Source organism: Myxocyprinus asiaticus, chromosome 5, assembly GCF_019703515.2.
Source record: "Myxocyprinus asiaticus isolate MX2 ecotype Aquarium Trade chromosome 5, UBuf_Myxa_2, whole genome shotgun sequence".
Lineage (NCBI taxonomy): Eukaryota > Metazoa > Chordata > Actinopteri > Cypriniformes > Catostomidae > Myxocyprinus > Myxocyprinus asiaticus.
This window is the reverse complement of record NC_059348.1, coordinates 33,966,281-34,207,341: the sequence shown is the minus strand read 5'-3', so window position 1 is coordinate 34,207,341 and position 241,061 is coordinate 33,966,281. Positions and strand designations below refer to the sequence as shown.

At 38.1% G+C, this 241,061-nt stretch overlaps 4 protein-coding genes across 7 annotated transcripts; 2 read left to right on the top strand and 2 right to left on the bottom strand.

The window, feature by feature from the left end:
• Positions 1 to 2,234: 2,234 nt before the first annotated feature.
• LOC127440406 (uncharacterized) lies at positions 2,235 to 104,743 on the bottom strand. The gene is given in 26 exon segments (XM_051696951.1): positions 2,235 to 4,046; positions 4,149 to 4,272; positions 5,557 to 5,629; positions 20,743 to 20,876; positions 21,113 to 21,266; positions 22,773 to 22,827; positions 22,920 to 23,007; positions 23,259 to 23,347; positions 26,242 to 26,336; positions 26,631 to 26,832; positions 26,930 to 27,020; positions 28,908 to 29,054; positions 29,144 to 29,239; positions 29,378 to 29,453; positions 29,557 to 29,641; positions 32,846 to 32,915; positions 32,917 to 32,950; positions 39,105 to 39,170; positions 39,500 to 39,609; positions 39,747 to 39,889; positions 40,431 to 40,919; positions 42,986 to 44,029; positions 48,654 to 48,740; positions 54,293 to 54,415; positions 100,481 to 100,531; positions 104,205 to 104,743. Coding segments are annotated over 26 exon segments (4,344 nt in total). The 5' UTR covers positions 104,212 to 104,743; the 3' UTR covers positions 2,235 to 3,435.
• A 2,979-nt stretch (positions 104,744 to 107,722) lies between these two features.
• Positions 107,723 to 139,466, top strand: clul1 (clusterin-like 1 (retinal)). Of its 2 annotated transcripts, none has more exons than XM_051698250.1 (9): positions 107,723 to 107,818; positions 110,357 to 110,501; positions 110,670 to 110,746; positions 111,959 to 112,129; positions 112,353 to 112,788; positions 112,921 to 113,043; positions 113,395 to 113,609; positions 138,597 to 138,775; positions 139,064 to 139,466. In XM_051698250.1, exons 2-9 carry the CDS (start codon positions 110,399 to 110,401, stop codon positions 139,077 to 139,079), a joined length of 1,320 nt encoding a protein of 439 aa, XP_051554210.1. In that variant the 5' UTR covers positions 107,723 to 107,818; positions 110,357 to 110,398; the 3' UTR covers positions 139,080 to 139,466. The 2 variants fall into 2 exon arrangements, with proteins under 2 accessions (XP_051554210.1, XP_051554209.1); XM_051698249.1 differs by having other exon boundaries at positions 110,670 to 110,818.
• Positions 139,467 to 139,606: 140 nt separating this feature from the next.
• On the bottom strand, positions 139,607 to 191,945 carry yes1 (YES proto-oncogene 1, Src family tyrosine kinase). Of its 2 annotated transcripts, XM_051698248.1 has the most exons (13): positions 191,441 to 191,945; positions 186,623 to 186,677; positions 170,160 to 170,450; positions 160,837 to 160,936; positions 158,582 to 158,680; positions 154,657 to 154,760; positions 154,387 to 154,536; positions 152,610 to 152,765; positions 149,193 to 149,372; positions 148,536 to 148,612; positions 147,436 to 147,589; positions 145,335 to 145,466; positions 139,607 to 141,921 (listed from the first exon to the last, which is right to left on the bottom strand). In XM_051698248.1, the coding sequence occupies exons 3-13, from the start codon at positions 170,440 to 170,442 to the stop codon at positions 141,713 to 141,715; spliced, it is 1,644 nt and encodes a 547-aa protein (XP_051554208.1). In that variant the 5' UTR covers positions 170,443 to 170,450; positions 186,623 to 186,677; positions 191,441 to 191,945; the 3' UTR covers positions 139,607 to 141,712. The 2 variants fall into 2 exon arrangements, with proteins under 2 accessions (XP_051554208.1, XP_051554207.1); XM_051698247.1 differs by lacking the exon at positions 186,623 to 186,677 and having other exon boundaries at positions 191,441 to 191,944.
• A 4,208-nt stretch (positions 191,946 to 196,153) lies between these two features.
• On the top strand, positions 196,154 to 202,215 carry LOC127441542 (glucagon family neuropeptides-like). Of its 2 annotated transcripts, XM_051699086.1 has the most exons (5): positions 196,154 to 196,506; positions 196,936 to 197,040; positions 198,135 to 198,269; positions 198,663 to 198,767; positions 199,282 to 202,215. In XM_051699086.1, the coding sequence occupies exons 2-5, from the start codon at positions 196,937 to 196,939 to the stop codon at positions 199,463 to 199,465; spliced, it is 528 nt and encodes a 175-aa protein (XP_051555046.1). In that variant the 5' UTR covers positions 196,154 to 196,506; position 196,936; the 3' UTR covers positions 199,466 to 202,215. The 2 variants fall into 2 exon arrangements, with proteins under 2 accessions (XP_051555046.1, XP_051555047.1); XM_051699087.1 differs by lacking the exon at positions 198,663 to 198,767 and having other exon boundaries at positions 196,200 to 196,506.
• Positions 202,216 to 241,061: the final 38,846 nt, after the last annotated feature.

The following is a 241,061-nucleotide window of genomic DNA, read 5'->3' as shown; positions in this document are numbered from 1 at the left end:
TGGATTGCATACAGTATGTTTATCTTAGATCAGTGGTTCTCAACTGCTTTTACTCTAGGACACAGAGTTTACATTTGACATAGGGTTGCCAACTTTCGTCATGGGATGTTTGAGCATTTTGATGCTTGAATACGAAACACAATGCCTTCAACACAGGACATTTCATTGTCAGACCATGTGCTCAAAACAAACGTTTAGCTGTTTAAAGGGATAGTTCACCCAAAAATGAAAATTCTCTCATTATTTACTCACCCTCATGATATCCCAAGTGTGTATGACTTTCTTTCTTCACCAGAACACATTTGAAGAAAAATAGAAAAATATCTCAGCTCAGTAGGTCCTTAAAATGCAAGTGAATGGAGATTTCTCTTTTGAAGCTCCAAAAACACAGACAGTCAGCATAAACGTCATCCATACAACTCCAGCTGTTAAATTAACATCTTCTAAAGCATCACGATCACTTTTGGTGCAAAAAAGACCAATATTTCAGTACTTCTTTTAACTCTAAATCATGCTACTGGTAAGGAGCAGTACGCACGTGTGACGTAATCGCATTGGCATTTGAAAGGCGTGAGAACAGATGCATGTGCATCACAGCCGGAAGAGCAGCACTGTTTACAAGCGAGGATGAACGCTGTACAGTAGCTTGGTTGGTTTTGGTTTAGATCTGTATTAGAGAGAGAAAGTGGTAAGGGCGCTTACACCTGAGCTAGTTTATGTCTAACACTTGTCTCTAATTCCAGTGAGCATGGGGAGAGTGGCATATAAGCAGCCACGCCACCAGCAGAGAGGGAGAGAAACTGGCACAAGGAAGCCTGCTGTGTTCGTTTAACTAGGATGCTTATGTGATTATTGTGTACGTGAAGCTAAAGAGTCTGAGAGACTACATGCCTGTAAAACTGCTGAGTTGTGTGAAGCTATAAGCATTGAAGTTGACAGTTAAACTACCTGTGACTGGAGAAACCCGCTTCTCTGTGTCCTCCTTACCCTCCTACTGTGAAGTCCATTACACTGGTGCCGAGACCCGGGACAAAGTTGGAGGAAGTACGCCCCGTGGAGTCCTCCCCGTTGGCAGAGATCCTCAAGTCCCTCGCCGGCCTACACCAGTCCCACCAACAATCCCTGCTTGAGCTCCGGCAAGATCGACAGCGGCTCTTCAATAGCTCTTCGAGCGCACTGCTGAGATCTGGGGCCAGTCTCCTCCCGTTGTTGTCCGGGGAAGCCCAGTTCACAGCACAACAACTGCCGGCACCTAACCTCCTGGCCTACGAAGATCTGAAGAAGACCATCCTGCAGCGGGTTGGCCGCAGTCCAGAGCAACCTCTTCCGTTCTATGAAGTTGGAGAGGACCGGCTGCCCGTTTGCCTTCACCCAACAGCTCCGAGATGCCTGCCGGAGATGGCTGGCTGGTGGGGGATTGTGACATTGAGGGAATGTTTGACCAGGTGGTACTGGAGCAGCTCGCCCATCAACTACCACGAGGAATGGCGGAGTGGGTCCAGTGCCACCGCCCGGCATCACTGGAGGAGGCTGTCTGATTGGCGAAGGACCATATGGTGGCGTACCCGAGGTGGGAGTGCCCTCCCACTCTCTCTCCCCTCCCCCTATGTTTTCCCCATTCTCTTCCCCCTCCCCTCTTCTCTCTCACTCTGCTCTCTCCCCAGAGCCCATTCCTGCCCCACGGAGGAGAGGAGTCCCGCCACCGAAGCCAGTACCCTGTGTGCGGGGGTTTGCACCCCCCCAGTATCTAAAGTTCCCCACCACTCTCCCCCTCAGGTGGAGGTGACCGCAGACGCAGGTTCGGGTGTGGCGCCTGGGCTAGTCTGCTGGAATTGTGGGAATCCAGAACACTTCCGGGATCATGTGTTTTTCATCTCACATTTGCTTTTTATTTATACTGTCAGTTAGGTTTAGGTTAAAGGTTTAGGTTAGGGAGGTAAGTTTTGTTGATTTAAATCTTGATAGAACTTTAACCTTAAAAACCTCATCTGTTCTGGAGAACATCTGACTTGCTTTTAGTGCCACACAGTGGAAATTTTACTTCGGAACTGCTCTGAGATGTGTAACGAACCACATAATTTTATTTTGCAAAAATGTTGCCACAGTCAGCAATATTCGTTGCATGGCAGAAGCTACTCATGAATTGTGATGTCAGAACACCCAGCCACTTGAGACAGATAGAAAGATTAAAAAAAAAATCAAATGAAGCTTTTAAGAAAGTTAGTAATGTTGTTGCTTTTGTGAATTGTTTTCTGAGGTTTGTTACCAAACCTTGCTGTTGAGCAGATGGATGAATTCAAACAAATTCATGATTAATATTTACTCAGATTTGTACAGTCACATACAGTCTAGTCAAACAGATATTTCAACACATCCGAAGCTCAAATCAGATCCGAAATTCTGCCTCAGATGGTCGGAACTCCACACAGCCGCCGTATGACACTCCATTTGAAATGACAGACCTCTGGTCTGTCATCTGTTATTTGTCAGATGCAGTGAAAAGGCAGCTTCAGTCCAGTAAGGCAAAAGAAAATGATCTGCAAAGATGTAGTGAGTACTTTTTCAAGTTTAAATAAAATTGTGTGGAGTAAAAAGTACTATTTTTTCCTTGGAAATGTAACTAAGTAAAAGTATAAGTATTCCGTTTAAATTGCACCCGAGTAAAGGACAATCCCAAAAAGTAATACTTAAGTATAATACTTAAGTATTTTTACTCAATCACTTTACACCCCTGCTTATAGTGTGCATATGGACAGCTAAAATAAAAAGATATGAGAAATATGAGAAAAATGAGGTTTCATTTATAAGATGCAAGGGGATTTTTGAAAAGCTTCTCTTTGTTGTATGATATGGATCAGAGTAGAATCAAAGTATTAATGGTCAAGCCTTCTACAAAAAAAGCAATCAGTTTTTCATGACACAGGTCAGATGAATTTGCATTATCTTAAGTCAATATGAGCCTTGCGTGAGCTACACTCACATGTTGGAATGAAATCCAACAATAAATATTTAAATAAATACACATGCATGTGCAAGAAGCTGATATCTGGTGTTCGAAATAAAATTAGGTGGGAAAATATTAGATCAGTGGTGATGTATGAAACATGCAGTATATGTACTACATTTAAGTCAGGTATTTGGATGCATAGAAAAAAACACACACACAAAAAAAGCCTTAAAATATGCATTAGTCAAAATATGAACACAAACAGCATTTACCAATATATTTCTCAATAAATACAGAGCGACAGAACCTTTACCTGGAAACAATAACAAACAGATGTCTGTGCCATCTGTAAAATATAAATCAACAATTATACACATTCGTATGGTAGTAAAACATATTTACAGATGAAAATACAGGACATTATCAATATTATACCCCTAATCGTTCTTCTGCTGCTTTTTCCACACAAACTGGACTCCACAATGTCCTCAGAACATGCTTCCTCTGTTCAGCATCTTTAGTTTAGTCATAAAGACGAAGTACACGAAGGATGCTGTTGCGAAAATGTTCTTTAGTATGTACAGCAGGGGAGTAACATAACCAAAGATCACCACCAGGCAGATGCGCACCACAAGAAATGGTAAATCTTGGGACAAAACACTTAATGATGCCAGCAACGGACTGTTGGGTGTTATTACCACACGCAAAACAGACATATAAGCCAGTATGTATATAGGGAAGACCCACCCTGAGTAATAGATAGAAAGTGTCCCGGCCACCCTCACCATTTCCACAGTATCAAACCAGAACATGAAGCTGGCTACAAAGAGGTCATGACGAGGGTCTCGTCTCCAGAGAAAGCGCAGAGGACCAGAGTGAGAGTGGGAGGAATAAAGATAGGCTGTGCTGCTGGCCCGAGAAGTGCTGCACAAATCTGCATCACCCCAGTGACCCGATGGTGACCCATTCCTGACCAGTGACCTCAGTGATGTGTCACTGTCTCCTCCATTAGCCTGCAGCTGTGCAGACACTGATGTCACCTGCTCCAAGTGAGTCAGTGCTGGGCCCGGCATCTCAAAGTCTGACTCTAATCCATTTGCTTTTAAAGAAAGGGGATAAAAAGAAGACAACTACAGAAAGGCAGAGAAACATGTCTTTAATTAACTTCTCTGGTCAAAATATATAATCTGTCATCACTTACCCTGTCCTGTCAGATGAAGAGGGCGAATTCTCTCTACTATGTCCACACAAATGAGGGAGAACAAGACCAGTGAGACAGGGAGCTCAGTGAAGCGGTCATAACAAACGTCAGCATCAACCTGAACCTGCATAACCATAAATAGGCCAGGGGGTTGCTGAGAGAACAGTCTGGAGCAAAAAAAGCCTTTTAACATCCTCAAGAGTAAATGGAGGTGAAAGACTAAAAACGAAAGCAGTTAAATCACCACTTTTGGATGAATCACCACAAACGAACTGCATATGTTCTTCTATTCTTAAAAGGTTCCCCACACTTTTCGACCAGTGAATTTCCATGACTTTACCATGAAATTTCCAGTCGTTTGTGATTACTGGATAAAGATTTTTTAGAAATTCTCAATTCAGACCACTTCACAAATGAATCAGACCATATTGTGAACCGATTTTGCCAATTAACTGAAGCGCAAAAGAATGATTTGCTGACAAATCGAACATCACTATGACTCATGAGCATGCTGTTTCTACACAAGAGCAACATCTAGCTCATGAAATATTTGACAGCAGAGCATAACTAGAAAATTTTTATTCAGATTCATCAATAGATTCATCTATGTAGATTTATCTTTATACATCTCCATGACATTTTAAGACTTATTTGCATGACTTTTCCAGACCTGAAACACAATTTAAAAAAATTACCAGGCTTGGCACGATTGTGGGCACCATGTCAGTTACAAACAGACTCAAAATGTAGGTTAATTTCATTATTTAAAAACACACATGCCAACCCCTATCAGAGGTTCTAAAGGTATTTGCTGTCATCAGCAGTTCTTCCCTAACTATGAGAGTAGCAATGCATTTGCAGTTAATGCACATCTAAACCCGACAGCCCTCAGTTTTAACCTGAGACTTCAGCTGGCTGCAATACAAAACCATTGACATTCCAGACTATAATACACCATCTTTTTGGTTAATAGCAAATCTCTTGTTCTAGAGCGAGTTACTGAGCACCTCAGAGATCTGTCTATGAAAAGTTTCTGTTTTTTGTTTTGTTTTTTTTTCATGGTAAGCACTTAGTATTTATTACATGGAGAGAATGTATCATAAAGTCTCTCATACATGTACATCACTGGCTCCAAACCATTTTCAGTATAAAGGTTTTTAAAACATTTCACTGATCTGTATGCATGGTGAATAATATTCAAAGGTACACTCTTAAAAAATAAAGGTTCCAATTAGGACAAAAGTTTTTCAGAGCCTGATGCCATGGAGAATATATTCTATGTTCCACAAATAACTTCTTAAGGAACACCTTAATTATTAAAAGTGTAAATGATTGGGTAATATGGAATTAACTACAGCAAATACAAGTTCATGCAGTAGTTTACAAATGTGACTGAGCAATGTATTACCTTTGAGCTGGCTATGATGATAGCAAAGCATGGTAAGGTGCTGAGCATTACATATGCAAGTGTAACAGGTCTCCTGGAAAGGGGATAAGATTTTAATATTTTCATTGTGAAAGTTACACCCTAACAAAGTTATTTTTACACCGTGCTCTATAGTCTTTTACTGTTTTTATATTTTTAAGGTGCGTTGATCCATTTGTCATTCGTAATACAATGAAGTGATTATCCGAACTCAGATAATAAACTTAAGTTATTTTTTATTACATAACTTTTAGGGGGATTTTAAAATGTATGTAATAAAATGAACAGAAGTTTACTGTATTATCTGAGTGCAGATTATTACTTTATTATTTTATGAAAGTTACACCCTAACCAGATTTGCCTAAAAAAAATGGGAGTGTCCATCTTGAGAAAAGATACAGCTTATAAAAATTGTGTTTGCATTAACTAATTATTCTACTATTCAAAAGAAGGCATCAATGAATCACTTCAACTAACAGGCAGTTTCCATGATATGCTTGCATTACAATAAATAAATAAATAAATAAATAAAAACAAATAAATCCTCATGCTTAGACACTTTCAGTTGAGAAGAAAATTGCATAATACAACTGATTTTCAGAAAACATATCTTGATTTTATTTATTTTTTTTCCAATTTATTTTTCTTACCCCATTATCAAATTGTTTTTTCTTGTTTTAACCCTAATCTAACAAAATGTAATTAGGTTTAGTCAGTGGTGTAAGAAAAAAGACAATCAGGATATATTCTCTGAATACAAGTCTTAACTTACGCAGTTTTGCGTCTCAAGTAAATGCATTTGGTTGCAAAGATTTTTAGACATTTTTTACTTGACAAGACAAAAACAGAGTAAGAAAATGATTTTTTGCAGTGTACTTTTGTAACTTGGTTTATATAATTGTGGCAGCATAGAAAATGGAGATGCACTTACCAGGTGGTTACTTCTGAGAATCGTCGTGTCTTAAGAGTGAAGTACTTCAAAGGCACCCAAACAAACAGGGTTACAGATGCCACATAGGCCACAGAGGCAGCCACCACCAGCCAGTAGGCTGTGGAGCTAGACTTCACAGACTGAATGAGTGAAGCAAAGCGCTCCATAACTACAAACACAGGAATGCAGAGACATGCAAACTGCAGAACCTCATTAAGGATGAGTTTGACAGTCTTCCCTGAGGGCATCTTGACAATTTGAGTCTTCAGTAAATCCCCCTATGAGTGACCTGTCACAAAGCACATCCACTGCATCTCTCACGCTACTGAATGACTGAATACTCTGGACTCTGTACATGGCGCTGCTTACACTGCATTCTTACTAGAGTTCTTTTATTGCCACAGTAATGAAGCAGTCACGCTTCTTTTTTATGGAGTTATGGGGGAAAAAAGTTACATTCCAGTATAGCAAACTGAAACATTACAATCACAATGACATTCACAAATCCAGGAATAACACAAGTGAATATACAATAGTGAGGGAATTAAGATGATTTTAATCTGCACTGCACAAAATCCTATTCTATTCTTATAGCAAGCACTTTAAGTTTAAGTAAAATAAGTTCAGACTATTTTCAAGATCTCTTTTATTTTTAAAGGTGCTATATGTAATATTTTTTACTGTACTAAATCATAAAATGATCATAATATGTCATTAGAGAATTAGGAAACATGCCAAGTTGAAATACTGACTTCTCCGATAACAATGCTACAGCCAGTATATTCTACTTTCTACAGTATATAGTACATTCCGGGCCGGAATTTCTGTTTATGTTTTGGCCTGTGTGATCCCGCCCACTTCAAACTCACCAATAGTATTTTGACACCGCTGGGTTGCCAGATTTGAACAAGTTTGCAGGCAAACAACTCTGCGTGCTGCAGCCATGGAAGCCAGCAAGCGAACTGGACCAGAGATAACAGATTCCATCCGACCTAAAAAGCCTCGTCATCCGTCGAAAAACCACCATGACCAGAGGTGTAGTAAAACAAGGATAAATACCAAAGGAGATGCCTTTGGAAGATGGAGACAGCTTAAAGCCTAGAAATCCTTTAAAACGGATGCTGAGTTGGCTACCCATGAGCTTCGAGTCTGGGGTGGGGCAGTCAACTCTCCATAATTTTGAATTTGGACTGCAGTACCCATTTCAAACGCTTGTTGTCAATCTTGCCTTTAAATGTTTTAATCTGTTTACTTGCTTTATGAAATCTTACCAAATGTATTTTGTCTTTCTGGCAGAATGGCACATTAAAGTAATAGTTCACCCAAAAATGAAAATTCTGTCATAATTTACTTACCCTCATGTCATTTCAAATGCACAAGTCATTCATTAAGGACTAATTTGACAATAATTTGGGCCTTTTTTTTTTTTTTTTTTTTTTTTTTTTTTTTACTTTAAAGTGAGTTAATATCAAATTGCATGTGAGCGGAGCATTGATAATTCCACCTGAGTGGAGAGGCCTTTTTGAAGATTACACTCGCTCTCTCAGGCCGCTCGCTCAACCAAGAATGTGCTTAGTGATATGCTGGTTTGGGAATCTGCGAAATAAGCAATACGCCTGAGGTTATGGAGCTCAAACATTGTTTTAGTGAAGTCGCAAACCTTGTAGCCTAAATAAATGCAAAGTATAAATCAAAGTTAAGAACGAGGAAATCGAAAGGGAGCATGGAGAGACCGTGAGAATTAGCAAAGATTTCTTTTGGAATCATACGTGTCCAGTTTACAATTTCTGAGGCCCCAAGCAACCAAACCGAGGGCCCCATATAGAAAATGTTACTTAAAAAATTACATATAATTTATTTTAAATCATAATTTTAAATTCATCCTATCAGCCGTTGTAGCAAAGTACATTCCAAATGTTTAATGAAATAAAATTATAGTTCAAGATATTTAATGCATGTTTACCAGTTTTTCAACAATACAGTGATAAAAAAAGCAATATTTACCTACATATAGAGTACTGTGCAAAAGTCATAGGCACATAAGATGTTTTACAAAAACATTTGTCTTAAGATGGTTATTTATATTTTCAGCTTTAGTGTGTCATTAGGAAATATACATTTTAGACTCCCAACCATTCCTTTTGCTAATTGAATAGAATAGAAGAACAGGGAGCCCTGCAACAGATGGCATTGCCCCCACTGAACATCGAGTCAGTCTGGGATTACATGAAGAGACCGAAGCAACTGAGACAGCCTAAATAAATAGAAGAACTGAATTCTCCAAGTTTGGAACATCCTATCTACCAACAACCAAGACAAACTATGTCCAGGTGTACCTAGGAGAATTGGGGCTGTTTTGAATGTGGTCACACCAAATATCAATTTAGATTTTTTGTTTACTGGACTTTGTATGACGTTAATTGATAAATGAAAACTATTTATTTCATTATTTTTGAAGACATCTTCACTATGCAACATTTTTCACAAGTGCCTAAAACTTTTGCACAGTATTGTATATTTTTACAAAACTTTTTTTTTTTTTATGAACAGGGTGTGCAAAACCTACACTCTTAAAGATTTTCTCATCAAAACACAGTAAAGAACTAGCAGCAGAGTTGCCAGCATGTTACTTTAAAATTAACAGTGTCTTGCTGTTGCTGAAATTAACAGCTAGATACTGTTTTTACAGCTACAGTATACAACTGTAATTTAGCAGCATGAAGCTGACAAATTGCATACTATCTACGGTTATTGAAATTAACAGCTATGTTTCCAGCATGCACTGCGGCATGAAGAAATTACTTCAATTTTTTACTATTTACTGGTTTATTTTGATGTTGTTTTTGTTGTAGTCCAAGTTACTTGGATTTTAATGTTCAGCTCTTACTTATTTACGTAAAAGTATGTTTGTTAATTGTCACCACTGTTGCGTTTTGTATGCCGAGAGTTGATATAAGTGTGTCTTGACAACAACTCGAGTTATGTTGTAAGTTAATCAAAAACATCAAACACTCAATTTGCTGATATCATTTAGCTGAAATATCTTTTACTGTTTTTGCTTTTATGTTTTCATGTGTAATGCATCACTATTGCCACATATAGTGACATTTGCAAGGTATGATCAGATATTCAGTCTGACCTTATATTTTGTCTTCCAAGTAGCATAGTGCAATAACTTGTGTTTTACTTAAACACAAATTGACTGGCTGGAAGAACATAATATAATAATAAAGAAAGTCCACGGTGCCAGCTCAAGAGATCACTAATCGCCATAATGGTGACTTCAATCAAAACACAACTATTGATAACAAAACAACAACACTAATTAAACTAAGCCTTCTGTTAAGTCTGAATAAATAATTTTGTACGTGTTTTTTTTTTTTTTTTTTTTTTTTTTTTTTGTAGCTCCAATGCATTGCAAGCACACATACTTATTCAAGCGCAAAGGCTTATGGGTATTTCACCATTATAACCCACAATGCAGTGCTATACTGTTATTTTACTGTGTACAGATTGTTGTTTTTTTACTTCTAATTAGACAGACAAGTGAAGGCTGATGTGAGATGATAAAGAACAGAGGTGTTGGTCAGAAACATCATGAACACTAACCATGTGCCACAAACTACAATTTTCATGGGGGGGGGGGTGTAAAATATACGTTTCAAAATGTCACTATAGTTTTCACCAAGACGATATCATGATTTTAAATGTTAATTTTCCCCTAATGCCTTGCAAAGAACAGCTATTTACCATAAAACTAGTCACTTCACAGTGAGCCTGCTCTTGATCTCCCAGAATGCAACATTTTTAACAGCAAACTACTGTATTTAAGAATCACAGTAGATTGCTGTAGGAATCTGGCCGTAAATTTACAGCAATTTTTTACAGTTCACCAACATTTTGGAATTCAGTTGTTATTTATTATTATTATTATAATCTAACAATTATTAATTGCTGTACAGTTTTTCATTAATACAGAATGATACAGAATTATTATTATTACTTTGATGATTTTTTGTATACAATAGTAATATATTTCTGTCTTATTTACTTTACTTTCACCTGGAGCTTATTTTCTGATGCTGCAGTGTATTGTTCACCCTGTTGTAAAAGGCTGTATTTTATGTAAGCACTGTAGGCAACATTCATAACAGTAACCAGCCATAGTAAATATACAAGGCACGGCAGCCCCTCAGCACACTAGAGCAGAAGGAATAAAACATTGCCTTTTATCAAGAGCTGAAACTTTGCTTGCTGCAGAATAATCTGGAATAATTTTAAACATTGTAAATCACATCTTTGCAACCTGAACTTGTTCAAAAAGTTACATCTTTGTGACACTTGCGCTAAAAACAGTCTAGACGCAGCACAACGAATGAAACAGAACACGTGTCTCGACATGCGTTTTTGAGACCTGAAGATATTTTTAACTTGACACTGTGTCTAAAAATGTGCCGGTCTTGCGTGAGACACTGAAGAAACAGTGAGACGCGATGCAGCAGTCAAGGACGTTCGTCCAGCGCGTTTACGTAGAAAAACAATGGAAAATCAGAGCAGACGCACGCAAAAACGCGTTCGTTGTGAACGGCCCCTAAGTCATGGGCGAAACAAGTTCGGAAGTCCTGTATATTTTTTCATAAATTACAAACCCGAACCCAAAGTTCTACTTGAAAAACTGACTCGAACTCGGCCTACCTCTAACGCATAGAGAATTTCATAGCTGAATTCTCTCACTTAATCGACCGCCTGTTGCTTTCGATTTCTGCTTCGGGATAAAGTGGCACATAACTGTTGGTCAGTTTCCCAAAGCCAAATCCACACCTTAATGATAAGTGAAACATAAAAAAAAAAACTGACTCTAGATTAGTGGTTGCGGATAACAACTTCCGACATCGCTTGCTACATTCATGCGCAGAGAAAAAACTATAAATGATTGTACATTAGAGAGAAAAAAAAAAAAAAAAATTTCTTAAACGAAGGCAGTGTAATTTGTGAATTAAATAATTTGTATTTGTTTTGGGATCATTAAACATGATTTCATCTAATATATTTATTGGACAAAATCTCACTTTATGCAGGACAAATATTTTTTATTTGTTAAATCCATGGTTAAACCTTGCTGTACATATAAAGAGTGCATGCACAATACATGATCGTTTGACGCATATAAAGTCCAGATTCACTTTATGCTGCTTTAAAAATATCAAGGAAAAACAAAAGGGGCACACGGTATCTACTAATATAATAATTTGTATATAAATAACCACAGTCCTTTAGATTGCATATGATTCGTATACCCTATAGAATAATAGCCTATAGAATTGTAGGGTATATAATAAAGCAACAACACTGAAAAGGAGAAAAACATTCACTGCTCTTTTCTGGATAACTCAATACACCCCTCAAAATTAGGATGAGAAATTGCTCATTTTAATTTACCGACCCATAGTCTGATAGCATTAAATCAGAAACCTATTAATGTATCAAATCTACAGTATAATCATTCCGTGGAGACAACTGAAAAACAATTATGAATTTCACTTTTACCTGCAATATTTGACCTGGTACCAGTTCATGTTTTCATTATTGCCATAAACGACTCGAATAAACTTTAAAGTTGAAAAGATTTTAGTTTTCTGGGTCGGTTGTATCACTCGGGTCAGGTTTATACAGAAACGCGCAAATTTGCGCATAGTTTCCGTGCGCACATGTTTTATCACTTGTAGAGGCATGTTTGATGACTTGTTTAAAGAAAATAAAGGTAATTAGAACTGAAAACAAATGTTATGGCATTATTTGAAGATGTTCAATGACGTGCTAACAGAGAAATATTTGACTGATTACAAATGATAAGGAAGGTCTGGTAGACCCAATTATCAAACAGCCATTGTAATCCAGTCCAAAATAAAGAGCGATAATTTATTCTAAAGCACAACAATACAATCACATAATTTCAGAAGTGTATGTTACTAAGCATTTGATAACTGAATAAATGTTGGCCTGTAGTCTATATTTTACCCAGAAGGGCACCTCAGCCCATATGGGCAAAGGGGCAGAGGCGCAAAAACCATACAGTTGTGCTCAAAGTTTGCACACCCTGGCAGAAATTGTGAAATTTTGGCATTGATTTTGAAAATATGACTGATCATGCAAAAAGAAAACTGTCTTTTATTTAAGGATAGTGATCATAGGAAGCCATTTATTATCACATAGTTGTCTGGCTCCTTTTTAAATCATAATGATAACAGAAATCACCCAAATGGCCCTGATCAAAAGTTTACATACCCTTGAATGTTTGGCCTTGTTACAGACACACAAGGTGACACACACAGGTTGAAATGACAATTAAAGGTTCATTTCCCACACCTGTGGCTTTTTAAATTGCAATTAGTGTCTTTCTGGGGAACAGAAAATAACTGTCAAAAGACCTGCGTAACAAGGTAATGGATCTTTATAAAGATGGAAAAGGATATAAAAAGATATCCAAAGCCTTGAAAGTGCCAGTCAGTACTGTTCAATCACTTATTAAGAAGTGGAAAATTCGGGGATCTCTTGATACCAAGCCAAGGTCAGGTAGACCAAGAAAGATTTCAGCCACAACGGCCAGAAGAATTGTTCGGGATACAAAGAAAAACCCACAGGTAACCTCAGGAGAAATACAGGCTGCTCTGGAAAAAGATGGTGTGGTTGTTTCAAGGAGCACAATACGACGATACTTGAACAAAAATGAGCTGTATGGTCGAGTTGCCAGAAAGAAGACTTTACTGCGCCAATGCCACAAAAAAGCCCGTTTACAATATGCCCGACAACACCTTGACACGCCTCACAGTTTCTGGAACATTGTAATTTGGAGTGACGAGACCAAAATAGAGCTTTATGGTCACAACTATAAGTGCTATGTTTGGAGAGAGGTCAACAAGGCCTATAGTGAAAAGAATACCATCCCCACTGTGAAGCATGGAGGTGGCTCACTCATGTTTTGGGGGTGTGTGAGCTCTAAAGGTACGGGGAATCTTGTGAAAATTGATGGCAAGATGAATGCAGCATGTTATCAGAAAATATTGGCAGACAATTTGCATTCTTCTGCATGAAAGCTGCGCATGGGATGCTCTTGGACTTTCCAGCACAACAATGACCCTAAGCACAATTCCAAGTTGACCCTCCAGTGGTTACAGCAGAAAAAGGTGAAGGTTCTGGAGTGGCCATCACAGTCTCCTGACCTTAATATCATCGAGCCACTCTGGGGAGATCTCAAACGTGCGGTTCATGCAAGATGACCAAAGACTTTGCATGACCTGGAGGCATTTTGCCAAGATGAATGGGCAGCTATACCACCTGCAAGAATTTGGGGTCTCATAGACAACTATTACAAAAGACTGCATGCTGTCATTGATGCTAAAGGGAACAATACACAGTATTAAGAACTAAGGGTATGCAGACTTTTGAACAGGGTCATTTAATTTCTTTTCTTTGTTGCCATGTTTTGTTTTATGATTGTGCCATTCTGTTATAACCTACAGTTGAATATGAATCCCATAAGAAATAAAAGAAATGTGTTTTGCCTGCTCACTCATATTTTCTTTAAAAATGGCACATATATTACCAATTCTACAAGGGTATGCAAACTTTTGAGCATAACTGTATATGCAAGGTGTGCAACGCATAGGGGCGCCACGTAAATGGCTCATGGACAGATACATGGGGTGCAAAATTAACGCTTATAATGAACAACATTCTCCAAGAAGCTTGGAACATCCTATCTGCCAACAACCAAGAAAAACTGTGTCCAGGTGTACCTAGGAGAATTGGTGCTGTTTTAAAGGCAAAGGTGGTCACACGGAATACTGATTTAGCTTTTTTTATGTTTACTGGACTTTGTATGACATTAAGTGATAAATGAAAAATATTTATGTCATTATTTTTTTGAAGACATCCTCACTATGCAACATTTTTCACAAGTGCCTAAAACTTTTTTTATCTTTTCCACGAGCAAACACACCAGTGACATAAAATTGAGACACAATGTGTGCTATACATTTGGCCTAGTTTTATTGTGAATACTAATAATTATTAAGATGATTAAAATACTACATACAAACAACTGGGTACTTTTAACAGAACTGATACACCAAAAATCTTCCCTGTGGATAAGGTTTACGTAAGGATTATCATCTCCATGTGCAAATAATAAGGTGTTACAGAACTGGCTCATGGTCCCAGGGTTCCAATTTCCCAGAATGTCTCTCTATGAAATGTCAACAACTACTCTGATAACACTGCAGCTAGAGACAGAGATGTGGGGTACCACCTTAGTTTATAGTAGGAGATTCAAATTAAGGGATGGCATATGAGCCAGTTTGTTTTCTTTAGTGTCAGTCTCAGCCCTCTGCAGGACTCTGAAACATAGATGAAGTTAAGCCAATCATTCCACACACTACGACGCATTTACACATGATCACTCATTCCTGTGGCCATTCTAAGGGATATTGATAGTTTGTAAAATCCAAGACAAGTTGCATGAGTATTTCTAACATTTGTATTGAAAGTTACAGGAAAAAAACTTTTACAGAGTGCACGGTTAATGCCATTCTAATTGAGTCATAATCATCTAAGGGCTGAGGAAGTTTTAGGTGGACACATTCGAAATGAGGGTAACGAAAAGGGTAAATTAAAAGTGCATGACATGGAGTAGCATTACTCCCCACCTTCCCATGTGTCCTTTCTACAGGTCAAGCAGCTGCTTTGAACATAAAGTTCTAAAGACAGAGTTGAGATCACATATATACACATTTATATCTGCACACAGGCAGAATATTACATCCTTCTTGTATTAATGTACTGTTAATTAAAACAGCAAAACAATCACAATTTAAATAAAAATGCACTAAAAACATCTGATCACTTTAACACTGAGAACTGAGTTTAAAGAGACAGTTTACCCAAAAATGAAAATTCTGTCATCATTTACTTAATATGACCCCCATATTTGGAACAAGGTGAGTAAATTATGACAGAATTTTCTTTTTTATGAGTGAACTATCCCATTAAAGACATTGAGGTGATGGGTCACTGTCAGGGAGGACTATGGCAGTGTTTTGCTACATGGTTCTGGAGGAGAGGTGACATGACTTCTGTAGGCCTGAACTCTTTCTCCCTCTCACATACAGTCACATAGTGATGAGAATTTAAATGACGAAACCTCTCTTTCAGGACCTGCTGTGACAAACACCGGACTATTGAGACCTACTGTATATTGGTAACAAAATGTACTGCATGTACAAAACAAGCATGCTCTGTGTTTTTCATGAAAGAAACTTACTTCCAGTCTTTGAGAACTGCAATAATATAGCCAAATCATTAATATAACTTAGTGTTTCTCATCACCTTCATCAAAATGTTCTAATAATAGCCACAATTGTAAAAGATCTGTCATTAAATCGCTCTCTGAGAAAATACAACCAGTTAGTAGTCAACAATCGCCACATGCCTTTATGATAAAAATAAGTGTTTCTGGGTATGTTTGTAGTGTCTTAAAGAAATGAGAATACCATCAAAGAGATATCTTTGTGTCTGTGGCATTTCAAACAGAATGTTCTTCGTTTATGACTACATGTGTCATGTCTGTATGAAATCAGAGAGGTTGAGTCTCTATGGGTCCTATAAGAGAGCTTTCTCCAGACAAGGGGTCTGTTGGTTGTCTGCAGTAGCAGGCAGGCTATGGATGGAGTGCACGGTATAGCCGGTCTGGGTCATGCCTGCTGGAGCACTGGATGGGTTCTGATAGGACTGGACATCAGCTGGGGGCATGTTGCCTGGAGTGGGGCTGTAGACTGGAGGTTGGCCCATGTACATATGGACGTCACTGATATGTGTGTGTGTGTATATCTCTCTCTCTCTCTCTCTCTCTATATACATACATATATACATATATATATATATATATATATATATATATATATATATATATATATATATATATATATATATAGAGAGAGAGAGAGAGAGAGAGAGAGAGAGATATAGATATATATCTCTCTCTCTCTCTATATACATATATATATATATATATATATCTCTCTCTCTCTCTCTATATATATATAGATACATATATATATATAGAGATACAGATATATATATATATATATATATATATATATATAGAGAGAGAGAGAGAGAGAGAGAGAGAGATATAGATCTCTCTCTCTCTCTCTCTCTCTCTCTCTCTCTCTCTATATATATATATATATAAGCTTAATAAATAATATCTTACATTTAAATAAATTCAAAAAGATGAAAAAACAGCATCACACTTTGAAGATCAAGAATACAAAATACTGAAAGTCCTAAATTGGTAAATACAACAACCAATATAGAAATCTGATATATTGCTCTGTATGCAAAACACATATATAATATGTACATGTATGATCTTTACTGACAGAAGAATGGGTCGTTCTAAAGAGCTCACTGAATTCGAGCGTGGTACTGTAATAGGATGCCACCGTTGCAACAAGTCAGTTTGTGAAATTTCTTCCCTCCTAGATATTCCACGATCAACTGTAAGTAGTATTATTGCAAAGTGGAAGCGTTTAGGAACCACAGCAACTCTAACGTAAAGTTACAGAGCGGGGTCACCGAGTGCTGAGGCGCATAGTGCGTAAAAGTCGCCAATGCTCTGCTGACTCAATAGCTGCATAATTCCAAACCTCCTCTGGCATTAACATCAGCACAAATACTGTGTGCCGGGAGCTTCATGGCATGGGATTCCATGGTCGAGCAGCTGTATGCAAGCCTTACATCACCAAGCACAATGCCAAGCATCGGATGGAGTGGTGTAAAGCACACCGCCACTGGACTCTGGAGCAGTGGAAACGTGTTCTGTGGAGTGACAAATCACGCTTCTCTATCTGGCAGTCTGATGGACGAGTTTGGAATTGGTGAATGCCAGGAGAACGTTTCCTGCCTGACTACATTGTGCCAACTGTAAAGATTGGTGGAGGAGGGATAATGCTATGGGGTTGTTTTTCTGGGGTTGGCCTAGGCCCCTTAGTTCCACTGAAGGGAAATGTTAATGCCTCAGCTTACCAAGACATTTTGGAAAATTCTATGCTTCCAACTTTGTGGAAACAGTTTGGGGAAGGCCCTTTTCTGTTCCAGCATGACTGTGCCCCAGTGCACAAAGCAAGATCCATAAAGGCATGGTTGGATAAGTTTGGTGTGGAATAACTTGACTGGCCCTCACAGAACCCTGACCTTAACCCTATCTAACACCTTTGGGATGAATTAGAATGGAGATTGTGAGCCAGGCCCTCTCATCCAACATCAGTGTCTGACCTCACAAATGCTCTTCTGGAAAAATGGGAAAAAATTCCAACAGACACACTCCAAAATCTTGTAGAAAGCCTCCCCAGAAGAGTGGAAGCTGTTATAGCTGCAAAGAGGGGGATCAACTCGATATTAATGCCTATGGATTTAGAATGGGATGTCATAAAAGATCCTGTAGGTGTAATGTGTAGGTGTCCCAATACTTTTGTCCATATAGTGTATAAAAAAAAGTCATAAACTTGTATATATATTTAACATGTTTTTCAAAATACTACAAGAATGGCTGTTTTCATACACTATGTGGCCTGAAGTTTGTGGACACCTTATGTGCTTGATAAACATTTCAACTGTTAATTTGAAATCCATAGGCATCAATTCCTCCTTTGCTGCAATAACAGCTTCCACTCTTCTGGGAAGGTTTTCAACTATACTGTATGTAGCAACATGGCTGCAGGGACTTGCTCCCATTCAGACACAAGAGCATCAGTGAGGTCAGACAGTGATGTTGGGCGATTGGGCCTGGCTCACAGTTGCGTTCCAATTCACCCCAAAGATGTTCAATAGGGTTCCGTTTTGGGTTTTGTGCAGGCCAGTCAAGTTCTCTCACACCAGATGCAGTAAACCATTTTTTTATGGACCTCACTTTGTGCACGGGGAATTGTCATGCTGGAATAGAAAAGGGATCTCCCCAAACTGTTGCTACAAAGTTGGAAGCTCACAATGCCCTAAAATGCCATTGTATAGAGTAGCATTATGATTTGTCTTCACTGGAATTAATGGAGTAACCAGACTTGTTAATTAACCCTTCGCTAAGCTCCACCTCCTTGGTTATGGTTGCTCGCTCTGACAAGCTCTGCAGAACTCCTCTTTGGAATGAATGGGAGATTACCGTGAACGATGCATTTTATGGCAAAATATTCTCATAAACGGAATGGATAATATTTTTTTTCCATGGGCTGGTATGAAGAGTGACTTTGTAATGCATATTTATCTTAAGTTTTTTGTAAAATAAATGGTTAAATTACACAGTAATTTGAATAAAAACTGTAGAGACTATAAATCAGAATCAAGGCAAATGATTATTAGTCACTTGAAAAGAGAAAACTTAATTTAATAGCGATTACACATAATAACTAGGAATGCACCGATCCGCTCCAATACTGACGTTTTTAGATGGATTGGGTATCGGTCCGACGAGCCCGATCAAAATCCGATATGTGTGTTAGTCATGTTCGTTCCTGTCAAACTACAAAAATGATAAAAAAGAACCATAAAAACACCATTGAAGTAGTTCTTATGACTCGTGCATTTTATTCAAAGCCACCTGAAGATATGCGATAGCTCTGTGAATCACAAAAGGCTGTGTTTAATAAGTAAATATATAATATGCACGTGCAGCGCCAGCACGTTATTGAATGGCGCTGCTCTGTTTACACACACACTTGCGCCTATTTTTAGCCTTCACATGTAGCAATATTTGATCGCTACTCACAAGCAACATCTCAGATGTAGATGCTCAATAGTTCGGTTCACTTATAATATGCATTTAGAATGGCGCCAGAGGTGCATTTTACCGGAATTTGAATAAGAAGTGAATTAAACTACTATGAACTTGCTTACAAACAGACACATACAGGACTTCCTGGAGAGTTCAGAAAGTCAAAATAAAAGCCTGAGGGTTTTAAAGTTAAAGGTGCACGACTGAAATATTTTACTGTTGTATTTAAAATTCTAAAAGTCAATAATAATAATAATAATAATGTATTATTATTATTATAATTTGTTTACAAATTATAACAATATTTAAATTTAATGGGTTTCAAAAAATAACTGTGAATGAGAAGTGAACTGATATCTTACAACTAAATTGAACAAAAAAAGAGATCTGAATCCTTTAAAAATCCAGATACAAGTCGAATGTTTTTTCTACTGAAGACTTAGACTGGAATTACTGTTAATTTTGCTGCTACATTATCCAGTAGACTAGTTAACAATAAAGTTTTTCTTAATAGTTTGTACATTTATATTGAAATAATGTGTAGTTAAAGGTTTGTGTTTCTTTACATATAATTAGTATCACTCAGTGAGGTAAAGATATTCTGAACTGATTATGAAAAACAACAACACTGGTATCGGATCGGTATCGGGCGATACTGAGATTTCAGATATCGCAATCGGAAGAGAAAAAGTGATATCAGTGCATCCCTAGTAATAACATTAGCGTAAGTGAACAGAGCCATTTATAACGTCTCATAACACACTAAATTTAATGCTGTGAACTGTTTATTTACTATCAATTTTACTATGACTTGAATCAACACATAAATGAATAAACACTGAATTATTAGATTAATTTACTTTGGAGCAAATGTAGGTATCGTTGCAGATGTTATGTTCATTTGAGAATGAGAGCTGACACAGTTTTATCCATAGCATGCTCCTCTCCAGATTTATTTAAAGATTTTTTTTTTAATAAAAAGAAAGAAAACACAGCCTGTGTCCTCTCTGGGTAACTTGTCACCATTCCAAATGACCCGGCAACAACATGTTTTAAATTTTTTTGATTATTTTGATAAAAACCAGCTTAAAATTACTCAAACACACATTACTTCCATAGGCTGTCATTGGAAAATAGCAAACGCGTGTCAGAGTAATGGTGGCAGGGCAACAGTATTGGCCAGAAGCGCTCTTAAGGCGGGGCTTAGTGTATGAGTGTACACATACTTTGTACACATTGTGTAATGTAACTTTTTCTCAAAATCATGTACATATCATATATGGCCATCTATCAGAATTCTGTATGGGAGGGTTGTAAATGTATAAAACAAATACAATAAAAATATTAAAAAAAACATTTTAAATGTGACATTTAAACAATAAAAACATAATCCTAAGTTAATTTGTGTGGTTACCTGGGAGCTGGCTGCCCGGCAATTGGTGTTCCTGTTTGGTTCATAGCAGACAGCTGCTCCATTGGAACATTATATGTTGGTACTCCTGTGCTACCCATTGCATACTGCCCTCCAGTGGACTGACCAGGGTACACCTAAAAAAACACACAGACATACTCAACTGATCTGATATATTGTTCCAGTGCCAAAATCCTCTTAAATCATTACAGCACAATAAGCCATCATTACAATCTTAATCACTCCCAAACTAAATGCATAAACAACATGGTCATCATTTTACAGTCTTAACAAAAAGTTTAATTTCTTCCAGAGTTATAGGCTCATCCAAGAATTTTGTTTTTAGTTGTTGCTCAGGTTTGCTGGTTCTCACCTGTTGGGAAGTGTTTTGAGTCTGCTGCATGTAGTATTGCTGGCTCTGTAATTTAGCATACATAGCGTACACTGGGTCTTCATTCATTAGCTTAGCATAGAGGGATAGAGCTTCCATGACCTTCACGTTCAGATCGGACAACTCAGAGTGTTTCCTGAAAACAGATTTATTAGGTGAGACCTAAGGGAAACAGCACATGGGTTTATTTGAGTTTCAATTCACTAGAAATTATTGTAGGTTTGTTTACAGGCTTTGGGTCCGTCTACCTTTGGATAATTAGTTCTCATTTTTGTCTTAAAAAAGGAATAACTAATAAACCATTCATTTATCACATTTCCGTTATCTCTCTTTATCACATCACAACAATTAACATTGTATACGCTTGGTTTTCAATTTAAAAAGAAAGAGACAAAAATAGAAAAACATTTTTCATCATGCATATAAACGGAGTAGAATTCAACAGAGTTGAAGTTTTTTAACTAAAGTTTTTGCAGATAGATTCTAATTATTTTAATGAAGAACATTAATATTTCCTAGAAAAACTTCTGACTGCTGCATGTTTATTGCAATGCATGCAGATCGTATAGCCCAGATGTTATAGAGAGACAACTGAATAATATACAGAATAAGGGTTCCATTTTATTCAATCAGTTCATGGTTAGTTGCTGCATCCTAACAATAAATGAAAACGATTTGTAGCGATTAAAAAGAAAGGTTCATTCTGCTCTGCTTAACACATATAATTACAATACCTATAAGCACTTCTTGAGGTATCACCCTGGAATGCTTTTTAAATAGTATTGAAGGAGTGCCCATCTATATGCTGGGCACTTATTGGCTGCATTTCTTTATTATTTGGTCCAAGTCATCAATTTCAAAAACGTATTTTTTTATTTTTATTACATTTTAGATTTATAATGAAATAAATTAATATGGTGGCACAATTATATTTTTGTCTACAAAACAAATTTCAAACATTTAAGGCGTATGCCTTCAGATCAAAAGATTTTTAAGATCATAGGAAACATTTCGGTCAAGTGTTTCAAAACTATTGACCGGTAGTATATATATATATATATATATATATATATATATATATATATATATATATATATATATATACATACATACAGATTGACATTTCGAGCAAAACGAAGTCCTTGCTTATTGTAGCCATGGCAATATGCACACCTGAATCCGCAACGTGAGCACTACACTGTTTGACAAAATAAAAAGCTGCCCTCCATGTACGCAATAAACTTGTGGTGATTTAGCACTCGCCATGTCCCGTGTGAAAGGGCTTTTAGTCTGAAGGAAGGGAATGAGTAGATTAAGTTGCAGGTTGCCCAATAAGTAGAAATGGGAGTGTCACGTCCATCCACCTGTGCAAATTGAATAATAAAGTTTTAAACTTATTTTATACGCGTAAATGAAAAAATGAAAAATCAAGCTGAATTCTTGTTTTTCTATTTCTTATATGAAACTAAAAAAAGAGTTTTCTTTGTTTTGCCAATTTCTTTCTAGAGGAAAAACAAGTAAATATTTGGTTTATTGGTTACTCCATTTTGAAGACAAAAATTAGATGTAATTATTCCAAGGTACACGGACTGCTTAGCTAGACATTTTGATAAATTTATTTTTTGTTTAAATGTCTTCATACCTGTCAATGTCCTCCAACTTCTGATCAATAAGGGGACCCATCTGGTTGCAAGCAGCTTGTTGGGAAAAGTAAACAATTGTATATCTTCTCTAACCAACATACTCCATCAGAACATGTATTAAACAGAGGCTGTGGTTTCAGACTCACCCTCCAACTGCAGGAGCTCACAGGTGTCTGACTGATCATCTGTTGGATCTGCACTCTGGATCATCTGAAGCAGCTGGTCCATTTTCTCCTGCAGAGCAAAAACACTGAATGGAAAATTACTAGACCACACAACACTTCTATCAGAGCTACAGTGCCACTACTAATTTTAAAGCAGCAGTTCCCCAATGAGTGCATCTGACTGTGATATTACATCATCGGAGCAAATCAAATAGTGGATCACTCATATCGTGTGAAAATGTATCTGAGGTTATAAAGGGGTGTATGCATAAGGCAGGTGAAACAGAGCAATACTGTGCCAGGCAAAACGGGCAGCCTTACCTCATCAATGTAGACAGGCTCTGGTTCTGGTTCAATTGTCTCGACCTGGATGTCTTCACTGAACTGCACAGTCTTTTTCTCTGTTTTCACTAAGCATAGAGAAACACTGCAGGTGAGTTTTAGTGTAGGGGGTGAAACTGAAAGACAATGAACCTGCAGCTGAGTGAGGGAGGTCAAGTCTTCTAAGCAAAAATGTTGGAACAGCCCACTAACAGAAACCCATGACCCGAGGGTGACATATGCATTACTGTGCAAAGAAAAAAAAAAAGAAAACCTTTGTCTTAATTTATTTTTATGTTGTTTTATATCTTCTGCTTTAGTGTGTCAAGTCACTTTCATTTGTATAGTGCTTTTCACAACACACATTGTTTCTAAGCAGGTTTACAGAAAATCATTTATTAACAGAAAATGAAACTAACATCTATAAAGTCTTAGTCATCATTGTGTAGTTTGATTAAATATGATTGTAAATTGTGTATAAAAATAAATAAATAATAACTGTATTTAGAACCCCAGTGAGAAAGACGGAGGTGACTGCGGCAAGGAAAACAAAACACCACAAGATGTTGGTGAATGGAGAAAAATAACCGTGGGAGAAACCAGGCTCACTGTGGGGGCCAGTTCCCCTCTGGCTAAACAGCATGAATATAATGCCAATATTTTATCTTATCATGTGGCTCATTGTGCATGACACCGCGGACACTCCCAGCATGTGGAGGCCCATGCTACTCTCCGCGATCCACAAACAAATTACCACGTGCCCCACTGAGAGCGAGAACCACTAATCACGACCACGAGGAGGTTACCCCATGTGACTCTACCTTCCTTAGCAACCGGGCCAATTTGGTTGCTTAGGAGACCTGGCTGGAGTCACTCAGCACACCCTGGATTCAAACTCACGAATCCAGGGGTGGTAGTCAGCATCGATACTCGCTGAGCTACCCAGGCCCCATAATGCCAATATTAGTTATTTATGTGCAGTGCAAGTCATGGTTTAAAATGAGTTAACTAAGTAAGTGTTAAGGGCCAGTGTTTAAACAAAGATTTTGTATGAACTGTAAGATTAATGACTAATGTCTGTGAAGTCCATCCTGGATTAACTGCAGACGTTCACATAGAAGTTCAGAAGTGTGTTAATAGGAAATATACATTTTAGATTTCCAAACATTCCTTTTGCAAATAGAAGTGAACAGAAGTAGATCAAGAAGTCCTGCACCAGATGGTGTGGCCACCACAGAGCCTGGATCTCAACATCGAGTCAGTCTGGGATTACATGAAGAGACAGAAGCAACTGAGACAGCCTAAATAGACAGAACTGTGTGAAGTTCTCCAAGATGCTTGGATCAACCTACCTGCCAACAATTTTGACAAACTGTGCGCAAGTGTACCCAAGCAAACTGGTACTGTTTTAAGCTAGCGTCACACTAGCAGACTCCATACAACTTGATTTAGGCCTGAGTGTCACACTTGCTGACTTTTTTGCTGAGATCTCACTCTCTTTAGGTGGAGGTATGACTCACTTGCCGATACAAAATGGTAATACTGTGTGAGCATAAACAATTTAAATATAGTGAATTAGGATGCAACCTTTACCTTGTGAAAGTTTGTGATTGCGTATATTTATCCCCTCGGGGCTAGCCATAGAATGCGTATGTCCATATGCAGCTTTCAGTGAGAAAAGAAATTACATTGTGCCTCTGCTTTCTGATTTCTTTAGTCATTTTAGTGTGGAAAAACACTTGGTGACAGAATCACTATTACAATCAGAGTTTGTGATGATTTGCAGCGGAACGTGCTCGCAGATGAAAGCGTTTAGATCAGTTTGACGTCTTGTCAGTTTTTCAGTAAAAGAAGCTCATTGGTGACTTGAAGAGAACACAAGAGCCTGTTCCGGCGATAGAAATATTTTTTTCTGTCATGTTGGATCCTTTTTTCCCATTGCTGGAACCATTAACTCAGCAGGGAATCCTGACGGTCAAGGGATTACGACCTCACACTGGCAGACACTAAAGCGCGCTCTGTCTCTCACCTACTGGCCGGCAAATATTTTAATGAAGCTCACATCTGAAAAATCATTGGAAACATCGGCTAGTGTTACGCCAGCTTTAATGACTGATTTAGTTTTTTTGCTTACTGCACTTTCTACAAAATTATAACTTCCTCCTCATTATACATTTTTCACAACAGCCTAAATTTTTTTGCACACTACAGTAGGTTCTATTAAAGGGATAGCTCACCCAAAAATGAAAAATCTTTCATCATTAACTCACCCTCATTCCATCCCAGATGTGTATGACTTACTTTCTTCAGCAGAGCTCAAACAAAGATTTTTTTTTTTTAAATATCTCAGCTCTGTAGGTCCATACAATGCAAGTGGATGGTGATCTGACCTTTGTAGTTCCAAAAATCACATAAAGGACACATAAAAGTAATCCATATGACTCCAGTGGTTCAATCCAAGTCCAACTTTGACTTTCAAGTGGAGTCAAAAGTGGAGTGGAGATTTAGAGTTAAAAAAGGACTTACATTTTTATCTGTTTCTCCCCCACACCTATTATATTGCTTCTGAAGATATAGATTAAACCACTGGAGTCATATGGATTACTTTTATGTGTCCTTTATTTAATTTCTTGAGCTACATTGGTCTGATCACTATCCACTTGCATTGTATGGACCTACAGAGCTGAGATATTCTTTTAAAAATCTTCATTTGTGTTCAGTAGAAGAAAGTCATACACATCTGGGATGGGATGAAGGTGAGTAAATGATGAGAGATTTTTCATTTTTGGGTGAACTATCCCTTTAAAAAGTGTTTGCCTAATTTGAGGGTAGTTATGGTTGTATTAGAATACTGACCTACTACTACAAAAGGACACATACTATTAGAAAATAATGTGAAATAGGAAGACATGTAGACATGTGCTGCTAGAGCAGGGCTTTAGACTGATGGCAGGAGAAGACAGAACATGACAGCTCTACTCACTCATCTCAGGCTCTGCTGTCAGGTCTGCTGTCACAAAGTTTGATGGAAAAAGCCCAACACCCTGATATGTCTCGCCCTTCCACCAATTGGGGTCACTGTGATAGAAAAAAGATACTTAGGCCATGTAATTTAAAGAGGACTAAATGTTAAATAACTCTCAAATTTGAAACCGTAGTATATCCTTGTAAATTAGCCACCAACAGACCTGAATTAATTTAACAAACCAAAGTGGCTAACAAATGCAAAACTTGGAAAACAGACCAAATGACTGAAATTGTCATATATTAAGGGAATGTTTTCAAAGACAGCCTTCCAATGGAATATATTGGGAGGGTCTGGTAGATTACAAAATCTAAAAAAGCACCATCAACTATCAGAACGAGACTCACCTGTCATCCAGGATGGTGATGATCTCTCCTGACTTGAAGGTGAGCTCATTGTCCTCAGCTGCCTCAAAGTCATAGATGGCCCTGACCTTTCTGCCCTCAGTCTTATGTGAGCTAATGAGGCTGCTGGTGCTCGGGTAGAGTCCAGAAAGAGAGACCTGAGGCTGCTGCGGTTGCCGCTGTTCCTTAAGAGACAGTTCGATGGCTGAGAATGAGAGTCACAGAGGCACAGAACAGTGAGCTTACTTCAATTTCTTCAAGACAATTTATTACTGCTCTTACCATTACAGATATGTGCACACCTTTAGCAAGGTCCTCTTCCTCCTTTTTGTTTGTTGATGTTGCAGGGTCTTTTGCTACCAATGCAGGACTTGCTTTAGCTTGTTCTGCTGCCTAAACAAACAAACACACATAAAATAAAAGTTAAACATCTCATAACCTTATCATTACTTACTAGGGGTGTAACGGTTCTCTGTAAAAAACAAATCGTATGGTTCGCCACCAACTGTTCGGTAAGCTTTGGCACCATGGTTTACCTCAAGTTTAATAACGCATCTGGAGCACAAGGTTTGGCGAAGAAAATTAAGTGTCCAATAGACACGCACAGTTACAACCTCTGCTAATGCACCAGAATGGATACACTCTGCCTGTGTTTCACGTTGGTCAAATTGATGACATCACAGTTCTGCAGGCGTTGTGAGTAGTTGAAAATGGCAAGTGCCAAGCAGAGAAAATGAGAAGCCCCCTGCAATATTTAAATCTCCTGTCTGGAACATTTTCTTTTTGCAGTCAATTACAACAGCAATGGTCAAAAAACTTTTTCAAAACAGGCACTGTTTGCTGACATCGCTTGACACGAGTGTCGTATTCTGGTAATAAATCAATATATGATTAATCATTACGTTGACATCACCCGAGGCTATACAGCACACACAGAGCTGCAGATGAGCCCAAAACTGTACACGCTCCACTCCATTTTTAAGGAGGCACTCAGTGCTAATTTGGACATGAAACATTAACTCTTGGGGTGTTCATTGCCAAAGTTATTTTGCCCTACTCCGGTGATAAGGATGTGGGATTTTCACGTATGATTAAAACACTCGAGCTCCGTTACTACAGCCCTTCTCGTATCCATTTTAATAGCAAGGTTATTCCTTCTATAGTGATGTACAGCTTCTGAATGTTGAATATGTGTCAAGTTGAGTTTAAAATGCACCTTATGTTGATGCATGTAGCGTAATAGTGCAGGTATTAAGTTAAAATGCTGATTTATTTGTACTTTTTACTATTTATTTAATTAGAGAAAAAAATTTTTTAGTTAAGGTTCCTAACGAAAATTAACCATGGTTTTAATATAGTAATATTGTAGTAACCATGACTGTAATGATAACCATGAATGCTGTCACCATAGTTTTCTTTCAGAAATCTTGGTTTTGATCAAATTAACCATGGTTTTACAACAGTAGCCTAATACTGTAGCTTCCATATAGTGACCATGATTTTACTATAGTATTGTAACATGACAGTAACCATATTTATTTTGTTGTTATAATGATTTTACTACAAATACCATGATTAAACTATGGTTACTGTAGTAAAACCATGATTTTTATAAAGGGCAAACCTGATGAAGTGTTTACCACATGTATTCTTACTTTGGATTTGGCAGAAATATCTTTTCTTTTTTTTTTTTTCTGAACATTGCAAATACTGAACCGTACCGAAACTGTGACCCAAAAACTGTGATACAAATTTGAACCATTATACTCTTATTTCTTAATTTTCTCATGTTAAAATTATGACCAAAACCATACACACTGATGTACTTCAATGTCAAATTTGTCTAAAAAAATTTTTGTATACCTGAATGAACTGTTCTGCATCTGAATAATTAAAAACAGGGTTCTCGCACCAAAGAATTTCCATGTCTTTTCCAGTTCTTCATGATAAGATAAGGATTTATATAACAGAGATTTCACTCACAAACAGCAATTTTTAGCCAGCCAATTAAAAAATTCAGAGTTTAGCATAACTAGAAAAATGTGTATTCACTATAGACACTTCACTTCACAAGACTTAAATAATTTCCACACACACACACACACACCAACAAAAATAAAAATGGCTGTGCATGTTCTTCATGCAAAAATTTCAGACTTGGTGTAAACAGCCTTTTAAACTAAAACTGCAGTTCTGATACACATTTAATTCCCAATATGCTTGTATAATGAATAACTATGATATTTCAGAGAATCCATTTAACCAATAGAGCTCACTAACCTGAGAGCCCACAGCAGGGAAGATGACGCCCTGTTCCCTCAGGTTCTTGATCATGGCTGAGATGAGGCTTAGTTGGGGGTCATTACGGAAATCCTCTGCCCATTCCACCATAAGAGCCTTCAGCTTCTCACACACTTTTGGGTGGCCCTTGGGAAGAGACACTTACACATCATATTTACACTTGACAAACACAAATCATACAGTATGTCTACATAAAAACAAAATGAAGTACAAACCTTATTTAGCACATTGCTAACTTCACTAGCAAACTCCCTGGAACAGACCTCTAAATGGAATATTTTTCCACAGTTTGACACACACGCACCAAGTAGCTACGTAAGAGAAAATACTAATCAGTACATTTAATAAAAACAGTTTCTTTCTGAACAAGGAAAGCTCATGAAATGGCTTCGAATGACTGCATACTTTCACCTCATCAGATAGAAAGCATTTAGAATTGATTATCTTACCGTCAACGCTTGCATGGCAACATGGGGATCCTTGTGATTCACTCTCCTCATTATAGAACGCAGGCATTCTTTAGGCCTTCACAAGACAATGAGCAATAATAAATATTTCACCTTCTAAAGCACCCATAAGTTAAAAGACATTATTCTCAAAAACGTCTTGAATGGTCTTGTTCACTAACCCGGTGCGAGACTGCCCAATTTTGTCGCATATGTCCAGAATGAGGCCCCAATCCTCAGCTGTGTTCATCTCACTTGTGGCTTTCTCTGCAGATGAATAATAAAATCAAATCTTTCTATCCCATATACTGAAAATTGGTTCATGTGATTTTGCACATTCAAAGGCATACCATGTAAATGAATGGATGTGCACAATGGATGTGAATGGACACTTTACACCTTATAACAGAAAACAAATAACCCTGATTACACAAGGTTCACCCATGACCAACATTTGTTGATTCTGATTCTGATCAATCCAACCATCAAATAGAGGCTATAAGAAAACATAAATACACAAAAGCACACATGCCTTGTTCAAATATTTGTGATGCGGTACAGAAATACTGTACCATTGTAAAACAATAACATTCATGGTAAACAAAACAGATTATGAGACTAATTTTATATAAAGAATAATACCGGACCACCGCAAACATCACTGACTGACAATGACATATACTATGTGCCCTGTTCATCATTACATAACACATACACAGATTTCAGTTCACCACAAACTTCCCACATCATATTCTGTAGATAAGAAGCATTCTACTACCTTAATGTTTAAGTACTTGTGCATCTTAAAAGGAATAGTTCACTCAAAAAATTTAAATTCCCTCATGATTTACTCGCCCTCCTGGAATTTGTGTTCAGCAAATGAACACAAATGAAGATTTTTAGAAGAATATCTCAGCTCTGTAGTTACATTTACATATTTGGCAGATGCTTTTATCCAAAGCAACTTACAGTGCCCTTATTACAGGGACAATCCCGCTGGAGCAACCTGGAGTTAAGTGCCTTGGTGGCTGTGGGAATTGAACCGACAACCTTTTGCTTAGCAGTTCAGTGCTTTAGTCCACTACGCCACCACCACTCCAGGTGGTAGTTCCATACAATGCAAGTGAATGGGTGCCAAAATTTTGAAGCTCCAAAATCCACATTAGGGCAACATAAAAGTACTCCAGATGACTCCAGTTGTTTAACTTTTTTTTACTAGAAATTCTCCTCACTGCTCAGTCAATCTCCACTTCAGTTTCACTTTCCCATTCTTCTTCTTCTGTTGGTGATTCACAGTTAATGCATATTGCCCCCTACTGGGCAGAGAGGAGAATTTATGATAAACATGACTTAAATATTGATCTGTTTCTCACCCACACCTATCAAATCGCATCTAAACACATGGATTTAACCACTTGAGCCATATGGATTACTTTTATGCTCCCTTTATGCAGATTTTGGAGCTTCAAAATTCTAGCACCCATTCACTTGCATTGTATGGACCTACAGAGCTAAACTATTCTTCTAAAAATCTTAATTTGTGTTCTGTAGAAGAAAGAAAGTCATACACATCTGGGATGCCAGGAGGGTGAGTAAATCATGAGAGAATTTTCATTTTTGGGTGAACTATCCCTTTAACCCTACTAGGCTGTTCGGTCATTTTTTACCCATTTCATTTTTGTTTTTTAAATAAAAATGGTTTCCTCAATCTGAGTGGTTCAAAACTTGGTGAATTTATTTAGATATGAAATAAAAAAATAAATGATTTTTTTTTTTTTTTTTTTTAAACTGGACTTCATTTGAGGAGTCAATGCGACACCTTGGCTGTTAGTGATCAAAACTGACCCACCATAGGAAATTAATGGGAAAGACTATAACACAGAGCAAATTTATATATATATATGTGTGTCGAATACAATCTATATTACACAAAATACACAATGCTGAACGAACACACACAGAAATGAAGGGGTGAGACTATAAAATATCCAGAGTGCAAAAGATTCACACCCACTCACACACACACACTCTTACACACACACAGAGAGAGAGAGAGAGAGAGAGAGAGAGAGAGAGAGAGAGAGAGAGAGAGAGAGAAATGTATGGGTTAGACTATGACAGCCAGAATGCACGCACGCACGCACATGCAATCACATGCAGAATGCACAAACACACAGTCACACACAGTCCCATATACATACAGACATATATTTTCTTTATGTTTAAACTTATAGAAGTGTAGATTTTTACTGTCGTGAAGTTGCTTATTTGCATATGCTAATGATAGTGAAACTGAAAAAAATGCATGTAAATAAGATCTAAATAACTAAAATCCCAAAGGAAGTGCATAATTTTATTGTTACTACTTCAGGGAAGTTAGTGTAATAAAATTTTCATTAAAAAAAAAAGGGGTACACCTTTATTGTTTGCGGTCAGCCAAGATGGTGACCATTTTTGAACAGCTTAGGAGGGTTAATGTGTACTGTAACCAGTGTGCATTATTATGTGTATAACGTGTTGCATGTATAGTGTGAATAATGTTGATATTGTGTATTACTGTGCATTAAGTGTATTGTGCATTATTATATCTGTATATTCTCCAGTTATTACATGACTGCAGTGTTAAATGGAACTGCACCCAAGACTTTCACTAACTGTTGCACTTTTGGTGCATTTACAATAAAGTGATTTGATGGTTTCATCTACTTAAAACATTTCAGCAGAATAAATGAATATATAGTGAATAATTCACATGAGAGAACTAATCATAGAACTTAAGCTAAATGTCAAGTTGGCATAAAAGCAAAACACCAGCAGGCAATTAATTCAATAATGATGATTATGAAATCAATTAAGAAAGATTATGATGATTATAAACGATTATCTTCATAACACTGGATAGGTTACAAACATGCAATTGGAACAGCAATAACGAGCAGAACACCAGTAATGGCATTAATATCGACGCCATTATAACAAAACACCTAATTATTTATGAGAGGAACAGATGGGCACTGTCTAACATTTGCAGCGTCACCGTCTGAACTGTTAGCTCATGTAAAACGCTTCATGTCGGGCTGAATTACTGTATTAATCATCTGAAGTGAACTGGAAATCACCCGTTTTAATTTTTGGTGCACTGTCAGTGCCATAAAAACAGAGAAAAGTGTATATTGCTCGCTAACAGTCACTACGTCTCCAGCTACAAACTTGCCTAGCAATAGGGCTAATAACAAGTTAAGCATACTAGCTGTGAGACTGTTGTCATTTACGGCTTTGTTAACGGTTTCACGGCAAAACCACCGGTGGACTATATTAAACCACCAGAATGCAATACGTAAAGATCCTACAGCTAATTAAAGCGTGATACAGAAAAGAAATGGAAAGCAGGTGGGTTGCTAAGCGCAACAATAGACATGTAATAGACCCGTTAGCACGCCTGCTAGCTGCCTGGCATATCTTCAAACTTACCAACATCTTGATCAAATGGATTTGACGTGAAGAGAGGCATGGCCGAAATATGCACTAAACGGAATCAAAGGCTTGATCCTCTTCTTGTTCGCCTCCCTGTCAGCACTTGGTTAAATGTGAATTAATACACATAATAAAATCAAAACTACATTCAGTGTTGATGATGGAAACCCCTCCTCAGTCACACACCTAGCAGCACTCCTGCATTATGGGTAAGAGGCGTTGGGGTAACCCATTTACTACATACAGTTTAAACTCACAAACATCTGTCATATCCAAATAAATATGAGAGGTATCGTGTATAGTGCTATTTGAAATTGATATTCTAATTTCGTTAATCGAATTGTGCAAAATGAACACTTATTAAATGTTAAGGAAGAAAAATCATATGATTTAATCACATGGTACACTATGACTCAACAGAGTCACGGGATGATGAAGCCAACACTTTTTTTTTATTTTTTTATTTATTCAATTGCTTCTCTTCGACTGCTGCGTTCCATTCAAGTCGGATGTTCCTACTTGATATCTCCGATCTCTGACAATAAATGCATTCCATTGCCAGATGCTCGGAAGATGACGTGTAAGGAAACAAAACTGCACGCTCCCGTTAGCTTGGCAGGTGTTTGACTGTCACTAGAGATGTCTCCTAGCAACCTAATTGATAAACAATGCTGCAACGCTAGCATTTGTGCTACAGGTGTACGATTATCAAAAGAGAGAATAATTTATACAGGCGTTTGTTAAACAAGCTTCAATATCATGTAATGTAGGAACTTTGACTCATTTATCGATATTATTTAAAAAAAGTGAATGTTTATCACTTACTTTGTATATCTCACCGAGTGCCGACATTTTAGTGTGACGTCAAGCACCTGCATCTCAACGAAATTGGAGTTGAAAATTGTTCTGAGTCTTCCAGTTGGAATTCCGACTTCAAGTAGTGTTCAATTGTACTTTTCCTAGTAGGAAAATCCGACTTTCCGAGTTGAATGGAACGCAGCATAATTTACCTGTTTCAGTGACGTCACTTTTCCCCGCTGCCACCATATTTTTGACCATCAGCGGGAAGAAACAATGGCGGTGAATGGAAAAATACCCGGGAAACAATATCAAGAAAAACATAAAAAATGGCTTTTTGTCTATGGCCAGTCCCAGGAAAGGTTCATACATGTCTGAAGACAGCACAAATTTTGGCAAATGTAACTTTCGCAGACATTAAAATATATTTTATCCACGATTCATCTCTATAAACCGGTGAGTCTGATGTGTGACCGGCAAGTACACACACAAGCCCACTGGCAGGGTTGGGAGGGTTACTTTTGAAATGTATTCCACTACAGATTACATGCTGTAAAATGTAATTTGTAACATATTCCGTTAGATTACTCAAGGTCAGTAACGTATTCTGAATACTTTGGATTACTTCTTCAGCACTGGTAGATTTTTTTTCACTTGTTTTGACTATAAAAACTCTGCCAAAAACTCTGCCTGTAAGACCAAATACACATGTTAAAAATACATTCTCTGAAAAACCTAAATATCTTATGCAGTGTTGTTTCTAAAACAAGATCAATTAAATTGATTTTGTTCTAAGGATTTTTAGATATTTTTACAGGAAAACAATACAAAAAAATATATACAGGTGCATCTCAATAAATTAGAATGTCGTGGAAAAGTTCATTTATTTCAATAATTCAACTCAAATTGTGAAACTCGTGTATTAAATAAATTCAGTGCACACAGACTGAAGTAGTTTAAGTCTTTGGTTCTTTTAATTGTGATGATTTTGGCTCACATTTAACAAAAACCCACCAATTCACTATCTCAAAAAATTAGAATACATCATAAGACCAATAAAAAAATCATTTTTAGTGAATTGTTGGCCTTCTGGAAAGTATGTTAATTTACTGTATATGTACTCAATACTTGGTAGGGGCTCCTTTTGCTTTAATTACTGCCTCAATTCTGCGTGGCATGGAGGTGATCAGTTTGTGGCACTGCTGAGGTGGTATGGAAGCCCAGGTTTCTTTGACAGTGGCCTTCAGCTCATCTGCATTTTTTGGTCTCTTGTTTCTCATTTTCCTCTTGACATACCCCATAGATTCTCTATGGGGTTCAGTTCTGGTGAGTTTGCTGGCCAGTCAAGCACACCAACACCATGGTCATTTAACCAACTTTTGGTGCTTTTGGCAGTGTGGGCAGGTGCCAAATCCTGCTGGAAAATGAAATCAGCATCTTTAAAAAGCTGGTCAGCAGAAGGAAGCATGAAGTGCTCCAAAATGTCTTGGTAAACGGGTGCAGTGACTTTGGTTTTCAAAAAACACAATGGACCAACACCAGCAGATGACATTGCACCCCAAATCATCACAGACTGTGGAAACTTAACACTGAACTTCAAGCAACTTGGGCTATGAGCTTCTCCACCCTTCCTCCAGACTCTAGGACCTTTGTTTCCAAATGAAATACAAAACTTGCTCTCATCTGAAAAGAGGACTTTGGACCACTGGGCAACAGTCCAGTTCTTCTTCTCCTTAGCCCAGGTAAGACGCCTCTGACGTTGTCTGTGGTTCAGGAGTGGTTTAACAAGAGGAATACAACAACTGTAGCCAAATTCCTTGACATGTCTGTGTGTGGTGGCTCTTGATGCCTTGACCCCAGCCTCAGTCCATTCCTTGTGAAGTTCACCCAAATTCTTGAATCGATTTTGCTTGACAATCCTCATAAGGCCGCGGTTCTCTCGGTTGGTTGTGCATCTTTTTCTTCCACACTTTTTCCTTCCACTAAACTTTCTGTTAACATGCTTGAATACAGCACTCTGTGAACAGCCAGCTTCTTTGGCAGTGAATGTTTGTGGCTTACCCTCCTTGTGAAGGGTGTCAATGATTGTCTTCTGGACAACTGTCAGATCAGCAGTCTTCCCCATGATTGTGTAGCCTAGTGAACCAAACTGAGAGACCATTTTGAAGGCTCAGGAAACCTGTGCAGGTGTTTTGATTTGATTAGCTGATTGGCATGTCACCATATTCTAATTTTTTGAGATAGTGAATTGGTGGGTTTTTGTTAAATGTGAGCCAAAATCATCACAATTAAAAGAACCAAAGACTTAAACTACTTCAGTCTGTGCGCATTGAATTTATTTAATACACGAGTTTCACAATTTGAGTTGAATTACTGAAATAAATGAACTTTTCCACGACATTCTAATTTATTGAGATGCACCTGTATATATTATTTTTCCCTAATATCAAAGGTCTTACTAGAAAAGAAGAAATTATGATCCAACGTGAATTTTCTTGATTAAAAAAAAATATGATCGTGCCTGGTAACGTGCATGTAAAATGGCTAGAAATAGCATTTTAGCTTAGCGTAAAGCTTACAATTTACACAAGGTTTATTTCTATTTCTTCTGCTCCAGACTTACTTCAAACTTACTTCTCTGTCTGCTCGTATGAATGTAACATCATAAGAAAGTGTTTCACCACTGTTCAAATGCACTTTGGATCACATCATATAGTATATGTGTAAATGTTTTCCATCTGAAAGGACTAAATATTAAATGAAACAAATGACAATAAAATGCAAAGAAATCTCTTCAGTAATCAAAATACTTTTTGAATGTAACTGTATTTTAATTACCAATGATTTAAAGTGTAACTGTAGTGGAATACAGTTACTTATATTTTGTATTTTAAATATGTAATCACGTTACATGTATTCTGTTACTCCCCAATACTGCCCACCCACTGCTTTTGTTGCATCCCACAGTGCAGCACATTGAAGGTATGTGAAATATTGATCACAAACATGACGGTGCGGTTATACAGTGACATCACATGAAACAGGTCAGTAGGATGCTCTGTTAAAAAAAAAAAAAGTTTGTGACTATTTTTCAGCAGAAATGGAAAAAAAGTTTTGAAAATGTAACAATGCCAACTTTCTTTCTTTCTTTCTTTCTTTCTTTCTTTCTTTCCATTGTGATTGCATCAGTCAATGTGAGCCCACATTGAACATTCTTCATAACAAATCGATTCCCTTCTCTACAGAAAAACGTTTTTCTTTCTGTTGTTGTTTATTTTTTGTTTTTATGTTGTTTTTAGCCCCTGCAACCAGGGTTATTTTAGTTTGGATTTTTTATTTAGTTTTTATTTCTATATCTATTTCGTTAGTTTTCACATTTCATTTTCTCTGTGTTTTCTTGTTTCAGTTTAGTTAGCTTTTATTTTAGTTGTTTTATGACTGCCAAAGCCAAAGCATTTACTGGTATAATTTAAAATGTCTAATGTCATAACATTTCTCAGTGTAGTCTTGTGTTACATCTATCTTGTGGGATTTTCATGTTTAATTAAAGTAAATTGTGAATGTTTCAAATTTTATAACAGCTACTGTGTATAAGAAACTAAAAATAATTCAATGTCATTTTTAGTTCATTTTTGGAGCTATGAAAAGTATTACTTTCAGGTTTTTTCCCCCCCAGCCCTTTCAGTTTTTATTTATTTATTTATTTATTTTTTCAGTTAATGAAGATGCTTTCATTTAGTTTTTGTTTTCATTTTTGTTAACGATAATAACACTGCCTGCAACAAGGGGGCTTTTTTATACCCCAAATACTATCCTTTCACTTTTTGAACAGTTACTGGAAAACTTTTGAAGTAATCACCATGAACTAAACTGAAAATGACAAGTTTTTGTTTTGTCTCAAAATAAATGCAAAAATTTCAGGGATTTTTATTAGCTACATAAATTTGCAAAAGTTTTAAAATTATGAAATATTAGATCAAATTACCTTAAAATCAAACTTTAGACATTACACACGATGATTTCATAGATCAGGAAAACAAACAGGTGTTTAGGAAAGTACTGTGGTAGTTTTTGTTGCTGTTTAGTGTTTTGGGAGAAAATCAAATCAAATGTGCCTTTAGCCCCGTTGTACCATACAAGTTCATCTCAATCTACAGTATTTGTTGTGTAATGTTGACTACCACAAAAAAATTGTATAGACTTGACCCTTACAGAAAGGCACTACAATGGAAGTGAATGGGACCAGTCCACAAACATTAAAATACTCTTTCAAATGTATATATTCACTTCCCTTGTAAATTCCTTTCTGTGACCTTGATTTTTTTATTTTAATAAATGAGGGACAGGTCTGAATTGTTTTCTTTGGTAATCAACATTATGCCACAAATGATGTCGACTGAGCTTAATATGAACCCTGATCGCACACAGAACCAGGAACATTCCTGTAACCTCCAACACACCTCATGGGAGAACACACAAACAGGAAATTCAAGAACGTGCCAAGTGTATAAACAGGTGAGGCATTTTCAATACAACAATCTATTTAAATTAGTGATGCATTGACAAGGATATTCCACATTCAAACATTTTCATCAAAATGATAACATTTTAAAAAGAACATATTGAAAAATACCAACTATATTTTATTTCAGATAAAAACATGACCTGTTATGATGACTACATACATGTACATGAATTCAAATACACAATTGTTTTATACATAGCTACTACATAATCAAAAAATGAAAAAGTCCAAAGTTTTAAAGATTTATTCATAATAATCACATCATTAATGACCAAGACTTAAGAAGTAAAACTCTGATGTACAAAATGTTTTGTATTGTAGTTATTGAAATATATCAATTTTATTATTTGTAGTTTTATGGTTGGCTTTTCATAGCTTTATTTTAATTAAAACAGCTACAAAGCTTCATTGTATTGCACTGGACTAATGGCATCATCAGCTTTGTTAATGACACAGTTAAAACATTTTTTAATGGTATTTACAATCATGATTACAAAACATTACAGCTTTTTTATTTATCTAAACATTAACATGAATGGTGATCAGTGTATTTAGTTTGCAGCCTTGAATTGCTCAATGATTGTCTGTGTAATTTATTTTTGAGTCCATCAGGTAAGAATGTTTCTGGGCAAAGCGGTGGTTCTTGTGTAAGGGCAATGTGACAGATGCCTTCTGAAGTGTCTCTGTGATTGTCAAATCCAAAATATTCTCAGCTCATTCAGTAACGGATGCTATAAAACTGGAACTTTTGCTGTAAATAATAGAAAAAAGACAGCAATAAATTAAATGACTAAGCAAATAACAGTTAACAAAGAAAACAAAAATATATGCAAACTGGCTACAATTTGTAACTTACATTCATTGGTTCGTTCACAAATGAAACCAATGCGATCTGCGCAGAAAAAGTCATTCCAATTGCCCTCATGTATTAACCCTGCACAGTCCTCCCCTTCCTCATGACCATGACTCCAATTATCAGGCTGCCCAGGTTTCCATTTCCTATAAGTTAAAATCAGACAAGGCTCAAAGTAAACAGGATTATTACACATATTGGTAACCTGTTCAAATTACTTATTAATATTTAATCCCACCAATGCGTTACATTTATGCATTTGGCAGATGCTTGTATGCAAATTGTTTTAGAATGCATTCAAGGTATGCATTTTACCAGTATTTGTGTTCTTCTGAGAATCTTGACATTGTTTGTACATTGCTCTACTAGTTGAAAATGACTAAATAATGGGATGGATATTATGTAGATATACACTGGAGTAACAATAACAGTTCATGCATATTTTAGTTTATATATATACAATCAATTTACTCACGTATAGGTGGGCAGGTTCCCATCCACCCATCTCCAGATGTTTTCCTCTGCACTGTCTGTGAGGCCCAGCCAAAAGTAGCCTTTTCCAGAAATATGACTCTTTATCCATAGCTGTGATACAAAATATAGTGGACATTGTGTAACACTGACAGTAAAACAGTGGTCTGTTTAGACACTGTTTCAATAGTTTATTTATGACATAACATATTTGAGAGCACAGATCATACACTATAATAATGAAGATCTACCTGCTCATCTTCATCATTGATAATGAGCATAGATGAACTCTTGTTGCTGCATCTTTCCTTTGTTTCGCCAAAGTTCAGATTCTCTGCTGGAGCTGAGAAGTAGTAGCATGTTTCTCTAAAACTCTTCCACTGAGGTAGGCACCCTTAGATAAAAAATAAATAAAAAATACATCAAACGTTATCACATTTTCCCTTGTGCTTAAATGTAACACTCAGTTATCAGTCACAAATCAAATGTATTTGGGATTGTGGTATGTTGACTAATAAAAGATACTATACATTTTACAAACTAACAGCAGTAAATACATCTCAAAGTACGGTGTGGAGATTTTAGTTTAGTTAAACCATACTGTATAATTCATATTAAATGAAACCCAATAAATTTTTAATATAAACTCTATCTAATAAATTGCTTGTATCAAGTGTATGCTTTTAGGACTTCATGTTTTGGATACATTAAGTGTATCCAAAATGCTTACAGTGCATATATTGTATCAGTTTGTGTATTCCCTGCATGGGAGTCAGAGCCATGATCTTGCTGTTGTAGTCAAGCTACAGGTACTTAACTAATTTAACTAGAACAAGCTTTGACCGGTAATCAAACCCTAGTCTCCCATGACACAGGTGAGAATTCTACCACTGAACCACCAGTGCTTACGGAAGAATGTAGAAAAGAGTGTGTACCTGTTGCACTTGTAGGTAGAGCTACCTGGCGGTTGACAAAGGCTTGAGGATCTACAGGGGGCACAACTACTGGTGCAGGAAGTCCTGGTAATCCAGGAGGTCCAGGTGGGCCAATGGGGCCATCGGGCCCACGGGCTCCTTCTGGTCCTGCAGGCCCTGATGGCCCTCTGAGTCCCTGTGGACCTTGTGGCCCCTGAGGACCTGGCTGACCATCTCTTCCGGGCAGACCAGTTATACCAGGGTCACCTTTCTCTCCTTGAGGCCCCGCCCTGCCTCCTGATCCCCGCGAACCCTTTTGCCCAGGGCTTCCTCTTGATCCAGGTAGACCTTTGAACCCTGGCACACCGGGAGGCCCTGTTGGACCTTTTTCTCCTTTAGGCCCAGAAACACCAGGTGCTCCTTTTTCGCCAGTTTCACCTTTCTGGCCAAGTTTCCCAGGGGGCCCTTGGGAGCCTTTGTCTCCCCGAGGACCCCTTGGACCAGGAGGACCTGAAATCAATGACAAATAAATGAACTTGCTCTATAACGGTCTAAAAGTATAAAATGCTGGTAGTGAAAATGTCCATTATCAAAGAAATAGATCACCCATTAACTAACCCTCATGTCATTCCAAACCTGTGTGACTTTTTTCTTATGCAGAAGACAAAAGAAGGTGCTCTAATAAAGATTGTTTTTAGCGCTAAACAATGCAAGTTGTTAGGTTAACACTCGAGCCATGGTGAACAAGCTTCTCCCATAACAATCACAATTGTGCAACAGACATGAAGATTTTCACTGAAAAATAACTTACATTTTAGATTGTTTCTCACCAAAACCTATAGTATGCTTTCAGAAGACTTGGAATATGACGCACGACTCACATTGGCAAATATGACGTGTTGACTACTTTTATTATACTATTGGGTTCTTTTAAAAGTGAGGCACAATCCATTGCCATTGTATTGAAAAGATGGACCATGGCATTCTTTAAAACATCTTTTGTGTTCCACATAAAAAAGAAAGTCATTTGGTTTTGGAACGACATGAGGGTGAGTAAATTATGACATAATTTTCAGTTTTGTGTGAACTATTATTTTAAGGCTAGTTTGTTCTGGTTATCAGAGATAATTTTGACAATCACAAAGCGTATAATCGTTAAAAATACTAAAACCTTTCAAAAAGATCAGTCTTGGATTTAGCCTAACGGCAGCCTGCATGACCTCACGAACAGTTTTGGTTGCTATTTATGGTTCTAAATGTCATCATTTTAAAATAATCAAAAAATGTTAGTAATAATTTGAAATCATTTATAATTTATTCAAGCAACATGATCCTGAATGCATAATAGAACAGGGTTTCTCAAAAATATTTGAACCAAGTACCCCTTTCATGACCCCAACTGTTTGAGATCCAACAATCAGAGAAGTTGCTGTTAACATAGAAACAGGAATTTAGGCTGTAACTGCTCAATTCCATAAAGTGTTGTGAATGACTTAATCGAATCAGTCCCACTCTCAATCAACATTGTAGTCCCACATTCTGTACAAGAATTTGTGTAAATATTTGAACATTTTAGAATAAACCTCTAATAGGCTATAAGGTATTCTTACAGGGTATGTTCCAAAATGTAGTGAGCTGCCTCTGGAGGCAGCATTTTAAGGCACACTCCAGATGTGTAGGCTGTTCCAAAAGGTAGGTTTCCTATTATGCTGCCACTTAAGAGATCTCATTTTGGTCAAATTCCAAGGTAGCATAGTATGTGTCCTTCCATGGGTAGGCAATCCCAGAATGCACTGTGATGAGCTCGGTGAAAAAAAGAAATCCAAGCATGGGAAATTTTTTTATAAATAAAATGCATTCAGTACTGAAAATGATCTATAAAAATGTTTAAAATAATAGAAAACTAACAATTTTACCTAAAATGTGTGTGTACTATGTATATTATGCTTCATTAGAGTATCACATTTTACTCTCTCACATTTTCTGCTCGAATTGATTCCAGTATATTGGGAGTCTCCACCCCTTGATGTTTTGGGAGTGGTAGTGGATTTAAATATTTGGGACCCAAAATTTTATTTGTTAAGGGGGGTCCCTAATGCCTTATGGGGGTCCTGGCCCCCCTCAGTGGCACTGACACTGTTCCTTTTGTGTCACCTGTATTGAAATAGTTGCGAGTCGAGTCTCCCGTGCGCTGTGCGTGAGAAGTGATGTTTCAATGACACGTAGAGTTGCTGCATATGTAGAGCATTCCAAATCAGTCTCTCATGTGGCTCTGTTTCAGTTAGGATGCTGCCATAGCAGGTAGCTGCCTATGTAGGCAGGAGACAGCAAGGCAGCTCACTATGTTCTGGAACAGACCCATAGACAATGACTTAGACTATAAAACTAGACTTTAATTCAGCTCAGGAATTTTCAAAGACACCCTGGCTTTTTAACCCCCTGAGTATTAGAAATGCTATAATAGATTGAAGTGAACATTTGAGTCAGTGATTAGGCTGTTTTGACTGCATGAGTCACCATATTGGGCTATTGAACTGTAGACTTTAAATTAACAGAGGACTCGCCTCAGGTCTTACCCTGAAGGATAGTGAAGTTGGTGATAAGCTGTGAATGTTTGCTGTCAACCAGTTTCATTTCCTCCATTACTATGGAGAGGTTGCTGACCTCTCGGTCAAGCCTGGTGGCAAGTTCTTCCTGCTGTGATTTGAGCTCGGCGCTGTCCGCCCTGGTCTCAGCCACACTGCTGTTCAGCCCCAGCAACAGGTCAGAGTGCTGGGTCACTGTCTCAGCGCAGGTGCGCAGACCATTGAGGTCTATGCTGATTACGCCAAGCAGCTGTGTGGCAAAGCTTACATTGCCTGTTATGCGGTCCATCTCTCCCTCGTTGCGGTCAAGACGTGCTTCCAGTTCATCGAACTTCATTGATGTGGCATTGTCATGGTCTTGCTGCTGGTCCATGAGCTCACGCAGGCTTTGGTCATGACCATCAGTGATGGCTGAAGCGTTCTGCACCTGCTCTGAGAGTGAGTTCAGCTGTGAGGTCACATCTTCTAAAGTGTCACTGTTAGAGCGAGTCAGTGCAGAATTATTAGCAGCTAATGCCTGAAGGTTCTGCACCTTCTCTCTAAGCCAATCAGCATCCGCTTTGGTCTGCCTGGCCAGCTGCTGAAGGCTCTGATAATCATTCTTAAGCTTCTGGACAGCCTGGCTGGTGTCCTCCACTGACCTCTGAAGGGAGCTAATCAGGTTCCTCTGCTGGGACTGGGTAAAGTTCAGAGTGCTGAGGCTGTGGGTGTTTTGGCTCTGCTCACTGCTCTGCACCTGAAGATCCGTTTGGAGCCGCTCTGTGTCTGTCTTTAGTCCATCAATCAGGCCACTGTATGTGTTTAAGGTGTGGTTGACTTTGCTGATAACGTTGGCATTGCTCTCCAGCATATCTCGCAGTGAGAGATGTCCACTCTGCATGTCCTCACCAGCTAGTTGTAGCTCATCAAGAGCAGCTCTATTGCTAGAAGCCCTCAGAGCAACGTCATTGAGCTGATTCTGCAAGGTTTGAATTTCCAACTTAAATGAGAGGAGCTCACTGGTGGCATTCTCTGATTTCTCTCCTGTTTGATCATCTGCATAACAAATTTAGATTTAATTAAATGCAATGAAAAATGTAAAATTGTGTGTTTCTAGCATTTAGCAGTTTGGACACACAAAATCATTCTGTATTTAAAGGATAGGTTACCCAAAAATGAAAATTCTCTCATCATATACTCACCCTAATGCCATCCACGATGCGTATGACTTTTTTCCCCGCTGAACACAAACAAAGATTTCTAGAAGAATAACTCAGCTCTTTAGGTCCATTCAATCCAAGTGAATGGTGGCCAGAAATTTGAAGCTCCAAAAAGGACATAAAGACACCATAAAAATGATGCAACTCCAGTGGTTAAATCTATGTCTACAGAAGCAATATGATACAGGTGCATCTCAATAAATTATAATGTCGTGGAAAAGTTCATTAATTTCAGTAATTCAACTCAAATTGTGAAACTCGTGTATTAAATAAATTCAATGCACACAGACTGAAGTAGTTTAAGTCTTTGGTTCTTTTAATTGTGATGATTTTGGCTCACATTTAACAAAAACCCACCAATTCACTATCTCAAAAAATTAGAATATGGTGACATGCCAATCAGCTAATCAACTCAAAACACCTGCAAAGGTTTCCTGAGCCTTCAAAATGGTCTCTCAGTTTGGTTCACTAGGCTACACAATCATGGGGAAGACTGCTGATCCGACAGTTGTCCAGAAGACAATCACTGACACCCTTCACAAGGAGGGTAAGCCACAAACATTCATTGCCAAAGAAGCTGGCTGTTCACAGAGTGCTGTATCCAAGCATGTTAACAGAAAGTTGTGTGGAAGAAAAAGATGCACAACCAACCGAGAGAACCGCAGCCTTATGATTATCAAGCAAAATCTATTCAAGAATTTGGGTGAACTTCACAAGGAATGGACTGAGGCTGGGGTCAAGGCATCAAGAGCCACCACACACAGACATGTCAAGGAATTTGGCTACAGTTGTCGTATTCCTCTTGTTAAGCCACTCCTGAACCACAGACAACGTCAGAGGCGTCTTACCTGGGCTAAGGAGAAGAAGAACTGGACTGATGCCCAGTGGTCCAAAGTCCTCTTTTCAGATGAGAGCAAGTTTTGTATTTCATTTGGAAACCAAGGTCCTAGAGTCTGGAGGAAGGGTGGAGAAGCTCATAGCCCAAGTTGCTTGAAGTCCAGTGTTAAGTTTCCACAGTCTGTGATGATTTGGGGTGCAATGTCATCTGCTGGTGTTGGTCCATTGTGTTTTTTGAAAACCAAAGTCACTGCACCCGTTTACCAAGAAATTTTGGAGCACTTCATGCTTCCTTCTGCTGACCAGCTTTTTAAAGATGCTGATTTCATTTTCCAGCAGGATTTGGCACCTGCCCACACTGCCAAAAGCACCAAAAGTTGGTTAAATGACCATGGTGTTGGTGTGCTTGACTGGCCAGCAAACTCACCAGACCTGAACCCCATAGAGAATCTATGGGGTATTGTCAAGAGGAAAATGAGAAACAAGAGACCAAAAAATGCAGATGAGCTGAAGGCCACTGTCAAAGAAATCTGGGCTTCCATACCACCTCAGCAGTGCCACAAACTGATCACCTCCATGCCAAGCCGAATTGAGGCAGTAATTAAAGCAAAAGGAGCCCCTACCAAGTATTGAGTACATATACAGTAAATGAACATACTTTCCAGAAGGCCAACAATTCACTAAAAAAATTTTTTTTATTGGTCTTATGATGTATTCTAATTTTTTGAGATAGTGAATTGGTGGGTTTTTGTTAAATGTGAGCCAAAATCATCACAATTAAAAGAACCAAAGACTTAAACTACTTCAGTCTGTGTGCATTGAATTTATTTAATACACAAGTTTCACAATTTGAGTTGAATTACTGAAATAAATGAACTTTTCCACGACATTCTAATTTATTGAGATGCACCTGTAGGTGTGGGTGAGAAACAGATAAATATTTAAGATTTTTTTTTTTTTTTTTTTACTATAAATTATCTTCCTTGCCCAGTAGGTGGTGGAATGCATGAAGAATGTGAATCACCAAAAACAAAAGAAGAATGTGAAATTGGAGATTTATTGTAAAAAAGACTAATATATTGCTCTGTTTCTCACCCACACTAATCATATCACTTCTGAAGATATTGATGTAACCACTGGAGTCCTATGGATTACTTTTATGCTGCCTTTATATACTTTTTGGACCTTCAAAGTTCTGGCCACCATTCACTTGCATTGAATGGACCTACAGAGCTGAGACATTCCTCTAAAAATCTTTGTTTGTGTTAAAGGTGCAGTATGTAACAATTTTCATGTAATATTCACCCTTTATTTGCCAATGTGTGAACGGCTTGTAATGAAACTTAAAAAATGAGCCCTTCCTGGACTTCCTAGGTTGCCTATTAAAGCCTGTAGACTGATTTTCATGCGAAGGGAGTGGGTCGGTTTTGCCGGGAAAATCCAAAGGATGTGACGTTTATGCGCGCTCCTGAGAGCCTTGCCTCAGTGCTTCTCTTCCGCTATTCAACAGCGACAACAAACTGCAACACTAGGTAATGTTATCTTAAAGATGGAATCCAGCAAAGTCTGGCTCCCAGCACAACACCGACTCCTACATAAACTCTAAGTAAGCCAAAAAAAAAAAAAAAAAATGTATCTACTGAATCCCGTCTGGCTAAGCGTGAACGTGATCGTGGTCGAGCGAAAACTAGAGTGAACATCGGCAGGGCATTTGATTCCTGGAGGGACCTTCGTTCGGTTTTGGGGATCAAAACCGACCCTGAATTGGCATTCTTCTTATTGGACAATAAGACATAACTGCAAAGCATGTGAAATATAGTGCCATAAGGATTGATCTGTGTAATATTAGCTAACTTGATCTTGCCTGCTATCGCTGACGAATTGCAAGCTACCTTGCTGCGTAACATTCAAATAATTTCAACGATATTCTCTTCAGGGTTGGGAGGGTTACTTTTGAAATGTATTCCACTACAGATTACAGAATACATGCTGTAAAATGTAATTTGTAACATATTCCGTTAGATTACTCAAGGTCAGTAACGTATTCTAAATACTTTGGATTACTTCTTCAGCACTGGTAGATTTTTTCACTTGTTTTGACTATAAAAACTCTGCCAGTACAGTAAGACTAAATAAACATGTTAAAAATACATTCTCTGAAAAACCTAAATATCTTATGCAGTGTTGTTTCTAAAACAAGATAAATCAATCTTAAATTATCTTGTTTTAAGGATTTTTAGATATTTTTACAGGAAAACAATACAAAAAAAAATGTTTGTAAAGATTTTTGCCCTAATATCAAAGGTCTTACTGGAAAAAAAGAAATTATGATCGAACATGAATTTTTTTGATAAAAAAATATGATCGTGCCTGGTAGCGTGCATGTAAAATGGCTAGAAATAGCATTTTAGCTTAGCGTAAAGCTGACAATTTACACAAGGTTTATTTCTATTTCTTCTGCTCCAAACTTACTTCAAACTTACTTCTCTGTCTGCTCGTATGAATGTAACACATCATAAGAAAGTGTTTCACCGCTGTTCAAATGCACTTTGGATCGCATCATTTACATGTATAAATGTTTTCCATCTGAAAGGACTAAATGTTAAATGAAACAAATGACAATAAAATGCAAAGTAATCTCTTCAGTAATCAAAATACTTTTTGAATGTAACTGTATTTTAATTACCAATGATTTAAAGTGTAACTGTAGTGGAGTACAGTTACTTATATTTTGTATTTTATATACGTAATCACGTTACATGTATCCGTTACTCCCCAATCCTGATTCTCTTTATACTAAAAGTCAGGTATACAGGATAAATTTAAGCAAATACACTGGTTTCTTGATCGTAGAACAACATATGACATACAAAACATACAATAGTGCAATATAACAGTGCAGTGCAACAGTAAACTGTCTGGTATAGTTCGGTAGTATGTAGCTGTATGTGTGTATCAGTATGCTATGTTAGCTGATAAGTAGTTTTAGATTAGTCTCAAAGTTTGTAGTAAAACAATCATAACTGTGTAATTTTAATTATGCTATCTCATCTGTCAGCATGATGCCGGTGAATCATGTTCGGTCTCTTTGTATGTTACGTCATTGTTTTGGCCGATGGAGTGTGTGCACGAGCGTGAGCACGAGCTACACGTAGCTGGCTGCAGTTCACTTAATGGCCACAGGTGTCATTAATAACAAGGGTTTCTGAATCTTACATACTACACTTTTAAGACAGCAAGTCATACACATCTGGGATGGCATGAGGGTGAGTAAATGATGAGAGAATGTTCATTTGTGGGTGAACTATCCCTTTGATACTATTTCCCACATTTTAGAATCAAAACCATGGAATAACACAAATGGAAGTATGGGAATTATGTAGTGATCAAAAGTGTTAAACAATCAGAACTATCTTATATTTTAGCTTCTTCTAAGTAGTAACTTTTTGCCACTTGGGACGTTATATAAGTTATATGATAATTGTTGGCTGTTTTTCCTTCATTTTCTGATCAAACTCATCCATTAAAAAAAAAGTGCAAAGAAATTCATAACTAATTTAAAACATTTGACTGGTAGTGCATGTGATCTCTATAGAGCAACATCTCATGTCTACTGGACTCACCAAGCTTCTTGAGGTCTGTCTCTACAGCCATGATCTTCCCACCGTAATTCTCCATTCCCTCTGTGACCTTATCCATCTTTTGGACTACTGTGGGACAAACATTATAGAATGTCAGTCAGACTTTATCTGCACCAAGGCCTGAAAATTAACAGTGCATTCATAAAGTATTCAGACCCCTTAATTTTTTTCACATTTTGTTATGTTGCAGCCTTTTGCTAAAATGCTTTAAATTATTATTATTTTTTCATATCAATCTACACTCCATACCCAATAATGACAAAGCAAAAAGCAGATTTTTGATAACTTTGCAAATGTATTAAAAAGCAAAAACTGAAATATCACATTGAAATAAGTATTCAGACCCTTCGCTATGACACTTGAAATTTTGCTCAGGTGCATCCCATTTCTCTGGATCATCTTTGAGATGTTTCTACACTTTGATTGGAGTCCACCTGGGGAAAATTAAATTTATAGGGCATGATTTGGAAAGGCACACACCTGTCTATATTACGTCTCACAGCTAAAAATGCATATCAGAGCAAAAACCAAGCCATGAGGTCAAAGGAACTGCCTGCAGAGCTCAGAGACAGGATTGTGTCGAGGCACAGATCTGAGGAAGGTTACACATTTTTTTTGGCTGCATTGAAGGTTCCCAAGAGCACAGTGGCCTCCATAATTCTTAAATGGAAGAAGTTTGGAACAACCAGGACTCTTCCTAGAGCTGGCTGCCCAACCAAACTGAGCAATCAGGTGAGAAGGGCCTTGGTAAGAGTGGTGACCAAGAACCCGATGGTCACTCTGGTTGAGCTCCAGAGATCATTTGTGGAGATGGGAGAAACTTGCAGAAGGACAACCATCACTACAACACTCCACCGATCTGGGCTTTATGGCAGAGTGGCCAGATGGAAGCCTCTCCTCAGTGCAAGACACATTAAACCTGCTTGGAATTTGCAAAAAAGCAACAAAAGGGCTCTCAGACTGTGAGAAATAAGATTCTCTTGTCTGATAAAACGAAGATTGAACTGTTTGGCCTCATTTCCAAGCATCATGCATGGAAGAAACCAGACATCGCTCATCACCTGTGCAATACCATTCCAATGGTGAAGCATGGTGGTGTCAGCATCATGCTGTGGGGGTGATTTTCAGCAGCAGGGACTGGTCAGGGTTGAAGGAAAGCTGAACACAGCAAAATGCAGAGATATTTTTAATGAAAACCTGGTCCAGAGTCCTCAGGACCAGAGCCCGGACTTGAACCCAAACGAACATCTCTGGAGAGACCAGAAAATTGCTGTCCACCGACAGTCACCAGTCAACCTGACAGAGCTTGAGAGGAACTGCAGAGAAGAATGGCAGAAAATCCCCAAATTCAGGTGTGCAAAGCTTGTCGCATCATACCCAAAAAGACTTGAGACTGTAATTGCTGCCAAAGGTGCTTCAACTAAGTACTGAGTTAAGGGTCTGAATACTCATGTGATATTTCAGTTTTTTCTTTCAATAAATTTGCAAAGTTATCAAAAATCTGGTTTTTGCTTTGTCATTATGGGGTATAGAGTGTAGACTGATGTGAAAAAAATAAAATAATTTAAAGCATTTTATCATAAGGCTGCAGCTTAACAAAATGTGAAATAAAGGGGTCTGAATACTTTATGAATGCACTGTACTATAAACAAGCTTAATCTACACTGAAAATACTTGTGTATGCATTTAAAAAAAAATCATGAGTTCTGGAGACATCTTCAACAGAGGTACTCAGCACAGGAAGTACCGATGGTACTGCAGGGTGTCTGCTAATTATTATATGATCTCAAACATATCTTTGTGAAAAATATAAAATATGCAATAAACAAAAATACAATAATAAGTGAACTTAAACTAAAGCTAAAAGTAAGAAGCTAAAGCTTAGCTAAATGTTTCATTGTCCCTCCAGCATTAAAAGACATTAAGTAAAATTAAAATGTAATGTACAAGTAGGCACATCACATTCCACACACTCGGTCATGCAGGAAATGCACGACACTCCATTTCCTCTGGAATTTGGAATGGATTCTGAGTCGTTGTTATCTGAGTGTCTCCTGCGAGCCTTTGTGGTGATTCCCAGCAGTCTTGCTGGCACTACTATAGCTATTTATGCACACATTTTTAGTCTCATCCCTGATATGTGCAATAATGAAAACCCAGTTTAAGCAATTTCAAGATGCTTAAGAACTAAAATAGTAATATAAACAGTCATAGTCATGACTGGACTATTTATGTCCTTTTTAGGGTTGCCAACTGTCCTGTATTAGCCGGGACGTCCCATATTTTGACAGAAATGAAGATGTCCCATACGGGAAGCCTATTGTCCTGTATTTCAGCAGGAAGATGCTTGAGCGGGACCCCGATCAGATGGCGAAATGTCCCGTATTGAAACAACAATATGTTCAAAGGGGCTCAACCGTCCTGTATTCGTGTGACAAAAAGTTGGCAACCCTAGTCCTTTTACAATTTTGTAAACATTGTGTGAGTTGTTTGTTGTTCTTGATTCTAGGGTTATGTTCACATTCAACACTAGAGGGCGCTTTCACTGTGGATTCTGCTTTGCTTCTCTTGGTAAGCAGTGTATGATTAAAATACCAACTGCCACATTTGTCTTTTTCTTTGGAATGGTCAGACTGTGATCTCCTTTCTGACAAAGCCATGGGGGAAAACTAGAATGGATTAAAATCCCCCCTCTTGCTCAGAAGTGTTTATTCCACTGAACATCTCATTGGCGGTCAAACATGAATGGAATAAAGTCATCATTTTACTCTCCAGTATATTTCCACTCATTGTTTTTAACTCGTGTTTCATTCAGACATGCAGCACTTAGCTATTCTTCACCAGCAAACTAAAACACATCAAAGATATTGGGTGTTAGCATTCCTGACTGGGCTTGTGTAACCAAACACAAAACAAATATATGCTGGAAGGGAAAAAAAAAATAAAATATGGAGGTCCATTTCAAAGGCTGGTTGGTCATTTTCACACTGGGAGGCTGTTAGTAGGAGGTCAACACTGCAAGTTCCTCCTCTCAATCCCCTGCCCTCCCTCTCTCCTCTTTCTTTCCTCAAGGAACAAGGGCATTATTTCCCTGTACAAACCATGTTATTTTTGAATGGAGTTTAGCGGGAAGGTTTTTAATTGCCTCATTATTACAGAATGCCAGACTCAGCCTAAATCTACATTAAAAACCATTGGGAGACTCATTGGACTAAATTAAAAAATTGCAATTATAAATTGCTGTTCGTATGAAGTTGTTAAGAAGGGAGTTTTTAAGTGACTTTAATATTTGTCCTCTTAACAATGTCCTTCTGGTAATTTAGAGTTTGACTGTTCTCGCCCAAAGGTTGACCAGATTCACTCTGGCACAGCCAACAAAGGAAACATGAACTGTATTTAGAATGCCACAAAGTCCCTGTCAGTCAGCCTGCGGTTTCTGAGGCAACAAATTGCTGCTAAGGCATAAAATCTCCTCTGGAGCAGATTTGCTGTGAGGCTCGTTGCTTTACATGGGCTTCTCCTCTGGTTGACATTAGGGTGGAAAAAAAGCTCAATATAAGGGACTTGCCTCACCCAAAATAAGCAAAAATAATCTATTAAATTTTTTCCCATGTGATGGAACTTTCAGGACAGAAATCATATGCATAGTATACAGTAGCCTACATAGAGTAATGTCTTTTCAATAAGTGTATTCTTAAAAGGATAGTTCACCCAAAAATGACAATTCTCTCATCATTTACTCACTCTCATGCTATCCCAGATGTGTATGACTTTCTTTCTTCTGCAGAACACAAATTATGATTTTTAGAAGAATATCTCAGCTCTGTAGGTCCATACAATGCAAGTGAATGGGTGCCACAATTTTGTCGCTCCAAAAAGCACATAAAGGCAAAATAAAAGTAATCCATATGACTCCAATGGTTAAATCCATATTTTCTGAAGTGATATTATAGGTGTGGTTGAGAAACAGATACATATTTAAGTCATTTTTTGCTTGACATTCTTCTCCCTGCCCAGTAGGGGGCATGCATGAAGAATGTGAATTACCAAAAACACAAGAAGAAGAATGTGAAAGTGATCTGTTTGTCACCCACAATTAGAGAATTTTCATTTTTGGGTGAACTTTTCTTTTAATATTAAATATATCCCCCAAAATATTTCAAATATTTCAAATATTCATTTAGCCACCAAAAATGAATCAATAGTCTAAATCTCCTGCATACATGCACAACTTCACCTTTTGCGGAGCGATTGATTTAAATTTTTTCCTTTAGAATCAAAGCACATATTTTTGTTCTACTAAAAAGAGATGAAGACTAATTTTTTCAAGCAATAGGAAGAGGTTCTGATAATGTACTGTGATAAACCCTTTTGTCTTTGATTTCATGTAAACAATTATCGTAACAAAATTAACCAGTTATTAACCGATTACCAGCATTTAAAAATATTGTTCTCACTTCAGAACAATTGAAAGCGATTTTGTTCCCGTTCTTGGTTACGTTCTGAAAATTTTTTTTGTTAGTTTCTGTTCCTTGAACCGTTTTTATCCCTGGTATTACTAAAGTGTTTACGGAACATTTTGAAAAGATCATTTTTTTCCGACTGAAATCCAACTTTAAAATGGAATGTAAATGTACTGAATATTGTGTATTATCTTATCCTGTTTTTTGGCAATAGACAAAATAAACTGTTTCACACAGCTCTGTTTCCTGGCTTTTCCAGCTAATACAGAAAACATATGCCTCTGAATTACAACTGTGCCTATGGTGAAATATGCTTGCCTTTTGTCAAGACCAGAAATAAAGTGAGCCAAACTTTAACAATGAAAAGCAGAAATTATGCTGAATGTTAAATTATGGCACATTCTTGATACAAACTGGATAAGAAAAAAATCCCAGTAAATCTAGATACAAGGTTTTCCAGATTTCTGGAAACAGCAGATAACAGTAATTATGTAAATGTATCTTGCAGTTTTGTTTGTCCACTGTGAAAAGCATAGAGCTGTTCAGCCATGTTGTCAAATTGTAGAGAAATCCGAAAGGCAAATTCGCCATGGGTTCCATATGGAATTTCCTAAGGGTTTTTATAATGGAGTTTTTCAGTTTATGAGTAAAATAAGGTCTGTGGTAAACATTACATGAAGATCCTAGGTTTTTTGTTCTACAACAAAAATTACACATAATCATACCTCAAATGTGAATTTTTAAGCCGCCATGTTCTTAAAATATTTATGTTGCTAAAGACGGACTACAACTACCACGAGAATGTGATTGTACGTGCCAGATGAAAACTCTTTATCTAGCAACTTGTTAGCACAATTTTTTTTTTTAAACATGGCAGCTTGTGCAGTTTATGCTGTAGAACAAAATGTTCAAGTATCTTCAAGTAATGTTTACCAAAGACATTATTTTACTCATAAATCTAAAACTGCCACTATAAAACCCATTGTAAAATCCCAAGGGAACCCATGGCCCACAAATCCTAATTCTCTTTTGGGGATTTGGACTACAACCTGAACAGCTCTATTGTGGGCAGAAGATGCAAACATATAGAGTTACACATGGCACACTGTAATAGATTAATGATTCAGCAATGCAGACAATGGCATCCGGATATCCTACCTTTGTACCCCAACACAGCCACAGCTATGGTGAGCAGTGCACAAAGCACATATAGAAGGGCAATGGCCACCCTTAAGGCCCAGTCATTTTTACATTTAGTGCATTCACTTCCCTCCTGGATACCTGCAATATAAAAGCACATAGCATCAAAATGTGAAAATGCTATTCAACATGTATATGACTTGCACTGCACATAAATAACTAATATTGGCATTATATTCATGCTGTTTAGCCAGAGGGGAACTGACCCCCACTGTGAACCTGGTTTCTCCCAAGGTTATTTTTCTCCATTAATTATGGAGGTTTGTGTTCCTTGCCACAGTTGCTTCGGGTTGCTCATTACAAAAATTGTTATTCTTTCATCATTTACTCACCTCCATGCCATCCCAGGTGTGTATGACTTTCACTCTTCAGCAGAACACAAACAAAGATTTTTAGAAAAATATCTCAGCTCTGTGGGTCCATTCAGTGCAAGTGAATGATTATCAGACGTATGTAGCACTATAAATCACTTAATCACTCTAAATTTCCACTTTCACATCTGAAAATCACATATGGTGCCTTTTTAATTACACTTTCACATCTGAAAGTGAAAGTTAAAGTGGAGATTTAGAGTAAAAAAATAACTTAAATATTGATCTGTTTCTCACCCACACCTGTTATATCGCTTCTGAAGACATGGATTTAAACTGGAGTCTTATCGATTACTTTTATGTTTCCTTTATGTGATTTTTGGAGCAACAAATGTCTGATCACCATTCACTTGCATTTTATGGACCTATAGAGCTAAGATATTTTTCTAAAAATCTTCATTTGTGTTCAGCTGAAGAAAGAAAGTCATACACATCTGGGATGGAATGAGGGTGAGTAAATGATAACAGAATTTTCATTTTTTTATGGTAAACTATCCCTTTAATATGCAGAGACAGCTATAAGTAAGGCATTCCTTGGTTGATTGTCATGATAAGATGAGGAGAATCCTGTTAAAAAACAGTGATTATATTTGCTATTCCATATGGTGATGCTAGTGGTGCACAAATTACACACTAAGCCCTTCACTAAGTCGAAGGGAGTCTTTTTTTTTTCTTCACCATATTTTGTATATTTGCTTCTATTTAATATTTTATTTGTATTCAGGTTATTTACACTTGACATGTTGATAACGAACTGCTGATTATAATTATAATGACTGCGTCCGAATATACCCTATACTGTAAATAGTATGCCAAAAAGAGTATACAGTATATATTCATAAATAGCATGCAAGAAATTCCCGGATGATCTACAATTCTCAGCAAGATTATTAAGTATTGAGAGTAGTCTGAGGTAACCAATTCACTGTACACTGTACTATCCAATTATGCGTTTATAAAACAAAACACAATTTCAAGGGACAAGCAAATATTTGAGTGGTTTCACGCAAAGCAGCGCAAGAGATCACAGTCTTTTGCCACATGAGGGTGGAAGTGAGTTCCTCAGATTAACTGCTTGTTTTCACAGGCTAAGCTGAATCTACACCATTACTCTGGTGAGAGTGTGTCATCCTTTCCTGGATGAAAATGACAGTCAGTCTGGTTCAAATTACCACTGAGCCAATTTGTTTACCCATTAAATCTAAAGGGAATAAACAGAAAGTCAGCCATAAGTATTTGTTATTTCCAACATTGCACTTCCGACATCCTGAGCCAATAGGACGCACTGCAAGAATGTTTTAATGGCACGTAACAGAACATGTTACGTCAAACTTGTATGTTTTTGTTATAGCAAATCCTGTAGCAAAAAGTGAAGGGGCACCCTGTTGTGCAGAGGTTGATGCAGACAAGGCGCTTAGCAAATAAACATCAGACCACTATCTCCAGTCCAGACATTCCAAAACCAAGCTCACATCCTCGTTTGACTTCCTCCTCCATAGTGTTATCAGAATGTGGGTTTTATCAGCAGATGGTCGCAGTGGCAGCCATGGCATCCAGGTCAGGCTAAAATGAAAGCTCCAGGAGCAAGCTGGGGGGTGAGCAGGTCGCTGGGGTGCTTGTCCTTAGCCCCACACATCTGTGTAAACATCATGGCAGAGTGCCTCAAACGGCCCTCCAAGCTATGGCCCCAGATGTGGGGAATGTACACCTCCATGGACTGAGAGTTTGGTGAGGTGGTCTGTGTGGGGGAGAGCAGGAGTGGTCTCCCAACAGCCCCCACCCACTCTCAGTCAACTATAACCAAACCTCACCATGTAAACAAGCAACATCACCACCTCCAGCTATGGGTCAGTGGGATGTGCAAAAGAGAAAGAGAGATAGAAAATAAAAGAATTAATGCATCACTTCTACATAGTTTTAGAGTGTTTATTGCTCTTTTTTTGTCCACCTTATGAAAACTATTTCACCAGAGATGGACAAAATGCTCCCAACTGAATTAAAGCTAGCTTAACACTTTTATCCAAAGGGCTTTCTCTTCCCTCCCTCCTTTTTCACACATGTTTTCAAAATCAGGAGTGAAAAACTGATTTTGCAGAAGAAATACAGATGTGCTCTTTCTGGAACTGGTGGAATTCTAAGACAGGACACGGGTTTTGGAGGCTTACATGTACAACATTGTTTATGCTCAGTACATTTAAAAGCACTTTAATTTTTTTTATTTCAGTCAGACTAAAACAATGATTCATGTCATAAAATCACTTCAGTCCAACTAAAATTTTCTGGAAATCAGATTTTCTGCAAAGTCACACTAACAGACCTTGAAAATGCAATTGTGTCTTGGCTTTGTCCAGCATGTACACACTTAAATCAGACCTCAGTTGGCCTCTGCGTTGTGCGCATGCATGCTCTGAAAGACAGAGGTGATGTGCAATGCATATTTAACCTGGCATATTTAACTACTTCCATCAAATGATGCATTTAGGCATATATACTTGGACAGACAGATGAAGACTGTAGCTCAACAATGTAAAAACATGCAATAGCATCATTATAACTGCACATGTAAACTTACTGACTGAGTCACCTCTGATACATGTACGAGATAAAATGGACTCAAGCAGTCTACGTGGACTGTACAGTACATGACAACATTACCCATAAACATTCTGACATGCATTCAAACAACCACACATTTTTTGTTTGGGACTCTATTCAAAAACTTGCAGGGAAATTTGAGAGAAGTGCTTTCACTATGTGTGAGATGGGGTCGTTCAGTTGTGGCAGGCGATGGAGAGAGAGAGAAACTCTGAGGCCCGCATCCACGCCTGTGTAACAGCTGTGTTTCATTTGAACTCAGAAAGTCGCCAGTGTTACCAAACTCCTCCCTCTGAAAATCTCCAGAACCACCCTCAAAAGTCTAAATTTTTTGAAAAGCGTTGCACTTATATAAAACACACCATATATAGGCCTACGTATGTATGAGTATATTATAAAAAGCATATACAAGATGCATAAAACAAGTTCACTGATAAAGGCAGTGCATTTGGTCCTGTGTAATTTGACAGCAGCAGCATCTTTATTACAGGCTTTACATAAATCTTCTAAGTAATACATTGATTGATCCATGTTCAGCAGGTTCAGGGTTTTGATTTTGCCATGTGCTTGGTGGTCATTGCATATTTTGTTAGATCTAACTTCTTATCACATAGTATGACTGAGTGTGTGTTTATTAATTAATCGCCACAAACTGCTAAATATATATATATATATATATATATATATATATATATATATATATATATATATATATATATATATATATATATATATATATATATATATATTTGAATATAGATGAAATTGCTACTTGATGCAAAACATAATTTAAAGTTGCAGCACCATAAGGAAGTCACTAAATTTGGTCTCAATTGGTCCTAAGTTATCAACACTGGAAGTTGCTGAAAGAAAATGCCTTTACTTCACTTTTTTCTTTTGTTTTCTCTGTACCTGCAGTTGAACCCACTCACACTTGCCCAATTCAACAGAATGCTTCTGATTGAAATGTCCATGGAAACAATACATATTTCCACAATAAAGACAGAAAGCAGTTTATGTTGGAGTTTTTTGGGGTGGTACTGGGACTGAAATATACAGTATAAATTATTAATCTCCCAAGGGAGTCTAAAAGTCAAATTTGGTCTCGCAAACACCAGTATCCCCTGTTTGCATTTTTGTGTCAGAAAGCAAGAGACCCAAGAGCAGAGGAACAGTTCATGGGATTTATTGACAATAAATTAGAAAACAGCAGGGCTGGCGAAGCATGAGGAACCTGGCACCGACTGCAGCAGGAAGGTGGTGAGTGTGTTTGTAGATGTGTATGCATCCTGGTAGTAGGGAACAGATCCGTGAGGAATCATCCATTGATGAATGTGTGGGAAGAAGGACAAGCACAGCAGCAAAGTGGAAGATAACCGCACTCCAGACACACGGGCAGAGACAGGCAACCAATACAGATACACGAGACAGGACCAGCTGAGGCAGAGAGAGCGAGGTGATTTACTAGAACACACAACAACAATCTAGCAAAGATCATGACATAACGAAGGGTTTAAGTAGGCAGAGAATCAATGGAGAACAGGTGCTGTCAGCACGCTAATTAGTGGCATGATCAGTGCCACTTTCTGTACACACACGTAAGATAGGGGCTTAGACCGGTTCCGGTCCACCGACTAACACAAGTGCCAGTCCGTATGAGGGCTTCTCTGGTGTCTTTCCAGGTGCGACAGCACATTTGAATAATGGCGTGAGTGGACGGGACCTGTACGTTGGGCTCTTGGGCAGGGAACAAAGGGGGCTGGTAACTGAGGCTACACTGGAAGGGTGATAACCCTGTAGACGACGACTGCAAAGGGTTGTGGGCATACTCAACCCAGACTAAATGAGAGCTCCAAGAAGACGGATTACGGGAGGCCATACAGCACAGGGTCTTCTCAAGTTCCCGATTAGCCCGCTCCACCTGCCCAATTGTCTGGGGATGGAACCTAGAGGACAAACTCACAGTAGCCCCCAGCTGTTGGCAGAATTCTGCCCAAAAACATGACACAAATTGGGGGCCTCTGTCAGAAACCACATCGACCGGGAGGCCATGAATGCGGAAGACATGGTTAATGGCTGCCACCGCTGTTCTCCTCACTGTGGGTAATTTGGGGAGGGGAATGAAGTGAGCCGCCTTTGAGAACCGGTCCACAATAGTCAAAATGACTGTGCTGCCATGGGAGGGGGGATACCGGTAACAAAAACCATGGCTATGTGAGACCAGGGTCGACAGTGGTTGGAGGAGCCCGGCCAGGGGTTGACTGGAAGATTTATTTGAAGTGCAAATGGAGCAAGCGGCTACGAACTAGCGTACGTCCTGCACTAGCAATGGCCACAGAATCTTTGTCTAATGAGCGCCTGGGTGCGAGCCGCCCTTGGATGACAAGCGACAATGGATGAATGACCACATTGCAGGACATGTGTCTGAACTGATCGCGGAACAAATAACAGACTCGCTGGGCATGTAGTGGGAGGAGCGGTGTTACATAGCGCAGCATGGTCTTTGGCCTCCACATCCCAAGATTCCATGCCCACCACCTGAGTGGCGGGTAGAATGGTATCCGGTGGGATGGTAGAGGTCTCGACTTCGAAACATCAAGATAACGAATCGGGTTTAACGTTCTTAGAGCCCGGTCGATACGAGAGAAGGAAGTCAAACCTGGTGAAAAACAGTGCCCAGCGAGCCTGTCTAGAATTAAGGCGCTTAGTGCTACGGTGTACTCTAGGTTCTTATGATCAGTTCAGACCATGAAAGGTCCGAACCCTCTAACCAGTGATGCCACTTGCTGGACTGCCAGCAATTCTCTATTACTGACGTTGTAATTCCGTTCAGCTGGAGTTAAGCGGTGCGATTAAAAAAAGTGCACGGATGCACCTTTCTGTCCGAGAAAGAATGTTGCAACAGAACTGCTCTGACCCCAACATCTGACTCATCCACCTCCACCACAAACTGACATGAAGGGTCTGGAGTATTAAGAACAGGGGCAGTGGTAACCACTTCTTTAATTTAGAAAATGCAGCTTCGGCCCACAGAGACCAACAAAAGTCAGTGCGGGTGGAGGTGAGATCCTTAAGGTGCGGCGAGTTGTCTGTAGTTATGAATAAACCTACTATAAAAATTAGCGAACCCCAGAAATCTCTGCAAGGCCTTGCGGGAATCTGGGGTTGGCCAATCGGAGATGGCTCTGACATTGGCAGGGTCCATGCACACTCCCTCAGTGAAATGATGAACACCAGAAATGGAACTGACTGTGCATGGAAAGTGCACTTCTCCGCTTTAATGAACAGCTGATTCTCTAGCAGTCACTGAAGCACCTTCCTAATGTGCTGGACATGGTCCAGGATATTCTGGGAGAATATCAGAATATCATCTAGATAGACAAACACAACCCAGTCGACCATGTCTCTGAACATGGCTTCACAAGCTCCTGGAAAATGGCTGGGGCACTGACCAATCAGAAAGGCATAACCAAATATTCGAAGTGCACCCTATGGGTGTTAAAAGCCATCTTCCACTCATCCCCCTCCCTGATCCGGACAAGGTGATAAGCATTGCGTAAGTCCAACTTCATAAAGACAGACGCTTCCTGAAAGAGTTCAAAAGCTGAAGACATCAACAGCAAAGGATAACAATTCTTCTCCGTGATGTCATTCAGCCCCTGATAATCTATGCAAGGTCTAAGCGAGCCAGCCTTCCTCCACGAAGAAGAACCTCACCCCTGCCGGAGAAGAGGAAGGGCAGATAAGACTAGCTGCCAGAGAATCATTGATGAACCTGTTCATGGCCTCCCTCTCAGGAGCAGAGAGTGAAAACAGCCATCCTCGTGGAGGAGAAGTGCTAGGGAGCAAATTAGTAGCACAGTCGTACGATGAGGAGGAAGGGTCGCGGCACGGGACCGGCTGAACACCGCCCTCAAGTCATGGTATGCCAGCGGTACTCTGAATAAATCTGACAATTCATCCTGAAAGAAACACAAGACTGGACTGGGGAGACAGCAGAGTGAAGAGAGTGAGACAAACAGTACAAACTCCAAGCAAGAACAGTATTGGTTGACCAGTCTATGTGTGGGTTGTGCGTGACCATCCAAGGATGCCACTACACTACCTGAGCCGATGGAGATTGGACCAGGTATGAGGATAACTGTTCCGAATAATTGCCAGAGACGAAGGTAACTGGCTTGGTGGGATGGGTGACGATGGTCAGGGGTGTGCCGCTGATGGTATGGCCTGTGATAGGTTCGTCCAACTGGACCACCGGGACTTGACAATTGGAAGCCAAGTTGATGTCAAGAAAGTTCCCTTCGGCTCCGGAATCCACCAATGCAGAAAAAGTGTCATTGGTTGATCCGTGCTGCAGTCGGGCTGGGAGAAGAGTACGTAGTACAGGGGTTTTGCTCAGGGGTGTTGCGCTCGCCAGTAACCCCCTGCCTACTGACGAGTGGCTGGCTTTTACTGGACAGGAGGTGGAGACATGGCCAGGATGGGCACAATATAAACAGAGTCCTTGTGTGAGGCATCACTGCTTGTCCTCCAGAGAAAGCCGAGTCCCGATCTGCATGGGCTCTGCCTCGGACCATGATTCCGTTGGCCTGGCCAGAACAGTGGACTGGGTATGGCGGTCAGCCGCACAGGCAGGTGGAGAATGGCCTCAGCGCAGGGTCAGGTGCTGATCCACTTGTATGGCCAAGTCCACCAGGTCGTCGAAATGGGAAGACAGGTCCAAGGCAACGATTTCATCCTGGATGTTGTTAGATAGTCCATGCCGAAACCGGTCCCACTGCGTGCGACCATTCCACTCACAAGATGCGGTGAGGTTGCGGAACTCAATGGTATAGTCTGTGACCCACCGGTTTCCCTGAGACAATCAAAATAAAACCCTCGCTGCCTCGCTACATTGAGCTGAGTGATCGAACACTCAATGGAGCTCCGCGGAGAATGCTTGGAATGAAGCACAACAGGGATGTCTGTTGTCCCACATGGCGGTTCCCCATTCACCGGCCCTTCTGGTGAAGAACGTGATGACGCATACCACCTTCATTGTCTCTGATGGGAAAACAGAGGGCTGCAACGAGAAGTACAAGGTACATTGTGAAAGAAAAGTGCAGCAAGAACCCGCCTCACCTGAGAATGGGGCTGGAGGATTGAGACGAGTCTCAGAGTGTCCAGAAATGTGGGGAAATGCCAGAGCCAGTGAGGGCGCTTCCTGGGTCTGACCGGTATCGGAAGGCTGGCGGAGATGTTGGGCGACAGAGGTGAGCTCAGCAAGCTGCAATGCCATCACCTCCAGAGCCTGGTTAGAAGTGGAGATCTGATCCTGCTGATGTCCCAGTAAAGCTCCCTGCTGAGAAAGGGTTGAGCGAAGAGTGGATTCCTCCACTGGGCCCATCCTGGCTAGATTGTTCTGTCAGAAAGCAAGAGACCCAAGAGCAGAGAAACAGTTCACAGGATCTACTGACAATAAATGAGAACACAGCAGGGCTGGGAAAGCGTGGGGAACCTGGCACCAACTGCAGCAGGAAGGCAGTGAGTGTGTTTGTAGATGTGTGTGCATTGTGGTCATGTAGAGAGCAGATCCATGAGGAATCCTCAATGAAGAGTGTGTTCATAGGCGTGTATGCGTCTTGGCAGTGTAGAGAGCAGATCCATGAGGAATCCTCCATGAATAGTGTGTTCGTAGGTGTGTATGCATTGTGGTAGTAGGGAACAGATCTGTAAGGAATCCTCTGTTGAAGAATGTGTGGGCAGAAGGACAAGTGCAGCAGCAAACTGGAAGGTAACCGCACTCCAGACACACGGGCAGAGACGGGCAACCAATACAGATATATGAGACAGCACCAGCTGAGGCAGAGAGAGTGAGGTGAGTTACTAGAACACACAACAACAGTCTAGCAAAGATCATGACACAACGAAGTGTTTAAGTAGGCAGAATCAATGGAGAACAGGTGCTGTCACCATGATAATTAGTGGCATGATCAGTGTTCCCATGGAAATGTCGATAACGCATGCCAGCAGCACCTAAGACACATGATAGAGAGAAAAACAAAACAAACAAAACAAACCGCCGAATTCACCGGGACTGTGACATTTTATTTTAATAAAAAAAAATAAACAAAAAACCTGTTTATACATTTAGAGTGGGTGACTGTCTGATTTGTAATTACAGTTACATAAGTCTGCCTTTATATTAATATGTTGTGAGCTCTACCCCCAACAGTCTGAAAGCTATTGAAAAGTCAAAGGGTAAGTTCACCCCAAAATGAAAATTTTGTCATTATTGACTGCCCCTAATGTTGTTTCAAACCTTTATGAAATTATTTTCGGACTGAATATGTGCACTAGATGTAAATAGCACCTGCCACACAGCTACAGTATTTCCACTCCAGTGCTCTGGTGGAAACACAGAAATTGGAGACTGTGGGGATGGGGGCGTGGTCGTGTGTCTGTTTGCAGGAGAGAGGGAGTGGTGTGGCTCATCAAGCTGGTTGGCGTAATTTCTAACAGCTGTTTCTTGTTACAATGATGGTGGAGAGAGACCTTGAAAAGCTGCCAAACTCACCAGAGATGGCAGAGAGAGATCAACACGAGTGTGCAGTGTTGGCGTCTGTTATATCTATTGAGTGTTTTGATATCTGAGTGTTATTAAGAATTTGTTTATTTTGGACTTTAATTAAACTGAGCAAACAGAAAAGCACAGAGAAGAGTGCAACAGCTGTGCAGAGAGGCAGAGAAATAAAGAGCCTTACCTGAACTGTGTCACTGCTCCCCGTCTCCTCCTTCCCATAGCCGAACATTCACTGTGTTACAGAGACAAACTGCACCACTAGTGTTGCTTCAGTGGAGTGGGGTGTAATGGTGTACTGTAGATGTGCTTTTCTTGTGCAGGCAACTCGGCTTCAAAACTGCCTTTTGTGCCACTTTTTTTCCATCCTGTTTCCTGTCTCCACTCTTAATATTTCTTTTAATACAACTTATAATAATCAATAAAAATACAAATAAAGGTTGATTTCCTCACAGTGATTTGTCACGTTGAAGGTCGTGGAGTTGAGAGAAAGGTTTGAACGGTGTTAAATTAAACATTTTACAATAGTAATTTTGTAGTAACCATGTTTTTTGCCAAAAGCCATAGTTTTGAAGCAATAATCAATGGTGTTACTACAGTAATATGCTGTAAATATACAGTAGTAACCATGTTTAATATTGTGGTTATTATGATTTTAATACAAAATACCATGGTGATTCTATGGTTTCTGTAGTAAAACCATGATTAGTTTTTGTAAGGGAAGGTTAGGGTTATGTATAGGTTTAGGGGTTGGTGTAAGGTGTCTGTTGGACTCTAAATAATCACAATAAACATACTGCAGTGATGCCCCTATACTGTATGTTAGTATTCAAATATGGGCGCAAATAGAATCTGCCACTATTTACACCTAGGTGCAAAAACCATCTAACACTATTTGCAAGATGTTTTGTTATTTTTGCTAAGGGGGTATTTACACTTGGTCACTTCATGTGTTTTTACCGATTAGATTGATATCCACTTGAATAAGCACATTCCATTTACCCTTGGCTACATCAGTGCGTCTCCGCTAAACGGATATAAATCCGATCTTCAATTCCTGCGCTATATGCAAATAAAAAAGTGTGGTTATGCTAAGGCAGGTTTGTGAATCTAAAAGATGTAATTAATTATTAGCCCAGTGCGCATGTGTGTCTGTATGTGTGCGTGCTGTGTATTTTCCCCCTCAGGACTTCTTGTAGGTAAGACGCGTCATGCGCGTCAGCTGCGGTCATTTTCAGTGTTTAGTTTCAGTTTCTCCAGTGATCTGCATCAAATAAATGAAGAAAAAAAAGTTCTGTCTCTCCTACATAGTACATCTATTTCATAATTTGTTTTATTTATTGTGCTATGCGAGCCCTAAGCAAATACTGCAGATGTTACTGTACATTTAACATATTCCCAACATTTACGTAGAGCTGTTTGGACAGAATAAAGTTTACATATGTGACTTGAACATCCAGATACATTTAAACTTGACCGAGTTTCATCTGTAATGCATCTCAAACCCTTCCAGAGGTGAAAATACCTCCCTAGTGTAATTAGTATCTATCGCTATTTGCCAGTTGTTTTTTTTTTCTGTGGAACCCAAAAAGGAGATGCTAGGAAGAATGTTAGGCTCATTCACCACTTTCACTGCATCTTTTTCCATACAATGTAAATAAATGGTGACTGAGGCTAAACATTCTTGCTAACATCTCCTTACATGTTCCACAGAAGAAGAAAGAAAGTCATGCAGGATTGGAACAACAAGAGGGTGAGTACATTTTATTTTCTATGCCTTTCCTATCCCTTTAAATGAACATCCCAGGATAAGTTAATCTCAGTTGACAGCATTTGTGGCTTAATGTTGATTACCACAATAATGTATTTCGACTTGTAAATAGCAAAAATCTAGGTTATAATGAGGCACTTACAATGGAAGTTCAATCCGGCTCAATGGAGCCAATCCATAAACATTAAAATACACACTGTTTAAAAAAGTATAGCTCCAATACTTATACATTATATGTATAAGTATATATGTTAGCATTATTTTAGGGTGATAAAATTGCTTACTAACCTTTTCTGTGTAAATTTGAGTCCAATTTGACAACTTTGCTGCTGTATGATGATGTAACGCCATAAACCATAAAACGACCGCAAAAAAGGTCAGCTCAAATTTACAGCTCAAATTATACAGAAGTTTAACCAAACTATTAATGTAAGTGGTTTTATCAAATTATAAGCTCCACATTTTTACCTTTAAACCCTCTAAATATTGGCCCCATTCACTTCCATTGTAAGTGCCTCACTGTAACCTCGATTTTTGCTTCTTTTCTTTTTTTTTTTAAGAAAACGAGGGACAAGTCCAAATTGTTTTTGTGGCACTCAACATTATGCCACAAATGCTGTCAAATGATCTTAACTTTAGAACCCAGAATATTCAACACATTAGGAAAATTTTTGCAGTAAACAAACTGGAGCAATTTTCATATTAATTATAAGCTTTATAATAGGTCTATGATCTGAATTCAACAAATGTGAAAAAGCTTTGAGAATAAAGTGTATTATTTACATAAAGGCATTACCTCAGTCATTATTAGCTTATTGTGTGACTGGACACATTTGGAAGACGTGAAGTGTGAAATTATAAGATAGGATGGAGTGGCAGCTCTGAAAGCAAACAGTTTAATAAATATTGTCACCTAGTAACAACAGACACAGTCACTCATTTAAAGGTATAGTTCACCCAAAAATTAAAATTATGTCATCATTTACTTACCCTCATGTCGTTCCAAACCCATATGACTTTCTGTTTTCATGGAACACAAAAGGAGATGTTAGGCAGAATGTTAGCCTCAGTCACCATTCACTTTCATTATATGGAAAAAGATACAATCAAAGTGAGTGGTGACTGAGTCTAACATTCTGCCTAACATCTCCTTTTGTGTCCCATGAAAAAATAAAGTCATATGGATTTGGAACGATATGAGGATGTGTAAATGATGACAAATTTTCATTTTTGGGTGAACTTTCCTTTAAGATAAAAATTAGTGAAAGCAATGGAAAACATCATGCAATCATTTACCGTATGTCATTCCAAATTATTATTTTATTATACAAAAACAACCATTTTTATTGTTTTAATAAATGTGCCACATATGTGCTTTATTGATCTATGTGAACATTCAGAACATCTGGTAACATCACTCTCAGCAGACACAAATAAATGCTATTGAGTCATTTAGCATCAGATTTTTCAGGTTGCACATTTCATGTATCTGGTGCACATGTCTGGATCCAATCACCATGCCCCCCGTGCCCCTCATTAAAAGCCCCCTCTCTGGAATGTTAACAAGCAAGCACTGTAAAAAAAGGGGGTATAACAACAGAGACAAATTACTACACCATTATGTTACTAAACCTCTGAACTGTACAGCTTCATACCACTAGTATGCAACAATAAAAAAATTCCCCATTTTTGACGGCAAACAGGTTTATAACACTTTAAATAGGTACAACCACCACAATTTCTGGAGCATATTAAAGACAGAAAAAAAAAATCAAAAAAAATCAAAGGATGCAGAACATTTGATACATCATCCCTTCATGCCAGGGACTGAAGAATAAAACATTTAAAATGTCAGCTCAGTTTACAATTTGGATACAAGGAATGCTTTGCTCAAAGAACTCCTTTGTATTACTTGCTTCAGGCAATTTATAAAAACACAGCCATGGTATAGGAAGTGAATTCTGTAGAGTATTTGAAGAAGGGGTTAACTTATAAACTCACAACGGGCTAGAACACTCCACCAAACTTGGTGTATCTGCATGGAAGAGCTCTGGTCCAAAAAAAAATAGCACAACCCATTATCTGGAGAATCTAATTTAAAGGGATAGTTCACCCAAAAATTAAAATTCTATCAACATTTACTGACCCTCATGCAGTTGCAGCAGTAACATTTTGCCAAATGTTTGGAAAAACATAAGGGTGAGTAAATGATGTAAGATTTTTTTGTGTGTTTTTTGTCTGAACTATCCCTTGAACCCTTTAACATGGGGTCTTTAGTGACCCGAGACCTCATTCCACCCCCTGTACCTCATCTGTTTTTGTTTTTTTGAGTCAGGCCCACATATTTTTAGAAGCCTATTCTTCAACATATCTCTGCTGGACAGTATAAAAAAATAAAATAAAATGGTAAACTTGCAAGACATGTCTTTTTTTAATAACTGCTTAACAACCAAAAGCATACAGGGTCATTAAAGACTCGAGATATGTAATAGTGTCACTTTTTTTTCTTGCGCTTCCATAAATCATATTTTTATGATTATTTTTTTTCTTCCTGAGACCTGAGCGTGACTGTTGTGTGCTTTTTTTTAATTTCCTTTTTTTTTTTATTTGTGATTTTTTTTTTATAGCAAATAGTTTTCCTATAAATTGATGGACAAATATGGACAGTGGCACTAAGTTGTGAAATGTTAAATAATACCAAGCTATAGATTTTTTTTTTTTTTAAATCATATTGTTTATTATGTTTCCAAGAGTGTTTATTCTGGCCCTGCCAGTTATTTTCCTTATGAAGTAAGGTGACCTCTTGTGGTTAAATGGGGTATAGGATAAGGTTTAGAGGAAGTGACCTCATTAAAATGAGACAATGCATCAGGAAGTTAGTTCCTGCAGAATTGATTGCCATAATAGTAGTTTCGCAATGGATAGAGCAAAAAAGACCGGATAAGGTGGTTATATGCTCTGATTCAGTTTCAGTCCTGATTAGTATTTTATCTGCAAGATCAGAAAGGGAAGATTTACCTTTGGAAGTCTGTTCTCTGTTGTACAGGTTAACGGTAAATTAAGTGATGATACAGTTTTGTTGGGTACCTGCACATGTTGGGGTGTTAGGAAATGAGGTGGCTGATAGATTAGCCAAAAGTGCACTTGGGAAAAGAGAAGTAGATATTCAAATGTCAATGGGGAAAGGTGAGATGAAAGCTATTATTCAGAAGGAATTAAAAAAAGAATGGCAGGGAAGATGGGATAGTAGTAACAAAGCTTTATAAAATCAGGAAGATAGTGGCAAGTAAATGGTCTATGGGAATGAATAGAAGGGAGGAAGTATTGTTAGCTAGGCTCAGACTGGGACATACAGGTTTAAACTCAACTTTGGCAATTATGAGTAAGCACAGAGATGGATTGTGTGACAACTGTAGGATGTTAGAAACTGTGGAAAATGTACTGTTGGTATGTGTTAAGTATAATGAATATCGTAAAAACGTATTTGAGAGCATTGAGGGTAGATCAATAAGTGAAGAGGATATTTTGGGTCTAGCGTATACACAGGTGTATAAAGCACTTTTTACCTTTCTACATGACACAGGTTTAGATAGAAGAATATAATATGGTGCAATGCTTGGATTGGGACTGTGTGGGGATTTGGTAAAGGATGGAGGATCTGAACACGCAGCGCCATCTGATGCCCGATCCACAACCTAGCTAAATGATCTAGGCAGAGCATCATGTTTTTAGGCAAAAGGATGTAGGATGTAAAATACAGTAGGTGTCGGTAATGCTCCTAGGAGTGAACGGCCATTAACAAGAAGGAGTAGGAAGTTAGTTAGGCAGCAACAGTAAGAAAGTGTGCTCTTTTAATCTGCAAACCAAGGCATTCCCTGGGAGTTATATAGTTTTTTACTATAAATTATTAATTTAAATAGATTTTGATTAGTAAGATTAATGTTTTGATGTTACTTTAGATAACATGTCTTTATCTTGTCAGTTCTATATATATACACTGGCAGCCAGAAGTTTGGAATAATGTACAGATTTTGCTCTTATGGAATTTTTTTTTTTACTTTTATTCACCAAAGTGGCATTCAACTGATCACAATGTATAATCAGGACATTAATAACGTGAAAAATTACTATTATAATTTGAAAAAAAAAAAAAAAAATCAGAACTTCTTAAACTACTTCAAAGAGTTCTCGTCAAAAAATCCTCCACATGCAGCAATGACAGCTTTGCAGATCCTTGGCATTCCAGCTGTCAGTTTGTTCAGATACTCAGGTGACATTTCACCCCACGCTTCCTGTAGGACTTGCCATAGATGTGGCTGTCTTGTCAGGTACTTCTTACGCACCTTACAGTCTAGCTGATCCCACAAAAGCTCAATGGGTTTAAGATCCATAACACTCTTTTCCAATTATCTGTTGTCCAATGTCTGTGTTTCTTTGCCCAATCTAACCTTTTATTTTTGTTTTTCTGTTTCAAAAGTGGCTTTTCCTTTGCAATTCTTCCCATAAGGCTTGCACCCCTGAGTCTTCTCTTTACTGTTGTACATGAAACTGGTGTTGAGCAGGTAGAATTCAATTAAGCTGTCAGCTGAGGACATGTGAGGCGTCTATTTCTCAAACTAGAGACTCTGATGTACTTATCCTCTTGTTTAGTTGTACATCTGGCCTTCCACATCTCTTTCTGTCCTTGTTAGAGCCAGTTATCCTTTGTCTTTGAAGACTGTAGTGTACACCTTTGAATGAAATCTTAATTTTTTTGGCAATGTCATGCATTGTATAGCCTTCATTCCTCAAAACAATGATTGACTGAGAGGTTTCTAGAGAAAGCTTTTTTCTTTTTTGCCATTTTGACCTAATATTGACCTTAAGATATGCCGGTCTATTGCATACTGTGGCAACTCAAAAACAAACACAATGTTAAGCTTAATTTAACAAACCAAATAGCTTTCAGCTGTGTTTGATATAATGGCAAGTGATTTTCTAGTACCAAATGAGCAATTTAGCATGATTACTCATGGATAAGGTGTTGGAGTGATGGCTGCTGGAAATGGGGCCTGTCTAGATTTGATCAAAAATTTTTAAATAGTGATGGTGCTGTTTTTTTACATCAGTAATGTCCTGACTATACTTTGTGATCAGTTGAATGCCACTTTGGTGAATTAAAGTACCAGCTTCCTTCCGAAACAGCAAAATCTGTACATTATTCTAGACTTTTGGCCGCCAGTGTACAGTATATTCATCCATATTTCAACCTAGAATGTTGCTTTATACAATCAGGCCCGGTTTCACAGACAGGGCTTAGATCAAGCCAGGTGTAGGCCTTAATGTGTACTAGTTAAACTAGGACATTTAAGTAGCTTTCATGAACATGGCCTAATTTGGCTTAGTCAGTTGGAGACTATGGAGTCCTGGAGTAAGGTAAGCCTTAATGAGAATGCCTGGGTTAAGCCTGATTAGGTTAAATATGAGCACATACTGTTGGTCTAACGGTGCTCATAAAAACCCAGAATGGAATAAAAACAAAACACCATTGCTGGTGTGAATCGTAAGACAAAACAATAGCAGAGGCAAAAATAATTTGTTAAAAAAAACTTGAGTATGAAAAAATGCTGCTAAAAGAAATGTTGTCAAACCATCCAGTTATTGAAAGTAAAAACCATACTACTGCCACTGAGCAAAAGAAAAAGAGTGGTTGGGCTGCAATTTGCAGTGAATTCAATGCGAATGAAAATGTAACTACAAGAACAACACAACAACTTCAGGTGAGATATCTTCATTATTATCAGGATTGCACATTTCTCATATCCATATTTTTGTGACTAATTTATATTGAATGATATTTGCCTTTATAGACCCTGTGGAAGAACCTTAAACTGGCTTTAAAAGACAGAATGCAGAGATCAGAAGAGAGTGGTGGACCACCAAAAAAAGACAAGACTAATGAATTTATATTGCTGTCTGGAATAATAGAGCACCAGCAACCTCTGGATGGTATACCAGACAATGACCATTTGGACAGTTCAGATGAAGAACTGAGCACAAATGGTACATATACCAAAGAAAGTAAATTGGTTACTTCCTTTGGTAAATATATTCCACTGTCTGTGTCAGTCTTTATTCTTCTTTCATTCTAAGGAACATATGAGTTTATTTGTGCTTCTAACAGTGTTCTTTTTCCAGAGGAAAGGAATCTGGACAGGTTGGAAGAGCCAGTGCACAGTGAGTGTATACCCTCCACATCTGCTATATCATCCCTGAGAAAAGATGCTGCCACCACCTTTCAGCAGAGAGCAAACATGCATGAAAAGTTAGCCAGAGAATTTCATGAGCATAAAATGAAATATCTGAAGGAAGAACATAAAATGAGAATTCTACAGGTTGAATTGGATATGAAGTTGGAAGAGAGAGGTATGATCCAAAAAGATACGGTAAGGAGAAATGGTAAACTATATGATATGTAAAAAATAAATGTTTTGTCATTTGAATTTTCATGAGTGAGAGTATTTTAATCACCACACACTACATTTTAATCCAGCCTTGGTTTAGTCACTTATTTCATTTTGCTGCACACTATTTGAATTTTGTACAGAAGAAATATTATTAAAGCAAAAATAAGCCATAATGAATACATTCCGTATTGAAATGCATCTCATCTAGTTGAAGTGCTGCATTGTGAAAGCAACTCTGTGTGCAAGTCCTTGTTGGTCATTGCCTGCCTCAGCCATGGGCACATCTGCTTGATCCTGATCTTCCATTGGAGGATCAGGACAGCAATGCTGCTTCAGGTAGTTGCACAGCTGTAGCAATGATCACCTTGCAGCATCTTCTTGGCTTGAAACAAAGTGTATTGTGTAAACACTGGAATCAATTTTTCCAGTTGTGGGATTTATGTATGGAGTGAATAAAAAGTTCCTCTGACCATATCCACTGTCACCTAGAAGTAGTCCACTATGTTGTCCTTCTGAAACTGAGCACACAATGAAGAGTTGAGGAAAAATCCTTGAATCGTGAGTTGCACCTTTCCAACGGGCTTACAACGCTAAATTAGGAGTGCATACTCCCTGAACATTGATGGAAAACCAGTTCTTATGGTTCTTTACTCCTCAGCATCAGGAGTTGATGGACACTTGATGGGAACATGACATCCAACTATACAGCCAATCACTCCTGGGAAGTGCCGATATTCATAGAATTGCACTTTATAGTTGGCTTGGCCAGCAGCACCAGGAAACTTGATGTAAAACTACTCAGTTCATAAATGGCCCTGCAGACTTTGTGAACTGTTCTACACACAGTTGCTTCACTAGCACCACACAATCACCAGTTTCAAGATGAAAGATTCCAGATGCCAAAAACCTCAAAGTGATCAGAACTTGGAGACAATTGTATAAAGGCCATCCTCTTTGAGACAGAGATGAAAGTCTAGGCTCAAGCAATGATATCTCCAGTGCATTTTCTTTGTACATATGAAAGCGGTCTTGAAAAGCTATTTCATCAAAGTAATTTAATGGATTACTCCTATCCTAAAGAAATGGTATTTCACCCCCTCTGTATACTTGTATATGGCTGGTGTGACAATAAAGCTCTCTTGAATCTATCCACAAGTACTCATCTGGCTGGCCTCTGCAGTGCATGTTGGTCTTCATTTAGATATTCCAAATAGTCCATGCTTCCTCACAAACAGTACTAAGCAGAAGCTAAACCTGCCTCTTTGAAGGATTATTTTAAGATTCAAATTAGTCCTAGAGTAGATCTAATCCTCCCTCTTGCAATCAGCTTTGTTTAATTCAGAACAAGTAAGTCGCTTTAAAACAGCTCAAACAGGCATTTTAGTCTCGGACTAGGCTTAAGCCTTGTCTGTGAAACCGGCCCTCCATGTTGTATCTTAAAAGAATATAATTGCAAACTTTAAAGGTGGAGTAAGCAATTCTTGAGAAAGACTGTTGATATTTGAACTCAACAGTCAAACAAACACACCCTCCCTTCAGTGCTCCTTCAGAAGCTCCACCCCACAAATTCATGCATGCGCAATAGTGATCGGTCTGATCCACTATTTTTATTTTCCCATTTACTGAGCCAGGGCTGTGTACAAACACCAGATTTTTTTCAGTGCACACACAGAACAGACAGCTAGCAAACCGTGAAGAGAGATTCACAGAATTTGTCAAAGTGTATTGGATTAAAATGACTTGCTCCACCTTTAAGTTAGCAACAGTAATTTGTAATACTTACCTGGAACCTGTGGATGCTACAATGGCTTATGACATGTAACTTACCAGTGTATATATTTGTATTTTCAGTTTCACTCCATTCATATGATAAAGTTACACTCTCAACATCACCTCGTGGTTCCGGGAGTTATTGTGTGACAGTGTTCAACTGCTGGATAATTGAATAAGGATTCAGTGAGGCCAGTACAGTGAAAAGGGAACCTATGATCAAGAATGCAGATGTCCAATCTGCACTGTCTCTCATAGTGCCCAGGCAAACACGACAACAGCAGTAGCACGCCTTTATTGATACAGGTACCTCTTATATGCCAAAGCTTCAAGTTATTCGCTTACCATGGAGCACACAAACTTGGAAGTTCAATCTGTCGCCTCCTGCTCAGCTAAGTAATCTCATTCGAGTCATCCCGTTCTTCAGCTGTTTCTAATGCTAGCATGGCAGAAACTAAGCCACGTGCAAATGCAGAGGCTGCAATGGCTCGAGATTCATTCTCAAAGAAGGAGATTGAAATAAAAACAAAAAAAGCCTAATTAGAAGCCACCTTATATGCTCTAAAAACAGAGAGAGAGAAGCTGAGGCTGCTATGGCTAAAGCTGCTGTAATGGAAGCTGCAAACTTAGAGTCAGCAGAAATTGACAATTGTACTCCGTTTCTACCTGAGCAAAGCACACAAAAATGCACTGTAGTGTTAGGTAAACACAGTGCCAGTGGTGGTAGCACTCATTCACCTAGAAACAGATCTTTGAATAAGATCAGCCCGTCAGACACACAGTTCCCTAACTTACCAGCAGGTGGAGGGTTGAAAGATGAATCCCCTCCACTAAAGGGACGTCAAAGGTCTAGTCACCCAACAGATAATGCATATGCCAGCGATGATCTTAACAAGCAATGGGGCCATCCTACTCCATTGAACTATTAGTCAAGCCATGAAATGAACACCTCTGCAGCATGCCTTACCCAGGTTGTGTTAGTCGTTATTCAGACTTTCCTGCCCACTACTCTGGTGATACAGCCTCAACGGTTTTGGTGAAATATCTAGCAAGAAGTCAACTAGTATCATCCAGGCTTACCAGGTTTGAAGATAGGCCAGATGATTATTTGGCATGGAAATCCTAATTTCTTAACGCTATTGAGATGTTAGATCTCACAGCAGGGGAAGAGATTGATCTTAATAAAGCAAGGTACAGACTCGGCAGAACATGCTCGGCGTATTAAGTCAGTAAATGTAAGGAACCCATCTGTTGGGTTAGGTCTTATATGGGAGAGGTTGTATGAGATGTATGGGTCACCAGAAGCCATAGAAGGTGCTCTGTTTGCAAAATGTGAAAGATTTCCCAAAATAGCGCCCAAAGACCACCAAAAGCTCACAGAGTTAAATGATTTGCTGTCTGAAATTGAGTATGCTAAGCAAGAGGGATAACTAACAGGGCTTTCATATCTTGATACTGCTTGGGGAGTTAACCACATAGTAGAGAAGCTTCCATATGGGCTTCAAGAGAAATGGATGATGGAAGGCTCTCACTACAAGCAGGAACACAGAGTTGCCTTCCCCCATTCTCTTTCTATTCAGAGTTTATTAATAGCAAGCCAAGGCTCGCAATGATCCTATATTTCATCTCACCTCATCTTCTAACTCCAAATTGAAGAGACCGGTTCAGTGAGAGTCATACCAATGCTCACAAAACAGTCACTGTGCATAAGACAAATGTTTCTCCAGCTTCTAATTCTCATCCCATTGCTGATGACCCAGACAAGCAATGCCCTATACATCACAAACCACATCCATTACAAAAGTGCAGAGGTTTTAGAGAAATGCCAATTGATGAATGTAAAAGAACTCTTGAGAGCACACAATATCTGTTTTAAATGCTGTGCCTCAAACACACGTGGCTCGACATTGTGAGGCAACTGTGCAATGTTCTGAATGCAACAGTGACAATCATCCAACAGCCCTTCATCCAGGACCAGCACAATGGCATTCCAAACCCTCTCTTTCCCCTACACAGCATGGCGGGGAGAAGGAAAACACATCTGATGCTGCTGTTACATCCAAATGTACAGAGGTCTGTGGTGAAGGCTTTAAAGGAAAATCATGCTCAAATATGCCTTAACGGCATATCCCAGCAAATGCAGAAGTATGCATGCAGTGCTTGATGACCAAAGTAACAGGTCTCTAGCATGGTCAGAGTTCTTTGATATGTTCAACATACATGATCCTACAGCCCCATTCACATTGAAAACCTGTTCTGGGGTAACTGAAACAGGTGGTCGAAGAGCTGCTGGCTATGTAGTGGAGCCTATTAATAGTGCACCGAGTCCTCCACTACCCACACTCCTTGAATGCAATATGATTCCTGACAACAGGGATGAAATTCCTGCTCCAACAGCAGCAGACAGTCACAATCACCTCAAACCCATAGCACATGAAATACCACCGCTTGATGAAAATGCTGAGATTCTGTTGTTGTTAGTAAGGGACATGTTAAGGGTGCACAAAGTCTGCTGGCAAATCAATGGAGCACATGATGTGGCATATGCCCAAAAACTGGACTTGGGCTGGGTAATAATTGGTGACGTGTGCCTGGGCAGCATTATGAAGACATACATTTTTGAGACTGGCAGACCAAGATGTGCGCCACTTTGTTGAAAAAGACTTTTACATGGATGATGCCTTGAAGTCAGTCTCAACTGTGGAGGAAGCAATCGATCTTCTCAAAAGAACACAGGAAATGTTAGCCACCTCAAACCTAAAGCTCCACAAAGTGGCCTTAAACAAGGCTGAGGTGGTTGATGCATTTCCAGTAGAAGATTGAGCCAAAGACTTACAGAATCTCAACTTGTTTGTAGACGACCTACCTGATCAGCGAAGCCTTGGAGTGAGATGGAGTATCATGTCAGATATCTTAACGTTTCACATGCCAAAGGTTGAGAGACCTTACACACAGAGGGGTGCTCTCTATGGTCAACAGTCCGCTAGGTTTCCGATCCGCTTGGTTTCCTGCACCAGTAACCATACAAGGATGCCTATTGCTCAGAGTTAACAACACAAGCCAGTGACTGGGACTCCATCCTCTCTGAGAGATGAAAGAAAAATGGATGGAGTGGCAAAATTCATTGAATAATCTCATTGACGTTCATGTGCCCTGCACATATTCAACCATTTCTCTCTCCAAAGCCCAAGGTTTTGACCTATGTGTCTTTTCAGATGCTTCTGTCAAAGCAGTCTCTGCAGCTGCATATCTCAAGGTCACCGACAATGATGGACAAACTGAAGTAGGATTTGTACTGGGAGGGTCAAGACTTACACCTCAGCCTGATCTTGCAGTTCCATTGCCGGAGCTCTGTGCAGCAGTGATGGCTGTTGAGATTGCAGAAGTCATAAGTGAAGAAATAGACATAGGACTCAATTCAGTCAGCTTCTATACTGACAGTAAAGTGGTTTTGGGTTATATTCATAACCAGTCACGGCGCGTCTATGTAAATTACAGAGTACAATGCATAAGACAGTCTAGAAGCCTGAACAGTAGCATTACGTGCCAGCGGACGAAAATCCAGCTGACCATGGTTCACGTTCAGTCTCTGCTTCAAAGCTCCTCACCAGCACATGGATTACAGTGGCTCCTTTCCTTCATTGCAGTTCAAATCCAACACCAGAACAGCAAACCAGATTTGAGCTTGTTGACCCAGATGATGACACAGAAATTTGTCCTGAGGTGAAGTCCTTGTCCACTCATATCCCTGAAAATCACCTGAGCTCAAAACGGTGGGAACGCTTTTCCAAATGGAAATCTATAGTTAAGGCTGTAGCTAATCTCTGCCACATTGCTCAATATTTTGCTCATCCTAGAGAGGTTGAAGACTGTGTCAGTTGGCACATCTGCAAGAAAGGGATATCTTTTGATTCACTGGAAAAGGCAGAGAAAGAAATCATTAGGAATGCACAGCACAAAGTATATTCAAAGGAATGTAGATGCATCCGTGCAAAGTGTAATCTTTCCCATCAAAGCCCACTCTTTAAACTGAATCCAACAATTGAAAGTGATGGTCTGCTGAGAATTGGTGGACGCATCTGCCGTGCAGGCCTTGAGTTGAATGAAACAAACCCTGTTGTTGTCCCTGGCAGACATCATGTAGCAACTCTTCTCATACGGCACTACCATGATAAGATCCAACATCAGGGAAGCAATTTACAGAGGGAGCTAGTGGCCTGTAGTTAGTGGGAGGTAAAAGGGTCATAAGTTCTCAATCAATGTGTGACCTGTAGGAGACTCAGGGGCAAAGTAGAGGAACAGCAGATGAGTGACCTGCCGGCAGAATGACTGCAAATGGATCCTGGTTTCTCCTATGTTGGTATGGACATGTTTGGCCCATGGGACATGTCAGCAAGGCACACAAGGGGAGGTCATCGAGTTGGGCAGTACTCTTTACCTGCTTATGTACAAGGGTAGTCCACATAGAAGTTGTGGAAGAAATTAGTTCATCAAGCTTCATTAATGCTCTGAGGCACTTCTTTGCACTGTGTGGTCCAGCCAAACAACTACTCTCAGACTGTGGCACCAATTTTGTAGGGGCATGTAGGGAAATGTGAATGAGTACGCCCAAAAAGGAGAATGTGCAGGAGATCTTACAAGTCCAGAGGTGCACTTGGGTCTTCAACCCTCCCCACTCCTCCCATATGGGCAGCGTGTGGGAACGCATGATTGGAGTGGCACGCCGCATTCTGGACTCTTTGTTGTTACAGACTAGTCGAGCAAGACTTGCACATTAAGTCTTAACTGCATTCCTGGCTGAGGTCACAGCCATAATGAATGCACTCCCTTTGGTACCTGTCTCATCGTACCTGAGAACCGTCACATTGCTGCTAACCCAAAAAACAGGCACACCTTCCTCTCCTCAATGTGACATTAGCCCAGTGCTAAAGCACCAGTGGAAACGTGTTCAGTTTCTCACAGATGAATTCTGGAATAAGTGGCGAAAAGAATGTCTAAGCACTCTGCAATGTCGTCAGAAATGGCCACACAAGAAACCTGACATCAAAGAGGGAGATGTAGTGCTTCTTAAGGAGAAGCAAGTCAGGAGGAATGAATGGCCCATGGGTATTATTGTGAAAGCTGTTCCAAGCAAAGATGGGCTTACAAGGAAAGCTGAGGTCAAAGTTGTTCGAGGACTGACCAGGATTTACTACAGGCCTATTTCAGAACTGGTCTTCCTAGTGTCTCCGAACTAAAATTTCATTATTGAGTTATGACATCTTAAAGATGCCAGGTTCTGGCCCTGCCAGTTATTTTTCTTTATGAAATAAGGTGACCTCTTGTGGTTAAATGGGGTATAGCACATGGTTAGAGGAAGTGACCTCATTAAAAGGAGACAATGCATCAGGAAGTTAGTTAGGCAGCAACAGCAAGAAAGTGTGCTTGTTTAATCTGCAATCCAAGGACATCTTCTTTTATAAGTTCTTGATAAGGCATTCCCTGTGCGTTATATAGTTTTACTATACATTATTAGTTATACATTTTGATTAGCAAGATTAATGTTTTGATGTTACTTTAGATAACATGCCTTTATCTCATCAGTTCTATATATATTCATCCATCTTTCAACCTAGAATGTTGCTTTATACAATCAATGTTGTATCTTAAAAGAAAATAATTGCAAACTTTAAGTTAGCAACAGTAATTTGTTATACTTACCTGGAACCTGTGGATGCTACAATGGCTTATGTACATGTAACTTAACAGTGTATATATTTGTATTTTCAGTTTCACACCATTCATACAATAAAGTAACACTCAACATCACCTCGTGGTTCCGGGAGTTATTGTGTGACGGTGTTTAACTTGCTGGATAATTGAATAAGGATTCCGTGAGGCCAGTACAGTATTTTTTTTCATGTTTTACAGATGATTTTCTATAAAGCTGCTATGGAACAAAGTGTATTGGGAAAAGCACAAATAAAAAAACTCTACAAATAAAACGATTTAACTTTTAAGTTTCAGTGGGGTTTTTTTTTTTTAAATTGGGCAACAAAATCTCAATGTTCTCTCTTTGCACTGTTAAACAAACAAGTCATAACCAGTGCTGAAGCATTTTGGCAATCGGAAATTAGCATAAATTATTCTGCTTCAAATTAATAGCCAGCATCGTCCAATCAATGCCAACCATGTTAAAATAAAATTATGCATTATAAATTCTAAATCTAAGTACTGATTACCATTGTCCCATGTCTGCCAAACACGTTGAGTGGTCAAAACATTATCTGCAGACTGAAACTGAACTTCTGGTCTGATTTTAGTTGTGAATGCACTTAAGAATATAATGCTGCATAGGAAAATCTTTAGTATGCACCGTTGCTCCCTGGCTCCCTATTTAGTGAATGATTTAACCTCCAGCATGCTGTCTGTCTGCACTGGTCAGCATGTAAGGTGTAATGCACCTTATTTTCATCCTAACCCCATATAAAGCCTCTTAAAGCAAAACATTTTCCCTCATTGTGCAAATGAAAGCCTTTACTGACAGCCCAGAGTTTTCTGAACTGAGATCAATCGGTTTAAATGAATTTAAATTATGCATTGCATATAGTGAAGCTAAAACACAATGTATGCGCAGAAGGGCGCAGGATCGCACAAGGATATCTTTAGAAGCTTAGTATCAGAGGATATATATTGCTTGGTTTATTATAAGACAAATAAGTACTATATTCATGCAATTGACTAATATATCATGTTGATTTTCTGTGTGACAATGGTGAATTATCAGTATCCCATATGCATGTATACATGCTATTTCTTACTCAAGGTGGTGCTGATGTTTCAGAGACTGACTTGATTTACTTTTGACATCGCTATTTGACGAAGAAGCAGCATTGAAGCAAACTATGGCAAGTGTAACACAAGAAGAGTATGATTTAGCTTTTGTTATTTGGGTGTAATACTGAAATTATGTAAGTTGTGTGTCTATTTAGACTCAAAAAATGCCTCAAATACATATGTGTAGCTTATGTGTGATCACGGTTTCTGCCTCTCACGGTTAATTAAGCATCATTATCTATGGTATTAGTGAGCTAGCAAGCATAAAATAACAGCCAGGTAAAGTTGCAAATTGCTGTTAATTTGCATAATAGGCTGTGTCTACCAGAGGAGGGGGGCTCGAGCTACATGAGGACTCTAGTCGCAAATTTCAGGACTTGCGACTTGTTTGATTAAAGTAAGAAAATGACTTGACTTGAGAGCAAATGACTTGAGACTTGACTTTGGCTTGAAGTGGAGGACTGAAACTACAAAGAGAAGCATGACAGTCAACAAAGGCAATTTTAATCTGTTATAATTAATTATAATTTAATTATAATAATTATAATTTATAATAATTATTTATCACACATATACAGTGAAATTCTTTTTTTTCACATATCCCAGCTAAGCTGGTGTCAGAGTGCAGGGTCAGCCATGATACAGCGCCCCTGGAGCAGATAGGGTCAAGGGCCTTGCTCAAGGGCCCAACAGTGGCATCTTGGCAGTGCTGGAGCTTGAACCCCCAACCTTCTGATCAGTAACCCAGAGCCTTAACCGCTGAGCCACCACTGCATCTGAAAATGTTTCAGGTGCTATTTTTCAAATAGAAAAATGTTTAAACGAACAAAGGAAAATCTTCGCTTCATTTGATATTTACAATTCATAATGTTAAAAGAAATGGGTAGCCTATAAGTCAATAGGCAATATTTTTACGTAAAAACAAAAGAACAAATTGTTTAAGCGAACTCTGTTAAATTCCAAAACAATTGAAAAATATATTTCCATATTCACAAAATGTCAACAACTGACCGAGATGAAGAAATTTTCTAGTTGCTTTACACCGGCTCCTCCATCACATTGATGCGAGTGTCCAAGAGGAAGTTAAAGGCTGTGTCTCAAAACTGCTAAACTGCCTTACTAGACACTACCTTTGAACATCTATCTAGCATGTGTTTGCATAGAAAAACAATGTGGACGGAAGCACAAACGCGTTCGGTGTGAACAACAGCCCCCACACGCTCAAAAATGATGTCTACTGTATGTAGGCAGCTCACTAAGTCTTGAGACAGACAAAGTCTAACGCCAGTCAGAGGAAATCTGTCATGAATATTCCGATTCAATATCCGCCTCCCCATTTCACGCAATAGTTTTCATACACGAAACAGAGTTTGTGTGTGTATTACGATTGCAAAAAAAGTTGTTTATAGTACGTTTGCACTGTCACGTCACTTCTGTGAATGTAGTGTCTCGTAATGACTTGAATGTTTTTCATTTTCAATAACTTATTATAAACAGTAATGAAAGTTTTGTTTAAAAAATAATTATTGTGGCATTCATTAATTCATATACAAAAATGTACTGTAAGCCACGACGGAACTGCCAGCACCACTGATCGGTGCCTACGCAGTTAACATTGCACAAGCTCAAAACATGCCAAACAAGACAGACGATCGGCCTCCAAAAATAATCTCTTTTGGCTGTTAGGACTTCGAATTGGACCATGTCAATAAAAAAAGATTTGCCAGATGCACAATATGCAACGCAAGGATATTGGACACGACCACCACAACATCAAATTACATCTGACATTTCAAGAACCACAAGGAAAGGTAAGTAAATAACATCCTTATGGATAGATTTCATTAATATCTAGAAAGATTCATGTGAAAATTACTGTTCTTTTTTTAAGGGTTGTCAGTAAATCAAAATATCATGTTTTGAATTTTTAGCGTGATTAATAACACGTTTGAAATTAGCTGACATTTGCCTTTTTACTCGTTTCTTTTAATGATAAAAAACAATATAAACATTTTAATGACACTGTGTTGTTTATTAGTGTCGTTTCACTCGAGGATGATATTTCATATTTATTTATTTTTTAGCTATTATGATATGATGTTTTTATTATCCTGTTATGCGTGTGTTCAGCCATGGAGGGATTATTATGCGGCCCCATCGTTCACAACTTAGTGACAAAGTCTTGGCAATCCTTATTTTCTGTAAATGCAACCAATTTTAGACACAATATTGTAGATTGGATTTTCTTTGCTATTTTGAACATTTTGTGTAAGTAACTGAATTTGATTTATTTTATTTTATATTATTTTAATTTCAGATATTAATGTAGCACAGATAGGTATATAATTCATATACATGTATGTAAAAAGGCAGTACTGTGCAAAAGTTTTAGGCACTTGTGAAAAATTTTGCATAGTGAGGATGTCTTCAAAAATAATGATGTAAATAGTTTCATTTATCACTCAATGTCATACAAAGTCCTGTAAACATGAAAAAGCTAAATCAATATTTGGAGTGACCACCTTTGCCTTTAAAACAGCACCAAATCTCCTAGGTACACCTGGACACAGTTTTTCTTGGTTGTTGGCAGATAGGATGTTCCAAGCTTCTTGGAGCTGAAAGCTGAAGATATAAATAACTATCTTAAGATAAAAGCTTTTGTGAAACATCTTATGTGCCTAAGACCTTTGCACAGTACTGTATGTATGTAAGTTCATCTTTTTGGGGTAAAAATAAATATGTAATAGTGATACACCGATACCACTTTTTCTCTTCTGATCTGATTCCGATATCGGAAATCTCAGTATCGGCCGATACCGATCCGGATCCGGATCTGATACCAGTGTTGTTGTTTTTTTGCATAATCAGTTTAGAATATCTTTACATTATTGTGTGGAACTAATTGAGAGTACTCTTTAATATGTAAAGAAACACAAACCTCTAACTACACATTATTTCAATATAAATGTATAGCTTATTAAGAAAAACTTTATTGTTAACTAGTATACTGGATAATGTAGCAGCAAAATTAACAGTTATTCCAGTATAAGTCATCAGTAGAAAAGAAGCCTTTTTTTTTTGTTTGTTTGTTTTTTTGTTTGTTATTTGTGCAAAATTTTCTCAACTTGCATCTGGACTTTAAATGATTCATATCTCTTTTTTGTTCCATTTAGTTCAAAGACATCAGTCCACTTTTCATTCACACAGTTATTTTTTGGAACCCATTCAACAAAATTATTATAATTTGTAAACAAATAATAATAATAATAATAATAATAATATATCATAATAGTAATATATAGTAATATATCTCAATCGTGCACCTTTAATTTTTAAACCCTCATGCTTTTATTTTGACATTCTGAACTCTCCAGGAAGTCTGTTTGTTGGCGAGTTCACAGTAGTTTAATTCACTTCTTATTCAAATTCCGGTAAAAAAAAAAAAAAAAAAAAAAAAAAAGAAGAAAAAAAAGAAGAAGAAGAAAGCACCTCCAGTGTCATTCTTAATGCATATTATAAGTGTACCGAACTTTTGAGCATCTACATCTGAGATGTTGTTCCTGAGTAGCGCTCAAATGTTGCGCACAGCGTGAAGGCTAAAAATAGGCGCGAGTGTGTGTGTAAACAGAGCAGCGCCATTCACTGACGCGTTGGAGCTGCGCATGCATTTGATATATTTACTTATTAAACACAGCCTTTTGTGATTCACAGAGCTATCGCACGTCTTCAGGTGGCTTTGAATACAATGCACGAGTCATATGAACTACTTTAATTGTGTTTTAATGGATCTTTTATGTAATTTTTTGAGCTTGACAGTAACGAACATGACTAACACACAGTATCGGATTTGGATCGGGCTCATCGGACCGATACCCGATCATTTAAAAATGTTAGTATCGAAGCCGATACCGATCCAGGTATCGGATCGGTGCATCCCTAATATGTAGCCCAAAAAATAACTTTTATTTATTTCTGTTTGGTACTGTGACTTGACTCAACTTGACTTGCTTGACTTGACTTTGGACTTGATGGTTAAGACCTCTGGTGTCTACGGATAACAGACTAAATCACAAGCTCTTTCGAAGTCCATTTTCACCTCAACTGACCAATCACGCTATCTTCAGAAGTTCGCCACTGACCAATCGCTATTCAACTTCCTAGCATGCGCTGAAATACATAGCCACAGATGTTTACTAGTATCGTATGTCTTGTGTGTAAGCCGCTCTGATCTGTAGTGTGTTTCACATACTCGAAACACAGATTGATGATATCAAGTCTGATGAAATAGTGTTCCAGCTGTCTCAGAGCAGTTCTGTGATCGATACACATAAAATTAATGCTTTGATTATGTATGTTACATACAGAACAGCTGTTTGTGCTATTTGTTACTTACGCTAACCGCATTATATTTAAAGCACTCCAGATTCACAGTTCCAAATATGTTTGGCCATTACAAGCATCTAAACAAATCTAAAGTAGTACCGGGGATTTGTGGACCGAGGATGAGATGAGATTATTTCACCAGGAGGAGCACAAAGCTGTTGTCACCTCTGCTGGTAACAGACAAAAAGTCAGAACAACAACAGTCTTCCATCAAAATAAAAGGCTTGATTAAAATAATTAGGCTTCTGAAAAAATAAAGGCTTGAGACTGTATAGCAATGCTGGATGCTAAATTATTACTGAGATACATTCCCATTGTATATTACTATTGTGTATTGGAAAATAATAATAAATATTAATAATAATTATATTTATTTAAAGAATGGATATTAAAAGATAACTCAAGCGTGAACACTCTTCAGAGTATCTCTTTTAATTGGCAATAAAGCATGGGCAAAACAAGTCTTAATTTTTGGTCAAAAGGAACCATTTACTAGTTTGTATTTTATCAACTTGTTCAACATGAGAGCTCCTGTTTAATGTAATTCTATTTACATTAGTTTTTTTTTTCTTTTAGAATTTACATTTAAGCAGTGGCAACAGTGATTTTTATTTCTAATTGTGCAGCCTTGTAATTATTTTTTTCACCAAATCAGTATTAATAATCACGATTAAAATTTAGAGCAAAATAATCTTGATTATCATTTTCACCATTATCATGCAGCCCTATGTGTAGCTCAATATGTGTTTGAAAGTCACCGAGCACCCGAGGTATGAAATACTGTTTGGCAAAACACCCATGCATTTAAAGGCTATGTCAGTAGAATGCAAACTGGGGTCAGGAAATCAAATCTACATTGAAAACTACACCTGTAATGCACACCGAATACAATCGTGGTTTGAAATGAGAAACAGAGTTATAATTACTCTGTAGACTGTTGCTCACTCGTGGTTGGGCTAAGACATGATTTGTTTACATTTAAGTGTCTTTGCTTAAATGTAATCAGACACATGCACTTTTTCAAAGAACATCTTTGTAAAGTTTTCAATCCCATCAGTCTTTTTATGACATCAGCAACAATAAAAAAAGGCAGAAATAGGAATAAATCCTTTCTGGAGTTCAGAGAGAGGCAATAAACTTTTTCCTAAGACATTGGCACTGTCAATGGGACACGTGTGGACTGTTTTCTACTACAATTACTTCCTTATGTGAACAAGGCCATGTGCATCTTGTGAGACTCTGAAGGAATGGGATGACATAGACCTAGTGATTGTTACAACAAACCTCTCAACAACATAAAGGACTGTTTAAAGGGATAGTTCAGCCTTTCTACAGTAATACAATACAGATGACTATTACAGAGCCAGGCATAATCATCTATAAGCATGCCTATAGATTTAAAGGAATTAGACAGTTCACCCAAACATTACGATTTTTATACTCATGTTGTTCCAAACCTGTATTATTTTTTCTTCGATAAAATACTGCCTAACATCTCCTTTTGTGTTCCATAGAATAAATAAATAAATACAGATTTGGAAAAACATGAGGGTGAGTAAATGATGACAGAATTTTACTTTTTGGGTGAACTTTCCATTTTAAATCTGTGGGCATGCTTATAGATACTTATAGATGATTATGCCTGGCCCTGTAATAGTAATCTGTTTTGTATTACTGTAGAAAGGTACTGTTAAATAAAGCATAACCTATAGAGGAAATCATAAAAAAGGATGTATGGAAAATGTGTGGAGACAAAAGCAATGAAAGATGTGAAAAGTTATTTCACAGCCAGCCAGACAGGCAGATCCCACTTAAGATCTGAGACAGGAAATCAAAGTCCAAAGCCAGGAGCCTCTGGCTAATGAGCTCAAAGAGAGATTCTGCTCTTGATATTGCTCTATTGTGCATAATATTGTTTATTATACCTTTAATTTTTTTTTTTTCTTTTTCTAAATGGTTTAGCAGTATTGGGACCTTTACCTACAACTTAACCTGAGCCTTAACTCATGAAGTTAAAAAGAATAAATGGTAGGATATGGCAGTCTTAACGTTTTGTTTTTGTTTATGTACACTAGGGCTGTCAACTGGGCAGAGAAACTTAAGTTCGAATTTTTACCTTAAATATTTTCAAAATTCGAAAAACATTCAGCAGATTTTTTTAAATTGACGTTGTTTCCTTAGTCCACAAGAGGGCGCATTAAATACATAAACCATACAGCACCATTATATTACTGCAAATAACATTCCTGGCTGTTAAAAAAAGAGCAACTAATGTGCATAAAATAAAAAAATAAAAAGTTTTTGCCAGTCCATATTTTCAAATGTTAAGTCAAAAGAAAAATGAGGGAGGGTGGAACGCTTTAATAGACAGTTCACATGTTGTTACACTTACTGATGCCACAGTACGCTACCCCTGACTCAAACTTCATAATAACAGCGAAATACCACACTGTTTTTTATTCATTATAGTGTATGTAGGGTAGCAACATTCCCAGATAGCAGTGGTATTCGGCTGAACTCGGTGGTGAAGCAGCTCAGAATATGAGCCCAGGCCAGGGGCTGTTCAAACAGACGGAACACAACAGACTGGAACCAAACGCGAGAATCTCGAGACACATATTTCCAAGTTGAACCCCTTTCCTGACAAAGTGTTTAAAAAAACTCATTGCTTAATCTGAGAAATGCTTAAAAGAGAACAAGACACAACGGCCAAAGACCTCCACCAACTGTAAGGGGCTGTTCACACCGAACGCTTTTGCAACCATCCATTTGTTTTTCTATGTAAACGCGTGCTAGACGAACGTCTTTATTTCACTTTGTTTTTGTTTATTCAGCGTCTCGTGCAAGAGCGCTTTTTTTTAGATGCTGTGTCTAATTAAAAATAAATTAAAAAAGCTTCTTGAGGCACCAGGTTTCTGTTAATCTGTATTTGTTGCACTGTGTCTAGCCTTTTTTTAGCGCAAGAATGCGATCGGTTTGAAGTCATGGTCAGTGCTTGGCACAAATCCAAAATTAGAATACACAGTTTTAGCATTCGAATGTGCATTTTTTTCTTAAACTCAATGAATATTCGAAATTCGAATTTTAATTTGACAGCCCTAATGTACACATCTGTCTTGATGCTTTCTTGATTGAGATGCCAAAAGAAAGTTTCATATAACCATAGCAAATTAGACGTATTGGCTATGATATATGCAGAATTCTGTGAGGTCACACAAGCTCACCTTGGTCTTATTCCAGCACAAGATCTGTGAAATTTATTGTTGTTTAAGCATTGCTTAATACAAATGCAAAGCAGCTCCTTTATTCAAAGTGAAATCACTTTGAGTTTAAGAAAAATATGTTCCTTTCTTTGAAAAGCACTAGTATTATGTACGGTAATTGCAAGTCCTGACATTCACCCACTTGAGTATTCTCTACTTACTGTGTAGGTTATTATAGTGGGGGTTAAAAAGAGAGAGAGAGAGATACTTCCTTTAGTACTCACAAGCATATGGGGAAAGAATTAAATCGTTTTTTTGTGAGCAATGTGAATGTGATTTTTTTTCAAATCCGATTTGGTCCACATTACAATATGCTTTTCAAATCCCTTCTTTTAGAATGTCTGACCATAACGTTACTTGCAAGTTATCATTTTGGATCTGTGTGTTCGGACAATGTAGTTTTTTTCTGGCATTTCTTCAATGGTTGCTATAGTGTTGACATGGGCGTCACTATCATGTCATGTGAGTTTTAAATACACAATTGATTCCAACAGTGTTGTATTCAAGTCACTAGATCTTGATTCCAAGTCAATTCTCAAGTCCTCACTACTCAAGTCCAAGTCCAAGTCCAAGTCACCAATATTGTGTCAGAGTCAAGTCTAAGTCGAGTCCCCATTAACTACGTACAAGTCCGAAAATACAGGACAAATTGTGTCCCTTATTAGTTTAATAAAGGACAATTTTTTTAATTATTATTTATTCTTTATATATATATATATATATATATATATATATATATATATATATATATATATATATATGGGACGATCCTGTACTATAAGGGACAGGTGACAGCTATAAGAGCTCACCTTTCGCGGTGCACCCGAGAGAGATGTCAATTGAACTTGCCAGTTGTCCCTAGCTGCTCCTCGATCACTTTATGGCAAATTTTCCATTTTGCTGAACATTTCTTCACATCCGTGGTAAAATCACAGTAACCAAAACTGACAACATGGGCCACTGGCATGTTGATGAAACGTTAAAGGTGTCTGGCTAGCTAGCGAACTTTACGTATTATCTGAATGAGTTTCAAAGTTGCTGTAAACAGTTTTAGCTGTTGTATAACTTCCATGAACTGAGCCGTTGGATTAGCCACACCCCCTCTGTCCAAAACCCACACAAAACAAGTTAACGGTTGTAATGAGTCCTCAAGTCATGAATATTGTACAAGTCTTGGATTTGAGTACTACAACACTTGATTGTAGCAAGCCATATGGAGAGAAAGACAGAAAGGTGGATATTTGTTCTCTGCTTGTGTAACGGTAGCCAGCTGGTAAGTGATAGCTGTGCAGTGTGAAAAACTCACTCTCTTGGCCTTAAGAGACGCACTAGTGACTGAGGCTAGAGGCCATGGCTTTTCTAGCCTCCTTGCTAGCGCATCCAGCTCCCATGCTGGGGATCGCCAGTTCGAATCCCACTCGGGGCGTGTTGAGAAGGACCAGTGATACTGGTGCCGTGACATGGATGGGAGTACAGTTTAGGGGAAGAGTGTAATGGTAACCAGCTGGTATGTGATACTGTAGCTGTGCAGTGTGTAAACCTCACTCTCCTGGCCTTAAGAGAGGCATTAGCGACTGAGGCTAGAGGCTATGGCTTCTTTAGCCTCCTTGTTAGCACGTCTGACTTTCATGCCAGGGATCGCCGGTTTGAATCCCACTTGTAGAAAACATGGCATCTAGCCACAGTGCTGAACTCAAGTGGCAGGTTATTTCATGACCCCTTACCACTGGCATGAATGTGCAGGGTTTAGAATGGAAGGGGTGATAAAGCTTTGATTGCATGTAGTTCTAAGGGGAGTCGATGACAGCGTTTGACTTGCCAGCTTCTGTTTACCACAAATGTACAGCAAAATGTCAAATAGGCATATACTGTATATGTCTCATTCTAAATAAAGTAATCTAATCTGAAATGTGGTTTGATTCCAAAATTTTACAAGACAAGACCAGCATTGGTCATATTGTGTTTTGGATGCTGGTGTGCTAGCTTAACCAGCAATACGTTTTTGATCAACAAACTTAACTTAAAAGACAATGTTGGTTGACCAGCTTCACCAGTTGGCTATACTGGTTGACCAGTTAGACCAGCACCTGACAAGCAAGGTAAGTTGAACTTTGTAGCAGGGGTGGTCAGATTGGATTCCTTGTGCTCTTTTTTTCTGATTCAAATTAACATTCAGATATGCAAGAAAAATCAGAATTGGTCTGCCACTGGCTTTCATGTGGTTTTACAGTACATCCAAAGCCTAGATGCTAGGTCCTAGATCTGAATCTGATTCACAGCCATGAGACCCGAGTGTGAACTGTATAACAAATCACTGACGTCAAAACTGGGACACACGTAGACAGGCCGCACAAACTGTGCTGATGACGAAAGTTTCATCAAGCATACTGTACGCAAGACAAACCGGAACACGGAAAACCGATGTCCACTTTGACGTTTAGTGGGAACATGCGAGGCAGTTCAGGGAAAGTGTTACAGTTTATCAGTATTAGCAAACTAGCTTTGCAATTGGCATTTACTTCATGGACAGTCTTGAAAATATGACTTATTTTGTTGTCATCATGTGCACATGGTGGTAATGAGCATGGTGTTAATGGTTTAAAAGTGCACACGTATGTCCTTTCAGGGTGGCAGTCTGTTCATACTGATGACAGATAGAGATAACACAAAAGTTGACAGACAAAGCAAAGAGACTTTGGGTGTTGAGCCTAATGTGATCGATCCATCCATACACATCCCCATGTTTTAGAACTATCACGTAAGAATCGTGTTTCCATTAAAGCACAAATAAATGCCTTATTACAAATCAACATTAGAAAGATTAGGCCACAGGGCAGTGCACATGCCATTATAATCACAAATGATCCAGTGGAACAACTAAAGAGCCATTACAGCAGTTCATTCATTAGTAAAATACTTTACATGAGCAGATGGTGTCTGGGCGGCTTCTAAAAACTCTTACTGCCCTATTAAGAACAATTATATCTGCACCTACAGCTGGGAAAAAAAGGACAAATGCTGGGTCCAAAAGTAACATGCTTGCATTACGTTTGAAAATAATTCAAAATGCACTATGCATACAGTATGCAAATATTCTGTTCACATAGTTCTCATTTAAATTTGCAGTATACAACAGTGTAATGGCTTGGCCAATATTGCCCACAATGCATCCATCTTTTCCTTTTCTGCTTTAAAAAAATTGTGTACATACAGAAGTTTTATTCAAGGGCAAGTGGACGTGCTAGAATTGTCCCAGTACATGTCTGATTTGACCTGCCATGTTTCTTATGGTAACATGGCAGGTTCTAAGTTCTATAGACAGACATCTGCATTCATTAATGATATAACATATAATTTATCCAAAGTGACATAAGCATCCAAGTTATACATTTATCAGAATATGTGTTCCCTGAAAATCAAACGTTGCAAGTGCCATACCAGTTGTTCCACGACTTTTGAATTTTACCTACATTCATTTAGTTTACATTTTTTGAAATAGTATGCAATATACAGTATATACTATGTAGTAGGCAGTAAGCTGCAAGTATGCAACACAGAGCCAATTTCCAACACACCTCAACAAAGCCTCAGGGCTAAAACATTTACTTTAAAGGGAGTCTAGAGGAACTCACACTAATGACCTCAGTGATAGAAATCACATTATGAAATAAAATGGTTTGCTTTCAATGTTTTATGGTCATGATTTTATAAGGAACTGAGAGGAGAGTACACCACCGGGGCTAATGAAATGAACACCTCCAACCAAATGTATTGTTGCCAGCACTGATTTTCAGTATGGCTCATTGCTCTAGACAGTAATGTGATGTCATCTAGATGTGCCCATGGAGATTGAAAACAGCCCCCTCATTCAGAACATAATAATGCTCTGGGATCTGGCCCTAAACTTTCATGAAACAGAGAGGAGGTAAAAGACCCTCTGAGCTAGTGCAGAATATTTTTAGGGTTTGGAATCAAGTCACATAAATATAATACTTCTTGGAGACACTAGAATCAAAATTGAATTGTTATGGACATGTTGCCTCAATAAAACTTGAATATGTGAATGATAATAGGGTGACCACAACACAAATTCATATTATACGCTGATTTACAGAATGATTCTGATGTCAGCTGAAAGTTTCTGTGCGATTTTCTTGCTTTCTACATGCACAATTATGGGGTGACATTCCTTTCAACTTCAATCTCAGAGGCATAGTCTCACTTTGTCAAGGGGTTTGCCAAAGAATACGGTTGGCAGCAAAAATGTAAAAGAAGCTCTTGAATACAGTAAATTATAGCACTCAGCAATCATCCTTCATGGAATTATTGACACTAAACAGAGTAAAGTCAACAATTCTTGCATCCAAATTCAAACAGAGCAAAACAAACCAACTATTAAGTGATTTATAACATAATGAAACACTTTATCCTGTTATTTAAGGGAATTTTTCACCCAAAATGAAAATTCAATCATTATTTACAGCCCCTCATTTTGTTCGAAACCAAGTGGAACACAAAAGTAGATATTTTGAAGAATTGTTATGCAGCTCTTGCCATACAACTACAGTTCATTGGACCAGAAGCTGTCAAACTTCTAAAGGATGAAAAAAAAAAACAAAAAAAAAAACATCTACATGTAAAAATGTCTTGTGCATTATATTGAATAATATGAAAAGCTTGTATCTGCTTTCATATTAAAAAATGCTGTGTTGACGTCATTGAGACTAAAACACCTTTGGTTCTTTCATGTGTAGGAACCAATTTTTGAACTGTGCATGCAAACGCAGGCAAGATGCAATCTTTGTGGTAGTGCAAGTTTATCAGTGAATAATGTCTTACATTTCGATCTGTTCCCCGTTTAATCTAACATATGTCTTCAAATGGCTTGGAATATTGTGCAGAAGTCATATTGACAACTTTTATGATCCATTTATGGTACTTTTTGTGTGTTTGCGTTTTATTTTATTATTATTCTGGAGCTTGACAACTGCACTATTAACTGTCATTGTATGGCAGGAACTTGGAAAAAAATGTCCCCTTTTGTGTTCCATATAGGGATAGACACATAAAGGTAGCATAAAAGTCATCCACAAGACTCCAGTGATTAAATCTATATCTTCAGAAGCGATTTGATTGGTGTGGGTGACAAATAGATCAATAGCCTTACTAGTCCATATTTTTATTACAAATTCTCCTCCCTGCCCAGTAGGTGGCCATATGCACAAAGAATGTGAATCGCCAAAAATAATAGAAGAAGAATGTGAAAGTGAAAGTGGGGATTGATAGACTTAAATACTGTATTGATCTGTTTCTCACCCACACTTATATCACTTCTGAAGACATAGATTTAACCACTGGAGTCTTATGGATCACTTTTATCCTGCCTTTATGTGATTTTGTAGCTTCACAATTTTGGTCACCATTCACTTGTATTGTGAGAACCAACAGAGTTGAGATATTCTTCTAAAAATCTTTCTTTGTGTTCAGCAGAAGAAAGTCATACACATCTTGGAGTAAATGATGAGAGATGTTTCTTCACTTTCTCTCTTTATTGTGAATAGTATGTTCTAGCAGGAGCACAGTAATGTGTGCTGTTAGAAGGGGTTTGGGGGTCTGGAATGGGAAAGGTTCATGCTAGTGGGTGGCCGACCACAATGCCTGGATCCTGACTCAGCAATCAGTGGTCATCACAGTGAATGGCTGTCCGTTACCGCAGCAACTACGCCTAGCCTTACATAAGCCAGAGTCACCCAAGAGTGCTCCCAACCTTCATCACTTTACACAGCTAATAAAACCACTGAACTCTTTAATAAACTTCCCTGCCAGACATGCTTGACACGTAACAGAATAAAGTGCTGCAAACACTAGGAAAAAGCTGCCACTCCACCCACTGAGTTGACAAAGAAACCAAAACAAAATGTAAACAATCATTAAGTTCGGAGACGAAAAAAACTAAAAAAACTAAATGGATGTTTTGTTGTTCTATTTTGCAATACTCAATGGAGCCATTCCAATTAAGCTAGATGTTCCATAATTACTGTCTAAATGTCGACTGTCAAAGAAGCGAATTCCTCTCTTGTGCCGTAACATTTTCACAAAAGTGAGCTCATTAAAAGTGTCAAGTAGGTATTTTCTAATGATAAACTGTTCACAAACCAAACAGTTCACAAAAGCTAAACCACCAAACACAATGTACAATACCAGTTCCACCAAATCGAAGTCAGTATAATTTATGCGCACCTATCTATCTGGGTTAAATTAGATATTAAAATATAAAAAATATTAAAAAATGAAACACGATCAAGAATAAGACTGTGCAGCAGTCCCCTTGACAGCTAAAGTAATCAAAGTCTTAGAAACAAAGGCACTGTGCCTCTGTCTTGGCCAGTTGTGTAAAAGGGATTGCCAGTAAGTAGTATTCCGAGTCGAGAGAAGGAAAATACACATCTTTCTTTGACTCTACCTCTTTTTTTCAGGCCAGGAAGCACAGAGTTGATTTTGGCTGACTTGTGAGCCAAAAGACTTTCATTAATATATCAGACACAGTGCAGCACTCGGGCTCTATATTCTATTGGTAATGCAAAAAGAAAAGACTTGTGTTGTTTTTGAATGAGTGCCAGATCCTGTGGAGCGGCAAAGGCACCGGGTCCATCCATCATTTAAGTGTGGCACCATATCAAATGACAGCTTGTTACAGGGGTGCTGTTTGTGGGCAAACACATCTCAAAAGACCACTGTCTTAACCTGTGAGGAGCAGACCAAAATTTAAAAGGATAGCTCACACAAAAATTCTAATTCTGTCATCATTCACTTACCCTTGTGTTTTTCTAAACCCATAGAACACAAAAGGAGATGTTAAGCAAAAGTTTCAGTCACAATTCCCTCTCATTGTATGGGAAAAAAAAAAGATCCAGTAAAAATGAATGTTTTTCACACTGAAGACAAGCTTGTACAGTAGCATTTTTATCTGGAAAGAGCAGCACCTATATATCAGTGATAGTACAGTTATTTTATAGTAGATGTTAGACAGTTAACCTTTCATTTTTGAGTGCAAAAAAAAAAAAAAAAAAAAAAATGGGAAAACTTACACATATTTTCTGTTGCGAACAAATACAGAATCATGGTTTAAATATTATTTCAGAATATAAATGTCTGCTGGGTAGACAAAAAACTATTAAAACAATCCCATAGTATTCCATTGAAAAGATCCCCTCTCATATGGACATCATAGAGATTTGGGGATGGTCTCTTGACTTGGGCCAGTAAGAAACCATTTAGCAACCACCTAGCAACACCCTAGCAATGCCATAGTAACCAGCCAGAACACCCTGACATTTAAATAATATAAACAATTATCATAAAATTTGTATTTATTTTTATTTACTTATTCTTTTATGCATTGTTATGAGAATTCAAACATCATTTTGACCGATTAAAATATTAGCTTTTCACAGTTTTAACTCTGGAAAATAAAATAAAAAACATCACAGGAACATCACAGTAGAGTGAAATCTCACTGTCTTCACACAGGAAAAATTCATGGTAGAGCCAGACAGATGGTTTGTGCATGCTGAATTTATATCTATTTGTCAAGAGTTGAGAGGGGGAGTTTGATAGCATTCCTAGTATATGCAAGGAAACCACCACCCCTGATCTTTTGCCTGGAGGAATTTCAACAACAAGCCAATTCAACATAAACAGTTTTATTCTACAAGCATCTAAATCTTCTTTGTCATAATGTAAACTACACTGTTGTAGAAACAATTGTTCTGAGCAAAGCCAGCTCATATTTGTGTGGCCCCATGCTCTATCCAAGGGTCTCCACTGATAGCTTCCACAAAGGTGGCTTTAGAGACTCAAATTCCACTGGCCTGACCCAGCCCTGACCCAGGCCATTCCCTATGAATGCCCCCACCAGAACCCTCATGGCCCATGCCATGAACCCCCTGCTGGGAACTAGTGATTTGTGCAGGGGCTGCATTCAGATCTGATGGAGATCTATGTACCATTCTCCTAATCCAAGTTGCAGAAATCTTGAGATAAGGATAAAATCCTACAGACCCCCTGACAGCTTATCTTGCAGACCCTGTGGGATGGAGGACAGACAAATTTTCTGTGCACACATATTGAAAACACAAGCATGTTGTACTGTATTTCAAACCAGCATTAGAGTACGCAATTGCATGAAGACCCTAGGGGCTGTATTAAGCAAGTACTCTGAAAAAATTCTCCAGCTAATAAGCTTCAGCCAAATGAAAGCCACTTGGTATGTCATATACCATATTCAAGGCATCTTCACTACAAAACACGTAATCAAAATAAACATGGCCACATACATCTACATCCTACCACTATTTTCATTATCAGATACTGTGAGCAATGACTTCAAAATGAACTGTTTTTTTCCTCATTCAGTGCTTTTTCCCATCAGCATTGAAAACCATCAAAAAAATCATACCCATGTCAATGGCTTGTAAAATAGTAACAAGTATCTCTTTTATTCCATTGAAGAATAAAACGTTACTTTTGCCAAATCTCAAGCAGAGCCTTTATATTTTGAGTGAAGAAGAAATTATTGAACTTCATAGTGAAAATGTGTTAAAAGCAAACTCAAACAGACAGCTTTGATTATTTGGTTATGCCAGACAGAAGGGCTCGAATAGTTTCCATGCCGTTCTGTCCATAACTGCGCTGGCTCAGCATAAAATAGTGTATTGAGATGCAATGTACCCACTGAGAGGGCACACACTCCTGGGTGGACCCTGCAACCCACCAGTCCTACACTCTAGTGCTGACAAAGCAGTTATACTTTCTGCCAGATTCCTTCACCCCATCTACACACTTTCCCTACTCCCACCTCACAGTCATCAAGCCATGCAAATTAGCTTGCATTCTTTCTACCAAATGGGCAACTGGGCAAAAAGCAGCAACTCAATAGACATTGTCTCTGACACCAGCATTTGAAACCATGTCGATGTGGTGTCATTTCTGAACACTAGCGAAACCAAACAGAATAGCATAAATGAAGCCTGTTGTCAAGAAGGTTTTTCAAACACAGCCAACTACAACTCCGTTTGGTGCCGCTAATAGCACCAAATTACATTAGGGGTATAAATCAAAAGTTTCATTAGGATACAATGTTATATCGATTCTCTCAGCGATCTGATGTTACCTCTTAGTCAGCGTTACCTCAAAGTCTGTCACGATGCAATTTCGTTTAGATTTGATTCAGGGGCCTACAATTATGTGCCTATTTTACACAATCAGTTAAATTTCTATTAACTCACAAATGCAATCAAAATATAATTTGAAAATGTTATGGAGCTCTTGGATCCAGTTTCCACATTGGGACATCCAAAACAAAATAAGATACTTCAGTTGTTGAAAAAATAATACGGAAAATAAAATACAGAAAATAAAATGTATAAAAAACAATGTCACACACATGTGATTATCAGTCATTTGATGACAGCTCATATTTGTAATCCGTGTTTTTTTCTTGGCTAACCCTGCTCAGACTGCTAGGTTGCTGAATTGCCTAATGGTTGTTTTTGAAGATGACACACACTTCAAGGGAAATGTGAGGTACAGTTGATGAAAATGCCTATGGATGTGGCTGCCATGAAAGTGAAGCTAAAAAAAATATACATAAATATTTAAGTATTGCATTGATGACAAAGCATCATTGGTTATTTGATCGAAACATTGATCCATATTAATGGATCATTATACCCCTAGAAATGTTAACCTACATTTACCATTCTAGGGTTGGATTTTACACATAGAGCTTGGTACCAGTGAGAGAAAAGCTGAATTAATAAGAGTATCGTGTGTCCTGCACTGTAAAAAGTGAAAATGTGCAGCTGATCGCTTAAGGAGCTATTTCTACTTGATCCAACCCATAAAAATTACTTTCATTGGTTTAACCCAATGCAGTCAGGTTGATTCAGTCATACCGGACCATTTTGGAAGTTTTAATCCAACAAGGTGGAAATATCTGAGAGAATCGCCATTTGTTACTTTTGTTTATTTAGTACTGAAATGTGTCTAGGAAGCTAGATATGTTTGTTTTTTATTTAACTTAGCTAACTAACTGCTAGCAACAGATTCAGCTGGTCTCAGAGTGTTTCTTGTGAGTTTCTTGTGTAGATGCCTATGAAGAGTCTCTCAAATTAGTTGAGGTTCCATTTAGTTTAGAAAGTTGTCTAAGTGGTAGAGGGTGACTCCATTCACTAGGTTTGGCAACAGAGCACATATGTGTTAACACACCAGTTGTGTATTTAAACCTGATGAATTGCACAACAAACTCAACTAGTACTACTCTTCTACCATGACAAATTAACTGTTGTACTCAGACTACTAATTTAATGTCTTTAATTGCCGTGACATGGCATAATTGTCAAGATCATAAGGCCCAATATAACTATATTTTACACTTATTCCCCATATTAAAAAATATATTGAAATAAATAAACTGATAAACATTGTATATAATCATAAGATTGAAGTGGACCCTGACAACTTTACACTTTCAGAGTAGTTAGAATTACAGCCTTAAAGCAAATTACAAAGACGAATCAGATTCGCAGGACTCAAAATATAAATATATAAAATAACAAAATGTTCCTCAAATGTATTTAAGGCACAGAGTGTTATTCGTATTATTCGTCTATTGCGCAAGACCAACAAAAAATAAACTATTTACAGGTGCAGGAGACAGCACAAAGCTTCTATAAGGGCATTAAAAACATATGCATTGCACAAAAATATCTCTTATTACCGTTCTCACTCACACGATGTCTCGGACTCTCTGGTTTGCAGCAGCAAAGTGTCGTTGCTTTCGGCCAGTGACAAAAATAGAAAAACACTACACGTTTCCTGTGCTGTTTTGTGATTGGTTGGGCAGTTTACAGCCCACCCTTAATGTTTGCAACACACAGCCTGCCCCCATATTGCTTTTAACCAATGCACAAATTGGAATATATATATATATATATATAAAACCATGTTTCCAAAATGTTTGATTGGGTGGGCAAGACTCACGTTTGGGTGGGCTCAGCCCACCCCTGCCCTTGCATACAACTGGTCCCGATTCTTAGTAAGGAGGAGGTTTGATATAGAGCAGACGATTAAAAAAAACATACATCTTGACTAACATGTATTCCCCCAGCAAACAATGCCTCCACATTTTTGTAATACTGCCAGTCACCATGGTGTCTTAGTTCCTTCAAGTCATTACGGAATGATCGTATTTACGAGTTGAGAGCACATGAACGGCACTACATAGTTGTAATTATGAGTGGGAAACTCAGGATTTTCTTTGAGCCCCGACTTTCCGAGTTGGGAGCGTGTTGATTTATGAATCATTGTGGAATCAAATTTTTATCGGTTTGCAACAAAACTACATTTCCCATCATTATATGTGGGCATATACTGTATGTTTGATAAAAAAGATAGATAAAGCATTAATTACACACTTAATGTGTGGCTTTGCTCTTCATTTTGTTGCATTGGGTCTTTTCTTTCCAACTAAATTCACTTGAACACACGTCACATTGTATTTACGATTTCCTACCTCGTAAGTACAAATTTCCCAAGAGGACTTGAATGCACCTGCAGTCAGTAACATGATATGGTACCAAATTATGTCACTAGTAAAAATCCACTCCAACAAATATATAGATATAGCCAACTGTATACAGAAAGAACTCTTCATAGTCTTTCAAAAATGTACATAAACAGTGTCAGAAGAAAAAAATAATATTTGCAATCAAATCCCACCAGAAATTAGCCTTGAATTCTGTTTCATGTGACTGTTAACAAAGATAAAACATATAATTCAAACATGTTCCAAGTTTAGCATGATCAAATACAAAACATCAAGATCAAAAACCATAGCACAGAGGCATCCAGGACCAGACTTGTTCACTAAAACATCCCTCTGTGGGGCAAATGATAATAGCACATGTTTAGAGGGGAAAACAACTGCCGTAGACGCCAGGCCATGACCTCATTTTACTTGTAATCAGCTTTACAGATTACAAGTTAGATAGGGTATAATTCATCTTCCAAACACTGACGACACTTTCAATCTGATATATGGAAAATATTAAAGACTGTATTGTGTATTAAGAACATCACAATCAGTCATCAAGCACAGCAATCCACTTACCAAATCTTTTGTAGCCAAAAGACTGCACTTCCTCTTCATCATTGAAGTCATCTGAAAATGGCATATGACACATATTAATCCCTGCATGCCTGATAATCAAAGGATGTCCTAATATTTGAGGACTATCCACTTTTCTTTATCGTTCTAAGATACACATGTATAGGATGCAACAGAATGCTTGTATCTAACATTTTAAAGAAGCTCTAAAAATTCATTTAACAACAAATTGCAGTATAATATGCATGTGCTTCCTAAGAAACCATGTAAGCATGTTAAATTGAAATAATTAACATAAATATAAATAACAACATCTTTAAAAATTTTGAGAAAGCATGTGTTGGGCTTAGGTAAATTTGGCAGCAGTATTAACACTGGCCTGGATGGTGCATTCACTGTTTAACTAAATGATACAATTCTCTACTTCCTCTTCTTGCAATGGAGCACAATCTGCCTTGGAGCACTTCGGGCACTCTCATGTGGCTGCCATGCTCATGGGAAAGGACAGGGGTGACTCCAGGCGGTTTTATGTGTCATTGTCCAAGGCCAGAGAAAATAAAGAAAGAACACATGTTTCTGTAGTTGGAGCCCACTCCCCCTTCTGCTTTCACCAAACCAGAGTCAGAGCCGCAGGTGGGAGAGGGAACAGGCTGTTAAGGAACCCCGCAGAGAGTGACCTCAGGTCCAACCATCCAACTGGACAGATATACGCAAGAAAACTTAAGAGTGGAAAACAGGCTGTGCTGGACAAAGAAATGGGGTCTGGCTGTGTTTGTCGACTGATGCTGTTGGCTATTTCAGTCTTTTTCCTGAAAATAACAACATTTCTGGGAAAAGCTAAGGAACAAAGCTCCCATACACCCAAAAAACAACATTTTAACAAAGTCATAACATTTGAAGTGAAATATTACTTGAAATAAAACTTTTAAGGCTCAGAATATTATGCATGGAGGAGTATCATGGAAGACCACGGGTGACTCCTAACTCAGAACAACAGCATTTCAATGTGTGTGGCCTAAATGGCCTTGTAAGGTTATTTCCGTGTACTTTTTGCTCTGTTTACTAATCTCTAAAATGTTCTTTCATTAAATTATTTAATACATTTTAACAAAACATTAACCAAAAAGTTTGACCTAAATCCAGGCATTGCTCGAGAAAACTGTCACTGTTTGACATAAACATTGCTTATACAATCAGAATTGGTTTGTTTGGAAATTGCTTCAATTAACCTTTTTTTTTTTTTTTTTTTTTTAAGAAAACTAATATGTTAATTCCTTGAAAAATTGTATGGATACATTAAAAACAAGAGTTTATCTATTCAAAAGATTAACCAAAAACAGATAACTCATTTGTTTTAAGTTTGGCCTATATCCAGACAAACCACAGGAAAACTGTTTCTTACTGTTCTGACACAAACATTGTGCCAATTAGATACAACTTTCATTCAGAAGTGATTTGTTTGGAAATTGCTTCAATGAAACCAACTTGCATTTCTGATAAAGTGTGATTTTAAATGTCATTTTTAAAATGTCAGTTTAAATGTTTATGTCTGTGTTTAGAAAAGAATGAAAGCCTGCATGCATGAGTAGCCTGTATAACTGAGCTAAATCTACACTGTGATTTGTCCTTTCCACTAGATGGCAGCATTCGGGTAGTTGATCAAAATATGAGAAGAACATAATAATTGCATAACTCACAATTAAAGCACAAAAATTTCAAGTTAAGGTATGGTGTTTCGTGTTTGTCAGAGCATCGGGCCAATGAGCGTGTAAAGTGATTCAGCATGTGGATGTTTTTTTTTCTTTTTTTTTTTTCTTTCTTTTCTACAGTGGACCTTTTCATTTTAATTATAACCCTGACTCATTATTTTCCACTGTTGCACACTTAACAGTATTAAAGGGACAGTTCACCCAAAAATGAAAATGCTCTCATCATTTACTCGCCCTCATGCCATTCAAGATGTGTATGACTTTCTTTCATCTGCTGAACACAAATGAAGATTTTTAGAAGAATATCTCAGCACTGTAGGTCCATACAATGCAAGTGAATGGGGGCAAAACAATTTAAAACTCCAAAATCCACATCAGGGCAACATAAAATTACTCCGCATGACTCTGGTGGTTAAATCCATATCTTCTGAAGCAATATGATAGGTGTGGGTGAGAAACAGATCAATAGTTAAGTCCTTTTCCCTTCACTTTCACTTTCTCCTTCAGGTTCTGGTGATTCACATTCTTCGTGCATATCGCCCCCTACTGGGCAAGGTGGAGAATTTATGACAAAAATGACTTAAAGGTGCACTCAGTAATTTTTTTAAGTATGTCGAAGTGGCTTACATTGGCTTACAGTGACACCTAGTGGCCAGGATGCTGCATCATTCAAACACAGTAGTTTTCAGTTACCTATACCATTGTAGAAATTCACTTTGCACAGTTAGCCAGAATTAATTTAATCCATGAATGAAAGTGACCAATAACTGGACAGTTACTGAGATTAAGCGAGAAGTATTCAGCTGATCATGTGATGCTAATATGGCTGCCCCCATGAGGGCGCCCCCGCCCCATGTAGAATAAAAGAGCTTTTATAAGGTTACTGTTATGACTGAACTCTTCATCTCACATGAGTGGCCATGATATCATAAATATGTTTCAATATTACTATTCATTTCTTTAGAAGTAAATCTTTTTAAATGAGGGGGAAAAAAAATGACTGAGTGCACCTTTAAATATTGATCTTTTTCTCACCCACACCTATCATGTAGTGTCTGCACACATAGATTTAACCACTGGAGTCATATGGATTACTTTTATGCTCATTTATGTGGATTTTGGAGCTTAACAATTTTGGCACCCATTCACTTGCATTGTGAGGACCTACAGAGCTGAAATATTCTTCTAAATATCTTAATTTGTGTTCTACAGAAGAACGAAAGTCATATCTTGGTTGCCAGGAGGGTGAGTAAATCATGAGAGAATTTTAATTTTTGGGTGAACGATCCCTAAACAGCAGTTTACACTTTAAAAAAAATTAATGTTGAATTAAAACCATGTTGTTTGACTTACTTTTATAGAATATGAGAATTAAAAAAAAGACAAAAAAAAAAAAAAATGTCACATTCTCCCAAATGTTTCATTTTTAACGTAGTCCACACTTTTGAAAATTTTGAAGGGTAGGGAAAGCAATGTCCATGAACATCCCACACAATAGCCGGGTCAGTGTGGATCCGTTTATACAGCTGTCTTCTGGCAGTTCAGCCAAATAAACGGCCAAGATTAAGGGCTGTTCACACCGAATGCGTTATTGTGCTCGTCCACATTTAGACAGACGCTAGACAGACGTTTTTGACCGTTATGCCATGTCTCGCACAGGAGTGCTGTGTTTTTTTGGACGCTGTGTCAGGTAACAAAGAACGTCAACTTTTAAAAATGCGTCCCGAGACACCTGCGTTGTATTCGTTTCACTGCATTTAGATTTTTTTTTGCGCAAGAATGTGTATGGTCTGAACGGCCCCTTAGACACCACGAGCAGTTTAATTGCAACCAGATGTTTCATGCGCTGAAGTTACAGGCATTCCACTCACAAGGGAAAAAACAAGAAGAAAAAGAAAAAAACTAAAGAGGCAAACGCGTGGATAGACTCAGTCATTGTCTTACAAAGGCACAGTTTCAACAAAGTGTCAACAGAAAACAATTATAGGCCTAAAGCAAACATTTGTGCTGCCGCTTACCCTTCATTTTGGTAAAACTGAGGTTCACCGTTCCGTTACGAGCCAAACGTTCACATCAATCTCATGACAATAGCGCAGACTCAATTATAGTGCTGAAGCACAATGATCTTGCTCTGAAAGCTACTGCCTCTGTAGTTCCTCCACAGTGTGGAAAATGTCCTAAAGTTTCACAGATGCAAGCATTCCACCTGAAACATACGGAGGAGTTCTTGCATCCCCAGATCCCTGTTACTGATACAGAAGTTGTAAAAGAAAAAGGAAAAAACAAATGGAATGGATGTTCCTTGCTTTACAGACAAACTTTTGCTCAAAAAACAAACTTTGTCTCTCTCTCCATGAGAAATGATTCACGATGGAAATGCAGTTAATGTAAGTAACGATGCCTCCTCTTCTGCATGCTGGCTGCTACCCGAGAACCACAGAGAAGTTGAGAGTCCGTAGGGTTTCTGTTAGTCCAATTGTTTTCTGTAGTGAGTGAATCTCGTGGATTCTTAAAGGAAAACCAGGTGAAAAGCAGCAGCCTCCACTTCACTTCACTTCACTGAGGAGCCTCTGACTCTGCTGCGCATCTGGAGTTAAACTTCCTCTTGGCACATGGGAGGGTCTTACACGTTGCATTGGTTATTATTGGGCTTGGAGTATACTGTGAAATCTTAATCTGTAATAAGAAACATTCCAGGAAATACACAATACTACTCAAACTATGTCTTTAAAGTTTTTTATCCCAAATTCAGCATTTCAGATATCTTCATTTGCTTCGCAATTTTATTCACCATGTTGTGAAGGCAGAACATTTGCAGTCTAAATCTAAAAATGTGCTATGTGGTTCAAGCATACTAAGAAGGCCCACTTTTCATCATAAAAAAAGTCTGGTAACACTTTCTATTATGCTTAAATGTAGAATGCATTATGAAGGTGTTATTAATGCATTATAACACATTCACAAATCATAACTAACCAGTCGTATAATCTTTTCAATAAGTGAAATCATAGTAATACTATATTATAATACCGTTAATAATATATTAGTGATCAATTACTATAATAATTGCTGTCTACAGTGTTAAGATGATAACTTATGTAATGTAATCTGGTACTCATAATAAATTACAACTAAAAGTACAACTACACTTGTAAACCATATCCTAACGTAATATTTTAGATTACACTTTTAAAGTACACTCATCTGATTACTTTTGGACTGTAGATCCCATATTATAATGAACTAATTTTAAGTGTATTGTAAGTACCAATTTACACTCCTTTCATTAAGCATTAGTAAACATGAAATCAAACAACAATTTGCTAACAACAATTAGGTAATGTAATTGATATGTAATCACGTAATCCATGAAAAATAATTTAAAAATAAAACATTTAAAATACATAATTGATTTTTGTAATCTGATTACGCAACACAGATTACATGCAGTTCTGCCTGTATATTTTTTAAGAGTAGCTTTGAACCACAAAATTGTTTTTAAAATGCACATTCTTTAAAGGTGTTCCTATAGTAAAGCATTATAATTAAATGGTGATTACAATTATTTATTAATATATTTGAAGTATGTGTATAAATCATAATTATTATTATTAGGATTACCTGTACAGTGCATTAAAATATTACCAATATAATGCAATATCAGCCTATACACAAGTGCTACTGAATCTATTTCTCATCAGTTATCATGCTCCTTTTTGTGAGTGAGAGTGACTGTTTGTGACTGTTGCCCAGAATTGCTTGCACATTTGTTCCGCTTTAATAAGCACACAGCTCATTTTGTTCTTTGTATTTCTTACTGAACTCCTTTGCCGCAGGGATCCGTGATTAATTATTTGACATCCCGCTGGATTGTCCAGATTCATGTGATCCGTTGCACCACACAAGACTTTGTTGCACTGGCCAGAAAAGTTTTTTCAACTTAACAAGGCTAAGCACTAACATAAAAAAAACAACACAAACGTATTACAGCTCTACTGCTGGGCTCTAAATCTACTTCACGGGCCCTCTTAAGTATTGTGCAGCTTTTGTGCCAAAGCAGGTGCCTTATCCAATTATACTTACCGTCAAACTGACCCTTTGCTTTCAAACTACCCTTACAAAAATGTACCATATTAACCATAGTTGCAGTAACAGTTATTGTTAGTACAGAAAACTGTGATAACTTTGTATTAGCTACCACTGTCCAAAATGAATTTCAGAATCCAGATTCTGAAAGCTTCTTACAGAGCTTGAAGGAAATCACATTTATTTTTACAGTAGAAGCAATAAATGTAATAACTTGTATTTTGGTGGAAACATGAATATAGAAAATGTCTGTGTCTACATGGTTTTATTCTTACCAACTAGACTGTTCTGTTTTTACTGGTTATATTTATTCTGCCCTATTTGGGCAAGGTTCCCATAGTCTCAGATCGAGAACTGACTAACAATTGAATAATTCACTCTCATTGTGCCAAGCCGTCTGGTCTGTGGCACTAGATGATCACGACAGGTCCAGATAGTGTTATGTGAAACAGGTGTGTTTGAATTTAGCTGAGATGGACATACCAGTGGCCCATATTGCTGTTTCTCATTAGAGGTTAGAAAATACTATTTTCAGGGTCAAAGCCCTGAATAGATGGCACTTTTAAAGGACATGGTGTGCTAATGGGAAACGTAAGAAGAATTCGGGCCTGTTTGGAATATTTGTTTTATTATAAAGGCAAGGTTTACCAAACTGTTTATAAATCTTTAAAATTAGCTTTAACCTTTAAAAATACAGTAGCTGCCCAGTCACAAAAATATTCCTGTGTTGTTTCATAAGTTGATAACAAATGATTTAGCTTTGTTGCATAATGTATATTTTCAGACTGTAAATACTATCATGAGAACCAATAATGCAGTATTGTTTTTCTCCCGAATTTGGAATGCCCAATTCCCAGTGCGCTCGAAGTCCTTGTGGTGGCATAGTGACTCACCTCAATCCAGGTGGCAGAGGATGAATCTCAGTTGCCTCCACGTCTGAGACTGTCAACCCACGCATCGTCACGTGGCTTGGTGAGAGCGTAACCGCGGACACATAGCGCGTGTGGAGGCTTCACGCTATTCTCCGCGGCATCCACGCACAACTCACCATGTGAGCGAACCACATTATAGCCTCCACGAGGAGGTGACTCTACCCTCCTTAGTAACCGGGCCAATTTGGTTGCTTTGGAGACCTGGCTGGAGTCACTCAGCACACCCTGGATTCAAACTCGCGACTCCAGGGGTGGTAGTCAGCGTCTTTACTCGCTGAGCTACCCAGGCCCCAAAAATGCAGTATTTAACAATTAGCCCACATAACAAAATAAATACATATCAAAATTATCTTTCTGTGGTTATAGGAAAGTCAGGCATGTATGTAAAATATGTGCACTGAGTATGGCAGAACAAAAGGCTGTGTTGGCTAGTGTTGATGGCTGGATTACATCAGGCCTCAACCTTTCAATACTTTAATTGGATCACCTCTTGTTCAACACAGCATAAATAGAACCGTCCAGGTACAGATAAACAGCACACCTTCCTTCGACACAGAAAAGAACATAATACCATCACACACACTGTGCAGTCAGGCATCAGAGAGAATTTTCTGGTGAGTTCTTTGTAGTTTTAGATTACGCTGTTTACTAAATATTTCCTTGTTATCTATCGTATAAATTGTAGTCAAATCATTACTGTTTTTATCTGGAAGTGAGTGAGCTTTATTCAAGGGAATAGATTTGGCTTGGGGGTGGAATCTATGCCTCTAGCTTTATTCATATTTGATGAACTACATTGATCAAGGCACAAATACTTATCTTTCACACTTGAGACATTTACTTGGCCAGTACTATAAAATACAAACAATAGAGTGTATTTTACTATGGAAGAAAATCAAATATGCAATGTTGATATTTGATGACCTAATAGTAAACAAATCAGTAATAACAATATAAGACATGCACATTTACTCCATGATAAGGGTTTATAATTTTAGGATATGATAACCACAGATACACCAGTGCTAATTTTATATGCACAGTATAAAGTTAGCTGTGCCCTTTACTTCTTAATTACTTAAGCAGTGACTCTATGGATTTAAAAGCACATCCTCCTTTTCGCTAATGCAGACATTATTGTGTAATCACCTCGAACTGGGGCGCAAATACCATTGGCGGGAGAAAATTACATTGATTGATTGAGGGTGATTGTTTTACCAGCACTCAGACATATGACATAAGACTCAACAGCTTTACAACATTAGCTTTTGACTTGAACTTGCCAAATGGGAACTTTGTTGTGTAAGGTTTAGACAACAGATTGCCATGAAGCAAAGCTGGTGAACTTCTCAGTTCTAATAAACCAATATACCTTTAGTGAAATTTTCACACGTCTCTCAGTATTTAACTGTATTGATTTTCTGCATTGCACCTCTGGATCTTACAACTGTAGTCTGAGACTTAGTTCAATGTCTAAAATGCCTTGTCATTCAAGATAACGCCTTCCATGTCTTCTCTGATCTTGTAAACAATCCATTTCTCAGTTCTAAATTCACTGTTTGCCAAATCAAAGGTATGGCAACATCACAGTTCAGCTTATTAAGCATCAGTTAAAGTAATAGTCACAAGACTTTTAAGATGTATATAAAATCTTTGCATCTTTGGTTAATAATGTTAACTTATGGCCTCATTCTGTTATCATTTTAAATGAATATTCCAGGTTCAGTACAAGTTAAGCTCAATCGACAGCATTTGTGGCATAATGTTGATTACCACAAAAAATTATTTTGACCCATTTAAAAAAAAAAAAAAAAAAAAAAATATATATATATATATATATTTTTTTTTTTTTTAAATAATAATAATAATTCTGAAAAATCTGAGTTATTTACAATGGAAATAAATGGGGCCAATCCTTAAATGTTAAAATACTAATTTCTTCAAAAGTATTGCCAGAATATGTAAACAAAATTCGTGTTAGTACGATTTTAGTGTGACAAAATTGCTTACTAACCATTTCTGTGTAAAGTTATATCCAAATTTACAACTTTGTTGCCATAACGATGAAACACTGCAAACCCTAAAATGACCGTAAAAACATAAATTTAAGCAACTTTACAGCTCAAATAATACATGTGTTTTAACAGAATTAATGTATTTGCTTTTATACAATTATAAGCTTCACATTTTTGCCTTTAAACCCTCCAATTGGCCCCATTCACTTCTATTGTAAGTGCCTCACTGTAACCTTGATTTTTGCTTCTTTTCTTTTTTAAGAAAAGGTGGGGCAAGTCGAATTATTATTATTATTATTTGTGGTTATCAACATTATGATACAAAATCTGTTGATTGAGCTTAACTTGAATTGAACCAGGAATATTCCTTTAATTACCAATGTCACATTTTGTGCATACCCCTTAATCCCAGAAAAGACGCTTCTGGAGAGCAATTGGGTCTCTTATAAACTGGAAATATCTAGATGCAGACTTAAGAATGGATTACAATCATAAAACAGTCTGACAATAGACTAAAGATGGACAGACATGCCACATGACAGAAATGTATACAGGTACGAATGAAGCAGTGAAATTAATTTGATATGTTTCCTCCTGAGATGCAGTGCCACTCAGTGGTTACTCACTGGTGTTACTACTACAAATCTCTGTGGGAGACAGCACAGAGACTGATGCTGGGTGTGCAAGAAGAGGATAAAAAAAGAGATGATTCAACAAACTACTGTTAAGGGATAGTTTATCCAAAAATGACATTTCTGTCATCATTTACTCACCCTTTTGATATACATTAACCAATCTGACTTTCCTTCCTCTGTGGAACACAAAATGAGATGTTAGGCAGAGAGACTCTGTCTCCACTCTTTTTCATTGCATCTTTTTTTTCCCCATACAATGAAAGTGAAGGTGACTGAGGCTGTCATCAAACATCTGCCTAAAACGTCTCCTTTTGTGTTCCACTGAAAATAGAAAGTCATATGGCTTTAAACAATACGAAGGTGAGTAAATTATGACAGAATTTTCCATTTTGGATGAACTATCTCTTTAAGGATGATATTAGTTTTGTTTAAATATGTCTCATTCAGACATAGGTCTGCTAATAAAATGAAGTATCAAAGCAAATATTTGTTTCTTTAACAGGTTTTCTTTATCATCTGTGACTAAAAAGGAAAGTTGCTGAGGATGAGGGTGTTGATCCTCTCTCTGGTTTTACTGGCATCTCTGGAGGCCTTTTATTGTGCCCCTGATACAGCACTGCCTCTGGTTTCAGCTGACACTCTCAAACGTGAGTCTTGAAGTGCTGAATATCATAAATAGGTTCTCCACTCCTGTTGAATGAATATACTAACGCCAGGAACAGCAGATCCTGGCATAAATCATGATACAGAATATGTGAACAAAATGACCTGAAATTGTGCTCACTGATGTACAGTATGTGTTGATGGTGTTTCAGGCCTGTCTATCGAAGGTGAGAAGTTGGTGGATCAGGAGGTGAGCAAGGCACTGTATGGAATCAAACAAATGAAGGAGGTGATGGCCAGAAATGAGGAGAAGCACACAAATCTAATGAATTCTCTCAGGCATAGCGGGGAGAAGAAAGAGGTCTGTGCTCACATGCATGAGCCAGTGCTGCAATGTTAAAATTCATAATTAAATGGGGAGAGGACAATATTATGTTCACATGACTTTCCCCTCTCTCTACTCCACATCATTTCCTTTCATCTCTGTACTGTTCTTGCAATAAAAATGATAGAAAACTGAATACCATTTTGCTATTAAAGGATATTTCACCCAAAAAGAACTTTCTTCTGAAAAACACAAATTAAGATTTTTAGAAGAATGTTAGGGAGAACCGTGACTTTTCCCTGTGGGCTGGCCGCGAAATGGGGCAGAACGGGTTGCGACTGGCTGAAGAGGGCTGCAAAACAGCGCTGCGATATGCCAAAGGAGCCGCGATATGCGAGCTCAAGACAGAGAGAGTTGGCAATGTACAGTGGAAAAGGCAATGCTCTATTAGCAGGCATGCCGTTGATGGCGATGATGATGTAGGTCCATACAATGCAAGTGAATGGTGGCCAGAACTCTGAATGTCCAAATATCACATAAAGGCATCATAAAAGTAATCCACATGACTCCAGTGGTTTAATCAATGTCTTCTGAAGCGATACAATAATTTTCTGGGTGAGAACAGACCAAAATATAATTCCTTTTTCACTAGAAAATCTTGACAGCATTCTCCTTGGCGATTGTGATTTCAAGCTGAAGTACACTTCCTAGCACCATCTAGAGCTTTGCACATGTGTCAAACACTAGGAAGTGGAATCGAGCTTGAAATCATGATTGTGCCTAAAGACTTCGATGGCAAGATGCACAGTGAAAAAGAAGTTATATTTTGTTTTGTTCTCACCCAAAACCGATTGAATCACTTCAGAAGATGAATTACTTTTATGATGCCTTTGTGTGATGCCCTTGGGCCTTCAGAGTTCTGTCCACCATTTACTTGCAATGTGAGGGCCAACAGAGCTGAACTATTCTTCTAAAAATCTTCATTTTGTGTTCTGCAGAAGAAAAAAGTCATACACATCTGGGATGGCATGTGGGTGAGTAAATGATGAAAGAATTTTCATGTTTGGGTGAACTATCCATTTAACATTTTACTGAAGCCTGCCATAACAAAAATCCTATATTCTTCTATTAGACTTCTATGTTCTATCTATCGATTATATCTTCTTGTACCACTAGGGGGCAGCAGAGATAGCACAGGAGGTAGTAAAGAAACTAAATGAAGCCGAGGAGCAGTGTAAGGAGTCTCTGAAATCCTCCTGGGAGGAATGCCGACCTTGTCTAGAGGACACCTGTAAGAACTTCTATATCAACACCTGTCGCCGCGGCTTCGCCACCTTCACTAATAAAGTACAGAACCACAATTCACCTGCACCATTTAAGCTGAACACATCCCTCTTTCCAAATACTGTGACATACTGTGAGCAGAAACATAATAGCTCCATATTTTTCTATGCTTACATTTTTAGTATCTATTCACATCCATATTTACATGAAAAAGTGGTTGAATGTGTGATACAAAGGAATCAACTTCCTATACTATTCTACTATATTATACTTCTCTTCTCCACAGTTAAAGAACTTCTTCCAAAGACTGAGCTCTCGCTTGGGCCCTCGTGATCCTCTGGATGAGGTAGCGTTGAACCAGAGTGCGGAGAATCCTGACCTGGAGGTGGTGAGAATCAAGGACTCCTTCAACAACCTCCTCACTAAGGTTGGAACCCTGGTCAATCGCAGCGTGGTGCTGGTCTCCCATTTCCACCATGAGCTGGACCAGGCTCTGCACAAAACCTTCAGCCCTGAGATCCAGGAGGACAGGGAAAGCGAGTTGGGACTCAAGCCTGCCAACGAAGCCCTGGATTCTGCCTTCCTGCAGGGGGTGGGCCTGGATGATGTGCTGGAGTCCTTCTTTGACTTTGGCAGAAGTGTGCTGGAGGAGTTTGGGGCAGTGATCACACAAGTGTTCAGTGACCTACATGAAACTGTGAAGGAGACAGAGAAAGGGAGAGGTACTTTGTCCTAATACATAGGTTCATGCAATAATAAGCATGTACGGAGTTCCCCAAGAGCCATTAAAGAGTCCTGTATGCATTAATTAACCTTGCTAACTTTCTTTGTATGTATTTGTGTGTTTACCCCAGAGAAGAAAGTCTTCCCCCAGTTCCTACAGAACAAAAGATTGTGCAGAGATCTACGCAGGCAATCCTCAGAGTGCTGGCAGCTACAGAGCAAGTGTGAGGCCTGCCAGGGAACCTTGTTGACCGGTAACAAAAACAGCAACTAAGTTCAGAAAACAAGGACTAATCTTACTGTTAAAAGGATAGCGCACTCAAAAATGAAAATTATACTGTCATTTATTCACCCTGATGTTGTTCCAAAGCTGTTGTTCCATGAAACACAAAAGGACATGTTAGGCAGATCTCAGTCACCATTCACTTTTATTGAATGGGGAAAAGATGCAATGAAATTAAACATACTATTTCCTTTTGTGATGGCAGAAAGTCATACAGGTTTGGAACAACATGAGGGTAAGTAACTGATGGAGGAATTCGTTTTTTTTTTAACCCTTTAACTACAAACGTGGAGCTTATTTGTGTGTAATTTATGAGTACCAGATTGCCCAAATATAAAGGAGCTGCATGTGGAGCTGGATGAGGCTTCTCAGCTTTTGGAGGTGTCCAAGCAGCAGTATGAGGAGGTGCTGGACATTGTGCAACGTCATACTGATGACACTATCAACTGGCTCAGCAACATGGCCTCTGACTTTGGTTGGGTGACCGAGCTCGCCAACAACAGCACCACCCCTGAGAGCATCTTCAGCATCGCAACGGTAAGACACTAACAAAAAAGTACCAAAAAAATACCAAGGTACTACCATGTTTGTTTGTTTTGTTTTTTTACATTTATGGCAATTTCTACCAAAAAATAAAAAAAAGTTTTAATGTCTTAAAAAAGGTTAAGTGGTGTAACAATCAAGGAATTTAAAATATATAATACAAGGTATTAAAATAGTCCATGTACCTTCAGATAATTTGTTTTCTTGTTTTTGTCTTCAAAACGAAATAACCAATAAACCATTCATTTATCACATTACAGCAATTTATGTTGTATCTGCATGTTTTTCAGTTTAAAAAGAAATAGCCAAAAACAAGAAAACAAAATTCATTCATGCATAATCCGTGTATCATTCATTCTTTTCATATTCAATTAAGAATCCAAAATCAGAAAAACTAAAAACGACTTTTTCAGTAATCATTTACAAAATGTTTTCGTACTTTCGATTTTATACTCCAGATAAAAATAGGAAATTGGAAAAATGACCACGAGACGGTCTGTGTATCTTCGGATAATTAATTTTTTGTTTTTGTCTTCAAAACTAAATGACGTACACTGGCGGCCAAAAGTTTGGAATAATGTACAGATTTTGCTGTTTCGGAAGGAAATTGGTACTTTAATTCACCAAAGTGGCATTCAACTGATCACAAAGTATAGTCAGGACATTAATGATGTAAAAAACAGCACCATCACTATTTGAAAAAGTCATTTTTTATCAAATCTAGACAGGCCCCATTTCCAGCAGCCATTACTCCAACACCTTATCCGTGAGTAATCATGCTAAATTGCTCATTTGGTACTAGAAAATTACTTGCCATTATATCAAACACTGCTGAAAGCTATTTGGTTCATTAAATGAAGCTTAACATTGTCTCTGTGTTTGTTTTTAAGTTGCCACAGTATGCAATAGACTGGCATGTCTTAAGGTCAATATTAGGTCGAAAATGGCAAAAAAAAAAAAAAAAAACAGCTTTCTCTAGAAACTCATCAGTCAATCGTTGTTTTGAGGAATGAAGGCTATACAATGCTTGAAATTGCCAAAAAACTGAAGATTTCATACAAAGGGGTACACTACTGTCTTCAAAGATAAAGGAAAATTGGCTCTAAAAAGGACAGAAAGAGTTGTGGAAGGCCAGATGTAAAACCAAACAAGAGGATAAGTACATCAGAGACTCTAATTTGAGAAATAGAGGCCTCACATGTCCTCAGCTGACAGTTTCATTGAATTCTATATGCTCAACACCAGCTTCATGTACAACAGTAAAGAGAAGACTCAGGTGTGCAGGCCTTATGGGAAGAATTGCAAAGAAATAGCCACTTTTGAAACAGAAATACAAAAAGAAAAGGTTAGAGTGGGCAAAGAAAAACAGACATTGGACAATAGATAATTGGAAAAGAGTGTTATGGATCTTAACTCTATTGAGCTTTTGTGGGATCAGCTAGATCTGAAAGGTGTGTGAGAAGTGCCCGACAAGACAGCCACATCTATGGCAAGTGCTACAAGAAGCGTGGGGTGAATGTCACCTGAGTATCTGGACAAACTGACTGCTAGAATGCCAAGGATCTGCAAAGCTGTCATTGCTGCACATGGAGGATTTTTTGATGAGAACTCTTTGAAGTAGTTTAAAGCATTTGAAGCATTTCTTTCAAATTGGAATAGTAATTTTTCATGTTATTAATGTCCTGACTATACATTGTGATCAGTTGAATGCCACTTTGGTGAATAAAAGTACCAATTTCTTTCCATAAGTGCAAAATCTGTACATTATTCCACATTTTTGACCACCAGTGTAAGTTATATACATAACTATGGATCTATGAGACCGAACGATGACTGTCACCACAGTCTTTTACCCTGAATGATACCATTCTACTGCCTATCACAAGACTTAATAACAACAAAGTCAGCTGACTGACCTTAAGGATTGGTTTTACCATATATAAACATCCGGGTAAGCCGGCCTCTTCCTCTTGCCGACCTCATCCCGAGTGACAAGGGATGGTGACGGTCAACTTTTGGTCTCATAGATCCATAGTTATGTACATAACTTACGATCTATTTCGACCTCACTTAGACTGTCACCATGGTCTTTTATCCTGGATAACTAATATCATCAGAGTCACAAGGGATGGGACACTCACTGCCCTGTTTAGCAGCTGCCGACAAGACAGCAGACCCAAAAGAAACAGGTTTAGTTACATTAACCCTGTAAAATCTCGTAAAAGTACAGGGTGTGTTCCAAGAAGCAGTGGCGCAGATATCTGAGTGCCACCCCTTTAAGTGCTGCCCAGGATGTGGCTATACTCCTGGTGGAGTGTGCAACCAGGCTACCGGGGACTAGTATTTTCTGATTGGAGCATGCATGAGCAATCGTGTTCACTATCTAGTGAGACAAACACTGTTTAGATAGTGGCTGACCAAGACTCTTTTTTACCAAAACACACAAATAATTGTGTGTGTGAAAAGACTGAGACTGAGTGTGCTTCACGTAGGCACGTAGTGACCTGATGGGGCACATGCTGGAAATATGCAGTCCTGTACCCAAATAAAGTGGGTCAGGCTGAAAATCCTCCAGTTCAATCACCTGATTAACTGTACCTGGTTTAACCACTTTGGTAAAAAGGCTGGATTGGGCCAGAGAGATACCCAAGCGTACTCTGCCTTCCACCTGAGACAGTCTTCACTGACAGATAAAGAGTGTAACTCATTCACTTTCTTGGCTGAACAAATGGACAGCAAAAATCTGCTTTCCATGATAACAACTTGAGATCAGTCTTTTCCAGAGGTTTAAATGGGCCTTTGGCTAGAGACTGCAACACCACCATGAGACCCCAAGATGGTGATCTTAATACTCTTCAAGAAGTTCCCTTGTCACCTGAAGACAGCGGAATGACTTGGTGCCACCTTGGTGATTGATGTGATTCGCCGTGGACATGTTGTCTGTTCTCACTAGAACATGTTTGTTCTGTATGAGAGGAAAGAGAGCTTTCAAAGAATGATGAACAGCCCTTAACTCCAGCACACTGATGTGCTCTGAGGTCCAAGGAAACTCCCACAGGCCTCTGACCATCCTGCCTTCCCATACTGCACCCCACAGGGATGCATCTGTTGTCACCACGATTTGTCTCATCGGAATGTGACCTAAATGGACTCCTTGAGACAACAAGATTTTGTTTCCCCAGGGAAGCAGAGTCCGAATGCATTTCCGTGTAACCTTTAGGGTTACTCATCTGTCGAGTTTGGGGTGAAGCCGAAAGCTGTTCAACCACCATTGTAATGATCTTACTCTGAGGAGGCCCAAAGGAACCACATATATTGCTGCTGTAATCATTCCCAGCAGCCTCTGAAACTGATGCAATCTCATACGTTTACTTAACCAAAATTACTGCACCAAATTGGTCATTTTCACCACTCTTTGAAGAGTCAAAGATGCTATCATTGACAACACATTCAGGTGGAGCCCGATGAACACTGTTTGTTATCGTGGTTCCAAATTGCTCTTTTCCCAGTTTATCCTGAAACCGAGGGACTGTATGTGTTTGACCACTATCTCTGTGTTCTTGACAACTTGGTGTCACGATGGAGCACAGACCAACCAGTCGTCCAGGTATGTAAGAATTTTCAGACCTGCTATTTGAAGGGGAAAGAGAGCTGCTGACACCACTCTGGTGAAGACTCGTGGGGACAGGGAAAGGCCAAATAGAAGGACCCTGAACTGGAATACCTGACCTTGAAAGACAAAGTGCATAAACTGTTGGTGTTCCTGACAAATGGGCACATGGAAGTACGCATCTTTGAGGTCTATCGAGGTGAACTATTTGCCTGGTTCGATAGCCTGCAGAATCTGTGCCATGGTCATCATTTTGAAAGGCAATACCTTTATGAAAGTGTTTATTCGCCTTAGATCTAAGATGCGTCAAAGACCACCATCTTTTTCAGCACCAGGAAGTAGTTAGAATAGAACCCAGTAAGCTGTTCATTGGGACTTACCTGTATAATTGCCTGCTTTTGTAGTAAGGCTGTAATCTCGTTTGGAAGAATATTTGCCCAGATTGGATCCCTGATCATGGTCACATGGATCCCTGAGAAAAGGGGAGGATGTCGCCGATACTGAATCTTGTATCCTCTTTTGATGGATTAGAGTACCCAAGGATCTGAATTATTTGTTTCCCAGCTGTCCAGGCATTGCTGGGAACAGGTATCGATGACCTCCCTGAAACTGCTATGCGGGGCCTCTTTCCTGCGCCATGCCTGTTCAGCTGTGTCCAGTACAGACTGGGAATCAGGATGAAAGATCTACCCTGGCACCACTGGCATATGTGTCAGTTCTTTGCGGATAATCTTAGGCAAAGATGTTTGGGCTAACCAGATCTGCCTGCAGGCCAAAACCGGTGAGGACATGGCAGCTCCGTTATCTCTGGTAAGTTGAGAATGAGAGAAGAGCGCAGCTTCAGTTTGGCCCACGATGTCATGGTCTTCTCACCATTTTCCTCAAAGAGTCTAAAACTATTGCCAGTGCATTGCCAGCCCGGGCTACATGTGTGGCTGCATTGTACATTTGGTGCACCAGGTGCTCTGACTTATGACATTCCCTTCCAGGGCACTGTGGGTTGTCTGTAATTTTATCTGGACCCAAGGTGGTAAATGCCACAATTACACATTATACAGGAGGCATGTCACCCATACTGCTCTCAGGGGCATACTGTAGCTTAGCTAGTCTCCAACAGCTGGCATTGAATTGGGGCGCAGCTTTAGGATTGTTCCATGCTTTCCTTAGAATTTAAGAGTAATCTTCCACCATTGGCACAGAAATAGCTGGTTGCGTGCAGGAGATAACTGCCCACACCCCCTGTATTGGAGCAGCTGTCGTGTCTTCTACCTGAGTTTCAAGACCCAAGATTCTTGCTGCAAGAATTTGGGTAAGAATGTCAGAATGTGTACTACCATTATCTGAAGTGCCAGACTTAGACTCATCTTCCTGGTCCTCTCCGGTCTCAGACTGCTCATCACTGCCATTCAGCGAATTATTGGCATGAAAAGAAATAGCATCCACAGAGTCATTGGTCTCTTTCTGATATGATGAAAAATCATCTACTGTAACTGGAATCGACACCTGCTATGCACGAGTCGTAGCACTGTGAGGATCAAGCGGATTTACTTTTCCAGCTAATTCATGTAAACATGCTTGAATCTGCAGCTGTATGTCCTCCCTTGGCTCTTGGTCTTCTGAAGTCCTTAACTGTCTGTTCTGAGGCACATCAGGATGGTCAAGTCTTCCCTGAGTCTCATTAGGAGCGTATTAACTCCTACATTTTCGAGAGTGCCCTATCAATGATGGTCTATTAGGGATAGGAGTAGATGGTAGCACGTCTTGTTTACCATCAACTGCCTGGTTGCTAATCTTGGCACTTTGCACTCTCTCTTGCAATGATAATCCTGTTGCAGGTGCACATGGATTTTCAATATCGTCTAGTAAATGTGCCATTCCCAGACAATAAGGACATTCTTGATGGCCATCACGAGCATGCATAACAGCATGGCAAACAAGGCACAGTGATGAACTCATGATGTAGTCACTGGTCTGAACAAAAGAGGGTCATGATAAAACTGTTTATAAGTACTCACCTCTGATGACAAGAGATTCAAACCTAAGCTGTGACAAATCACTGCTTTGTTTAATTATTTACTGGCAAATAAGTCTGTGAACAGGGATTTGCCCGAATAACAACTTAATGTTAGTTTGATAAAAACTAACTTAGTTTGGAAGTACGTAAAACAAACTAAACACTTCACAGTGTTATAGAGCCACCTATTCTGCACACGAACGTGCAGTGAAACGGCAGTAATGCCCCTCTGCTGTGAACAGCAGACACAGAAAAAAAAAACAGTGCTCCTTAACTACTGTACGTATTCAAACAAAAGAGATCTGAAAATACAAGTGAATAACCGTCTGCTTTCTATGAAAGCTTCGGAACCAAACAATTCTGTCAATGGAACAATGAAAAAAGGTACTTAACAAGACGTGCGTTCCCAAACTGGAGCGAATATACTAAATAAATGAAGAGTAACCTACTACAACCCTCAGGGACACAAGGCACCTGCTCCAACAGATTTAATTTGATTCTCTTCACAGCGGTGTTTAAACACAAGCTACAAACTAGTCTCAATGAGGCCAGAAATGCAACAGGAAGAGGTTGGTTTACCTGGATGTTTATATATGTTAAAACCAACCCTTAAGGTCAGTCAGCTGACTTTGTTGTTATTAAGTCTCGTGATAGGCAATAGAATGGTATCATTCAGGGTAAAAGACCATGGTGATGGTCTAAGTGAGGTCGAAATAGATCTAATAAACAATTCATTTATCACATTTCAATTATCTCTCTTTATCACATCAAAACAATTTATGTTGTATCTGCTTGTTTTTCATTTTAAAAGAAATAGCCAAAAACAAGAAAACAAATTTTTCATTTGTGCATATAAACCTAGATTATAACTTGAATATTTGGGTGTTTCTCAATTCTAAGAACACAGAGAACGGACTTGTGTTCTTATGAAGAAGCTACCTTGGAAGAGCGAACTTGGAAGGACAGGAGGACATAGAACTATTGCGAGCTTTGAGATGCGCTGTGATCTTCCTGTTGCGCAATTAAATGTCACAGCACATTTGAATCCAGTGAGAGAACTACTGGCATTATCACACCAGTGAGGTTTTACAGGACTAGTGACACGTTAAAATAATAAAGTCTGTAAACACTTGTTTTCTCAGTGTTTATTACTGTACTAAAATGATGTCCAAAAAAACAAAACAAATGTTGATGGAGTATAATGACTCTCATGAGCCGTCAGACTTTCGCAAGCTTACAGCGGGAAACTCATGAGGAAAAAACAGTCCTTCGTCTGCCACCGTAGTACTGAGTTCTTGCCCACAAGTCACCATCCGATGCATTCTCGATTTCAAGGACACATCAGGGTAATTTCCTGCGTTCTTGGTACTTGCATTCTTGAGGATTGGAATCGAACTTCGTGAGTGGATGGTGATGTAGAATAAGTCCACAAGAATGTAAGAACACAAAAGAATGCACATTGAGAAACACTTTTGCACATGTGGGTGGACCTGACACTCCTGTTTCCACTGATTGGTCAATGCGCACCATCATCTGTTCTTCCTCAACCCTGTTCATAGAAAATCAGAATTCACCAAGTTCAAGTCTGCCGATTGCTTTTGCAGATATATTCTAATCATTTTAATGAAGAACATTAATACTTCTTAGAAAAACTTCTGATTGCTGCATGTTTATTACCACAGTTATATGTTTCTATGGTGTTTCTACACAACTCATGTCATTTAACACATTGATGGGTCATTTGAGGTCATTTTCTTGGTCTGCTTGAAAGTAAAATCTGTATGAGTAGAATTTTACACAAAAATATTTTAAAATATATATATTTTCTTTGTCATTATTACACTACTAACTCATGCAATGAAACAATATTGTACAAATTTGTTTTTAACATTTAAACACCTTTTGTGTTTATTTCATAAACCTGTTAGTTTTAAAAGATACATGCAGTAGTCACAGGAACACAGGATCTTGCAACACTGGCAGAAAAAAAAAAAAAAACATTATATCATGTACCAGAATAATATCTGTTTATTATGGCTGGAGTCATTTTCAACACCTATCTACATTCTAACTCACTCATTCTTCTGCTTGGATGCTCAGATAGTCATAAAAAATAGGTTTGGTGAATTAACACAGGCAACACTATAAGTAAAATTAAGCATTTGACTCTTTTGTCATAAATAGCCTCATTATTCAGGGGGTAATAACTAGGCGGGGTAATTTTAACCTACCTGCCTGGATTCTAACTCCCTCATTATTCTGGCTGTTTGCTCAAATAGTCATTCAAATAGGATTGGTGGAATGATTAATGCAACACTATATGTCCCATAAAGCATTTGTTTGTATTTAAATAGACAGTCTTTATTCAGAGTGATAATAATAAGGCAGAGCCGTTTTTACCCATCTGCCTGGATTCTACCTCCCTCAATCTTCTAGCTGGATGCTCGGATAGTCATAAAAATAGGTTTGGTGGATTAATAAATGCAATACTGTATGTCCTATTGAGCATTTGACTCTTTTGATATAAACAGTTGTACTATTCAGGGGGGTAATAACTGGGCGGAGTCATTTTTACCAACCTGCCTGGATTCTACCTCCCTCAATCTTCTAGCTGGATGCTCAGATAGTCATAGAAATAGGTTTGGTGGATTAACAAATGCAACACTGTTTTTCCGATTGAGCATTTGACTATTTTGACATAAATAGCCTCATTATTCAGGGGGTAATAACTGGACGGGGTAATTTTAACCTACCTGCCTGCATTTTACCTCCCTCATTCTTCTGTCTGGGTGCTCAAACAGTCTTCAAAATGTATATGGTAGATTGACACAAACAATACTGTATGTCCCATAATACATTTAATTCTATTGACATAGATGGTCTTATTATTCAGGGGGGTAAAAACTGGGTGGGGTCATTTTTACCCACCTGCCTGGATTCTACTTCCATTATTCTTCTGGCTGAATGCTCAAATAGTCAAAAATAGGTTTGGTGGACTAATAAATGCAACAGTATATGTTCAATAAAGCATGTGTTTGTACTGAAATAGATAGTCCTATTATTCAGGGGGGTAAAAACTGGGTGGAGTCATTTTTACCAACCTGCCTGGATTCTACTTCCATCATTCTTCTGGCTGGATGCTCAAATAGTCATAAAAATAGGTTTGGTGGATTAATAAATGCTACAATGTATGTCCTATAGGTCATTTGACTCTTTTGACATAGACAGTCTGAATATATAGTGGGGTAATAACTGGGCAGAGTCATTTTTACTCACCTGTCTGGATTCTACCTCCCTAATTCTTATGGATGGTGGCTCAAATAGTCATAAAAATAGGTTTTGATGATTAAAACAAGCAACACATTTGACTCTTTGGACATAGACAATCTTCTTATTCAGGGAGGTAATAACTGGGCAAGGTCATATTTTCCCACCTGCCTGGATTCTACCTCCCTCATTCTTCTGTTTAGATGCTCAGAAAGTCATAAAATTTGTTTTGGTGGATTAATAAATGCAACAGTATATGTTCTATAAAGCATGTGTTTGTACTGAAATAGACAGTCTTATTATTCAGGGAGGTAATAACTGGGCAGAGTCATTTTTACCAACCTGCCTGGATTCTACCTCCATCATTCTTCTGGCTGGATGCTCAAATAGTCATAAAAATAGGTTTGGTGGATTAATTTGATATTAACAATTTTTACTGATTCAATTCAACAAATTAAATAAACATCGCAGAAAATGCAGAATCAAATTATGTACAATTAAACCCTTCCCCCCGAACACCCCCACCCGACACAAACACTAACCCCAGTAGTCATAAATATTTGGAAAAAAACCCCCCAAAAAACACAAAACACACACACACAATAAATAAATAAATAAATAAATAAAAAGCATATTTTCAAAAAACAAATCAAATTGCACACACATATTTAAAACTAGAGATCCCTCTCTACTACCCCTCCCCGAAAGCCTTCCAAAAAGGCCAAATATCTGCCCCATTTTCTATCAAATAACCACAGATTTCCCAGCCTTCTATATATCCTTCCTCAAAGGCCACCGCCCTCCCCATCTCCGAGCACCACTCATGAAATGAGGGCACTCCAACCGACCTCCAACCCCTTAAAATAACCTGTCTGGTTATCATGACGCTCATTAGGACCCAACTCTTTATGTGCCAATTCTCAACGCTGATGACCACCCCATCGCCCAAAATACAGAGACTGGGACAAAGTGAAAGCCGAGTGCCCAGTACATCACATATAAGATTCTGAACTTTCAACCAGAACTCCTGGATCAACACACCCCCAAAAGACATGAGTTATGTCTCCAACCTTTGATTGACATCGCCAGCAGGTGGGTGTGTCTTTAAGACCAAGCCTATACAATCTAGAGAGGGTCCAATAAAATCGATGTAAAATCTTAAATTGCATAAGGCGAACCGTTGCATCTCTAGATGCAGACTTGACATTTTTTAGGATCCTAGCCCACACCCCCTCCTCCAATGTCAAGTTTAGATCTTTCTCCCATAATTTTTTGAGAGAATTCAAAGTTCTGTCCCCCAGACTCTGAATTAGCAGGGAGTAATACACTGATGCCTCATGACCCTTCCCAAAAGCGTGCCAAAAGTACGTGCCACTCCCAAAAACAGTGCAGAGTAGGTGGCGCAGCTGTAAATACTTATAAAACTGAGATCTGGGAATGCCAAAATGTTGAACCAAATTTTCAAAAGTTCTCAATACTCCACTCTCATATAGGTCACCAAGTGTATTAACCCCCCTCACAATCCAATCTGACCAACAGAAAGGGGACTTATTAATACATAGTTTAGGGTTCAGCCATATGCTCGAGGCTACGTTTAAATAAATATCAGAATTAAACACTCTGGATACTTTTGTCCATATCGAGTGCAAATGCAAAATAACGGGGTGCGACTTAACCTCTCTGGCTAGTTTAATCGAAAGGCTTTGCAGTGGCGAGAATGGGGCAAGAACTTCCTTTTCAATACAAAACCAGGGAGGGGCTCTCTCAGGTGGAAGTGACCAATGAGCCAAATGTCTAAGACCGAATGCATAATAATAAAACAAATTCTTGGGTAGGCCTAACCCACCTTTCAATCGACCTATGTAACTTATTCAAATTTAACCTGGGACGCTTACCATTCCAAATGAAGGACTTCGCTATGCTATCAAATTGCTTGATATAAGAGAGGGGGACATCTACAGGGAGAGACTGTAGCAGGTAGTTGAATTTTGGAAAACAATTCATTTTAATAACATTAACCTTCCCAATCATCGATAAATGTAATGAAGCCCACCTGTCCACATCATTCGAAAACCTTTTTATTAAGGGATCAAAATGAACTCTGACTAAATCAGACAAATTTGCTGGGAATAAAATTCCCAAATACTTAATTCCCTGTTTGGGCCACTGGAAGGCCGTTACTGGACAGTACGCTGTCAAAGCCAAAGCTTCGGATTTAGACCAATTGACTTTGTATCCTGAGAACATGGAAAAGGAGTTAATAATTCTGTGGAGGCAAGGCATAAATCTAGTAGGGTCGGAGACGATTAATAAAATATATTCTGCGTAAAGCAGAAGCTTATGCGCCACACCTCTCGCAATCACCCCTGGAAAATCATCCTCCTTTCTTATCGTGGCTGCTAATGGTTCCAGGGCAAGACAGAACAATAATGGGGAGAGAGGGCAACCCTGCTGGGTGCCCCTATCCAGAGTAAAATAATCTGAAATTAATCAGTTTGTTTGTACCACTTCTACAGGGTGTCTATAAAGTAACTTAATCCAACCAATAAATGTACTCCCGAACCCATACATTTCCAAAATCTTAAAAAGATAATCCCATTCTACCATATCACACGCCTTTTCAGCGTCAAGTGAGATGGCAGCGACCAGAGATTGATCATTCGCTACTGACCACATGATATTGATGAGATGCCTAATATTATCAGAAGAGCCACGGCCTCGAATAAACCCCACCTGATCTATATGTATAAATGATGTCATAACTTAACTTAATCGATTAGTCAGAATTTTTGACAACATTTTTACATCTAACTGGATCAGGGAAATTGGGCAATAACTTTTACACTTCTTGGATCTTTGTCCTTTTTAAGAATCAGACTGATCCAGGCTTGTGTCATGGTTAGCAGAAGCTTTCCATTCTTTAATGATTCCGTATAAACTTCTAACAAAAGTGGAGCCAATTCTGTAGCATAAGATTTGCCTGTAGGCAAGGCCTTAATTACCTCATCAAGCTCCTCCAAGGTCATCTCAGAATCAAGAGAATTTGTGGTTCCACAAAGCTCCTAATATCTTCATCAGTAGACGAAGATGTGGAACTATAGAGATCAAAGTAGAATTCTTTAAAAGCATTATTAATATCAATGGCCAAGGTAAATATTTCACCACCCGCAGATTTCACCAAGGGAATGGTAGAAAAAGACTCTCTCTGCTTTATATATCTAGCCAAAAGTTTTCCTGCTTTGTCTCCTGACTAAAAGTATGACTGTCTTGCCCTGAATAACCAAAACTCCACTTTCCGCGACAAAATAGTATTATATCTATATTTCAATCGGGTCAATTCTCTGAGGCCATCAGATGACATACGGCGCTTCAGCTCTGCCTCTGCACTTTTAATATTTCCTTCCAACTCCACAAGTTCTTGTGCTTTGGATTTTTTGGTGATTGAGGCCTAATGTATGATCTGACCCCTAAGAACCACCATAAGTGCCTCCCAAGCTACGCCCACAGAGGATACTGAGGACCAGTTGGTCTCCATATAAACACTGATTTCAGTCTTTAACATTTGTTGGAAATCAGGATTTTGCAAAAGGGACACATTTAGGTGCCAACTATATGATTTCTTTTTCTCTGTATATGGCAACACCTCTAAACTCACCAGGGCATGATCTGAGACTAAGATATTTCCAATTGAGCAATCAACAACAGATGAAATGAGGGATTTGGATATAAAAAAAAAATCTATTCTAGAATAAATCTTATGGACTGATGAAAAAAATGTATAGTCCCTACCAGATGGGTCCAAAAGTCTCCAAATATCTATAAGACCAAGATTTTTACACATCCTGTGAAGCATCAATGTTGCTCTAGAGGGTTTACACACTTTTAACTTCACTATGATCAAGGACTGAGTCCATCAAAAGATTAAAGTCTCCTCCCAATATTATATTATGAGGGGTGTCAGCGGTTTGCAGCATCCCTTCAAGATCTATAAAAAAGCCCTGATCATCAGCATTAGGTGCGTAAATATTAGCCAAAATCAACCTTTGCCCCTGAATTTCAGCATAAACAATAATGATTGGTGATGATATTCAGCTTCCTGCGGGGAAAGATGTGTTTCTTGAAGAAACACTATATCATATTTCTTACGTTTAAGAAAAGAAATAACCTTCCTTCTATTTATGGGGTGCCCCAACCCATTCACATTCCATGTGGAGAGAGATAGTACACTCATATTAACATTTGACATTTTGATATAGTAGAAAAAATAAATTGTGTGTCAAAAACAAAATTATACAGACCACATTCCCCATTAGTGAAACAATCAAACCCCGAACTTCCCCCTGAACAAAACAAACAGAAAAAAGAAAAACGTGCGCATTAACCTCACGCATGACAGCGCCAACCGGCGACAATCCCTCCAAACTCAAAAGTCCTTGAATGCCCACGAGCCCCCACGACAACTTTGCCATCAGATTGCTCAATTTTGCCTCACAAATTTGAAGCAAAATTACATAACAGAAAATACTTTGTAAAATAAACCCCAGCCAATAGGAAGAATGAACACAAAGAATGTGTAGATTCATTCACAGAACTGTCTCAAAGGTGTGATCTTCCACAAAACAAATTCCATCTGATATAAAACCGTTCAGATTCCTCAGACAGACAAACGAATGTTCAGTGAGCCAGCTGTTATGAGTTCAGCAGATGACGTGATCATTCCAATGTCCCGTAAAAATACTCAACAAAACAAACTCCAGCCAGCAGGAGGAATAAGCACAAAGAATGAACAGATTAATCCACAGCTGTTCCAAAGGAATGTTAGTCAATAGAACAAGCTCCAGCCGCTAGGCGGAACCAGTACAAAAAGAAACAAAACCGGCATCCTGGTTCCTCGGATGGTCAAGTCAATTCACTCGCATAAAAGTATATACCATGACTTACAAAATCTGTCAACTTTATAAAAGACATCTTTTTTGTGAGCATGTAGATATTTTCGGTCATCCATAGTGTCTACTTTCAAACTGGCCGGGAACTTCAATGCAAAAGTAATCTTTTGTCAATACAAAAGTTTCTTTAAGGAAAAATTTTATTCACAAAACAAACTCCAGCCACTCGGCGGAGCCAACACAAAAAGAAAAAAGAAAACAAAATGATGCCCAGCTTCCTCAAAAGCCAGAGTAAGTACAGCGAGTCGACCCACTCACATGAGAAACACCCAATGGTTTACTCACCCACTGATTCTACAAAAGACATTGCAAACATCCTTCGTTTCTATTCTCAGTTTGGCCAGAAACATCAGAGCAAAAGTGATCTTTCGCTGATGTAAGAGTTTCTTACATTCCTTAAACCGATTGCGTTTCTCTCGTCAAACTCGCAAAGTCCGGGAACAAGAAAATATTATGGTTCTTCCAAGAAAGCTTTCCTTTGCTCCTTGCCTAGCGCAACACAAGATCTTTATTGGATGATCTCAGAAATTTGGCCAGAATTGATCGGGCCTTTCTCCCTCAGCAAATCTGTGAGCTGGGACTCTGTGAGCTCGCTCGATTTCCAGTTTATGGCCTGTTATGTCGAGCAGACTCGGGAAAAGCTTGTCTAGGAATTTCACCATATCTCTGCCCTCCTCATGCTCAGGAATTCCAACAATTCGAACGTTATTCCTGCGGCTTCTATTCTCAAGATCTTCAAGCTTTTCAAGATGATGTTCCAAATCAACTTTGGTCATGGGTGGATTAGCGGTTAATTCCCTCTCCGAAGACTCCAGACAATCGATTCGTCTCTCAACATCAGTCACTCTTGTAACTAACTCAGAGAATTTTATTTCCATCGCCGTAATCGATCGACGTATTACAGCGAGATCCTCCAAGTCAGCAAGAACCTTCGTCAGCATCAGCTGGACAACTGACGCTGGATCACCTCTCCCGCCGCGCCATCCAAATCGAGTCCCCGGTCTTTAGGCCTGTCGGGGCTTTCATCCTGAACACATAAGTGTTTTTTATGTCTCCAGAGCCCCAGGATTTTTACTTCTTTGCCATGTTTTGCCTCAAAGAGCAAATGTGTAACTGGGTCTATCGAATTTCACTAGATTATAACATGAAAATAATTAAAAATTTAGCAAAGTGTGCAGAGCTCGTCGCACACACGTCTGTGTCTTGCATGGCGTCACGAGGTCTCAGGTTTGGTGGATTAATAATGCAACACAATATGTCACGTAAAGCACTTGATTGTACTGAAATAGACAGTCTTATTATTCAGGGGGGTAATAAATGGGCAGAGTCATTTTTAACAACATGCCTGGATTCTACCTCCCTCATTCTTCTGTCTGGATGCTCAGATAGTCATAAAAATAGGTTTGGTATATTAACACAAGCAACATTTCATGTCCCATACTGCATTTTATTATTTTGACATAGATAGTCTTATTATACAGGGGGGTAATAACTGGATGAGGTCTTATTTTCTAACCTGCCTAGATTCTACCTCCCTCATTCTTCTGGCTGGATGCTTAGATTGTCATAAAAATAGGTTTGGTGGATTAATAAATGCAACACTGCATGTCTCATAAAACATTTGACTCTTTAGACATAGACAGTTTTATTATTTAGGGGGGTAATAACTGGGCAGAGTCATTTTTAACCATCTGCCTGGATTCTACCTCCCTCATTCTTTTGACTGGATGCTTAGATAGTCATAAAAATAGGTTTGGATGATTAAAACACGCAACACTGTATGTCCCATAAAGCATTTGACCTTTTTTTGATAAAGAAAGTCTTATTATTCAGGGGGGTAAAAACTGGGCAAGGTCATATTTTTCTACCTGCCTGGATTCTACCTCCCTCATTTTTATGTCTAGATGCTCAGAAAGTCATAAAAATAGGTTTGGTGGATAAATAAATGCAACACTGGATGTCCTATACAGCATTTGACTCTTTTGGCAAAGACAGACTTATTATTCTGTGGACTAAAAATGGGGCGGAGTCATATTTTCCCACATGCCTGGATTCTACCTCCCTCATTCTTCTATCTGGGTGCTTCAATAGTTTTCAAAATGGGTTAATTTTTTTATTGTATTGCCAGGTTATGGTAGCCAGTAGCCACAATTGTTTACATTATCATAAAATGTTAATGTGTGCGTGAGCCTTTGCAGTTTGTCTTCATAGTCTGCAAGAGAGATAACACAATCTATGACTCTGTGTAGAGGAGGTTCTTTAGAGAGGTCAAACAGGTTGTAATAGTCCCTCTCAAAGAAGTTTATCATGGTAAACACACTCAAATCTATAATCACAGATAGTCATTCTGAATAATACAGAAGTGTTTTCTGTATAGAAAACATGTCTCACCATTGCAAACTCAACCAAACATCTACCAAAATCACACAATCACAATTCATCATTGTCTCAAATGCAGTATATAAAAAGGCACACAATTTTTCAACTGTTACTATAGTTAATGATTAAAAAACTTAAAAGTTTATGCTGCCAACCCAAAGGAGGGCTTTGTTCCTTGACCCCATGGGAGAAAGTTTGTCAGATCTTAAACAATGCCAGGATGTAACAAGGTAGTTGAAGTTGTTAATCTACAAAATGTGCTTTTTATGTGCTAAATCTATAATTTCTTACCAAATAAAATCAGTTATGTTTCAATGTTACAATAATGATGATTTTCATATGTTAATAGATTTTTGAGGTGGTAAAACAGATTGCTTGTATTATGAGTGATTATATCATTGTGTGACACAGTTTGCAGATTAAATTTTTCTGCTCTGTGCCGGCTTTTGTGACCCCACACCACAGATGTTGCACCTGTTAATAACAATCTCTTCTTCATTTTCTTGACCTGTTTGGGAGTCATCCCGTTCTGTGGAGATTTCTTTCTCCATTTGGGGTTTTCCTGGGTCAATAATGATTTGAGTTACGCGAGTGATCCCGCTCTAAGTTCTCCTGTCTCTGGAGCATAAAAATTGGACAGCCTGCTGTATTCGCACACACTTCAGAGCTCCAGAGACAGCACGCGCCAGAGTCACTTGAAATATTTGCGTGTCAGTTGAGAAGAATATTTAGCACTTTTGAAGTGCCAAAAGTGCAATGAAGGTCATTAAATGTGCTTGGGTGGCCGCAGAAAAATTTTAAATGCTGGAAAAACCCTGTCCATGATTCTCAGTCTCATGTGATGCCCTGCCCACAGATAGAGAAGCCCACGCTGTGTGCATGGATATTTACATATCGCGATATACACGATATAGCAAAGTCTCTATCGATTGACATTTTATATCGTCGCCACGATATATATCATCATATTGCCCAGCCCTACTGGGTAAGTACCCAGTCCACCAACAGTTACAGTGTCTGTCCGTGACATTGCTGAAAGATCATACATTTTTTGCCTTATTTCAGATTGCCTGTGACTACTGCAATTGGTAGTACCACCAATCTTGTGTTCAGGGACATCAAAGTACATTTTTCAAAAGTGCACCTGTTACAATTATGTAGATGTGAATGACACATTTAGAGGCTTAATGATATATATCATTTGAATAAAATGTGGTATAGGACATACAGTATAATGTTGCTTTTGTTACTACACCAAACCTATTTTTATGACTATCTGAGCATCCAGACAGAAGAATGAGGGAGGTAGAATCCAGGTAGATGAGTACAAAAGACCCTGCCCAGTTTTTACCCCCCTGAATATTAAGACTATGTCAATAGAATCAAATACAGTATGGGACATGAAGTGTTGTTTGTGTTAATATGCCAAACCTATTTTTATGATTATCTGAGCATCCAGACAGAAGAATGAGGGAGGTAGAATCCAAGCAGATGAGTACAAATGACCCCACCCAGTTTTTACCCCCCTGAATATTAAGACTGTCTATGTCAATAGAATGAAATGTATTATGGGACATACAGTGTTGCTTGTGTCAATCCACCAAATCCATTTTGAAGACTGTTTGAGCACCCAGACAAAAGAATGAGGGAGGTAGAATCCAGGCAGGTAGTTTAAAATTACCCTGCCCAGTTATTACCTCCTGAATAATGAGGATATTTATTTCAAAATAGTCAAATAAATACAGTGTTGCATTTATTAATCCACCAAACCTATTTTTATGACTATCTGAGCATCCACCTAGAAGATTGAGGGAGGTACAATCCAGGGAAGTGGGAAAATATGACCTCGCCCAGTTATTACCCCCTGAATAATAAGACTGTTTATGTCAAAATAGTCAAATGCTCAATAGGACATACAGTGTTGCATTTATTAATCCACCAAACCTATTTTTATGACTATTTGAGCCACCAGCCATAAGAATGAGGAAGGTAGAATCTAGGCAGGTGGGTAAAAATGACTCAGCCCAGTTATTACCCCCTGAATAATAAGACTGTTTATGTCAAAATAGTCAAATGTTACAGTGTTGCATTTATTAATCCACCAAACCTATTTTTCTGACTATCTGAGCATCCAGCTAGAAGCTTGAGGGAGGAAGAATCTAGACAGGTGGGTAAAAATGACTCAGTTATTATCCCCCTGAATAATAAGACTGTCTGTTTCAGTACAAACAAATGCTTTATGGGACATATAGTGTTGCATTAATCAATCCACCAGTCCTATTTTTATGACTATTTGATCATCCAGCCAGAAGAATGAGGGAGTTAGAATCCAGGCAGGTAGGTTAAAATTACCCCGCCTAGTTATTATCCCCTGAATAATGAAGCTATTTATGTCAAAAGAGTCAAATGCTTAATTTGACTTATAGTGTTGCCTGTGTTAATTCACCAAACCTATTTTTTATGACTATCTGAGCATCCAGGCAGAAGAATGAGTGAGTTAGAATGTAGATATGTGCTGAAAATGACTTCAGCCATAATAAACAGATATTATTCTGGTACATGTTTTTTTTTTTTTTTTTCTGCCAGTGTTGCAAGTTTGTTACAATTACAGCACATTTCCTGTGACTACTGCATGTATCATTAAAAACGAACAGGTTTATGAAATAAAATACTAATAAAAAAAATAATCAGCATCATTCCTGTCCCAAAGAAACCCAAAATCACATATTTTGCTCTGATGTCTGTGGCCATGAAGTCATTTGAGAGACTAGTGTTGGCCCACCTGAAGGACATCACTGGACCCTTTCTAGATCCCTTTCAATTTGCTTATCGAGCAAACAAGTCTGTGGATAATGCAGTCAATATGGGATTGCATCATATTCTGCAATATCTGGACAGACCAGGGACATATGCAAGGATCTTTTTTGTGGACTTCAGTTCAGCTGTCAACACCATCATCCCAGCTATTCTCCGGACTAAACTGCACCAATTCTCTGTTCCCATGTTTATCTGTCAGTGGACCACCAGCTTTCTGACGGACAGGCAGCAGCTAGTGAGACAGGGGAAATTCACTTCCAGCACATGTACGATTAGCACTGGTGCCTCCCAGGGATACGTGCTCTCCCCACTACTCTTCTCCCTATATACCAATGACTGCACTGCCAAGGACCTCTCTGTCCAGTTCCTGAAGTTGGCAGACGACACTACTGTCATCGGGCTTAACCAAAATGATGATGAGTCAGTATACAGAAGGGAGGTTGAACGGCTGGCTCACTGGTGCAGTCAAAACAACCTGGAGATGAACACGCTCAAAACAGTGGAGATGATAGTGGACTTTAAGAGGAACACGCCAACACTGACCCCGCTCACCATTCTAAACAGCACTGTGGTAGCAGTGGAGTCATTAAGGTTCCTGGTCACTACCATCTCACAGGACCTGAAATGGGAGACCCACATTGACTCCATTGTGAAAAAAAGCCCAGCAGAGGTTGTACTTCCTTCGCCAGCTGAGGAAGTTCAACCTGCCACAGGCGCTGCTGATACAGTTCTACACAGCAGTCATTGAGCACTTCAATTACTGACTGGTTTGTTTTAGCTACGAAATCAGACATCAGAAGACTACAAAGGACAGTTCGGACTGCTGAGAGGATTATTGGTTGCCCCCTGCCCTCCCTTCAAGAACTGTACACTTCCAGAGTGAGGAAAAGGGCTAGAAAAATCACTCTGAACCCCACTCACCCAGCCCACTACCTTTTTGAACTGTTGCCTTCTGGCAGGCGCTACAGAGCACTGAGCACCAGAACCGTCAGGCACAGGAACAGTTTTTTCCCTCAGGCTATCCATCTCATGAATAATTAAAACTGCCACATTGAGCAATAATTATGTGCAATACACAGCTTAGTCTATTTATATTTATCCAACATACCCTACCTCTTCTGCCATACATTCCCTTGCATCTGTATATAACAGATTTGTATTTGTACATACGTATATGTGTGTGTGTGTGTGTGTGTGTGTGTGTGTGTGTATATATATATATATATATATATATATATATATATATATATATATATATATATATATATATATATATATATTTGTCTTATTGTGTATTTCTATATATACTTATATTTCTATTCACTTTTTATTTTTATTATTATTTCTGTCTTGTTTTGTTTGTGCACTGGAAGCTTCTGTCACCAAGACAAATTCCTTGTATGTGTAAGCATACGAGGAATATAAAGCTCATTCTGATTCTGATTCTGATAATCATGCATGTTAAACACTCAAATTTGTGAATTTGTACATCGTTTCATTGCACGAGTTAGAAGTGCGTAATAATGACAAAGAAAATATATATATTTTAAATGTAATTATTTTGTGAGCAGCTGACACTGTAGTGTAAAATTCTACTCATACTGATTTTACTTTCAAGCAGACCAAGAAAATGACCTCAAATGACCCATCAATGTGTTAAATGTGAGTTGTGCAGAAATACCATAGAAATATATAACTGTGGCCATACACACCTTTGGCAAAGAGGTTTGAAAAGAGGTTTGAAAGCCATTGAGTTTAATTTCTGAGTCTATGGTGCCATCTACAGGTAACACAACGTGATTGCCCACTCAAATGAACCACCATGATCACATGAGAAGTCAGCATGATGTTTCCAATAGTGTTTGGTAGCCTAAGATCGGTGACTGTATGCCGACGTGCTGACATGCAGCTTTCTTATCAAACATGTTTGCTGTGGCTACATCACATTTACCTTTCCACCTGGCGCAACTGGTAGCGCATTGCATCTGCTGTGTAGGAGACTAGGGTTCAAAGCCAGGCAGAAACTACAAATGAATAATCAATGATGAGCACGAGTCAGAGGTTTAACTTATCCCTCTAACATTATATTTTACTCCACTAAAGGTTAAGGCAAGCTTTGGGTTGGGGGAATAGAATCTACAAATATATGCTTTTCTCTTCAATGTATAACGCCCAGTGAAGCTGAAAACAACTTGCTTCACTACTAGCTTTTGGCGACTTCTCCTGGACATATACCCATATGCCCTACAACACTTACAGCTTTGGCCACTGGGGCCAGAAATTTCGGTCAACGTATACCGATTTTGCCGAAAGTTGATCTACTCTTTCCGATATCACTGTGAGATCAGGCTGACTGAACAGGGTGAATACTTTGAATTATTTTTTCATGCTTTTTCTGTCATCTAGAGGAAATGCATCATTACTGTGTGTGTGCATGTGAAGAGGGGTAGGCTCCAGCCAGGCAGTCAGAATTAGGCACAACACCTGAACTATCGGAAACAACATGCCAACCTCCTGTGTGATCATGTTGGTGAAAAGGCATTTATTCTGAAGAAAATGAACGAAGAAGGACAGATGACATAGCAGGTTTAACCAATCAGTATAGATGGCTGTAACACGTCATCCACTTGTGCAAATCAAATAATACGATTGTACACTTATTTTATGCACTTGAATAATTAAAAAAAAGAAATATCCGAAGGTATAAGGACCTAAAATATTTTTCTTGCTCCTTGAATGTGCGAGTGTATTTTGCTTAATCGTTCATTTAAATAAAGTTTAAAATAAAAATTTCAAGGTAATCATATATACACGATACAAATACATACACTGTAAAAAAAAAAAAAAAAAAAAGAATCTTACCATAAAATACTGCTTTCACAATTTTACTGTAAAATCAATGGAGACTTTGCCATTTTCTGTTATCACACAACAAATTTCTGTAAAAAAGAAATAATATCGCACTGCATTGTGGGATAATTGTGTTTCGTTTGAAGTCTCCATTATGGTGTTTAGTGTTCCCTTTGAATGGTAAATTTGACTTATTTACAGTAAATACATTTTCTCCTAGCTGGTGCAATTGTTATTAATTAACATTATTCTTTGCACTGTGACGGAGAAAATTAGTTCAATTTAGAGATTGACTTTGTCTGATCAAGATGTGTAGTCTACACTATATGATGCATTTGTAAGAAAAAATAAATGGTTGTAATCAAATAATGAGGTAGCGATGCTTGCAATGCCATGCTGTGATATGATTGATCTGTTAATGCACATAAACTTTTAGTAGAGTTGGCAACCAGGTACGCAAAGAAATCAGCACTCAGCATACATAACTCAATAATGGTGCCAATTTACAAACATTGTAGGTTAAAAATATAAATTTGATAATTGTGATTCTACAGTACAGCATTGTTACATTACAGAAATTTCATGGCCCTGTTCAATGTAAATTCACAGTATATAGTTGTCTTTTAATTGTAATATATTGTAGAACTACTACTGTAAAATATACTGAAAGTCATGCAACTAGTAGCCAGGAATTTACTGTAAACTCACATAAATTGTTTTTACAGTGTATATACATTTTATAAATATTATGAATTTCTGAGTCATGAATATCAAGAGGTATTCTTAAGGTACTCAATTTGAACTGAATAAGGTCAAATGATAGGGTCTAAAGGGGTCCTCTCTGATTTTTTTGTGTGTGTGTGTGTTTTGGTCACATGACAACAGAATGGCTACATGGTGCTTACACCACCTAACCGTGGACAAAAGTTTTTCAAGTATTAACAATATTTTAAATTGAAATTGTTTCATTATTTATTATTATTTTTTAAAGAAATAAATAGTTATAAAAGATTATTCCAAACTTAAGCCAACATTTCTTTTAAGAATTTCAGCTTTTAATGAGAATATATTTATTTCTGTCTCCCGACAGTTAAATCACGTAGACATTTTTGACACACACACACACACACACATACATACATACAACTGAATTCAGAAGTTTACATACATCTTAGACAAATACATTTAAACTAAGTTTTTCACAATTCCTGACATTTAATCGTAGAAAACATTCCCTGTCTTAGCTCAGTTAGGAACACTATTTTAAGAATGTGAAATGTCAGAATAATAGTAGTGAGAATTATTTATTTCAGCTTTTATTTCTTTCATCATATTCCCAGTGGGTCAGAAGTTTACATACACTTTGTTAGTATTTGGTAGCATTGCCTTTAAATTGTTTAACTTGGGTCAAATGTTTTGGGTAGCCTTTCACAAGCTTCTCACAATAAGTTGCTTTTGGCCCATTCCTCCAGACAGAACTGGTGTAACTGAGTCAAGTTTGTAGGCCTCCTTGCTCACACACACTTTTACAGTTCTGGCCACTCCAATACCTTGACTTTGTTGTCCTTAATCTATTTTGCCACAACTTTGGAAGTATGCTTGGGGTCATTGTCCATTTGGAAGACCCATTTGTGACCGAGCTTTAAATTCCTGGCTGACACCTTGAGATGTTGCTTCAATACATAATTTTCCTTCCTCATGATGCCATCTATTTTGTGAAGTGCACCAGTCCCTCCTGCATCAGAGCATACCCACAACATGATGTTGCCACCCCCATGCTTCACGGTTAGGATGGTGTTCATCGGCTTGCAAGACTCACCCTTTTTCCTCCAAGCATAACGATGGTCATTATGGCAAACAGTTACATTTTTGTTTCATTAAGCCAGAGGACATTTCTCCAAATAATAAGATCTTTGTCCCCATGTGCACTTGCAAACTGTAGTCTGGCTTTTTTATATGGTGGTTTTGGAGCAGTGGCTTCTTTCTTGCGGAGCAGCCTTTCAGGTTATGTTGATATATGACTCATTTTACTGTGGATATAGATACTTGTCTACCTGTTTCCTCCAGCATCTTCACAAGGCCCTTTGCTGTTTGCTGATTTGCACTTTTCACACCAAACTACATTCATCTCTAGGAGACAGAATACATCAGTATGATGGCTGCATGGTCCCATGGTGTTTATACTTGTGCTATTGTTTGCACAGATGAACGTGGTACCTTCAGGCATTTGGAAATTGCTCCCAAGGATGAACGAGACTAGTGGAAGTACACAATTTTTTTTCTGAGGCCTTGGCTGATTTCTGTTGATTTTCTCATGATGTCAAGCAAAGAGGCACTGAGTTTGAAGGTAGGCCTTAAAATACATCTACAGGTACACCTCCAATCAGAAGCTAATTATCTAAAGGCTAGTCATCATTTTCTGGAATTTTCCAAGCTGCTTAAAGGCACAGTTAACTTGTGTACGTAAACTTCTGACCCACTGGAATAGTGATATATTCAATTAAAAGTGAAACAATCTGTCTGTGAACAATTGCTGGAAAAATTACTCATGTCATGCACAAAGTAGATGTCCTAAATGACTTGCCAAAACTATAGTTTGCTAATATTAAATCTGTGGAGTGGTTAAAAAATTAATTTTATTGACTTCAACCTAAGTGTATGTAAACGTCTGACTTCAACTGTATATATGTATACCTGTGTGTGTATATAAATCACAATGACTTCAAACTCAGAAATTGAAAACATGTTCATCATAGTGTAGGTATATTTAAGTAACTGTTAATTGCATTAACCTATTTTTGAATAACTTGATAGATCCAGAAAAAAAAAAAAAAAAAACTGAGCGTCACACCATTGACCCATATACAGTATCAAAGTACCATCATATTACTATCTGATATCATCTCTGTACCATGGTATGGCCACAGTACTTTATGAGAAAGAATAAAATGGATCTGGATTGGTGGTAAATACAGTAAAACTAACAGTACAAATACCTGTATCAGACCATCAGGCTTCATAAAATACTATGCAAACTAGGTAGAAAATTCAGATAATTGATTATACTCTTAAATCCTAAACAACCCATTTGTGATCAGGTGGTGGCACAGATTGAAGAGGGCGACATCACCCAAGCAGCAGACACTAAAGTGGAAGTCAATATCCTAAACTCCCCCACTCTCACCCTGACTGTACCTGCTGATCTCAAGCTGCAGGATCCTGCGTTCATCCAATATGTGGCACAGGAGGCTCTGGGCATGTACAAACAGATGGCCAGGTGAGATATTTTCAAATTAAACTCACATCAGGCAACATGACAGTTTTGCAACTGAATACACTTACCAGCATAACCTTAATCAGTAAATCTAAGCAATGGTTAACATTCTAACTAAAAATGTATAAAAGAATATCCCATAGTCTAATCAGATAAATGTTTTTTGGGTTTGTTTGTACAAGAGATACAAAGAATCATATAACAGATTGTCTGTAGACTAGGCAGCGACTATAATGATCGGTTCAGACTTGCCTTTAAAAGTGTTTGATTACTTTCATTTTTACTTTTCAGGCATGATGATGTGTAATGAAACTAGAAGTCTCATTTTCATCCCAGCACTAACCAGGACACACTGGTAATCTTATCCTGTTAAAAGCATGTCTGCTCATATTCTATGCAATGTTTAGTTAAAAACAATGTATATGTCACTTTGTTTCATCATTTATTTTAGGGTGTTATCATGTAGCTGCTATTAAATCGTGTAAAACAACTGGTGTTAAATGACCTACATATCAAGATGCCTGTCATATCAGAAATAATTCACATTGTGATTGTCAACAGGTGTATTTTAACAACTATTCCATTATAGAGCAAGTAATTTACTTTCAGCGTGAAGCCATTTGATTAGTTGACTTCATAAATGTGTTCACTTGGGGAAAAATATAGACAATAAACCTGTATACATTTTTTATTTTATTCTCTAAAAGGCTACATTTCTGTCGCTAAGAGATAATTAAATGTTTAAGGATAAACTGATAAAACAATTGTATTAATGTCTGTATTTGGGTCAGAATGTCTGTACCTGTTTGGGTAGAGATTTGCAATAATACTCAGTCAGTTAAAAGCATTTTGTAAAATTTAATTTTTTACTGTACAAATTCTTCAGATTAGTAATCATAACCATTGTTTCACAACAAATGTCCTCATCATTTAGTTAAAACTCTGCATCGGAGACCCTCACTTTACAACCTACTAGAGTTATCTCTCTTTTTTTAAAGACACAAGGAACATACTTGCTAAGAGTTTTGCACAAACTTGCCTGTATCCCTTTTAAAACAGGAGGTGGTGATGAGAAAGATGTATAGGCAGTGTCTTGGATAAAGACAAAGGAGACAATAAGGTCCCAGGGACAAAGGGCTCACATACATAAGGACAAAAGCAAGGCCTCTCTCTAAATACGGAAAGATACACAACAAAAGAGAGAAGAAACCCAGTAACAAATTAGCCCTCCAAATGTTTTCAAAAGATGACCGTCTTCTGTTTCATAGCAAGTGCATTCCATTTCTTGTCATGGATTAAATTAACCCATTAACTCAAATATTAAGCTTTTTGCTGCACTCAGGTTGGAGGGCAAATTCTACTGATTCCATCAAAACTTTGGTTGGTAAATGGTCTTAATCTGCAGTACCTGAATATTTCATTGTTCATGCCAAAACATGTCTTAAAATGTAACACCTCCACCAGTAGCAAACATGGTATGTCATCATAGTGACAGATAAAAAAAAAAAAAAAAAAAAAAAAGTGTCAAACGTCAAACTTTCTGCACAACTGATTTCTTTTTTAAGAAACTTGCAAAAGAGACAAAACAAATGGATCAGTTTAAAATTATTTTAGCAAGTTCACATTTGTATGCCAGTATGAAGAAACTGTTTCTCTTGAAATACTTACACAGAAAGTGTCATATATGAAGTAATCTGTAAAAAGAGCAATAAATCTCTGTCCTTCATTTAGTACATGAGGTTGGCAACACTACAAATGAGTTGGCACGAAAACAAAAACCTGTCAGTGTTGCTGCTGATACATCAAAATGTGTTAAACTGTTGGATTTAAACACCATCATGATGAATGATGTTTGGACTGTTCAGATCTAGTGTTTCTTTATTCATTGGTCTCTCTGCTAAATTACTGTTGAAGACTCTAAGACAAAAATAAGATTTGTACATTTGCGATAGGTTCAACTTTTTGCTTTGAAAATTTGCAGTTGGTTGAATGGCAATAGGTCATCAGAAATGCTTTGTGAAGCTCAACAAAGGCTTCCCAATATGAATTCTCTCCCAGGATATGATTTCAAGTTCTCATCAAAATCTTGATAGATTGAGACTGATTAAAACCGAAATGAAAGAACATATGAAAATGATGACTTGCTAAAAAAGTCTGTTTTAGAGGATACAAATCCACCCGTTATCAACCTTATAATTTCAAATTCTCACTCCGGCTAATGCCCTCATGCTCACATCCATCTGTCTCTCTCTCTGTACATGTCTTCTGTCTTTCTCTGAACACAGTCCACAGTCCTGTCCCAGCAATGCCACAGTCTCTGGTAGTGCCAAAAGATTCAACCACAGTTATTGGTCACATGTAATAACCTACTCAACTACTGCTAAAAAAACAAAACAAAAACAAAGCAAGGAAAAACAAAATCAACATTAAAATAAGAATGGGATTTAGTGTCCAAGTGAAAAATAATACAGGCAAAGGGATGGAAAAAAAAAAAAAGATATAAAAACGAAACAAAAAAAAATAAATTGGATTTTGTGCAACTGTGAACCAGCCATTAGCATTAAGCTTGTTGCTTTCCTCACAGCTCCCTCTGTCTGCACTGCAAGGTATTACCCAGCAGAACTCTGGAAGCGTGATGTGGTCCTTTTCCAATTCCTCTAACAAACACACACCGCCCTCATCGACTCCACCACACACACATTCTCGGGTAAAGAGATGCCTGAAAAAATTAATTCTATGATCATTTTCGGTGTTTAATGCTCTAATCAAGTTTATAAATTTGACTCTGGGGGGAACGGAAAGAAAAAGAGAGAGAAAAAAAAACATCTCTTTAGGAAAAGTGTGCTGGGGAACTGTAGGGAAGAGGTGCCACAATGGGTTTGGAAACCGTCCTGCTGGCTTATTAGCACGTTGCTGTGAGTCTCTTGCCCTATAGGGTCTCTACAGGTTGTCTCCGGGCTGGTATTGTGGCTCAGTGGCGGTGAAATAGTCCTCCAGGAAGGACTGGATGTACTCGAAAGTGGGCCGCTCATCGGGCTCCTTCTTCCAGCAGAGTCGCATCATTTCGTGCAACGACTCCGGGCAGCCCTGAGGACACGGCATCCTGTAGCCCCGCTCCACCTGCTCCAACACCTCTCTGTTCACCATGCCTGCAAACAAGATTTGATCTGAAGTCAGTTCGTGTAACCACCCACTGTTGAGGGGACCAGACAGTCTCAGGCAGAATGTAAGGGTTGTGTAATTACAGCTTTGCTTGGAATCCACAGAGGACGACAGCTTTGAGGCAAAAAGGGACAGACAAACTGGTGCTATGTGAGAGGAAATGGAAGTTTAAAGCAGTGGGTTGGCTGTGATTGAGAGCACTCTCGGAGGAAGGAGACTTTTTCTGGACTCAGTGCCTGTGAATCAAAGCATTGGCTACTGAGGCGAACACACATCGACAAAATCCCTGATAATTCATAGTCAGATTCTTTGTGACAATGAGCATGCAAGATACACAGTGATCTTTCAAAGCTCAGCCCAATTTCATTACACCACAATGACTCACATGCATAATGACTCAACAGTTAGGCTTAATAAAATCTCAAGTCAATAGATCTTGCATAAGTGGAGAGCTAGAAAGCTGCTGAACTTTCTGCTGTGTCTTGGATGGAAATGTCTAAGACTATGAAAGCAAAGTGTTGTCATATTTCAGATTCTATACTTTTCCTATGATACCAGTTCTATTCATATTCGGAAGTTTCTCTCTGGATCCTCCTTTTCAAAAAATTACTGTTGTTGTGGTAATATGATACAGTGATGGTTTCAGATGGTAATACCAGAAGTACTTTGATAGATACCATGGTCCTTAAATTCATGTACCATGGTATTTACATGGTACTTAAGGTACTTCCAGGAATGTCATTGTACATGTAAAAAAACCCTGAGGTATTACCTTTCTACCATTTCCAAAAACCCTGGTAGTACTGTTTGATACTTTTACCCCATGTTGCGCAAACTCTTACAAAAAGCCCTCAGGAACTGACTTGCATTCAAACACGTACAACAGATGATTGTGTGATCCAATTTCGAAATTAAACATTTAACTTAGACACTTTCATCCAAAATAGACTTCGTCCAAATTAGCATACCATCATAGTATGTACACAATTTAACAAAGAATGTACTTTTAAAACTTCCAGTCGTTAAAATAACAGCATGTTCTTTAGGTATGCAGGTGAGTAGTATGAATACATTCTGGACATTAGAGGTAAACCGATACATCGGTTTTACTGATTAATCGGTGCCAATAGTTGCTTTTTGGAACTATCGGTAATCGGTTCTACAGTATTAAGTATAAACAACTTGGTTCTACAGAATAAAGGGACTGTCACATTTACCATCATCTCAATTGAAATTTCGTAATAAGGAATATTCGTATCATTGGAGCAACTCAAGCTTGAAGTACCACCTGTTTTCAGTAGGAGACAGTAAACAAAATTCAAGCTGTGTAGGTTATGCGCAGCTCTACAGAGAACAAACCACACTCAGGCTTGCTTGACACTTGCATGGCACAGAGGAATCCAGCAACACTTGCAGTGAAAAACTTTATTAGACTTAAAATGAATAAAAATAATCAACGCGTTTCGGCACGTAGGCCTTCATCAGGGTTAGGATAAAAATACATGACATGGTCATTTAAAACAACTCTGATCAATGAAAGCACACTTAAACAACCAATCATATTGGGCTATGGAGTTGAATCCCTGCTAGTTATTAGATTAACTAGGGATGTGCATTACATCAATCATTTAATCAGTCAAGATACTTAACTAATCACAGTGTCAGAATGGTGTCTCAAATAAATAACAATTCACTAGTATACCTCACAAATGACCATATTAAAAATATCGATGTAAAAAAAAAAATATGAATCCAGACACAATTTTTCAACACCAATCATAAAAACATCAGAAATCAACAACACTTAACACTTGCGACAGAACAAGATTAGAATATTTTCTTGAATACAAACAGCTGGACACTATTGAATGGAGGGATCTCGAGATCAAAAAGTTTCAAATAACGGTTAACTTGAAACACAGACCAAAAAACGCTGTGTTTATGACATGATGCAATCAAAGATGCTCTAAAAGCACCAGTCTGACACATTTATATTGACATGTCTTTAGAAAAACCCTGACTCAATTTATAATAAATCTATCTCGGACAGATTGGCGAATTAAATTGCAAAATGAATGGCTATGGACTGTAGGCCAATGATAGGCTGTTCAATAACATGGAAATAAACAATATATTGCCTTCTTTTCATACTACTCCATTGACATACTGCTTCTGGCATACTATACATTACGAAAGTATGCATATTCGGACCCAGGGTTAGAGTACATTTTAGGTAACTTGAGGTGCCATGCTCAAAGTCAAAATGTTGATGGCTCAAGAATAGCTATTACTGGGGTTCAAACCTACAACCTTTTGGCTACCAGCCCAGATCATTAACCACAAAGCCACCCCACAACAGGTAAATTTACCACATAAATCCAGCCTAATCTAGGACTCCACATGGAAGCAGATGCCCATTAATAATGGACTGACTCTAACAGTGTACGACTGAATGACTGATGAAATGCCTAACTCAGTTTATGATGTGCAGCTTCACTGAGGCTTTAGATAAGCACTACAAAAGACAAGCTGGGCAGTGCAGGGAGATATGGACTGATGGTGGTAAATAAGAACTGGTACTCAGTCAGTCCTTCATGCCCGCCTCAGCCAGATGGCTCTTTCTGAGTAGTAATTACACACCCAGCAGTCCCACTTTGCTCCAGCAGGGGACACAGTGGACTCTGCATCTTTCAGACTGTCTACACCAGGGGCGCTCCTGGAAACCAACCTACCTGAAGAGTTTAGTCACCACCCCACTCTAACACACCTGCCTATAATTTTTCAGATGAACCCAAAGACCTTGAGCTAGCTCAGGTGTGTCAAGGAGGAGGCAGATCTTCAGAAAAAATTAAAATAAACAAATACCACCACCAAAGTAGTAGATATGGTGAACAATAGTTTTGTTTTATTGTTCTTTAATAAGGTGACTTAAATTTCAGTCTGATTGTCACGCAAAGTTGATGTATGCCATAAGAGCATGTGAAATGTTGCTCACAGGTTGTATGGACTACTTTCATGGTGTTTTTTTTTTTTTTTTTTTTTTTTTTTTTTGAGTTTGAAGCTTGATATACTTGGTCACAATGAGCTGCCATTGTATAAAAATAAGCTGTCCAAAGATTCTTCAAACATTCTTGTATTGAGTTCCTCAAGAAAAATAATAGCATGCAGGTTTGGAAGGAAATTAGTGCGAGTAAACAATCAATTTTAATTTTTTGCAGAATTATTCCTTTCAATAGATATGGCAGTTTAAATTACTGAAGGTGATCTGAACATACAGGTAAATTAAAATGTAATTCTGACAAAACTAAGGAAGAGTATGAGAATTCATACAAGGCTATATAAATGATAAATGGCATGAATCTGGGACAGAATTTATTATGTGTATTGTTTCTCTTCTCACCTGGATATGGCACTCTGCCTTTAGTCACCAGCTCAGTCAGCAGAATACCAAAGGACCAGACATCAGATTTGATGGTGAATCGTCCGTACAGAGCTGCCTCTGGTGCAGTCCACTTAATGGGAAACTTGGCTCCTAAAGAAACAATGGCACTGTTACACAATCTCTAAATTACTGCAGTGGAGTCAATGACTATTACTAAAGCAAAGCATTTGTCAGCATTTTAAAGCATCCCTGTCGATGACTCCATTACTTCATTCACTGGATTCGAGTGGTAACAAATTTAATGGTATTATTTTTGGTCGTTTGCCATTTAATTGATAATGAAAGTAGAGGACAAGAAATGGGTTTGGGACATGATACATGCATGACGCAGCTTATGTGCACTAATGGCTAGTTGCTGAGTCAGGTGTTAATATTAATAACTGTTTACTGTTCTTGGATTGGGTGCCCAGCTACACTGTACTCAAAGCACAATTCAAGCACTTGTAGTGCAGTCAGTGAAGCAACTCGGACTAAACCTACTGGGTGCTCTCGAGTGGTAGTGCACTGAGGGCCAGAAGGTAAATAACATGAATGTCAGCTAATCAAAACCGAGATTTTAGATGGCCTGTCCATTCAACACGGGTAATTAAGATCAACAGATCTAATCTTGTTTTTTTATTTATTTATTTTTTTTAAGTTTTTCCTTTATGTGTAACTTTTATTTTACATAAATTTTACACCTTTTTACCTTATTTGTCAAGTATGCATTGTATTTATTTTTTTCTAATATGATGTATCTTGATTTGCACTGTCTTTGTTTTACACTGTTTTATTTCTATGCAGCTCAGCTTTGGCAATACGAATGTACAAATATTTGTCATGCCAATTAAGCACCTTAAAAAAAAAAAAAAAAAAAAGAAAGAGAGAGAAGGAGAAGGAGAGAGAGAATGTTGAAAGACAGAGGGGAGCAGATTGAATGTTGCACAGAGAACTGTTAACCCAGTCAGGCTCGGATCAGGCACTCTGAGAAACCGTTTTATAGGGTACAATCCCTCCCACACATCATTCATCAAAGATTATCAGAGACATCTGCAAATATTTCCAGAATGTACAATGAATAGGCTTGCAGTTTTCTGAGATTTCTTTTTTCACTGACCAATTGTTTTTGCTCTGTCAAGCTTTTCTGCGGTGACAAATAATCATCCTCCATTTATGTACCATGTACCGACAAGTATGCTTATTCTTCACAGTCGCAGTGCATTCATGGAGATAATGGATTCAGACACCAAGTGAGGTAATTTTGCATGATTAGATGCTGATTGCCTTGAAAATTTCTGCACAATGGCTTTGTTGCCAACAGCAGCATTGTTCCTGGCCAATAATGGTGAGTTATCTACTATAGCACCTTTTGTGAATGACCATTTCCTCTTTTAACATTAATGAAAGAGGTCTGATTTTGTGGCTTAGTGTAAAAACAAAAAAAAATGATCAAACAATGCACTAATGAAAATGCCATCCCAAATGTGTATGACAAATGTCACTGTGTATCTCAGCTCTGTAAGTCCTCAAAATGCAAGTGAATGGTGACCAGAACTCATAAGGTCAAAAAAGCATAAAAAGGCAGCATAAAAGTAATCCATACGACTACGGTGGTTAAATCCATATCTTCTGAAGTGATATGATGGGTGTGGGTGAGAAACAAATACATTTTAAGTCCTGTTTAACTATAAATCTCCACCCTTGACCAGCCCCAACCAGTAGGTGGCTGAATGTGAAAGTGTAGATTTACAGTAAAACAAAGAACAAATAATGTGATCTGTTTCTCAACCACACCTATCATATAGCTTCAGAAGATATGGATTTAACCACTGGAGTCATATGGATTACTTTTATGCTGTCTTTATGTCCTTTTTGGACCTTCTGAGTTCTGATCACCATTCACTTGCATATTTTGGAATGACCGATCTGAGATATTCTGCTAAAAACCTTCATTTGTGTTCAGCAGAAGAAAGTCACATATCAAAGTCATTTTTGGGTGAACAATCCCTTTAATATCTTGAGACCACAATGGATTGATTTACAGAAAGTGAGTGTTTACATCGCATTTCCATCCACTCACCTTGTCTAGCAGTGTATTCGTTGTCTTCAATCAGTCTGGCCAGGCCAAAGTCAGCTATCTTACAGACCAGATTGTCACCCACCAGGATGTTAGCAGCCCTCAGGTCTCTGTGGATGTAGTTCATCCTCTCGATGAAGGCCATGCCATCTGCAATCTAGACAAGAAGACAGGAAATCAAGCCCCCGGCAACTCCATGTATCCTTCATTAAAGCCAATCTGTCAGATATAGTCATGAAAGTTCTATTTTAAAGCATTGGAATGCTGCCTTAATGAGTTCAGTTAAGGGAAGCACATGACCGGCTCCAATAAGGGAACAGCATGACTTGTTTTAGTTATGGGGTGCATCTAAAAACCCACGGTGATGAAATGATGAAATCTGAATCCATGTTGTTCCAAACCATAGGACTTCCGTGAAACACGACAATGAAAGTGAATGAAATTGAATGGTGACTGAGGTTGACAGGCCCTAACATTGTGCCTAGCGTCTCCTTTTGTGTTTCACGAAAATAGTCAAACGGGTTTGGAACAACATGAGGGCAAGTAAATGACAGAATTTTCATTTTTGATTGAACTATCCCTTTAAAACAGAACACATCTTAATAATCACAGCCTGAAAAACTGTCCACATGCTTTTCGTATTCAACGCATCCACAAAGAAGCTCAGAAGTGAGCGATTGAAGCTTTCGCCAAGCAATGCGGCAATGATGTGAGTCCAGTGAGGAGAGAGGGAGAGAGAGAGAGAGCACCCAGGAGGAGGGAAGAACATGAGAGAGCAAGAGCAAGTGTTTTAAGCGAACAGAGCAGAATTGAGTAGACACATTAAAGTGAAGTGGCCCCACAGGCGTGACGGTTAAGTGCTCTAGGCATTAGATGGGAAATGAGGATCATAGTGCCTGAGAGAGACAAACCGGCAGCAGGATGTCATATCAGATATTAAATAAATATGACAGCCAGATGGAGGCTGAAACTGAAACCCTGCCGCTCGGGGAGAAGTCGGCTCGTCCAGGTTCTCTATGACATGCTGTGTTACTAAATGCAGCAGAGGAAAACAGCTGTCTGGCTTAACCGTGGAGTCATGGATAGTGGGGTCTCTCTCTCACCTGGGCAGCCATGTCCACCAGCTGTGGCAGCTTGAGGTATTTGCCCTCACCTTCCTTTAAGAAGTCCAGCAAACTCCCTGCAGAGAATAAAGTTTAAGTTTCATGTTTATTCAACATAACCAACATGGGTGGCAGTGAAAATTTTTTTTACTTTCTTATAAGCCAGGGGTTTTCTAGAATTTTTGTCAAGCGAAGCCCTGTGACCTAAACTATTTGCTAAATTATAATACCCCCCCGATATTTCTAAGCTATGATAACCTGTCAATAAATACAACATGTTTAAATAAATATAACAACTATAACATGTTATTTGCAAACAATTAAAACAACTAAAACAATGATCACCAATGATTAAGAATGAATTGAAAATGCATTTTTTTGCGCTTATTAGATATGTGCTTTTTAGCATAAGCTCAGCAACATGTGCTAATGTCAAACTCCACTGGAATCACTTAAGAGCATTAAGTCTCATGTGTGGTTCACTGGTCATGGCCACGCCAAATTGGATTATGGAAACATATACATGGACTGTGTGCAATGCGCTCATTATTGAATTTCGCCTCAGGCCATGCAGCTCTGGGAAACATAATACAGAATACCTTGAATTGTCTGGAGCTCATAAATAAACAGTGAACAATAATACTGGGTGCAATTTACCTTTGCCCATGTACTCTGTGACAATGTAAATGGGCTCCTCAGACACCACAGCATACAGGGGCACCAGCTTGTCGTGCCGAAGCTTCTTCATGATCTGGGCCTCTTGCAGGAATGCTTCAGGAGACATGGTGCCCGGTTTCAGAGTCTTTATAGCTACTTTAGTTGTGCCATTCCATGTACCTAGAAAAAAAAAGAGAGGTGCAAAAAGAAAGCAAACAACATGATTTAATAGGTTAAATTAACAGGGTTCTTTCCAATAAATTAGAATTTGAAAGCCTCCAGTGCTTTCATACTTGAAGCTTTCTTTTATTTCCAGAATGTTTGCTTTCTAAGCCTATTTCACCATTACCATTAGCAAAAACATTGCTAAATGTTTTTGACAATTCATTCCCAAAGAAAAAAAGCTCTGTTTTCATATTTCAAAAACACAGCCTGTTTAATAATCCGGTGAAGACGACGTATTGATTCTTAGATTTTACAATGAAATTTACATATAAACTTAGTTAAAAAACAAAACAAAACCAAAACCACAAAATAAAGCCTAAATATTAGTTCATCAAAAATATTTATCAGAAAGACGGAACAGAGAAATCATCAGTGGTAAAAACATTGTAGCGTGGAAATCAGGGGAATTAAGATCTTTGCACACCAAACACGAATTAACATTTTGAATTGAAACAATGGACTGGATTTCTGGATATTTATAACCTATAATAGTATTTATATTTAGTATTTATAAGGTGTATAAATAGATAGATGTCATCATCGGCTAAAACGCATGCGCAGGTTACTTTACTTTCTGAACGAGTGCGCACCCGAGTCCGAGTTGCTTTCACATTCACGCAAATCGCGCTACAGTTCCATTGCAACCGAACTCAGACCACCTCCTACAGGTAGTCTCGGGTTCGGTACCGCGGTGCACTCCCCGGTCCGCATGACAGCTTTCACATTACCAATTTTTCATGCGAACCGTGCTGTGTTTCGAACTAAACTGCCAGTGTGAAAGCAGCCAGAGTGAAAAAGGACCCAGTTATCTTTGCATTCACACTGTCGGAGAGCTTGTTATTGGGCTCAGATTTCTTTTTGGTCCACTTTACCAGATACGGGATCTCAGTCCTTTTTGCATTCACACTCTGCGTCATTTGTGGGACCGAGCCCCACTTTAAAAAATATTGTATTTATTATAATTAGGGCTATATTTAAGAGTACAAATAGCTCTACATATTAACTTACAAGATAATATAAACATGTTTAATGCTCTCAAAATGAATAAGCTGCATAAGAACAGGTGTCTATATTCAATAAAACTTCATTTATTGATCTTTGGCATCAATATTATGTAATTGTATATTATTACAAAGTAATGTAACAGAACTGAATGCATTGTATTTTTATATAAAAATACTGGATTTAAAGGCAAAATTCAACATTCAATCATGGTAGATTAGTCTTATTAACCACAAACAGTAAGATTAATCACAATTTATGTTTAATCTACTGACAGACTCAGTTTAATTTATAGAACACAATAAATATTCCTGTCGTAACTTCTTAACTTTCATGTGGCTTTCAAGGCGTTCAGTTAAACCCTTGAATCTTCATTTGCACAGAACACTAACGAAAGACCTTTGATTCTGTTTCATATGCAATATTTAAAATATGCTTCTCCCTCTGTCATATCCATAGAAACAAAGCAAGCGGCTCGTTGTGTCTCTCTGGTGCTCACGTTGTCAGTTCCTGAGTGCGGGAACATGTCAGGGCCAAACATGTTTGGTATTATGCGAATGGGGAAATCAAGTGAGCCCGGAGCACTTTTTGTTCACAATACACGTTATTAGTGAACCGAACCAAAGGCTGCAAGTGAACCGTACTCAGACCACCTCCTGAGATGGTCTCGGCTCAGTTTGCTTTTAAGGGGTCTGAGATAATTTGGAGTGTTCACATATGGGCCAAAAATCCCGCAAACCACACTCAGACCCCTGAAATGGACCAAGTGTGAAAACACCCTAAAGGCCTTGTGTGGGTTTGTTACATTTGAATTTTATGACAGTTGGAATTTAAACAGTCTTAGCCTGTTTTAACATTTCATCAATGTAAGTCTATGGGATTTTGGGGATTTCTGATCGCCCGCTGTGTGAAAACCCAAATATTGGACTTGGTTTAAGGATTTTAAAAAAAAAAACATAAACCAAGTCTCTAGAATAACTGTATGTTGACTGTCAAGCCCCTGCAGATCCTTTCAAAATCTTAAGGTGAAAAATGTTTCTTTGCCAGTCTGAGGTAGAGTTTCGAGAAAAACCTGATTTAACGGTAGGCATAGATTGCCAGCTCATGACAAAACAGTTATGTGGAGTCTATTATGCGTGTCGGAACACATGCTCACACACAATGAGTGGAATTCCTCAGATTGTTTTATATGATGTGGCATGCAGTAGCTTGCCCCAGGATGAGGTTTGAAAGCAGTGAGAAAAGACACAAGTACTTAACCCACACTAACACCTCTCTCCAATACATTAACAGTTCACTTAAAACTATGATGCATTTGAGAAAACAACAGACATACATCTGATATTCACAGTATATTTAAGTGCTCCCTTAATAAGGTTGATATACAATGGCCTCAAAAATTATTTGGACACTTAGGTCCCACTTAGAAATGTATGAAATGTCATTGCATTAGATAACCAAATATCAAACCAAGTGGCATTTATTTAGAAGATTTTAAAATTAAGTAAACGCACACCTCAGATTCAGAGGTGCAAGTTCTGTCAACAATGCATACATTTTATTTTATAACTGCACATTGCACAACTCAAAATATAGGCTCATTTATTTACCAACATTTCAGCAATTCTTTTTCAAAGTATGATGAAAAATACCTTGAAAAAGGCATTTTTGTGAGTTGCGTTTTTTTCTGTTTATTTTGAAGATATCATAAGCACACATAGGCAAACATTTCATGTTCAGCTATTTATGTTTGTTAGTTTTTAAAATGATTTAACAATATTCTGTTTTCTACAAATTATTTGGACACTTTCTGGTTGTCAAATTTAGTGGAACATGTCCATAGTTAATGAGATGAATTACATCTGTGGTTACTCTGCAAGCGTTTCTGTGTGAACTTGATGAAACTAACTTCATACATCAAAAATAACCTTGAGGCCAGTTGGTTAAAAGTAACTGCAAAAATGGTTAAGAAAAGTGGAATTGGTTTTGAGAAAAGGTCTAGCATATTTTTATTTCAGATGTCACTTGATATTTTAAGTGTGACATAAGTGTCCAAATACTTTTTGGGCCACTGTATGTGTTTGGTGAGCCAATCAGGTCTGTTAGCATTATAACTAACTGGGTATGTGGCCTATTTGTGCTATTTGCCATTAGTGTGAGTTTCATGTATTGTATGCAAGCCTGTCTTACCCATCCAAACCTCTCCGAAGCAGCCCTGACCCAGTTTGAGCTCCAGACGCAGTGATTCTCGTGGGATCTCCCATGCATCTTTAGACAGGCCCTGAGTCTGGGGCTTAACCGTCGGACACACCGTGGTCAGTCTGTAGCACAGCCCATCTGCATGCTCTACACGTACAAACATACAAATAGATAAGAGTGATGTCAGAGAGAATGATGTCATAGTGAGTGAGAGAAGGGTTGGGTCAAATAAACAGCTGTAGAAATTAAATAAGGTGTGTGATATTTTCAGTTTCAAACAATGGTAACCATAAAAGAACATGACTACAAAATGACCCAAACAAAAGTCATAAATTCATCACTTGCCCAACCATAAAAGCCATTAATCGCCATCTTTCAACAAACTGAATAAAAGTCTTAAGGGCGGCAGGTACACAGAGAGAACAAGACAAGGACTAATGGCCTTTCGCTAAGGCTTGATGTTCATCGGATAAGATGAATCTGAACAGAAATTTTTACTATTACATCAAATGTTTGATGTTACTTTCGCATAATTTTTTTTTTAATAAACAGCGCCCTCAGTGGACATGCTGCAAAAAACATCTCACAGAAAACAATGAAATGCTCTATTCAGAACAGGGCTCCAATCATGCTTTTTGACCCCATCATTTTCGCACATTCTCCACGACCTACCCTGTCATTTATTATTACTGGATAAGGATTTAAAAAATTATTTTGATTCTAACAAATTCGCTAATGAATCATTTAGATTTATGAACTCGTTCAACCAATTAATTGGAATGAACTGACTCAAGAGAATGATTCGCTCACAAATGAGACAACTATGGCTTGTTTTAGTCAAAAAAAAAAAAAAGAAAAAAAGAAAAAAAATCTACAAAACCAATATCAAGTTGATAAAATGTTATAGAGCTGAGCAAAACTACAAAAATATGCAGTCAATATAGAAATGCCCATTACTTGTTTCCATGACTGTTTAATGCTGGGAACACACAATTTCAAAACTCCCTGATTTTTTCAAGTTTTTCATGACCTTGGGAACCCTAAAATAAGTATGTTAAGCAATCATCCTTTGAGTGTTTAACCACTGAGACAGAAGTTGCATTAGGCTGATGGCTTCACAAAGACCACAATTAGAGGAATCTGAGGGTTTTACTTTGTGGGGACTGACGTAATCTACAACAACAGTGGCAGGACGGTCATGTAACTTCTCATAAGATCAAAGAGGTGTCGATTTCAAAACCCCTCTTAGACATTCTCCTATGGAAACTAAGCCAAGATTAACTGGCAGTCTGAGTGACAGGGAGGCGTTTCCACAGAGCTAGCCACAGAGAGCTCTCTAAGCATCAAATAACCACCCTGCCATCTCCACATGTGGTATTTAGCCATTTCAAGCTTTGCTTTGTTGATGAAATTGCAAAAGCAAATTGGGATGGATGGAATGCTAGAACCATAAAACATTAGATTGATAGATAGGATGATAGATAAGATGATAGATAGGATGACAGGAACCCCGACTATAAAATCAAATGGCTTAAATTGGAGTGGTGGTGGCGTAGTGGACTAAAGTACTGAACTGGTAAGCAAAAGGTTGTTGGTTCAATTCCCACAGCCACCACCATTAACTCCAGGTTGCTCCAGGGGGATTGTCCCTGTAATACAGGCACTGTAAGTCGCTTTGGATAAAAGCGTCTGCCAAATGCATAAATGTAAAATGTAAATGTAAATTTCGGTTGAATTCAAAAATCTTGATCCAGTTGAATTTGCTAACCTGTGTAATGCTTCACCAGTTTCTGTAAAGTCTCAAACTGTGCTCTAGTGGTGATGTAATAGCCCCCGTTGTCAAGCTTTCGGATTTTGTAGTGTTTCACGTTGTCCCCTTTCATCTCATCCCAGTCCCGTATTGAGAGTGAGTACGCCCCTGCCAGGATCAAAGGAAGGAATGGATGTTCAAATAGAAACACATAAATATATTTCAGCTTCAGTTTGTCCAGGCTAGGTCTAGAGCTGTACAAGTTAAGACAGATAGCGATTCCCTTACCTTTAGTGGTCTCGCTTTCTCTGACCAAGAAAGTGCCCCGCTGGTTACCAGGAATCAGCAGCAGTCGCTCAGCATCTTTACGACCCATTTTTCCAAAGTACCATCTGTGAGACAAATGACAATAAATCAGCTGCCCAGCCATGCTAAAGCTGAGTATGGACCGTTATGGAAAATCTAAAGGCATTTAGACTGGTGAAAGTAAACCACTGGGACAAAGGAAAAATAATAATTGCAAAAAATAAAATAAAAATAATTGCAGTAAGATATTTTGAAATCAACTTTTTTTCTTTTTTTTATTATTTTAAAATCATGGGCATGCTTTTTTGTGCTGAAAGTCTGGATTTGGTTTCTTCATGATGTTCCCTTTTTTAAGGTTTCATAAAGTGCTCGTGTCATGGCACTAAGCATTAGAGCACATACATAAGGTGCTTTCTGCTAGACTGGTCTTGCATGTACAGTTGAAGTCAGAAGTTTACATACACTTAGGTCAAAGTCATTAAAACAAATTTTTTAACCACTCCACAGATTTAATATTAGCAATAGTTTTGGTAAGGCGTTTAGGACATCTACTTTGTGCATAACATGAGTAATTTTTACAACAATTGTTTACAGACAGATTGTTCACAACAGATATCACAATTCCAGTGGGTCAGAAGTTTACAAACACTAAGTTAACTGTGCCTTTAAGCAGCTTCGAAAATTCCAGAAAATGATGTCAAGCCTTTAGACAATTAGCTTCTGATAGGATGTGTACTGAATTGGAGGTGTACCTGTGGATGTATTTTAAGGCCTACCTTCAAACTCAGTGCCTCTTTGCTTGACATCATGGGAAAATCAAAAGAAATCAGAAAGACATCAGAAAAAAAAAAATTGTGGACCTCCACAAGTCTGGTAATTTACAAATGCCTGAAGGTACCACGTTCATCTGTACAAACAACAGTACGCAAGTATAAACACCATGGGACCACGCAGCCATGATACTGCTCAGGAAGGAGACATATTCTGTTTCCTAGAGATTAACATAGTTTGGTGCAAAAAGTGCAAACCAATCCCAGAACAACAGCAAAGGACCTTGTGAAGATGCTGGAGGAAACAGGTAGACAAGTATCTATATCCACAGAAAAACGAGTCCTATATCGACATAACCTGAAAGGCTGTTCAGCAAGGAAGAAGCCACTGCTCCAAAACCGCCATAAAAAAAAAAAAACCTACAGACTACAGTTTGCAAGCACACATGGGGACAAAGATCTTACTTTTTGGAGTAATGTCCTCAAGTCTGATGAAACAAAATTTTAAACTGTTTGGCCATAATGACCATCATTATGTTTGGAGGAAAAAGGGTGAGGCTTGCAAGCCAAAGAACACCATCCCAACCGTGAAGCATGGGGGTGGCAGCATCATGTTGTGGGGGTGCTTTGCTGCAGGAGGGACTGGTGCACTTCACAAAATAGATGGCATCATGCGGAAGAAAAATTATGTGGATATATTGAAGCAACATCTCAAGACATCAGCCAGGAAGTTAAAGATCGGTCGCAAATGGGTCTTCCAAATGGACAATGACCCCAAGCATACCTCCGAAGTTGTGGCAAAATGGCTTAAGGACAACAAAGTAAAGGTATTGGAGGAGCCATCAAAGAGCCCTGACCTCAATCTGATAGAACATTTGTGGGCAGAACTGAAAAAGCATGTGCAAAGAAGGAGGCCTACAAACCTGATTCAGTTACACCAGTTCTGTCTGGAGGAATGGGCCAAAATTCCAGCAACTTATTGTGAGAAACATGTGGAAGGCTACCCAAAATATCTGACCCAAGTTAACAATTTAAAGGCAATGCTACCACATACTAACAAAGTGTACACTACCGGTCAAAAGTTTTGAAACACTTGACTGAAATGTTTTTCATGATCTTAAAAATCTTTTGATCTGAAGGTGTATGCTTAAATGTCTGAAATTAGTTTTGTAGACAAAAATATAATTGTGCCACCATATTAATTTATTTCATTATAAAACAAAAATTTAATAAAAAAAATAAAAAACATTTTGAAATTGATGACTTGGACCAATTAATAAAGAAAAGCAACCAATAAGTGCCCAACATAGATGGGAACTCCTTCAATACTGTTTAAAAAGCATCCCAGGGTGATACCTCAAGAAGTTGGTTGAGAAAATGTCAAGAGTACATGTCTGCAATTTCTAGGCAAAGGGTGACTACTTTGAAGATGCTAAAATATAACACAGCTGTGATTTATGTTGGATTTTGTTTAGTCACAACATAATTCCCATAGTTCCATTTGTTATTCCATAGTTTTGATGACTTTACTATTATTCTAAAATGTGAAGAAAAAAAATTATAATAAAGAATGAGTGTTTCAAAACTTTTGACCGGTAGTGTATGTAAACCACATACATTTACAGTGTATGAACCACCACATCCTCACACGGTTCTACACCAGCACTGTAGAGAGCATCCTGACTGGCTGCATCTCGCCTGGTATGGCAAAAGCACCGCCCTCAACCACAAAGCCCTGCAAAGGGAGGTGCGAACTGCCAGACACATCATTGGAGGTGAGCTTCCCTCCCTCCAGGACATCTATATCAGGCGGTGTGTGAAAAAAGCTCGGAGGATCATCAGAGACTCCAGCCACCTGAGCCATGGGCTGTTCTCACTGCTACCATCAGGCAGGCGGTATCGCAGCATCAGGACCCGCACCAGCCGACTTCATGACAGCTTCTTCACCCAAGCAATCAGACTTTTGAATTCTTGATCTCTTACAATCATTATACATCAGCACTGCACTTTATTAATCTCACACTGGACTGCCATAAATTATATTCTCTCTTAACGACACACTGGCAACTGACTATCAACCGACAGCCTGAATGTCAATACAGTACAATATAACCTACTGTATATTTTATATATACTATTTTTTATTGTATACTGTGTATTCTTTATTGTGTGTATGTGTATTCTATATTGTGTGTATTGTATACTGTACATTGTATATTATTATTTGTATATTGTGTTGTGTGTAATTGTGTATATTAGATATGTAAATTGTGTTGTGTAAATCTGATGTTTATTAATAATAAGTTTAACTTATATAGCGCCTTTCCAGAGCTCAAGGACACTTTACAATAGTAACACAATCAAAGAGCAGTCACAAAAACACAGATTTATTTATTTATTGTAAATTGGTATATGTCTCATCACTGTCATGACTGCTATGTTGCTCGGAACTGCACCCAAGACTTTCACCCACTGTTGCACTTGTGTACATGGTTGACTGACAATAAAGTGATTTGTTTTGATAAACTTCTGACCCACTGGGAATGTAATGAAAGAAATAAAAGCTGAAATAAATAATTCTCTCTACTATTATTATGACATTTCACATTCTTAAAATAAAGTAGTGATCCTAACTGAGCTAAGACAGGGAATGTTTTCTACAATTAGATGTCAGGAATTGTGAAAAGCACAAATGTATTTGCCTAAGGTGTATGTAAACTTCAACTGTATCAGATACAGGGGTTTCCTTTGGGCAGAATCATGAGTGTCAGCAGGTTGTAATCAAGACTAGCAGTACACTGGTAAAAGCAACCAAGAAAAACAAAAGCTTGGAGTGCCATAAGACTATATGTGAGAACAACATGTAGAATAAAAGCAAAGTTTGTTCAGAGAACCAGGAAGAAAGAAAAAGAGAGAAGAGAACAAGTGAAACAAATAATGTGGGTGAGAGAGCAACACTGTAACAGAGAAGGAAAGTAAGCAAGTGAAAGAGAGCCTTTTGTCTGGCAGTCATACATCTGTTGGTGTGTTTGTTACCACCAGGGCTCTGGGCGTACGTGTGACTGACCATCACGCTCTCTTAATTACAGTGCAAAGGGATGAGATGATTGAATAAACACAGGAGAAGAGTTACTTACTCTTCAGCTTGGATGGAGTCGGCAGGGGCCACGTAATTGCTGGGAATGTAGCCCTTCTGCCCCGTGTTGATGGATCGAGCCTCCCACCAGTCTCCCTCTCTGGTGGGCGAAGCACAGATACAACTTGCTTTACTAGCTTGATTCATGTCCTTCACCACAAACTGACAAAAATTTAGCAACAAGCTTCAGCCAGCGGAGTTATCAACTAAGTAAAAATGCAGGGAGGTTAAGGAATTTGAGGTATTTGAGATTAAAATGTCAGGGTCATGAGGAGTCTAAGAAATTCAAGGGATAGTTCACAAAAAAAAAAAAAAAAACATTTACTCACCTTCATGTTATTCAAAACCCTTATTACTTTTTTTTCTCGTGGAACACAAAAGGTGTTACGTGAATCGTTCACCCAAAAATTAAAATTCTCTCATCATTTATTCACCCACATGCCATCCCAGATGTTTATGACTTTCATTCTTCTGCAGAAAACAAATATCTCAGCTCTGTAGGTCCATACAATGCAAGAGAATGGTGACCAAAACTCTGAAGCTTCAAAATTGGTGAATGCGGAAATGCGGCTGCATGCCTGAACGGTTAAATATGCTTCATGGTGAATGCCCGTACCACGAGTGATTAACGTAAACAGTTGCTTATGTCTATCGTGAATGCAAATAAGTGCAACAAATCAGGTATATGTCAAAGTATTGGGCCTGTACATAAGACTTTACATTGTAAATGCACTAATGCAGCCTAAAAGATCTGCCCATCTAGGTTATTAATATTAATCAAATAACATAGAAAAGAAAGCCACCGAGTGCTCTTTATTTAACCTATTTGTTATTATTAGCCTACTATGTTCTTCGTTTACTTAATACTTAGAATACTTCTTTATTAGGACTATTTACCTAAATAATAATAATAATAATAATAATAATAATAATAATAATAATAATAAAGAAACAAGAAGCAGTGCTTACTTAATTGAGAAACACTAAGGCAACATGTCACTTTTTTTTTTTTTATAATAGCAGATTATTCATTTTTAATGTGGTATTGAAATTCAGATTTGGCATTTTAATCATTATAATAATAATAATAATAATAATAATATGTATGTATGTATGTATTTACACACACACACACACACACACACACTGTATATTCTGCTCAGGTGACCGAAGTTTCTGCCCAATATAAATTGGATTTGCTCAGCAAGTACAAAAGTTAGACGAAACTTTGCGGCTGATTTCAAGATTTATAGTGAAAAAGGAGTTTTACAGTATTTTGGTCTGTTCACACCCACACCTATCATATCACTTCTGAATAAGGATTAAACCACTGGAGTCCTATGGATTACTTTTATGCTGCCTTTGTGTGCTTTCTGGAGCTTCACATTTTTGGTCACTATTCACTTGCATTGTGAGGACCAACAGAGCTGAGATATTCTTCTAAAAATCTTTGTTTGTGTTCAGCAGAAGAAACAAAGTCACACATCTGGGATGACATGAGGGTGAGTAAACGATGGGAGAATTTTCATTTTTGGGTGAACTATTCCTTTAAGCAGAATGTTAACAACAGTCACCATTGACTCTCACTGCATATTTTGTCAAACAATAAAAGTGAATGGTGACTGAGACTTGTGTTCTACTGAAAAAGTAAATCATGCAGGTTTGGAATAACATGAGGGAGAGTAAATTACATGATTTTAATTTTGGGGTCAATATCTGCTTCCTGGATATGATTTTCAGGTGCATTTTTACATTTGTGAGGGTATACTGTGTGTTTAAATCTACTGTTTGTCATAAATTATCATAAAATGTATACCTGTGACTTAAATCGAATTAAGAATTATATCCGATGTAACAAATAAAATAAAAAGTTACGAGGCATTTTTGCCACCACGTTTTGAATTTCAGGGGCAGTTTTTGTCACTTTTGGTGGCATTTTTATCCCAAACCCTGTTTAATTTTAGACCCCGGTCATAAGGCTCAAACCTGCCCCGCACTCTTGGACAAGAGCAGAATTTGAGCTATGGGCATTTAACAGAGAGCTAAACCTGGCTGGTGGTTGAACAGATGGCCCATTACTAACATGCAGTAACCCAGACAGAATTTGCCCTTGATGAGCTTGGAATACAATGATGGATTAAAAAAAAAAAAAAAAAAAAACATAAATCCAGCACAATTCAATTCTTGCAGCTGGATCATCTACTTTACCACGGCATGACACACTTAACCAGTGCAACCCTGGGGTGAGGAACTTACGTGTTGTTAATGATCTGAAATCTGTCGCCTTTCTTGAATGAGAGATCATCTGATGTCCTGGCTTCATAATCATATAAGGCCACAAAGAAAGTTACACCGCCTGCAAGAAAATCAATTCAGGCTGAATGTGCACCAGTTGTATAAAAGTCAAACACATCAAATCACAGACTAAAAGCTAGTTAGCTGCTGATGCATTGAGCAGTGTGCCAGGTAACTTAATTCTGCATTCAAAATTAAAGCATCCGATTCTATTTTAGCCACAAAATAGAGTTTAGTTAAGCATTAATTGACATGCTGAATGGAGCATCCATTGATTTTGTTCCTGGCTCAGTTGTCTGTGCAGTTAGATATCATTAGTCAGCCTTCTCTTTGTCTTGACTACATAAACAATGGGTTTTTCACCAGCCTGGTTTATGGATGGCAAAGGCTGGTCGGGTTTGACCCGAAGCAGAAAGACGGCAGAGCTGAGATGGTTTTAAGCGGGAGGAGGGGGCAAAGGAGTGGGTAGGATTAAATCTAAGCAGGCCTGTGGGACCAGATTAAACATTAGTGAAGAACAGAGGGCCAACCTACTGATTACATCCGTTAAGCCACACACACATCTGCCAAGTCTAATGGCTATAACGCTTGCGTGAGTGTTGTCAATTCTCTGTTTGGCTATTAAATTGGATAAGGCTTGACCTGTCAGTGACTTGAAGTGTCGTTGATGGGTAATAACATAAGACTATGCCAGCTATGTGAATATGGCTTCATGGGAGACTGGAACCAACAGTGTGCTAGGTACACAGTAGTAGTGTTGGGTTCGAGTCCACCTTAGTCGAGTCTGAGTCAAGTCAATTCCAAGTCTTTAAACAATCGAGTCCCAGTCCGAAGGTATCTGTTCATGAATCTGAATTAAAATTGTAACCGTAAACTCAACATCAATATTTTACGCTTATTTTAACCTTCACAACTAAGAAAAAACAACTGTCAATATAAATGTAACAAAAACACCTCTGTTGCATTTAATATATATGTCTTATGATTAGTATCCTGCTGAACAAACTTCAAAGTGGTTTCAGAATGAAAGCATATGCTTTAGTACGACAAAAAACTGTCCTTCAAAACATGCTTTTTCCTCTCCACTCAAACACAGATTAAAGAAAGTGAAAGCTGCGTTAGTCTTTACAACCAGGGTTATTATATTTCAAATTTTAATTGAGTTTTTATTTCTACATTTTCAATTTGTCCTTTCAATTTAATTTAGTTTAATCTAAAATGATCCCTATAAAGAAAAAAATAGTCTATACTAAGATTTCTTAGTCTCAATCTGCCGACTAGTTTGGGAAAATAATGAGTGAACACAGTAATTAGCACTCTGAGAAGTTCCATCTCATGACTTGACTGCAAAATGCTACATCTGAAAACACTAGAAAAGCCCACTGCTCATATTAGAGCCATTTAACACGGACATGATTGTCTAGTTAATTCGCAGAAAACAGCACAATGCGAGGCAGATCTGCACACTGCTCGTGCATCTAAAACCCTGATGCGTCTGTGTGTTATCGTAAAAAAAAATAAAATAAAATAAAAAAAAAGGTTAATAAAAATATATTTAGTACTACCTTGAAGAAGTTATTTGACAACAGATACTCGCATATATTCTACAAGACAAAATAGTAACTGAATTTAAACAAATTATCCTGTCCAAAAGTTTAAATTCCTTTGGTTATAAAAGGATTACTTCACCCAAAAATGAAAACCCAGTCATTGTTTACTCACCCCTGTTGTTATAACCCCATATTATTTTATTTTTCTTAACACAAAGGAAGAAATTGTGAAAAATGTTTGAGCTCAGTTACAGTATGGCATTCAATGGCAGTTTATGGTGATCAACTCTTCAAGCTTCAAAAGGACACAAAAGTATAATTCAGAAGTCTTATCAATTATTGTATGCAACTCATGTCTTGTTCTGAAGGGAAATGATAAGGTTTGATGAGAAACAAATGAATTATTAAGTGAAACTCTTGACCGACCTTTGATCTCCTGTGCGCGTTCATGAGGCAGACTGCATGCAAGCTTTAGAGCTTCTGGCACAAGAGCAAACCCTTTAATATAGTGTGTTGTTTTCTCGATGATTAATGACTGTTTGTGTAATAATTGTTCAGGAGTCCCTGCTTTGTCCTGAGCTGTAAAGCAGCACACTTTTCTTAAGAAAAATACTGTACATTCTTTGACTTCCCAGCATCTTCTGCACATGAGCTCATCCCAAAAGTGACTATATGATAAAGACATCAAGCTTTTGACACTAAGGGCAACTGATGGACTCATACAAAATTATTACAGAAGGTGCAAACATTCATTGATGCTCAAGAAGGCAACACAAGAACCAAGGGAATGCAAACTTTTGAACAGGATAATTTGTGTAAATTACAGTACATTTTGTGTAATGTAGCTTTTGAAGGGCCGTACAACATAAAATATATAATCTTTTATCTCTTATATTTGTATACATTCTAAAAGGGGTGTGAAAACTTAAAGGCCTAAAACAAAAGGGGTATGCAAACTTCTGCACTTCACTCTATATATAGTTTGTGAAAATGTGTATTTTATTTTATTTGTTGTTTTTCACGATTTAACCACATTTTAGATTTTTTAAAGTACACATTCCATGTAGCCTATTCTATTCATTTAATTTCATACTGCATGTGTAATTATGAAATTATGTGTCATATCAGTTACACATTTTAACAAAATTCACAACATTGGAACCTAAAATTCACACGTCTCAACATTTAAGTGCTTGTACCATGTAAAAAGTGCAGTGTGGCAGTCTAAATGTGACATTGTCTGATTTACCTCCGTGCTCATGGGTAAATGAACATTCACAGCAGGGACGTGCACAGGGGAGTGGCTCAGTGGCCCAAGCCACTGCCCCTTTGCCCTCCTGGGCTAAGGTGCCCCCTCTGGAGAAATAAATTATATTCGCAAATATTCACTTTGCAGATGCTTTTTATCCACAGCGTCATTGCGATTAAGACATGATGAATAGTAAAATACTCTCTGCATAATTGTTTTATTGTTTATGTAAACATGCACTAGATGACTGTCTTTGACTGTTCCATCACATCTCTTGTTTTGCACAGCAGGCAGCGGATCAGGAGCAACGGGGGGAGGTGCTTGACACTTGAGAGGGTCCAAAGGCGTCAAAATGTGCATTAATTAGTATTGGCCTTGCTTGAGTGGGTCCAAATGGATCAAAAATGCACATTAATTAGTATTGACATTGCTTGAGCGGACCCAAATGCGTTAAAATATGCATTCGTTCATAAGGTGAACAATCCTTTTGTTGTTATTTAAACTTAAATGTGGTCTGTCCAATTACTACAATTGCTGCACAGCTAAATCATAAAGTTATTATATATGTGATAAAGAATAATAAAGTGAGCCCTTCAGGAGCGAGGCCAGAAATCTACAAATGAGTGGACCTTGGTGAAATATGGTGGACCTCTATTCTGTGTCTAATTTCGTCGTGAATATAATGAGGCGCACCCATTTCCTCAGCCTTTTTGAGGCTAACCTAATACTTAGAGTTGCATAATTACATGTACAATAACAATAATTATTTGTTTTTTAAAAATTATTCAGTTTATTATTAGAAATTTATCTTAACAGGTCATACTGATGCAATTGTAATGGGGCTGTCACTGCGTTGTGTTGAATAAAGCACTCGATTGACACCATCTCACGCCTTTGGTGGATTTTATTCTGTTTAAACATGCTCACGCATGTTCCACCACAACCACTCTCTCGGCTGCTGCAAATCTTAATCTTTATGTATGAACAATATAGGACAGGTATACAATAATTACACATATTATTTAAAATATAAAGTCTGTACCTGTTTAAACACAGTTTAATTACAATAATCATGCTCACACATGTTGTATAATGAGGATGAACATCAAATCAAACATTACTACACATAAAACATGGTAGCTTGAGAAGAGAGCATACAATTCACTTTCATACATGACAAAACAAAATACATGTCGATGTTAACCCCCCAAAAATAAGATAAAATAAATTAAAATATTTTTCCGGGGAGCACTCACCCACCAAAAACACTCTCTCGGCTGGCGTGAATCTTAATGACCCAACCGGAACCAGTGCGCTACACAGCACCAGCCAATGGGTGGAGTGCACATCTTAAATATAATTAAAGGGTCATACACAAAATTAAGTAAAGCAAGTGTAAGCACCTTTCGGACCCTGTTACACAATGAAAAATGAAATGGCCACAGAAATAAATTCAATAAATTAAAATAAGAGACACATTTCAGTCCTCCTGCTTTTCACAGGTGTTGGCTGGGTTTCCCGAAGCACTAAGAAGAATGTTAGTAGCACTTAAGTAGTACTAGATCTCTATGGTGTATTTCCCAAAAGCATTGTTATCTTTGTAAAAATGTTTGTAAATTAACAAGAGCTTTGTACCACTCTTAAGTCCATTAAGTGCAACTTAAATGTATCTTTCTCACATCTTTCATAGTTTATCAGAGACAAAGGGACATTGAATAAATTATATTAACATATTTTGGTCATTGGAAAGCCATTGTACTGTTTTAGAGGATAAAAAAAAGGGTGAAACATTCTGCGCATGCAATGTGATAGGTCTAAATTAGGTCTAAAGATAAATCTAAATTTACATAACACATAAAACAGTACAATGTTTTATTGGCCTTATTTGATCATCATAACTATAACAGCAATAGAAATATTGTTTTATTCAACAGATTTCTTTAGACATATGTGAGTAAAGTGACCCTGCAGTTTAAAACTTAAATAAATAGGCCTAAATAAATAAATAAAATACGTTTATCAAAGGAGTTTAGAGTGAGTGTGCAATGAGAGATTCCCTTCATTCTGTTTAGAAAAGTCTATGAGTAGTTCAGTACTGATATCTGTAATTTCAATCCTGTTCTTTGTGCATCTGTTCAGTTTTCAGCCAAAGAAACAACACAGGCTACATGAGATTCCCTTATTATGATGTGATGCTCATCTGGTACATTCACGTTACATGCACTCTTTGCGTCACTTTTATTAATCTCTAGAAGCTGAGCAAACATCTGAAACCCTGTCTTACCAAAGCTTCAATTATTTATTTAACTGAATTCTGTAACAGTTAATACATTTCGGCACCAGGGGCCTGGGTAGCTCAGTGGTAAAATATGCTGGCTACCACCCCTGGAGTTCGCTAGTTCGCTAGTTCGAATCCCAGGGCGTGCTGAGTGACTCCAGCCAGGTCTCCTAAGCAACTAAATTGGCCCGGTTGCTAGGGAGGGTAGAGTCACATGGGGTAACCTCCTCGTGGTCGCTATAATGTGGTTTGTTCTCGGTGGGGCGCATGGTGAATTGAGCGTGGTTGCCGCGGTGGATGGCGTGAAGCCTCCACACGCGCTATGCCTCCGTGGCAACGCGCTCAACAAGCCACGTGATAAGATGCGCGGGTTGACTGTCTCAGACGCGGAGGCAACTGGGATTCGTCCTCCACCACCCGGACTGAGGCGAATCACTATGCGACCATGAGGACTTAGAGCGCATTGGGAATCGGGCATTCCAAATTGGGAGAAAAAGGGGGGGAAAAATCCCCCCCCCCCCCCCCCCCCAAAACAAAAATAAATAAAATAAATAAATACATTTCGGCACCTCAACAAGGTTACAAACAACTTCCATGTTTGTTATTATTTCCACATTATTTTCATTCTGAGAAGACAAACACCTGGACATATTTGCCAAAGTGATAAGCACCTTTGGACCAGACAGCTCCCATATGAAGCACTTAAGTTCAACTTTATAATGAGCAATCTACGTGCTGATTGGGAAACAGGTATTACTCCATCGTAAAATAATGAACAACATCAGTTAAGATGATCGTAAAGACTTAAGTTGCAACATTATCAGGAAACCCAGCGTTGGCTATTTCCCCAAAGGTCGAATATTTAAAATCTGACAACTCTCCTTTGGCTGACGTTCTGGGCTTCGTGGCACCGCTGCTATGTTTATTTTGATTAGTAGTCTATGTAAAAGCACAGATGATGTTGCATGTGTTGTTAAACTCACCACTGAGTTTTGACCAGAGCATGCTCGGACGTTTACCACGATTTTAGCAAAATCATTTGGAAGGTCAGATAAAAGTGATTGGCGGGCCTCATCGAATCACCGATTTACATTAAATAAAAACATTACATCGTACCAGGAGACTCTGAGAAGTGGTGGTACGCAAGAAAAACTGCAGGTACTCTGTAGACTAAATTATAGAAGTGCAGGTACTGCGTACCGGTGAGCACCTGCCCACTTCAAGCATCTAAATTTTAGTAGTCTGTTGCCAGATGAGATCATTTCAGATATCGACAGCAAATATAACAAATTAGAATTCCTGCAAAAGGCTAGCTTACACAGACTTTTAGGAGCATTAATGCAATCCAATAATTTAAAAAATATATATAAACAAACGTGATTTCAAGTGATAACTATGGATGTCTACGGTTAAAAAACTTGTTTTACTCATGACAAAAATATAATGTATTTAATATATAGATATACATAATAAAATAGTTTTTCGCTGTGTAAGCCTCACTTTTTTGCTTGTGCCTGGATGGTTAGAGCAGCTGTTGCAATGGTTACGGACTGTGTCCTCATGGTGCTTGGCCGGGTGTCGCAGACTGACTATGAACTTTCAATTCACATGACACTTGGGCTTACACACAAACTCCAAAATATGACAGAGGAATTAGATATACCAGACTCATATCCACCGAAAAAGCGACTTAAATCGACTGTTTGGGAGCATTTGAATGACTAACTGAAGATGACGGATGGAAACCATGCAGACAGAAGTCATATACAGCCTAAAGATATGCATCCTACAACGGGACAGGTTGTTCCACTAGTCGCCAACAACCAACTAGTGAGTTATTTTTAGCTATGGCGTTTTACAAAGGAAGAATTGAGAGATGCAACTTTTTGTAATATTTAAGTGAGCTGTAGTTAATATTGCGTCTTAAATCATCCTCATTATTTACAGCATTGCTTCAGTACAACTTCTCCGCTTTCAACAATAAATGTCAATTTTAGTCATTATTGGACTTTAAACAGCCTGCTATAAGCAATGTTCCTCTTATTATGCATAGTCCACAGGTTTATTTGTGAGGTGTTGTGGACAGATTAGACAGTATTTGTATGGCGTCTGTTGCCAATTCTTTATAGCGGGTGTCTGACAGACAATGAACTGTTGCAGAAGAAAAAAAACTGTTGGATGCCCTGAACTACATGTTGTGCACCCACGATAATCTTACAGTTATGCACTCCAAGCACTCTGGTTATATTAAAGTGTGTCATTTTGTGCCCGTGGATGCAGAAAAGCAGTGTTGTGCCCTACATTGGTGTTTTTCTTATTATATACCTCCTATTAATTTATTGTGACTTAGAGTGTGACTTTATTAGAGTCCAAATATCCCTAAGAAACGCATCCACTTTTTTTTTCTTTTTTTTTGCCTCTGTGCATAAGAAAATGTGCAAATAATCATAAAAATGGTTAACCGCAATTTTTTCTCAGACAGTAATCTAACCATCAAAATCTCACACTGCGGAATCTCTAGTGATAACATTCCATTAATTTACTTATTTTATAATCTACTGATTTATATAAAAACTCATAATGTGTATCTTTAATTACTATTACACATCATCATATGAACAACTACTGCCTGACTTAAGTCTCACAAGACTTAATCACAACATTTCATAAAACAGTAACAGTTCTCATTTCATTTCGAGTTGTACATGACAGAAGTTATAACTTGCAGGTCAGTGATATTAATTAAGTACCAGCTCTGACTGATGTGTAAGTGTTTTTGATTCACGAAAAGAATAGGCTCATAAAAATAATTTGTTCGGGAATCAGGCTACACTGGTCGCTCTGTATGTTTCACACTGTAGATTCAAAAGAACTGGCTCATTTGAGTCATTCCTTCGGGAAATCGGACTACACTGGTTGAGCTGCGTGCTTTAGGATGTTGATTCAGTAAGTTGGCATCACTGCCACTGAATGGCACTGCAGGAAACACAATCAGAGCTGTTGGTGGAAAATTGCATTTTCGAGAACCGTTAACACAAACAAAAGTAATGAAAATCATGCGACTCTGCCCACTCACTGACATTGACAACAACTTGTCTGGCATTGATAGAATTCTTCAGATTTTCCCTGGAGACGATTTCCATTAGGCCACACTGGATTTAGCTTTTAACCAAGGGCTATCAGATCAAATGCTGTCTATAAAAGAAGGTCTGTGAACAGCGCTTGTCATGTGACAGGAGACGGTGTATTAATCACACTATTAAGAACCCGACTGATAAAAACTACAGTTTATAGAGTGCAGACAAAGATCTACTTGTTTCTGTTTTCTGGTGTAGACAAATACTGCATTAATAACCAGCTCCTCGGAGTCAGGGAGAGAAAGACAGAACTGGTATAAAGAGGTCTCTTCACAGCACTGCCTGAAGCAATGGAGACTTTTTCAATGAACAAAGACGAATAAATCACATTAGTTCGACTCTCTTTTATTAAGGACTAGAACTGCAACTGTAGTTTGTAACTCTGTTTGAATGTAACATACTGGAAATATTGTTTCAGTGGTCTCATTTACATAACATCTGGCTTCAATAAACTCTTATCGTTCCATAAAAGTACTTACCATCTGCAAGCAACCAAACACCAAAAGCAACCTTTCTCCTTACGGTAACCCAAAGTGCATGAGCTTTTGAATGAGCTATGGACCTCAGTCTGTGTAGATGACATTTTTAATTTGAAACTAATTATAATATAAACTAGAAATATACGCACTTAAATTGCTGTGTTTTTATCCAAGGCATTTAAAGGGATAGTTCATCCAATAACTTTTTGGGAAAACTCACCATTCACTTTCACATGGTAAAAAGATGCAGTGAAATGGAAGGTGACTTCATGAACATTCTGTCTTACATCTCCTTTTGTGTTGCATGGAAGAAAGTCATACGGGCTTGGAAAACATGAGGGAGAGTGAATGATCATTTCTGAGTGAAGATTTTCATGTCTAACTGAACTATCCCTTTAAGAAAGATACAGCAAAACAGAGCTGTTTTCCATTCACATCATTTGTGTAGGGCTCTAGGGCCCACAAAGCCTGTGATCCATGAGGCCAGCCATGGTATCAAACATCTGATACCATTTCTCAGGAATTCTTGTTTCCTCAGACAAAGCTACTTCACAAAGATACAGGTAGAGCCCTTATCGTTTGTCCACTCACCTGTGACGGCACCGGGGAAGGGGTTGCTCACAGCAACGGTGGAGAAGGAAGAGGAGGATGCCCCACCGAAGGGTGTGATGACAGAGGAGGAGCCACCAAATGGGGTGAGCCCAGATGCGCGGCTGTTGTAGTTGTTTGTGGGGCCCTTTAGGGCAGGAGACTGGCCCATCTGAGTGGGGTCTGGTCCGTATAGACCCATATGTGACCCAGGGGTGGGACTGGTGGGATCTGGTCGGTACTTCTGTGTAGGACCCTTGTCCTCTTTACTTTTGACACAGCCCATAGTCAAGCCTGTCAAGAGAGGAGTTAATATTTACTAGCAGACTTGACTGTTTACATTTTTGCAAAAGAATGTAATCTTGACCTTTCTCAGTGATTGTAACAGTTTATGGCAGCAATCAAAAAGTTTGGTAGAGATTGTGATAAAACATGTCACATCCAACTGTTGTGACTCCCTGCGATCTCAGGAATTTGACAGATCATGAGTCACTCGTCTAAACAAACAAACAGTTGAGTTTCATACGGCATTAACTAATCTACCAAGTTTAAAAAGCTTTAAAGTTTAAGTCATTTTCAGTGTAAATCTCACACTGACAAGGGATGAGAATGATAAGAAATTAAAAGATTCGGTGTCACTTTATATTAGGTGGCCTTAACTACTATGTACTAACATTAAATACATACAAGACTATGTGTGACTACATGCTGTTCTGCAAAATTCCCACATTTATTGCTATGGAGTTTGAGGTACGGGTAGGTTTAGGAGTAAGTGTAGGGTTAGGATAAGGGGTTAGAGTTAGGTTTTGGGGTAAGGGTTGGGTTAGGGGTAAAGTTAACAGTGCAACTACAAATGCAATTAAATGCAAGTACTTTAAATGTAATTGAAATGCAACAACATAATAAGTACATTATATCAAATGGTTAAGTACATAGTAGTTAAGGCCAGCTAATATAAATTGGGTCCAAAGATTCTGCTTCTGATTCCTCGTAGCGATTCAGATTCCTTAAAGGTTCCATTAACTGTTCTTTAATATTTCTGAGGAAATATTATTTGGAAATATAAACTGCAATTCTTTTTGCATTTACTTCCCCTTAGCAACCTGTTGGCAAATGATGGGATCATTTCAGATTTCTGTTCGTTACATACACTGAGAGAGCATTATATCATTGTTCCGTCCATCGGTGGATAATTGCACATTCAGGAACCATTAACAGAAACGAAGTCATAAAAAAAAAATTAAAAAAAAGAAAGATTAGATTTCCAAACCTAACCTTTTAAGTTTGTTTTATGAATGCTATGAGAGAAGCTCGTTCAAGTGAGAACTTATATTGTTTAGTGCTACAATCAAGACGATTTCCTTCAAGAATGCACGAGCCACTAAGAATGAGCTTTTTCTATAATCACAATATTCCTTTCTCACACAAACTTGAACTATCTATCCAAGAGTTGCTGCTAGTTGGCTACAATCTAGGGCTTTCTTACAATCTAAGCTATCTCTGAGGTGGATTCTCAAAATATGATTTGAAAAGTTTACAGATGACTGCTTGTTTTTTAATTTTAATTAACATGGTGAAAGGTTTAACAAGTAGGATTAGAATGGGCATAAAAAGAGGAAAAACATGAAATGCATATTCTCAATGGGGAAAAGTTCAAATTATACCACAAAACTGTATTAGCATCTGCTTTCTCTTACTTGCCAAATCAAAACTCTTTTTAACGGATTTCCCGTAATTCCACAGCAGTGCTCTGCCACCAAAACATGTCAACCACACATTTTTCGAGCAATGCAGCCAAAATCGCTAGGTCACTGGTCTATGCCTCCAACCCACAAGAACACGACCTCTTCTCACAGTAAAGAGGGAGGTCTGGACATGCTGACTGCTCCATTTGGTCAATTTGATAGGAGGGCTTTACTCTTGGAGGCAGAGCTTGAGAGAGATGACGCTATAATCTCCAGACATGGCAACCCAGCTTGTGTTTCCGCCAGGCCTCTTTGTCAGGGCCGCTTTTGGCATTGGGCAAGCACACATATGCAGGGGAATGAGGAATACGAGCAAGGCCTTGAAGGAGCAGGCAGACCTAATAAGAGAATTACAAGGCTCAGCAGGGCCACCTCACATAGGGCTTTTCTCCCAAAATGATGATAGTTCTCGTGCCAAGCCTGTGCTCGGCTGGGGCAATCTGGAGCCTATCATAAACCGGCCGCGCTTTCCACTGACTTGAGAACCAAACAGTGATGTAATAGGTTACGTGGCAGTTTTACGTGAATACCTCACCTGCCTACAAATAAACATGGCACGTCACAGTGTTTGTATACAGTTAACTTAAACTTAAAGGGATAGTTCACCCAAAAATGAAAATTCTCTAATTATTTACTTACCCTCATAATATCCCAGGCGTGTATGACTTACTTTCTTCACCGAAACACATTTGAAGAAAAATAGAAAAATAGCTTGGCTCAGTAGGTTCTTAAAATGCAAGTGAATGGAGGTTTTTCTTTTGAAGCTCCAAAAATCACAGACAGTCAGCAGAAACGTCAATATGACTCCAGCGTTTAAATTAATGTTTTTTAAAGCAATACGATCACTTCTTGTGCGAAAAAGATCAATATTTAAGTACTTTTTAACTATAATTCAACGCTTCACAAGAGGGTGGCGTCCCAGCGGTCTCTTGTAATCTCACATTCTCCATTTGGCTGAGACATCCAGGATGAGCACACAAATGCACCATTGTGAGTAAAGAAACAGATACAGTTGAAGTCAGAAGTTTACATACACCTTAGCCAAATACATTTAAACTCAGATTTTCACAATTCCTGACATTTAATTGTAGAAAACATTGCCTGTCTTAGGTCAGTTATGATCACTACTTTTAAGAATGTGAAATGTCAGAATAATAGTAGAGAGAATGATTTATTTCAGCTTTTATTTATTTCATCACATTCCCAGTGGGTCAGTAGTTTACATACACTTTGTTAGTATTTGGTAGCATTGCCTTTAAATTGTTTAACTTGAGTCAAATGTTTTGGGTAGCCTTCCACAAGCTTCTCACAATAAGTTGCTGCAATTTTGGCCCGTTCCTCCAGACAGAACTGGTGTAACTGAATCAGGTTTGTAGGCCTCCTTCCTCGCATATGCTTTTTCAGTTATGCCCACAAATTTTCGGATTGAGGTCAGGGCTTTGTGATGGCCACTCCAGTGCCTTGACTTTGTTGTCCTTAAGCCATTTTGCCACAACTTTGGAGGTATGCTTGGGGGTCAATGTCCATTTGGAAGACCCATTTGCGACCAAGCTTTAACTTCCTGGCTGATGTCTTGAGATGTTCCTTCAATATATCCACATAATTTTCCTTCCTCATGATGCCATCTATTTTGTGAAGTGCACCAGTCCCTCCTGCAGCAAAGCACCCCCACAACATGATGCTGCCTCCCCCATGCTTGACGGTTGGGATGGTGTTCTTAGGCTTGCAAGACTCACCCTTTTTCCTCAAAAACATAACGATGGTCATTATGGCCAAAAAGTTTAATTTTTGTTTCATCAGACCAGAGGAAATGCACAGATGTCCTAAACGACTTGCCAAAACAATAGTTTGCTAATATGAAATCTGTGGAGTGGTTCAAAAATGAGTTTTAATGACTTCAACCTAAGTGTATGTAAACTTCTGACTTCAACTGTAAATGCAGATCTAAACCAAAACCAACCAGGCTACTGTACAGCATTCCTCCTCACTTGCAAACAGTGCTGCTCTTCCGGCTGTGATGCACGTACCTCAGTTGTCGCGATTCAAATGCCAATGCGATTACATCACACGTGTGTACTGCTGCCGGCTGCAATCATGATTTAGAGTTAAAAAAGGTACTTAAATATTTATTTATTTTCACACCAAAATCTATCATGTAGCATTAGAAGACATTAATTTAACAGCTGGTGTTGTATAGATGTATTTTATGCTGACTGTCTGTGATTTTTGGAGCTTCAAAAGAAGGACCTGCTGAGCTAAGATATTTTTCTATTTTTCTTCAAATGTGTTCTTGTGAAGAAAGAAAGTCATCCACACCTGGGATATCACGGTGTTGAGTAAATAATGAGAGAATTTTCATTTTTGGGTGAACTATCCCTTTAAACACTTAATTCCACTGTTACAGTTTATAGTACTTAGCAAGTTAAGACACATTAAAAAAAAGTTCATAGTAAATAATGTAATTACACTAAGCCAAGCGAACACTACCTGTCAACATTACCTGGCATCTTGAGCATACAGTAATACATCTCTGACATGTTTCGTTGAGCACTGTAATAACATTGGATTGCATTTCTCTGTACGTTTAAATATGTTCTCAAAAACAGAAGTAAAAACTGTACACAGACACTGTGACCCACCATGTTTGTTTGTGGGCAGGTAAGGTAGTCACGTAAAATGACCATGTAGCCACGTAACGTTACGTCACCATTCGGTTCTCAAGTAAGTGGAAAAGCGCGGCTGGTTTACGATAGGCTCCAGATTACCCCAGTCATGAACCAGCCGAGCACAGGCTGGGCACAAGAACCATCGCCATTTTGGTGGAAAAGCCTTATGAGAGGAATCAGAATCGGAATGAAATCATAAAATGTATAATGATTCCCAATCTTTCTGAATCCGTCTATTAACTTTGTAGCCATCTATTGGGGTGGCGATTTACCGGTAGACTAGGGGTGTAAATCGGAGGTTTCATCATGATACGATCTAATATCGATTCTCTTGACCTGCAATCCGATATTTGCAGATATTTCAAAGTCTGCCACAATACGATTTGATTCAATTCAGGGCCCTGCAATCGATATTCCGATATTATGTGCCTATTTTACACAATCAATTAAAAAAAATTTGCCCTCAAATGCAACCAAAATATAATCTGAATATTTTATTGAGCTCTCTGAAAAGTGCAAATTTAGTATCCACATTGGGACAACCACAACAAAATAAGGCACTTCAGATGTTGAAAAAAACTATACAGATAATAATATAAAAAATAACGTCACACACAAGCGATCATCAATCGTTTGATTACAGCGTATTGTTCAGTTTAATCCAATTCAAAGTACTTACATACCCATGACTTGTTTCCAATTATGTGCACTATTCGTGGTTTTCTTGGCTACAACTTCCACAGTTGTATTGAAAAATTCTGCTACAGTTAACTGAGATAAATGTTAGTAAGGGTGTTTATGTGTAGTCTTATAACTGATGATGGTGCTAAGCAGGTGATTTAGCTTTCTCTCGTTAGTGCTATTAAGAATGTCAGTGCTGTCAAAACGTTTTACATGATGGTTGAACTGCTCCATGGTACTTTAAAATAGCAAATTCTCACGTAAAATTCAAATGGGTCGCATGCGCAACAATATCGATGGAAGTCACGGATCCTGTCAATGGAGCTCGCATTTCACGGGAAGCCCAGTTGACGCGCGCACGGATAGCAGAGCGCAATTTGGCTTCACAGACCCTGCGCACATCCTTGTCCCACATGAAAAGCGTATTTAGCGCTCAAAGTGAAATGAATGTAATAACGTTGCTTCATCGCCTGACGGAAATGCGTACGGACCTGGCTGATGAGAGTATTAAAATAAAGGTACATCTTCAAAAAATGTCTATATCGATATTTATGCGTTGTATCAATAACATTGGATCGTTGGTTATTGGATCGATGCATTGATCCAGATCGATGAATCGTTACACCCCTATGGTAGACATGATAAACCGGTAGAAATTTGCCAACCGGTATACATATTTGGATTAACGTCTCTATCGCGGTAATGCAAAATTGCCACACAAGAAATGTGTACAACACATAACATGCACACATTACACACTCTGTTGGATAAAGGAGCGACTGTCTGTTCCTCAAATTCATTTGAATGAAAAGATGAGGTGATTATGAAGGAAAAAGTGCGTCCTCCATGGTGTGGAATTGGTTTGGCTTTAGAAAACGCCATACCGAGCAGAAAACAGCGATTTACAAGGTTTGTACATTGCGTATGTCGATATATCCATGTGCACGTATATATCAGTGGTCAGGGCTTCACGTGAGACTGCTAGAAATAATGAAACGCAGTTTTTCCACTGACAGCTGCACGTATCAATAGAAGAAAAGCTTGTCTAGAACACGAGAAAAAATGTCACTGAATCTGCTTCTGTGGCATGAAATTTCACTTAAGCAACATGGCATAATATATCATACAATTCTATAGATTTTTCAGAAGAATTTAACTATATAGTGATATACAGTGCCTTGCAAAAGTATTCAGACCCCTGACCAATTCTCTCATATTACCGAATTACAAATGAAATTTCATTCTGATTGATATTTTATTTTAAAACACTGAAACTCAAAATCAATTATTGTAAGGTGACATTGTTTTTTGTTGGGAAATATTTTTATGAAAAATAAAAAACTGAAATATCGTGCTTGCATAAGTATTCAACCCCCACACATTAATATTCGGTCGAGCCACCTTTTGCTGCAATAACTGCTTTAAGTCTTTTGGGGTACAAATGTACCAGCTTTGCACACAGCGACGAAGTGATTTTAGCCGATTCCTCTTTGCAGATTTGCTCCAGGTTGTTCAGGTTGGTTGGGTGACACTTGTGGACTTCAATTTTCAAATAGTGCCACAGATTCTCAATAGTATTGAGATCAGGACTTTGACTGGGCCACTGTAGGACATTTATATTTTTGTTCTTGAGCCACTCCAGTGTTGCTTTGGCCAAGTGCTTGGGATCATTGTCATGCTGAAAGGTGAATTTCCCCTAAAGCTTGTTTTTCAGTGGACTAAAGCAGGTTCTCTTGCAGTATTTCCCTTTATTTTGCTCCATCCATTCTTCCTTCAATTCTAACAAGATGCCCAGTCCCTGCTGATGAGAAGCATCCCCACAGCATGATGCTGCCACCACCATACTTCACTGTAGGGATGGTGTGTCTTGAGGTATAGGAAGTTAGGTTTGCACCACACATAGCGTTTTGAGTTTTGGTCAAAAAAGCTCTATCTTCGTCTCATCTGACCACAAAATCTTCTCCAACATCGCAGCTGGGTCACTCACATGCTTTATGGCAAACTCCAGACATGCTTTCAGATGGTACTTTTTGAATAACGGCTTCTTTCTTGCCACCCTCCCATACAGGCCAGCGTTATGCAGTGCTCTTGATATGGTTGACTGGTGCACCATTACTCCACTCCCAGCCACTGAACTCTGTAGCTCCTTCGAAGTGATTCTTGGCCTCTCTGTGGCTTCTCTCACAAGTCTCCTTTTTGTTAGAGCGCTGAGTTTTAAGGGACGGCCTTTTCTTGGCAGTGCCTGGATGGTGTGGTGCAGCTTCCACTTCTTGATTATTGATCCAACTGTGCTCACTGGAATATCCAAACATTTTAATATTATTTTGTATCCTTTCCATAATCTAAGCATTTTTATTATTTTATCTCTAACTTATGTGGAATGTTCTTTGGTCTTCATTTTCCTTCAGATTAACAGCCTGACCAATGGTCCTTCAACAATGGGTTTTTTATCCAGAAAATGTGATTGCAACTTTAATGATTCACAGGTGGATTCCAGTGGTAAAGTAATTGTGTCCTTATTAGGGCAATTTCTTTCATCGGTGTAACCTGGCAGCTTCCACAGCACAGGGGTTGAATACTTATGCAAGCAAGATATTTCCGTTTTTTCTTTTCATTTTTCTTTTTTTATATTTCCCAACATAAAACCAATGTCACCTAATAATAATTGATTTTGAGTTCCAGTGTTTTAAAATAAAATATCAAACAGAATGAAATGTCATTGCACCTTTAGTAATTCAGTAATATGAGATAATTGGTCAGGGGTCTAAATACTTTTGCAAGGCACTGTATATCATTATCATGATACAGAATTACTCATATTGTGATATAGATTTTTGGTCATATCACCCACCCCTAGCCATCTATATGCTAGAGTACTCCTATATGTTGACAAAATTCACTTTTAGCAGAGATATGCATTTAAAATGTACAGTCTCTCTCTCTCTTCCAGGAAACAGGCCAAAAATATTTCTTAAATAAAGTCATTTTGCATTAAACAGATTTTCATCTACTCAAATGCTCTCTAGAATAACAATGTCCCTACCCCAATTTTAACTGCTACTGACTAGTAAGTATCAAATCATAGTTCATGGCTGTGACGTAACCATCACATAAAAAAAGAAATGGGACAAGCCACTCGATATGTCCCACCCAAATTTCTTTTTTCAACAGGAAAACGTCAACAGAGGAAAAAAACGTCACTAGTCAAACAATTTAATTGGGTCTTTAAGTGAAAAAAAAAAACTGAGAAAAGGAAATAACGAGCATGGGGAGTAGAAAAGTGGAAATAAAAAAGGCTTGTGATGTCGAGGTGGTTTCAACCAAAACAAAGAAGATAAAGTTAAAAAAATAAAAGAATGAACAGAAGAGTGTTGGAAGTGAGTAAAACGAGTCCTTACACATGTGCTGTCTCCACACCTTTGGCCTGTGACAAGGGTGGAGACAAGGGAGGAAGCAGAAAGGTGTCACCTCCTCAGGACAAGTTAAGCCCATGACAGGTACAACACGTTTTTTTTTTGTTAACAAGCCAACACAAACTTTGGTCAACCCAGCTCAGAGAAGTCTCTGGCAGGACGAAACCTGACATTTGACGGACTTGTATAAAACTCAGTACTGCACCATCTGCTTCCAATACCCATAATTATATAATGTACTTTCAAAGGATGGGCCTGAGGGGACTGTGGCAACCTTTCAATGAGGGGAATGTTTAAATGTGTACCTTCTCCTCACAAATGAGCTTCATTCACTTCAGAGAACTCGACCTATGCAAGAATCAATGTTGGTAACATCGAGTATACGTTGAAAGTGAGCGGCATGAGTTATGCATGACAAAACTAGACGACTCCCATTATAATCGCAATCATGACGTTCCATGCTAACAGTGTATACAACTTCGATGATTATGATGGGAGTGATTAAGTTGTCGCATCGCATTGAACCACTCGCTCGTGTTAAGTGACAATGCTGTTGGACTAAAGACTAAAAACTGCACAGAGCATGTGGCCTCTGAGCACAATCTAAGCTTTGTAAGAGAGCTGCTTGCTGCTCAGTGTGTGACAAGCACACAGAGCTAATAGAGGCTGAGAGACATGAGGAGGAGCTCCAAACCTAGTCAATGACTCACCTCTCCCTCCGTGTCCTTTTAGAGATGACCATACTGTAAATAGCGCAGATCATCACACCACCACGTACCTGCATGAGGCAGGTAGGGCTTTCTATTAGTGTGTACAGCCCTCTATTTGAAAAGCAGCATGAGTGATGAAGATTGGGAAGGGTATATAAGCAAAGGGGTGAAATATGGCAGAAATATGTGTATGGCAGAGGAGGGTGATGAGAGGCAGAGACAGCAAGTAATTCACAGATGTTAGGATTGTTAGCATATAATGGAAGGTCTGTGCCTATAGAGGGTAGAAAGAGCATTAACTGTGTGTACACATTAGTGACATGGACGGATGGGCTTCTTTTCCATGCTTGGATGAACTCTACACTGTACAGCCAAACACGCACACACTTACATGTACTATATTTATCTAGTTTACAAATGGCTTGTCTGAAAGCAGTCACTCAGGGTAAATGGAGCAAGTTGGGTCATATAAGAAAAGAAAAAAAAAGGCATAAAAACCAAGGCACTAAAACAATCAGTGTTGGGCCATCTATTTCTATTTAAGAGAAAGCTAGAGGTCAAAGACCATCTTAACTTCTTATCGACCTGCAGTCATTTCCCCTATGACCCCAACACTACCGCAGGATAGAAGCTTAGGCTCATTATAAGCTTTAAGAGCTGTTTAGAGCTCATGTTTAGGCTAACCATATGCATAACAGTGCATTAGACCAGAATAAAGGGATCCGAGGCCCCAGTGCAAGGGTGTGAGAGGCTCCTTGTTTCAAATCCTCTGATCTGAGTCCTGAAGGTATATAATCCTTCTAGTTCCACTGTCTAATCTCCAGGGGACAGCAGGGTGATGTTGCTGGCACTGAATTGGATCTCAAAGTTCCCACATAATTTTTACTTGCAGAGCTACTATAAATGTTGAGCATAAATCATGTGAGGTCAGAAGAATGTTTCGAGTGTCCAATCATCACCTTTTTTGATGCATGATGACATCGCAAAATAATTATTTAAAGACAGGAATATCTTGATGGCAGGATTAGATGAAATTAGATTTCAGGAACACAAAAAAAGGCACAGTTGAGCATGTCTACTTAGCTGGTCAAAATATGATCCTTAAAGTTCTGCATAAAGAAAAACAAAGCGCTAACAGGAAAATCCTCTGTTTATTATTGGGATATAGTGGTCAAAAGTACTGGTACATCGTTACCAAATCAGTAATAAAATGTCACATTACCAGTGTTTTGCAGTACCATTAGTACTGAGCACCGACTTAATTCGATACCCGCACGCTGTCAGACTGACACAATGCACAGTTAATTAAATTAAAATCGAGACATGTCCTAGTGTGATTGTTAAATGGTGTAAGACTGCAATCTTAGTCTACATGAGCTGCGTGCTTAAAAGTGAACGCGTTAAGCCGATCGCTCATAACTCCAAACTCCACAGAATCATGCATGTTATATGAGATGACAAATAAAAGCTAGACACCTGAAATTGAAGAAATTGCAATAGAAACGTTACAACTGTATAGTAAAATGAAATATTCACTGTAATAATAATAATAATAATAATAATAAAAATAATGAATAATAATAATTTAAAAAAATCAAGCAATATATCACAAGTAAGAATGCAGTTTGGTAACAAACAAAAAGAACAACAAAAAAAAGCAATGATATGTTGAAAAGTAATTGTTCTATTTTGGTTTAAAAAGTTTTAGGAATTAATTTGATTTGACACTTTTTAGATGATGAAGTTAAATTACACTTTTAAACATGGAATTCAAAAAAAAAAATTTAATAAAAAAACTCAGGACTTAGGAAAATAAATTTAATAGATTTCAGTAAGGCTCTACTTTAAAACAATTAAGCAATGCATACTTCATTGGGAAACACTTGAATGACACATGCATTTGTTTTAATTTATTATTTACATTTAAATTTAACATTTTAAATAGACTAAAGGAGTGCGTTCAATAGCATATTACTGTATTAGCATATTTTTGCTGTGTCCATAATGGTATCCGTACCGACGACTGAAATTTTGGTATCATGTCAACACAATTGGGATACCCACAAAAAAGCTGAAAAATGTTTGAACAAATGGATGATAAAGTGGCACTGTGGAATTCCCTTCCCCTCACCATATGCCCCCTGACATCATGAGTCCACTTTAAGTATTGCCAAACAATCAAACCCTTTGATCAAATCCATACATTTGACTATATACTAATATATATATATATATATATATACACACACACACACACACACACACACACACACACATAACCGGTCAAAAGTTTTGAAACACTTACTCATTCTTTATTATCATTTATTTTTATTTTTTTTAACATTTTAGAATAATAGTAAAGTCATTAAAACTATGGAATAACATAAATGGAATAATGTTGTGACTAAACAAAATCTAAAATAAATAAAAACTGTGTTATATTTTAGCATCTTCAAAGTAGTCACCCTTTGCCTAGAATTTGCAGACATGTACTCTTGACATTTTCTCAACCAACTTCTTGAGGTATCACCCTGGGATGCTTTTTAAACAGTATTGAAGGTGTTCCCATCTATATGTTGGGCACTTATTGGCTGCTTTTCTTAATTGTTTGGTCCAAGTCATCAATTAAAAAAAAAAAAAAAATTTTTATTACATTTTAGATTTATAATGAAATAAATTAATATGGTGGCACAATTATATTTTTGTCTACAAAACTAATTTCAAACATTTAAGTATACGCCTTCAGATCAAAAGATTTTTAAGATCATGGGAAACATTTTGGACAAGTGTTTCAAAACTTTTGACCGGTAGTATAGGGAGTGTAAATATGAGAATGATTTAAAGCAAGAAATAAATCAATAAATGAGAGCGAAGCAATTCATACTGTTTTGTGGAGCAAAATTATAACCATAAGTACTGTTTTGAACTACCGAATCTCAATGATATCACTTCTGGTATTACATTTGTTATCTGGGCCTCTGACTAGAGAAGACTTCAGTGCTTCAGAGTTTGTATCCTTTATAATAATCCATTACAACCACCTTTAAAGAGTCAGTGAGGTCAGGCAAAGGGTCATAAATCTCATTGGGCATGTCCAACTGTTGTAGGACACACATCTGCTAGGCAGTGTAAATCAAGCCAAACAGGTTGCAGGTTGGTCACATGAGGTTTTCACTATGGTCTATGAACTGAACAGCTGAGCAACTGAACAAGGGCCCAAGGTATATTACAAGGACATCAGATTATTCAATTCATTATGATTAAAGCAATATAAATAGCTGCTGAAACTACACAATCCAATCAATAGACTACCACAGAACATAATGAACCACTTTAGGTTACCAGGAATCTGAATCAAACCAAATCAAATCCAATGAGGTTGGATTACACAAGTACCCTGAGCTTTCTGTCATCCACGCCACCATTTTTAACCCAAGAGTAGCTAACTGAGTAGGGATGCACCGATACCAATTTTTCTCTTTCGATCCGATATCTGAAATCTCAGTATCGACCAATACCAATCCTGATCTGATACTAGTGTCGTTTTTTGCATCATCAGTGTAGAATATCTTTACCTCATTGTGTGGAACTAATTGGGGGTACTCTATAATATGTAAAGAAACACAACCCGCTAACTACACATTATTTCAATATAAATGTATATAGTAGGGAAAGAATTGTCAGAAAATTCTAATTTTTTGACATTAAACTGTTTTTATTACCATTAGACAAAATATAAAAATAAATAAAAATAAAATGCATGTTTTATGTATCATATTTGATACATTAGGCTTTAAAGGTCATTATCCTCCTGAGGCCCAGCAATTAATTTTTGTATAGGACATATGTTATTTAAGTTTTTCTTAGCCCATACATGTTCAAAAAAGTGGTAAATCTTGGGGCATTATCGAAGGACTCCCTGGGCTTTTCAGAGATACAGCACATCAAATATAATATAAACAAAAAAATTTAAAAAATTCAATTTCAATATTACATTTTTATATGTATTTTATGCATCAAACACCATATTCACATTAAAAAAACAAAATTAAAAAGAAAAAGGAAATTGTAAAACTTTTTTCACTGGGTCTCAGGAATTTATGGTAAGATGACATCATCATAGCTTGTAATGTAAAAATATAAGATCTTTATAATGACAGAGCAGGATGCATATATGAAAATAAACAGAAATATTAGTTCACATTTTAAATATATCTTATAAAAAGTACATGTAAGAATTTTCAATATTTTTATAGTGATTGAGAGATATAAAACAAAAGCCTGTTCTCTCATATTTGATACATGTAATTTCAACATGCTTTTTCAATAAAATAATATTTTAAAAAAATTACCCAAGCATAAGTTGCTTATATTCAGCAAATAATCATTTTAAAATAACAGTAGAATATCAGTACAATATAATATTACTGTCACTTTTACTTTATTAAAATAAGTGGTAATTTTTCCATAAGAGTCTTTTTTGTAGAAGTCCGCCACCATTTTAAATAGATCGATATAAACATTGAAACCACTTTTTTCACAAACTTAAATACAGTACGTTTTTTTGCTTTTCAACTTGAACAGAGAGTGAGACAGGAGATGTTAATGTCCATAATCAATTAATTGGATTAATAATTTGATCAATTAAGCTTATCGATCGTCGATTAATTAATTTCAGGATAAATGCATTCAGTAATAATGGCAGTAGACTTTGATAAGGCTGGCTATACAGTCATCTGCCACTAGAGGGCACGGGCACTGCATGTTAAGGCTTGTACGCATGACATAAAACGCTCAGATGAAGGCTCCATCCGAACACAGGAAAATGCTGCCTTCGGGGGTTGTATACGGAGGCAGGATGAAAATAAGGTGTTTCTCGAACTGTTCGGAGACTACTTTCCTTAAGAGTTCCATTCATTCAAAACAGCTGCAGCCGAAGTTGAAGAGGGCTTAATGTAGGCTAATCAGTGTTGGGGAGTTTCTCTGTGAATGCACATTATTATCTGTGCTTAAACCGTGATAGTGTGTTAAAGTACAAAACGACAACAAGAACTTTTGATCTGCTGGTGTCTTTTTTTCCATCTCAACCTATCGCAATTGCCAGAAAAGCAGATTAAGCTGACATCTCGCCAGCACCAGAGAAATGGTAGGCTATGTTATGTAGGCCACTATTTATGCCTCGTGTTTTGATCTAATTTCAAATTAAACAAATATGTCCAAAGGTCAGAAATATCCCATGATTAGGGCTGCACGATTATAGCAAAAATCATAATTGTCCTTGATATTGTAATCGCAATTATTAATGTCGATTAAAATATTAAATTACAGCACAAAGCAAGCAACCGTGTGGTTCTTCAGAGTAGCAGATTTCAATGGTGGATATGAGCTGCACTCCAGTTTCTTCTAAGCATTATATTGTATTGTATTTTATATTGTAATAATGTTTGTTAAGGTAAGGCAAATAAAAAATATTTTAAATTGATATCTATGGTATAGAATAAATTACATTTTTGCTAAATTACTGCTTAAATTATTAGTCCACATAAAGTAAATATGGCATATTCAATATTCAAACTTATTAACAGCCGATTTAAATCGACAAGTTACTGCGTTCAGTGAGCCCTTTGGTGGCGAGACAGGGGACCATTCATCCCGTTAGATCTTCAATGGTGATCTTGTTCATGTAAGATCATCGTTAGATCATTTTTGGCCTCAGTGGTTGCACTTTGGAAATTAAAAACAGTAATTTGCGATCAGAGTTTGTGCGATTTGTGAAATTTTAAATCTACCAATACCAGCTGCAAGGCAAATGGGTCTTATTAGAGCAGACGCAATAATGACGGTGATTTCTGAAATATGCTATTCATGCCATATTCTTTATGTTGGCTACACCTCCAAAACACACTTAGAACAGTTAAGCTGAATTACTTTATTGCTATTTTGTACAAATCAAATTCACACTGGCCTACTTATTAACATGACAAAACAAAACTTATTACATTTTTAATAAACTGTACACAGAAATCAAGCAACACCACAAACTCTCCCATTACAATGACTGCTGTCACTCACTGCAGGTTTCAGACCTGCATTTCGACGCAAGCTCTCAATGATGTGCCACACAATGTTCTGAACTCTCACGAATGCTCTAATTAAAAACAAAGCTGTCTAATCAGCATAATAAATCAATTATTTACACTGCGTCTGTGCCTTGATTAGAACGGGATCGTTTTAGTTTTGTCGTGTTGCTCATTTGCATTGTATTTAACATCAACGTTCAAAGCGAGCTGTGCAGTATGCAATAAGTCCAAAATAATTCCAAAGTGCTTTTCGTTCTTGTTCTATGGCTTCTTTTCGAGTGTCAGGTGATGTTTTTACAGTATTAATTTTTGTGTGCCATGCAAACAGAGCTAGAATAAAAAGCAAGCGTCTGGGCATTCAGATGGTTTAAAACTTGCACATTAGGATCAGTTGTCATTACAGATAGGACGGAGGACTAATCTAAGAGGCTCTGATTGGCCATTGCCATTTCATTGCTCAACGGACATGTTAGAGATTGGTTAGAATACTCAACCGCTGCAAAAACACATTGTAAATAGAAACCATTGACGCAACAGGAGCAGACTTAAACTGAATGCTGTAATCGTCAGTTTTCACGATTACATTTTCGTGGCAGCCGTAATCGCAATTAGTTTTTCGATTAATTGTGCAGCCCGACCCACAATCCACAATGTGAAGTTTTCATACACTCAGATATGTATACAAGTAATTACTAACAGTATTTCATTAACGGTAATTAAACAATTCACAAATTCACACTAAACATGTTTAAAACTTAAACCTAAATGTATTAAAATACACTGAACTAAGAATATATTAAAGAGGAAAATGACAATACTTGGATTTTTTTAAGTGCAATAATTATAATTATATTTAAACAGTATGCTACATACACATATTATTTGGTGTCCTCCACGTGCATTTAATTTATCATTAATTTCCACGACGATCGATTATGAAAATGTCTGAAAATTTACATCCCTAGTATATAGTCTATTAAGAAAAACTTTACTATTAACTAGTCTACTGGTTAATCTAGCAGCAAAATTAACAGTAATTCCAGTCTAAGTCTTCAGTAGAAAAGAAACCAGTTTTCTTTGCTAAATTTGTTCAACTTCTATATGGACTTTAAAGGATAACAGGGCCGATTTCTCTTCCCAGTCCGCCCCTGGTCAAGGGTGTCAAACTTACGGCCAGCAGACCGGATCCGGCCAGCCAAGGAGTTATCTCTGGCCCACGGGATGATCTGCGGAAAAAATAAGTAATGTTTCAAAAACATTCACGTTGATTTAGCCTGTAACTTGGGTAAGATGTATTTATACTATTATTTTATTAGCCACAGCAGAACAGATGAACATTTAAATGTGTGGCATTGCATGTAGCTACGTTATAGCTTGCATGATCGGTGGAATTTCTTTTAATTACGTAGGACATTCAGCGCTCGCAGAGTCACGCGTATCAGCGAACACCACACATGTTTGAGGGTGACAAGTTCCATGGCCACACGTTCCCAAAGTGAAGTTTCTCTAACAGAAATAATGACAACATGGACAGGTCCAAGGATAAATATTATATGTAATAACTGTTTCATTGCTTCGTCCCACTGAACTATTATTGAAGCTAAAGCTCCAGCAAAAAATTGAGCAGTTCTCTCTTTTTCTTGTAAATATTATTGCTTGATTCCCTTGAACTAACTATTTGTGTATTTGTGATATAACCTCTGGTTTATGAAATTAGTAAATTCAGTGTTATTTCCTTTTGTTCAGAGTAAAATTAGCACCCACCAACCCACCAAATGTGGATATTTTATTTTGGTGGGTGTGGCAGGGCAGAGGGCGGGGCCGGGTCGTGATTCCGCACACCCGGCAACTAATTGGGCTGATTAGCCCGAGAGGGATAAGGGCCGACGGGAGACGGCAGTGCGGCAGAGAGAGAGTTACGGACAGCTGTACAACACCTGTGTGCGTTTGTGCTTTTGTTTTAGTTAATCATTAAATATTATTTATATTATCAAGCCGGTTCTCACCTCCTCCTTTCCACTGAACTGTGTTACACTGGTGTTACACCCCAAAGGAGTAGCTGCGGCCATCCGCCAGAGGACGGAGGAGCCCGGCCACCTGGAAGTGGAGGAATGGCCGCTGATCGCGAGGGGAGGAGGGGCTCCTAACCAACCACCTGGAGCGGTTACCACTGCCAGGGGTGGGGGAGACCCCTACCGTCCACCAATAACGTGGCGGGGCGTTCCATCCACCAGGGTCCGGAGGACTGCCTCCGATCCACAATGGGAGGAGCGGCTGTCATCCACTAGAGGGTGGAGGAGTGGCCGAGGACCAGACTACGGCGTATCAGAGAACCGGCAAGTAAATTTTTTTTTTTCTCTCTCTCTCCCGCTGCCGCTCCATGTTGGCCTTTTCCCTCTCTTTTTAAATGTTTTGTTAATTTGGCACGATCGCCGTTACGGTGTTTAGGTACAACCTTTTTTTTTTTTTTTATCCCCTTGTCCCCTCCCCTGATCCAGGTAGACTGGGATGACCTGCTGGCAGACGGCAGTGAGTGAGTTACGGACAGCTGTCCGACACCTGTGTGTGTTTGTGCTTTTGTTTTAGTTAATCATTAAATATTATTTATATTATCAAGCTGGTTCTCACCTTTCCATTGAACTGTGTTACAGTGGGTTATTTCTGTGGCGGGTGACTAATATGTGAAGTAGAAATGCTGTCAGACACAAAGACGTGCATTTGAAAAAAACACACTTGATTATATTTTGAAGAACAGATGAAAGAATAAAGCCGCTGATGTGCGTATCTGATTGGTTGTGTATTCAGAGGCACTCTGCTGCACATAAGCGCAGCGCTTCTCATGGAACACACGCATGCAGAGTGCTCACTGTTTCTGCTGTTTCAGTCATCTGAAAATAGTTTGCAACTGCAAGAATAGTGTCATCCATGACAATGCTGCAAATGATTTCAGACCATCTCTGCTCTAAGTTTAGTTAGCTTGATTTCCACGGAACAGTTCACATTTACACGCAATGTGAATGCAACATTGCTTAATTCTAAACTTTTGTAGCTGAATACTTAACCATACAAAGTAAATGACATGCAGCGCCATTAATGAATTGTCATGCGTGTTATCATAATTCACTAGAGCTTCACAAGTGGTGTTTTCTATAACTTTATGAATAACCAAATGAGATTTGGTAGAAACTTGATTTTCTGCAAGTTGCTCTCAGTCATGTCGAAATGGTAGTGTACAAAGTTGATAAAATATGATAATATATGATAAAATTATCCAATCAGGCCCACGACCCAAAATGAGTTTGACACCCCTATGATACGTCATCGAATTCCTGGCTGCATGTACTATATAGTGTGGGCAGTTTCAAAATTTCAAAAGCAGTTTTGAAATGAAAAAAAAGAAAGTCTATCCATGGGACTACTGATGTAATTTGTACTTTTCTCGCAATATCAGTGATGTCAGACTCAGCCTCAGAGAAGTAATGACACTTCCACTCCGCCCTGGGTACATCATATTACACACTGAGCATTTGAACCACATTCTAATCAAATACTCTGATGTATTTGATATGAACTCCCTAATTATGAGATTTGAGATGTCTCATTATCCCCTCAGTGCTGATGAGAGGCTATGAATGTGCTCTGTTAGAAGCATCAGCCCTGCTGCTCTAATGAGAGTTTAACTGCAGAGAGTGAGAAGAGAAGGCAATGGGAACTTGCTCATGGCAGCTACACGATGATAGTGGTAACTGATGGTCAGGCATGTTTTCAGGCCTGATTAAACAGTCAAAGTACCAGAATGCCACATGACAAGAAACACAGGGCCCCATGCCAGCACTAGTCAGATCAAATGGATTAAGGGCAACAAATCACCAGCTCAACAGAGAGCAATGCGTGTTAAGGTTTGAATGTGTGCTCCTTTTAATATCTGCTATGGAACTTGCACTGCCAATCAGAGCCAAGCAAGGAGGGGGACTAACTTCCTTCCGAGTCCATTCATACTACAAAACCACCTGCTGTGCCTGTCAAAGGCTGGAGTAAGGGGTGCAAGCGGACAAAATAAGATGGACATGAGGGGAAGGGATGCATAGACTTGACTCAGAGGCACAGAAGTTGTAATCTATTTTTTTCCAGTCTATGTACAGTACCACTACTTCTGCCTTTTTAACTCATAATATTCCGACACCAACATTTGCACTCTAAACACACTTCTCATATCTAGTTCAGAAACACCTAAAGAAACAAAATGCCATTATATCCATAGTTATGCACCTAAAATCCCTTAAATGATAGATTTCCATAGTCTCCCCACTGCTTTATAGTTCTTCATTCCTGTGTTTCAGGCAAGCCATGTGGTGTTTATGCTGCTACTAAACTAAAGTAGAAAATTTTAATATGTACTCAAACATGCAAATCAATTTTAGAGAGTAGGGGGAGAGCGGGGCACAAACTAATGTGGGGCTAGTGTAACACACATGGTTTAAATGTGTCCACAAATGCTGGTAAGGTGAATATTCATTTGTTTACTTGTTGCTATATCAACACTGTGTAGAGGAAAGAATGTGCCAAGATTAAAAAAACTTTGGAAGATATCGCCAAAAGTTCACATTTAAGTAGCAAAAGTAAAAATTTCCAACTGTGTTTTTTGTGTTACACAGTTGTTAGAGGGGGATTTTAAGCTGTCATAATGGTCATGTTACAATGCGCCCCACCTATGGGGCACGTTGTAACATTTCACTGCCCTTTTTTCCAGGTAGATGGTGAAAAAAGTATACACAAGTCCACATATTTGTACCAGACATTTGTAAAAATGAATGTGAATAAAAGAAAAATACTTTGAACCCCAAGTGCCTTAACAAAAACTTAAGAAACCCAAAAATGTTTAGTTTGTGCCACACTCTCCCCTATTGGTTTGATAAGTTCAACAAGAGCTGCATGACCTGGTAGTAAGAGGTATACAAAAGACATAATCGATTGGAAACAGATCAGAGAGCTGAAGGTGGCTTCATTCCCTTTGCTGAGAGTCAAGTCAGCATCAGCCAGTGGGGCAGAGCTTGTTGTGCTCACAGGAGGATTACTGGAGGATTATTTTAGCGCTTGCGCACGCGAGAACGCACTCACACTGCATTGTTATGATTTGCTTGAATTAGTTATACCATGTAAACAACTGGAATTAATGTTACAAACACTTAATATTGTGGGGGCAAAAACTGGTGTCTATAGTTAACTGTGCTAGAACTACAATAGACTGGAAAGGAAGTATAATGCATGTCTATGAAAAAGTTGATTGTGTCCAGTAAGTCACACAGTACGGCCCTGTTGTTAAGATTTCACAGCTGACACGAGCCCCTTCAAGACGTCATTCAAAGCTGAAAAAGTGTTAAAATACACACACCAAAAGGAAATGTTACAGTTAATTGAGAGAGAGAGAGAGAGAGAGAGAGAGAGAGAGAGAGAGAGAGAGAGAGAGAGAGAGATCACAATGTATCAAAGTGAGAGTCAGGCACGTTGGTCCAAAGTATGAATCGTTCTATGTTGCCTGTGTCTTCTAAATAAACTACAGGCCTGCATTGTTGAAATTTGTCCAAAATTCCTCGTAATCGGACATAAATTAGACTAAATGGTAGTTTGTAAATCTGATGTTCATACGAATCAATATTTATTCGCGAACGGGACGCGTACACATTTTCCACTTAAATTTACAGTTGAGATGGGATCTTGAAGAAGCCACGTTTCATTCTGTGCCGAAGCAAGCACGGTAGTCCAACGGCTTCGAAACTTCTTTCGAGAAATAAAACAAGTTTCGGGGAAAATAAAAGAAATGTCCGCCGCTGAGATTTGTACTCAGTTTGGACAAGCACCCGCAGAACTAAGCGCCCAGTTGTTTTCGAGCACTAGCTTACTCGTTTAACACATAATCAAATGCGAGAGAAGACTAGGCCATTTGACTCGACTTTCATGAAAGGAACAGAGCTCGAATCTGGTTTCTTACCTTTACCGAATCGGGACTCTTTTCTTGAGGTTACATGCGCCTTCCGACCGCTTCGTCCTCTTTAAATGTTTCGGGGAACACTCAATGTGGTATTGTTGTGTTTAACTCGAAAATCACAGTCTGTCCCATTCCTTCACCATGTTAAAACCTCACGAAACGAGATAAATAAATGCTGTGCTCAACAGAAGGAAACCCGTGATAGAAATTATGAATCCAGTCACGTTACTTGATTTTGTTCCTTTGCAACAGTATAAAAAGAGTAACAGTGATCACCCCTGACAAACAAAACCCTTTAAACCGGAACCGGTAGAGACTGTGTGGCTATGCTACATGACAAAAGACAGCTCTAGGAATAGTGGATGGACTACCGCAGATGTGCCTCCTCCCTCCGCTCTGAATTGGTTTAACTTGCAACAACGCATCCCACAATATGGCCGCCACAGGGAATGGGGAATAGCAAGAAATCCCAGTTTCTCAGTCGTCAAGTCGAGGACGGACCCTGAGTCCGTGATCTTTTAAAGTGTATTATTCAGCTTTTGTGTTTCTGTTATGCCAGGATAACTAAAAACACTGGCCGACTCTTGGCGTCCAGTGTTTAGCTCAGTCTTATAGCGCCCCCTTCCCGTGGGCTAAATGACTGCAGCTTTCAAGCATTCGTTTGTTTCGACAGGGGGCCTGTGTCCCATAGCTCCAGATGAACTAATAACTACTGATTTTCCCCTCACTTTTCTTTAAAAAAAACTAATTGAAATTTTGTAAGACGTTTAAAATTTAATAAATATATATATTTTTTAAATTAAGTAAAATTTAAAGGGAAGTTCACCCGTGGCTGGGTGGATGGGTGGGGGGTTACAGTGACACACGGGACCGAGAGATGCGGCTGTGAGTGGGGTGGTCAATGGTGTGGTCCCCCCTCTAGCTCCACCCCTGCACAGGAGAGCAAGTCTATGTTGCCAACTGCTCGCGACATGGGGTGTTCAACCGAAAATTAGCTTTGTTTATTTAAAAACAGGTACACCACAGCCATACTAACAACAGAACACAACACATCTGCACACAAACCAGAGAACAGAACTTACTAATTATGTCTGATGAGTTTGTAGTCTGAGAATAAATGCATTTCTATGGCCAGCCTTATTGTGGCTGCTTGAACTGATGCTCTCGTGCCCAGGAGAGCAATGGTCGGTCAGCAGTTTCTCAAAATAATACATTCGATTTCAGTTTGTTTCTCACCTATGCTTTTAGAACAATCATGAGTCTCATGGAATAATTTATTAGACTTCTGAATTGTACTTTTGCATTCTTTTGAAGCTTGAAGAGGTAGTCACCATAAACTGCCATTGTATGACATCACTGAGCACATTATGTTAAGTTAAGAAAAAGAAAGAAATTCATCTGGGGTTATAACAACACAGGGGTGAGTAAAACATTTCTGAATGTTCGTTTTTGGGTGAACTATCCCTTTAACATTTACAGTACACCATTCAGGTGACTATGAAAAAACTGAAAGCTTACTCCATTGGTACTGTAAATGCTGACATTAAATGGAGGTTTATCACACTACAGCCTAATTGTTCTTCCATTACGAAGTTAAACTGTCAGAATTGCACCTAAACTAACAGAATTCACCCATTAGATACCTCACTTCTGTTATGTATCATGTGCATATTACTTATTTTGTTGTGTATGCATCATGTTCTGTTTGCAGGTGATATGAACATTCTCAGCACTTGGATGAAAAAGTAATTTTTTGTAAAGGTGCACACAGTAATTATGTAAGCCTATGTTGTCTTGGACTTACACTGACACCTACATGGATGCAGCATCATTCAAACTCAATAACTCAGTTTTTAGTTACCAATGTGATATTCACTATTCACAGTCAGCCATGATTAATTTAATCATGAAAATGTCCAATAACAGGGTGGTTACTGAGATTAAGCATGCAGTATTCAGCTATGTGATACTAACATGGGAGCCCTCATGAGGGGACCCCCTCAATGTAGAATAAAACATCTTTTATAAGGTTACTGAGTCTTCATATTTTATGAGTGGCCATGATTTTACACATGTTTAAAATTATAGTTTATTTCTTTATGAAGAAAACTTTTTTAATCAGGATAAAATTACTGAGTGTGCCTTTAATAACTGGTTGACCCTTCCATTATGATTCCAGTATTTGCAGATCAGACCTGCACATCGATAAGGAGGAATTTTGCACTGTTCACATTTGCAAAAGTGTGTTATCCCAATAACCTTGGGATGTCTGGAACGAATTGCTCTTTTGTGTTCATGCCAAAGCATCTCAATCGGACTGAGGTCAGAACTCAGTGACTGGGCTACTTCAGAAGGGTGCTTTTGTTCATTGTCCTGTTGCATCATCACCCAACTTCTGTTGAACTTTGACAGACTGATGGCATTATATTCTCCTGAAAAATGTCTTAATAAACTTGGGGATTTATTTTTCCATTGACGATAGCAAGCTATGCAGGTCCTAAGGCAGCAAGACCTGTTTTTTCCTCTCTCTTTAACAAGCAGGAGAGATATGATAATACACCAACTTTGTCTTAAACCTTTAACTACCTGTATTTGCATATAGATTAATGGCATTTGTAAACTCAACTAAATGTAATTTAAATAATAACTTAAAGTAACTTAAATAATGATAAATTTATATATAATAATAATTAATGCAATGCAATTATTATATATTTTATTTTTTATAATTAAAATATTATCTAATCATTTGTTTAAATTAAATCAGAATAGTAACCAGAAGCAAGAGCAACAGCATTACTGAAACTGTTTTAAGAGAGGTTTCATGCTGTAAGCAGGCCTATGTGTGCGTCATGGTGAGGGCATGTCCATCCTTTGGGGAATCCATAAATCACCAGTTGGAAAATTTAAATGACCACCATCTGCAGTCACACAGGAGACGAACATGTGACGAAACATCAACTGCCTCCCACTGTAATTAAGGACACACTTTCACTCCTGTTGATACTCAGAGGAAGGCCTCCAGTTGATACCCAGAGGAAGCAACATAATAGCTTTACTGTAAACAATTATTCCTCTTGACTCACACATTGTCCATAATAGCATGCATTCCAGTATCTCTCATTTGCTTAATTTACAGTATTCCATGTCTTTCCTCACTTTCCTGCAAATGTTCTTATGTGTGAACCGAAAACTTCTAAATTATTATTATTACTATTTGGCATCTATTAATAAAAAGGATTAAAAGAATAGGCTACACTTAAACATATAGGACCGATACACACTTTGCAAATACAATATATCTGCATACAACTATATTTTGCCCCAGAAAAGTGATGAACAGTCTGAGGCCCATGCTGACTTTTAGATATAGAGAGGGGGAAAAAAGAAAAATACAAGAATTTGTTGTTTATGAAGTTTTCCTGAGCATTAACCGTATATTAGCAATGTTTTATAAATGACACATTCACACTGACCTGAGGAGAAATGGAAGAGAGAAACAGACTCAAATGCTATATGATTTTGTCACATTGGAAAAATGCTGTAATTTGGTGAATAAAAAACTTAAAAATGTGATGCACGCTAGTACAGTCACGTGTCTCAAAATTTGTTATTCCATTTTTATTATTATTATTATAATTATTATTATTTTTACCTCCACAGGTGCTCGTGCTCCAATGAAATCAAACTCTGGGAACAAGAAAGCGTAACGCTGTTGTGTTTGCTTTCAAATCAGAACCACGTGGTGGCAGTATTGAGGTAAAAACGCGCAGATTCATTCTTCAACTAAATCACGCACTAGTAACGGGATGAGTGAGTATACATGCCTAGCGATGACTTATAGTAGAACTTGAGAGTTCACTAAACGCACATATGAATTCATTCATACTACATTAATCGGTGGATCACGACTCTAGTCTTCGTCACACGTGTGCGGAAAAAGCCAGTGAATGCACCAGAGATCCAGTATGTTCACAACACTACAACAAAAGTACTCTGCTTTACTAATAATGATTTGCTTTTGATAGCCTGATAGAAAGAAAACCCCACAGGTGTATATATTAAGGATATAAGTGGAACATGCAAATATATGTTTGCATTCCATAGCCACTGCTAAAGAAGACATCAGACGCAATAATTTCCGTTCAACAAAGAAAACCACGACGCATGTGCCATTAGTCTACAACAGAATAGACTGATAAAGCTTGTCTTTTAATTATTGTGTTTCATAAAGCAAAGAGTATCAGGAATTGTGTAAACAACAAACTGTTTTTTAAATCGATATAAAATATATCCCCTAGGTGAAGTCAAATACGAGTGGACTATATTTTCATACATGAGCAAATTTCAGCACCGCAGTGGTGGACAGCTCCCAGCCTTTGACCCTGTGACAAATGCAGCATTTTTGAACATGGCTATTTTTGTTGTCGTGTCCAACCTCTATTGTCTCATCATTGCTCAGCTCAACAGTGCGTGCTGCTAAGTGTATGTATGAAGTGAGTGATGTGGGTTGGGACCTCGAAACCACCCACGGACAGCTGATCTTAATTGATAGTCACATTGTCATGTAATGTTGAAAAAAAAAAAAAAAAAAAAATTGCAAATTGTCCTTTCTCCAGAAATTACGCTTTGATGAAAGTTCCAGTTGAGGTTTATGTGTGTGACTCGTTCAATGATGAGGAAGGAACTGTACTATTATATTCCGGGAGGAAGGGTTGATGACGTCTATGGCATACTTAATGTGACTTATTGAAAAAAAGGCGAGACTCCCTATTCGTGGATAAAAATCCGAGGTAATCGGACCACAGGAGAAAAAAAGTTTTGTACAAAGATATGTAGACAAACGAGCGCAGTTGATTTCTCCGAGGTTTTGTTTGCCAAAGTCATTTTGTCTATATTGGCTGTTGTATAAAAGACAAGTGCAGGGGTTGAACCGACGAGCACATAAGGAAAGAACGGTGGCGCTTCAGGGAAGAGGTGCCGTGAGAAAGATTTCTATCTCTCTCACACAATCACAGCCGCACCCGAGTCGCATCTAACAGCATTTCGATCTACCTACTCTGCAATAGGTAGGTTGCAATCCTCCATTTGCGGGCAAAAGGCACTTTTATTCGGTTTAAACCAAGGATTCATAATACGAAGACACCCATACACCTGGATTTTTATTTTAGTTTTTTATTTTCCCGGTTTTGCCGTTTGGCTCATCGCGAGAAGGATTCTGTTGTGCATGCATGGCATTCTTTAAACTTTTCAAATGTCATCTTACGCAAGGAAAATACAAGTAAAAAAGTAACATTGGTCCTGGTTTGCCTATCTGGATTTGTATAAGCTTTCTTAACAATAGTTTTTTGCATCTTACTAATGTCGAATATAGCTACATATTACGCGTCAGATAAACTGAATGATTTAGTAAATTCACATGGGCTGTATGATGGAGTGTCTGCAGTGTTTCATAAACATTTTTAAGTGATTCATTTAACTTTCTTGTATCTTTACAGCATGGCCAGATCTAGTAAAGCGACTTTAGCGTTGCTCATCTACGGAATCATGATGCACTACAGCGCCTATTGCACGCCTATTGGGATGACTTTTCCCAAGATGAGGTACGTATATGTCTCTGTATGCTTTTCTACTGAACGTATGGGTTTTCTTTCAAACTGAAATAGGGACAATAGCTTACGAGGAGTTTTATTTCCCAGTCTAAACACTCGGTTGATGAAATGAATCGTCTTCGGATTTCTCAATCAAACCTTGCTCACGGGACACAGAAAAAAAAAAAAAGAAAAGAAAAGAAAAAGGGGTTAATCTTTAATAAAACCTTATAATTGTGTGACAGAAAATTACATAAAGTGGAAAATGATAAGCTTTGTGGTATTATTCCATATTAGGCTTCAAATAGTAACAGCCCCATGAGATTTCCCTCCGAGTGTTTGCAAGGCTACAGTGCAAGCGCAATGTGGGAGGGCGTTCGCATTGCTAAGAAGGAATGTCTCCATCGGGACAGGCAGATGCAGTGCTGCTAGTATGAAAATGAGAAACCAATGAATGTAACGTGTGGCCCGTAAGATGACGGTACAGTGGCGTCACTGTACAAACCGACGGAAAACGAATGAGAATGCTCAGTGCGGGTATGCTCTGTGATTTTACTGGTGTAAGATTATAATGACAATATAAGCTTAATAATACCTAGTAGCCTAGCTTTCACAAGTCAACATCAGATCTCGTTTTGGGGCAAAGCTTTATCTAAAATAGTAGCCTAAACTTTATTATGATTTGTATGCTTTAAATAACTGCGAAGGATCGCCTCCAAATAATTTAAATAGGCTCCAATCTATTAAACTGAATGAATAGGTAGGCTATCGAATATTCTCTCATTTACCCCCCCCCCCCCCCCCCCCCCCCCCAGAAGATAACACAGTGATGAGACATTCTGTTTCTATGAATGCGCCACTGAACCGATTCGTAAGAATCAGTTTGATCCATAAACCTGTATTGAGTAAAGTGTATATTTTTAATAATCTCCATGTTTTTTTTTGTTTTGTTTTGTTTTGTTTTTTATTCATATTGCATATGAAAAAAATGGGTACATTTTTTTTAAATTATAGAGAGAGAGAGAGAAAAAAAACGTAGACATCTTACTTTGGTGACTAAATAATGAATTATCCAATGCAATTAATCCTTTTTGTTCTAATTTCAGACTAGAGAATGATGCATTTGACGAAGACGGAAACTCATTTAGCGACCTGGCTTTTGGCACTGATCAAATTGCTATACGAAGTCCTCCATCTCTTACGGATGACAGTTACACGCTATACTATCCACTAGAGAAAAGGTGCATTGTTTTAGACTTGCTATGTCTTATTTGAACCCATTGTCATTATGTTTATTTGTTGTTACGCTATGTCTGTTCGTTTTGTTTCCCAGCTTTTTTTTCCTTTGCTGTTTTTTTTTCTGTTTATTGTTGCTGATGATATTTTTTTTTTATCAAAGTGCATAGCATAGATAGATAGATAGATAGATAGATAGATAGATAGATAGATAGTTGACCGATCGATTGACAGATTTACTAGGGAAATCGATAGTATTCGCGTTTAACCGAGAGAAGTGGGCTATATTAAATCAGGCTGATTACTCTGCAAGAAAAAAAAAAAAAAAAGGAAACATAAATTGAACGTGTTCTGTGGTATTTCATCACTGATATAATGTGTTTGGCGTTTTATCTTAGAACGGAAAGGCATGCAGATGGATTATTAGATAGAGCCTTGAGGGACATCCTGGTTCAGTTATCAGCACGAAAATATCTGCATTCTCTGATGGCAGTTCATGTAGGGTAAGGGCAATTTTAAGCGTTTATCTGCCGTCATCTTTGTTTTCACCCCTCTTATTTTCAGTGGAGATGTCATCGTTGTCCTGTTTTGACTTTCTCGTGTCTTAATTTTTCCTTTGTCTGTGGGCTCGCATGGGCGTGGAATTTCATTGTGAACTATTCGAGATTAAACATGATAAATAAAAAGTTTTTATTATTATTGTTATTATTGTATGTGCTGCACGAAAATGTTGCCTATTGTCAGAGAAAAACTGTCGAGAGGCAATGCGCCAGAATACATTTCATTTACAACATACATAATTTATGAGGCTTGTCTACGGGATATTCTTTCGATTTGTAGCTCGTATTTCGTTGTAATGTTAACGAAATAAAATGTCTGAGATAGGCTACCTTTTTTAATTAGACAATAAAATTTTAAAATATGTTTGCATTGCCAGGAATATTTAGGATTTGCTGAAACCTGTTAACACATTTTCTATGCCAGTCAGCAGCCTAATAATAGTTTATTTATTTGCAGCGGAGGAAGCAGCGAAGAAGACGAATCGGAACCGTTATCAAAAAGGCACTCGGACGGAATCTTCACCGACATTTACAGTCGCTACCGAAAACAGATGGCCGTCAAGAAGTATTTAGCAGCGGTCCTGGGACGAAGGTACAGACAGAGAGTTAAAAACAAAGGACGCCGATTTGCTTATTTGTAGCGCTGACGAAACTGCCCCCAACTGCCCTCCCATGTGTACATTCAATCCTAAGATCAAAGTCATTCTGATATAACTGATTAATCAGTGGCTCGCGCCTGTGTTCTTTAAACATGTATTTATGTATGAAGTAAAGCCATTAAAATGAATATTTTACTAATAACATTGTTTTTCTTTTTGTACAAAAGCACTTGAAACCGCACAGTTATACTTTGTGGACCAACCGTTTAGTTTCATGTATATAGCTATATATGTTGAAAACAAAAGATAACAAAAATCATCAGGAGAAAGAAAAAAGAAGAAGAAGAAAAAATGTGCACCTTGAACGTTTATGCGCCTGATATCTTTTCAAAGTCATCATCATATGCAGAAAATAAATAGATTTTAAAAAGACAATCAAAGTGCTGAATGTTATACTTATTTTTGTAATCTGCTAAAAAAGAAAAGAGTCTTATTTTATCCAAAGTCTGCCCAGGGATGTAAAGGGGGAGTTGGAGAGGGATGTAGCTGGCATGATTCCCTCTTTCTTAGCCCACTCATTTGAAATGTACTTCAAATCACCTTGTCTTAACCAGATGGAATGTGATTGTCTCACCTGTGTTTTGTGATTGGAGCCAGTATGCCTGATTGCAGAAAAAAAATAAAATAAATAAAAATAAATAAATAAATGACACTAGAGTAACTGTAAGGTTGAGTAAGGTCTTGGTGGCTTTTCCCCCTACTGTTTAATTCAGTTATTTACATCCCTTCTTCATCTCTGTGCATGCTATACTTAATGTATGCATGCATGTCCTTTGCACTTCTTTGTTTTTCATGCAGTTTAATGTTTCCATTCTGTTCCATGCTCAGTGTGTTGGTCCTTCCATCAGCGATCAGAAAAGATTCGCCTCTGAGGAAGCATTATGTTTGTTTGTGTGTGTCACAAGAAAAACAATTACAAATTTAATGCAACTGAACAAGTCCTAACATTCTTAAATGCATGCTCCATTCTTCTTCCTAATGATGTTCCCGCCATGGTGCAGGATCCGTAATTTTGCATGCAGCTCACCACTTTTTCCGATCCAGTGTATCTGCTGCATGCATGCTCAACTGAGCCCCTAAAATTTTATGTGGAATTGCCATGTTGCACTCTCAGTCCTTTGCATGTTTTCAATACCTTTGTGGATGGCTTTGCATTGTTTCATACTGGCGGTTCTTATGTTCTCTTAGTATTGCAGAAGCTGTGAATGCTTTGGTATGTGCTCTCTGCAGCTAGACTAAACCAATATCAGTTATTGACTGAAATTATGACATCATTCAACGCCGCCTCAATATTAAAATCTTGTGTTAAGGCTGTGTGTTAAAATGTGCCAGTCAAGAAATAAAAGGTGAAATCTCTCCATCTGTGTAATCTACAGCAAATGTAGTGGATGGTACTTGTGAAATCTTCTTCAGTGGTGGTACTGTCTTAGAGGCTACAGACACAATTAAAAATCGCTTAATTCTGCAGAGATAGGATAAAGTATGCTTAACAGTTTCATCGCCTCATAGTAGACCTAGAAAAAGAATTTATTACATTAATGCTGATCTGTAATTAGTGCTGATGACCAAAGGAATGTGAGACAGAGAGAATGGGGAGGCCAGCAAGAACAAAGGGGGGAGATCCTTGTGAACCTCGGAGGGACCATTGCCATTTTCATTATCTTTATAGCCAGATTGAGCTATTGCATGTTCAAGATAGACTTCCTCTTGTACTGTATGTTTAGATGAGTGACAGACACTAGATTCATCGTCATTAGGGAGGGACACACTGCAAACTCATCTGGTGGTTTTTCTGTTCTTTGTCTTTTTCTTTCTCTGTTTTATTATACATGTTTTGGTTATGCCTGTATTGATTTAGTATATTTTTCCTGATATGGAAATCAGGTCTTATTCATCCACCAAAACCGTTGTCCCAGGCATGAAATCAATCTTTCTTCAATTTGGCATTGTCCCCCAGGCTTTATGTGAGTAAGGATGTGTCTCTGAGAGTGTTATGCAAGGACTATGTGTGTGTCTATTAGGCGGGTGGGTGAGTGAATGCATGTGCAAGTGTGTCAACGTAATGATGTTATGAAAGATTGTGATTATTGGCTTAGGTGCCTTGTGACAACTTCTGATAAAAAATCGCCACTTATCATGGATGGCAATTTTAGTGGCCCTACAATGCTGCAAAACTATTAGGTTCCATTTCACTAACTTCATCTTTACTTTCCCTCTCCTTTTCTTTGAAACTTGGTTCAACAAATTATTTAGTTAGAGCTGAAAAGCATGGCCAGCGTATATTGTGATCAAGTCTATTACTGAACTGGTGTAAATGGTAAAAGTATTAATTGTCTGGATTGTTTAAGCTGATGAATGTGTGTAAATGTGGCAAGCACGTGTTTTTATTTCGCTCTACTAGTAACTATCTCATTGTAGCCCAACGTGTGTAGAGGCCCATGATGCCCACATAGGTTTTGTGTTGTTTCTTGTTGCATTGCTTGAGGGTTTTTTGACAGCGAACGGAAAACCTGATGGATCCCAGGTCACAGCACAGCCTGTTGTGTACATTTCTGAAAGCGCCGAAAGCCTTAATGTGAAAGTTTTATCTATACCTGAAACATTATATGTGACAAGTGAATATTAGCAAGTGACATCATCATATTAACACATATAACTCCTTAGGGGGTGACATTTTTAAATGTTAAAAAAGTGTTGTAAGATTTGTATGAATAAATTTTTTGTAAACAACACATTCTAATTGATGTCTAATCTTTGGAACGTTCCTCTATAAATGCATTAGCTCACGTGAACATACAGTTCGTGTGCTGCTTGATAAGGCCACTTTCATCCACACAACCACACAAGCAAGGCTCATGCTGTGACACTAATGATAGACCAAATCCACTGCTGTTAAATATGTGTAATTAGTATAATTCAGATACTCTGTATCTTTATATATCACTGTAGGTGAGCTGAGTAATTGTGACATGGCTTTAATTTATACACACAATATTCAGAACATTAAGAAGAACACTGTGTCAATAATCCCGGTCAGCTAGACCAAAAGCAGCCATCAATGAACCACCCACTTAAACACTGGCAGGAAGACGTATGCATACATGGACACAGAGTCCCATTTTACTCATACCGGTACTATAAATAAATACAAACACAAACATTTACATGTGTGTAAAAAACCAAAAGGACTCAAATTAAATGATCTGCTATGTCAGATATATCTATGTACAAAACTACAGTGGTGAAAGAAGATTACACAAGCTCAGTATTGTCCAGCTATTAAGGTGGCTCAAGGCCCAAAGCACTGGAGATGCATTCAGTTAACACATGTTTGAAAACTGCCAATGAAGGTACAGTCTGGAATCATTCCCAGTCAACTATAGAGGTAAGTCTGTAAGTTATGAAATGAAACCGATATCATACATTTTCTTTATAACCATTCAGTTAGTTGTTGATCACTCTGTCAAATATTACTTTAAAGTGAAACTTCTGTAAAGCTTCAAAAGCACTACTTAATCAACAGCATTTGATGCATAATGCAGATTACCAAAAAAATAATAATTCTAACAATAATTATTATTTTGACTTGTCTCTCATAAAATAATAATAATAATAAAAAAAATAATATTAATAAAAAAAACGCTGTTACAGTGAGGCACTTACAATGGAAATGAATGGGCACAGTCCATAAATGTTAAAAAACACACTGTTTCAAAAGTATAGACACAAGACGTAAACATCATACAAGTTAAAATGATAATAGTGTGATAAAAGTTACAGCATTTACCAGTTAACATCATGTTAACACATATGGTATAATGTTTACGTCTTGTGGCTGTACTTTTGAAACAGTGTGTATTTTAATTTTTATAGACTGGCCCCATTTACTTCCATTGTAAGTGCCTTACTGTAACTGTGAATTTTGCTTTTTACTTTAAATGAGGGATGGGTCAATTATTTTTGTATTAATCAACATAATGCCACAAATGTTGTTGATTGAGCTTAATTTGTAAAAATAAATAAATAAATAAAACTATCTCAATCAACAGTTTTCCATTTGAGCCGATGAAACACCAAGGGCAGGGCTCTTGATATACAGTAGAGGCATGTGTAACAAATAACTTTGGCCTTAGGCCTGGTTTACTGCAGACAGATGAATAATCTATCAGCATCACTAGTACAGCAGATTCCTCTGATCACAATATTTTGGCTTTGCCTCTAACAACACTCTTTTGTCCATCCTGGACAAAAAGCTTTATAACTTACACAGTGAGACAGTAGAGACCTCACCACACAGTCTCTTCTCATACTTCTGACAAACTTCTTTCCTTCCTCCCAGCCTTCCCTCAGTCATATCTCCTTCAGGGATGAGACCCTTAGTCAATCACTTTGGAAGTGAGGTCATAATGGGCAAAGAGTCACTTGTTGTTTATCTCTTAATACACTGTGTGACACTCGTAAAAACTATGCTTTGAAAAATCTTTTGAAAGGGGTCTTGAAGACAAGTGCTAATGGAATCACTTCTTCACTGAACTAGATGGTGATGATGGAAACACTACTTAGCATACCAAGTGATACAAAAGGTCTATGAGGAAGTCACTAGGACTATTTTAAGAATACAACACATATGAAACTTTGTAAAATAAATCTGACCACATTCATCTGGGTGGATAAAAAAATTCCTCAGTTTTCCACAGGAGTCTTCAAAGGCACGTTTCTGTGCTCAACAGTGTGAGTTTTCATGAATGCTCTCAAGTTACCATGTATATAAATATATATCCCTGTTGCATAGAAGTGTTGCCCTGGTACACATTCGCTCTGTCTGAGAGACAAAGGATGAGAGAGGAACTTGACCCGGGGGACCGGTCTGAGGGTGTGGCTCCAGTTCCATTAGTGTGATCTGATCCGGTGGTCCATGCAGATGGCGGATCCTTGCTCCCATAGTCAGCTAACCTAATCAGGGAAGTGTTGCCGAGCAACAGGCCACAAAGGACTGTGTGTATATGTGTGTTTGTGTATTTCTAGGTGAGCATGCTACTACATAATGGGTGTTTGATGTTGACTGAGAAAACTTGTAGTGAGTTTGCTTTTGGGTATTCACTCCATTTCTTTGGAATACCATAAAAAATACATCTCCGATTATACCCTATACTACTACATTCCATGTGGTTTTGTAAAAAAAACACATAGTTTTAGCTGAGCCTGAAGAGGTACAGTTTTTCAGAATTGTTTGCAATACAAAATCTTATGTAAACTTCACATTCATTTTTTCCAGGTTCAGCTCTCTCTCCTCCAAGGATTGGCTGCGTTAAAAAAAATCACCAGACTGTTTGTATAGGGGCCTCAAAGGAAGGAACCAACTCACAGCAGAGCCTTCCTTCCTTCAATTAAAGCTGTGAAAACAGCAGCCAGGCAAGAATCATGCTGGGAGCCTCCATCTTAGCCTTGTACTTGTCCACCCCCCATACATACGCCCTCTTGCTGCCCCCTCACCATACTCCTGAGGTGCAAAATTTGCTGGGTACATGGGTGTGAAGTGGGGGCTAAGGGGGGTTTGCCAAGTGGGTGACTTTATTGAGATCAACATCCACTCACAGTCTTTTCTACTGTATATCCCCCATTGTCTGTGAAAGATGGCAGATTATACCAGTGCACATGTGTGTGTGTGCACCTGAACATACTCCCTTGAGGAGTAATTTGCAGTCACACAACAATATGTCTAACGTAAACCTGTGGCCTTGATAATTGTGGAAGTGGGGGTGAGGGGCTGGTGCCTAGGAAGACTTTATAATTTTGTGGGACTCTAGCTTTGTTTGGAGCAGTGGTGGTCTGTGAGGGAACTTTCCAGGGAGGCTGATATGTAAAACAACATTGGTTAATCAAGCCAATTAAAGATTGCAGCAGGCAATTTCTGCTAAGTATTCTACTCCCGTTCACAGATGAGCTCTACCTGATATTATAAAGCAATATTACAGGATCAATATGAGTTAAGATCATTCGACAAATAAATAAAATAAATAAAATTTTTTACTCGTTCCTCCTTTTCTTTGAAAAAGCAAAAATTGAGGTTACAGTGAGACACTTACAATGGAAGTGAATAGGGCCAATTTTTGGAGTGTTTAAAGGCAGAAATGTGAAGCTTTTTATTTTATAAAATCACTACATTATTTCTTCTGTTAAAACTTGATTTATTTAAGCTGTAAAGTTGTTTAAATAAACATTTTTATACCGTCTTTAGAGAGCTACCTGTGCATCTGATCGTTTTAGGGTATTTGGGTTACAGCGTTACATTGTAATGGCAACGAAGTTGTAAAATTGGATATAACTTTACACAAAAAGGTTAGAAAGCAATTTTATCACACTAAAATCATGTTAACACACATACTGTTTATGTCTTATGGCTTCATATTTGAAACTATGAGTGACATTTATGGGTTAGCACCATTCACTTCCATTGTAAGTACCTCACTATAACCCAGATTTTGTTTTGGAACAAGTCCATATGTATACTGTTGATGGAGCTTAATTTAAACGGAATCTGGAATATTCCTTTAAAATGGTCTATGCGTAATAATCTTTCTGATCATCAATCCAACACTTGTCTATATGGTATACAACAATGCGTACAGCAACTCCATCCACTGCTCCTTCACTGAGTCAAATTTATGGATGATCCTTTATAATTCATCTATATTTTGGCTAAATCTGAAAGTTTTTCTTCACCTGTTGCATTAACCACAAGCCAGGTTAATTATGCACTAACGTGATACTGAAAGCTGATTGGCTTGAAAGGTTCCCTCTGATAATGACTGGTTATTAATGCAGAAGGAGGCAAATTTTATTTAGCCTCCGTTTTGCCTTTTTCGGACCTTGCGTCATTTGAATATCCTCGAGTTTACTGAGAGGAATGTTCATGCTGTCAGCCACCTCTGGCATTCACAAAGTGATTAAAACTGACCTGGGTTACCGCACATGAGAGAGAAACGAAAAAGATATATTTTTACAATATATGCATTTGAGTTATTCACATTAGTAGGTAAATTGTTAAAAACAAGGGGTTAAACTAGGATTTTGGAGATGGGGGAACCCTTGGGAAGTGATTCTGGAGCCCATTCCAATTTAAGGCCTGATTAAAACAACTGTTAATTAAAACTGTTAATTTTATTGTAGGTGTAACATTTATGTGGAATACATTTTTGAGGAGGCTCAGCCTACAATAATGTTGAGCACAGCCAAAAGTGTTGTTCTGGCACCAGCAAGCACTGTAGCTACAGATTCACCCCACTGTTTGAGGGTCAAGCCGTAGACTAAAAAAGCAACACCCCAGCAAGTCACTCAGTGAAACACTAAGCATCTTGCAAGATAATACAATCACTCCACTAATATGAATCATTCAGTAGTGTCCGCTAAAAGGCCAAGGGGCCAGTCTTCCTCCACCCTGGCCAGGAGTGAACCAGCTCAGTGTTTCAACAGTCTCTCTTAGTGAGCTGGTGCTGCTGTCAAATATGCCAAAGAGCACAAAGCTGACTATGACATGCTGCCTTCCTCTGGGAATCAGTGGGGCACTGAGATGAAACTCACATTGACAGTGACTGGTGATCATCCCTAAACGCAATCCCTTTTTCTCGAAATAAAAGCACTTAAGCTGGAATTCTTTCCTTTTTATCAAGCTATGCATTATGTTCATTATGTGTAAATTATGAGCCCTGGTATTGGCTCCTAACCCTGATGTAAAGGGGCAAAGTGCTGCTGTGGGTATTTGTGGATGATACCAGGAAACTGAGTGTTGCTAAGCCCTGGGAGTTTGATGGATACCATGCAAGAATCAAACAGGGAGGAACATGGGAAAACTAAAGCCTGTGGGGAAGAACCAAAGACGTCAAAACAGTGAGTGGCAGGAGATGCAAGTTTACCTGAAACAACAGACTGAGCTTAACAGTGTGTGGGTCCTGTGTTTAAAGACCACAGATGAGTCATGCCTATTTGTACATTGTAGACATTCTGGAGTTCTATTTTTACTTTACTGTTGGTCTTGACTGCTTTTCTGACTACATGGAGGTGTTTAAAAACAAACTCCCCAACAGCATATTTCCAGGAGCATTGGAAATAAGTACACTTGTGGCGCTGTCCATGGTGTTGAACTTTCATCGGTTTATTGGAGCTGAACAGGTTAAGGATTCACAGCTTGTAACTTTCCCTCTTTGTTCTGGCAAATCTGTAAAATAAAGCTTCCTCAGTGAGCCATACATGCACAACTTTTGTTTCCACTTGCTGTACTGTATATGCCAACTTTCCCAGAACATTAATTCCTCTGGAGCTAAAGATCTAGCCATAAATGACAGACCTTCTGTATCTGCAGCTCATTGCTCAAGGAGATAAAAAAAAGTATTGCTTGCCTTTTTCCCTCATTCCCCCATCAACTTTCATACCATATATCAGCTGAGCGTTACTGCCATCTTCCTGCAGAAAAGATACTCTTTGACAGTGATAGAGGTAGGCTACTCATTGGGTAGGCTGCCAAAGACAGAGCCATCCAAAGACAGTGGGCTTCTCAGAGGGTTGAAGATGTGTCACCTTACTGACAGTAACCTTACTGTCTGCTTGTGGATTTTGATGGGAGGTAAAATGTGTATGTACTTGGCACATCTCTCACCAAGGGGAACTGGGAATTGACTTTGGATTCCGTCAGGGAAGCAGACACTTCTTTCTGTGATAGCTATTTGGAGCATCTGTCCCAAATTTCTGTTATAAGTGAAATAATCCAGACACTCATTTCTTGGCCACCCACCCACTTAACTCACAACATCTGCCTCTGAGAGGCACAATTGATTTTGTGAGTAGGAAATTGCGATAATGAAAGAAAGTCTAAATTCAAGCACTGGAAATAAACTTTTTGTTCCTTTAGTTTTGTTGGTCAGTCCTTAAAAAAACCCATTAAATATCTAAAATTATTATTAAGAATATGATTTTTGCCCTAATATCAAAGGTCTTACTAGAAAAATTAAGAAATTATGATCCAACGTGAATTTTCTTGATAAAAAAATAAATATGATCATGCCTGGTAAAATGTGCATGTAAAATGACTAGAAATAGCATTTTAGCTTAGTGTAAAGCTGACAATTTACACAAGGTTTATTTCTATTTCTTGTGCACCAAACTTACTTCAAACTTACTTCTCTGTCTGCTCGTATGAATGTAACACATCATAAGAAAGTGTTTCACCGCTGTTCAAATGCACTTTGGATCGCATCATTTATATGTATAAATGTTTTCCATCTGAAAGGACTAAATATTAAATGAAAAAAAATGACAATAAAATGCAAAGTAATCTCTTCAGTAATCAAAATACTTTTTGAATGTAACTGTATTCTAAATACCAATTATTTAAATTGTAACTGTAGTGGAATACATAAATGTAATTACTTATATTTTGTATTTTAAATACTTAATCCCATTACATGTATTTCGTTACTCCCCAACCCCGAGTATCATAAACAAGGTGCTAAACCTGGCTACCTCACCTCTCGTAGATTTAACCCCAAATGCCTGTGAAGAATTTTTAAACTTTTTTGTAAACAAGATTGATCATATCAGATCACATATTACACCTTCTAGTATTGACTTGGCGATTCCCATTCCAAGTTCTTGTTTATTCAACTGTTTTGAACCTGTCTCTATTCCAAACTTAACAGACATTGTCAATCATATGAAACTGACGTCCACTCCTTTAGATCCTATTCCTCCTCGACTTTTTAAAGACCTGTTTGTCACCATAAGTCCTAGTATACAGTCCATTGTAAATAGCTCCTTAACTAATGGTATCGTCCCGCCCTGTCTTAAACTTGTAGTGGTTCATCCTTTCATTAAAAAATACAAAAACGGTCTTGACCCCACAGTGTTGAACAATTTTCACCCAATCTCAAAATGACAGTTTTTATCTAAAGTTTTAGAGAAGGTTGTTTTATCTCAAATTACCCCTTTTTATTAGAGAATGATATCCAGGATAAATTTCAATCAGGAATTAGAGCCAGTCACAACACAGAGACCGCTCTGTTAAAAGTTTTAAATGATTTATTAGTAGCTGTTGACTCTGGCTGTCTGTAATTTTAATCATGTTAGATCTTAGTGCAGCATTTGACACTGCTGATCACTCAATTCTTTAGACAGTTTGGAGTGTGAAGTTGGCATTCGAGGGACCGCACTAAAATGGTTTGATTCTTATCTACATAATCGAACATTCTCCGTGAACATTAAAAACTATTCCTCCTCTTCGGTTACCCTAAAATATGGCCTCCTTCAAGGTTCTATTTTGGGTCCTATTTTGTTTTCACTATATATGCTCCCTCTAGAGTCTATTTGCCGCCATCATGCCATTTCTTATCACATGTATGGATGACACACAGTTATATCTACCTTTGAAATTTGGGAATAATCAGTCTCTGAAGTTGGTTATCTAACAATTTTCTACAACTTAATGAAAGTAAGTCAGAGGTTATTATAATTGGTTCACCAAAATATACAGAGAAGGTAACCAGTACTCATGCTCCATTAGCGATAAATGTGAAAGACAGTGTGAGAAATATAGGTGTTATAATTGATTCAGTTCTTAGCTTTGATAAACAGATAAATTCTGTTGTATAAGGCTGTACTTAGTTTCAAAGATTTAGAGATAGTAGTTCATGCTTTTATTACTTCAAGGCTGGGCTATTACAACTCTCTTTATGCGGGACTCTGTCAGCAGCAACTGTCCCGCCTGCAGCTTGTACAGAATGCTGCAGCCAGGCTACTGACTGGCATTAAATAAAGGGAGCTTATTACCCCTGTGTTATCATCTCTTCACTGGCTGCCATTTCAGTACAGGATTGAGTTTAAGACTTTATTATTTGTTTTGAAAGCACTACACAATTTGTCTCCACATTACATTGCAGACCTCCTAAGCCTTTATACTTCTAGGCCACTGAGATCTACGAACCAAATGTTGCTGGCTGTCCCTCGGTCCAAGTAAAAGTCAAAGGGTGATCGAGCATTCTCTGTAGCTGCTCCTAAATTAAGGAATAGTCTTCCCTTTTATATTCGTTTGGCCCCGTCTATAGAGATTTTTAAGTCTCAGCTGAAAACACATCTTTTTACATTGACATTTGAATCAGGGGAATCCTGAGTATTGGAGATACCTGCTCTGACATTGATCTCATCTTGTATATGCAACTTTTTTAGCGTTTATAATGCTTTAAAATGTATTATGTATGTGTGTTGATGGTGTTTGTTAATTTACTAACATTTCTAAATTGTGAAGCACTTAGGTCAACTCTGTTGTTTTTAAATGTGCTATATAAATAAAACTGAGTTGAGTAATATTAAATAATCTATTAGCCATTATATATTAGACCTCATTTTTATTACAACTGTGACAGTTGTAGTTAAAGTTTTTTTTTAAATGTGTTTAGGCTCCTATATAAAATATATATACTGTTTATTTTAGTTAGACTAGCTACATTGACAGAACCAAAGCAATAAGTTTAATTTCACATAGTACCTTAAAATGTTTTTGAAAAAAAATCTGTGTTGGATTCAAAAGGTTCCAAGCGCTAAGATGATGAAAAATAACTCATATTCAATCAATTTAACTAAGTATTTGTGTTAAATATTTATTAACTGCAGTTATGTAATAAACCAACTTTGAGCATGTGGATGACTGTATACGTCAGCCACCATCGAAGGCCATTTTTGACCCAGGAAAACCCTGATATCTAAATGCAAATAAACATAATTAGTTTAGCAAAATAATTAGGCTCATCAACTTAAAAAAATAAGGGGGAGAGAAAACTTCCTGTATCTTTTGTTAATGACAACATCGTACATTGCCTTGTACTTGAAAACCATGAACAAACCTAAGCAAGATAAAAGAAAGTGCGACCCAGTCTACACTAAATACATTTTACGTTTTCTTACTGTATTGCCGTTTGATGTCCAATGTACCAGTTGGGAACCAATGTTTTAGAGTACAAAGCGACAAGAAATATTTTAAAACTTTCAAACTTGTATATAACAGTTGAAGTGAAAGTCCGGGACAGTGATTTTTTGCTTCTTTGAGATGGCACCACAAGGCGCCGTTCAACCGCAGAACGCAAACTTCTGGAGGGCATGTAGACCTGAAGTAGTGAGTGTAGATAGGGGGGAGCAGAGCCGGTGGTTGTTCTGTAAGCAAGCCTCAATGCCTTGAATTTAACACGAGCAACCACTGGCAGCCAGTGCAGTTTGATGAAGTGAGGCGTGACGTGCACTCTCTTGAGCTCATTAAAGACCAATCGCTTTAATTTTCGCTTGTCTTTCATTTAAATTCACCAAAGGCATTAACATAAATGAGTCCTCTTATTACTTTCGGGCTATTTATAAAAAAAAAAAGAAAAAGAAAAAAAGAAAAAAAGATCTTTCTATCCAACTTCCTTTTTAAATAGGAAATGTGTCAATGCAGGAAAGAAAACTGCACTTGTTAAGTGATTTCAAGGGGTCTTCAAGGTTTGTTGATTCAGACCTCTTTGCTATCACATGTGACCAATTAATTGTAAAGAACCGACACAATGAGTAATTCAATTGTGACATTTTTTTTGTTCTATTTTATTTATTTATTTATTTTTAGCTGATCGTTATTTGTAGCAAAACAACTGCCCATCACTGGAAATAAAACTCAATCTTTCATTACTTTCTCATTTACAGAAGTATGGGAAGGGGAGGCATACAGAAGGCACATTTGTAGTCAATGGCCCTAAAAATAATCTCTACTTGTCAAGCATAACAAGGAAATTTAGGGCAAAAGTCAAGGTCAAGCAATTACTCACATGCACTCAAAGATATAAATAATGAAGGAAGATGAGGAGAACTGAGTGAAAGAGCAAACACAGAGGATTTAGTCCTGTCCTGTTAAACTGCTTATCATGGACATAATCATGTCTCATTCATTTGAAAAATATCATATAAATCTCTGTGCTATTTGTAGGTACTTCACCAGTGTAAATAATTGTACTTCATTTCTGGGTCACGCTACTGCTTGAATTATTTATCTAGTCTAGGAAAAGGTTTTTCCTCACTACTCATTGATGAGTGAAATATTTATCATGCAAAAACATATATACAAAAAAATTATTTTGTCTAATAAAAAAAAGTGATATTACCCTAAACAGGGTGCCTCAGTCGTAATAAATGTTTTCTTCCTCCGTAAACAATTTGAGGAAAATATGTCCCTGTCAGCCATACCCTGTCAGATTAACAGATGCTATTTTACTAAAGCAAAGGTAAGCAGCAAATTCTTTGACAAATGAGCTAAAAAAAAAAATATGCTAGATGGAGTGAGAATTAGACGGAGAAGGGGCAATGTTCCATAAGGTTCCTCATTCACATCTGTGAAAGACAGACCATATTCCCTAAGGAGGCCAGATCCAAGCAGACCAACAGCAGGACATGTTTCTGCCTGTGCTATGATGTGGCTTCTGTCATCTCTCTTCCTGTTGTCTCTCCCTCCTTCTGTTCCTGCAGCCATTTACCCACATCTCCAGTACTGAATTCTATCCCATTAATATGAGGCTTCCTTCGAATTAGCATAAATATGTTTGCCGTAGTCACTCGTGTGAATGGGAAAACAAGAATTAAGACATCTAAGACATCTTGCTCCGAGCACGGCTAGCCCGTGGGTTTGTGAGGCTTTGGCGAGATCATGAAAATGGGCCCCAGTGGTGTAAAAATTGTCATAGTCAGTCAACTCGGCAGCCATCTTTGGAAAGCTCCCGGGCAGCTATTTCAATGGATACAAGCAGCATAAAAGTACAGCTCCTATCTACTTGCGGAAAGAATGAACCTCCCAAAATGGTTGATCAAGATTATGATAAAAGAACATATTTCAAATCAGCAATAGAATCTGACAACAATGGCATCATAAATTGTGCTTCTTTAGCTTATATCTCGCTTAAAAACTTTACTTTACAGGCTAGTACAGCTTATGCACGTGCACATTTTTTAGTTGACTTACAGGCAATGTCTGTTTCTAAAAGGTGAATGGCTATTTTACCTGTGAGATGGGACTTTCTACATCCGTTGGCCATTCCAATTTCTCCCAATCATTACCAGTATGGTCTGTGTCTGCTAAACTGTCTCTGAGTTGATCTCATCAAGTCATATTAAATAATTAATCCATCATAATTTTGGAGTCGGTACGAGGCGATCGTTTGATGTGGCGCGCGAGGCAATTGCCTGTGTTCCACGACTGCTATCTGGTCCTTGAATAACATATCACATGCAAGGAAGGGCAGCCGGTGGAGTTTCTGGTGCCCCCCTAGGGTAAGATGGTGCCACTCTAGGGAGTTGGTACCCTTCGCAGACTGAATAATATTTAAATAGATATCAGTGGTACTGGAAATACTGTACAAAAGTTAATCTAAGTTAAAGCAGATTTTGTGCAACCAAACAAAAGTGCACAGTCAGTGAAAACCAGGTATAGCTAAATAGCTAGATAAATTAATAAATATAATGTATTAATAGGATGTATCCATAAAAACACAACACCCCCAAACAGGTTAGGATGGTTAGGATGGTCCAGCAGAACCCCCAAGACTTTTCCTGCATGACTTTGTTATAAATGGCCACTTCACACTGGTTAGCTAAAATGAAGACTGCTCTTAGTCTTACTTGATAATAAAATATTATGTAGTGTGTGGAATCCCCCTTAAGACATTCAGTGGTTTATCCAAAAAGCACCTTTTAAGTGCTAAATGACCCTCCCATCTGTAAAGCGTGCAGCACAACTCGTGCGCATCCTAAACCAGGCTCGACTGGATCGTGCGGAGCACTAAACAGCACAGTAGACCACAGAACCTGAATTAAACCATGAAATGTTTAACTTTGAAACACTATGGAGGATGTCAAACATCTCATAAGGCCAGGCAGACCTGATATTACTGGATAAACAGTGTTGACGAGGAAAAGATGAGAAAACATAGTGTGTGCCATTTCTGTAGTAACACCAACTGTAGTAACAGGAATGATTTGACAGAAATGTAATAGATTCATATTAAAACTATAAAAGGGGAAGGAGAAATCTACTTAGATTTATTATAACAAAGGCAGTTTTAATTATAGATTTTAAATGTTTAGGCTACTTTTTTCCCAAAACAAAATGTGATAGTTTGTTTTAAAGAAACCTAGTTACATTAACCTATTCAATCATGAGCCATCAATGGTCAAACCTGTGGTAATTCTTACAAAAAAATTAAAAATAAATAAAGAACAACAAAAAGAGTAAAATCAAAGCCTGGACCTCTTTGAATTATGGGCCAAGCGATCAGTTTTTCACTTGTATAAAATCTGTTCTATTGTAGGAGGAAAATGTTGGTATTTTCTGGGTTAAATACAAGTTAAGCTCAATGGACAGCATTTATGACATAATGTTGATTAGCACAAAAAAAATATTTTGACTTGTTCCTCCTTTTCTTTAAATAAAAGCATAAATTGAGGTTACAGTGACAATGTAGGTGAATGTGGCCATTTTTTTGGAGGGTTTAAATGCATTATAATTTTATAAAAGCACTTACATTAATTCTTCTGTTAAAACTCTTGTACTATTTGAGCTGTAAAGCTGTTTTAATTGTCATTTGTACAGTCGATTTAGGGTTTTGGGGTTTGTTAACATTACATCATCATGGCAATGAAGTTGTAAAATTGGCTATAACTTTAAACAAAAAAGGTTAGTAAATAATTTTATCACACTAAAATCATGTCTTGTGGCTATACTTTTGAAACACTGAGTATTTTAACGTTCATAAATTGGCCCCATTCACTGCCATTGGAAGTGCCTCACTGTAACCGATTTGTGACTTAAAAAAATAAAAGAAAAAAAGGAGGGGCAAGTCAAAATACATTTTGGGGGTAATCAACATTACGCCATAAATGCTGTCGATTGAGCTAAACTTGTATCGAACCCGAAATAATCCTTTAACCCAGACACATATGTAACTTCACCCCTCTTTAATACATACTGTATGTGGGTCAAAAAAAGACCCGGGTGAAATCTAGATGTTTATTATTTAAAAAAAAAAAATACTATTATCTTGAAAATGAAGTACAGTTGTGGCCAAAAATATTGGCACCTTTGGTAAATATGAGCAAAGAAGGCTGTGAAAAATGTCTTTATTTTTTTGTCCTTTTGATCTTTTATTCAAAATATTTACAAAAATCTATCCTCTAATGGATATCAAACAAATGCAAACACAACACAAGTTTTATCAAAAAACAAATATATATATATATTTTTTTTGTCAAATACATACAGGTTTTATGTGTGGCACAATTATTGGCACCCTTTTATTCAATACTTTGTGCAACCTCCCTTTGCCAAGATAACAGCTCTGAGTCTTCTCCTATAATGAGGTTGGAGAACACATGGCAAGAGATCTGAGACCATTCCTCCACACAGAATCTCTCCAGATCCTTCAAATTCAGAAGTCCACACTGGTGGACTCTCCTCTTCTGTTCACCCCACAGGTTTTCTATGGGGTTCAGACTGGGATGGCCATGGCCGAACCTTGATTTTGTGGTCAGTGAACCATTTTTTGTGTTGATTTTGATGTTTGTTTTGGATCATTGTCCTGCTGGAAGATCCAACCACAGCCCATTTTAAGCTTTCTGGCAGAGGCAGTCAGGTTTTTTTTTTTTTTTTTTTTTTTTAAGTCCTCGTGGTTGCGTAGTGATTCACCTCAGTCCGGGTGGCAGAGGACGAATCCCAGTTGCCTCCACGTCTGAGATCGTCAACCCGCGCATCTTATCACGTGGCTTGTTGAGCGCGTTGCCACGGAGACATAGCGCATGTGGAGGCTTCACGCCATCCACCGCGGCAACTACGCTCAACTCACCACGCACCCCACCGAGAACGAACCACATTATAGCGATCACGAGGAGGTTACCCCATGTGACTCTACCCTCCCTAGCAACCGGGCCAATTTTGTTGCTTAGGAGACCTGGCTGGAGTCACTCAGCACATGATGGGATTCGAACTAGCGAACTCCAGGGGTGGTAGCCAACGTCTTTACCACTGAGCTACCCAGGCCACAAAGTCAGGTTTTTATTTTTTTAATCTGTTGGTATTTGAGTCCATGATGCCATGTATCCGAACAAGATGTCCAGGACCTCTGGCATAAAAACAGCCCAACAACGTTAAAGATCCACCACTATATTTAACAGTGGGCACTGGGTACTTCTTCATCTCTTTGTACACCAAACCCATCTCTGGTGTTTGCTGCCAAAAAGCTCTATTTTTGATTATCTAACCATAAAAACCAAGTCCCATTTGAAGTTCCATTGGTGTCTGGCAAACTGAAGATGCTTGAGTTTGTTGTTGGATGAGAGCAAAGTCTTTTTTCTTGAAACTCTCCCAAACAACTTGTGGTGATGTAGGTGACGTCTGATTGTAGTTTTGGAGACTATCTGACCCCAAGACCCAACTAATTTCTACAATTTTCCAGCTGTGAGAATTGTCTGCTCTGATTCCAAGTATCTTGCTGAAAGAGACTCAAATTAACTTTCTCTCTTCTGCAGAGTATGTTAACTGACTGCCAACTAAAGGCAGAACAAAGATTGGAGCAATAGCTTTCATGTGATCATGAAAGCATCTGCAGAAGAGCTAATGTTCCTCTAAGCTAATTATCTAATCAACATCACAAAATATATGGGGATATACAGAATATGGCCCTCCTTTTTAAAGACAAAGAGCCAAAGCTTCTCTCTAGATGACTTTGAGTGAGTCAATGGTCCCTAAGTCAATGCTTCGTTAATACATTGGCAGACAGGGTTAAACAATTTGAACCACAAAGACAAATGCTCCTGGATAAAAGCAGGGGCAGGAATATTGATCCCTTGTTCATGAACACCCTTTGTCAGCAAAGATTTATTTTATTACACACTGTGTCTTGGACTGCAAACAAGATATGGGGGAACCTTGTTTCAGTCTTATTATTATAGAATCAGAAGTGCTTGCTCCTACTTCTGGCAAAGCACCCAACCTTGCACAAACTCTATTCATGGTTGATTTATACATGAATGCATAAATACAAATTAAGTAAGTGCTCAGCATGTGTCCACCCCCAAATCTGATGGTGACTGCCATGTTGCATGGGAGGTTGTTTCATATCAGTCGTAATAGCCCAGTCCTTTGGGACACCCCCCACAGCAGATATCTACTCACGTGTAACAGATTACCGATACGCTGTGAATGAGATACTGGTTATCATCTTTTTCCCCCCAAAGTTAGCAAAGGGGTGATAAACTGAATTTAACACTGAGAGGAATAAATTTACTTTTGCTTCTTGGCAAACATTTTGTTACTGATATGTCAACAGACTACATAGAACTTATCATTACTTTCAAAAAATCCTTTGTAAAGAAACTAGACTGGAGAGCCTGATCTCATGAAAATAATGTGACTGTGGCGATATTTTTGCAAAATTATATTATGGTCTTTACACAAATATAATGGCAGTTCTGAGGTGAAATGTCCAATGTGTGGTGCTAAAAGCGAGCCAAATTTTCTCCCAAAAAGATTAGGTATTTCAGGTTATTGCACTATCAAGTTTTTACCTCCCTACCCTAAACCCTAAACATAAAAAGCAAATAAGATGAGAAAAACAGATGGGGTTAGGTTTAATGCTCTATTAAATTTTAAATCAACAAAACCAACCTCCCTACCCTATCCCTTAACCTAACCGATAGTGTCATAAACAGTAGTGATGTCCAGTTCGTGAACAAATCTTTTGAACTGGTTCTTTTTATTGAATGAGTTGAACTAGTTGACCAAATCGGACTGAATCGTTTGAAAATATTCGCATCTCGAGTCAACACTGATCCACAAGTTACTCTATCTTAACCTGTCTCTCAGACGTGTCTGACACTCCGAATCATAATGAGCCGATAACCGGGAGTAATATGATCCTAGAACTGGTGATATCTGCTTTTGCCAACTCTTCTTTGTAATTAACCGTTCCAACTAGTTCACAAATCAGACTGAACGCTCGGGTCGTAACAGTTCTCGACTAACCAGTACAATGTGTTGCTCGTAACAGTTCTCGAGTCAACAGTACACTGACCTGAGAATCGCCTCTTTCGGAGGTGTCTGACATACTGAGCTGCTGACATTGAGCATGTGTGTGATTAAGGGGCAAAATGTATGTTTCAGGTGTATTTTGCTGAACAACAGAGAGTGTAACAAATAAAACATACTGGAAATATGTTTATGACTTGATTGTATTACTGTTTCACAACGTATAAAGATGATCCAGTCTACAGCTCTCGAGTCAAAAGTACACTGAGTCATTTGCAGCAGTTCTCGAGTCAACAGTACACTGATCCGAGGACAGCAGCTCTTGAGTCAACAGTGCATTGAGTCGATCCCAGCAGTTCTCGGGTCAACAGTACACTGATCCGAGGACAGCAGTTCTTGAGTCAACAATACATTGAGTCGATCACAGCAGTTCCTCAGTCAACAGTACACTGATCCGAGGACAGCAGCTCTTGAGTCAACAGTACATTGAGTCGATCACAGCAGTTTGCGAGTCACCTGTACACTGAACTGAGAATCGCCTCTTTTGTACATAATACTGAGAACTGCTGATCAGCGAGCAGCTGATGAGCATGCGTGAACCGAGGACTTGAATGAGGGGGCGAAACGTTTCAGTCGAGAGATGTAAACAAATTTTACTATTGAGTATTATGCATGCAGATTATATCTGAAGCTGTGATGAGCTGGATCATGGTTTCTGTAAAAAGGTTGATTAAGACTAGTTTAATCACTTTTTATGCTTTAAACATGTGTAGAACATCTACGTTTGTATATCAGTGTCAGTATTGGGTGCTTTAGGTGCAAAACTTTAATGTAGCATGTATTGTAAGATCACTGAATGAAATACTGATGACAATAAACACCCTTATAATTATAACTTAATTAAATAAAATGTTATAATAAGCAATATGCCCTTACATATGGCTTTATTGAATGTGTTTGTGTGTGTATTCTATGATGCTGGCGTATTAGCATTATATATAGTGACGTCATTAAGTGATGACTTAAATGAACTGGTGAATTGTTTTTTTGAACCAGTTCATTGAAACGAACCGTCCGAAAGAACCGGTTCACGGAAAAGAATCAGACATCCCATCACTAATAAACAGCAAATGTGACATAAAAAAGCAATTGCTGAAGCAACCACTTCATTTTTTGGTGCTTCTATGACACTTTTGGTTCATGTTTCGACTTGCGCCTCTTTGTACCCCCGACTTTTCCATCGCAAGTGCAACGCTCCATCAGTTGAGTTACTGGGCAATTTGATCATGCTCAAACAAGCTTGTAAATGTAGTTGGTTATATAATGCAAACATTCAAATGTATCAACTTATGAGTCATGTTCTATAATAAAAGTGTTCAGATGTCATACAATAGCATTGTGTGAAGAACAGGGTGAAAAGTTACATTATGAACTGATAATCTGCCCTTTTACTCGTGATTTGTGTTAAAGGGAATAAAAGACATTGTTTTAGTGCTAGTGTTCATTTCACCATGAAACTGCCATGATCTATACAATGAGACACTTTAAAATAATTTTGCAAAAATGTAGTTATAGTAACATGTATCTGAATTAGTTGGTTTGAAAAGGCTGACTGTTTTTGAAAATATTTTTTTTTTTGCAATCAAAAAGGCTTCATTAAGACATCAATGCTACACTAACTTGGCAGGTATGTTGTAAATATTTTGTACTTCACAGAAAACACAAAAATGGAAATCATGTTACTAGAAGTATGAAAAAAAAAACAACAAAAAAAAAAAACACCAAAGCAAATCTTGACTGACAATTCAAAACAATGTGTATTTGGTCCATAAAAATCAGCTTACATGTTAGGGGACCAGAACATACACATAAAAATGAGGGGTCAATCCCTCCCTAAAAGTTAATTAAATCAGGCTTTCATGTTCACACCTGGGGCCCATGACTAAGTTCTGTCAAAATCTGGCATATAGTCACATGGTCACACCCAGTTGCTCACAGCTACATAGAAGATCCCCCCTAATCTGTTACGGTGCTATCCTTTGTTGTGTCAGAGCGCAGATGTGGCCCCTCTGTAAATCTAATAGAGACGTGGTCCAGAGCCGGGGGGCTGGGTGTGTATGTGTAGGGGCGGTGCTGGCTGTCACCACACTTGTCTTGTGGGAAGTGTGTGCTCTCTACTCCCCTTATTAGTGAGCTCCATGTGTCACTGGTGTCAGTGGTTAATCCCAGTATCCCCCGGGGAATCCCACCGTCCTAAAACCAGTCGCCCCACTTCGACAGATGGGAGCTTTTCCTGCATACTAATCATGATTCCAAAGGCATGTTTTGTCCCAACCTCTGCCTGTAGGGCATGATGGAAAAGCATGATGATGCAGTCAGTGACCAAGAAAAGAATTACAAGCATTTAATTAAAGGTATTGCAACCGGAAAACTGTATGATCAATTTAGTTATATGATGAATTAAAGCTTTTTTTATTTGTCCTTCATTGTAGAATATAAATGATAATAGCATATCCATAAGGCTATAAAGCATTTAGTTTTACAGACAACAAGGATATGAAACTTAAAGCAACTTCTAAATGAATAGATAAGGAACATCAAAATGTTATTTACATTTACACTCCTTATGATATTAAATTCCGCCTCTGTAAGCCACATGGGATAGTGATACTTTTCATATAGTCATATATGAGCTCACAAGCAATAAAAAGTTTTTTCTTTACTTTTTTCTCTTCTATATTTGGAAGGATAGAGAATCTTTTGTGCTCAAGAGCATGAAGTGTGTTCTAATTATAGAGAAAACTCTGTAGTTATCCCACTCACTGCCTACATAACAAACATACACAAGCCTGAGCCTAAAAACTGCCAGTGACACAGAGGAAACTGGTATCAAAGAGAATTCACTCTACTTTGGATGTACAGAGTCAGATGTGCTTGCTCTTGCAGTTACTGTAAGTAAAAGTAGCTATTCACCATTAATTCAGAAACAAGTGGAATGCAACATGAATAGTTGTGTTGTGATCTTTATAGAAATACCATCTTTGTAACACAGAAAGTATATAGAAAATAACAGACAAAGTAGGCCTAGTAACAAAAAGTTAATTTTGATCATGTTTTTTTTTTTTTTTTCTATGAAAAGTGCAACTTTTTATTATTCAGCAAAACACTGAAACTGTTAGTGTTTTGCTAATACATATATTTTTTCTTGTATTTATTTATTTAAAAAAAAAATGTAAACACAAATAAAATCTAGTTTCAAAGGTGAGCATGACCGGAAAAAAAAAAGAGAATCAGTTGTTTACACATTGTATAGATTTTACAGACTTTATGGATTTTATGTAACATCCGTTAGTTAATGTACTTCCTAATTCTGCACCTCTACGGGCAATTTGAAAATGTATCTTACATTTTTTGTTATTGAACTGATTGATAAAATGACTAAATTGAAAGATCATTGTGTTGTGTTTTGGTGATTAAACCAAATATTTGTATTGGTAGTCACAGTCATATATTGTGAAATAATGGTTGTATGAAAGGAAATATTTACTCTAATGAAATACAATTTAAATTATTGAATAACACTAGCTGTGTTACAAGGGTGCTCAGTTGGAAGTTTTGTACCAACAAGTTTTGATAATTCACCACTTAAGAAAACAATAGTAAAGCAATAAAAAACTGAATGTGGTTACATCCTTGGCTTTAGAATTTAGAGAAATGCAAAACATACTGCATCTGATAGCTACCGCATCTGAAATGGCTTCTTCAGTGACGGCTCACAAAGATTTTGACTTATAATGAATGACAAAGCAAGTGTGGAAGCAATGTTCTCATTGGTAAGATCATCAACCGACAGAAAACTGTGATGAAACTCATTCTAAGGCCGACCACAGAACTCTCCGCATCAGTTTCATTAACGGGTGTTATTTGCAGGAATACATAACATTTTCTCCAATCTCAGAGGGACGAGTGCTAAAAAAAGGACATTTGTCTGCATAAATATTAAATTTTTCTTCTGGTCCAATGTAAATAATTGATCAGGATGCACTTAGGAAAGCAGTCTCTAAGAGGCACTTTACCAAAATGTGTCCTTCAAATCAGCAAAGGTTTTGTCTCCTGATGTTAAAGAAATGAGAACACTCCCAATGCCCCCTCAACCCCAACAAACAACACAAAGATGTTTGATCTTTGAAACAATCACCTTCATTGTCAAGAGAACTTTTGAAGCTCTTGGATGGAGACTTATGTGTGGAGCTTTCACGTAAGGTCACTTTGAAACTGCATGAGGATCATGTCTGCGGCATACCTCTCTTCATTTACTGCAGCTCAGTGGCACTATAGAGGAATTCCCCCCTGCGTGATCTAAGAGGGGATTTGACCACACGCTAAACAGATGGCCATGAGGTAGCGTTGCTAAGCGACTGGTCATCGCCGATCCCACAGCTCGCTCTGGTGAAATCATTCCTGCATTAGGAACTTATTTACAATAATAACACATTTCATTTGAATAATCACTCTCTGATTGGTGCATTTGAGGCATTTAAAGTCATCTATTTAAGAGGTCTACACTGCACGGTGGTAATGTGAAAATGTCACCTTAAAGATCTTTTTCTTCATTTAACCTTTAAAAATTACTTTCATTGCTTTAATCGAATGGGTTAGGTTGAATTAGTCATGTTAAATATTATTTTTGACTTGTATAAAACTAGAGAATTTAAATGTTACCACATGAAGCACATTTTCTAGGTTATATGACAAAACTTTGTTTTCCTCTTTTGTAAGTCACTTTGGATAAAAGTGTCTGCCAAATAAATAAATGTAAATGTAACTAATTTTAGGGATTTGATCAGGTAGAAATAGGTTCTTAAGATAACAATTGCAGGTTATCAATTTTAACAGTGTAAATTCTGCTGTTCCAGTTTCTGTGTTTGTAATATTTATTAAAAAGCTAAACTTACCAGGAAGCTCTAATTTGCATAGAAGAAAAAAAAAAAAAGTGAGAACAGATCTTAGATCTAACAGTTAAAAAATTTTCAAAGCCGTGAATTACACTAGAGCACAGGAAGCTTGCCATGATATTCTCATTTGATTAGACACTGTGAGAAACACTACCTGCATGTTTATAAATGGGCAAAGGAAAAGGTAACGCCCAAGACAACTGTGTGCAGATCAGTGTACAGTATGATGTCTAAGAAGGGGGTGTCAAATCCTTTCATCTAAATATAAGCTTTAAAAGCATTCCTCAGCTCAGTCCTTACTTTATTTTCTTGAAATGCAATGGACAGATGATTCACTCCAAGGAGGAGGAGTAGAAAGTATATAGACATTAACAGACAAAATAAGACAGACAAACACATAGTCCCCCTCACTTCTCTCATTCACAAACAAATACAACACAAAGACAGGCCATCTAATCCTCTTACAAACATATTTTTGTCTGGTTCTACTTTAATACCTATGGACAATGCACAGAAAGACAGTAAAACAAACATGAACAGATGGACAGACAAAGGAACAAATAATAAGCAGACAGAAAATGAACGTCCTTAGCTCGATGCATAAATACATTTAACAAAATAATAATATTCTCTAAAATACAATTGCATAAAGGGACGGCTGCCTTATGTTATACTCATGTGCCAATTTGCTCATAAGCTACATATGTCTTAACTGTATGAGCTGAATTTAGGTAACAATTTACAATAACGTTCTACAGTTTAACTTTAGTTAACACAATAATTAACGTGAACTAACAACACTATAAGGCTCCATTTGGTAACATAAGTAAATGCATTAGGTATCATGAACTAACTGTAGCGAAGACGCCGGGTTGTGTTAAGATCCATGTGCAGTTTAATAAACATATGAACAGTACAACAAAGTAGCAAATAAAAGGATAAACGACAAAACAGGAAAGGGTCCGGTACACAGAAGAAAGTCCAAGAAATGCAAACCAAGTAAATCTGAGAGACAGAGGGATAATCCAATAAACAGGCAAAAGGTCCAAAAACTCACAAGCAGGCAGGGAAATACAATAAACAGGCAGGAGTCAAAAACACGGGAAGAACAGGAATGGTAATAATGCTCAGAATTGCAGACTAGGCAGAACAAGACTTTGCACTGAATGCAGGTAGCAGAGAATTTATAGTCTGGGATAATATGAAACAGGTGAGTGAGTAATCAGTCTGAGCGGAGGATTATGAAATGTAGTTCGTGAAGGGAAAGCTAGAATTCCGGAGATGGAGACCTCTGGCGGTGTTCTGGAGAGATAGCAGACACTGCAGGTGTAACAGAGCCCCCCCTGCGAGCGGCTCCTGGCTCGAGGAGGTTGTCTGCGTCGGGGTCTACCACGACCTCTGGGAGCGAGACGATTAGGGAAATTGTTGTGGAATTCAGAGATGAGAGCAGGGTCCAGAATGTTCTCAGAGTTCATCCAGGAATGCTCATCAGGGCCGTAGCCCTCCCAGTCAACCAAGTATTGGAGAGTCCAACCCTGGCGTCGAGAGTCCAGGAGCTTGTGTACCCGAAAGGCCTCCTCTCCATCAATGAGGAATGGAAGGGGTCTCTGGGGGTCTTGAGAGCCCTCCTCTCTCGGAGACACCACGGGTTTGAGCAAGGAGACATGAAAGGTGGGGGAAACACGGTAATTAGCAGGGAGTTGTAGCTTGAAGGACACAGGATTGATTTGATGAATGATTTTGAAAGGACCAACATATCTGGGACTTAATTTCTTGCACGGGAGCCAAAGACGAAGATCTCTGGTTGACAGCCAAACCCACTGCCCTGGAGCATAGTTGGGGCCAGGCCGCCAATGGAGATTGGCCTGTTCCCTCTGTTGGCGAATAGCATGTTTTAAGTGAATGTGTGCTTGTTCCCAGATAGCCTCACTGCGTTGCATCTAGCTGTCTACTGCAGGTACATCGGATGATTCTCCGGACCAAGGAAAGGGTGGGGGTTGAAAACCTAGGATGCACTTGAAAGGAGTGGTTTTGGTGGCTGGTTTGAACAGGGAATTTTGAGCATATTCGGCCCAGGGAAGGAAGCGGCTCCAGTCGTGCTGATTCATTTAACAGTATGCTCGGAGGAATTTACCTAGGTCTTGATTAAGTTGTTCAGCTTGTCCATTAGATTGAGGGTGATATCCAGAGGTTAGACTCATGTTAACGTTGAACAATTTGAAGAATGCAGACCAGACTCGGGAGGTGAATTAAGGACTACGGTCGGAGAAAATGTCTTCTGGTAGGCCATAGAAGTGGAAGACATACTGGAACAGGTTCTCAGCACATTCCATAGATGAGGGGAGCTTGGGCAGAGGGATGAATCTACAGGCCTTAATAAAATGATCCACCACAGTTAAGATGGTAGTGAAACCCTGGGAGTTGGGTAAATCCGTGACAAAATCCACTGCGATATGAGACCAAGGACGACGAGGGGCAGGCAGGGGCTGAAGGAGACCAGATGGAAGCTGTTGAACAGATTTAGAAGTGGCACAAACATTGCAATTTTTAACATAGTCAGTGACCTCTGTTGCTAGGTTTTCCCACCAAAACCGGTTTTGCACTAACCTGCAAGTAGCTTGTGCACCTGGATGCCCGGAGCAGGCCGAGTCATGAACCCACTGAAGATCTCTGTTGCGCAAGGATCTGTCAAAAAAGATTTTATCAGGAGAGCAGTTCTTGATTCTGAGCTTGGGTTATTTCAGCCATAATGTCCCATTTTACAGGAGCGACAATGAGGGTTGGTGGGATTATCGGGGTCACGGGGTTGTTTCAGTTAGTAGACTCGGGACAGGGCATCTGCTTTGGTGTTCTTGGAGCCGGGTCAAAAGGTAATGGTGAAATCAAATCTGGAGAAAAACAGAGACCATCGAGCTTGACAGGGATTTATTCATTAAGCAGACTGAATGTATTCCAGGTTGCAATGATCCATGATAACCAGGAAAGGATGTCGAGCTCCCTCTAACCAATGTCTCCACTCCTCGAAAGCCACTTTCATGGCCAAAAGTTCACGGTTGCCGACATCGTTATTTCTCTCAGCAGCTGACAACTTGCATGAGTAGAACACACAGGGATGGAGTTTGGTGGGAGATCCTTGTTGTTGAGAGAGCACTGCATCTACTCCTGAATCAGAGGCATCCACTTCCAGTACAAAGGGTCAAGTGGGATCTGGATGATGGAGAATGGGTGCAGTCATAAAGTGTCGTTTAAGATCATTGAAGGCTTGATGAGCAGAAGGTTTCCAGATCAGTTTCAGAGCTTTTCCACGCAGCAAAGAGGTGAGTGGAGCAGCAACCGAGCTGAAACCTTGGATGAAACGTCGGTAAATTTGCAAAACCAAGGAAGCGCTGTAGTTCTTTGACAGACACAGGTAGTGGCCATTTCTGCATGGCTTGCACCTTAGATGCAATGGTGACTCCCTCTGGGGAGATGACATACCCCAGGAAAGAGATGGTTGATTTGTGAAACTCATATTTCTCCATCTTGGCATACAGTTGGTGTTGAACAAGGCGGTTGAGCACCACTCTGACGTGTTGAACATGTTCATCAAGGGAAGAAGTGTATATCATAATATCATCAATGTAGACAATGACCAATTTGCCAATAAGGTCATGAAAAATGTCATTTACATAGGCTTGAAAGACAGATGGACTGTTGGAAAGTCCGAAAGGCATCACCTGGTATTCATTGTGGCCAGTGTGTGTAGAAAAAGCAGTCTTCCATTCATCCCCCTCCCAAATGCAGATTAAGTTGTAGGCGTTACGAAGATCCAGTTTGGTGAAGATCTTGGCGCATCGTAACTGCTCTAATGCTGCTGGTACCAGAGGGAGAGGATAGTGATACTTGATGGTGACTGTGTTCAGGCCTTTGTAGTCAATGCATGGATGAAGACCCCACTCCTTCTTTCCTATGAAGAAGAAACCAGCAGAAGCAGGAGAAGTGGATGATCGAAGGAACCCTCTTTCTAGGGACTCCGATATGTACTCCTCCATAGCTTAGGTTTCAGGTTCTGATAAGGGGTATATTTGTCCATGTGGAGGAGATGTGCCCGGCAGAAGGTCAATGGCACAGTCACAGGAACAGTGAGGAGGAAGTTGCGTAGACTTTGATTTGCTGAATGCCTCCTGGAGATCCGAATAATGTGGCAGAATCGACGTCTCCTTCTCAGCGAGGATAGTCGTGGTGCTTACAGGAGGAAGAGAGATGGGTTCAGGAAGGTTGAGGCAAGACTGGAAACAGGAAGCACTCCAATGAGTGATTTGTCCATCTCTCCATGCGATCTCAGGGTTGTGAAGTCTCAGCCATGGCAGGCCAAGAACAATCGGGTTCTTAGGAGAATGAGTGACTAGAAATTGAATCTCCTCATAATGAAGAAGTCCTACTTGAAGACGGATGGGTCGGGTGATTTGTTGAATCTTGCCAGACCCCAGAGGTCATCTGTCTAGTGCTGATACATGCAAAGGAGGGACACAGGAAACAAAAGACAGGTTTATTTTCGTGGCGAGACCCAGGTCAATAAAGTTACCTGCAGCCCCTGAATCTAAAATGGCAGATACATGATGTTCATTATCTAGAACATGTAAAGTAACACTAACAATGAACAATACATTTTTATATTTATTAATCTTGATTAATGTTAGTTAATAAAAACAGAATTGCTAATTGTTAGTTCATGTTGATTAATAATGAATTAACTAACTTTAACATAACTTTTAATTAAAAAGATTATCAGTATACACTGGCAGCCAAAAGCTTGGAATAATGTACAGATTTTGCTGTTTCATAAGGAAATTGGTACTTTAATTCACCAAAGTGGCATTCAACTGATCACAAAGTATAGTCAGGACATTACTGATGTAAAAAACAGCACCATCACTATTTGAAAAAAAAAGTCATTTATGATCAAATCTAGACAGGCCCCATTTCCAGCAGCCATCACTGCAATACCTTATCCTAAAGTAATCATGCTAAATTGCTAATTTGATACTTGAAAATCACTTGCCATTATATCAAACACAGTTGAAAACTATTTGGTTGGTTAAATGAAGATTAACATAGTCTTTGTGTTTGTTTTTGAGTTGCCACAGTATGCAATAGACTGGCATGTCTTAAGGTCAATATTAGGTCAAAAATGGCAAAAAAGATACAGCTTTCTCTTGAAACTCATCAGTCAATAATTGTTTTGAGGAATGAAGGCTATACAAAGATTTCATACAAAGGTGTACACTACAGTCTTCAAAGACAAAGACAACTGGCTCTAAAAAGGACAGAAAGACATGTGGAAGGCCAGATGTACAACAAAACAAGAGGATAAGTACATCAGAGTCTCTAGTTTGAGAAATAGACACCTCACATGTCCTCAGCTGACAGCTTCATTGAATTCTACCTGCTCAACAGGTACAACAGTAAAGAGAAGACACAGGTTTGCAGGCCTTATGGGAAGAATTGCAAAGAAAAAGCTAATTTTGACACAGAAAAGCAAAAAAAATAAATAAAATAAAATATATAAAAAAAAAAATAAAAAAAATGGTTAAAGTGGCAAAGAAACACAAATATTGAACAACAGATAATTGGAAAAGAGTGTTATGGATCAAGACAGCCACATCTATGGCAAGTGCTACAGGAAGCATGGGGTGCAATGTCACCTGAGTTTTTGGACAAACTGACAGCTGGAATGCCAAGGATCTGCAAAGCTGTCATTGCTGCACGTGGAGGATTTTTTGATGAAAACTCTTTGAAGTAGTTTAAGAAGTTCTGAAATATTTTTCAAATTGTAATAGTAATTTTTTTTTACGTTATTAATGTCCTGACTATACATTGTTATCAGCTGAATGCTTTGGTGAATAAAAGTACCAATTTCTTTCCATTAGAGCAAAATCTGTACATTATTCCAAACTTTTGGCTGCCAGTGTAAGTTGAAATGAACTAAGATTAATAATTGCTGTAAAAGTATTGTGCATTACATGTTAACTAATGTAGTTAACTAATGTTAACGAGTTAAACCTTATTGTAAATGGTTTGTCAAAATATGCTTCATGTGGTAGCATCTAAATTATTTAGTTTTATTTAAGTCAAAAATATTAATATATATTACAAAATCAACCTGACTTCATTAGTTTACAACAATGAAAGCAATTTTTAGGGGTTAGTTTGATTTGAAATATCTCCTTACAATGGATGAACATTTTTTTTTTTTTTTTTTTACAGCATTTAATAATCTTGTTAATGTTAATTTCTAATGTAAAATAACATTACCAAAATAAAAAGGCTATAAAAATTATTGTTCATTGTTTGTTTATGATACCTAATACATTAATATAAACATATAGAACCTTATTAAGGTGTTAGCTGGATTTTTCTTCATAACAGTATAGTCATATAATTTGGCTAGCTGTATCTGAGGGTATGAAGTCAGCAGATCTTATAAGCACAGCACAAAACTGTGCCTGCAAGCAGAAGAGAAAGTGCGCTTGTTTTTGGCATTGACTTTACACACCACTTAACTGCAGGAAATGTCAAGCACACGTATGTCAGAGGCTCCCAGTTGGGACATCACACAAGTTATACGCTAGCAACCTTATGACATATACAGTTCCCAGATAAACAACCATGACAGTGACAAATAATCCCTACCCCCTTTAATAAATATATAATACATTTATCTGTGGGGGCATCAGGAGATAAATAAATAAGTAGATGAAATGGGGTGCAAGTCGCAAATTCTCCTCCCACAGATGTGAATGTTGAGGGGCTCACAGGAATATAATCAGGAAAGACATTGCATTTCTGAAAGACAGTGCACTTCCAACAATTGTTTTTCTTTTGTTCAAGTACCTCGCCGAAATGTAATCTAGCCACATGGAGAGGGAAAGACATGGTGGGGGAGTCTGGCTGCAGGCTGGTCTACACACTGTGCCAGAGTTTGTAATGAAGTTATAATGGAAAACATTTTCTGTCAGGTAACCTAAAAATGTGCTTCTTGTGGTAACAAATTATCTATTTTTTTTTTTTAAAGCCTTCTTAACTTCAGAAAAGCTTTTACTTATTTTTTTTTTTATTTTATTCTGTTTTATTACAGTATATCAGATAAACAGGTTTACCTTTTGTACATTATATCCTCTTTTCTGTAACCTTTTTATATCTTTTTCCTTTTCCTATGTAAATTGCCTTGAGGTGCTAACTTTAAGGTGCTATATACAAATATGGTCTTATTATAAAGTCAAAACTATTATTTAAAATGACAGAATCGACTATATTTATCTGATGAAAACAGCCTAAGCTGGTTTGCAAGTCTTAGCTGGTTTAAGTTGGTCTTCAACTGGTTTAGCCAGTTGGCCAGCAGGTCTCTCAGACAGACCAGTCCATAAAACCTCTAAAACCAGCCAATAGACCTGCCTGAGAGACCAGCTAAGACCAGCTTGAGCTGGTTTAAACTGCTTTTGTTTTTCTTTTTTTTTTTCTTAAACAGGGTGACATTTGTGAAGATGGCTTTTGTGCCTACATTTCTAGCTGTAATGTTGGTGTCAGGAGTGGAAGAGGAAGAGACACAGGAGTAGATTATTTTAATCCTTTAATAGTCGCTAGGGTGAAACAAATGATCAAGCTCAACATGCTAATGTAACAAATCTTAACATCTAAACTTAACTCAAGTTAACACTTCAATGACTGACAAATGAACAAAACTAGAGGGTATATATGCACAGGGAAACTAATGAGGGAATGGAAGGCAGGTGCAGATGATGATGAACAGATAGAAGTGATTAGGGCAGTGAATTCTGGGAAATGTAGTGCAGGGGAAAACTTCAAAATAAGAGTCCTTGAAGATATAAAAAGATAGACTGTGACACTAGCATTAGGAGTTTCGAGATCTGTCTGAAAACAGCATCATTCTGCATTAAAGAAATCAACAGCCACTGCAGATATTTGCATTCATAAACTAAATAAACTTCGGCTGTTTTGAAATGGTTTATCAATCTCAGAGTCTGTGTTAAAAATGTTTTATAATAAACTCAGAAAGCTACTGTGTAGCATTTAGAAGTGTGTTGATTTTTTTGTGTCGATAACAGGAAGCTTGTTAACTGCCTTGTAACAGTGATGGAAAACAACAATTGTAGATGTCTGCGGAAACATGTGAAATCAACTTGGCCATTACCAGCGCAAGCCCACACCAATGAGAAGAACATTACATTATCAGTATGAGTGTCTGACTGCAGATGTGTGGGCGGGTGTGCTAACTCCCTGACTCTTATTAGTGGGATTTCCATAAAGGGTCGATACGGCCTGAGCTTACCAGTGTCCCGCAGTGTCCCACACACTGTCCTGTTCTGACGTAGTCAATGGCTAATCACCATGCCTCTAGTTCACTGCATACTTAATCACTTTGGGGGTGGCAACGGAATGGGGGTGAACAACATTGGCTTTAACGCCAATGCAACCTTCTAGCTTTTCTTTTCCTTTTTTTCAGTTTCTTTTTGTCCCTCCCTTTCTCTCACTGTATCATATCAAAATGTAGGGGTGTTCTGGAGAAATTGTTACATGTCTTACATGTTCATAGGTTTATGTGTTTCATCATGAGTATTATGTACAGTAGTGTGGAGTGTGCAAGAGAGAAAGAGAGAGAGTTGTATTTAAATGCCAGGAATAATGTAAATTTCACCATGCTGGGTTTACAACAGATATGTGCAGGCAGGCTGTAGGTCACTAAAAACCCTGCAAACATCCCCTAAACACACAGAAAAGCAGACTAATCCAGGGCTCCAGACTACAAAAAAATTACTTTGGAGCCATTGGCTCCTAAACTGAAACATTTAGAGTAAAATGGCTGTTTTAAGGTACCAAATCACAGAATTGCTTGATTTAGATTGGTGTTCAGAAACAAGATAGAAAGCTCAAGATAAGAAAGAAAGCTGATAAACCATTAATATGGGGTTTAATATAGTTGAGTCCATAAGTCTGTGTTCCCATTTTATCTCATAAGTTTTCACACCCCTTGTAAATATGGTGTAATGGTGTAAATAGCATCTGCCACACAGTGCAGCCATTTGCACCTCAATAGTCTGATGGAACCACAGAAATATACGACAAACTAAACTTTAGGTGTCTCTGCAGTGGCGTGGGGTGTAAAGATGGTATGTGAAAATGCAGTGTTGTCCTAGCAGCCGCATTTCGAATCCGCATTTTATCCCATTCTTTTTCCCATCTGATTTCCTGTTTCCACTCTTAATATTTCCTTTAATACTAATTAAAATGATAAATACAAATTAATATAAATGCTGATTTCATCGCAGTGATTTGGTCATGGCGAAAGTTGAGGAGTGCAGAGAAGGGTTTGATCCGGAGACAGAGTCTGTCGACTGCACTCGTTCACTGCATCACTTATGTGCAGATTGCATCACTGTATTACTAATATTGTAGCAACCATGTTTTTTGGCAGAAACCATAGTTTTAATGCAATTAACCATGGTGTTAGTACAGTAATATGGTGATAATATAGTAACCATGGTTAATAACGCAGTATTTTTAATTATAAAGTCTGAAATACTGTACACCTGGGACTTAAATGTCTGCGCTCCCAGTTGTGAACTCACTGACGGCTGATTTGCTGAGAAAGTGACTCTGATTCAAACTGCTTTCCTGAGCTCCTGAGTTCAAATTCAGAGTTCTTTTTGGGTGATTCATTAAAAAGACCTGGTTCGAAAGAGTCCTTTGTTTACGAATTTGACACCATGGCTCGCGCTGAGTTTGTTGTTGCGTGCAGCAAGCTCATTTCAATAGAAAGGGTGCAAACATTTTAGTTGCAGTCTGGAGCCCTGTAATCACACTGTTACTTTGGAAACAGAAAGTCCTGCTGCAGAAATTGGTCTGTGCTTACTGAAATTCGAACCACTGTCCCCTCGACGCCGAAGTGCTGTTGAAGTAAAATGTCCACAGGGTGACCCCAAAAGAGAGTTGTCAATTTTGTTCTAAATAATGTAGGCTAATACAGTCAAAAGAAATGCATATTTAATGAACTCTAATCCCTAACCCTTTCTCCAACCCTAAACCTACCAGTCAGTGGAGTAAAACTGTAAACATTTTAGAGCAAAAATGCAACCTCCGTATCGTGCTCTCCATTGTTTATTAGAATCATTACTTCCTAGTTTCCACCGTGGGATCAGAACCTGTGTCTCAGAGATTGCTACGGTCACCAAGCAACGCAGCAACTTTGTACATTAATACTGAATGTGCAGTCACAAGTACATATTTACTGTCATTTTTCAACAGCTTTGAATGTGGCTCATGCAATCAAAACATATTTTGTTAGAATCAAAACTATCCATTTTCTAAAGGCTAAACTAAATCACCTAAAGTAAGGAAATGTAAAATATGTTTTTTCAGGTATTATAAAATGTGCTTCAGGTTGTAACATTTAAATTAAGGCTGGTTCAAGTAAAAAATATAATTTAATATCACTGATTTAACCTGACTACATTAGGTCACACCAACAAAAGCATTTTTAAGGGTCAGATCAGGTAACAACTGTTTACAGTAACAGCCTCATGGTTTCACTTTTTATACTGCAGATAATGAAATTTTAATGTATGAATCTTTGTATATTAAAATTTGAGAGGAAGAGTTTTGTTTAAAATGTGATCAGCCCTCTGGAAAACTTCCTGAACATGCCAACATCTCCTCCACAAACATAAAGTGAACATGTGGGCAGGGTTACACTAAAACAGAGTATAAAATTTTTATCTCAACATTTATGCTGGCAATGAATATGGATCTACTGTTTCCCCCTGGCTTTATGCTTCAGCAGTTAACTGACACAAACATATCAGCCTATTTAACTGTACACAGAATAAGGGTGATGATACCTCTGGTTTCTCGGAGTTGGGGTCTATGAAAGCCCAAAGCCATTTAAATAGCTTGAATAATATGCTTCACATTGAAGTATCAGGTTAATACTTCATGACTTTTCGTAATCTTGATTACAGTCAACATTTCAATTTGATAACATGCTACAATCTTCTTTATAAAAAGACCCCATATATAAAACATGAATAAATGCAATTCATTTTCACATTCTAAGATTCTCTGACAATTGTACACATTCTACAAATACAGTCCTGCCAGTTGTTTGTTTTGATTTATTTTGTAATATTTTTCTACATTCTACAAAATAACCCCAAACAGAAACATCACTGCTATGCCAAACAATCACATTTCTGCTCATATGTGAAATTCTAAGCCAATCGGCTCACATGATTTAAGCTGATGTTCCTTCGACTTGTAATCGGGTAGCAAATCAACTTGTGTCTATCTCTTTGTCTAACATTTAAATGGCTAAGTTTTTCAGATAAACTAGTTTTTCTCTTAAACCCACCTCCATTCCAGCTTCCACTTGCCTAGATCTGCTGCAGGGGGATTGTTTGTAATGTCTATTTGTGCAGCAGCATGTCATTCTTGCTCGATGCAGCATGTCTTGCACTTTGTCTAATTGTGCAGCAGCAGCAGCAGGTCCACATGCTAACTCAGTATGTATGTGTATTTTCTAGCAGTAGCAGGTCTCCGTACTTGCTCTGCAGCAGTAGCAGCTTTAGCAGATCTAGTCTACCAAGACCAATATCTTATCAATGTGTCATACCCATATTCACATGCTAAATCATTCCGAGAGTTGTCATCACTGAAATAAAGTTAAATCAATCTCAACAAAACATGAGGGTTAATGATCAGGGACTGACCAAAACATCCTATTCGTATGATTTTCATCTAAGAATTTAAATGTCGCTGTTATTCAGCCTTAAAGGGTCATGTCATGAGGAATCAAATTTTCGTTGATTTTTTGATATAAGAGGTCACTTGTGCTATGTAAACATACTGTAAGTGTCAGAACTCAAAATATCCTCTCTAGTCCAAAAAAGAGCATTTATTATTTCCACTCTGCAAAAACAACTTGTTTTGAAATTGACCACATTGTGACATCTGGATGTGGTGATTATTTGAACAGCCTCACCTCTTCAACATATGTAATATACAGTGCATTCATAAAGTATTCAGACCCCTTAATTTTTAAAAATTTTGTTATGTTGCAGCCTTATTCTAAAATGATTTAAATGATTTCTTTTTTTCACATCAATCTACACTCCATACCCCATAATGACAAAGCAAAACTTAGATTTTTATTAACTTGAAAAAACTGAAATATCACATTGACATAAGTATTCAGACCCTTTGCTATGACACTTGAAATTTTGCTCAGGTGCATCCCATTTCTCTGGATCATCTTTGAGATGTTTCTACACTTTGATTAGAGTCCACCTGTGGCAAATACAATTGATTGGACATTATTTGAACATGCACACACCTGCCTATATGAGGTCTCACAGCTGAAAATGCATATCAGAGCAAAAATCAAGCCATGAGGTCAAAGGAAGTGCCACAAATATGGCAAATATTGATTTAAGATTTAATTATTTTATAATGTAAGATGAATGCGTTGCGCGGGGTGCAACAAAAGACAATGGGGTAGTATACGCTAAGTGAGAATGCCAGCTATCTCAACTGTCTCGTATTAACCAGGATGTCCCATATTTTGGCAGCAATGAACTCGGGACACCCATTGTCCCATATTTAAGCGGCAAAACATTCAAGGGGGATCCTTTCCCAGTTGACAGCGAAACGATAAATGTGGAGTCCCCATCCAGAGACTATCACTTATTTCCTTAGACAGGATGCATATAGAAGCGGCAAGACATCAGAGGGGAACACCTGGGCTAACCTTCCCTTATACTGTAAATTGACCTACAGCTGAATTTCTTAACCCTTCACATTAGTAGATGCTTGTGTTAGTCTGGACTATTTTCACTGTTGTCAACTTTATATAGCATTATTGTATCACCAAATCATGTATGCCTAATATAAGTATTGGGCAACAACAATGTGTCGGCTTTGTTCAGTTTTCTGTTGTTATTTTAGTCGAACAAATGTAGTTTGATTGCATGCTTTACATAAACTGGGACATATAGCTGTCAATGATTGCCTGGACTGAGTGTTTTAGGGGATTTTGTAAATTGCTTGCATGTTTTTATTCTTTCATGCTTGGAAAGACAAAAAAATCAAGCCATGAGGTCAAAGGAAGTGCCTGCAGAGCTCAGAGACTGGATTGTGTCATGGCACAGATCTGGGGAAGGCTACAAAAATATTTCGGCTGCATTGAAGGCTCCCAAGAGCACAGTGGCCTCCATAATTCTTATATGGAAGAAGTTTGGTACAACCAGGAAGTGGAGAAGAGCCTTGGTAAGAGAGGTGACCAATAACCCAATGGTAAATCTGGCTGAGCTCCAGAGATCATGTGTGGAGATGGGAGAAACCTGCAGAAGGATAACCATCACTGCAACACTCCACCGATCTGGGCTTTATGGAAGAGTGACCAGACGGAAGACTCTCCTCAGTGCAAGACACAAAAAAAGCATTCTCAGACTGTGAGACACAAGATTCTCTGGTCTGATGAAACGAAGATTGAACTGTTTGGCCTCAGTTCCAAGCGTCATGTCTGAAGGAAACCAGACACCACTCATCACCTGTGCAATACCATCCCAAAGGTGAAGCATGGTGGTGGTGGCATCATGCTGTGGGGGTGTTTTTCAGTCCTAGGGGACAGGTCAGGGTTGAAGGAAAGCTGAACGCAGCAAAATACAGAGATATCCTTAATGAAAACCTGGTTCAGAGCGCTCAGGACCTCAGACTGGGCCTAAGGTTCACCTTCCAACAGGACAATGACCCTAAGCACACAGCCAAGACAATGCAAGAGTGGATTAGGGACAACTCTGTGAATGTCCTTCAGTGGCCCAGCCAGAGCCCGGACTTGAATCCAATCGAACATCTCTGGAGAGACCTGAAAATAGCTGTCCACTGACGATCCCCATCCAACCTGACAGAGCTTAAGAGGATCTGCAGAGAAGAATGGCAGAAAATCCCCAAATCCAGGTGTGCAAAGCTTGTGGCATCATACCCAAAAATACTTGAGGCTGTAATCGCTGCCAAAGGTGCTTCAACTAAGTACTGAGTTAAGGGTCTGAATACTTATGTCAGTGTGATATTTCAGATTTTTTTTTTTTAATAAATTTGCAAAGTTATCAAAAATCAGTTCTTTGCTTTGTCACTATGGGGTATGGAGTGTAGATTGATGTGAAAAAATATATATATTTAAAGCATTTTAGCAAAAGGCTGCAACATAATAAAATGTGAAAAAAATTAAGGGGTCTGAATACTTTATGAATGCACTGGATACGAGGTACTCCAACACTAAAAGTGGTACTTTTGTTGTAGTTTGTGTTCAAACAACAAAAAGATTAAGATGTCGAGTAAGATCCGCAAACATTGTTGTGTTCCTGGTTGTGGAAAAACTGAATCTCTGCATAGCGCTCAGAAGGATCCCAACGTTAGGAATGAGTGGTTTATTCAAATGAATTTCCTGAATGCATCAGTGTTGGATTATATGTTTGTTGGGCACATTTATATATGAATTCTTTTGAAAAACAAGATTCAGGCTTTGCAATTTATATTGAATTATGGAGCAGTGCCAGCTATATTGGACACAGTGAGTTGCAAATTTCATTGTAATTTTTCATCTGTCTGTGTTTGTTTGTTATATAAGGAATTGTATGGTCATCTGTTTTAATCACAAAATAAACCATGACCAGGACTCCAATGTGGAGCAAATCATGGTTATTGCACAGTTACTTCCAAAATAAATACATATTTGATCAAGAAATATTGATTTAAGATTTAATTATTTTATAATGTAAGATGAATGCGTTGCGCGGGGTGCAACAAAAGACAATGGGGTAGTATACGCTAAGTGAGAATGCCAGCTATCTCAACTGTCTCGTATTAACCAGGATGTCCCATATTTTGGCAGCAATGAACTCGGGACACCCATTGTCCCATATTTAAGCGGCAAAACATTCAAGGGGGATCCTTTCCCAGTTGACAGCGAAACGATAAATGTGGAGTCCCCATCCAGAGACTATCACTTATTTCCTTAGACAGGATGCATATAGAAGCGGCAAGACATCAGAGGGGAACACCTGGGCTAACCTTCCCTTATACTGTAAATTGACCTACAGCTGAATTTCTTAACCCTTCACATTAGTAGATGCTTGTGTTAGTCTGGACTATTTTCACTGTTGTCAACTTTATATAGCATTATTGTATCACCAAATCATGTATGCCTAATATAAGTATTGGGCAACAACAATGTGTCGGCTTTGTTCAGTTTTCTGTTGTTATTTTAGTCGAACAAATGTAGTTTGATTGCATGCTTTACATAAACTGGGACATATAGCTGTCAATGATTGCCTGGACTGAGTGTTTTAGGGGATTTTGTAAATTGCTTGCATGTTTTTATTCTTTCATGCTTGGAAAGACAGACAGAAAGGAATTTTCTCTGCAAAGATGTTAGCCAATAACACTGGGCATGTATATTGAACCTCAAGGAGAGTAATATAAAAAAATGCTTGACATGACCCATTTAAAACATTACCTTTGCCTCCTGCCATCAGTTAAGCCTGCGGGCTTGCCACAGACCCTTTTATTCTTACAAGAGAGACATTTTTCTGGTCTATGTACTTGTCTTTTCATTGTGTCCCTTGTCTCCAGCAGATAATCTCTAACAGTGATTGTCCATTGAAACTGGCTCTCTCACCACTGGGGAGGAAATATCCCTGCTGCTCTATGGATTCCATCATATATGCACAGTTGTTGTCACAGTCCTTACTGTCTACTGTCTTATGGCTGACCTATTGATGGGGAGAGACTCTGTGCCTCTTGATGATCTTTAGAAAGGTCTTTACAAAGGCCAGCCTTCCAGTTTAAAAGTCCAAGCCATCGGGATACTGACCAGTGAAAAGAAGAGAAAAAAGAAGCAGGTTTTCTCACCTTAGGACTACAGAAGTATTGGGAATTTGGTAAAATATTGCTTTAATCTCATACATTTCATATAGAATAGAGCTACCCATGAGAATCAAGATCTTTATCAATCTCACAAAGACATACTCGACCTCATATATCAAGCCGGATTAACTGTCAGCTTGGGTGAATTTCAAAGTGACAAAATTTTGTGTTGCACAGAATTCAAAGTATCACAGGCAAAATAGTTTATTTGATGCATTTCATACCACACAAGTGATGATTTGATTTAAAAAAATGACAACAGAAGCTAATGACTTTAAATTTGAGTTCTGATGTGCCAATTTGTGCTTTGTTGCTAGAAAAATCTGACTGATAAAGTGTTAATTCTCAACAATTAAACATATTTTATCTAAAGAACAGCATCTTTCAAACTATTTTAAGGTATCAGAGTATGCTTTAAAATAGTTTACCATCTTAGCTGATTATTAGCAACATCAGCAAAACTAATAACACATCAAAAGTTATACTGCTGTACAAAGGGCAATGAACTTTATTAACTGTCATTGTTTTGTCTGAGGCTGCTTGATAAAAAGGTCAGTCTATATAATAAAACTGTGAAACTCTATAGAAAAAAATCTGATAATTATGAGCTATAAGCATTCCTTTATTGAGGTCTGCAAAAATTCCATAGAGCCAGTCAAGAGCCAGCCAAATTTAAAACTGATGAGAAAATGTACAATAGAGTCTTGAGCTCCTACACTGGAAAAAGTGGTAGTCTTACCTGCAATTGTTACAATCATGAGGTATATCTACATGATCTAACCCTTATATTTAGTTTTGTTGATGTATTCTAACATATTCAGGTTGATTCAGTGATTCTAAATAATAATTTGGACTTTAATAAAACCAGTTAATTTAGATGTTACCACATGACTTACAATTTTATGTTATCTGTTTTTCAGTGTACACTATAAAAAGCGGTAACCAGAAATGGTTACCTTAAGGTATTCAGACCTGTTAAATAATATTTATCAATCCAGCTTATTTAGATGTTACCACATGAAGCACATTTTTAAGTTAACCTTTTTCAGTGTAGTTGCTTTTCTCATTAAAATTAGATTATTTTTTTTTTTTTTTTTTTTTTTTTTCAAAGTACAAATCTCTGCCAGCTCAACTGCATTCACAACTTTTAATCAAAGTAACTAACCAGAACCGTAAGAACGATAATTGCAACTTGCTTATCATATATTGTTGCATCAAAGCTTTGAATTGATAATTGGTTGCATGCTTTTCAGGTCACAGTTAGAATGTGTTAATTATCCGGGAACACAAAAGATACTTGGTAAATATGATTGGATAGCACTTTAATTAATGTATTTTTGAACAGCTGTGTCCCAACACACTGATTTTTTAAAGAGAAATTAGACCAAAAAGTCTGAAGGTTCATGAAATTATATACTGGTATACAGTATAATGTTAATTCTCAATTTACATATGAATTGCACATAAATAAAGGCAAGGCATAAAGTAAAAAGTATATCATATTATTTTGCTAGTCATATCAAAGCTGTTTCTGGTTGACGTCACCTTTGATTTCTGATGATGAACATTCGTC

Bases quoted from the DNA above. Each gene is read 5' to 3' on its own strand.
- yes1 (XM_051698248.1), bottom strand. From the start codon at position 170,442: ATGGGCTGTGTCAAAAGTAAAGAGGACAAGGGTCCTACACAGAAGTAC. The intron at 160,937-170,159 runs GTGAGTGGACAA...ATTTTCTTGCAG, and splicing joins CTTCCCCGGTGCCGTCACAG to GCGGTGTAACTTTCTTTGTG. The intron at 149,373-152,609 runs GTAAGACAGGCT...TTTTTTTTCTAG, and splicing joins CTTCGGAGAGGTTTGGATGG to GTACATGGAATGGCACAACT.
- clul1 (XM_051698249.1), top strand. From the start codon at position 110,399: ATGAGGGTGTTGATCCTCTCTCTGGTTTTACTGGCATCTCTGGAGGCC. The intron at 110,502-110,669 runs GTGAGTCTTGAA...ATGGTGTTTCAG, and splicing joins TTCAGCTGACACTCTCAAAC to GCCTGTCTATCGAAGGTGAG. The intron at 112,789-112,920 runs GTACTTTGTCCT...TGTTTACCCCAG, and splicing joins GGAGACAGAGAAAGGGAGAG to AGAAGAAAGTCTTCCCCCAG.
- LOC127441542 (XM_051699086.1), top strand. From the start codon at position 196,937: ATGGCCAGATCTAGTAAAGCGACTTTAGCGTTGCTCATCTACGGAATC. The intron at 198,270-198,662 runs GTGCATTGTTTT...GTTTTATCTTAG, and splicing joins TACTATCCACTAGAGAAAAG to AACGGAAAGGCATGCAGATG. The intron at 198,768-199,281 runs GTAAGGGCAATT...ATTTATTTGCAG, and splicing joins CTGATGGCAGTTCATGTAGG to CGGAGGAAGCAGCGAAGAAG.